Raw genomic sequence first — 288,358 nt, forward strand, 5'->3', positions numbered from 1 at the left:
CTAAAAGAGAATATGAGAATGAACACAGCAGGCCCGTCCATTTTAACAACAAGTCCTGCAAAATTTCTCTTGGTTCAGGTATCTCACTACGACCTTTTCAATCCACCCGGAACAAGCTCGCGAGCGACAGGTCCACACTATCAGCCTTGTCTCCACCTTGTTTCTCCACCGGTTGATTGACCTTTTTGCAGTGAGTGGAATGGACCCAGGTATCTCTCTCGGCCACCTTCAAAGATGTAGTACTCGTCAGCAGCACCTGGTATGGACCTTCCCACCGACCAGTCAAACAACCTGAACGCAAAAAATTTCTGATCATTACATATTCTCCTGGTTCGACATCATGACTGTTAGTTTCAGGCATATCATTAGACAACAATTTCAGTTTCTGCTGTTGTTGCTTTAACTGCTTACTCATTGATATAAGATACTTCACAGTTACCTCTTTGTTACCCTTCAAGTCTTCCTGGGGACTTACAATCAAATGAGGTTGTCTGCCGAATAGTATTTCAAATGGGGACAGATTCAGAGGAGGTCTAGGAGTGGTCCTTATGCTATGTAGGACCAAAGGTAATGCTTCTGGCCATCCTAGTCCAGTCTCTACCATAAGTTTACTTAATTTTTTTTTAATAGTCCCGTTCATCCTCTCTACCTTGGCACTGGCTTGCGGTCGGTAGGGGGTATGAAGTCGGCTATTAATACCCATTAGCTTACACATATTTTGGAACACATCACCTGTGAAATGAGTACCCCTGTCACTCTCGATGATCTTAGGGATACCGTACCTGCATACAAATTCCTGGACTATTTTCTTGGCAGTAAACGCAGCAGCATTAGTGGCCGCTGGGTAGGCCTCAACCCAGTTGGAAAATACGTCTGTGCACACTAATACATACTTAAGGTTCCTGCAGGGTGGTAATTGGATGAAATCAATTTGTATCACCTGGAAAGGTCCATCAGTCGGTAGAATGTGGGATGGTTCGGTAGGGATCGCTTTCCCTATGTTCTTTTTCAAGCAGGTCAGACAGGACATTGCCATCTTCTCTGCTTGTGAAGAAAAACCTGGTGTGCACCAGTATGCCCTCACCAACTTGCACATACCTTGGTTACCCAGGTGAGTTAGACCGTGTGCTGCCTCAGCCAGGCTGGGGTAATATGCCTTGGGGGCTACTGGCTTACCATGTCCATCCCTCCAGAGCCCAGAGGACTCTGGCCCACATCCCTTGGACTTCCAAATGGATTTTTCCTGAATTGAACACAAATTTTGCATCTCAATGAATTTCAGCATATCAATGGTTTGGAATGACATAATTGTTTCAATTGGAGAAGACATTTTTAACCCTGCTGCCCATTTTGCAGCTTCATCAGCTCTGTTGTTGCCCAGTGACACCGGGTCATTCTCACAAGTGTGGGCTTTGCATTTAATTACTGCCACTGCTTCTTTGGGCAGTTGGATTGCTTCTAAAAGATGTTTTATGTGTCGGGAATGTGCAACTGGTGTGCCTGCTGCTGTCATAAAATTTCTCAGACTCCATAGAGCCCCAAAATCGTGCACCACCCCGAACGCGTACCTCGAGTCAGTGTAAATGTTAGCAGATTTGCCTGCTGCCAGTTCACATGCTCTAGTCAGTGCTACTAACTCTGCCACCTGGGCTGAGTGAGGAGGACTGAGAGGTTTAGCTTCCATGATGTCTGTGTCATTTACAACAGCATAACCTGTACATAATTCACCTGTGTCTGTTTGTCTATGACAACTCCCATCCGTGCAGAAAGTTACATCCACATTCTCTAAAGGTGTGTAATGTATGTCAAGTCTAGCAGTAAAGGTCTGATTCAAATATGTCATAGAATCGTGAGTATCATCATGTCTGCCGAACTCACCTCCCACCAGCAACTCCTCTCCTTCCACCCTTTGTACATCATGTTGTACATATGGTAGGTATGTTGCTGGATTCAGCGTACTGCAACGTTTGACAGTAATATTTGCAGGAGCGATTAGAGCTAGTTCCCATTTGGTGAACCTAGCCGAGGAGACGTGTCTGGTTTGAGCTGAGTTCAACAGAGCAGATACAGCATGAGTAGTGTAGACAATCATATCATGGCCCAATACTACGTCCTCACTTGTACTCACCAATAAAGCGGTAGCTGCTATACTTCTCAAACAGGTGGGGAGTGATCTTGCTACCGTGTCCAATTGGGCACTGTAGTATGCTACGGGCCTACTGGCATCACCATGCTTTTGTGTAAGGACACCTGCAGCACAACCATCGGCTTCCGTACAATATAAATCAAAAGGTTTTTCATAATCGGGTATTCCCAATGCAGGAGCTTTTGTCAGACTATCCTTAAGATTAAGAAAAGCCTGTTCTGATTCCTCAGTGTGTATGACGCGATCCTGTAAATACAAGGCAAAAAAGAAAAACCTGGGATCCACATTCGGCAGTATCCACACATTCCCAAGAAGGTACGAATTTGCTGTTGATTCTGCGGCAGTGTCATGTTTTGTATGGCCTGGATTCTATCATTTGTAAGATGTCGTAACCCTTGGGTTAGGCAGTGTCCCAAATATTTTACTCTGGATTGGCATGGCTGTAACTTGTCCTTAGCCACCTTGTGTCCCGTATGCGAGAGATGAAGTAACAAAAGTTTAGTATCATTCACACATGACATAAACGAGTCAGAACATAGCAATAAATCGTCCACATATTGAATTAGAACCGATCCATTGGCAGGTTGAAAAGCTTGTAATCAGTCATGCAAAGCCTGGGAGAAGATACTGGGGCTGTCTATGAAACCTTGGGGCAATCGTGCCCATGTATATTGTACACCTCTGTATGTGAATGCGAATAGGTACTGACAGTCAAGGTGGAGAGGCACAGAGAAGAAAGCAGAACAGAGGTCAATGACAGTGAAATGGGTTGCATTTGGGGGATCTGCATCAGGATGACAGCTGGATTTGGCACTACAGGGAATTGGCTCTCTACTACCTTATTAACACCTCTAAGGTCTTGCACCAGTCTATAACCCCTCCCACCACTCTTCTTTACTGGAAAAATGGGACTGTTGGCTACACTAGCTGTACGAACAAAAATTCCCTGTTGCAATAATCGCTCAATTATTGGAAACACCCCTAATTCTACTTCCTGTTATAGTGGGTACTGGGGAATTTTTGGAGCTTGCCTACCGCTTTTTAAGTTTACCATTACTGGGCTTACATTTTCCATTAATCCAGTGTCCTGTCCATCTTTAGTCCAGAGGGAATCTGGAATTTGGGACAACATTTCATCTACTTGTGATGGATTTTCTTTTAAAACTGTAGAGTGATACATTATCCTTTGAGGAGTGTCTAAAATATCCCGCACCTCGTATACCATTCTCTCTGGGATATCTAAATATACACCATCAGGGGTGCAATATATAACACATCCCATTTTACATAACAAGTCTCTGCCCAGCAGGTTAGTAGGAGCTGCGGCAGCCAATAGAAAAGAATGTCTGGTATGCAACGGCCCAATACTAACCTCTGCGGACTTTGTTAAAGGATAACGTTCCACTTTACCTGTCACACCCATTGTTGGTATTGTCTCGTTGGTCACCTGTAAATTAACGGGAGATTTCATCACTGACTTGGTCGCCCCTGTGTCTACAAGAAAAGGATATTCAGTACCAGCTACATCAACCATCAAGACCGGTTCTTCCCTAGTACTTCCCGTTAACCTGACTATCTGTAGACTACAGGTATGACCTGACCAATAGCGTTGACTACCATTCTCCAATAAAGCATTTACGGCTACAATTGGAGCTGGTGCTTGCTGAACATTTGCTGGTCTTTGTGCATATCCCTTATGGGGGTATCCAGGTTTCCCTTGATGTGGGGTCCATACTCTTTTTACTGTACAGTTTCTACTTAAGTGTCATGTTTGTTTACAATTAAAACATGTCCGTGATTCAGGTGAAAGCATGTGTTGTTGTGAAGTTTGAGCAGAGGGTAAAGGTGGTGGATATGGGTAAGGATAGGGAGGGTAAAGGTATTGTGGGGGATAAGAAGTAGGTGGATAGCCTGGGACCTGTGGTTGCATTGGATTAGTGGGATAGAGTGTGTGTGCAAGTGCAAGCATGTCTGTTGGCTGTGATGTTACCGTCATTCCCTCCAGAGCTTGTATACTGACAGCCATTAATTTTTCCCTCTGGATCTCCCTCTTTTTTTAGATGTTTTTGTCATGTTCTATTGCAGACTCTATGAGGTTATCTATTGTGTCCTCTCCAGCCAGGCTGTGAGGTCTGAACCCGAGTTTTTAAATTCTCTTTTAAACCATCCATTAATATCGTGGCTATCATTCCCCTGTGGTGAATGCTATCTTTAATATCTTCTATCCCAGTGTACTGGGTGATAGCCTGCAGAGCCCGGTCGCAATAGTCTTCTGCAGTTTCACTCTCCTTTTGTTTGATTGTGAAGATTTTGTTCCAGTTGACTACTACTGGAAAATATACACCCAATTGAGTCACAATGCGGGAAATGTTACCTTGGTTTACTTGGTCTGTTAAGGGAACGTCGCCATCCAATACACAATCCGTGATAAATTTTGTCACGTCGGTATTGCGTGGTAGACAGGCCCTTAACACCACACGCCAATCTTTATTAGTAGGCTCATGAGAACTACCCAAATTTCTCAAAAATCTTTGACATTTGGCTAGTTCCTTTTTGGGATCAGGGAAATCATTTATGATGGAATTTAGTTCTGCCCTTGTCCATGGACAATGCATTACTACTTCCCTCGTGGGCACTACACCGTTTGCATCCGCATTTCCACTCGGAACAGTTATTGTCCGAATGGGATGCAGACCGGCAGCGTTGCTACCTCTGACCTGGTTACCTGGCTGGGTGTTTAATCTGCTGCTGCTACGTATGGTATTAACAACTTCCTCTATGGGTGCAGAGTGTGTTAACACTTCCCTTGCTGTTACCAATGGAGATGGCGGCACCACCCGTGATTGTGGTGATCTATCATTTGCACAGCATGGGAAATGGCAGACATTACAATAGGCTCATCATCCACATCATAAACATTTTCTTTATAGTTGCTTAAGAGGGGGTACAAATTGCTTGTTACATTTTTATGGGTATTTTTGGTAACTGTACTTGCACCTCCATCCACATAAGGTGGGGGAGGTGAGAGCGTGAACTACTGGCAATACTCTCCACGACGCTACCTTGCCGCACGTGCGTGCCAATTTGCGGCTCGCACGTATTGCAACTCAGTGTCGTGGATGTATTTTCTGGCAATGCGCTCGCAACGCTAGCTTGCGTCGTTTGCACATTGTTAAGCCGGCATCCCCTTCATGCTGCCATAGTTTTAAACATTCAAAATACTTAATCTTTTTCTCTCGGGATCGCACCATACTGATGTGATCCTGGACATTGTCTAACACATTTTTATCAAAACTACCAATTCTGGGAAACGGTCTAACACACTTCCTCGTCATATTAAACCATAAATCACAATACCTTATTGCATAAGTACCGTACTTAGTATGCATAATACGACGGGCCGATCCAATCGGAACCTCCATTAGCAGCACATCATTGCCTAACATCTCTACTGTTTGCGTGGCTCCCATTCTGAGACAACTCCTACGCTTTTCAATAAAGATTTAAGCCGGTGAAAGATAATCAAGACACTTTCACTTACCTGTGGATGATTTAAGTCGGCGGCGCCCACACACCTGGATAAGATTTAGTAAGGCCACTTCCACACCTGGATAAGATTTGAAAAAGGCAACTTCCACATCCGGATAAGATTTAGTAAGGTAACTTCCAAACCTATGAGAGTTTATATGTCGGCTACTCTCACGCATCTCTATACAACAAAGACAACATGTACACCTGCTACTGTGTATAGAACGGTAAAGCTGCTTACCGAGCGGCTAGGCTAACCCTTGCACCTAGCCATTAAGGATCATACGATACCCTTAACTTTGTTCATCAAGTATTCACTGTTACACACTTTTTTTTCCTGCGCAGAAAAATACATGTTTAACCCAGATATTGGTAATAGAAAAAAATGTAAACCTCAATGGCTTTGTTCAAACACGTGGCAGCACAAAAGGAAGTACGTATATGCTGTTGTGCGACCAGTCGCATACACAATAATGCGACTACCACACAACCGTATAATGACTTTTTAACTGCATACGCAAAAATGTGTCTCAGCCACGTACTCAATACTGCGGCACCCCTCTAAACGTAAGGTTCTATCAACAGAGGAAAAAAACTTTTTTCCTATCTTGTCCCTGGATTCTGATCAGTGCTTCCTCTACACAATAACTGGCAGTACCCTCTCAGCAACACTGTGGTAATGAAAGACTAATGCGTCTCTCAAAAGGCGCCTCCACCCTTTTGCTGAGAGAGAACTGACCGAGTGTTACCGTGTATCAGATAACGTGATAAACCTACAAGCCCCCAACTAACGAAACTGGATCAGAACCTCTATAGACCCCTGCCTATACCTTCTAAAATCCTTCCTATAAACCTCTAAGAATAACGCCAATTTGCGTACGCAGTCTGACCGCAAATAAAGACAGGAGTGGAATCTGTGGTTCCAAAGCACAAGTATTATTCAGGTAAAAGTTCAGTCAGTTACACACAATTGATACATACACAATTTAGGCGTAAAAGGAAATAATACAGACCCAAGTACAGTATACATATGCTGCGCCTCTGGACACGGAGATAGGCATCAGTAAGAGACCCTCAGTTCATACAGCATTCAGCATGGACTAAAAAAACAGTATCCGGGCACACATATTTATCCCCCCCAGACTAAAACAGGACAATGGGGAAGTTTCTTGCTGATGTCATTGGTTCCCAGAGGAGAAGCATATGTTACAGCACATTTAACAGGCTGGTTCAAATAGACTCTCCCTGCCTCTAACAGCAGGGGAATCTTTCTAGTAACGCCCTCTGTAACATTCTAACATTTAAACATTTTGTTGCTTGTAAGTTCTGCGATCCATAACTTGAGTTTGCATGATGCGATCTCTCCACCGATAACACCGGAATGCTGTAAAAAGCGTACGCATCAGAACAAAACCAAACACAACTTGCTTATCATGTATAATACCTTAGTTATCAAATACCTTTATTTCTCAGCATTTAAACTAACTAAACCAACTTAAATCATACATTTTGATGCTTATTGAACCTTATGAGTGAATATGAAATGTGTGGGTATTCAGGGTTTGGTATAAAAACGTATTAATATGTGTATGAAGAAGGGTGCAGTTAACTCTCACTGAGTGAATATTTTAGCACTGTGACATGCTGGGCTAGATAGTTCTACATGCCTTCAGTCAGCAGGCCCCCACTTGTCCTGTGTTCAAAGGGAAAAACCTATTTTGTTCTCCTAGACTTGTGTGAAATGCAAATGTATTATCACCTCAAGCTGTGAAGTTTGGGGCCATCCTGTCTAGGATTCAGACAAATCCAATTGTGTATATCAATGCCTGGATTATATTACAATTGCCACAACTTTACTTTATCTGCATCCAGGGATTCCCAATTTGTATGTAAAAATACCCATTGTCTATTTCTATTTACTTTTACTCAGAAAACTTGTTTTTCCAGTTGCCCTTGGTAGATTAACATTGCCATCTCTTCTTAGCTCCTGAGTTGTAACTTGAAATGACGCTGGTCTTAAATTGGCATCTTGCAGATTCTTGTTTCTAAAATGGAGTCTAGCTGCCATTTGCAAGATGGCGTCGCGCACGCTTCAATTTTTAACTGATCTTGTCTCAGCTAATAATCCAGTTTTGACAGTCCACCCTTTGATAGCGAACAACATGCTATCACAATCTGCTATTTAAATTTAATTTTGCTTACATTTACTTATTATTTAGTGTTATTCTGGGATGGCATCGCGCATGCTTCAATTTTAAACTGATCTTGTCTCAGCTAATAATCCAGTTTTGACAGTAGGTTATAGAGGGGTCAGTAATTTTAGTGTAGGCTATAGAGGGGTCAGTAATCTAGTGTGGGGTATGGAGGGGTCAGTAATCTAGTGTATGGCATAAAGGAGTTAACAATGTAGTGTAGGATATAGAGGAGTACATTTTCGCCCTGGGCTCTGCTTGGTCTAGAACCAGCCTTGACTGATAGACAGTGTTGGAACATGGCAATACTTGGCCCCATGGCAAAGGGGGAAGGGTTTGTTTATGCCCTCCCACAGTGCACATGCATCAGGCCTGTATATCTACAGAAAAGTCCCCATTTTTGCTCTTTTAAGACCATAGCAAGGACCTCAGATTGGTGACCCAGCATTGCGTGGCCAGACTCACCTCTATGCCCCATTATAGCCATACCCTCTACTGATACCCTCTATGAACACTGCGGGCATATGAAAGGGAACCACGAGTGGCTAACTGTAGGCACTTTCAATAGTCCTAAAGACAGGAAACATGGTATGCATCTGACAGTCTTCCACCACAATCACTGCCTCATGTTACATATTATTTGTGAGGTGTTACTGAGATATATTTCATAGACATGTAATTGTAAATGTCACTATTAGTTGCCTTATGTAATGCAGCAAGTGAGCTATAGTGGTCCTTTAAGTCTGGTGGTCGCCATGGCAACGTCAGTTTATTTTCAAACTGGCCGTGAGCTCTGATGCCTGATGGTGACGCATCTGCCTGATCACTGAGGAGCTGCACTACTTGGCTAAATATCTTCATTTATTACTATATTTATCTATTTTTCTTATCTATTTTTACATTTTATTATATAACTTTTTATTACACAACTAATTATTAATATCACATACGTATATAGTATACATATATATATTTATATATATATATATATATTGCTGTTTGGTGGGTTATAGCATATATATATATATATATATATATATAAATAAAACGAAATTCTAAATTTACCAGCTTTGACAGCAATTTAGACAGCTTTGATTATATATAAAATAGTTTTGCTAATATAAGATTTAAGTAAATTATTGAGATTTACACTCTATTTGTTGATTTTAAATTTACTTCCCTATTTATTGTAAATTGTTACCTAAGCCTTTTTTTTTATACATTTCTTGTTCGGAATTGTTCTCTGTTAGGTGTGAGGGAGGGCAGTAGCAGAGAACTGGACAGCGGGTGAGTGCAATAAACCAGTAACTACATATACATTAGTAGGTTATAGGGTTATAGGAAGGGTATTGGAGAGGGTAACGTTTGTGAAGGGCTGTCTGTTTACTAAGCCTTGGATGAAGATAAAGTGAACGGAGTTAAAGTCCCAGCCAACCAGCTCCTAACTGTCATTTTTCAAACACAGGCTGCAACATGGAAGTTAGGAGCTGATTGGCTGGTAATTTATCCCTATTCACGTTATCTCCATCCAAGGCTTAGTAAATAGACCAAATATATCACTAACTATGGAAATATAGAGCTCGATTCCGAGATTTATGCAATGCTGATATTTAGGCAGATTGACCACAGAGGATTCACTCACAAAGTCAGTGATAGGAAAGTAGCTTTTGGGGGAGGTAACAGGGAATGGCTAGGCAAACGCAGGTGTGGTGGGACCGTTTAAACTCTGTTTCAAGGGTGTGCATGTATATTAGCAATTGTGAGGAGAGCTGCAGTGTTTGAGGCAGATTAGACGTGATTTACAAGCTGCATGGCTGGTTGATCTGCGTCAATGTTACCCATATTTACACTGTCGTACATATTAGGATAGATATAAGAAGTAGACAGCAGTGGGCGTCCCTATGCTCGGCCAAGCTCTGGAAGGCGCTAGCGTATTATAGCAACTTAAGAAGTTGCGATTGCATTAGCCTAAATCTTGGAATCAGGCCCATAATGTATAGATTTGGACCTAACCTTGCTATAGATATATATCTAACAATTGTTAGAATAAAAACATGCCACGGATGCTTTATGTTCATTTAGTGAGGCGGTTTCTGGCTAGATGATGATGGGTGGGTTTCTGGGTACTGGGACACCCCCCTACCCCTGAGCAGGGGCGTATCTTCCTATTGGCCTGGATGGCCCTTGCCAGGTGCGCCGGCCGAGGGGGGGGCGCCGTTGCCACCCGACATAAATAACAAATGACCACTGGTCTCCTGTTTGCTCTGCGCAGTGTGCCGCAGACAGTTGTTGTTAGTAAATGATCCCTGGTCTCCTTCTGTCTCCTCTGCTGTTATCAGTGTCCTCCATTGATTGTTAATATGTATCAGGCTTCTTATATGTCCCTTTATATCAGAAACATTTAAAATTAGAGAGACTCATTTATTTTTATTTTTTTTTTCTAATATATCTCTTCTCCCACAATACCCACTACATACCAATCACCACTCACTAATTCCCATATGTCAACCTTGCAGGAAAAGAGTGTAAGCACCACATCAACCACAATGCTCTATTCGCAAGATAATTTGCATATATGCAAATTATCTTGCCCACAATGCACCTTGTTTGTTATTGATCCCCTCTTTTCCTGTGTTGTTGACATATAGAAATTAATAAACAGTGCTTGCATGTAGTAAGTGTTATAACTGAAAATATATATATATATATATATATATATATATATATTGTCTCCCTATTTCTACAGGCGTGTAAGTTGAACTACCCCCAGTGTAAAGGCCACACATCTAAAGATTATCTGTCCAACCAGCCAACTAGTAGATTGGTTGGAATGGAAATCTGGTAAGGAATACAATCAGCAACTTCCTCCCAGATGCTGAAAAATGGACCAAAACTGTTGTATAAACAAATAGTTTAAATCAAACATTTAACAAACTTGTCTGACAACCATTTTCATCTGTTTTCTGGCATTTAGGAGTAAATTTCTGATCATCATTTACTCCCATTCCTTACCAGATTTTCATTCCAACCAATCAACAAGTTGGCTGGTTGGATGTAAGTTGTTCTAGTGTGTGGCCAGCTTAAGTACTAATACATTTATTTTTTTCTCAGGATGGGGAATTGACCATGTTCTTTATAGATTGTGGATACTCGGGTGTCAGGATTAAGATATAATTCTTATGGGCTGTTTTTATTATTGTGTGTGAGATAGCAATGGACCCATGTGGGCGGTTTTACCAGTGAATTATATGGCAGAGTTAAAAAAGCATAATGCAGTGTACAGTCCAATTTGAATGTGTATTTTCCTGTGTATTTTGGCATTAGTAAATAGTGGTTTGCAATAGAGTAAGTTCTGTAAAAGATATATATATATTAAAAAGAGAAAAAAAATATTCTCCCTATTTCTACAGGTGTCTGAATTAAACTACCCCCAGTGTGTGTTATTTTATTTTTTCAAGTAGAAGCAGTCATTGGAGGGGGGCGCCAGTCCCTTAGTTTGCCAGGGGCACTCGGACCCCAAGATACACCTCTGCCCCTGAGTGTACCACTGGCATTATAAAAATATTCAAACAGAGATAGAGGACACATGATATAAACAGTCTACTGCCCTCTCATTCTCATATTACTGTAACACATACATTAGGCTGGAGCATGTAGGATTTTGGGAGGAAAAGGTAATATGGGCTCTATTTATTAACATTATTTTTACTAAAATAAAGTGAAAAAGGGTGTTTTCACACCCTTTTCACATTATTTTAGTTTCACCTGTAGTTATTACAGGGCAATTGGAGTAGATTTAGTAAAATTCTACTCCAACCCCTAGTATCACTTATTTTTAGTAAAGCAGATCGCATTTCCCATAATTGTAATGGGAAATGTGATCCAACCAGAGTTACTAAAAATAAATTGTAAAAAAATACCGGGGGAAGCCCTGTGATAATAACGCCACCTGGAGGTGGCGTTATCCAGGGTCTCCCCCGGTTACCGGGCTCCCACTCTGCTCTAATGGGGAGAGCAGAGGCGGGAGCCGGTACCAGTAATCACCTATGTGGTCTAAACAGACCGCAAGCTGATTGATGTAAAAAAAGAGAAAAAAAAAATTGAAACATTTTTTTTTACTTACCTGAATCCAGGGATCGGTGATCGGGCCTCCGGTGATGGCTCCTCTCCAGTCAGCTGGTCTCCCATAGTGCACTGCGGCCCGGTCATCAGGTGATCGGGTCCCAGTGCAGTATAGGAGATCACCTGATCGGGAAGCCCGGGGAAGATCACCAGAAGCCAGGAGGATGAAGGTAAGTGTAATGAAGGGAGGGGGGGTCTGCGATCGTGGGGGGCGGGGCTTAGCATCGGTGGGGGTAGCAGCGATGGTGGGTCAGCGCATGCGCGGGCTCTTAGTCACTGTATTTTTTCCGAAAATACCATGACTAGAGTGCGGATGGGATCCGCAGGGACAGAGCTTTATCACAAGCTCTGTCCCTGCAAGGGATTTATAGTAAATCCCTGTGATATTGCCTGAATTCGCAATGCGAATTCACTCAGTAATATCACACTACAATCCGCATTCAATATGCGGATTGTAGTAAATAGAGCCCTATGAGAGCAGATGGCTATAGAGTGTTAGGACTTTGGAGGATTTTGAAGTTACATTATTACTCTCTTCCCCCTGTGTCAGCTAGGCCTGCAGTCCTGCAAATGTATCTGCATCCCCATGTTGTAGCAGCAGTTCCCCCAGCAGTATGTGGCCTCATGTTCTAGGAGAACATGTTGGTGCATTTCCACAATAAAATATAAATTGTAGGCGTACATTTATGGATGACAGATCACTTATCTAATCTTTCATTTATAAATAAGTATTCAGTATTACCAAATATACAAGAGGATAATTTATCACCGCAGGACAAGCGCAGAGATGAATCCAGCAAAGAAGAGAAGACTGGATGTCGGTGGAGAAGACCAAGGCCGACAGTTTCCTAGACCAACACCAGAGGAGAAAGCGGCCTTTTATGAACTGCTGGGTAAGGCTTATTGCTTTACCATTTATTCACACCACAGACACCACCTACTGTATAACAGACCCTACTGTTACAGTGACTTTACTAATCACCACTGTACAGGTTTCGGAGGCCCCTCATACCTGCACCCCCACATCTCAGTCAGAGTGTCCAGCAATCGGGCTAGGGAAAGGTTGTCCTGTTCCTGGCCCTGTGGTCTGTACAAATAGCATTCCCATGTTTGCGTTGTATCTACAGTACACAAGCCTCAGGCGCTATATATCATGGTGGCAGAGTACGCCTATCCCAGCGCAATATGATCTCACCTTTAATATGATAAAATTCCCTTTTATAGTTTTGCCTAATATGTCACATTACTACATTTATGGCATAAGGGATAATACTCATTTCATCCAATGAGAATCTGTCATTTTCTAGTAGTATATAAATGAAAGCAAATGTCTGATTGGCTGCCATGGACAACACCAACTCTTCTTTACAGTTACCTGCAGAAAAGTCTATATACATATTGGCCACTATATCATATGACATGTCACCATTACTGCTTCTCATTGCAGAGGAAGATTGCACCAAGAGGTTCCTGGAGTTAGATAGCTGCAAGGAAATGTCAGACAAGGTATTATTGTTACTGTTACTTATCTATTACTATTTCCTCATATTCATACTCAGTAGTGTGTAATAGGTGGGAAATAGGACTGCTGAGATATGTACATACACACGCGTTTCTCCATTCTGACTATATAACTGGTATTTCTATCCTAGTACCTGCTGGCCATGGTGCTGGTGTATTTCCAGAGATCCGGCCTGACTGTCAGTGAATACACCTGGATTCATTTTTACAGCGCACTGTAAGTATTTCCCTCTGTGATTAGTCATATACAGCTGGAGAGATATACCTGAAAAACTTATTAGCCAAGTCATAGGTTATTTACTTACATAAATACTAGTTACTGTCATCATAATAAAGGATACAGGGCCAAATGTAGTAGGATGTGATTTGTCCATATATGCAGTTGGATTTAAAGCAGAAATGTATTAGTAAAAACCTATTCCAGGTTGATTTTGCCTTTATTAAAATTGCTGCTTTAAGTCCAGTGGCAAAATCAATGAAAAATCTGCACTTTTGATAAATTGCAGACTATTACATTTAGCCCAATGTGTTCAAATGATATAACCCACATTATACAGAAACTATGAGTGAGAAACTGTCCGGAGCTTCTGCATGATAATCAGGGTCTCATTCAGACCCACTCGCAAGTGCCTATGCGCTTAATGACTGCATGCAGTCGGGGGCGTGGCCAGGCAATGACTTTGTATTGGGGGCGGGGCCATGGGTGTGACCAAACATTTGCATCATCATGGCCCTAACGCCTCTTCACAATGCCGAAATGAAAGGCATTGTGAAGCAGGGGGCATGGCCACGATGACGCAATTCAGCTCAAATTGTGTCACTGCCCTACCCCCGCTGTGGGGGTTTCTATAAGTCCAGGGGGGCAGGCAGCCGCCGGGAGGCTTGCCTGCCTTTCTGGGGGGCCCGGGAGGCTCCTGGGCCAAATCAGGAGGGTAGGCAAGCCTTGGGTATATGTATCACTGAGAGGCTGCCCACGGCCGTACCTCTCATGTTTATCACTGTTTATCATGGCAGTAATGATGTTCTTATCACACTGACTCCTCACTCATTTGTCACAGTGACAGCTGAACAATACCCAGCCACCATGGAGACACTATCCACAGCTGTAGTAGTTACTGATTGATCTAGAGGCCCACGTTCTCCTCTGAACATGTACTGAACCTAGTGCACGCATGTACAGATGCATCCTCATACATCTCGCTGTACTTGCATGTGAACTGGGCAACACAATGGCACAGTGGTTGGCATTGTTGTCTTACCCTGCTGTTAATATTAGTTTGATTCCTGACCAGCCCCCTATCTGTGCAGAGTTTTTATGTTCTTTGGTAGCTTGTATGGGTTCCCTCCAGGTACTCGTGTTACCCTCTACACTCCAAAAATGTGCTGGTAGTGTAATTGGCTGCCAACGCTGTAAGCTCCGATGGGACAGGGATGATGGGAATGACAAATACTCTCTGTACAGCGCTGCTATAATTGGTGGCGCTATATACGAAAAAATTATGATTGTCAGTAAAACAATGAACCTCTACCCAACATTGAGGAACGTTAAACAAAACAAAGCTGTCATTCTGTAGATGGGGATCTCTCCAAGGGGCCAATTTATTAATTATATGGTTTTAATTTCTTGTTATGGCAATAAGAAATGATGTATCGGGAGGCATTAGATACACATGCAGAGACATGGCCTCTGGTAGGAGTCTGTTCCTATGATGTGTAAAAGTAAAGTCACTGCAAACAGAACCTTCTCCTGATACAGTTTCCCCAGGATATATCCCGCAAATATTCTTTGATAAATAGGCCCCTTATTATATACCAGCATCATGCTATGAATGTCTATAGGGTAAGGCATTGTCTCTCAGACTGAGCATATTGTCACTGGGGAATAGGTCACACGTGTGTCAGTGAACATTTTCCTTATTATACATGGTAACAATTTCCCAACAATTCCCTATTGCTAATAGCAACTATTGCAGAGCACTGGTGCTGACCTTTTCTAGCTGATAATTCAGGTGTCACATTGCTCTGCAGAAGATGGTTCTTTGTCACCCGGGCATAGACTGGCTCTGGTATAGGCAGAAATAAATTATTTTGTACATGACTTTTATAATAGTAACACTCTAATTTTGTAGGCAACTCTGCATAAGCGTTAGACAATCATATCTGGCAGTCAGGGGCCCAAAAAACAGATTCTGGGCCCCACAAGATTTGTATCATTATTCTAGAGCATCTAACAAACTGTCAGCTGATTATGACCCTCAAAATCACATGTGTGGCCTAATCTGAATTACAGTTTTGTTATACTAGGTGATGAGAGACGACAGTCATCCTGCATGGAGAGAGCGCAAAATCCACCATGGCTGGGCGATAAGAAAGTATCCTGGGCGTCCAATCCCAGCTTGTCATCTGTGTGACCCTCCTCAGCAGCCCGGAGTCCCCTCCTGCTCACTGCTCTAAAGTGACCACATCTTGAGGAGGAAGAAAACATCCTAAGATCAACACAGGGAGAAGTAGAGTGTGATGAGGAGAGGCAGAGAGTGACATGGAGAGGCACAGGGTGGCAGAGGGTGACAATAAGTGGCAGAGGGTGACAGTGAGAGGTAGAGGGTGGCAGTGGGTGACTGGAGAGGCAGAGGGTGGCAAGGCTAGGTAGTGGGTGGATGGAAGAGGCAGTGGGTGTTAGGTGGTCACTGGGGAGGCAGAGGGTGACAGTGAGAGGCAGAGGGTGTTAGTGAGAGGCAGTGGATGTCAGGTGGTGACTGCGAACACAGTGGGTGGCAGGAGGAGGCTGTGGGTGACAGCGAGAGGCAGTGGGGGAAGAGAGAGGCAGTTGGTGGCAGGGAAACAGGGAGAGGCAGAGGGTGACAGGTAGAGGAAGTGGATGGCAGGAAGAGTCAGAGAGTGGCAGGGAGAGGCAGTCGGTGGTGGGGAGATGTAGAGGATAACAGTGAGAGGTGGAGGGTGGTAGGGAGAGGCTATAGGTAGCAGGGAGAGGGTGACAGGGAATGGCAGTGGGTGACATGGAGAGGAAGATGGCGGCATGAAGAGGAATAGGGCGGCAGGGAGAGTCAGAGAGTGGCAGGGAGAGGCAGTCAGGTGCAGGGAGATGTAGAGGATAATAGGGAGAGGTGGAGGGTGGTAGGGAGAGGCTATAGGTAGCAGGGAGAGGGTGACAGGGAATGGCAGTGGGTGACATGAAGAGGAAGAGGGCAGCTGGGAGAGGCAGTGGGTGACATGGAGAGGAAGAGGGTGACATGGAGAGTCAGGATGAGGTAAAGGGTGACAGGGAGAGATAGAGGATGACAGTGAGAGGTAGAGGGTGACAGGGAGAGGCAGTGGGTGATTACTATGTCTTTGTTACATGTTTTAATTACTCAAGAGGCCTGAGGAAGATGCATGTAGTTGAAGGCAGGGAAAGGAAGAGTTGATTGGTAGTAAATTTACGTTTTTGAATCCGAAGCAAATTTATGAGGGAGGAGGGGAGAGCATGGGTGAACAATACGTCCCATGTTTTGCCCACAAAATCAACTTGGTGGTTCAGAATATTCTTTAAAATTAAAGGATACAAAAGAGAGTTAACAGCGCTCTAGAGGGAGAAATGTCTAGGTATCTCAGTGGTGGCGGCTCGGCAAGTGGGCAGTCCTACCCACGTGTAATAATCTAAAGCAATCAAGTTCTATGTCAAGCGCTAACCTCTGAGGGTCAGTAATCGTACATACAGTGAGTTGACAACCCATTAACAAAAATGGTGCGAGATAAACCCATTCGTTGTGAGGGTTTGTAGTGGAATGAAACTATGGGATGAAGGTATATGTCTGTTGATATGAAGTAATGGTATTCTAGCAATCCTATTGGTCCTAAGGACTGGAAAAAGACGTACTTATGGTTACAATATATTTATTGTTAAAATGTCACAGGGTATGTGTGCACATCTGTAAAATCAACTGTACGTGGTGACCGGATGTGATAGTTATGTCCAAATGAGTCACTTGAGCACACTTGGTATGCCTTGTGTGGTGGTGAATTATAGTCTATAGAGATGCGGCGTCCCGCGATCTCTATGGGCTGATTGTCTGATATTAAATGAAATAAAAGAATGGAGTGAGGATGGTCAGTGGTGTAACGTTGCCCGGGATGTCTTCAGGCTAGGGGGGGATGCACACGGGTCCGACCGGTGAGTCCCGGATCGTACTGCCCACAACGTAGATCTGTTCGGCCGTGCACTACTGTGAAAGTGCCGGTCGCTCAGTCCAACCTCGTGGGTAAGCAGAGTCTGGGAGGCAGACCGGCTCAGGTGTGTGAACCTGGCGTTGGAAGCCCCCTCCACTGAGCGGGATCTTACCTGGTCTGACCGCTCATGAAACGTCCTCACTCCTCCGCGGAAGCCCTCTCCGTTCCGTCCTCTGTTGTGACGATCCACTTGCTTCCCGTGGGCACCCTGTAGCATTGTTTGTTCAGCACAGTCTGGTCTCCGTCCCTGTGCGCATGGACGTGTTGGGTCACGCGACCGTGATCCCAATGTTTGGTGACTGGGGGAACAATGATGCCACTGGTGGCTGGGTGAGTTGCTGTCTCCAGGAATGTATTCGAAATGTATCCAACGCGTTTCGGCCTATGGTGGGCCTTTGTCAAGGATACCTTTGAGTGTCAGAGATCAGTATATATTCTGTTACAAACCAATCAGTCCCGGTGGGTGTGGTGTGCAATCGTCATCAATCAACGTTAACTGCCTGCAGGCAGTGCTTGTTACGTGACGATTCCACAGAGCTGAGCCTATTTGTAAACTGATCAGATTATGAATCCTCATATGCCTTATGTCACTCAAATGAGTGATAGTCCAATGTGTTCATATGTTTGACAGAGATATGTAAAATAAAGGTGAAACTCAAAATTAAAAAACTAGTATGTAGAAAATACGAATTATGGAGTCTCGTCTACAGACACATAATGTTTGATTCAATATGTCTCTCTCTGGCATAAAGTGGATGTAAATGCTGAATTACTGACCTTAAGTAGCCCACTGTCTGTGTATAATTACACAGACTGTGTGAGTCAGAATGAACAAGTATCAAGCTGCGATCATGTATTTCAAAGCAATGCGTTTGTGTTGAATTCAATATTGAGACCCTGAGGTGTCATGGTTTTCAATAAAAAATCCATTTCATCTCTGCCCTGTCTAGCACACGTAGATAGTCACCTCCTCTCCAATTGGGCTGCGGGTGTTCTAGGCCCATAAAGAACAGTCCTGATGGGTCAGAGTTGTGTTGTTCCTTGAAGTGTTGTGATACACTATGGTTTGAATAACCAATCCTAATATTTCTAATATGTTCATATAACCTAGTCTTTAGAGCTCTAGTGGTCCTGCCGATATATTCTAGATTACAAGAACATCTCAACAGATAAATCATTCCTTTGGTATTGCATGTCGTTTCCTCTTTTAATTTAAATGTCATATTTGTGGTGGTGGAGGTAAATTCTGTTAGTTTTTTACCATTTTTGTTGGAGTTCGTAATTTTGCAACCTGTGCATCTACCGCAATAGTGGAAGCCTTTGTGGCGGGTTGTTGGAAACATGGTTGACTGTACTAGGCTTTTGGGTTTTAAATGATTCCTAATAAGTTTTTTGTTTAAATCTGGGGCTTTTCTGTAGATAATGTGTGGTATCTGTAGATAATGTGTGGTATCTGAAAGATGTTTTTTTAGAACTTCATCTTTCATAAGTAGTCCCCAGTGTTTCTGAAGGATTTGTTTGATGGCTCTAGCCGACTTATTGTATTGTGTGATAAATTGTACGTGATTGCCCAAATCTCTAGTCTCTTTTTGTTTATGTTTCAAGAGTTCATGTCTATCCATACTCGCTACTTCTGAGAATGCCTTTTCCACTGTTTGTGCATTATATTGTTTGTCTATGAACTGTTGTTTCATAAGACCTCCTTGCGCTAAGTAATCAGTTTGTTGTGAATAGTTTCTTTTGATTCTGCAGAACTGTCCCTTAGGGATGTTGTCCAACCATGCCCGATGATGACCACTGGTGGCTAGTATGTAGCTATTAACATCTACATTTTTCCTAAATGTCCTCGTGTGGATGTTACCTTCTTGAATGAAGATCTCCAGATCTAGAAACTGGACGGTGACCTGACTAATGTTCGTTGTGAATTTCAAATTGCGATCATTATCAGATATATGATGGATGAACTGGTCTAATGTGTCACGCGTACCTTGCCATATGAACAAAATGTCATCAATAAAACTCCACCATAGGATCAATTGCCGCCCCGAGTCATGCCCCCCCCATACGCACTCCTCCCATTTGCACATGAAGAGGTTGGCATAACTCGGAGCCACCCTCGATCCCATGGCGGTGCCGGTAGTCTGCAACAGACATATACCGTCATCCCATAGTTGCATTCCACTACAAACCCTCACAACGAATGGGTTTATCTCGCACCATTTTTGTTAATGGGTTGTCAACTCACTGTATGTATGATTACTGACCCTCAGAGGTTAGCGCTTGACATAGAACTTGATTGCTTTAAAATTAAAGGGGCATGCAGGAGATTCTGTCTGTGGCTATAAACATATCTGGACATTTTTGGCATTCAGCAACTGCATGCCAAAGATTGCAGCAGCTGTGGCAGTTCAACCTCCAACATGGCACATCTGGAAACAAATGTTTTTAGTATTCAAGAGGCCTGAGGGAGTTGGAGTATGTATGTAGTTTAAGGCAGGGTAAGGAAGATTGATTAGTAGTTAATTTATTTTTTTATTCTGAAGCAAATTTATGAGGGAGGAGGGAAGGCATTTACATAAAATATTTAAATCATTCACATCAGTCCTTGCCTCAGAAAAATCCTTGAGCACTCTACCTGCTGCTGGGAGTAGACTTTCATCCAAGAAGGGGACCATGAAGTCTACTAGTAGTACTTTAAAAAACAATTGACTGTTAAGCAATCCTTTGCAAGTATGATAACAGTTACCCAATTGCACTAATGCAGTGGGTTTTAGACAGTTAATTGAGGTACTGTGTCCCCACTACCAAATCCCATCTAGATTCCACTTCACTATAAAATCAATTCCCAACCTGTTCGGGGATGTTAAAGAAACTTAATTAGTGGGCTCCAAAATGCAGTACCCACTGTCCACTTAACCACAGATATGTGGACAAGCTGAACAGTGCAATGTAATTTTTAAGATTTAAGTCATACGTTGTGTCTTTCTTCCCAACGGACACAGATCTGTTGTTAAGCAAATTGTCAGCTCAAGTGACACATGATGCAGCGATGGCTTCTCCTTCAGTTTGTCCAGTAAGTGCATCTGCGGAGAAAAAAAAAAAAACTTTCCCAAAAGATCCACTGGTGATGCACAACCAAGTTTTGACACCTGGTCAGGTCTAAAAGAATTGCCTACAATTAATGAGACCTCTACCATGACTCCATCTGATACGATCACCATTCAGAGAACGGTTGAGGACTATTTTACATTTTTTAATGATATAGCATCCAAATAGGCATGTCAGACAGTCCGTTTGACTACTGGCAGGAAAAAAGGCAATTTGGAGGCCCTTGCACAAACTGGCTTTGCTTTAATTGAACTGCCCACCCTCCAGTGTGTACTCAGCACATCCAGGAACCTTGTCAGCAATCGGCGTAGGAGGCTACTTCCTCAAAATGTGGAAAAGATTAAGGCCCTGATTCAGACCCGGTCGCTAAGGTGCAATCGCTCGGTGCCGGGCGATTTTTGCTCAGTGCGCATGCATATAATTTGCAGTGCACGTGCGCAAGCCAGCTTCAGCGATGGGGAATCGTGCGCTCATAGTACACAGACTTGCTGCTACTTTGAATGACAGATAGTGCCATTTGTGGGTGGTAACTGGGGAAGGTGCTTGTGAACGGGGGAGTGGTGCTGCGAACGCAGGCGTGTCTGACCGTCAAAACGGAGTTTTAAGGGCGTGCATAATTTAAAGGTCGCGTCATTGTACACGTCAGTTCGCATCTATTTAGATGGAAGAACTCGCAGTGCTTGCGGTAGCCCATGGTGTGTGCAGCCGATGGTTTCTTCCTCTGCCAATGTATGCAGTCAATTAATAGAGTAGCAGGTGTTACTCATTGCATTGTATAATAGCAAAGTGGATGCGTAAATTAGCATATATTTATTTTTTATTCTTTTTGTTTGTAATTTGGATATTAAGATACCAATCCCAAAAAAACTTTTACTTCACAAATAATAGTCCCTATATTTTTTGAGTTCACAAATACATGTTTTTTTTGGTTTTGCTGTATTTAAAGTGAAATTGTTTTTTTTGTTGTGGAACTGCACATCCCAGCATGCCATTCCAGTGTAAATACATACCTTATTAGCAATACTGTGGCAGGCCAGGCCCGGATTTGTTGTACCATAGTAGATATAGTGGTTATTATTTTTGTGAAGGTACAAAAACATTTTTTTAATGGTAAATGAAATATTTTATTAGTGTTTTTTTTTGTAATTTCAAAAACCCAAAATGTTTTCATTAACATTTTTTATAAATGCATTATTGGGGGGGCGTGGCCTGGCAGGCAAATGGAGAAGACGCTGGTGGTGTGAGCTCCTGCCCGGATTGTATATATGCCCCTGATGTGGCTCGTGGGGGACTACCTAGAGACCTCTTTCTTATCATGCTTGAAGTGTGAGGGGTGTGAGTTGCGGAGCCGGGAGGTATAGTACCTCCGCGGGTTGTGACTCACCCACCTTGCTGAAGTCGGGACCTGAGGCTGAGGACGCCGCTGTTGGAAGCCGCGAGTGTGGCGCCTACACGTGACCCGGCTGTCTCTACTGCTCCTCTCTCCGCCTGGACGGCGCCCGCTGTTCTCCCTTGCCTGCACACACGTCGCTGACTCCCGGAGAAGCAGGTGATCAGGCAGCTGCGCTGCACGCGCTGATGTGGCCACTAGCTTCCGGTGGCCATTGCTGATGTTTGAGAAGAGGAGGGGAGAGGTTACCAGAGCATAGCCCAAATTGGTGGGATATAATACCTCAGCTGTGAGGAGGTACACTTCTCTTGGTGTTAAGGGTCCCTTACCAGGTACTGGGTGACATTGTGTGAGTGCTGAAGACCTGTCAGTGCATTACTATTGCAAAATATACTACTTTAAAACACTGATCCCTCACTACCAGATATAAAGCTCTGATTTCTGGCTCCCTCATGTGTAAGTTTGCTGTAACTCTACTCTATAAACTTCTATTCTAAGCTGATCTACTATTATTTTTGGTAGTGTATCCCACCTGGGCTTCACTATTATATCTGACGCATATCCGTACACCTTCCTGCCCCAATTTGGAGGAGGTGTATTTTTGCCTGGCAGGATGTGGCCAACTTGATGAGAGAAATGCCCATTAGGCCATGATCACACTGTGTTGAGGGGAACCTGTTTCATGACACCGCCTATATAAGTTTATCTCAATTGGAAAATCACACAGCATTACCTTATGTGGAGACGCAGCACTACTAAAAAATCATCTGCCACTCCAGCTAATTCTACTAAGACCATAGCTTTTCACACTTTATTTGGAGCTACATCTTCCTCTACGTCAGACCCTATTACAACCAGGTCTTCACCAATGGCTTCAGGTAGCTCAGAGGGCTGTCAGACTCCTGAACTTCATTCTCCTCATCTGTCGCCCTCTTCACAGAATATAAATTCAGAAATTAGTGACATCTTAACTCATCAACGTTCCCTGCCGACACGACAAGATATCCAACAAGATTTGCAATCGTTGGAACGTCTGCAGGAGTCCATTAAGACTCATTTAGCGGCCTTACAATCGGACCTGACGCAAGTGGCGGAACGAGTTGAATCACTAGAAGGATATCGCGATGAGGTTGTTGATAAAATTGCTGACCTGGATGCTGTTTGTCGCCGTCAATCTAGAGCGTTGATTGATATGCAGCGCCGAATAGATGACATTGATAATAGGGGACGCTGGAATAATTTAAGAGTTAGAGGTGTTCCAGAAGATATCCCACAACAAGGTCTAGTGGATGTACTGACAAAAATATTTAACGAGTTGTTGGAGATGGCACCAGACTCCCAGATTCACTTTGATCGAGCACATCGGGCGTTACGCCCTAAAGGCATGCCTTCGGAGAAACCACGAGATATTATATGTCGACTGCATTATTACACGGTCAAGGAGGATATATTGAAGAAGGCCCCATCAGCCGACACTATTGAATTTAATGGTCATTCCATACAAATATATCAGGACTTATCTTGGAATACGCTGCACCAGAGGCGACTACTCCGACCGCTCCTTGAAGAATTGTTGAAAAAGAATATCAGGTTTCTTTGGGGATTCCCTCTGAGTATTCAAGTGTTTCATGAAGGAGTTCTTTGTATTCTTAAAGATCATGAAGATGTACCGCAGTTCTGTTCGACGTTAGGTCTCCCTACAATATCAGTTCCAAACTGGTGCGATCCTGTGGAACCGTCTGTCGCTCCTGTTGCTAAGAAGGAACCTTGGCAGAAGAGTAACTCTTCCAGACGCAGGACACGTCACTCTCCTGATGAAGATACATTGACAGCCACTTGAGTAAAATAATTTTATTAGATAGCTGTGTGCTTTATAACATTTGTTGGTTTGCATATTACCTTTGCTATGTCCTAATATGGTTGTCTTCTTCTTATCTTATTTGATTGCTATAGTTTTGGAACGGTTTCTTATGCTGTGTATTATACTGAATATTTTCGACAGGAATTTTTGTAAGAGATTCATATTGTATTTAAACGAGATTATATATTGGTGTCATGGGCACTAGTACCCTCAATTCCCCCTTCCTCTGCTGTATATATGTTGACCGTGTCCCCATATGGGCTTTACACGGCTTCTTATGCAGAGAGTTATACATGTTTGCTTGTTAAATGTGTATTACTACTAGGTTTGCTCGGTAATCTGAGCACTACCATATTGCTGTTATTTGTTTATGTGTTTATGTCTCTTTGTTTGTTTGATCCCCTATCCCAATGTTTTTTTTCCGTATGCACTTCTTTCCCCTCTCCTTCAGAAGTTGGTGTGCATGTCTCGGACAAGTGAGGTGACCAATAGGAAACAGATACTTCGCCTGTGGGTCTGTAAACGTTATATTACCTATGGCTAACCTATTATTATTTTCCAATAATGTAAAAGGCCTTAACATTCCAGAGAAACGGTCCAGTCTCCTCCATTTACTTCATATAGATAAGGTTGACGTAGCTTTTCTGCAGGAGACACACTTTAAAAGGGATGCTGCTCCTAATTTGCTCTCCCGTCATTACACTTATGGGTTTTTTAATAATTATTCTGGTGCCAAGGCTAGGGGGGTTGCTATCTTGTTCTCCAAAGTTTTGAATATATCTGATGCTCAAGAGATACCCATAAGTGATGGTAGGGGTTTGCTTGTTAAAGTAACAATAGCTGGACAGCGATACACTTTTGTAAATCTATATTTACCTAATACGGGCCAATCGCGTTTTTTACATGAATCCTTGGAAGCCATTGAAAGCCATATAGAGGGTATATTTATTGTGGGGGGTGATTTTAATTGGGCTCTGGAACCCCAGTTAGATACCTCTTCTGGTGCTTCCAGATCATCTTGTAAGGAGTCTCGTAAGTTTAGAGCGATCCTACATGAATTTCAGTTAATGGATACCTGGCGGTTGCTACACCCTGCCGAGAGAGATTATACATTTTATTCTCCTCCGCATAGGTCATATTCCCGAATTGATTATTTTTATATCAGTCACTCCCATTTAGATTTAATAGTAGATGCGGATATTGGCCAGATAACGGGCTCAGATCAAGGCTCCTATTTCCTTGCGATTACGAATTAGCCATCCATCACATCGTCACTGGCGCTGGACATTTAATGAGCAATTTCTCAGAGACACTAATTGCCGAGCCCAATTGCTAGAGGCTATTGACCAATATATAGAGTCCAACGTGACTGACGACGTATCACCGGTTTCGATATGGGAGGCCCATAAGTGTGTAATCAGGGGCAGATGTATTCAACTGGGTTCACTTATTAAAAAGCAAAGAACTGAATGCAGGGACTCTTTACTTTCCAAAATTAAAACACTAGAAGAGACACATAAGGGAACTCTTGCCCCTGATGTATACATAGAATTACAAAAAGCTAGAGAATCTCTCAATGCTTTATTGAATGAGGGAGTTAGGAAAGCTTTTCGACGTTGTCGCCATAAATATTATCAATGGGGGAATAAACCAGGGAAGATACTGGCGAGGGCTCTTCGGGAATAGAGGTCACAAACATATATTCAAAAACTTAAAAACACATCGGGTACTCTTTGCTCCTCTGACTCGGAGATTGCAAATATATTTCAAAAATATTATTCTGATCTCTATAACCTGACTTTGACCCGCTCTCAATCTGAGTGTTTACATCACGAGTTAGAGATACGGAGATATCTGGATGACATTCAGTTTCCAGCTCTCTCTACTGAGGTGCTCCAGGCTTTAGACGAACCTTTCACGAAGGTTGAATTGTTGGACGCTCTTAAAGCGACCCCAAGTGAAAAAAGCCCTGGTCCTGATGGGTTTACAGTTACCTATTATAAGGCCTTTCAGGATCGGCTGATCCCCCTTCTTTTACGTGCTTGTAATGCTGTCTCAGCTGAAGCCCCATTTTCTGGCCAGTCCTTGGTCACATATCACAGTTATACCTAAAGAAGGGAAAGATCCGTGTCTCCCTGAAAGCTATAGGCCTATCTCTCTCCTTAATGTAGATATTAAGTTACATGCTAAGCTTATAGCCAATCGACTCAAACAGTGGCTGCCCAACATAGTTCATTCCTTCCAGGTCGGCTTTGTGACGGGGAGAGAAGCTAAAGATACTATTAAAGTTATCGATTTGATAGAATATGCCACCACTACTAAGATACCGATGGTACTTCTCTCCACGGACGCAGAAAAAGCCTTCGATCGGGTGGACTGGTGTTTTATGTTAGCAGTTTTGAGGCGGTTGGGCTTGGGTGAAGTCTTCCTTCAAAAAATCATCTCACTATACAGAGCGCCCTCGGCACGGGTCAGGGTCAATGGGATTTTGTCAGACACTATACATATTCTAATGGTACGAGACAGGGTTGTCCACTTTCACCCATACTTTTTGTAATCTGTATGGAGACGCTAGCGAGGGCAATCAGGAGTAACCCTAATATTACTGGCCTTCAGGTTGGTTCTCAAGAATATCGTCTTGCTCTTTTTGCGGATGACCTGCTGGCAGTAGTAACAAATCCTGTGACCTCTCTTCCCAATTTGATGGAGGAGTTCCTTAGATTCGGTAGGCTTTCAAATTTCAAAATAAATTACACCAAGTCAACAGCACTGAATATTACCGCTTCAGTAGAAACTGTTTCGGCTCTTCAGGCCTCCTTTCCATTCACTTGGCATCCCACGCAGCTCAAATATTTGGGGATATTAATACCTTGCAGACTGTCTAATTTATATGATTTAAATTATGTTCCCCTTCTTAATAAGATTTGCTCCGACTTCTCTAGATGGCTTCCACAGAAACTATTGTGGTTGGGTAGAATGAATGTGGTAAAAATGAATGTGCTTCCCAGATTATTATATTTATTTCAAACTATACCTACAGCTTTACCACCCCGTTTTCTTTCAATAGTTCACAATGTTTTAAGGGATTTTGTATGGAATGGTAGAAAACCGAGGTTTAAGCACCAGGTTTTGTTTAGACGAAAATCACAAGGAGGTAGACAACTCCCTATGGTTTCAGCATACTACCAGGCCACGGTACTTAATAGAATTGTAGATTGGTTTCGTAACTCGCAGGAGAAACAATGGGTGGCCATTGAATCTGCCTCTACGAATTTACATTTATCGGCTATTCCGTGGTGCAATAAAGTTGTCGGTTCAGATCACCCTACTGTGGGACCCAGGGCCGCAACTAGGGGGGGCTGCAGGTGCACGTGCACCGGGTGCCGGATTATTCAGGCACCGATGTCCGGCAGGGGCGGGCGGCATGAGAGGTCACCCATGTGGCCACCAAACCTACTGTACACCGCCCCACACTTAATCCAGGATAGTCGCACTTAAACTGGATACTTGGCGGCTCAGCTGTTCCTTGTACTATGTAGCAGCGCCGAGGAACAACACAGTCAGAGTCTCGTGAGATGATGATGTCATCATCCCGCGAGACAATGACTGTGAGCTAGGGGGCGGGGCCTTTTCACTGTCTAGCCAAGTGTCAAGTGACAGTGTAAGTGTGCCTCATATCTGCCCAGCAGCCCACTACATACCCAATTATAAACACCCCACGTTAACTTATTAATGTAACTATATATTACCTATATAAATTATATATATATATGTATACATAGATATATATGTGTGTATATATATAATTATATATATATATATATGATTTGGACAGGGGACAAACCATTATATATATATATATATATATATATATATATAGCTCTGTATATATATATATATAGCTCCATATATCTATATATAAAGTCCAGAAGTGCGGCACTCACAGCAATTGTAATAGAATAATTAGCACATACACAGGGTGTATTTGAACATTTCAATCTATTGATTTTCTTTAGGAAATATTTCCTTAAGAAAATCAATAGATTTAAACGTTGAAAAACACCCTGTGTATGTGCTAATTATTCTATTACAATTGCTGTGAGTGCCGCACTTCTGCACTTGTATGTATGTGTGATCGGGCCAGTCATTTTGTTTATGAGTGTGCCGGACCCCTCTAACTATATAGAAACAAGAATAATAAACTGAAATTTCAAGTTTATATAGATATATATTTAGAGCCGTATTCAATTTGAGCCGAACCGCGATACTTTTCCCATCCCGGACTTTTCACCTACTTCGCCTGTTTTGGAGGCAGAAAAGTATCGCGCATGTGCCCGCTTTACCCCGTATTCAATTTGAAAGTACGCAAAAACGGGACCCGGCGAAACTTAAACAAGCGGAATGTCATGTCACATTTAGGGAAATCAGCCTGACACCCCCCAAAAGATGCTTTGACATGGGTGTTCACTATGGTACCCCCGATTTGGCTTGTCGAAATTTGTAATTTTAACAAAATAATTTGGACATTTGATGGTTTTATTTAAGAAAACTTAATTAATATTTTTAAGGGATGTATATTAAATTTATGTCAGAAAAGGCCATTTTATGATGGGCAGGGGGGGGCACCATATTACTGTCTTGCCCCTGGTGCCAAAAATCCTAGTTTCGGCCCTGGTGGGACCGACTCTTAAGTTGTGGTGGAAACTGCATGTAAGACCTGGTATCTCTTCCTTAATCTCTCCCCTTACTCCTATTATACACAATCCCTTTTTTACACCCGGAATTTCAGGTCATGTAGCGGCCAAATGGTTAGCGTTAGGTGTCAATAGGTTTGGAAGGTTGATCTCTGAGGGAGTATTTAAATCATATACCACCTTAGCTAATGAGCTGAAGCTGACTAAACAAGATTACTGGTTCTATCTGCAAATACGTTCTTTTGCTTCCTCTTTAGGTGGGAGTGCCCAACTGGGGAGAGCTTTGACTGCTTTTGAGTCTTTATGCACGGTTGCTATCGCCCCTAAACATGTCACTTCCATTATTTACCAAATTCTCCTATCCACTTATCTTCCAACCACTTCGACATATCAAGATGCTTGGGATAAAGACATGGTTTCTAAGGGCATACAGTTAAACTGGGATAAAGTTTTTCAATACATTAATGTTTGTTCTACTAGATTAGAAATTATGGAAACGCAATTCAAGGTGTTGACGAGGTGGTACCGCTGTCCAGATGTTTTACATAAGTTTTCCCCAGGAGTCTCTGCTCTTTGTTGGAGATGCAAGAAGGATAAAGGATCATTATTTCACATCTGGTGGGAATGTCAGTTAATTGCCCCATTTTGGGCAGCGGTCATAGCTTTGTCATCAGAAATTCTTGGTTTTTCTGTTCCCGCTGATCCAGATTTTTGGTTGCTATCCCACTCGGACATTCCTATTTCTCAATATAAAAAATCCCTGCTGAGACATATGAACAATGCGGCGAGAGCAGTACTCCCAGTTAGATGGCGTTCACACCTCCCACCCACTATATGGGACTGGTGTCAAAAATTAGATTTTTATATGTACATGGATGACATATTTCACTCTACCCCAGAAAAACAGTCGGATTTTACTGCCAGGTGGTTTAGTTGGTTAGAATTCAAACTATCTCCGTCATATAAGGATCTCATCCCTCAGAGTCCAGGCTAATATTTATTTTATTCTTATATCTTTATTTTTTGTTAAATAAGAAGTTAATTGATACTTGATTTTCTATGGATGCTGTACTGTTACGCATTTGATCTATTAACAAGATGTAACTTGTGTAAATCTCTGACTTGTTCCGTTTGCACATCTCCTCACTTCAACTCTTTCTTCCCTTGTCTCTCCCCCCCTTCTGTATTGTCTATATATTGATTTTTGTTTTGATTATTTATTTTTTTAAATACTATTGTTACAGTTTAAAATGTAAGAGCAATTATTTCTCTATATAAGTATATATGTTGGAAATGCAAATTTTTTTTTTTCTCATTGAAAAATTTAAATAAAGAATTTATAAAAAATAAATGCATTATTGAAAATAAGATGTAAAAAAATAAAAAAACAAACAATTTATATAATTAAAAATACATGATTTTCTGCACGAATTTGGTTTAGGATTACCATCAGAAAATGAAGATGTGGACCCTGCTGGGAGCTCGGTCCAGCCACAGCAGGATACTGATCCACCTCACCTTCCATTGCGCCAGTCAGATGTTCTTTGATCTCCCTGACATCTTGCCTTATGGACCTTAGAAAGGAGTTTTGCCCCAACATGCTGTCCTGGACAGCCTCAATGGCTGCTGTTTGCCTTAACACTGCCACCCTAAGCCCATCCAGGACTTGGGTAAGTGTGGCAGTGGAGGATGGGGGAGGCACAATTGATGGAGGTTGTGCCGTCACCCCATCCATCTGCAGGTTTTCAGCCACGTTAGTTCCTAAAAAATGGCAGAAACAATTATTTTTACAAATTAATTCAAAAATAGATATACAGAGACAGGTGTATGCAAATAATTACCAGACTCAGCATGTGGGTCATCTTGTGGAGGCTCCTGATGGTCTATTTTGGCCTCCAACACTAACCTCCAATCTAAGGCCCCCAAAATTTGATGTTGCCTTTGGGTCAAAGCCAAGCTGTCAGAGAGGGGACCCCCTGGCCCATTAAAGTGTTTTCTCCGCAAATTCAGCTTGGTCTTGAGTCGGCTGCAAAGGTCACCCCACCTTTTGAAAAATTTAGCTTAAATTATTTTATAACCAAAACATCTTATTATAAAGACAAAAAGATATATTACCATTTGGCTAACAACTTTTTTAATTTTTTAAGCTAAAAAAAACACATTTCGTCGTCAGTTTCCCAAAGATCGGAAATTATATAAACAACATTTTTACGCAGAATAGATGCATCCAAATGAGTGGAGTGCTTTCGAATGATGATCTTGGCAAAATTTCCCCCAGATTTTTTTTTGAACATGAACTGGAATCTTATGTCCAAAAGTGAATCTGGTTAGTGCCACCTGGATGAGGGTATCCGTAACCAGACAAGGTTTATCTTGACCTTGAATCGTTCCATCTGATGGCCCAGCCACATTTGGAGGTGATGTGTTTGTAGGTGCTGGAGGAGGATCATCTGGTGTGGGCTCAGGCACACTTTTATCAGCCACATCTGAAAGTGTGTCCACAACTTCAATTTCTGATGCTATTCCCAAACCAAATTCGTCCAGAAAATCATGTATGTCAATCATGCAGTCCTCTACACTGGCCTCCTCAGAATCCATGACTGCAAATTTTACAAATCCAGGCGTTGCTATTTATAGCAATATGCGTACGCGCCTGCTACTGTGCGCCACTCCCACGCAGTGCACTACGCAATGCACAAGCGACCAACACACCTTTTAAAAGCGGCCCTCAAAATTCCAAACACTTTCACAAGGAGCTGCGGAGTGTTGGGAGTGTACTACTGGCCGCACAGGCATATCCTAGCTGTGGAATGAGGTGAGTCACATGATGTATGATAGGTGTTGTATTGTTACAGATGTATTAAATCAACAAATATCCTGTTTCTCCTCCAGTTTTGAATGACCAACCAATCAGACTGCACCCGAGTTGATATAAAGTTTGCACACTGTAATATTTGTCATTGCCATCATGAGATCCTCCAGCTTTTACAGGCGTGAGCAATGTATATCAAATTTAGGAACCAGAAAATAATGCCATGTGAAAGCAGCATTAACCACAGTAGCCAATGTGCAACACTGTGCAGTAATATCCGGCGAAGGGATACACACAAAATATTCATGGCTATGGTGGGTGGGTTTTATGTACAAATGTTAAGATATAATTACAAAAATTTAATAAAATAATTTGATTTACATTTATATTTCAGTTGAACAAGAGGAGCTAGTTCTGGATGTTCTGCGGAGGGAGGTGGCAATAATTGCCACAGCTGTGGGATAAATCCTGGAGGCCATTACCCGCATTCAAAATGCACTTTAAACCAAACCCAAATGTAAAAAATAAATAATGTTACAAAAACATGCGTTGAGTTTTTATTATATGTTGAAATATTCTATTAGTTAAATAATAATAAACTCTATCTCATTCTATCTTTCTGTATGTTTTTTGAAATGTGTATATATATATATATATACACACACACACCACAACACGACTGCGGCACTCAGGGCTGTAAAAGCATTCAATAAATACAACACTGCAAAGTAGCTTCGCAGTGTTGTATTTATTGAACGCTTTTACAGCCCCGAGTGCCGCACTCGTGTTGTGGTATTTATGCTTTTCTGTGGAGGCACCGGGCGCAGTTATTTGTTATGTGAGTGCCGGACCACTGTGGCGCTATATATATATAATGTATATATATATACACACACACACATATATTTAGATATATTGAGATATATCTTAATTTTTTTTTTGCATAGATATATAGAGCGCTATATATTTATATATATGCGTGTGTATACATATATATATATATAAATATTTATCTCTAGAGAGAGTGAATATATAATTAGACATACAAAGTTGCCTGAAGTTAAATTTGGCAAGTCCAGCCTCAGAAATAAAAATATAAAAAAAAAAGATGCGGTTTTACACTGATTGCAATCGCATCATAAGCAATTAATGGGTACATCGATAGCTCTGATGAGAACAGATGACTCTGCCAAGTAATCGCGATAGCCGCGTAGGGTGACGGCTGCGTGTATCAGACTGCTCCGAGTGTAGTCGTCGCTCGTTCTGTTACGTGGTCCGGTAGGTGTTTCCATTGTGATGGGTGTTTGTCCGCTTGCGCTGTGCATTGCGAGCTATCACTTGTTTTGCATTTTCCCGCTAGAATCAGCTGCGAGCGATCGCGCCTTAGCGACCGGGTCTGAATCAGGGCCTACATCCATCAAAATGAACTACAAATTGTATGCCAATTACATCCAACAATTACAGATGCACCTGTAATGGTGGATTCCAGCGGGGATGAATTAATATTGAATGAAGATGATGTACACACTGATGAGAGTGAGGAATTGGGGCTAGCTGACGCTGCACTGCTTGTTGGTACTTTTTTAGTCACAGTTTCTGAATTTTTAAAAAACTTTTCAGATGGATGTGCTACAGATGACGTAACAGGGAGGAGGTTCACTTGAACACACAGTGGGATATGAACCGCCGAAGCTGCATCAGCGCTGAGCGCACGGTAATGTCTAAATCCCCTTCATGGAAAGGACCCTGACGTCTTCAGCCAGTGTCCAGCGTCATTCCCTACCATCCAAGTGGGCACAGAGAGGGTATATAACCATGTCATGTTACATTCAGCTGCTGCCGGTAGCAACCTTATCACGTGACTCCTAGTGGTCTGGCAGGGTAGAGCTTCCCCTTCATGCTAGGGACCTGGAAGTGACGTGATTGAAGTGCAGTTTCATGCACATTACAGCCACCTAAAGAAAGTTGTCCCCTCGTGGGCTCGGTGGCTCGCCACATGGTTATATTCCCTCTCTGTGCCCACTTGGATGGTAGGGAATGACGCTGGACACTGGCTGATGACATCAGGATCCTTTCCATGAAGGGGACTTAGACATTACCGTGCGTCCCCTTCCCCGAGAGGACCCTGACGTCATCAGCCAGTGTCCAGCGTCATTCCCTGCCATCCAAGTGGGCATAGAGGGGGAATATAACCATGTAGCGAGCGGGCGAGGGGACAACAAACTTGCGTAAGTGGGGACAAGGTACTTCTGTGCGGTCACGTGGTGGATACGTCACAGAGGTCCTTTAGCCACATAGGAAATGGTTAGGTCTAGACAATACAGGGCTGATGGCCCTGTGACGTCACACCCACGTGACTCGGCCTGAAAGGGGGAGGGGCGGGGATGGTAACGGGGGACCAAAAGTGTCCCCTCGCGGGCTCGCTACGCTTCTGGCACGGAAGCTCGCTGCGCTCGCCACAAATATATATTCCCCCTCTATGCCCTAGTGGATGGTAACGCAGGAGCAGTCCAGCCTCCTGCAGCGGTCACGTGGTGTCTACGTCACAGAGGTCCTTTCTCCAACTTGCTAATAGCAGCAACCCATAGGAAATAGCAGCAACCGTACTTCTGTAGCTGGCTGTCATGTCACTTCCGCCCTCACCCACGTCACTTCCAGGTCCCTAGCGGGAAGGGGAAATACAGCCTACCCTAGCATGAAAGGGAAATAAGCTCTGCCGCTTTGGCAGCGATTAAGTCACGTGACTCCTGGGGCTGACGCCAGGACTGCACCACGTGATCACACAGCGGAGTGGACTTGTCTTCTTTACCCAAGCAGCATATTCACGATTTCCCTTCCATGGCACGGTAATTAAATCTAACTAATTTTACATCTATGCACGTACTGTGCGGATGGATGAACTGCTTTCTAGTCTAAAGTTAACTTTAAAAGCGAAGAAGGGAATAGAGACGATACTACACCATATGGCGAATGTGCGGGCGCGGATGCTCAGGGAAGGGGAATCGCGCGGGTGATTTCAATTAGTGAGTGGCAGTGTGGGTGCAAGAGCCGGGCACGTTCCCAGGACGGGCACACTGGGATGATGAAAGGGTGACATCGGGGATCCGGGCACCATGGACAGACCTGTGAGGTGGGTGATCTGAGGTCGGCCGGAGAGGACACACAATACATAGAGACTCTGGCACATACATGTAACTAATGTCTCCAATCAGAAACCTACATACATGTTACACTCCTGTCATAACCAAAACACATACATATATGTGCTGTCACCATCCGGGCACTTGCGTACATGTAGTATGTCCCGTCACCATCCAGGCACCTGCGTACATGTAGTATGTCCCGGTACTGTCACCATCCAGGCACCTGCGTACATGTAGTATGTCCCGTCACCTGCGTACATGTAGTATGTCCCGTCACCATCCAGGCACCTGCGTACATGTAGTATGTCCCGTCACCATCCAGGCACCTGCGTACATGTAGTATGTCCCGGTACTGTCACCATCCAGGCACCTGCGTACATGTAGTATGTCCCGTCACCTGCGTACATGTAGTATGTCCCGTCACCATCCAGGCACCTGCGTACATGTAGTATGTCCCGTCACCATCCAGGCACCTGCTTACTTGTAGTATGTCCCGTCACCATCCAGGCACCTGCGTACATGAAGTATGTCCCATCACCATCCAGGCACCTGCGTACATGTAGTATGTCCCGGTACTGTCACTATCCAGGCACCTGCGTACATGTAGTATGTCCCGTCACCATCCAGGCACCTGCGTACATGTAGTATGTCCCGTCACCATCCAGGCACCTGCGTACATGTAGTATGTCCCGTCACCATCCAGGCACCTGCTTACTTGTAGTATGTCCCATCACCATCCAGGCACCTGCGTACATGTAGTATGTCCCGTCACCATCCAGGCACCTGCGTACATGTAGTATGTCCCGTCACCATCCAGGCACCTGCTTACTTGTAGTATGTCCCGTCACCATCCAGGCACCTGCTTACTTGTAGTATGTCCCATCACCATCCAGGCACCTGCGTACATGTAGTATGTCCCGTCACCATCCAGGCACCTGCGTACATGTATGTCCCGTCATCATCCAGGCACCTGCGTACGTGTAGTATGTCCCGTCACCATCCAGGCACCTACGTACATGTAGTATGTCCCGTCACCATCCAGGCACCTGCGTACATGTAGTATGTCCCGTCATCATCCAGGCACCTGCGTATATGTATGTCCCGTCATCATCCAGGCACCTGCGTACGTGTAGTATGTCCCGTCATCATCCAGGCACCTACGTACATGTAGTATGTCCCGTCACCTGCATACATGTATGTCCTGTCCCCATCCAGGCACCTGCGTACATGTAGTATGTCCCGGTACTGTCACTATCCAGGCACCTGCGTACATGTAGTATGTCCCGTCACCATCCAGGCACCTGCGTACATGTAGTATGTCCCGTCACCATCCAGGCACCTGCTTACTTGTAGTATGTCCCATCACCATCCAGGCATCTGCGTACATGAAGTATGTCCCGTCACCATCCAGGCACCTGCGTACATGTATGTCCCGTCATCATCCAGGCACCTGCGTACATGTAGTATGTCCCGTCACCATCCAGGCACCTACTTACTTGTAGTATGTCCCATCACCATCCAGGCACCTGCGTACATGTAGTATGTCCCGTCATCATCCAGGCACCTGCGTATATGTATGTCCCGTCATCATCCAGGCACCTGCGTACGTGTAGTATGTCCCGTCATCATCCAGGCACCTACGTACATGTAGTATGTCCCGTCACCTGCATACATGTATGTCCTGTCCCCATCCAGGCACCTGCGTACATGTAGTATGTCCCGTCACCATCCAGGCACCTGCTTACTTGTAGTATGTCCCGTCACCATCCAGGCACCTACGTACATGTAGTATGTCCCGTCATCATCCAGGCACCTACGCACATGTAGTATGTCCTGTCACCATCCAGGCACCTGCGTACATGTAGTATGTCCCGTCACCTGCGTACATGTAGTATGTCCTGTCACCATCCAGGCACCTCCGTACATATAGTATGTCCCGACATCATCCAGGCACCTACGTACATGTAGTATGTCCCATCACCTGCGTACATATATTTCCCGTCACCATCCAGGCACCTGCGTACATGTAGTATGTCCCGTCACCATCCAGGCACCTACGTACATGTAGTATGTCCCGGTACTGTCACCATCCAGGCACCTGCGTACATGTAGTATGTCCTGTCACCATCCAGGCACCTGCTTACTTGTATGTCCCGTCACCATCCAGGCACCTGCGTACATGTAGTATGTCCCGTCGTCATCCAGGCACCTACGTACATGTAGTATGTCCCGTCACCTGCGTACATGAATGTCCTGTCACCATCCAGGCACCTGCGTACATGTATGTCCTGTCACCATCCAGGCACCTGCGTACATGTAGTATGTCCCGTCACCATCCAGGCACCTGCGTACATGTAGTATGTCCCGTCACCATTCAGGCACCTGCGTACATGTAGTATGTCCCGTCATCATCCAGGCACCTGCGTACATATAGTATGTCCCGTCAAATGCGTATATGTAGTATGTCCCGTAACCATCCAGGCACCTACGTACATGTAGTATGTCCCGTCATCATCCAGGCACCTACGTACATGTAGGATGTCCCGTCACCTGCGTACATGTATGTACTGTCACCATCCAGGCACCTGCGTACATGTAGTATGTCACGTCACCATCCAGGCACCTGCTTACTTGTAGTATGTCCCGTCATCATCCAGGCACCTACGTACAGTCAGGTGCATAAATATTGGGACATTGACAGAATTTTCCTATTTTGGCCTCTATTCTCCACCACAATGGCTTTGAAATGAAACAAACAATATGTGCTTTAACTGCAGATTTTCAGATTTAATTTGAGGGTAATTACATCCAAATCCGGTGAACGGTGTAGGAATTACAACGGTTTCTATATGTGCCTACCACTTTTTAAGGGGCCAAAAGTAATGGGACTATCAACTGAAAAGCTATTTCATGCACAGGTGTGGGCTATTCGCACGTTATTTCATTATCAATTAAGCAGGTAAAAAGTCTGGAGTTGATTCTAGGTGTGACATTTGCATTTGGAATCAGTTGCTGTTGACTCTCAATATGAGATCCAAAGAGCTGTCACTATCAGTGAAGCAAGCCATCATTAGGCTGAAAAATTAAAACAAACCCATCAGAGAGATAGCAAAAACATTAGGTGTGGCCAAATCAACTGTTTGGAACATTCTTAAAAAGAAAGAACGCACCGGAGAGATCAGCAACACCAAAAGACCTGGAAGACCACGGAAAACAACTGTGGTGGATGACAGAAGAATTATTTCCCTGGTGAAGAAAAACCCCTTCACAACAGTTGGCCAATCAAGAACACTCTCCAGGAGGTAGGTGTGTATGTGTCAAAGTCAACAATCAAGAGAAGACTTCACAAGAGTGAATATAGAGGGTTCACCACAAGATGTAAACCATTGCTGACCCTCAAAAACAGGAAGACCAGATTAGAGTTTGCCAAAACAACATCTAAAAAAGCCATTACAGTTCTGGAACAACATCCTATGGACAGATGAGACAAAGATCAACTTGTACCAGAGTGATGGGAAGAGAAGAGTATGGAGAAGGAAAGGAACTGCTCATGATCCAAAACATACCAGCTCATCAGTGAAGCATGGTGGTGGTAGTGTCATGGCGTGGGCATGTATGGCTGCCAATGGAACTGGTTGCCTTGTATTTATTGATGATGTGACTGGTGACAAAAGCAGCAGAATGAATTCTGAAGTGTTTCGGGCAATATTATACGCTCATATTCAGGCAAATGCTTCAGAACTCATTGGCGGTGCCTCACAGTGCAGATGGACAATGACCCGAAGCATACTGCAAAAGCAACCAAAGAGGTTTTTTTTTAAGGCTAAAAAGTGGAATGTTATGCAATGGCCAAGTCAATCCCCTGACCTGAATCTGATTGAGCATGCATTTCACTTGATGAAGACAAAACTGAAGGGAAAATGCCCCAAGAACAAGCAGGAACTGAAGACATTTGCAGTAGAGGCCTGGCAGAGCATCACCAGGGATGAAACCCAGCGTCTGGTGATGTCTATGCGTTTCAGACTTCAGGCTGTAATTGCCTGCAAAGGATTTGCAACAAAGTATTAAAAAGTGAAAGTTAGATTTAGGATTGTTTAGTTTGTCCCATTACTTTTGGCCCCTTAAAAAGTGGGAGGCACATATAGGAACTGTTGTAATTCCTACACCGTTCACCTGATTTGGATGTAATTACCTTCAAATTAAATAAGGGAGTCTGCAGTTAAAGCATATCTTGTTTGTTTCATTTCAAAGCCATTGTGGTGGTGAATAGAGGACAAAATATGAAAATTCTGTCACTGTCCCAATATTTATGCACCTGACTGTACATGTAGAATGTCCCGTCACCATCCAGGCACCTGCTTACTTGTAGTATGTCCCGTCACCATCCAGGCACTCGTGTACATGTAGTATGTCCCGTCACCATCCAGGCACCTGCGTACATGTAGTATGTCCCGTCACCATCCAGGCACCTGCGTACATGTAGTATGTCCCGTCACCATCCAGGCACCTGCGTACATGTAGTGTGTCCCATCATCATCCAGGCACCTACATACATGTAGTATGGCCCTGATTCAGAGCCGCTCGTAAGCGGCCGCTCGTTCGTTATGAGCGATGTTCGCACATCTGCGCATGCGTGAACCAGTCAGTGCGGTTGAAAATCGTTTGTTCGCTAAATAGCGAATGCCTGCTATTTTGAGGGACACGAGGAGGCGTATGTGGGTGGTAACAGGGGAAGGTGCTTGAAAACTGGGAGTGGAAATCAGAACGCAGGCGTGCTTAAAGGTCAAAACGGGCGTTTTATGGGTGTGCATAATTAATACAGGAGCTTCATTGACCACGTCACTTGGTTGATTTATGGTCAGAACTGCTCGCAAGATTGTGGTAGCAAAAACCAACCACAAGAATAGCGAGCAGTTCATACGCTGTTCGATGTACTCGATTAATCTATTAAATAGTGGACATGACGTATGGTGCGAGCGGCCAGGGGGCGTCTTTTTCAAAATTACGACCGCAAGTTTTGTTCGCTCGTTCAGATATAGAGGCGTGAACAGACCGCAAAGTGCGAACGGTTCATTTGAATAGCCACCCCTTTTCTACTTCAGGGTCCATAGGGTATCCACAGGATACCTTGGGGTATAGGTGTGACGTCAGTCGCAGGGCACCAAAGAGTTAAGCTTTCAGTCTCCCAGGATGCACTGGGTCCCCCTCCTATACCCCGCCCCCGAGCCAAGGCACCTCAGTTTAGTTTGGTGCCCGGCCGGAGTCGGGTGCACCTGTTGGAGTGGGGGCTAGAAGAGCCCCTGAAGCTTTTTCTTCATGCTGCTGTGGATGAACAGCATGGACAGTCAGTCCTGACGTCCATGCTGTCTTCCCTACACCCCGCCGGTACCAGAACGCCGGTACTGATCCGGGGATGCTGGTGGGCATCTGGGGTCACAGCTAGCGGTGACCCCAGATGTTCCGGACCATGGCCGGATTCAAGGGGGACAGAGGTAAGCAGCGGGGTCCCGCGGTGGGTCCCCGCTGATCACATGGTCCTAAGTCCCCAGGCAGGGGGCTCCCTGGGGACTGGCTGCAGCGTGGAGCCAGGCGACCAACCTGCGCTTCCACTACCCCCTGGGACAGCGGACCGCAGCAGAGCGGTAGCGCTGCGGCGTCCCAGGGGTTAAATGCATGCCAGGGGAGCGCGCCTTCCCTGTCTCACAGCCGGCGCCTCCCCCGCTGCACACAGCCCTCTCTGCACTGTGCTGACTGGCCCTGTGTCAGCGCTCCTCCCCCAGGCCAGCCTCCTCTCTGCTCCTCGGCGGCCATCTTCTCCAACGCATGGTGAACGCTGCTGGAAGCACTGGACGGAAGCATCGTGGTCTGGGTCCCCCCGCATACCTCTCCTCCGCTGTGGTCAGGTCTGTGTATGCAGCGCTGTGTCCTACCAGGCCCTGTGTCTGTGTAGTTGAGTGATCAGCGCTGTTAGTGCAGGAATTGATTTTCTTTGCATTGTATGTGACTGTGCTAGCGCTGCCTGTAACTTTTCTTCTCTAAACTGTCAGCTTTATTACTGTCCCTGTTCTTTCTGCTAAGCCCTTGCGGTGCGGTGCTGCAGGGTGGTCTCTCGCCTATTTAATATATAATTGGTGAGAGGGGTCACATACGTGGTGCCATCATGTCTGAAAGTGATTTTCCCTTCCGGCTACAGTGTACCACGTGTAAAGTACCGTTAGCGGAGGGGGAGGGTAGCGCGGAGGGCCTTTGCCGGCAGTGTTTGTCCATGGCGCGGCCTCTTACGGTTACAGCACCGGTACAGGAGCCGCCCTGGGCTTGTTTCGCTCAGGCGCTAACAGCTTTAGTGGGCCAGTTAGCTCCGCAGCCCGCGTTTACTCCGATGGGTTTGTCCCAGCAGTCTGTGGTGTCGTCACCCATGCAGGGTTTCCCACGACAATTGGTGGTACCCCACAGTCTTCCTATTTCCCCGCTCCCGGTTTCTCAGGAGCCAGCGTGGGTTAACTCCCTGACGAGTTCTGTACAGCACTTGTCGGAGGTATTGCAAGGTGAGTCTGTGATGCGGCCTCATAAACGGCCGGTGGCGTCTCTGTCCGCTCCTTATGAGGATGACGAAGGGACGTCTGATGATGGGGATATTCTGGATCCTTACTAAGGACGCTGATGCTAAGTCCAAAGTATATATTCCTGGACTTATTCGGGCGGTCCACACAACCTTGGTGATTGAGGACAAAGTTCCCCCAGCGGCTAAGTCTAAATATGCCTTTTTCAAAGATGTGAAGGGCGATGCCACAGTCTTTTCTCTTTCGGGTCAGTTGGTGGACCATTTAGAGGAGGCGTGGAAACAGCCTGGCAAAAGATACCAGCCGCAGAGACGCCTGGCGGTGGCTTATCCGTTCGCGGATAATTATTTTGCTAAGTGGGAATCCCCTCCACAGGTGGATTCTCACGTGACCCGTCTTGTCCGTAGTGAAACATTGCCGATGCCATCCATGTCCTCCCTTAAGGATGCTACGGATCTGCCTGAAGTCCGCTTATTCCCTTGCGGGGGGGGCAGCACGGCCGGCTATGGCCATTTGCTGGGTTGCCAGAGCGATGGAGCGCTGGGCGGATTCATTAGAGGCTTCTTTTGATTCCGACTGTCCGGCCGAACAGGCGGAGTTGATTGGCAATCTCCGTGATTCGGCCACTTACATCAACGAGGCGGCTCTAGACATTAGTACTCTGGTGTCTAGAATTTCTTCAGCAGCGGTAGCTGCTCGTCGCACCTTGTGGCTGCGATCCTGGAAGGCGGACGCAGATTCCAAGAAGGGTCTGGAAGCCTTGCCGTTTACCGGAGAAGTTCTCTTCGGTCCGGATCTGGATAAGATTGTGGCCACGCTGGCGGCAGCCAAATCGGCTTGTCTCCCGTCGGCCGCTGCTCCTTCTGGTTCTGGACCATCGTCCTTTCGGTCATCTAGGGCCCAGGGCAGGCCCAAACCACAGTCGTTTCCTCGTCAGGCTGGCCCTAGGAAATCGGTCAAGCCCCGGAAGCAGGCATGGAGTACCAGACGTCCGGCCCCCAAGCCAGATGACAAGCCTGCGGCCTGACGGTCCGGGCCTCCCTTTGGGGGATCCCAGGGTGGGAGGCCGCCTGCTGCAGTTCGCCCAGTGTTGGTCGGTCACTACGACAGACACTTGGGTTCTGGAGGTGGTCTCCCACGGGTACGCCCTCTCCTTCCGGCACAGACCCCGGCTCGATTCTTCACCACGGGTCTACCATCAGACCGGAACAAGGCTACGGAAATGCGGAAGGTATTGCACACTATGCTCCAGGCTGGAGTTATAGTGCCTGTTCCATTCTCCCAGAGGGGCCAGGGTTTCTATTCAAATCTTTTTTTGGTACAGAAACCCAATGGGTCGTATCGTCCGATTCTCAACCTCAAAGCACTCAACAAGTCTTTGCGGGTCCCGAAGTTTCGGATGGAGACCCTACGGTCCATCATTCTGGCGCTGGAACCGGGGGACTACATGGTGTCATTGGACATACAGGACACTTACCTGCATGTCCCTATTCTTTTGCGCCATCAACAGTTCCTCAGGTTTGCAATCCGCAGCGACCACTTCCAGTTTCGGGCGTTACCTTTTGGCCTGGCGACAGCACCACGTGTCTTCACCAAGGTGATGGCGGTCATGGCGGCTTCTCTGCGGCTGCAGGGAGTCCGCATGTTGCCGTACTTGGACGACCTGTTATTAGTGGCAGGATCTCCAGAGCTCCTGTTACGCCACTTAGACCTGACCATTGTCCTGCTGCAATGGCACGGCTGGCTAATCAACTGGCAGAAGTCCACTCTAATCCCGTCTCGGAGGATTCTGCATCTTGGAGCCTTATTGGACTCGGAACAGCAAAAGATCTTCGTGACGGAGGAAAAGATCTCTGCTTTGCAGTCAAGGGTGCGCAGTTGTCTGCACAGCCGCCAGGTGTCTCTACACTCGGCGATGAGGTTACTGGGCTCCATGGTGTCGGTGTTTGACATGGTGGAATATGCCCAGTTTCACTCCAGACCTCTGCAGCACCTAATCCTGTCAAAGTGGAACGGGCTGCCTCAGTCTCTGAAGTCCCAGACGATTGTGTTCACCCCGGAGGTTCGCCTGTCCCTTGCTTGGTGGTTACAGACGACCCACATCAGCGAGGGACGTCCGTTCTGGATTCCAAATTGGGTCCTGTTGACTACGGACGCCAGTCTTCGGGGCTGGGGAGCAGTTTCGGGTCCACATCTGTTCCAGGGCAGGTGGACTCCGACAGAAGCGGAGCTTCCAATCAATATCTTGGAACTCCGTGCGGTCTTCAATGCTCTCCAGCAGGCACATCGGTTTCTCCAGGGTCACCCGGTACAGGTCCAGTCGGACAACGCGACCACCGTGGCCTACATAAACAGGCAAGGAGGAACCCGAAGCCGGGCGGCTCTCGTAGAGGTGTCTCGGATCCTGGTTTGGGCGGAGCGCAATCTTCCGGCCATATCAGCGGTCTTCATCCCGGGAGTGCTCAATTGGGAGGCGGACTGTCTAAGTCGCCAGGACGTTCATCCGGGGGAATGGTCCCTGCACCCGGACGTTTTTCAACTACTGGTGGACAGATGGGGTCTTCCAGAGATCGACCTCATGGCGTCCCGGCACAACAACAAGTTGCCGGTGTACGGGTCTCGCACAAGAGACGAAGGGGCGTCTCTGGTGGATGCTCTGTCCGTCCGGTGGTCGTTCCGGTTCGCATACCTGTTCCCTCCGGTCTCCCTTCTTCCACGGGTAATCCGGAAATTCAAACAGGAAGGAGGGACGCTCCTGTTGATGGCTCCCGCGTGGCCCAGACGGCACTGGTTCTCAGACCTTCAGGGTCTGTCCGTGGACAGTCCTCTGCAGTTGCCGCTACGACCGGACCTCTTGTCTCAGGGTCCTTGTCGTCACCCGGACCTGACTCGGCTGTCTTTGACGGCGTGGCTGTTGAGACGGCCATGCTGAGGTCCCGGGGTTTTTCCAGCTCTGTGGTGCGTACCATGTTGCGAGCTCGGAAACCGTCTTCCGTGAGGATATACCATCGCGTGTGGCATACGTTCTTTCAGTGGTGTCGACCGAGAGGTTATGCACCGCGGGAGTTTCGTCTGTCTCGGATTCTCGCCTTCCTGCAAGCGGGACTAGATCATGGGCTTCGCCTTGCTTCTTTGAAGGTACAGGTTTCGGCCCTGTCTGTCTGGTTTCACCGTAGGATTGCTACAATCCCGGATGTGCGCACCTTTATGCAAGGTGTTGTCCGCATTCAGCCGCCCTTTGTTCCACCTGTGGCGCCTTGGGATTTGGCTGTGGTCCTGAGGGCTCTCCAAGGACCGCCGTTTGAACAACTGGGCTCAGTGGATCTAAGCTAACAGCTAAGACTGTTTTCCTTCTGGCTATTGCTTCAGCCAGACGTGTTTCTGAGTTAGGGGCTCTTTCTTGTAGACCCCTTTCTTGGTTTTTCATGGGAACAGGGCAGTGCTCCGCACTCGGCCCGAGTTTCTTCCCAAAGTTGTTTCCCAGTTTCATGTTAACGAGGAAATCGTTGTTCCGGCCTTTAACTCACCGGGTCTTTCCGTGGGTGAGGCCTCTTTGGATGTTGTGCGGGCCTTAAGGACTTATGTTGACCGCACTTCTTCGTTTAGGAAGTCGGACGCTTTGTTTGTCCTCTATGGCTTCCGTAAAAAGGGTTAGCCTGCTTCAAAGCAAACTTTGGCAGCCTGGATCCGTATGGCTATTTCTGAAGCTTATCTTCATGAAGGCCTGCCGGTTCCTCCTTCTGTGAAGGCTCATTCCACTAGGTCTGTGGGTCCTTCGTGGGCAGCTCGACGTGGTGCCTCTGCAGTCCAGATCTGCAAGGCTGCTACGTGCTCCTCTGTCCATACCTTCGTGAGGTATTACAGGTTTGACACCTTCGCCTCTCAGGATGCTTCCTTCGGGCGGCGGATTCTCCTTTCAGCACAGGAGCGTCCCCACCCTTAAAGGATACTGCTTTGGGACATCCCCAAGGTATCCTGTGGATACCCTATGGACCCTGAAGTAGAAAATGAGATATGGTAAGAACTTACCCTTGTTATCTCTATTTCTACGAAGTCCATAGGGTTCCACAGGACTCCCGCCCTGTCGCACCTGTGCTGCAGATGGGCTTTACTCTGGTCACCGGTTTTCCGTCTCCCTCTGGTGAGAATGTGATTCTTTTATGTGTCCAGATCTTTGTTCTCTCTCTTCCTTCTCCTCCTCCGGCCTATGGCTTGGTAACTAACTGAGGTGCCTTGGCTCGGGGGTGGGGTATAGGAGGGGGACCCAGTGCATCCTGGGAGGCTGAAAGCTTAACTCTTTGGTGCCCTGCGACTGACGTCACACCTATACCCCAAGGTATCCTGTGGAACCCTATGGACTTCGTAGAAATAGAGATAACAAGGGTAAGTTCTTACCATATCTCATATTTTTAATGAACGAGCGAGCTCAAATAGCGTCCGGCTCCGAATCAGGGCCTATGTTCCGTCATCATCGAGGCACCTGCGTACATGTAGTATGTCCCGCCACCATCCAGGCGCTTGTGTACATGTAGTATGTCCCGTCACCATCCAGGCACCTGCGTACATGTAGTACGTCCCGTCACCATCCAGGCACCTGCGTACATGTAGTATGTCCCGTCACCATCCAGGCACCTGCGTACATGTGGTATGTCCCGTCACCATCCAGGCACCTGCGTACATGTGGTATGTCCCGTCACCATCCAGGCACCTGCGTACATGTGGTATGTCCCGTCACCATCCAGGCACCTGCGTACATGAGGTATGTCCCGTCACCATCCAGGCACCTGCGTACATGCGGTATGTTCTGTCACCATCCAGGCACCTGCGTACATGTATGTCCCGTCACCATTGAGGCACCTGTGTACATGTAGTATGTCCCGTCACCATCCAGGCACCTGTGTACATGTGGTATGTCCCGTCACCATCCAGGCACCTGTGTACATGTGGTATGTCCCGTCACCATCCAGGCACCTGGGTACATGTAGTATGTCCCGTCACCATCCAGGCACCTGGGTACATGTAGTATGTCCCGTCACCATCCAGGCACCTGCGTACATGTAGTATGTCCCGTCACCATCCAGGCACCTGCGTACATGTAGTATGTCCCGTCACCATCCAGGCACCTGCGTACATGTAGTATGTCCCGTCACCATCCAGGCACCTGCGTACATGTAGTATGTCCCGTCACCATCCAGGCACCTGCGTATATGTAGTATGTCCCGTCACCATCCAGGCACCTGCGTACATTTAGTATGTCCCGTCACCATCCAGGCACCTGCGTACATGTAGTATGTCCCGTCACCATCCAGGCACCTGCGTACATGTAGTATGTCCCGTCACCATCCAGGCACCTGCGTACATGTAGTATGTCCCGTCACCATCCAGGCACCTGCGTACATGTAGTATGTCCCGTCACCATCCAGGCACCTGCGTACATGTAGTATGTCCCGTCACCATCCAGGCACCTGCGTACATGTAGTATGTCCCGTCACCATCCAGGCACCTGCGTACATGTAGTATGTCCCGTCACCATCCAGGCACCTGCGTACATGTAGTATGTCCCGTCACCATCCAGGCACCTGCGTACATGTAGTATGTCCCGTCACCATCCAGGCACCTGCGTACATGTAGTATGTCCCGTCACCATCCAGGCACCTGCGTACATGTAGTATGTCCCGTCACCATCCAGGCACCTGCGTACATGTAGTATGTCCCGTCACCATCCAGGCACCTGCGTACATGTAGTATGTCCCGTCACCATCCAGGCACCTGCGTACATGTAGTATGTCCCGTCACCATCCAGGCACCTGCGTACATGTAGTATGTCCCGTCACCATCCAGGCACCTGCGTACATGTAGTATGTCCCGTCACCATCCAGGCACCTGCGTACATGTAGTATGTCCCGTCACCATCCAGGCACCTGCGTACATGTAGTATGTCCCGTCACCATCCAGGCACCTGCGTACATGTAGTATGTCCCGTCACCATCCAGGCGCCTGCGTACATGTAGTATGTCCCGTCACCATCCAGGCGCCTGCGTACATGTAGTATGTCCCGTCACCATCCAGGCGCCTGGGTACATGTAGTATGTCCCGTCACCATCCAGGCGCCTGGGTACATGTAGTATGTCCCGTCACCATCCAGGCGCCTGGGTACATGTAGTATGTCCCGTCACCATCCAGGCGCCTGGGTACATGTAGTATGTCCCGTCACCATCCAGGCACACCATTGGACTTTATAGAGTAGAAACGTAATTACCAGTTGGTGATGAATAAAATGATCATGAGGTGTTAGGAGAGGATATGACGCTATCTGATCATCTTCATCAGCACATACACTGTGGTTCATAATAACGTCTAACTCTATTGTTGGATACAATAATGCATGCCCAGAGCATTTTAGATTAATCAGTAAATGAGAAGGGACTGAAAGCAATGTGTCTTAGCACCTGTCATATTCTATGGGAAGTCCTTAATATAACACCGCATGCACAATTACTATGTGTTTTTGATGTGCTGAACAGAAGACCTGCTTAATGCCTCCAAAGGATGTTAATGCCTTTACTATCCTATTTTATTTGTGAGGCACCATAGACTCTGTAGTGCCACACAGCAGAACAAATTGGCATGAGATTGTACCACTTGCAGTATACAATTGCCCGTTTTCTACTAGATGCAATTGTATCAATAAAATCCCAATGCAAGATGAGACATGGGAACATAGCAATTAAATCAGAAGAAACAAAGCAGAATGTAAAGAAACCTTTCTATGAGGATGGGAGGAAGAGGGGGCTCCTGATTATTAAGTCACTGGGCGCAAACAAAGACAATGTGGGGTACGAGTGAATGGGGTAGGTGAAGCAGAGGAGGAAGTTGAGTTTGCATGGTGTGGCATAGGAAACGTTACAAGGTGAGTTTTACCAGTACTTTTGAAAGATTAGAGCAGGTGTTCCCAACTACGGTCCTCAAGGCACACTAACAGTCCAGGTTTTAGGGATAGCCATACTAGAGCACAAGTAATTAGTACCTCAGTTATTTTGAGTTTACCATCTGCACAATCATGGATATCACTAAAACCACGACTGTTAGTGTGCCTTGAGGACCGAGGTTGGGAATCACTGGATTAGAGGTTTAGAGGCCCATTTATTAATTACCAATTGGAACCCGTCCCTGCTATGTGTAAAAGTAATTAGCATTTGCGATCACTCTACTTTGTTTCCCTGGTGCGCTGCACTACTGCACATGTGCACTCTGCTGACCGCAATTGGAGGGTGCCGCGGAGGGAATCTACTTTCTGCAGACTGTAAGTGCTTTAATGGCTAACGCCGTCTTCAGATGGCATTAGTTACCAGGTCAAGCTCCGGAATGTTTTGCATTACGGAGTTTGGTAAATTCTTCAAAAAAATGTCCGATATCTGCTGCAGTCCCCTGTACATGAATTTGGGGCATACTTCATATTTGCGGGTACTCCCTGAAAAATGGGGTTTTCGGGGGTATGTCCTGCAAATATTGAGTCTGTTTAGGTGTACCAAGGATGTCCAAAGGTGTGGAATGTTAATGTATTAAAGTTCTTAAAGTGCCTTCCTCCACCTCACTTTAAAAAAGCACGTGTGTAATGCATCTGTGTATGATACAAAGGTTACACAATCATTGTTTTCAAATGTATTACTGGCTGATTAAAACAGGTTAATTCAAATACAATACTTAAATTAATGTACTGTAATTGTTTTGCATTTACTTATGTTTGACCATAAGACGAACACATCTTTTATTATCTCTGGGTGTCATTCAGTACGGATTGCAGCTGTGAATTTGCACGCAACGCAGCTGCGAAAATATGCTAATGTCTGCCACAGCTCAGCCAGCATAAAGACGTCCGCTACTGCTTTCTCACATCCATCCAACCTCACACTTCTGCGCAAACATGGCTACCATCGACCCATCACGCAGCATTTACACCAGTTCCGGCCTGCCGCAGAAACTGCAAGTCTCGTTGCATGCAATGAGTACTCAAGCTGCGTATGCATTCACAGTGGCTAATTTATGCGCGGCCGTGAAATGGCGTTCAAACGGATAGGCACGCCTGCTTTTTCTGATCTGTCATTCACTTTACGATGGATTCCTTTGTGAGTCCGTAAACGCAATGAGATCGTTGCGCACGCTCAGTGTGGCCTATGTGCATGCACAATGGCAAACAATCGCTGTATGCGGAAGCGCTATTGCGTACGCTGCTGAATCAGGCCTTCGGCTGGCTGGTTTTGGAATGAGGCATATTGCTGTCAGTAGTCAGTTAGCACTATCACTATATATAATCCTGTTTATTCACTTCATAATAATTTGCTAAATTTGTTCTTTTTCAGGAATAAAAAAGCAGTTGATTATTCCCAGTATTTAGAATTGGATAATGATGGTAAGTTTTATTTCCCATAGTATATTAATTTACATGTACAGTTTATTTGTGTGTGGGAAAGGGATTTTACTAATCGTTTTAAAGAAGAAAGTATAGACACGATTTCACTTTCTATATAGCAATCCCCTTATACATAAAAGGGAAGAGTTCACTGTTGAGGTGTGAAGATTTATATTTTGGCAGCACATTAGTTGGCATTTCTGCCTTATAGCACTGGGGCCTTTGGTTAAGGTCGCTTTGACCGGATGACCTCGTCCGCCAGACCGATTGCAGCTGTTTGGATCCACTGATTTCTATAGAGGAGAGTTACTCATTTCTGGGCACTCTTAGGGATTCCCTGCCTGTTACTGACTCTACCCACTGCTCAGTGGGCGGGTAACTTGCTGCCACCACCAAGCTCCTACACCAGCACTTGGAGCCGCTTACTTTTGGGTATGTGTGGACGCGCTGCTGCAACACTTCCTGGGTAGTGTTGACTAATTCCCAATGGTCTCCCACCATGGGCAAGTCTGCACGAGGTAGCTGGCAGAGGGTTTTTAGCTTGGAGACATTGGCTCAATCCAGAACAGCCAGAGAACGGAACAGCATTTTGCACTATTCTGGTGATCACATGATACAGCAGATGAATCGTCTACAAGCAAGTAGATGTTTATTGCCCTAACAATAATCTCAGCATTCAGATATTCTTTAGAAGTTTTCTCCTCTCGGTCAGTCAGAGGATCTATATCCTACAGAGCCACATCAGCCCTTATTATAGTCAGAAGGCACAATACAGCATGGTGCAATCCTCCCCCCATATATCAATCAGACAACTATCTCGCAATATATAAATAGATTCATCTTACATTTCAAAGGAGCCAAACATTGTCCTCTCTTCTTTCATACATATACCGTCCAAACGCAATCTGATTTAGCATATAACTGTCTCTTTCCTAAGCACCCTAAGCTGGGTACACACCTTACAGATATATATATATATATTAGATATGGCTGGGGGGAATGTCGTGCCCCGCAGCCTCTGCTGCATATGTAAGGGCGGGCGGCTGACCACCTGTACCATTGATTGCGCTGAGCACAAAAATATGGGGTCCCAGGGACCCCTCACTAAAAAAAAAAATAATGGGGTCCTACTTCACTGTTTCATGGTCCCATCACAATTTATGCTGTTGAGCACCCATATGCTTCCCCACATCACATCAGACCACTCCACATTGCTTACACATACACTGCTTATAAAAACAGCTTGAGGCTGGCAGCCGTTGGGGTATTACTGGTAGTTGAGGCAGGGATTAGTTTGTGTACAGGCTGTGCTAGGGAAGGGGTAAGGGCAGACATTACTGCGTTGGTGGTAGGGAGGAGGTGGGTAAAGGCAGCTAGCAGTTTGGGCAATAGACAAATCCAACCAAAGTGTTGGGCGCGCAGCTGTTTTTCTGCTTAGTGCGGCGCTAACAGCTGCACACCCGGCACTTTGGTCAGAGAATGCTGGTTAACGCACCTTAACACCCTTGTTAACGCGCCTTAACCGGCATTCTCCGACCACATAGCGCACTGAATTGAATGGCTCCAGGAGCTCGCTCCCGGCGCTATTCAATTTGCGTTGAATTGAATCGCCCCCTAAGAGAGAGAACCATACAAGTAAATATTGGTATTACAGGTCACAAGCAAGATGGTGAATATGGTGACAGGTGCTCCTAAAGTAGACACAAGTAAGGAGTTGTTGATCCCTTTTTTATGGATTATTAAGTAATAGTATTCCTTTTATTTTCTATTTATACAGATGAGGATTTTGCTTCTTCTGCACCTCTAAGTAAAAAGGCGCGAGTGGAGACAAAAGAGAAACCCACAAAGAAAACACACAAACAGGAAAATACCTCTCCAAAGAATTCCCAGGGGAAAAGGTGATTTCAGACACACACTAAACATATAAACTGCAGTTTCTTTATACTGTATTTATCCAATCAGTGGCTTCCTGTGTGTGCATTGGTCAGTCTGGTGTGCAATCACTGGCTGTACTGACTATAGTGGTTTTTCAGGTTTTCCTTTTTGTTCTTCAGGTTAATGGATGCAAAGTTAAAATGTAAATAGCCTATTTTGTATTAATTCATACACCTATATTTGTATTTAAGAAGTACTATTATTACCTCAAAAACCAATATTGCAGTGTCTAGACTATTTCTCACACACGTTTTTGGGATGTAGTTGGCATCCTGGCGGTTGGGATGCTGGCACTCAAAATGCCGGCACCGGAACCCTAACCGCAGTCAGAATTCTAACGCAAGCATTACAACCGCCGACATCTCGACGTTAAGTATTGGGGTTAATCGATGTGTACCCAGCGTGATGTCTCGTGCAGCGGGGTGCCGGCATCGGCTAGTGCATACAGACTTGCCGATGCTAGGAGCTGTGCTGCAATTGGCAGCATGGCTCCCGCTGACGAGGACCTGCATGCAGGTCCAACGGGCAATGCTGCTGACTACACGTGAGAGTGCGTATCGTCAGCGACATAGCAGGTACACGCTGGGCGATGTGGATGATATGTCGTCCGATCCACCAGATCATCTAGTGTGTACACGGCTTTAGGGCTAGGCTGCAGGGAGGGTTGGGGTAGAGTACTTACCGTGAGCTGTCGGGAATCTGACCGCCGGCGTCCAGTACCCAACCCATTTTTTATTTTTTATTGGTGTATGTTTTTGTCTAGTGATCCAAATGTGGTTTTTTTGTTAGATTGCCTTTGGACGATAAACTTTACCAGAGAGATTTAGAAGTTGCTTTGGCGCTCTCTGTGCAGAAGACATCCGCCATCGTGGAAAATAATGAAAATACTCCACCAAATGGTATCTTTGCTCTTGATGGTTCTAAATATTAGCAATATCCACGTTGTTAAATGCTAGTATATGTTTTTTTTTTTTGAAAGACAAATATAGCCTTCCCAATTATATCCACTACTGTGTATGGAAATGTAGTGGACAATGTAGACAGGAGGTATACTGTGTACTCTTTAATGGAATAGCGCCCCTTCTGGTCATTTTACAGAATGCTAACACAGTGAAGCAATAAATACTTGCCTTATGTTATTTTTAATACAACTATATTGTTCTCGGTATTTGCATTATGTGTAAGCTGACATTATTGCATTAATCTAAAATGGTATTATTTGTACATTCATATGTGTATTTTTGTGTTACAGATGCTGCACCATACAATGCTGAGAATCGTACAGATGCCGAAGTGTCTTTCTCAAATTGCAGTGTTGACAGCAGTACACTAGGTAACCCAGTTCCACCTTTTCATATATCATTGTGGGACAGAAGTTGTGTATTTTGTGGGAGCTCTACTTTAAAAGAGAAGAACAGATTGTTCTCCTGCTGTATAATACATGAGAGGTGTAATTAGTTGTAAGTGTAGACAGATCCTTATCTCTGTCCCTTCTAGGACCTCACTAGTTGTTACAGATGAAGATGTATCACATTGGTGACTGTTTCCTGTCATCCCTCTTTCAAGCCAGAGCGTTACAGCGATCATATACTTTACATATTCTGAGCTTGAACAATACACGTGTCCTCATACATCTAGCCTCAATTCACTATGCGCTGTGAGCCGCCAGGACTTGTGCCGAGCGTCGCTTTCACCCAAAAATGTGTTTTAGTCGCGATGCAACTAGGACGCACCAGGAGACTGCACTGATTCATTTGATATGCGACACTCGTAAAACTCAGTCGGACACAGATATACAAGTGTTGCATATCAAATTAATCTGTGCAGTCTCCTGGTGCATCCTAGTTGCATTCATTTTGGCTAAAACCCATTTTCGGGCAGAAAAGAATCTTGGCACTAGCAGGGTCGCATAGAACCTTGCGTGACGAGAGGGGCTGTTTGGTGCAGTGGCAGATTTACCTACGCCAGACATTGAACTGTTAGTATTATTTGTCCGCCCCACCTCTATATAGCAGCTGTCTGTCACGCAGAAGTGTTATAGCTTTTGTTATCGCTCAAGATAAGGAATAATTCTCCCCCAACAGTGAAATTAAAGGATAATTCAAGCCGCCATCCTTGGTGATTATTATTCTTATTTTAAAGGAAAGGGTTCATTTATATATCATACAGAGGGGGAGATGTATCAAACCTTAGTGAGAGAGCGATAAAGTGGAGAAGTTGCTCATAGCAAGTCAGCTAATGCTAGATGACAGACGCTGATTGGTTGTTATGGGCAACTTCTCCATTTTCTCTTACTAAGGTTTTGTACATCTCCACCAGAGAGTGAGAGGCCTAACCAGCTGATTACGAGATTATTTTTCTTTGATCTTCTAACTATAGAGTGCACGTAGCGCTGTTGCTTTACTTTATATCTCTTTAGCTGGGCGATTCACCCTAAACTGTCCCCCACAGGCCTAGATGAGATCTCCAATAGTAATGAAGAAGCAGTTATTGGCAGAAGCCGCAGACAAGCTGCATCTAAAGCTATCAATGAACAGAGGAAATTCCTGACCGATGACAGCGGAGATGAAGAGGAGGCAGATGTCTTTAAGCCAGATGCTGCAGTGTGTAAGTAATAGACGCTATCATATATATTACAGGCTTACATTATCCTTTATGTTAATGCTGCAGCACTACCTTAGTTAGAGATTTTACTATGTCCCTCTAGCTAAGATGTCTCCTGGGTATTCTCCATGGTCCTGGCACAATAATATACTGGCTCCCATTATGGCAGCATCTATTGCAATACAGCGTGACCAAATTAATATTTGTTCCTATACGTTTGCTATTTTGTTTTAGCAGAATATTGTTTGTTAGACCCCATCCAACTCCATACAAGATCAGTAGACTCCTCCAGGCTTGACGCCAGCAGCAAGCTATCCCTCCGATCCATATTATACTGTCTGATGAACACCTACTCACCAGCTAAGAGGGGTTTCTCAATATATGGGCCTTGCAGTAGTTTGAATTGTCTACGGCCTGATGACCAAGTCTGCATCTTCTGGAGTCACGGTCATGTGCGTGGTCACTTGGTAGGCCGAATCCTGCACACTTCCTCCTGGTCCTAGCTAAAGGCACTGCTGGACCTGAACCTCAGTACTGCCGGTAGATGTGAGCTAACCATTCTGAATTGGACCCACAGAATCTGCATCCTCATCAGACTTGTAACATTGGGCAGTGATCTAATGGAGCATACACACAGTCAGATGAACGATTTGAACGATTTTTGACTGCATTAAACAACACATCAGATGTCAGATATCGTTATCTGACCATCGGGAACGCGCATCGTTCAAATCGTTCATCTGACAGATATGTCAGATTTTCCTTCAGATATGAACTGAACGATTTTTTAAATCGTTATCGTTCAGATCTGAAGGAAAAATCTGACCGTGTGTATGCACCATTATATTCAGCTCAAATCGTTTCCTCCTGATGGTGCATCCACACCTAATAACCCTACCTTGTACTGTTTATATAACATCTACTGTTCTGGGAATAACTTGTGCTGTCGTCTCCCTCCACACTAGTCATTCAGCCTACCAGCCAATTTCAAGGGACAAGCATGTGTGTGCCTACTAAATGTTTCCCAAGGCATATTTGCACCTAATATCCGTACTCTGATGAATGTCTCCCCATTACAGGAGGTGTAACCTGCCTTCTCAGAACCTAGTCTTGATCTGACACCTTCTCATATGCCTCCTGGCTGACTAAATGCTTTCCTGTGTTAAGACTGGGAAGTCCACCATTGAGTTAATCGTTTAGACAAATCTTTTACTGAAACTGGGGTCCTGAACTCGCCTTTGGTTTATATTACAGGTCTCAGGGCCTGATTCAGACCCGGTCGCTATGAGCATACACTCGCACGATGCGAATGCAAATATTTGAAAGTGACACGGCAGGGAGCGATCGCTCGCCAAGGCATAAGCACTCCCATCATACCTGTACGAGCGTTCGCTTTGTGTATGCAGACTCCCCTTAGCCAATGCAGAGACACCCACTGCCATACGTAATCTCCTGGAAGTTTATGAAAACATTGGTACATCGACCACTATCGGATGTGAACGCAGTGCTTGCGGTAGCTTTTTACTACCGCAAGCACTGCGAGGAAAACTGGGTAAAAAAATGGCTGGTGACGTGTACTATGACGCTGCCTGTTAATTATGCACGCCTCTAAAACGGCGTTTAAACACTCGGGCACGCCTGCGTTCACTCCCCCGTTTTTACTGGACTGCCCCTGTCACCACCCACAAACGGCTTCTCCTGTCACTCACTCTGCTGGGCTGGCTTTGCTGTACGAGCGAGGGATCTGCGAACGCACTGTGTAGTTTGCTCACGCGCACTGCTATGCATACACAGATTAGCAACCATCGGCAATAGCGAGCGCACTGCGGATAGCGTCCGGGTCTGAATCAGGCCCTCAGTCTTGTAGTTAGAGTATGTGTAGAACAGAGAGTTCACATGGTATTTGCCAACTGCCTATTTCTACTTCATGGTCCATAGGGGGTCCACAGGGTTGATCTTGGGGTATAGCTGGATCTGGATCCACGGGCACCACGCAGTTAGCTTTGCTGCTCCCAACGTCCGTCCTCCTCTATACCCCGCCCCCGAGCCACAGGCACCTCAGTTTTAGTTGGTGCCCGGCCGGAGTCGGGTCACCCTGGGCAGTGGGGGCTGCATATTCTTTTTAAAGAAGATTTTGTTTATTTATTTATGTTTTTACTATCTTCAGAGCGGCAGCATCAGACTGTTCATCTGGACGTCCACGCTGCCGCTGCGACGCCAGTACTGATCTGGGGATCGCATCGGGACCCCGGAGTCAGTACTAGCGTGGTTCCGGGACCACCCACTGACTGCTGCCGGACGCACGGGGCCAGGTAAGCCGCATGCAGCGCTTTGCGCTGTGCACGGGGAAACAAATGCAGTCTTTAGCCGCCGGTCTCTGGGGGCAGACCGGCGGCGGGCTCCTCCTTTAAGGCATACCCTGCGTGACCGCTGGACCACCAGGGAATAATTGCTGGATGGGAACCAGCATCCCTGGGTTTAATTGCTAGCCAGGGGAGGCAGCCTTCCCTGGTTTAGCGGCTCCTCCCCTCAGCCCAGCGCGCCTTCTCTCATGAGTGCTGGCGTCGCTGGGCTGTTCCTCTTGCGGCCACTCCTCAGAGCTCTCCGGCAGCCATCTTCTCAGTGGCAACGCAGATCTCCCAGGCGGTGCGTGGACCGGTCCCCCTGCGTACCTCTCCCCTGCAAAGGACAGTGTTCGCAGCGCTATAGCCCTCCCAGACACTGAATCTGGGAGGTTGATTGTAGCTGAAGGTGCAGTGAGTATAACTTCTCTGCGTGGTATGTGACTTTTGCTAGTGCTGCTGTCTGTGCTTATTTCTACTTACTGTCAGCCTATACCTATTCCTTTCCTTCTCCTACGGCCCGCAGGTGCGTGGGGGAGGGGTGTTCTTTCTGTGTACCTCACTTATATAGATCTACGTATTTGTGAGGTCCGTCACATACAGTGGTGTGCTACACAGTACCATATTGTGGGCTCTTTGTGTTGCATACTTGGGAGTGCGCAGGTGTTATATGCCTCGCCTCTTTTCGGTGATACAATAACTTTTGCAATAAAATTGTATCATGTCTGATGAGGAGAATGAGCGCTCCGTGGCTCCTGTGTTGTTTTTCTGCCGGCTCTGTTCGGCAGGGGTTGATGGGGTGGATTTGTCTCAGGACGGTCTGTGCGGGCGGTGCCAGCTGGTACCTGGTCCCTCTAAACCCCCAGTGGCGCAGGATCCACCTTGGGCGATGTTGACACAAGTGCTGGTGTCGATCGCGGACCAGCTGGTGGTCCCTTCTAGGGCGTTGCCCCAGCCTACCATCCCCCGTTCTGCATCTGGTGCAGTCTCTTCCCGGGTCTCAGACTGTGGGTCCTTATGCGGGATTGCCTGTGTACGTGCAGTCTCCCACGGTGACGCAGCAGTCAATGGTACCCTTTCAGGGGTATCCTCAGACGGTACCCCCTCCCTGGTTGGATGTCCTCTCCAGCTCTGTTCAGAGCCTGGCGGCCTCGTCATCGGCTTTTCAGTCGATGTTACACAGTAATTTGCCCCCAAAGGCGTCCAAGCGACCCGTTCCGGCTTCACTGGCGGCGCAGTTCACGGACACGGACATGTCTTCGGATGACGGTGAGGTCCATGAGGACTCTGATGATGCCGGGGCCCAGGAGGTGGAGACTAAGGACCTCATTCAGAGTCGGTCGTTTCGGCCGCACTGTCGTAAGGGAAAAGGGTCCGGATATGCAAACGATGCACTCGCAAGTTGCGTCCTTAAGATCGGATCGTTAGCTGGCCGACTAAGGGGAGGATGCGGCCGTAAGACAAAAAATACGCCCCCTTCTCGAGACCATCGGGAACCATCGGAACTGGTCGTAGAGCTTAAGGTTGACCATACTCTCTCTTAAGCACTACGATCAGGTCAGTATACAAACCACCCATGTCACGTGTGCCATGACACTATTTTGTTAATTATGTACTCCCATAAAACGCCGTTCGCATCATTAGGCACGCCTGCGTTCGGATCTCCACTCCCCCGTTTTCAAGCACCTTCCCCTGTTACCACCCACAAACTCCTCATTCTGTCACTCAAACTACCGACCTGGCTGTGTTCAAGGAAAAAGAACTTTACGCATGCGCAGTATAGCGAACATCGGTGGCGTACGACCGTGCGGTAGCAACGACCGACACTGAATGAGGTCCTAAGTCCTCCATTAAATGTGCCGGCATTGGTTAGGGCGGTGTGGGCCATCCTTCATATAGAGGAGGATGCGCCGGCTCCCAGGTCGAAGTACCCTAATTTTAAAACGGCCAAAGTAGCTTCGACTGTTTTTCCCCTGTCCGACCAGTTGACGGATCATATGGTGGGGGCCTGGCAGTTGCCCAGCAAGAGATTCCAACCGCAGAAATGGTTGGCATCCAACTATCCTTTTCCTGAGGCTCATTGCAGGAAATGGGAAACTCCGCCTGCGGTGGATTCCCATGTCACCCGCTTAATTAAAAGCGCTACGTTGCCTTTACCGTCTATCTCCTCCCTGAAGGATCCCACGGACAGGAAAGTGGAGACTTGTTTTTTAAAGTCTATCTACTCTCTCTCGGGGGCTGTGGCCCGTCCGTCCATGGCCATCTCTTGCGTGGCTAAGGCCATCGAGAGCTGGGCCAACGCTTTGGAGGATACCTTTCCGGATGATGCTCCGGATATCCAGAGAGCGTTGATACGACAAATGAGAGATGCGGCTTCCTGCATTGGGGAAGCATCGTTGGATGCAAGCCTGCTGACCTCTAGGGTGTCGGCTGCAGCTGTGTCGGCGCGTCGGTCCTTGTGGCTGCGGTCCTGGAGAGCTGACACAGACTCCAAAAAGGGCCTGGAGTCTTTACCTTTTAATGGAGAGTTGTTTTTTGGTCCAGACTTGGACAAAATAGTGGATACTCTGGCTAAGTCTAAATCAGCCTTCCTCCCTTCAGCTTCAGCACCTGCCAAAGTACGGAGCTCTGCCCTTCGGTCCTTTCGGGTTCAGGGGAAGGCCAAAGGTCAGTCCTTCCCGAGGCAGTCGGTGACCAAGACCGCCTCTAAGCCCAAGAAGCAGGCCTGGAGTGCCAGGCGCCCTTCTTCCAAGCAGGAAGATAAACTTTCTGCCTGATGGGACGGGCCTCCCTCTGGGGAACCCCAGAGTGGGAGGCCGACTTCTTCAATTTGCCCAGTGCTGGCACAATACTACCACGGATGCCTGGGTTCGAGAAGTGGTCTCCCAGGGGTACACCCTGTCTTTTCGGCACAGACCGCCCCACCAGTTTTTCTGCACGAGTCCTTCTCAGGACAAAACCAAGGCTTTACAGATTCAGGAGGCTATAGAGTCCTTGCTGAAAGCAGGGGTCATTGTTCCCGTTTCTCAATCACAACGAGGGACGGGGTATTATTCTACTTTGTTTCTGGTGCAGAAACCCAATGGTTCTCATCACCCTATCCTCAATTTGAAGTCTCTGAACAAATTCCTCAGAGTTCCCAAATTCAGGATGGAAACATTCTGGAATTGGAACCTGGGGAATACATGGTGTCCCTGGATATCCAGGACGCCTACCTCCATGTTCCGATAGCACCTTCGCACCAGCTGTATCTGAGGTTCGCTATCCTTCAGCATCATTATCAGTTCCGGGCGCTACCCTTTGGCCTCTCCACGGCACCGAGGGTATTCACAAAGGTTATGGCAGTCATGGCCGCACATCTTCGGAACCAGAATGTACGGCTGCTGCCGTATCTGGACGACCTCCTGTTGCTGGCAAGCTCCCCGGAGGTACTGCTTCAACATCTCCACCTGACGATCGCTTGCCTGCAAGCGCACGGGTGGTTGATAAATTGGAGAAAGTCCTCCCTGATTCCATCACAACGGATGGTTCATTTGGGAGCCCTGCTGGATTCTCGTCAGCAAAGGATCTTCCTGACTCCGGAGAAGGTCTCCTCCCTACAGCTGCGGATACACAGTTGACTGAGCAGTTGCCGCCTGTCGGTCCATTCGGCTATCAGAGTTCTGGGGTCCATGGTGTCGACATTCGACATGGTGGAATTTGCCCAGTTCCATTCACTGCCCCTGCAGGGGCTGATTCTATCGGAATGGAACGGGTTAGCTCACCGGATCCGCTCTCAGATGCTGGTGTTGTCCCCGGAGGTTCGGCAGTCTTTTTGGCTTGGTGACTTCAGACAGCTCATCTGGTCGAGGGGCGCCCCTTTTGGATCCCGGACTGGGTCCTGATCACGACTGATGCCAGTCTCCGGGGTTGGGGGGCAGTGACCGGCTCGTTGTCACTTCAGGGTCGTTGGTGTGCGGAAGAAGCACTTCTCCCCATCAACATCCTGGAACTGCGGGCGGTATACAGGGCCCTGCAGTCGTCCGGCCCCGCTCTTCACGGAAGGGCGGTTCAGGTGCAGTCCGATAACGCCACCACGGTGGCATATATCAACCACCAAGGAGGAACTCGCAGTCGGGCTGCGATGTCGGAGGTGTCTCGCATCCTTGCTTGGGTGGATTGCCACATTCCAGCGATCTCGGCGGTCTTCCTCCACGGAGTCCTCAATTGGGAGGCGGACTTCCTCAGCCGTCACGACGTGCATCCCGGGGAATGGTCGCTTCACCAAGAGGTGTTTCAGCTACTCGTGGACAGATGGGGGCTGCCGGAGCTGGACTTGATGGCCTTCCGTCACAATCACAAGTTGGCCGTTTACGGGTCAAGGATAAGAGATGCAGGCGCATGTCTGGTGGACGCGCTGTCGGTGAAATGGACGTTTCACCTGGCGTATCTGTTTCCTCCGATATCCCTGTTTCCTCGGATCCTGCGGAAATTTAAGCAGGACGGCGGCACGCTCGTGCTGGTGGTTCCGGCGTGGCCCAGACGTCCTTGGCACTCCGATCTGAGGAGCCTCTCCATCTACGCTCCGTACCTTCTTCCTCATCGTCGGGACCTATTGTCTCAAGGGCCCTGCCTTTACCCGGATCTGAGTCGGCTGTCTTTGACGGCGTGGCTCTTGAGACAGTCGTCTTGAGGTCTCGGGGCTTCTCGGGTTCGGTTATTAGTACCATGCTCAGGGCACGCAAGCCTGCTTCCGCACGGATTTACCACAGGGTGTGGCGCACTTACTTTCAGTGGTGTGAGTCCAGAAGCTCAGGTGTTCCGAGTTTCTAGAATCTTGGAATTTCTTCAATTTGGTTTGGACCTCGGCTTACGCCTTGCCTCTCTGAAGGTTCATGTGTCCGCTTTGTCCGTGTGGTTCCAACGACAGATTGCTACACTGCCAGATGTTCACACCTTTTTCCAAGGTGTTCTCCGAATCCAGCCTCCCTTCGTGCCTCCTGTGGCTCCTTGGGATTTGGCGGTGGTGCTACGGGTCCTGCAGGGTCCTCCTTTTGAGCCTCTTGAGTCGGTGGAACTCAAGTGGTTGACGTTTAAGACCGTTTTTCTCCTGGCAATTGCTTCTACCAGGAGGGTGTCAGAGTTGGGGGCGCTTTCCTGTCGCCCTCCTTTTCTGATTTTTCCCCAGGACAGAGCGGTGCTCCGCACTCGTCCTGAGTTTTTACCTAAAGTGGTTTCGAAGTTCCACATCAATCAGGAACTTGTTGTGCCAGCTTTTCAGTCACCTGATCCTTCCGCTGGTGAGGCTTCCTTAGATGTAGTCCGAGCGCTTAGAATCTATGTGGACTGGACTGCTTCTGTTAGGAAGTCTGATTCATTGTTTGTCCTCTTTGGTTTTCACAGGAGGGGTTGGCCTTCCAACAAACAAACGTTAGCCCGTTGGCTTTGTTCCGTTATTTGTGAGGCTTATGCACAGGAGGGTTTACCTGTGCCAACCTCTGTTAAGGCTCATTCCACTCGTTCTGTGGGTCCCTCTTGGGCTGCTAGACGTGGCGCCTCTGCTGTTCAGCTGTGTAAGGCGGCCACTTGGTCTTCCATTCAGACGTTTTTGAGGTTCTATGCGTTTGACACCTTCGCCTCTCAGGATGCATCCTTTGGGCGCCGGGTTCTCCTTTCAGCACAGGAGCGTCCACGCCCTTAGTTGTACTGCTTTGGGACATCCCCAAGGTCAACCCTGTGGACCCACTATGGACCCTGAAGTAGAAAACAAGTTATGGTAAGAACTTACCTTTGTTATCTCTGTTTCTACGAAGTCCATAGGGTCCACAGGGCACCTGCCCTGACGTACCTGGCTTCATATGGGCTGTGTGGCTGGTCACCGGTTTTCCGTCTCCCGTTTCTGTGAGTATGGTTTCTTGTGTGTTCCAGTCTTCCTTCTTTCTGTTTAGTCTCCTCCTCCGGCCTTGGCAACTGAGGTGCTGTGGCTTGGGGGCGGGGTATAGAGGAGGACGGACCCAAGTGCATCCTGGGAGCAGCAAAGCTTTAACTGCGTGGTGCCCGTGGATCCAGATCCAGCTATACCCCAAGGTCAACCCTGTGGACCCTATGGACTTCGTAGAAACAGAGATAACAAAGGTAAGATCTTACCATATCTCTTGTTATACCATATACATCTAGATATCCCAATGCTGCCTCAAGATCAACATCCAAAAAGGAGCTTCTCTTTCCCCCTGCTAGTGTCACTTCTCTTGACTTGCGGTGGACAACACCCCACTTTCTCCTGTTCCCTATGCTTGCTGCCTTTATGTCCTCATCAAATCTACCCTTCACTTGACTGCACATAACTAGTCCTCCACTGCCATACCATTGCCATAAGATGTCCCTTTCTTACTTGGGACGTTTCCAAAACCCTAATCCCATCCGTACTGGTTTTGTGAAGGCTTACAGATAGCTGCCCCTTCTACGGGTGCCAGTGTAATAATCAGAGCTGACATGCTCACTCCTGTAGCTCCTATCTTCTCCTGTAATACCGTGGGACTTTTAGATCAAGTAGTTACAGAGCTAATCCAACCTGGTTATTCCTGAACTATATATCTCGCTTCAATCTTTGGTTACCCTGCAATGCGCCCATTCCTTAGTTGTGTCAATAAGCATTGAAATTCCTCTGTTTCCCCTGTGAATTTATAGCTATATCTATATTAAACTGGCAGAATCTGTGTGATAAGTTTATTGTATTTATTTAAAGCTTAGAGCAGTTCTTTCAACTTTTAGAGTTCACACATTCTCCTTTTCATTCAGATGTGGACTCTGAGAGCGACTCCAGCTCTAGCGGTGAGGATGAAGAGTTTGAAGTGAAGAAACCTAAAAAAACATCAACAAACAAAGTTGCTAAGCAAAACGCCAAGGGTGGGAAAAAGGAAAAAAATGCCCCAAAGCCCAAAACAGCCGGTAAGATGAATGTTCGTCTTCCCTTAAATACATATCTGCTGATGTTTGACAGAGCGGTCTGGGAGATTTTAATGGCAGGGGATGCAGTTCTTGATTGGGTGGCTCCTGTCCAATCACTTCTAGCAGACTGAATCTCTCGATCACCAGGGCTAACGGCTCGTCTGCCACATGGGCAGTGACGGTAATTGTAGAAGGGAGGATTTCTATCTCTAAATATGACCAAAAGTAGACATCCCCGTTAAGAGATGCCTCAAGACACTATAAGCTGTTATAATGCGTTTCATTAGTCAAAGTCATTCTTGGATTACTACAACAACAGTTGATGAAAGTGATGAACTTTTTGCTTATTATAATATTCTTACATTATTTTATTTATGTTCTGCAGCAACTCCAAACTCTAGCAGTGTGTCCATTAAAATAAAACCAATGCAAGCAAAGGCAGCACCGGTTATTTCTCCTGTTACTCCAAAACAGACTGTACTCTGTAGCAAACCAGTGGGGATGAAGAGGCCAGCATGGACTCCTCCAGGTAAGCAACACGAGCTAAGTATACATGTGTTAAGAGCAACCAAATGTCACCAATAAAATATCACGTGACAAAGGTAACATTGGTGGTGCACTTAATCTACTTTTACAAAAAAACAAGTTTCAGATTTTGTGCCTAAAAGGTCAAGGGTTTTTGTTTGTTTACCAGCTGCGCATTCCTATGAGCCAATTCTTCTCTGTTGTGGCAACCTCAGATGTATTTGGACCTTTTCTGGGTCTGTTGGAGGGGGCCCGGACAAGCTGCTAAGAGAAACAAATGTCGCCCTTTGCTGCGCGCATAGTATTTTACATGGCTTTTGTGTGATTTTTTTTTTTTTTCTGGAGGGCATGTGGCCATGCCTTTTTCAGATTTGGCTACTCTGTTTCACCTGGGCCACGCAGATCTCTTAACGGACCTGGACCTAAACAGTAGGTTGGGTTCCCTCTCATTGTGGGTCCCATGGTTTCTGGGTCCTTTAACATATTATGAGGGATGATGGCAGGCAGCAGTTGAGGCAGTGCTGGGGTCAGGTGGCAGCTTGGGTACTGGTGGGGGCAGGTAATATTTGGGGTAGACGTGGTTAAGGGCAAACAGCAGTTGGGGTAGGTAAGGGCAGGCAGGGGGAAGTGCAGACAGTACTGGTGGCAAGGAGGGGGTTAGGGGCAGGCAGCACTGGGGGTAAGGAGGGGGTAAAGGTTAGATAGCAGCGGGAGGGCATTTAGTGCGCAGACTGTAGGGACCGGAGCTGGAGGCGGGTCCCGGGAGGACACAATACGGGACCGGTGATGAGGAAAGCCCCTGGTGAAACCGGGCAGAGGGATGTTGAGCACGGAATGAGTCCATGGTAGTGAATACATCCCCTTCAGTATTTGTACCCTGACGTCATCACTGCCCAACGTCATTTCCTATTATCCACGTGGACATAGAGGGGGGGAATATAAACCTGTGGCGAGGGGAGCGGACAAGTTTCTTCTTTTGGTGGCCTTTATGGGCATGGAACCACACTTGCATCCTCACTCACGTCCCTTCCAGGTAAATCTACGGAAGGGGATATATACACTACCATGAGTGCATATCCCTGCGTAATCCTCCTCACAGAGCTGTCTCGCCGGATCAGGGTAATATAGAAGCGGCCGCCGAGAGCTGGGAGGCGATTGGTTGGGGAGACGCTGATTATTTTTATTGGCTGCTGCAGCAGATACAAGACATCAATGACTCGCAACGTGTCCCTGTTGCTACAGTTACTTTGAGAATGCTCAATTGTTTCTCACAAATGAGGTAAAAAATACACCCATCATCCTGTTCTGTTCTATACTTTCTCTGATGTGGATAAAATATTGCACTGCTACATATGACTTTTTTTTTTTTTTGTTAAACTATACCTGTACCAAATGCAAATTGGAGGCAGCCAATTCATAATGCTTAACCAGTATTCATGAATGCAGTCGAACAACTCAGTAGGAACTAATTACATCACTGAGGCAAGAGGAGCTTCATGCCTCTGTGTTTTCACTGGCTTCTAGTCCATTCACAGGCAGAATATAACTTCACAACAGAATAATTATTATTGCTTTGTTTCTTAATCTACAGCTTTGTTAGAAATGGTGACAAGCCCACTGGGAGGAGGAGCTGTGCGGTCTCCTAATCAAGGTCTACGCCTTGGCCTGTCGAGATTAGCGAGGGTGAAGCCTTTACACCCAGATGCCGTCATCCAATGAAACTGCTTTTTCTAATACAGTGACAAATCTAATGTTGGATAAACTGCACTGATTACAGCTGTAAAGCGATGCCATTTAAAATGAACTTGAACAATGCAAGTGAACATTTATTGGAGGTTTGAAAGTCCTTGGTTTTCATCGCAAATGTTACACACAGCTGGTGCAGAGATTATGGAGGTCATATATATATTAATAAAGATGGATGTAAAGATTACTTATAGCATCTTTCAGCAATGGACGCCCCAGCGTTTCTGAAGGTAACCAGCTGCCTTTCACCAGACGCAGGAGTTTTGGACAGACCATTAAGGGGAAATTCAGTTCCAGTTGATGACTACAGAGTGCCGCCAGGGGCGGTCCTAACGCCGGTGCCTAAAGGCTACTAACATCAGCCAATTTTCCTACGCATCTCAATGGGGTGTGAAAGAAAATGGCAATGTTGGGCGACCGTCATTCTCCCGGGTGAGCACAGCTGAAAGTCACGGTGGCTCATCACTGAGAATTGCATTCTCCCCATTTAATGTCTTCTGCTATAGAGGAGCACATGTATAATGGGCATCTCCAGCCTTCAATTTCTTCATAACAGGACAAGTGGATGAATTATTCTTAATGTTAGACCTATTTATGTTTTGGTGAGGAGACATTCATAAAATGCAATGTTTGTATATTCCTAAGAAATAGGGACAGGAAACAATGTATTGCTCAATCACCTTTAAAAAAATATATATATATATATATATATATATATATATATATATATATATATACACAATATAGCATGTTGTAGCACTGTGACTGAAGTCAGAGGGCCGCCATTTTGTTTTCTCACTTCAGTTTCCTGCTTAATCTGCCTCTTCATAGAGGCACTGCAAACATCACATCTTATCAGATTATGACTTGTGCTGCTGGTACAAGGCATATATAGAGATAACATTAGGGGCCATCATTTGTAACTTATTTTGTCATCCTCTACATCGTATTCAGTGCCTGATATATTTGTTTCATGTTCGTACCATTGTCTTTTTTTTTTTACCTTTTTATCAATGTTTTTCAACTCGTACGGCGATCATTTATCTATCGTTTTTCATTTCTAATCCTCAAGTATCTCCAGCACGTCATGTTTTCAGGATTTCTGTCTGTGGAAATGCGTATAATAAATAATTACCGAGAAGCAACAAAACACGTCACCTAATTAGCATTTAGGATAGTCTTTTAAATATATGCTTTGTATTTTAATTGTGCATGACCTGCTATTTTATACGTCTGCGGTTAGTGCATTTTATGTACTCTACGTGGGAAGAATCAAAATGTTTGTAAAAATGTATAGTCTGTAATAAAAAATAAAACTGAATATTTAGTAGTGTTTTTTATTTTGTGTGTGTATATGTGTGTATATATATATATGTGTGTATATATATATATATATATTAGATTTTATTGTTGCCACTGTACCAGGCACCCAGATGGATTAATCTGAGGGTACTAGGCAGCACAGATACTACCTGTCCTGTAACAGCAATAATTTCTAGTGCAGTTTATATAAAATCAGACTGTCCAGTTACTGTGGTTTGTATCACATTGTTATTGAATGATCCAATCAGCTGTTATCTGCCATTTTACACATTTGAAAATGACAGGAGCTGTTTGGCTGGTCCAAGGTTTGATACATCCCTATTTGGACAGTGGAAAGAAACCGGAACACCCAGGGGACTTAAACTGGACTTGTAGGAAGTATGCTTGGTTGATGCACACACATTAAAACTTAATTCAAAATGCTTATTCCCTTATACACATGATAACTCCTGCCCACCCCTGGGTGGGAGAGGGGTTGAGATGAGCGGGAGGCGGGAGGGAGAGCTGTCACTGTAAAGTCAGTGAATCCTGAGGCGGCCTGTTGTGAATGGGGTCCTACAATGCAGTGCGTTGTGGGAGATCAGACAGGAAGTGTCTGATCTGAGGAGCGATGCTGCAGAACGGCGCTGACTATCACAACTAAAGGTAAATAAGGGGGAACATGAAGCGGGCCAAAGGGAGATGTATGGAAATGGCAAATGGGAGAGAGGTGTGGGGGGGGGGGCAATGACCCAACTACTTAAAATATAGGACTGCTCTAATTATTTTGGCTTAGGGGTGTCTTAAAAAAATGATGGTGACCCTAAAAGTGCCTCAAACTGAGAGAGTTTGGTAGCTACTAATAATAACAGCATAAATATATCAATTACTCATATTACCATCCATAGTAAAAGTATTTTTCTTGTGTGCTTTATTTAGCAGAGAGTACTCCTTTTTATAGGTGGAAATGTCTAACCTTGTGCACATTAATTTTCTGGAACTGCTGGTCTTGTTCGGAGGCTTGCCCCAATATGGGTAATATCAATGCCGCACAGAGGTACAGTATAGCAATTGCAAGAAGTGAAACAAGCAGGTTGATGATTTGGAACGTCTCGTTCTTTAGGGAAATTTTGACCCAATATTAATATAAATTCCCCACCAGAATTTAATAGCTTAAAGTAAAACCTGTGTCTAGATAAAATCTGATCCGGCCAGCTTGTTTGTGCAACAGCACTCTGTTCTGTAGGGTGTCTGGCAGGGGCAAGAAAATCGCTTAACCGTTCCTACAGAAAGTGTCCATAAAGCTAAATCGCCACTGTAACATATTATGGATGGCTACAAACACAAAATGGCAGCTGCTCAATCAATCTGGCAGTACTTTTCAGGTGCATGAAAGGGAGGGGTCATACCAAGTAGAAAAAAGGGGGGAGGGGATGGGGGGGTTAACCCCCTATTGTTCCTCAGAAAATTATACTTGCAACAATATATGAAGACTATATGGTAATAGAAATTCAGAGATATTAGTTGCATGCAGTTGCAAATACATGGGAAGCTGCTAGGCCGTGCCACGGCTTCTCTGTCACTAGCAGTCCCTAACTAAGTGGTTCACGTCCGGAGCGCAGGGCACCCTAAAAAACGTCCAGTCCAGGGCATCACACGGAAAATGGAAAAAGGGTGGCAGTGCAGTTTAAAGTATAGATGTGTGCGAGTAGTGAAGTGTTGAAAAAGGGGTTAAAATATATGTGAAAATGATATGAATAACAACAAACATAAAAGGTGATGTGAAAAGTAACTACGAGTATTAAGTGGTGATGCCCTGAGGAGGCCCATCCCGAGAAGCCTCGGGGGCCCTGCAAAAAAACTGGTTTAAACAAAAAAAAAAAAAAAGTCTTAAACCAAAAAAAAAAACAGGGTTTTTTTTTTTCCCCCAACCCTGGTTCCCAAAGAGGTCTGTTCTAAGGACTGTTAATCCGTACAATTATTCTACACACCGAACATTTTTGTGTGAATTTAAGAAATAATCTAATGACTACGAATATTTGGGAATAATAAAAATGATCACATAAAAATGTTTTTTTCTGATCACTACTGGTTATTTCAGACTATTTGATACTTTGACAACCAATACAGTGGCTTCTCAAAGGTTTTGGATACAAATTTGATAGTCTTTATTGTTTTTCTAACTAGGATACACAGTATCCCATATTACATCAGCTATGGCTCAGATTTCACAGAGGAGATACATTGGAACAGCTATTTAGTGATTACATAATACATAATTATCCATTTTCATATGAGTTTTTTTTGTGGTCTGAGTGAATCATTTTGTGTGTCCCCTTTTATTATACTTTTGCCTAATATACGTATATATCCAGTTTTTATTGTATGAGTGGGTGACTGGGTTTTGGGGTTTCATTTATGGAATCTAGGGTTCGTTCAGTGATTACATGCCACTTTATATGATAAAGAACTTGAAGGTTATAGAACAGTGATGTGAGGCAGGTTAGCAGAGCCTTTCCTGTCATACTTTGGACTATACCTAAGTTTTGACTATAAAAAGATAACAAAAGATTAAAGAAAATATTATAAATGTCTTCTTTGTATTATTCTAATAATTGTTATAGCCAAGACTCTGGTATGAGTATAAGAGGGGTATTCAATATGAAACGTTAACTTCACTGTCAAAGTTAACGTTTCATATCGGAGTTTTTACCTGCGTTAAAGTATGGTGCGCGCTCCCGCTTATCCCCGTATTCAATATAAAATTAACGAAAACGGGAAACTCCGAAGTTGGATTTGCATAAAGTTACGAATTTTTCCTTAAAATAATTGTAAGACCCCCCCTAAAGTTGTAAAAACATGGGGGAACACCATGGGTACCCCGTTTTAGCCTTTAATTGAAAGTCGGGGATTTAAATAGCCGCAGCAGGTGTTTTTTTCCCGACATTGAAGTGTTGCAGAAGAGCACTTAGGTTATTTTTATCGTTTTTTTAAGTGGTCCCATCAAATTTGGGGTACATGAAAATGGGTACTAGCATATTTTAATGTCCCTAAAGTAAGTTTTAAAAAATTCTGCATTTGTGCACCTGCCGCTATAATTCTGTTCTAGAAAACACCTGCCGCATACTTGCAGAATAGCCCTGAACCTATTTCCCTATTGGTAAACAAATTTTTCCCTTTTTTTTTTTTCACCCCAATTTTTTAATTAATTTTTTGGGGTGTCCCTATTTTTTTGTAAAACTTTTTTTGACACAGTTCTTTTTTAAATGTCAGTCCCAGGGGTGCAGGATATTTTTTTTAAGCCTGCACCCCTAAACCCAATTCTGCACTTTTTTTCGACACCTATTTAATGGTGAAAATTCTGCACTTTTTTTCGACACCTATTTGATAAAAAACGGGGATAACTTTTCACCATTAAAGACTTTTCAAAACTGCGATAAATCTTTGATATTGAATATGGTGTAAAACTAAAACCTGCGATAATGACGTCATAGCTCCGATATTAACGCAAAAACGATGTTATCGCTCCCATATTGAATACCCCTGTAAGTGTATGGCAGGTGAGGCATTGCCTCCTGTGTCTACCTTTTCTGCACATCCCTGATCAATACACACCAACTTTCCAGCACTATATACTGCTGCACCTTTGTGTAATGCCCACATGAAGCCTCGGGTTCATATATGTATCTGTAACTCTGCCTCTGATATTAGCCAGTGCCTCCCCAGCCATTTACCTCACTGCACGTCACTGTTATAGATAAGAGGGGTGTTTTGTATAAATGGGATTATTTTGAGAGTGTTTGGGATTAATTTACTTTAGTAGTTAATCTATAAAATTGTTTTAAGTAAAATTCCCAAGGTATGCAAAGCTAAAATCACTAGAGGCATTGGAACCTGATTTTAGTTAACTGTTATTATTTGTAATATAAGGGAATTTTGCTCTGTTAGTTCTGTTAATAGTGCAGTATTTTTGGTGATAAGGGTCTCCAGCCAGCAAATCATGGTTTAAATGTAAATTAAGCTGCCAGTATGGATGAATCACTGAAAATAACAAACAGCCTAGCCTCCATTCAGGGCACTACCTCACTTCTTCCACTCTCTCTATATTGGGCAGCTAGTACCATAGTTTGTAGGTCTCTCATGCAGCTTTCTCTTAGAACTCCAGTCTCTCAGGCCTCTTCCTAATGTACAGAGGGCCACACTGTGCTGCTCTCCCACTCGGCGGCTCTTTGGCAGATACCAAACCTTTTGGGACAGATTACCTGGTCTATCTCCATCTGGTCCTCTGTAGCTTGCCTGTCTCTTGCAGGTACAGCTGTTCTTTACTCTCTCTCAGTTTACTGCATCACATACAGTAGGTGTGGTCACTCCATTTTTCAACATTGTGTGGGAGGATCCTACCATTTCAGCACTGAACAGGTGACACCTCAGCACCACATAGGTTGATTCCACCAGATATTGTTTGTTTTTGGTTTTTTTTCAAACAAAGTTTTTCTTTATTGAAGCATGAATACTCAATATATCAAAAAGAAGTTTGACACATATGACAGAACAATAAGCGTTGGAATGGGAGGGGCAATGGGGCGGCTGCTCCCTCCCCCCCCCGCCAAACATTTGAAAGGAGCGGTGGCTGCGGACGGTCAGGGCTGTGCTTTAGAGCAAAAGGCTGCACAGCTCTTGCACTGTAAGGAGGAGGGGAAGGTGTAATGTGCGGTATTTTAACTTAAAGGCGTAGGGGCTGTGCAGCCTATTGCTATAAAGCACAACCCATGACCGTCCGCAGCCGCCGTAAGTTAGGGGGGGGGGGGGCAGTCGTTGGAACGATTTTATGTTTCCAACCCCCAACTTAAAATCGTTCTGACACTCCTAGACAGAAGTTGTTTACTTTTTGGGTTGTTTAATTTTGTAAATAACCGGTTGGAGGCATTGCCAAGGAAGCAGCTGTTACACCTTAACATTTGTACCCGCTCTTTCCACAGGTGAATTTTCATCCTTATTCAAGCATAGACAGTAGTTATTACCCCTATTTTGAAAAATAAAAATTCTTACACAAATTCAACTCCTTAGAGTCTCTAAGAACTTGAGAGCCTTGCCTACGCTTGACTCACACACTTCCCTTGTTAACAAAACCTAATGGACCCTTCTTATTGAGGCTTTTGTTTCCGAAGATTTCACAGAGATTTCAGTGGTGCTCAGTGATTCCTAAAGGTCAGTAGGCACTTCTAGCTCCACTTGACTGCTGCTTTTGACATGGCCGAACACTCACATTCTTAGGTCTTCAAGCCACTGTCCTATATAGGTTCTCATCCTATTTATCAAACCACTACAGCAGGGGTTCTCAATTCCAGTCCTCAAGTACCACTACCAGGTCATGTTTTGCGGGTTTCTTTAATCATGCACAGGTGAGTTAATCTATTTTGCTGTGTCAGTAATTATCCACCAGGCCGCACAGGCAGAAATCCACAAAACATGACCTGTTGGAAAAACGTACAGGTTGAGGTTGGGAAGCACTGCACTACAGTGTTTGTTTCTACGGTTCCACCTCTGCTTTTCTATCAGCTGGAGTATCACAAGGTTCAGTCCTGGCATCTGCCATACTTGCCTACTCTACAGGAATGGCCGGGAGGCTCTTAAAAATTGGAGGGGCCTCCCTGAAGAGTGGGCAAGTCTCCCGGCCGGCTATGTGCCAAATATAACGACCTGTGGATCTTGCCTTTTAAAAAATTGCAGCTTAAAAATGTTGATGCTAAATCGCCAAAATCTGGGCTCTTTTCGAAGGCTATTACATTTTTCCCTACACCTCAAGCTTTCTGCTTACAGTAGGGGGTTACATTTACTAAGAATCGATTGACCCGATTTACAATGAGATTAGTCTAGCTGGAACTCACCAAAACTCGGGTGATATAATCACTTTTTATCTCTCAAATTTACCAACAGGTGATTTGGCCGATGGTGAAGCAGAACGAAATAGCTCCCCCGAGTAGCAAGTTTTTCAGATTACACACCCGAGATTGCAGTTTTATCTCTGCCTAACTCTCCCGAGCAAGCAGCCTGCACATATCAGTGAGATATGTGTAATCTGCTTGTGTCTTTTACATGTAAAAAATGTGTTAAATGAATTTTAAAAAAATTACGTAGCCCCCCCCCTCCCCCCAAAAAAAAAGCCTAACCAGCCCTGGACTTGACAGCCAGTCCTGGTTCCTAAAATTGCAGGGAACAAAATGAGTAGGGTTCCACCATAATTTAGGAACCAGCACCAGGCTGCAGGGCCAGTCCAGGTTTTAAATATAGGGGGAAAAAAATTGCATAGGGGTCCCCCTATATTTAAAACCAGTACCGGTTCCAAACCGACCGGGGTGTAATGCCACAGCCAGGAGACCCTATTACCGGGTCTCCAGGGCCAAAGCATTCTCACTCCAGGCTGGTCAGGCCACAGAGAGGTCCCCCCCCTCTCCCGAGCACCCAGGCGTGGTCTAAAGCCCGGGGCTCTTCCCTGCACCCCTGGGCTGTGGTTACTGGGGTAATAAAGTGTAAATCAATTTAAACTATTGTATTTTACAGTGGAACTACAGGTGCCAGCATGCCTGCCCTTTGGCACTTGTGCAACTACAAGTGCCAGCAGGCGGCCGGCACCCGTACCTCCACTGTAAAATAAATAGTTAAATAAAGACACACACACACCTTAGATAGTACAAGTTTATTACACACATACATCAATCACACATACTTACCTGTACCAGCCGGTCTGTCTTCTTCTCTAATGTGGAGAGTTTGAAAAGTGAGTTTGGCAGAGAGTTTGCTGTCATCTCACCCGAGCTTGTCATCCCGATTCCTGGTAAATTTGAGAGATGTATATTTTAGGTGAAAAGTTGGCCCGATGGTGATTTGTTTCGAGATTGCTATCTCACCCGAGTTTTACGAGGAGAGAAAAATCTTTCTACTCACCCGACTTTGCCTTTAGTAAATTTGCGAGATGAAAATCATTCCTAAACTCACCCGAGATTGTCATCTCGACCAATCTCGAATCTTAGTAAATTTACCCCTAGGTGTCACCATTGACATTTAACTGCCCTTTATTTCAAATATCCACATCATGTTGCATATATATACCAACCCTCCAACATGACCCATTCCATTAGGTACAAAATGCTCTGTTCCTGGACTTTCCACCTAATGTATGATTGCAGTCACCTGTGTTGAACTAGTCAATTGATAAGCCAGGTGTTTCAGCACAGGTGACTGCAAACATAAATTAAGAGGGAAGTCCAGGAGTAGAGCATTTTGTACCTAATGGAACGGGTCATATTGGAGGGTCTGCATATAACAAACTTAGAATAGGCACATACTGTAACTCACATAAGACACTGCAAAAACTTTCAGTCAAGCACTCATTACCTTCTGCCACAGGGTTGCTGCCATGTAATTATTTCACTTGTGATTCTGTGAGGAGACCTGGAAAACATGCACTGTTTGGGGTCCTGAGGACCGAGTTTGAGAACCACTGCCTTCTGCAATTCCTTCCTTATGATCCATCACAAAGCCTTGAATGCAGCATGACGAGGACGGATGAGTGACACACAGTCACGACCCCAAACAGCATACATCAAGGGGCATGGCCACACTCCCTTTTGTGTGCACGCACCTACCTAAAGCTCATGCAAGAGGCTGGTAAGTGCTGCACTGGGTGTCACCACAGCCGGTGACGCCTCTGCCCAGGGATGCAGGGGCCCAGGGATGTTGGTCAATCCATTAGGTGAAACAGAACTGAAAGCCCAAATGGGCTTCACTGCGCACGTCTCGGCCCTATTGGCAAGTATGCTTACATGCTGACGCAGTGGATATCACATATCTAAGTTTGATTCTGGACAAACCTTTAACTGTGTAGAGTTTGTATGTTTGTGTGAGTTTCCACCGACCGCAAATCACGGCATTGTGCAAAAGGGTTGCTGCAATGTAATATGTCTAGCTGAGAATAGCTATATCAAGTCCTGCCCATTTTAATAGGAAATGGGTAGGATACAGGAGGGTGACCTGCTCTCTTGGGAGTTGGCAGTGTCTCCCCAAAATTCTGGCGTCTCCTGGACATTCCTGGAGTGTGGGCAAGTAAGTTCTATTGTACATGTGTGTGTGATATGAAATTTAGGTTGTAAGCTCCAATGTGACAGGGATTGTAGTTTAACATTTATGATTAGATATAACTCCCCCTCTCTATACTTACCATGTTCCCTTCAAAATGTCCTCCTCCTATCCTGGTGATCTGTGATCACTGCAGATGATTATATACCACTAGTTTGGGGTCCATTCCCATCCTAATATACTTACCCTGTGTTGTGGTGGGTCCTTCTCTCAGATGTCATGTCTCCATCGCCGGCAGTGCGAGCATTATTATATGAGTAATATGCAATAGTTTGTAATTATGGCCCGTATTCAATTAGATGCGAAAAGCCGCCGATTGCGACTTTTCGCCAGTCGGAAACTTATCTCCATATTCAATTCCATCCGCTTTTCACGTACGCGGAAAGTCAATGCAATGTAATAGGTGAAAAAGATTTGCCTCTGAATAGCAGGAAAAAAGAAGTGCAATGTTTTTATTTTGGGGTGCAAAGGTAGAGAAACCACTCAGAACCCTTGGGACAGCCCCCAAAGGTCAACTGCGTAAAAAAAAATCCAGGAAAAAACTTAAGAACACCCCAAAAAAGTACTTTGAATTTTGGGGCAAAAAAGTGGTGGGACAAGTTTGCAAACTAGTGAAATAAGGTTCTGGGGGTTCTCTAAGAAGGAGCCAAGTGTTTTTGGGATTGCAGGTGCTTTTATGAGGGAGGAATTTCACTTTTACTAAAACTACACTTTAGAGACATTAAAATATGTTAGCACCCATTTTCAGGTACCCCAAATATGACAGGACTACTTATTTTCTCCCAAATATACTGCTTTATGCCATTCTTCACCACTTATGCAAAGACACTAATTAGTGGCAATTAAGTACCCCAAACAGTTTTATTAGGGCTAATCTGGCACTACTACATTGATCCCCAATGTTTTTGCATCTTTTTGGGGGGTTCAGGTTGATTTCCCCGCTTCTAACACCACTTTCTGCCTGTTTTGACTTCACATGTCGCCGTTTTCGCGTCTTTGGAATTGAATAGGATGAATAGCGGTACGTGCACGATAAGTTTCTGCGGCTAAAATAAGCGATGTTGGCGAAAAGTCTGGCATGCAAAACTTTATCGCGTACGTGAAACTAATTGAATATGGACCTATGTAGCTTATTCTCAGTTTTTGTTCCTCTTTTTTGACACTACGGAAGCCTTTTGCTGCCTTATAAATAAAAGATGACAACAATAATGCTTGGCGCTATATAATGAAACAATAATAACAATAATTATATGCTATTAATTATAATTAGCCCATTTTATTTGTCAAATGAGTGCTAAAACAGTGGTGGAATATTATTACTATGCTGTGGAAAATGGCTTTGGTTGGCAGCTGTGCATTCATTTTTCTATAAGCTATTGTGTCTGACACTGGTGAGTAGTGACTTCCTCTGTGTAGCAGGAACCAGATAGCTATATGCAGTTATGCAACATGGACACAAGATGGCGCGTTACAGCTTCTCTGCGTTATTTGGCCTCAGCGGCCACCCGTAGTCCGCAAAGCCTTATGGGGCACCGGGATGGATAGCTCCTGTATATTGCATACAATGTGAACGATCAATAGCCGACCCCGGCCAGTGTTAAGTGCAGGGAGATCCGGTTACCGGGCTGCAGCTGCAGGTAAAGTCTTCTCCAGTGACCGCGGACAGACACTAGGGGGCGCTGTGGTACGCTCGGGAATAGCACATCCTCATGGCCCGGGCTACAGCTGATTCAGTCACCTGGTGTCTGCTGGGGCCAGTACAGAGCCGTGCTGGCGGGGTCTCCATCCATTATCCCTGTGATGCATCTCTAAATTATATTTTTATTATATAAATAATAAAATTACACATGGAACCCTGAAACATTAAACATATTTAGGGGTCGATCCATAGTTACCTACCTTTGGCGGGTGCGAGTCATCATGACAGCAAGCAGCCCCCATAGGGTTCCGAGCAAAATTATGCGAATTCAGGCTCGGAGCCAGCTGCGAGGGGAGTGAGATGCGGTAACGTTGCCAGCATTTTAACGCCGTTGCAACGGCTTCTCGCACCATTCTTGTGTAATTGAATTGAGCTCCTTGATAGAGTTTTTGTTTAGTAATTATGGACACTAGATAGAAATATTATGTATTATGTTACCTGCAGCTTTGCCCGTGATAAACTCGCTTCTGCCCCAAAATTTTATTTGAGGAGTTCTAGTTGTATTGCTTTGCGTAGGGGCCCTGTCACGGGAGTGGCCCATGTGACCAGCAGCGCTATACAGACTGGTGGGAGCAGCGCCATCACCCACCACTCACACCAATGTCATTGTGTGCCCTGTGCGCAGACTGCTATGTAGCCTATCCTATTCACCCACCACTCACACCAATGTCACTGTGTGCCCTGTGCACAGACTGCTATGTAGCCTATCCTATTCACCCACCACTCACACCAATGTCACTGTGTGCCCTGTGCACAGACTGCTATGTAGCCTATCCTATTCACCCACCACTCACACCAATGTCACTGTGTACCCTGTGCACAGACTGCTATGTAACCTATCCTATTCACCCACCACTCACACCAATGTCACTGTGTGCCCTGTGCACAGACTGCTATGTAGCCTATCCTATTCACTCACCACTCACACCAATGTCACTGTGTGCCCTGTGCACAGACTGCTATGTAGCCTATCCTATTCACTCACACCAATGTCACTGTGTGCCCTGTGCACAGACTGCTATGTAGCCTATCCTATTCACTCACCACTCACACCAATGTCACTGTGTGCCCTGTGCACAGACTGCAATGTAGCCTATCCTATTCACCCACCACTCACACCAATGTCACTGTGTGCCCTGTGCACAGACTGCTATGTAGCCTATCCTATTCACCCACCACTCACACCAATGTCACTGTGCCCTGTGCACAGACTGCTATGTAACCTATCCTATTCACCCACCACTCACACCATTGTCACTGTGTGCCCTGTGCACAGACTGCTATGTAACCTATCCTATTCACCCACCACTCACACCATTGTCACTGTGTGCCCTGTGCACAGACTGCTATGTAACCTATCCTATTCACCCACCACTCACACCATTGTCACTGTGTGCCCTGTGCACAGACTGCTATGTAACCTATCCTATTCACCCACCACTCACACCATTGTCACTGTGTGCCCTGTGCACAGACTGCTATGTAGCCTATCCTATTCACCCACCACTCACACCAATGTCACTGTGTGCCCTGTGCACAGACTGCTCTGTAGCCTATCCTATTCACCCACCACTCACACCAATGTCACTGTGTGACCTGTGCACAGACTGCTATGTAGCCTATCCTATTCACCCACCACTCACACCATTGTCACTGTGTGCCCTGTGCACAGACTGCTATGTAACCTATCCTATTCACCCACCACCCACACCAATGTCACTGTGTGCCCTGTGCACAGACTGCTATGTAACCTATCCTATTCACCCACCACTTACACCAATGTCACTGTGTGCCCTGTGCACAGACTGCTCTGTAACCAATTCCAATTCACCCACCACTCACACCAATGTCACTGTGTGCCCTGTGCACAGACTGCTATGTAGCCTATCCTATTCACCCACCACTCACACCAATGTCACTGTGTGCCCTGTGCACAGACTGCTCTGTAGCCTATCCTATTCACCCACCACTCACACCAATGTCACTGTGTGACCTGTGCACAGACTGCTATGTAGCCTATCCTATTCACCCACCACTCACACCAATGTCACTGTGTGCCCTGTGCACAGACTGCTATGTAACCTATCCTATTCACCCACCACTTACACCAATGTCACTGTGTGCCCTGTGCACAGACTGCTCTGTAACCAATTCCAATTCACCCACCACTCACACCAATGTCACTGTGTGCCCTGTGCACAGACTGCTCTGTAGCCTATCCTATTCACCCACCACTCACACCAATGTCAATGTGTGCCCTGTGCACAGACTGCTATGTAGCCTATCCTATTCATGTGAGCGCGGGCCCAAATTACCTCTCCTCCCACCCCTTACCAGCCGCGCGCATGGTGCCACACCTATCTCTTACATTGACAATGTAATACATTTTGTATTTGTTATTGTTCAGCTTTAACGTAACAGATGAAGATGTAACAAAGTGCAGATTATTTCTAGGAGTTTCCACTACAAAATGATGCAGTTTTCATGAAAAACAGTTCCAGAGCCGTAACTAAATTTTTTGGTGCCCTAGGCCAGAAAGCCAATTGGCGGCCGTCCCCCTCCTCCATTTTTCAAATAGGGACATAAGAAGAGTGGCCAAAAAAGGGGTGTGGCCTCTTTGAAAAGCTGCAAGACAGATCTGATTTGTCCTAGGGATGGACATCGGAAGCCCGACATCAAATCCAACAATGCTGTGGCAACTAGCCATTGCATCGCAACCATTTAATAATTTGCACAGAAGCAGTTATAGCTTCGCGCATGTGCACTTTAGCCATACCTCCCAGCGGTCTCTGGGAAAGGGGGCGGAGCCTCGCAGCACCCCCATTCACATCATTGTGGTGGCGTGCCCAGCACACTCCGAGATGCTGGGCTGTTCCCAGGCTCCCCTTACACTGTGAATAGATGCTGTGCACATGGACACAGCATCTTTTCTCCCGCTGCTTACCTAAGCAGAGCAACGGTGTGTGCTCCCCCCACAGCCAGCCATTGGATGGGCATCGGAAAGCTGCATCCACAGGCTGGCAACCATCAAATTGTAGCTATGCAGTGGAAAAAGTACATCGATGATTGCTAACCATCGGCTTCTGATGTCCATCCCTAATTTGCCACGTACGTTGATGAAGGCATATCGATCCCGTTGTACCACTCTTATCCAAGTGTCACTGCTAAATACAGTGTGAATCCAATGGCTGCAGTGATGATACACAATAATTATGCAGTATAACTCACCAGCTCTAGATGTAGGAGAGTGCTGGTGAAGTTGCACCTGCAGCAGGATTTGTCCATCAGAACAGCTGCACACAAGCCTGGAGCTGGGAGTGTAGATCACTGACTGAAGGTATAGAAAGAGCACTACTTGTGTGTATATGCAGCAAATATCAGCAGCGGGGAGATCAGTGCATGGTACACTCACCGACAATGGTACTCGAGATATGCTGGTAACATCTGGGTCGGGAATCGGTGGTTTTATTCAGGGCTGCCATCAGACATTTTGGGGCAAATAGCTCCATGTGTAAGGTGCCTGACTGCCATGTGAGAGGTGATGGGTTTGAGTCCCGGGTATGGCAGTATTTTGCAATGTGTGTGTTAAATAAAAGAGGATGTGACTGAAGGTACTTGAGTAGGTGGCCGGATGCAGGGGGTGATGGCCAGGGAGGAGTTGGGGGCGGCCAGGAGATGCCGGGATAAAAGAAGAGGAAGATACAAGTGAGAATGATTATAAACAGAAAATTGACAGGCCTGAACAGTGCCCCCTGCCCTAGTTACGGGCCTCCTGGCAGTAGATTCAGCGCAGATGCATGAGATTAATTTATCATCCCAGGAGTCCGAGAGGTCTCACAATATTTCCATGATCTACTGAAGTACTGTCGGCAACTATGCACTAGTGCAACTGGCCAGTGATATTGTGTTGAACACAATATAAGAGTGAAAGTCAGTTTTAGTGAGAGTTTTTAGAAGTGGAGATGTTGCCCATAGCAACCAATCAGTTTCTAGCTATTATCTTCTAGATTGTGCTAGTTAAATGTTTAGTAGAATCTGATTGGTTGCTATCGGTAACATCTCCACTTCTAAAAACTCTCACTTTAGTAAATATACCACCTATACTCTACAGGATATTACCTTTATTAAATATAGTTTATTAACCTTTAGGGGGTGTGCTTTAAGAAAATGGCTACTACACTCCAGCACACAGATAGTCATTACTTTTCTTCTCCCCAGTTTTTCAGCTTCTCCCCAGTTTTTCAGCTATATTATACCATAGTTTCCCTTTAAGCACAAGATACTCAGTATTTGCGTTTTTCTTTGTTTGTTTTTTAGCTCCTATTGAAGGAACAATGAAGCCTGGAAAAGTCAAAGTGTGTTACTCAGAGAGGGATTTTATGTACAAATTCCAGGCTGGATCACAGAATTTTGCTCTAACTGTCCCTCTCCAATTCCCTGTCCAAGAAAACCTTAATCACTTACATGGCCGTCTAATGCTGCTGCACAAGCTGCCCTGCTTCATAGAGCAAGGTAAGTGCAATCTCTGAGTGTGAGGGATATGGACATTTTGTGCATTTAAGCCACATCCAGTAGTCCACAGGTTCTCAAACTCAGTCCTCAGGACCCCAAACAGTGCATCAGGAGCGTTTCTAGAGAGGAGGGGGCCCGTTTGCAGGCTCCGACACGGGCCGCCTCCTCTCTGTCCGGCAACCGGCAGCGAATTGAGCTGTGCGCAGCCGGTGCCGGAGTTATAGACTCTGGGCACTAGATTGCACCTGGAGTCTATAGAGTATGCGCAGGTCACCGGGAAAATGGCCACGGCAGCCATTTTCCCTGTACTGCGCATGTGCAAAAGACGGAAAAATGGCCGTGGTGGCCATATTCCAGTCGTTTTTACAGCGCCGGACCCCCGCTCCGACATGGGACTCCGGAGAGGTCAGTAATACTATGGGTGCAGGGTGTGCGGTGCGGGGCCTTCCTGGACTCATGGGACTTTCAGGGACCCATGTGCCCCGCACACCCTGCACCCATTATAGATATGCCCCTGCAGTGCATGTTTTCCAGGTCTCCTCACAAAATCACAAGTGAAATAATTAGCTCCACCTGTGGATCTTTTAAAATGTGTCAGTGAGTGATGAATACACCTGTGCACCTGCTGGGTGACCTGTAAAATGTGACCTGTGTGGGGTCCTGAGGACAGAGGCCCTGATTCAGAGCCGGACGCTCTGACAGAGCGCTCGCTCTGGATCAGGGCTGTCCCTTCTCCTTTTTGGAGCGGCCTCCTGGCCGCTCGCATAGCTGTGGGTGACCACCCACAGCTATAGCGAGAGGCCAAAATGATGGTCGCGATGGTCAAGACCATCGCAACCATCGGGCTTGCGACGAGACCCTGCGGTAGGGTCTCGCTGCCGCAAGCCCTGGAGTGCTTTTGGCTCTATCAGAGCCAAAAGCACTCCTACTGACATCACTAGTGATGTCAGTGGGGCCGGCCCCAGACGGTAGGCGTTCCCATGGGAATGCCTCCTTCTGGGCAGCCACGCCCCCGGCATGCCCACCAAAGGGGGCGTGCTGTCAATCACCATCGACAGCACGTCCCCTTTGGTGCGAGACCCATAACGACGGCTTGGCCGTCGTTATTCGAGTTTCGCGCACTTGTCTGATTTTAATATTTTTTTAAAGTACCTGATATATTTCACCAATAACCATCTTCCCTTTACTCCCTAACCTTGTTAAATTGTACAGGTGCTGCCTCGCACTTTCCTGGGGCTTTTAAAATGGATATTAAATCCAAAATAAGCCTTTTTTGTGCCTGAATGAGGTAATGGATGGATTATGTGGTAGAAATCGGAGATCTTTATTTTACCTACTTTCTGTTATATGAGCAGAGAAATTGATTGATTCATGTAGTGTCTGCCAACTTCGCACATGTCACTTGCAATTCAAAATAAGTATGGGGTTCCTTTATTCCATTCACCTGAGGGGTTTGCAGCAGTCTGAACTATAGGTGACGCTATACATCTAATCGCTGCGTCTGCTGCAACCTGTATTGCTGTAGTACAGTGAATGCTAAAAGCCATTGTCAGCCACAATTGGACCGTTCAATCCAAGAATAAAAGTAATAAAATGTAAGGTTATATTTTAGGTTGTATCCGTATAAAATAGCTAGCGCTATAGGGGCTAATGCAGAGTTGAACCCAAGTCCATTTGCAAAGCGTATCTTGCGTGCTCTCGCTTGCGCTGTAACCACATATACTCATCTACGGGTGATGAAGATTCGCACACTCACCAAACACTTGTGGGTGTAACAGGGCACTCTGAATTAGTCTAACTTCACTGAGGGGTTGTCAGTGGAATTACAGGGTATGGCGAATTGTGCCTGTGTGTAATCACTCCTGCTTTCAGACAGATCCATCGCACATGGAGTAATACCGGGTCCACACTGAGACAACCGGCACTCGTGACGATGTTCAGGGTGATTCGCCTTCACCCTGGACATCGCGTGATTGACACTCCACACTGCAGCGATTAATGAAGGAGGGAACAATCACTCGTTCCGTCCTCCATAAACATGCATGGCGCCACATGCTATATCGCCAGGCTTGTTGTGCAGCACATCAAACCGCCTAACATCACATGCCACCGCAGTAGCGCGCACATCACTCCAGTGTGTACCCAGCATAAGGCTGATGTATGTGTGCGCTGATGATGATGACGGTTATGAACCCAAGCTACATACAGGGGGTGTCCGGCTGCAGGGTACAGGTGAATATGCGCATTTAGTTCCGCATACGCAATGTGGGAGTCGACTTGTGTTATTTTCCACATCAGCCTCTTTATGCTTTACATATGTATTACTTAAACAAGATACTTTGTCGTCTGAATAGGTTGATGTCCGAAAAAGGCTGTTCAAAGGTTCATTGTTACAGCCAGGCCAGCGCTCTCCCATGTGTATGTTGTGCTGAGCACTAGGTGATGTCACTTGTAGTTAATGAACCAGTTACTTAGAAGCTTCTAAGAGGGACTCACAGTCCGCAATATACTCCAGGCCAGCTGTTTAACATGGTCCTATCTGTACAGTGATTCACTGCACTTAATTGAGGTGTATGTTTCAATAGATATACTGACCTTCAAAAATAATGCATACATAGGTCAGCATCCCCAGAACTGTCCACAATTCAGACAGACAGCATGTTTGTATCTGTAACTACCTATTCAATCCGAATATGGTTATTACTGTGTAAATAAATTTGTCCTGACATGTAAAAAAAAGGGTAATGTATAATATTTAACCATGTTGTAAGTCTGCTTTTTTATTTTCACTTACGAGGGTGGTTTAATAAGTAAGTTAACAAGACCTCTCACATGTGTAATCTTCTCTATTTCATTCTAATTTCCCGCCAGGGCAGAGCAGGTAGACCACTGCTTCCCCTCACAGCCATTAGATTGCGCCTCCTATCAGTCATACTGTCCCAACATCAGTTGTAAGATGGCGCAGCTGACGGAAACATGGTCAAACATTGACATGCGTAGTGTGATCAGATTTCTGTGTCTAAAGGGCACATCAGCAGTTGATATTCATCACCAACTTGTACAGGTGTACGATGGTAACGTCATGTCACGGAAACAGGTTTGGTGGACTGCCTTTGGCAACGGCAGGACAGATGTTCAAGATTAGCAGCAATCTGGCCGGCCAAGCACATCCTATCTACAGCCCTAACCTGGCACCATGTGATTTATATCTCTTTGGACCGTCGAAGAAGCACCTGGTTGGAAGGCGCGTTTCGCAACCGACTGCAAAGTTCAGCAAAACGTCATGTCCTCGTCTCAGGCACTTGACACTAATTTCTTCTATGCAGGGATAGATGCCTTGGTGTGCTGTTAGTCCTGATACCTGTCCAAGCTTCTGTACCATGTGGAAAAAAAATTCTGTACCAAGGCCATACTATTGATTATACGTAATTACGTATATGTATGAGTTGAATAAATTTACGCAGTGAGATGTCTTGTTACCTTCCATAGGGGACACTTGAGTCACACTGGGGTATAGACTGGTCTTCTACGGAGCCTGGCACTTTAAATTTCCTTGAAAACTGAAACGGGCTCCTCCCTCTCTATACCCCACCTGACTCAGTTTAGACAGAGTGCCCATGGAGCAGGGTGCTTGCATCTTGAGACAGCGTGCAGACAGGCTGCACATCCTCCCCAGGGACCTGTGAGTTACATTGGGGGTAGTGGTGAGGGAGGTTTACAGGCCATTTGGAAAGGTAGTCCTTTTGACTTCTCCCCCTTAGCAATTTCTGCTCAGGTGAGGTGTGTGTGTGTGTGTGTTTTCACATGCTCGCTCCGACAGTGGGGCTTTGTGTGAGAGCTGTGAGTCTGAGGACTCTGCTCCTAGTTTATCTGCTCCAGCTCCAGCATGGATAGCTACCTTAGCTGGGGCTATGTCTGAGTTATCTCAGACTCACAGCCACGCAGCTATGAAAGAAGTAAGTCGCATTCTGACGTGGGTAGAACTTCACGCAGAGGCCGTCTCTGCAGCGTTCATCCCAGGAGTCAAGAACTGGGAGGCAGCTATCTCAGTCATCAGGACCTCACCAAAGACAGTGGGCTCTTCATCCAGAGGTGTTCCAGATGCTAGTCCAGCGACGGAGACGACCACAGATAGATCTATTGGACTCCTGAAGGAACCACCAGTTGCCACGGTATTTTTCCAGGACACGGGATCCGTCCGTAGAAGCGGTGGATACTCTAACCATTCCGTGGCGGTACAGCCTGGTTTACCTGTTTCCTTCTTTTCCTCTGTTACCTTGAGTACTCAAACGCGTCAAGCGAGAGTCCGCCATGGTCATCTTAGTAGTTCCGGATTGGCCTCGCTGAGCGTGGTACCCGGACATCCACCTCCTTCTCGCAAACGCTCTGTGGCCTCTACCTCTGCGGAGGGATCTTCTTCAGCAGGGTCCTTTTGTATAACCTGACTTACAGCGTCTGTGTTTGACGGTGTGGCTGTTGAGACCGCCATCCTGAGGAGTCTGGGTATCCCGGACGAAGTTGTTCCCACCATGCTTCGTGCTAGGAAGCCAGTGATGGCTGCTCAGTACCATCGTATATGGAGGTCTTATGTGACCTGGGGTGAGTGGCGAGGGTTCTCTGCCTTTTCTTTCCACCTGTCCCGCCGCCTTTTTTTTACTGCAGACAGGTCTGGATGCAGATTTCCGGGTAGGTTTGCTTAAGGTACAGGTGTCAGCCCTTTCCATTTTTTCCAGCAGTGTTTAGCTCTGCTTCCGGAGCTTCAGACTTTTTTGCAGGGCGTGCTTTGGGTCCAGCCGCCGTTTGCGCCTCCTACAGCCCTGTAGGATCTGAACCTGGTTTTGGATTTTCTCCAATCACCTGTTTTCAAGCCATTGGAGAAGGTGGAGCTTAGATTCTAGTCTTGGAAGTCTGTTCTTCTTCTGACATTGGCTTTGGCTCAGAGGGTCTCCGAGCTTGGGGAATTATAGTGCCGTTCCCCTTATCTGAATTTCCATGAGGACCGAGCGGTGCTGCGCACTAGGCCTGATTTCTTACCTAAGGTGGTTTCGTCTTTTCACTTAAACAAGCCAATTGTTGTCCTGGATTTTCCAGACACCTCTTCCCAGTCCCTGGATGTGGTTTGGGCTCTGCGTATCTATGTCTACCGTATTGAGTCCGTGCGCAAGTCGGATTCCTTATTTATTATTTTTGATGCTGCTAAGAGAGGATGGCCAGCTTCCAAGCAGACCTTGGCGAGATGGATTCGTTTTACTATCCGTCAGACCTACTTGGCTAATCATACGTCTCCACCAGCATCCATCTCGGCACATTTTACACGGGCGGGTGGAACGTCTTGGGCGGTGCGCAGAGGGGTTTCTGCATCGCAGCTTTGCCGGGCGGCCACCTGGTCCTCGGTTCACACTTTTGTTCGTTTCTATCAGTTTGATACGTTTGTGGCCTCGGATTCTGCTTTGGCTGGAGTGTTCTGCAGGCGCTCTTCCACCCTGGAGGGGTGCTTTGGGACTTCCCCAGTGTGACTACAGTGTCCCCTATGGAAGAAGGAGAAAATAGGATTTTGGTACTTACCAGTAAAATCTTTCTCCGATTCCATAGTGGACACTGGTTGCCCACCTCTGCGCTGAGGCTTAATTTCCTCTTGGTTGTCTGCATGTGTTCTTGCCGTCTGTTCTTCTTTTCCTTGGTTCCTCCTATGTTTCTTCTCTCTTCGTTTGCCTCTGTTTTCCATTTCTACTTGGCTTGGTTAGTCTTAACTGAGTCAAGTGGGTATAGAGGGGGAGGAGCCAGTTTCAGTTTTCAGGGAAATTTAAAGTGCCAGGCTCCGTAGAACACCCGTCTATACCCCAGTGTGACTCCAGTGGCCCTATGGAATCGGAGAAAGAGATTTTACTGGTAAGTACCAAAGTCCTATTTATTGAACCATCCTCGTATAGTATTAGTTTCCAACATTTTTGTAGCTCATGTTCTCCTTTTATGCAGTTAACCATTGGTAAGCCTGTGCAGGTCTCTGTTCTAAAACTTTAACTTAGTGTGTCTGCCAGTATTTTGGAAATACAGGTTGAGTCTCCCATATCCAAATATTCCGAAATGCGGAATTATTTTGGCATGACTGAGATAGTGAAACCTTTTGATTTTTGATGGTTCAATGTACACAAAATTTGTCTAAGGCACAAATTATTAAAAATATTGTATAAAATTACCTTCAGGCTGTGTGTATAGGGTGTATATGAAACATAAATGAATTTCATTTCTGTACACAAACTTTGCTTGAGCCACAAAATTATTGAAAATACTGTATAAAATGACCTGCAGGCTATGTGTATAAGGTGTATATAATACATAAATACATTCTGTGTGTATATTTGGGCCCCATTCCCAAGATATCTCATTATGATATGATATGCAAATATTCCAAAATACGGAATATTCCGTTAACCAAAATACCCCTGGTGCCAAGCATTTTGGATATGGGAGACTCAACCTGTAGATGTTTAAAGGGCAACTTTAAATAAAAAAGATAATGCCAAAGTTCTGTTTTCCCCCATTTGTTTGTCACTTTTTCCAGGGTTTTTACCATCCCCCGTTCCGAGCTGGGAAGTAATAAGCAACTATGATGAACATCTGTAAAAGCCCTTAGATTTCGTTACGGCTGTATGCTACATAGAGTTGATAACATTTTTGACCCTTTGCAGTACAGTGAAGTTTCGGATATAACACCAGACATTTTCTGTGGAACATGACTCCGGGAATACACTTACCATGGTCATTGCTATGTTCATGCTATTTTACTTTCCATAGAAACTATTTCAAATGAAAACCGTACATATGATGTTGCTTATTTATCATCATAATTATAAGTACTACTACTCATTGCAATAGTTCATAACACTTGAAGTGGGAGTTTTGAATGAAATTGCCCGTTGAAAGCTCAGAATCAAACTGCTCTTGCCATTTGATAGCCAGTTTATGAATAGCCGACTTTCCTTTGCAGCGTCGGTAACCATGGAAACAAAGAATGCAGTCTGCCAGGGTTTTAATGCTCTCTTTATTTTCACAGATCTTAAAAAATCTCTCAGTCAGTTTGTGGAAGAGGAAACCATTAAAGATTTTGACAGAGAAGCTGAGCAGGCCCTGGAATCCGTAAAGTCAGGTCAGGCAGATGTTGGGATATTGGCCAATACCTGGATGAAAGCCTATACAGAGGTGAGGAAGCAATGAGGCTGTCTATAGCAAAGAGGTGAGAATAGTATAGATTCTTAGGGGGTGATTCAATTGTTTGAGAGAATTAGCTCCCGTCTAAAATGCATGGGAGCTAATTCAGTTGCTTTGGTCGACCAGTCCAGAGGCTGCACTTATATCAGATTTTTGCTCTCACCCTTCTGAGGTGCATGCAGACATCTGCGTAAAGACTGGTTTGGGGCTGTTCGTGTAACTGCAGCACGCCGAGTACTTAACATGAGAAAAGCCGCTTAACGCGGCGAATAGCTTGTATTAGGGCGCGTGAATGCTGGTCATGAAAACAATTGAATTGAATTCTCTCAAACAATTAAATTGCCCCAATAGACCACTTTATATTCTCTGACCGTTATGCTGGGTACACACTAGGCGATCTATCGTTTGTACAGCCGATTCTGGTACTGGAAAATCGGGGTGAAAACCGGTGTGGGGTCCCCCCATTTTCCCAGTAACCAGTACTGGGCTGAACCAACCGAGGGGCTTACACTTTAGCAGGGAAACACACATCATTCGGTTCCCCTGCCATAATGTAAACCCAGCCCCAAACTGGTCAGCCCAGGGCTGGAAATCAATCTTAAATTTACCCCCAGGTGTGTCTCTGGGTTTCTGGCAAAGCATGACATTTGCAGTCAGTCGGTCATGTCATGGTATAAAAAAATATTTTATATACTCCTCTGTGTATAGAGACCATATAACTTTGTTCACATGTTCCATACAGCACACCTGACGTAGGTGAACTGGTAATGTCATCATTTTTGTTATTTAAATTAAAGAAAATGTACTTTTATTTCTTCATATTTCTGCTCTACTTATACCTCTTTTCCACCAAAAACCCAGGTCCGACCTGGGTTTTTGGACATGGTTCCAACCCTGGTCAGACCCAGGTCAGACCCATTTACACTGCACCTTTGATCTGGGTTACTCCCAGGTCAGCCCTGTTCACACTGAACTCAGGTCTGCCCTGCTAAACCTGTGAGGTAATAAAAAGTGGGAGGTGACTGCTCCACAACCACCAATCCGCTCATTTTAGGCATGATCCAGATCAGATAACCCTGGTTGCACCGTTTACACTGCAGCATTACCTGGGTTCATCCTGGGTCCAACCCTAGTAGCTACCTGGGTTGGATTGCAGGGTCACTTGACCCAGGTTATTTTTCAGGGACCCTTTTACACTGAGCTGCAACCCGTGTAGACCCAGCAAAAACCCAGGTTTTTGCTCTGGTGTAAAAGGGGTGTTATAAAAGTAAAAAAAAGTCCATTATCAAATCTAGTTATATAAATTAAGAACCACTTGTGAGTTTAATTGTCACTTAGACAAACCTTAAGGAATGGCCCAGTCATGAAGCAGTTAAAGCATTAGGAGACTCTCATATCACTGGTTCCTAGTAAATTGTATTCCCAGGAACAAAATGGTTTCCTGCACTGTAAGAGACACCTGCACTTTAGGAATGTCCCCATATATCAAGCGCTAAAATACAAGTCAAATAACCAGATGCATACAAATGTGTCTCCATTCACCTATCGATTTTAAGCCATATGGTGCGATATGCATGGCGTGATTTAGTCCCTCCACCATGGGTTGCAATTCCCAGACTTTCATACTTCTGAATTTAGTGTCTGTGTTGCATTCTGGCTGCAATCAGCGCTGCTTATAGTGTCCTGGAACTTTAGGAGTATTAATTCTGTCACAATGGAGTTAGTATAAAGTCGCAGATTAAGAACAACGCGGCAAGGCGGGCTGCACACTGCGATTCATTTGTAACGGTCCATCAGTCATTTGCCTTTTTATCCAGGTTAGCATCGGAGTCGCACACAGCTGCACGCAGTGACAGCACCACTGTCCAGGATACTCGTGCATTGTACTTTTGTAGCATTATTGATGTGACTAAGAAGTATTTTCAGCACAAAGCGTGTGGGGAACTCTTTGCGCAGCTTAGTTGCAAAATTCATGGTGTGACAAACAGGGCTATTTAGCGCAATATGAGGAAATGCTGTTGGTGTAACGGTAAGCATTATTGCCTCACAGCACTGAGGTCTTGTGTTCGATGCCCACGGCCCTAACAGTGTGAAGTTTGTATGTTTTCCTCGTGCTTGCGTGGGTTTCCTATGGTTTCCACGTCGGTTTGCTCCCACAATCCAATAATATAAACTGGTAGGTTAATTGGCTCCTGACAAAAATTAGCCCTAGTGTGTATGTGTGTGATCATGTGGTAGGGAATATAGATTGTAAGCTCCATTGGGGCAGGGACTGATGCAAGTGGCCAAATATTCTCTGTAAAGCGCTGCGGAATATGTGTGCGCTATATAAATAACTGGTCATAAATAAATATGGGCACATCTATAGCATTAAGCTTCATTAAATTAAACTCCTCTCTTTCAGGCTAAAATAGGGAAACTGTCACTAGGGGGCAGTAGAACGCTGCTAATACAGATAATGTATGCTATGGATTTGTCACTGTCTGTGTGAGTGACATGGACATTTAGCTGTAATGTCTATTGTTATGCACAACATCTTTAAACACTATTTCCAGTTTAGTCAGAATTTTGCCCCGTTCTAACTCCTATAAATTGTAAAAAAAAAATTTAATTTGCTTGTGAGAATTATAATAGACCTGTGCAGATTGATTTTTAGGAAGGACCTTTGCTGATTTACCCGGTCGTCCAAAGATTTGAGCAGTACTTTTAGTAAGACCTCAATTGCTTTGTATTGGTGCGTAATAAATGGCAAACGCAGCTACGTCGCCCGCAGCCTCCTTCATTTACCTGTGTCCTGGTAATGGTATACTGTAAGCTCTTATTGATGGGAAACTTCTACATAAAGCTCTGTATAAAAGTATACACAGTGTAGTAAATGAAGATTAATATAATGTGACATTTGATTACAATAAAGTGGACACCTCACCTGCACAATGAAGAAATCTCTTTAGTGGGCTGTATACAACCTGTCACTTTGCTGCAAACCATTGTCAAAATTGGGGCCCCGACTAATATTCATGAGGCCTCAACTAATATTGGCGAGTGAGACCTGACTAATATTCATGTATTACTGGTCCCTATTGGATTCATAAGCTACATTCTCCCCTCCCTACAGACTACTCTAGAACATGCACGTCCAGAGGAACCCAGTCAGGATGAAGACTTTGCCGATATTTACCACGACCTAATCCATTCTCCGGCTTCCGAAACACTCCTGAACCTGGAGCACAATTACTTTGTCAGCATCTCGGAGCTGCTGGGTGAAAGAGACGTGGAGCTGAAGAAACTCAGAGAGCGGTATTTCTCTGTATTCTAGTGCTCTAAGTCTTGCTGAGTCCTTTGTATTTCCACCTCTCTCGGCTGCTAGCCACCAGAGTTATGGGGATTGACCTGTAGAGAGAGAAGAGCATGAAAGCGATGGGCATTCGCTAAAGTAATTCTCTTATTGTCAAGATAGGGATGGCTGACCATACCTGTATTTCTGCATTCAGATTAGTAATGTTTTTTTGTTCCATTTGGAAACTATCGATAAAGATATTCATAGAAGTACGGTCCTTGCAGAGCCTCATTCAGTACTGATATAGGCCCTGATTCAGAGCCGCTCGTAAGCGGCCGCTCGTTCGTTCTGACCGATGTTCGCACATCTGCGCATGTGTACGGATTTTAATACGCATGCGCGAACCAGTCAGTGCGGCCGAAAATCGTTTGTTCGCTATATAGCGAATGCCTGCTATTTTGAGTGACAGAAGGAGGCGTATGTGGGTGGTAACAGGGGAAGGTGCTTGAAAACGGGGGTGTGGAATTAGATCGCAGGCGTGCTTAAAGGTCAAAACGGGCGTTTTAAGGGAGTGCATAATTAATACAGCAGCGTCATTGACCACGTCACTTGGTTTTTTTTTACTCCGAACTGCTCGCAAAATAGCGGTTGAAAAAACCAGCCACAAGAATAGCGAGCAGTTCATACGCTGTTCGATGTACTCGATTAATCTAATAAATAGCGGACATGACGTATGGTGCGAGCGGCAAGGGGGCGTATTTTTCAAAATTACAACCGCAAGTTTTGCTCGCTCGTTCAGACTTAGAGGCGTGAACAGACCGCAATTAGCGAACGGTTCATTTGAATAGCCACCCCTTGTTTTAGAATGAACGACCGCAAATAGCGAGCGGCTCTGAATGAGGGCCATATTCTCATAATAAGTCAGTGGTGTGTGTAGCACCCTGAAACATAAGGCATTTTGCCAACACTTCATGCATCCAGGAATCTTCCTAAATAATGATCTGTTTTGTCCCCACAGACAAGGACTAGAGATGAATAAAGTCATGCAGGAGCTGGGGAAGTCATTGAGTGACCAAGATGTCAACTCAGTAGCCGCTCAGCATTTCGAATCTCAGCAGGTGATATGCAACGCAGCATCTGAGATGGCATTTTCCCACTTCTAGTTGCCAGGGGTAGCAGATACAGCAGGATTTCCCTGTTTGAGCACAGTTAGCACAATTCATACATTAGAATATAACTAAAACAATTTCCCTCCTATATTTATAATCGCCCACATCCCTTAACAACCAGGTGAAGCCTGGAATAAAAAATATAGTAATATATGTAATGTTCAGAGTATGCAAATCAGCTGACCTTAACAATAAACATGGAACAGCTGGAGTGATTCTATTTGGTTCATTTTGGCCACACCATTGCTACCACAGTAATGAGTGACAACCTTGTTATTCATACACAGGGCATGTGTACTTGTGTCTCAGTAACTCAAGTGACTGTAGCCTACTCCTACAGGAGTCTGTGGGGACTCACCCGGACGTTCCAGGAGGATAGTAAAGTATATATAGGATCCAATCAGAACACTGTCCTACAGATGTGGGTGGGGCTTCAGAGGAAGGCCGCAGCAAGCCCTGCATCAATCGCAGTGAGAGAGACAGGGCTGCGGAACTGTTCAGCCACAGTTATGGCACCCGCGACCCGCCTTGAAGCCTCCACTCATCCATTGATTCGTGACCTGGCGACTGTTCTCTAGGAGCCCAGGAGTATAGGGGACAGGCTTGGTGACAGCACACCTACAGGTCTCCCCCCACGCAGTTCACTGCAAAACAAAACTTCCAGCCCAAATAGAAAGGGTGCACACTCCTGGGGCACAGAAAAACAAAATAAAGATGCTTTGCAGCCCACAAATGGAGAATCCTCCTTTCAATAATTATCTCATAATGGTGCTATTTTCTCTATATGTTTACAGATATTGGAAAACAAATGGATCACAGAGTTGAAACAGTTGTCAACCATCCAGAAACAAGAGTATCAGGACTGGGTGATAAAGTTACACCAGGACCTCAAGAATCCCAACAACAGTTTTATAAGGTTAGATTCCAGACTGAATACAACACACACGCAGATAGATATTCCACCTTCCCCTCACCGATTTCATTCTACCCATTTTGTTTCATAGTGAGGAAATTAAGGTGCAGCCAAGTCGCCTTCAGGAACCGGCAGATTCCAGCCGTCCTCTGTATGAGGAACATGGGCAGCTGGAAGAAAGTTTCACAATACACTTGGGTAAGGCCTATCGGAACCCTCAGTACATAACTGGGTAGTCAGCGAGCCCCAGATGTGAGAGGGAACATACAAGCGGTACCGTGACATAATGTGCCCCGATTAGGTGGTTACATGAGATGTCAACCCCTGCATGGTAGGCTATAAGTGCGGAAATATAGACTGTAAGCTCCTTTGGCGACAATTTTCGCTGTACAGTCTGTGACACTATATAAGTAAATAAGTATAATAATAATTGTGTTAGCCAGTATATAATAAGCAAAATGCTTGTTGTATTCATCCTTAAATGAAGATAAAAAAAATATGTGGAGTGAATGAAATACTTGTAATGACTAACAAAAAAAAAAATCAATACATGAATACAACATAGGACCAATAAACCCTCATTATTCATCAGTTGTGTGCAGCTGTTACAATTGATTGCAATAGTTTTTTTCTGTAAATGGAAGTAGTTGTCTGCTGGCATTGCCTCTGCACTGGAATTAAAAGTGCCAGCATTCCCTATAGCCTCAGAACTTTTATTTTGCAGCGCCCGCATGTTGCCATGCTGTGTGGTAAATGGATTGGCAAATCAGGATGATGTACTGTGCCTTGTCTCCCTAGGGGCACAGCTGAAGACCATGCACAATCTGAGGCTGCTGAGAGCTGACATGTTGGATTTCTGCCGTCACAAACGGAATCACCGGAGCGGAGTCAAGTTGCACAGACTACAAACTGCCCTCTCTCTGTATTCAACATCCCTGTGTGGCCTGGTCCTGCTGGTGGATAACCGCATTAATTCTTACAGCGGAATTAAAAGAGGTATGATGGGCACAGTAACAAAAGCACTGCAGGTTAGGGCAACATGCTCTCTTCTGTCTGACCTGAAAAAAGCCCATGTACCTTCAATGGCACGCAGTCATAACGTCAACACCATAATATTGAAATGTCATAATGTCATCGCAGTGAAAATGTCGACACCGGAATTGTTGACACATTAAATGTGTTGACATCTGAAATGTCGACACAGTTTAAATGTCAACAATAGAAATTTTAGGATTGGGGTTGGGCTTAAAATTGGGTATAGACATTATGTACCAGTTGGCATTAGGCTGTCAGCATTTTGAACATGTAGACATATTGTCAGCGCTGACTTTATGGTGTCTAAATAATGACTGTCAACAAAACAAACCAAAGCCACCTTCAATAAAGCTGATCAGGACCATGTAATAATTTCCATTGCAGTGATTGCATGCTCCTGAGCTGTGAGCTACAGCACCGTATGGATCCTGGCTTCATCAGGTGACTCGGGGCCTGATTCATAGCTGAACGCAACGGCAATTCCGCACGCAGATCAAGCAATTGCATGCCTATGCGTATAAGCCGGACTGCGAATGCGCACCGTTCGCATTGCGATTATGGACATACATAGGAATCCATTGCAAAGTGAGTGATGGGTAGTCAGCGTTTGAGGGTGGTCAGAAAAACGCAGGTGTATCTTAGTGTTTAAACTCCGTTACTTGGGCATGCATAAATTAGCCCTTGTTACGCAGCATGATAGCCCTCTGCATGTCAGGAGAGCAGCCGAGTCTGTGGCAGGTCAAAACTGTCGCAAGGGCAAGATGGCTGCTTGCATCGATGTCACCAATATTTACACTGATAAGTGACACCATACGCTATTAAGAAGTCAGCTATGGGCGTCTTTAAGCCGGCTGTGCTTTGTGAATGCATTAGCATATTCTCGCAGCTGCGTTGCGTATGAAATTTCAGCTGCAATCACACTAATGGTCATCTCTGAATCAGAACAGAGAGAGGATGTTGTGCAAAGTGTTCACATAACTTTGAGATACTGCCGTTCTTTGTTTCCTATTACTTATTTTTCTGGGAACAAATCTTCTTCGTATTGGGTCTTGCTTGTAATAAGCAATAGCAAGGGCATTGTACGTATATAGAGCATTATTGGTGACAAGTTTGGAGATGTGCCTTGCTACAAAATCATGAGACATGGCTGAGCACTGCTGCTGTAGTACCACTTCTCACCAGAAGGTGGTAAATGAGCTGTTTCAAAAGTTAAATGGGCAATAAGAGAAGACTTATTTTCTCTGAGTTCATAGCAAGAACAATTATGGATCCAAATAGGATGATTAGCTGCTGTTTGTGGCAGGTAGTGTCCCATAGTGTACAGAAAGCATTTCTTTACAAATGTTTATAGAAATGAATCTCTTTAGGACTCCATGAGATACATGATATAGGAAAGCTTTAACAAATAGTGTTGGTGTGCTTTTAATTTGCTGCATTGTTGCTTGTAGGATATTCGAGTGCATGATTTACATGAGTATATCACAGTCTGTTTCATTGGGCCCGATAACCAGGTATTTCCCTGAGGCAGTTACAGCCAGTGGTGTAGTAACCGAGCATTAGGTCCACTGTGACTTCATTGTCCTACATAGGGTCCTTTCTGCTTTGTTCTATCCCTCTCTGTGACTGTACAACGTCCAGCACACCTAGTACCACTGGCTGATGACATCACCATAGCCTGATCCAGAAACACTGTATGATGACATCACCATAGCACAGGTCGGGAACACTGTCTGATGATCTCATCATAGCTCAGTCCAGTAACCCTATTTGAAGACATCACCATAGCGCTGTCCAGGAACACTGTATGATGACATTACCATAGCGTTGTACCTGGGCCAAGTGTCTTCTGCTACTTATTGGTACCACTAATATGAAAAACAAAGTGGGTGGAATTTGTATTTCACAAATAGCTAACTATGATTCTGGGAACTGAATAGCTAAAAACAAATGGTAAAAGTGGACCGAGACTTCAAGTCTGGTTCCTATTGTTCTTCTCTGGGGGAGGTTGTATAAAGTTTCCGTAAGATCTGGCTTGCCACCAGCATTGAGAGTTTTATAGATCCAGCAAACTTCAGCACAATGCGTAAAGTGAACAATGACCATAAATTGCATGATTACTTTCTTCTCCGGTGATTACAAACCCTGATTAGTAAATGTCTGCATTAATGAGCTGTTAAGTGTCCTAATATTGCAGCACTTGTGGCACTAGAAAGAGCCCAGTGGTAATCCATATAATAGGATTGGGCCGTTATGGAGCAGGCTAGAAGATACCCCCAGAAGATTATCTCTGCCTGCTTGTGAAGTCCCCCTGACCACAGCCAACCGTTCCCAGTGTAAACCAGTAGTGAGCCGTCCACTCATGCCGACTTTTGTGTGGCCAGTTTTAGTGCATCTCACTTAAAGCTTTAAACTAATAATTTTCATTATTTTGCTCCAACTTAACATAATGTGCTTATCGTTATATCTTTGCCTGCTTTTATATTGGAGATTCGCAAGTGGAGCGTATGTTGTGTCAATTCAATCTGCGCATCCACAGAAAGGTTTATTGACCTAGGCAGCCGAGTGTCCACTCTGACACTTCCGCCTACAGTTATATTATGTTTACAGTAGCTCATGCAGACCTACAGGAACATGCATATACACTTATACAGCAGGTGTAAATACATGCTGGTGATGGTCACTTGTTGTGTATCACGTGTGCATTCTGCCAATGCAGACTCCGATGCATCTCAGCTTGCGTATGTGGGCAGAAATATATATTTTTTGTGTGTGTGTGCTCTATTTGTATAGTTTTTGTGCCAACAACTCTTCTGCAGCCACTTAGTGTACAGACGCTGACATTTTAATGAATGGCCACCGGAGGCACCTATGAAGAACCTACAGTATATAGCTTGTTCTCCTTTGTTACTGGCTCCCACGTAGCAGGCAGACTACCGCAGTAAGCAGTCTGCCTGACCTCAATGGAAAACTGTAAAAATAAAATATTAAATAAATAAAATACTAAAAAGGCTTAGGCTGGGAGTTTGTGGAACTATCTGTGGCTGTCCTGCGTGGAGTTCTGGTTTTCTCCTATGCTCTACGATGCTTGTTCCTCAGCTCTCCTTCCGTCAGTGTATGTCGGTCCCTGTTTCGGTTGGCTGCTAGTCGGAAGGTTTCTCAGAGCTTCCCACACGGGAGGTCAGCTTTGGGACACGTCCCCATTGCCTATGCTCCAGTGTCCCCTAGTGGATAAAATAAGATTTTGGTACTTACCGATAAATTCCTTTCTCCAATTCCACAGGGGACACTGGAAGCCCGCCCGCCCAGCGCTGCTTACCTGCCTTCTTGTTTTTGGTTCTTTATTTTCTAGTTAGACTGCGGTTCCTCTGCATTCTATTGTTGTGACTACATGTGCTCCCTTCAGTAGGTCACTCCTTCAATCGGTCTTTTTCCGTTCTGTGGACTTCTCGTCTTCCTGTTGTCCTCTGTCTCCTCTCGGGCTCAGTTTCTAAACTGGGGCATAGAGGGGGAGGAGGTAGTCACACTTATACATTATTTAAAGTGCCAGGCTCTACTCTACCACCGTCTTAGCTCCAGTGTCCCCCGTGGAATCGGAGAAAGGATTTATTGGTAAGTACCAAAATCCTATTTTTAATGAATCGCCACTGGAGACACCTATGAAGAACCTATAGCCTGTTTTCCTTTGCTACTAATAGCACAAAGCTTCACTACATTAGTACCAGCAATATTACATGTGTCATCAATTATTTTAAACCTTGAAAACTGTCTGTAAAGGCTAAATTGTGTGAGCAATTCCTTTAATGTCTGTGCTTATTCTGATCATGCTGTAATAGTGTGTACTGATTCTGATCCTGCTGTAATAGTGTGTACTGATTGTAATCCTGCTGTAATAGGGCCTGATTCAGAGCTGAACGCTCTGACCAGAGCGCTCGCTCTGAATCAGGGCCCTCCTAACTTTTTTTGGAGCATCCTCATGGAAGCGTCCATGATGATGGTCGCGATGGTCTTGACCATCGCGACCATCGGACTTGCGACGGAGACCCTTCGGTAGGGTCTCGCTGCCGCAAGCCCTGGAGTGATTTTGGCTCTATCAGAGCCAAAATTACTCCCACTGACATCACTAGTGATGTCAGTGGGGCCGGCTTGAGACGGTAGGCGTTCCCATGGGAACGCCTCCGTCTGGCAGGTACGCCCCCGGCACGCCCACCAAAGGGGGCGTGCTGTCAATCAACATCGACAGCACGCCCCCTTTGGTGCGAGACCCGGAGCGATGGAGAGCCCATCGCTCGCTGGGTCTCGCGCATGCACATGACGGAGCTCCCTCTGTCGTGCGCATGCGCAGTGGGGGAACATTGACCCGCTTGCGAGCGTACTGCCGCTCACGAGCGGGTCTGAATGACCCCCATAGTGTGCTCATTCTGATCCTGCTGTAGTAGTGTGTGCTCATCCTGATACTGCTGTAATAGTGTGTACTGATTCTGATCCTGCTGTAATAGTGGGTGCTCATTCTGATCCTGCTGTAATAGTGTGCTCATTCTGATCCTGCTGTAATAGTGGGTGCTCATTCTGATCCTGCTGTAATAGTGGGTGCTCATTCTGATCCTGCTGTAATAGTGTGCTCATTCTGATCCTGCTGTAATAGTGTGTGCTGATTCTGATCCTGCTGTAATAGTGTGTACTGATTCTGATCCTGCTGTAATAGTGGGTGCTCATTCTGATCCTGCTGTAGTAGTGTGTGCTGATTCTGATCCTGCTGTAGTAGTGTGTGCTCATCCTGATCCTGCTGTAGTAGTGTGTGCTGATTCTGATCCTGCTGTAATAGTGTGTGCTCATTCTGATCCTGCTGTAATAGTGTGTGCTCATTCTGATCCTGCTGGTGTAGTCTGTACTGATAATAATGTGGGCTGATTCTGGATCAGCTGTAGCAGTGTGTGCTGATTCTGATCCCCCTGTAATACATAATTGACTTTCCTTAATGTCATATTTCAGATTTTGCCACAGTCTGCCAGGAATGCACCGATTTCCATTTCCCGCAGCTCCAGGAACAGCTGGATGTGGTTCAGCAGGTGGTACTGTATGCCAGAGCACAGCGGAACCAGAAGGCAAAATACCAACTAGGTAAGTGGGGTGAGTGTGTTTCATAGATCGATGTTTAGCACGAACCATACACTATTATTCTTTATATTGCCAAGTAGTGATGGTCTCTCTCATATAGCTCCTGTATTACATGGGGAACTTATCATATTAGATCTAGATCTGTATTGTGGGAGTGTTGTGGGCGTGTACCCCGATTCCTGTGCTTGTTTGGGGCTTGCAGATGGAGATGGATGGGACACCAGTGTCGGACGGAGCTTTGCACCCAGTATGGGGTGGGTGTAAGTGCCCATGCTAATGATTGAGGCTACAGCCGGAAAAACAGTGGGTGGTAGAGCCATATGTATGAAGATGGACATATGTTTGCATAAGATAGTAAATCTAGCCATCCTGGATTTCCCCACTTGTACAAGCACCTTAAGCAGTGATATACAGCCATCTATTTTTCACATATATCTTTTTACTGATAAGGAATAACGTGAGGCTTGTTGGGCCCCTGACCTTACAATCCCAATAGATTTATGTCCAAGCTACTTCCCATATGTATGAGAGGGTTTTTTTTGCTGTTAATGTGCCTTCAGAATTAATGTGCACAAATAGCAGATGCATAGGATAAAAGCAAAAGGAAACTGAATATATTTTGACAAAACACAGCTAAAGTTTCAAATAAATGTGTTACCTACTAATCGTAATCAAAATATAAAGTAGGTCCAATTTTTTTTATCTGCTGTCGTAGACTGTCATCGCTCCCCTGGCTGTATTGGTGCCTCGATAATGACTGCGGTGCTATACTTTTCTTCTGCCAGTGATACACAGATATAAATTGATTAGTTTTCCTGTACTCAGTGGAGGCAGCCATACAGAAGAGTCATGGTTAGAGGCAAAACATCCACTATATAGACAAAGGTAACTGGACACTGACAGCAAATAGATCAACGAGATGTTATTGACGTCCGTACTTTGTAGGTCCACCATGTGCAGTGAGTACTGCAGACACCCTTCTTAGTAAACCATCCACAAGTTCCTGGACAGCAGCAGGCGGTATGTTTTGCCATTCCACCTTAAGTACAGTGACCAACTGTGACAATGAAGGAGGTCGAGTCGGCTTAGAACGCACCCATCGCTCCAATTTGTCCCAGAGGTTCTCAATGGGGTTCAGATCTGGACTCTGAGCTGGCCAGTCCATCCGGGTTACCAAATTTTCTGTATACCAGTGCAGTGTCTCCCTGGAAACATGACAGGTGGCATTGTCGTCCTGATAAAAACATTTGTTGTTTCTGTAGAACTGCCACAATGTAGGGAGCACAGAGTTATCGAGAACATCTCTATACTTCTCATTATATACCTTCATGAACACATGTCTTCTGCAGGAGTACACCATTTCGCTTGTCTACATAGGGTATATTAGAATTCAACCGATCATTTCACCAGGAACTGGGACATATCACTGGTTCCTAGTGGATTAATAGGTTGTATTGCAGAGTAAAGTGGGAAGGAGGGAGTGTGAGTGGAGAAATTGGGAGGACAAGAGAGCTTGAAGGTGCCGAAACACTTGGCGTTGTGCTCACGATCCAACATCATGTACGATTTCCCTTGACCTCTTCCCCGGCAGTCCTGCACACGATTTGGTGTAAAAAGTGTCCAATGTGACAAACGATCTATCGTGCATCCTTCACTTTTTCCAGTGCATTGTGACTGAGATTGTCAGATCTGCCCTACAGCACGGCAGATCTGAAGAAGCGATGTATGACCTGCGGGGACGAGCATTGATATCGTGATCGTGAGTGGACACACACGATTTGGGCATATTTTACACTATTTGTCGTCACGATGCGTCGGAATCGGGCAAATCGTGTAAAATATTGCTAAGTGTGTAGGCCCCTTAAGGGTTTTGTAGGTGAGTGAGAGGAGTTGGAATTTGATGCTGTGAGGCATAGGGAGTCAGTGGAGTGCCTGGCAGAGGGGGGCAGCAGCGGTAGTGACGATAAAGGAATTTGTGGCAGCTGAGTAAAGGATACACCGAAGAGGGGTGAGTCCGGCGATCAGTAGGGCAGTGAGGAGCAGATTACAGTAACCTGGGGAGAGATAAGGACGTGGGTGAGAGTTTTAGTGGCAGGATTAGGAGAGGAACTGAATATGGGGGGTCAACAGGGCAGAGTCCAGGATGAAACCCAGTAAGCAGACTTTGGAAACAGTAGAGGGAATTGTTGATAACGTAGAGGAAGATGGGGCAGGAGAGAGTGGAGACAGAGAAGGAGCAGTTGGGACAAGTAAGAGGTAAATCCAAAGAGGCCAATGGAGTGGATGATATGGAGAAGGGGCTTGTCAACCGTATCAAATACGGCCATCTGGCAGAGGGGAACTAGAATAGATAACTTAAGCTGGGTACACACTAGATGATGTGTGCCCAGCCCGACATCGGCAGCAACAGGACCCGGTGGGGGAGTGGGCAGCGACAGCGGGTGCAATGCTGCATTCGGCAGCATGGCCCTCGCTCTCGCCTCAGCCCGGCATGTAGAGCCGACAGAGGATGTCACTGACGACCCACGGGAGCGCACATCGTCAGCAACATAGTGGGTGCACACTAGACCATGTGCCCGATATGTCTGTCTGATCCAGCGGATGGGACGACATATCGTCTACTGTGTACCCAGCCTTACCTTTGTATTTGGATGTGAGGAGGTCATTGGTGAGAGCGGTTTCTGTGAAATGGAGAGACGGAAATCCAGATTGGAGTGCATCTAGGAGGGAGAGAGTGGGGAGGAAGGAGATGAGCCGATAGTTCATCAACCACTCGAGGAGCTTGGAGGCAAAAAGAGGAGAAAGAAATGGGTACTAATTAGAGAGGGGGTGGGGGTCAAGGGAGGGTTTTTTAAGAAAGGGGGAGACCAGGGCATGTTTGATGGACAAAGGGAAATTTTCACAGATAAGTTGACCAGGTGGGCATTGCGGAAGCAGGCATGAGGGAGGCACCAAAGGAAGTGAGAAATGATAGGGTCTAGGGGGCAAATGGATCATGGAGAGGAGGATAGGTAAGCATGGACATAAACCTCTGAGACATGTCAGTAGGCCTGGAGTGAGAGGAGATGTTGTTGCAGTTAGGCTCCACTTTGGAGGTAAGTGGGTGGCAAAGTCTAGTGTACAGAGGAGGGCACTGGGAGAGCATGCAGGTCCAGCAGAGAAGTAGAAAGGGAGTTGGTGTGGAGGCACCTGACTGGTCAACTGGAGGTGAGTGAGCTAGTGGGGGCAGGGGAAGATTCTGGACTACTGATGGTGGTCCAGTCAATAAGAAGTAGAGTCAGGTCATCAGGAAAGGAGGCCATCAGGTTGGCAGATACATACCTAGAAAAATACACTCTGTCGTTGAAAGTTGTGCTACAGGCCAGGACACAAGTGAGCAGCAGGTCCCAAGGACCGCTTTTGTGCGATGGGGGAGAAGGTCTGCAGCAATGGAGTGCCTAGTGTAGAGGGAGAAAGAGACCAGTCAGACATGGATGGCAGAGCACCAGTAAGGCTAGGCGAATGCACGGCCTTCTCTATAAAGAGCAGCATTGAGCTGTGCTGGAGCAGAGAAGACCATTGCCTGGAGTCAGGAACAAGCACTGGTTATCCAGTGTCCATTAGACAGCTGGCCAGAACTGTGGCCAAAGGAGAGAGCTGGAGATTGGCATGGTGGAAGAGAGGATCCGAAGGAGAGGAAAGTAGATACAATGGTACGTTGGGCACTCCACAAGATTTAGGATCTAGGTCAGCATGGAGGAAAGAGGGTCCAGCGGACAAAGCTAAAGTTGCAGCATCAATTTAGTGATGGTTGTTGGCGTGCATTACTGAACCAGGCCGGAGCAGTGGAGTATCTGGAGATATGATGAAGCAGAGGAGGGGCAGGTGGGTGGACAGAAAGCAGGTCCTGGCTTACTATATATGATCTGTGGGCCCAGACGATGGCAGATGCTGTTGCCAGCTAAGAAGGATACTTATGCTCAGTCCAAGCAAACATCTGATTAGTTGCTGTACACAACAGCCCCTTCTGTATAAATTTACCTGTAGAACAGCTTTAATAAATTATCATCTATAAGGTTTTACTAAATACTCTGGATGAAAGGTTGCTAGCTGAGTACAGGTTTGTACTATGGTGTCATCCAAATCATTCTGTGCCATTCAGCAACCATTGATCCCACACACACACGTCTGCTATATGTTTCTTTAAGGCACAAGCGTTGTAAACAGCCTAACCCCGTGACGTGAATATATATCAGCACATAACAAAATGAACACACATCTATATTTATCTGTGTCTCTATTTGGTCTGTCATCTGCTCTCTACTGCTCTATAAATTGAAATGCTGCTAGGGCACTCCTAAATACAGCCAGCAGCTTTTACTAAGTAGGATGAGAGAGAAATAAAAAAAAAACAGGTCGGCATGACGATTTCAGCAATTTGGCACCGCTCCCCAGCTCCGAACTAAGAGGAACTCGCAGGACTTGGATAATCCCTCTTGCTTTGCAGTGTGTTCCAGTTCAGCACTAAATGCAAAAGGGTTTATCACTACAGTCTTAATTGTCATGGCCACTGTATTAATACCCATCCTCAATTAAAGGAATAATATATATGCCCATATAAATTGTAAGTTACGGTCAATATTAAAGAACTATATGGGCGTGACATATTCCATTTTAAAAGCCTTTTTTTATTTTATGACTAGACCTGCATGGAAGGTACCAGGTGAAATTGAATGAGGAACAGAGGCAGACTGAAATGTTAATTCTACCCCAACATTATTTTTTAACACATTTACCCCCACCCATCACCTATCAGTACTACGGCGCTGCTAAGCTATGCCCATCTGCGCAACTGCGACTAACTAGAAGCGTAGGGCCTAATTAAGAGTTGGACGCAGTTTCGATGCAGCATGCAGGTGGCCGATGTTGTAGGTCTGCGCGTGCATCTGAGACTCACCGCTCACACGTTGTGAATGTTACCGCTCAGAGATACAGCACAGAGCGGAGGGTTAGGGTTAGGCTGCGGGAGGGGAGTGTATGGGTTAGGGGGAGGATTAGGTTGAGAGTTAGGGTTACTTACCACATTCTGCTGGTATTCTGACAGTCGGCATCCTGAACGCCGGGATTCCGTACCCAACCTCTGCGTTAGATACAGACAACGCTGCTATCAACCCCCATCCTGGGGTCCTCCGCACGAAATAGTAGCAGTTGAGACATCTTTGGTGCTTGGGTTCCCAACACCTGCTGGGGAGCCTATCTTGGCTACCCCACAGCTTAGTAGGGTGATGGGAAGTTTGATAGAAGGATAATTAAAATGCTGTGATCCTGTTAAAGGTTATTCAGCATCTTTTCAGCTCTATATTTCCCGCTATGTCTTTAGAAAACAGTACAACAGGGAATCCTATAATCGGAGCCTGTAAGCCTGTTGTGCAGGGAAACAGGGCTTTGCTTATCACATGCCGCCTCAAATACCTGGACCTAGAGTGTGTTAGGCCTTAGGCATCTGCAAATTTGGGCTAGAACCAATATTCTTCCTGCAACTTTTACTAAATACAATACTTAATCTTTCTAGCTCTGATCTGTAGGTGTTTATCTTCTCATTGACAGACAGGTGTTGTTTTTTTTTCATGCTCTGGGACAAGAAATCTCCCTGTCTTGCTCTCTGCATTGAGCAGTTTACAATAAAATAAGCTCAGTGATATAAACACAAGCCTAAAGAGCACAAAAAAAAAGTTGGTAAGAAAAAACAACTTTGCTAGTAAGGTAACACATCAAAGGTGCATACACACGGTCAGATATGTCAGATGAACGTTCTGAACGATTTGATGAACGATTTTACCAACTATTTGAACTATGAACGATTTTTGACTGCATTAAAATGAATGGAATCATCCAAATCTGACTGCAAACACATCAGATGTTAGATGTCGTTATATGACAGGCGGGAACGCGCATCGTTCATCTGACAAACATGACAGATATGTCAGATTTTCCTTCAGATACGAACGATTGAACGATTTTTAAAATCGTTATCGTTCAGATCTGAAGAAAAATCTGACCGTGTGTATGCACCATTAGTTTAAAAAAAAAAAAAAACACTTTGCTGATCTGCCCCATTTTATGTACAGTGGAACTCATTTTAAAATGACAGCTCCACAAATTAACCTTGGTGGTGAAATAAAAGGGGGCTAAAGAACTTCCAAACTTTTAAGGAGTACTCCGCCTACAAAATGAATTAGCGAAGAAAGACGCCCCAGTGATGCCTGAAGTTGGAGCAGCTTGGATGATCCTGTCCAAGCCAAGAAAAGGCAGGATGTCCGATAAAAATTATTATTGTTCCATACTCCCTACAACATATGACGAGCCACAAACGATTATAGCTGTTGACCATCATTACCCACAATGCGTTCTAATGTAGTCTGCATAATGGGTTTGCATATGCTGTTCTAGTTCCGTATGCTGTGAACGGAACGCAGTGCAACTTTACTCGTGTTTGTGACTTACTCCACCTCTGGGCTATTGAACAGCCCCAGTACCTAGGCAGTTGACTGGGTCGCTTTGTGAGTAATCCTGATCTGTGTCACAGTAATGTGTACCACTATGGGGATGGATTGGCAAAAAGATGTTTGTGAATTGAACTGAGAAGGCGCCCGGATACATGGTGAGACAGGGGAAGCCATGCGACTTCCTGTGACTAATTTACGTCTGTCCAAGCCACTGTATAATCGTGGCAACCTTGTGACTAGTCCGAGGACAGGACAGATTGTGAGACCATTCTTTTTCCGGGGTTTCCTCATTTGTCCTAATTCCAACTGTGTTATGAGTATTTACAGCCTGGCAACGGCATGTGAGGAACCTTTGGTGTCAAATGTCTCTCAGGAATAAAATAGAAAAAAATATTCTCTACATCTAAATCCCCAAGGCCGGTGTTGTTTCTCTTATTATCCTGCTGTCATCACAATAACCCTATATAAATATACGTACGTGATTACTTAAGGGTGTATTCCAATGAACGCACCCTCCCATGATGTGGCAGCACTGTATGCCCCATGACTGAGGCCCCGCTTTCTCTATGTAAATGCTCCATGTTGGTACATAAGCAATACTCTCTCTAGTCCTTGATACGGTGGAAAAATTGTAATAAATAATGCACACTTCTACCAGTGTGACATATTGGACAACTGTGACCAAGCCTCGACCGCAATCACGCAAAACTCTGCACTAGGAGCTGTATTCATTTCCACTTCTCAAGGATGATGCCGTGTGTAGATGGAAGTTATGGCTGCTGTCCAATTTTGGCCATATTGAACCGTTGTAATTCTAAATGATAATTTGAGGTAAGTCTGCATAAACCAGTCCTTTAGACTACAAACAGTGGAGTTGGCTGTTTTGCACAGTGAACCAAGATTTCTTACTTTTAGGGGGAGACATTGGGGCTGATGATGTAGGGGGTGTTCACGCCGACATGGCACTGGCCATACCCACACATCACTGGTCACACCTACATGGCACTGGCCACACACACACATCACTGGTCACACCTACATGGCACTGGCCACACCCACACAACACTGGTGACATGATAGAGTGTCAGAGTTCAGCCGGGGATCGGCCGTCCCTTACCGTCCCGCCGGCTTACTCTGACTTCTCGGGGCGGCTGGTGCGGCGACGTGGGAGGTGCTGAGTATTCCTCCTGATGCTGGTGTCTCGGGCGGCCTGGTGCGCGGGGATCGGAGTCCCTGTCATGGGCGCCGCCATGACACTTCCTTTTCTGACTGTCCTTCCTTCCCTGACAGTCTGGCCGGTCAGCGGACGCTGTGGACCAATCAGTGGGCTTCCAGGGGTATATATCCGGCTCCTGTGTATCAGGTAGTTGCCTGAACAACCATTGTCGCTGCTAGCGTTACTAGTGGTCTCTCGTTCCAGGTTCCCTTGCTTCCAGTGATCTATTCCTGTGTGCAGCTATATTGTTTATCTCACCAGTGCTTTACCACCTCAGCCTGTGTGCAGCTATATCATCCATTTCACCAGTGCTTAACCACCTCAGCCTGTGTGCAGCTATATCAGTGCTTAACCACCTCAGCCTGTGTGCAGCTATATCATCAGTGCTTTACCACCTCAGCCTGTGTGCAGCTATATCATTCATCTCACCAATGCTTTACCACCCCAGCCTGTGTGCAGCTATATCATTCATCTCCTCAGTGTGTTACCACCTCGCCTGTGTGCAGTATACCTCCATTCCACCAGTGCGTTACCACCGCCGCCTGTGTGCAGTATACTATCCATTCACCAGTGCTTTACCATCACAGCCTGAGTGTAGTTATACGTACCAAAATCTCCAGCGTTATAATCTCTGGCTGTCTCCAGTACTTCTACCCACCTCGTTATTGGACTCTGTGGTCCCTACCTACGTGTTACAGTATTGCACCGTGGTGCACTCTTTCTGACCGGCAACTCGGTAGAGTGTTTCCGCAGTGCACACTTCCTTGTACCTCAAGGTCAGTGTCCCTACGTGCCCCTTACTGGCACCGACCCTTTGGGCCACGAGTGTTCGTCTCTCCTTTTTTCCCGCAGGCTTTGGTCACCTAGTCAAAGGACCGCGACCTGCTTACGAGGTGCAGCTCAAGCCCAAATCCCGCTTGGTGGGGTCACTGGCGAACACCACCTCGTGGGTTAGATTCCGCATCTTTGACTAGGTCTAGCCAACGACCAAGACCTGTGGATGCGGAGGTCGTACATTCAGGCCCCTCGCCTCCATTTCCTCCTGCAGCCTCAGGCCTTAGCTTCCAGAAAACCGCCTCCCAGCGTGACAGTTTGTTCAGGCCCAATGGAAGCTACAGGCTCCCCTGGTACTGGGAATCTCCAGGAACTAACGACTCGCATGGATAACCAAGAGGCGGCACAGCAACATGTGGCCCAGTACCTACAGGAATTATCTGGTCAGCTCCTGTCTATTCAGAACACTCTGGCAGCTATGTCTCATGCTCCACCTTCTGTTGCTCCTACGCTTTCTCCTGTATTACCTTCGGGGGTCGTTCCTCAAAAATCCCGTTTGCATTTGGCTACTTCCGAGAGGTTCGATGGTACTCCTCAACGATGTCGTGGTTTCATAAACCAGTGTGAGATCCAGTTCGAATGCCTACCCCAGAATTTCCCTACCTCCCGGTCTAAGGTGGCCTATGTAATTTCATTACTAACCGGGGCAGCTCTGGATTGGGTCTCCCCCTTGTGGGAACGAGCAGATCCGCTCGTATCTAGATATGAAGAGTTCGTGGCAGCTTTCAAAAGGATCCTCGATGAACCCGGGAGATCTGTCTCTGCTTCTTCAGATTTGCTTAGTGTCCGTCGGGGTACCCGGTCCGTCGGGCAATATGTAGTACAATTTCAAACCCTGGCGTCCGAACTAAAATGGAACGAGGAAGCACTTAAGGCAGCCTTCCTACATGGCTTATCTGAGAGGATGAAGGATGAATTCCCATCTAGGGATTTACCTCCCACCTTCTCGGATGTTATATCCCTCTGTATTAAAATTGACCTTCGCCATAGAGAGCGGTGGGGAAATAGGGGGCGTGGAGATCGTCCTCGGGATCGCCTATCCTTGGGAGGTCATTCCTCTCCTTCCTTCTCTAGCAGCGAGGAGCCGATGCAAATTAACAGATCCCGGTTAAGTACCGCCGAACAGAACCGGCATTTTAAAAATAAATTGTGCTTGTATTGTGCTGCTTCGGAGCACATATTAAGGAATTGTCCTGTATTGGCGGGAAGCGCGAAACCCTAATTGATGTTGGGAGCATGCAATTGGGGGTTATTTCTGACTCCTCCCAAATAAATGACAGTTTATTGCCTGTGTCGCTCTCCTACCGGTCCAGGACAAGGATGGTTAAAGCCCTTGTGGATTCTGGGGCTGCCGGCAGTTTTATTTCTAAGTCACTGGTTCAGACCCTAGGCATTCCGTTGGTTCCATTACCAAACAGATTACTGCTCTCTGGTGTAGATGGAAAGACCTTGCTAGGGAGATCTATTTCCTCAAAAACCCTGCCAGTGTTCCTCCAGATTGGATGTCTGCACCCGGAGACAATTGAATTTTTTGTTCTTCCCGACTCAGCCTATGAACTAGTTCTAGGCCTCCCCTGGCTACAAAAGCACAATCCTACGTTTGAGTGGTCCAGTATGCAGATTTTATCGTGGGGTCCAAGTTGTTTCCATGAATGTCTCATCCAAGTACTCCCTGTCCGCACTAACGCGGTGTCCTCCAGTGGAAATATAAGCTTCCCCCCGTCTGACAAACCCAAGTGTTCCTCTGTTCCCGGTCTACCAGCAGCTTATCAAGATTTTGCCGATGTATTTTGCGAACAGGCTGCGGATAGACTTCCACCTCATCGTTCCTGGGACTGTGGTATTGAGCTCCTGCCAGGGAAGAACCCTCCTCGGGGTCTAACCTACCCATTATCAGTTCCTGAAACAGCCACTATGGCGGCATATATAAAAGAAAATCTAGCTAAGGGGTTTATCCGGCCCTCCACTTCTCCAGCAGGGGTTTTTTTTGTTAGCAAGAAGGACGGCGGGCTTCGGCCTTGTATTGACTACCGTGGCCTCAACCAGATTACTGTAAAGAATCGTTTTTGATAAAGTTCGCGGGGCCTCTTTGTTCACCAAACTCGATCTGCGGGGTGCGTATAATTTAATACGTATTAAAGCTGGAGATGAGTGGAAGACCGCTTTTAACACCAGAGACGGCCACTTCGAATATCTCGTTATGCCCTTTGGACTCTGCAACGCCCCAGCGATATTTCAGGGTTATGTGAACGAGATCTTCCGGGATGTCCTCTACAGTTTTGTTATAGTCTCTATTTGGATGATATTCTAATTTTTTCCAAAAATTTGCAAGATGATCGCCAGCATGTCCGCGAAGTCTTGTCACGCCTCCGGAAGCATCATCTTCATGGAAAAATATCCAAGTGCCTTTTCAAACAAACCTCGGTACCCTTCCTAGGGCACATAATTTCTGGAAAGGCCCTCTGGATGGATCCGGAGAAGTTAAAAACCATTTCTGACTGGCCGTTACCAAAATCCTTGAAGGCTACTCAACGCTTCTTGGGTTTTTCAAATTATTACTGGAGGTTTATACCAAATTTTTCCACACTGGTGTCACCTATCACAAATCTCACAAAGAAGGGTGCCAATCCCATTCGCTGGCCAGATACTGCCATCCAAGCCTTCCAAAAATTAAAAGAAGTTTTCTCCACTGCACCTATCCTGTGCCAACCCCAATTGGACAAACTGTTCACAGTTGAGGTAGATGCTTCTTCAGTAGGGGTGGGGGCAGTACTGTCTCAAATCTCAAGTGATGGAAAGTGCCATCCCTGTGGGTATTTTTCTCGTAAGTTTTCCATTGCCGAAAAGAACTACGGAATTGGTGACCAGGAACTACTAGCAATGCGGTTAGCTTTAATGGAATGGTGGCATTTGTTGGAAGGAGCCAACTTTCCAGTTACCGTGATCACGGATCATAAAAACTTGATCTACCTCCAAACGGCTCACCGTCTAAATGCTAGACAGGCCCGTTGGTCCTTGTTCTTTTCAAGATTTAATTTAAAACTTCAATTTCGTCCTGGCAGTCTAAACAGAAAAGCTAACGCTCTCTCACGGTCTTTCTTGTCCAGCACTCAGGAAGAGGATCATCAACGTTCCCGACCAATTTTAGATCCTGTAGTCTTCGCCTCTACTCAAATTTTGACTCCTCCCCCAGGGAAAATTTTTGTGACCCCAGAACTACGGGGAAAATTACTAACTTGGGCTCATAGCTCTCTGTTTGCTGGCCATTCTGGTATCCTCAAGACTTACAAGTTCCTTCAGCGTTCCTATTGGTGGCCCACTATGAAAGGGGATATTCGAGAATTTATTCTTTCATGTGTAAAATGCGCTCAGCATAAGACTCCCCGCAAGAAGGCAGCAGGTCTCCTGCGACCCCTCTCCATTCCTAATACTCCTTGGACCCATATATCCATGGATTTCATCTCTGAACTACCATGCTCCCAAGGATACAATACCATATGGGTAGTGGTGGATCGCTTTTCTAAGATGGCACACTTTATTCCATTGATGGGTCTCCCTGCTGCTCCTCAGTTGGCAAGAGTCTTTGTTAAGGAGATATTCAGGTTGCATGGACTTCCTAAAGAGATCATTTTTCGACCGCGGAGTTCAATTCGTAGCTAAATTTTGGAAAGCCTTATGTAGCACTTGTGGAACCAAGTTAAAATTTTCTTCAGCCTACCATCCACAAACTAATGGGCAAACCGAAAGAGTTAACCAAGAGCTGGAGACTTTCATAAGACTCTTCGTTTCCTCCTAACAAGATAACTGGCTGGATCTATTACCTTGGGCAGAATTTTCACACAACTTCAAATATCACACTTCCTCCAAAGCCACTCCTTTTTTTACGGTGTTTGGGAGACATCCTCGAGTCCCAGATTTTCAAAATTTACCTACAGTAGAGGTCCCTGCAGTTTCTAAATTGGTGGAGTCTTTCGCAACCATTTGGAGGAGGGTTCATTCTTCTCTGAAGCAGTCGTCTAAGAACTACAAAAAATTTGCGGATAGACGACGTGTCGCTGTTCCACTGCTGAGAGTTGGAGATAAAGTCTGGGTATCCTCCAGGAACATCCGATTGAAAGTACCCAGTATGAAGCTAGCCCCGCGCTTCATTGGTCCTTATCGTGTTCGCAAGGTCATCAACCCAGTCGCGTATAAGTTGGAACTCCCTCCTCAATTAAGAATATCCAATACCTTTCATATTTCTTTGCTGTGTCCTCTAGTGCTGAATCGTTTTCAAACTTCTGCTCCCAAGTTACCTCAAGTGCAAACTTCTCAAGGTACAGAGTTCGAGGTAGGGAGGATTTTGGACTCTCGATTTACCAAATCTAACAACCTCCAATATCTCATTGACTGGAAAGGGTACGGTCCGGAAGAAAGAGCATGGATCAGAGCCACAGATGTTCACGCGCCTCAAATGGTTCGAGCCTTCCATATTAGATTTCCTGGTAAACCTGGTGGGTGTCCGGTGTCCACCCTGAAAAGGGGGGGTACTGTCAGAGTTCAGCCGGGGATCGGCCGTCCCGTCGGCTTCCTCTGACTTCCCGGGCAGTCGGGCGGCTGGTGCGGCGACGTGGGAGGTGCTGAGTATTCTCCCTGATGCTGGTGTCTCGGGCGGCCTGGTGCGCGGGGATCGGAGTACCTGTCATGGGCGCCGCCATGACACTTCCTTTTCTGACTGTCCTTCCTTCCCTGACAGTCTGGCCGGTCAGCTGACGCTGTGGACCAATCAGTGGGCTTCCACGGGTATATATCCGGCTCCTGTGTATCAGGTAGTTGCCCGAACAACCATTGTCGCTGCTAGTGTTACTAGTGGTCTCTCGTTCCAGGTTCCCTTGCTTCCAGTGATCTATTCCTGTGTGCAGCTATATCGTTTATCTCACCAGTGCTTTACCACCTCAGCCTGTGTGCAGCTATATCGTCCATCTCACCAGTGCTTTACCACCTCAGCCTGTGTGCAGCTATATCGTCCATTTCACCAGTGCTTAACCACCTCAGCCTGTGTGCAGCTATATCATCAGTGCTTAACCACCTCAGCCTGTGTGCAGCTATATCATCAGTGCTTAACCACCTCAGCCTGTGTGCAGCTATATCATCAGTGCTTAACCACCTCAGCCTGTGTGCAGCTATATCATCAGTGCTTTACCACCTCAGCCTGTGTGCAGCTATATCATCCATCTCACCAATGCTTTACCACCCCAGCCTGTGTGCAGCTATATCATTCATCTCCTCAGTGTGTTACCACCTCGCCTGTGTGCAGTATACCTCCATTCCACCAGTGTGTTACCACCGCCGCCTGTGTGCAGTATACTATCCATTTCACCAGTGCTTTACCATCACAGCCTGAGTGTAGTTATACGTACCAAAATCTCCAGCATTATAATCTCTGGCTGGCTCCAGTACTACTACCCGCCTCGTTACTGGACTCTGTGGTCCCTACCTACGTGTTACAGTATTGCACCGTGGTGCACTCTTTCTGACCGGCAACCCGGTAGAGTGTGTCCGCAGTGCACACTTCCTTGTACCTCAAGTACAGTGTCCCTACGTGCCCCTTACTGGCACCAACCCTTTGGGCCACGAGTGTTCGTCTCTCCTTTTTTCCCGCAGGCTTTGGTCACCTAGTCAAAGGGCCGCGACCTGCTTACGAGGTGCAGCTCAAGCCCATATCCCGATTGGTGGGGTCACTGGCGAACACCATCTCGTGGGTTAGATTCCGCATCTTTGACTAGGTCTCGCCAACGACCAAGACCCGTGGATGTGGAGGTCGTACATTCAGGCCCCTCGCCTCCGTTTCCTCCCGCAGCCTCAGGCCTCAGCTTCCAGAAAACCGCCTCCCAGCGTGACATAGAGCTTATTTCCCCTTCATGCTAAGGACCTGGAAGTGACATGAGTGAGGGCAGAAGTGCGATTCCATGCCCATAAAGTCCACCTAAAGAAGAAACTTGTTTGCTCGCCATGCTTCGGGCTCGCTTCGCTCGCCACAACATTCTATTCCCCTTCTATATCCACGTGGATGATAGGGAATGACGTCGGACAGAAGCTGATGACTACAGGGTCCTCTTCGTGAAGGGGATCTAGACATTACCTTGGTGACATCTGCACGGCACTGGACACACCCACATAACACTGATCACGCCCACATGGCACTGGCCACACCCACAGCACTAGTCACAGCTCCTTCTCACAATAGCCCTTGATCATTTTCAGTCCCTACCTAGCCCATGTGGCCATTAATCCAGCCCTGGATAGGCTGCATCCTTGTAAATATTGGGTTCAACCCAAAACATGGCTGCTCCCACTGTGAGTCAGGATATAGATAGTTGATTGGTTCCACTTTAAGGTAGATATATATATATATTTTATTTATTTTTCTTTGTAATCCATCTGCATGTGTGGTTGATAGGCAGGATTCCCCCTGCACATAGCCAAGATACCAAAATAGTTGGCGTTTTATGCCTGTCCTCCTTTAGCTCATGTCCTGCAACAACCTCCTCTCCCGCCTCATACCTCAGGGATAAACAAGGCTCCCAACCGTAACCTTAGCCCACTACTCAAAAATACAATTATCCCAAATGGAAACTACAAGTGCTTCATGCACCATTAAAGGGTTATAGAGAATATGTTGCGGGTGCCAAAAATCTTCCCAGCGAGTAACTTTATCAGGCTGATCCTCTTATAGGCTGTCAGGGGACCTTTTTGTACATCTGATGACACGTTTTCATGTATATTGGACATGGTGTGCCATGCTCCTTTCTGGTCTGAAGACAGATGTAAGCTTAACAATCCCGTGTAAGTAAGGAGACATTCTAGGTCCTCCCATGGGAATTAAGTCATTTCTAGTGAGATTGTGTTTCCGCACTCGCCAATGCACATGTTTGACTTCTTCGAGGATTTGCTGTGCGCTGGTGACAAGCATTTAATAGTGGCCAAGGTCATGTGTACAGAATGATCTTTAAATGCATCTTACATGAGCGCTGTGTATTGTTGACAGGAATGAGCTAATTGATGTGATTTAATCTTTATGGAGATTTTGTTCACACAACAGCCAAAGTGCAGCCATCGGATTTTATTAGCCATGCCTCCCTCCTACACGCTGGCCATGCCACTATACATTCCCTGTTTTCTGAATATTGCACCCTATGAGGCTAAGAAACCTATAGACGACCTGGAGAACATTGCTGACTGTGCAGAATTGCACTCATAAGGGTTCCCTCCTATTGTTGAAACCCTCCCAGAGGTGCATTAATGACTCTAAGCGACATATTACCAATTGTACAGTGCCCATTCCACCGCTCAGACTTGCACAGTCTTCCTTGTTATGCTGACCCATGTGCCAAAGGGCACTGCCGACCTTTCTATGCCTATAACTCTCATAGAGGTTCACTATCAACAATGCCACACAGAACACTCTAATGTAGGGGTGGGCAATTAGCGTCCCCCCAGGTGTGTTAGAACTACACATCCCAACATGCCCGGCTACAGTTTTGCTATTTGACCATGCAAAAACCGTTGCAATGCATGCTGGGATTTGTAGTTCAACAACAGCTGGAGGGCCGCTAATTGCCCACCCCTGCTCTAATGCCTCTGTTATGTCTTTATAATCATGGTTAAAATAAATAATAATTTAGTTGATTATTTATTTTTTTCTTTTAACAGAGCCTGCAAACGGGAATGATGGACGTGGCGATAAGGTGAAAAACACAGAGCGTAACCACTCTAATTTATTACCAGGTGAATAAACCCTTTATTACGCTAGCAATACTCTTCACTTGTCTCTATAGCTCTCATTGTAGTTCCATCCTTTGGGGTTTCAACTGCTGCTTTAGCTTATGATATATTCAATTTCAATAAGGCTTTAAGGCTTAGAGCAGTATCCAATTAACCCAGAACATTGTTTGGGGTGCTAATTGTTCCCCGCGATCATCGAAAAACTGGGATTTTTTGCCAGTTATACCCGATTTTCGTCGATGTTTCTTTCACCCTATCCTATTATTTTGGTCGAAATAATAGGATAGTTCTCCTGAAAACACATACAGTAGGTCCGCGAGCTTATCGCAGCACCAGTGTGTTCTCGCCTTTTTTCAGGTGAAAAAAACAACTATTATCGTGGATTCTTTTTCGGGACACATCAGGTCCCGATAAGTGCCAGCGTCAGGCTGACTTCGGGGCTAATTGGATAGCCCCGGGCGAGGTGATTAGCCGTGGTAATTTACCGCGGCTAATTGGATACCCCCCTTAGAATGTAAACTCCACCCTAACACCTGTTTCTTTAAAAACACAAACGAGAGTTTTTGTAGTAGGGTATATATATTATTTTAGGGTGGGGGTTACATTGTTGGGAGCTACACAATGATAGACTGATGTTGTGGGGTGCACAATATTATGAAAACGTAAGTGGTGTGTGATGCAGCTAGAATACGTTACATAGTTCTGTATTGTGTCAGAGCACACAAAGTGTCCGGACAGCATAGCCATGTTCCTCTTAGTATGTCTCATACCTCCCCCAGTCTCATGCACGCCATATACAGCCAGCGGCCAGTATGCCATACCTCATGCCCACCTTTCCCCCAGTCTCATGCCTACTGTATAAAACCTCTATCAAACACAGGGCCGTATTCAATTAGAGGCGAAAAGCCTTTTTCGCCTGTTTTTTGGCGAAAATATTGCCTAAAAACTTTTCGCCTAATTCAATTCCATGATGATTTCTCCTAAGCTGAAACTCGATGCATTGAATTCGGCAAAAAGTTTCTCCAATCACTAGCAGGTGAGAAGAAGTGCAAAAAATCTTTATTTTGGGGTGCAAACATGGGGAAACGACTCGGAACCCTTGGGACAGCCCCCCAAAGGACAAATCTGAAAAAAAACTTACACAAACACTTAAGAACACCCCAAAAAAGACATGTCATAATTTATAAAGTGGGGGGACCAAGCATAAACACTAGCGAAATAGACTTCTTGGGGGTTCCCAAGTATGGGTCAGATGTGTTTGGGATTGCAGGTGCATGCAGTAGGTGGGTTTTTGATGTTTTTAAAAACTTCACTTTAGAGACATAAAAACATGCTAGTACCCATTTTCATGTACCCCAAATTTGACAGGATTACTTATTTTCACCAAAAAATACAGCTTTATGCCATTCTTCACCACTTTTACAAAGACGCTAATAGCAAGCAATTTACACCACTAAAGTACCCAAAATAGCTTTATTAGGGCTATTAGTACACATCTATATTGATTCCCTATGTTAGTGTATCTTTTTCTGGGGTACAGACTGATTTCCCCAATTCTTTCAGTACTTTTCGCCTGTTCCGCATTTGCCTATTTCCGTTTTCGCCTGTTCTGCAATTGAATTAGGCGAAAAACGGGGACGCGCACGGAATGAATTCGCCTCTGTAACTGGCGAATGAGACGAAAAGTCGGACAGGAGAAAAGTTTCCAACTTTTCGCCTCTAATTGAATACAGCTCAGAGCCTCATGCCCAATTTATGTAGGCAGTACCTGCTGGCCACTATAACTGCATTGTGTCCACCATGTACAGACTTCGCCGTGCATGATGTACACACACCACGGCCCCATGCCAATTAAATAAATGTTGTGCCAGTATAACAACCTTATGCCAACACAGTACCCTGCTAGCATTATACAACCACTGCTGATCCTACTCTTAGCACAGTATGGGATAGGAGATAAATGCACTCATGTACAGAATGGTAAGACCTTAGTACTGCTTGTAGCAGGGGAGGGACACTATATATTGTGTCCTGCACAGTAGCCTGTGTCCATCCTAACATGGCTCATACTCGCAGATCGCCAGCACCTAACATACGTTTCACCCGCCAAACAGTTCTGAGCCTAGAAAACGTATCCATGCCAACCATATAGTCTACGCCCATTGTAAAATGCTACATGCCCACCATTCACAGCCTGTACCCAGCATCATTTCCGTGTCTGCATCTCTTCTCCTCCCCAACTTACCCCGTATTTCTTACATTCTCCCCTCTCTCTCTGCAGTTGTGGTTAGGTTTTCTTTCCATAATAGCAGGGATGAGACTGCCATGCTAATGTGGAGATCCAGTCTAGATTACATCCAATGAAATCACAGCCACTGCGATACCTGTAGAGAAGCCGCCGACATGTGAAACTGCAGGTGTTTCTTGGTTTAGCCTTAGGTATTATATATCTGGAGCAACAACAGCTGTTTTTAAGTAATGAGACTTGTTGAGAGGAAACAATGAAGCTAAAGTAGGCCGTTAAATTACTTCGATAGCACCCTGACATTGGCAGAGGCTGCAAGAGACTGGCAGGCAGCATTGGGCAATGTTGGTGAAGTTGGTTGTTTGGTAAAAATGTAGAATCATTTTGGTAGCAACATTTTTACACCAAAAGGGAAACATGCTTTTTTCTTTTTAGGTTACTAGAATGTGTGGTGACTCTGTCGCTTCCTTCTTCGTTTACATTCTGCATGGTCTGATGACGATACATTAGTTATCTGGGTGACTGTGTTTTAGATTCCATCATAGCTCTCACGGATTCTGTTTTGCAGGGGAGTTTTACGTGACCAGACACTCGAACCTTTCTGAAAGCCATGTGGTTTTTCATCTCTGTGTGGATGATAATGTGAGAAGTGGAAATATCACCGCCCGTCATCCTGCAATTATGGGCTTAAGAAACATCTTGAAAGTGTGCTGCACCCACGATATTACTACCATCAATATCCCTCTGCTGCTAGTCCATGAAATGTCTGAGGTGAGAGGCTAAATATTCCTGTATTTCTGTGTATGCAATATAATTGTATTCCAGCACCGATGCATTGCTAACCCCTTTCCTGTGTTAGCCATTGTCTGTATCAGGTAGTGAGCAATGAGGAGCTGTCTACATCTACTTGTCACCTACACACAGTTCGGGCAGCCATTTTATGGGTTGAAATTACCTTTTTCCTTTTGACTAGTGAGTGATTTTGATGAGGCTTGGGCAGGAAGTGCCTCACGACTCAGTGATGTCATTAGTTCTTGGTCAAATCCGGGCTGCCTTTTCATGAATATAGACCCTCGCTCACATAATGGCTGCCTACACTTCGTATAGGTGTCGGGTGCACGTAAAGATCAAATTATTTTGGGTACTTCCGTATCTTTGCGGCCCCCTGCTGGATGTGTGTTGAAGATACGCAAGTAGCGTAAACTTCAGGAAATACTATTTAGACCCTTGCGAACTCGCTTCGCTCGCCACTTGGATTTATTCCCCCTCCATGCCCACTTGGATGGTAGGGAATGACGTTTGACACAAGCTTATAAGCCAGTGTCCAACGTCATTCCCTACCATCCAACGTTATTCCCTACCATCCAAGTGGGCATGGAGGGGGAATAAATCCATGTGGCGAGCGAAGCGAGCCACCGTGCCCGCAGTGTGGCGAGCGCAGCAAGCCCGCAAGGGTCCGAATAGTATTTCCTATAGTTTACGCTACTTGCGTATCTTCACTGAATAGTGAAGATACTCAAGTAGCACAACCAGGGGTCGCAAAGATACGGAAGTACCTTATTTTGCTTTATACTTCGGTGTTTACCTTACTTCAAGGTGCAGAATTGCCTATAGTGTAACTGGCTACAAGTAGTTATCCTTTGTTACATTTGCCAGTTACACTGTTCCTGTATAATCCATTTAGTGTTTTAGCTAAGCCATACCTGACAGAATTTGTATTTTTGAAAGCTGAATACCCTCATCCCAAAAAGGTCCATGTCACAACGAGGGTGTAGCCTCATCACATTGTGGCGTGATCTGTCTCCTAGGTGTGTGCCTAATGCTTCTGAAGTTTTAGGGCGCCTCTAACACCCCCACCTATAATACACTGCTCAGGTAGCAGGAGAGTGCAGTACCACAACTCCCAGCAGTTCCACCAGTCAGGACAAAAGGGATCAAAGATTAAATAACTGGAATATGTTATATGGGTGGTTATTTATATGTGAATTAGAAATGCAACAGGTCTGTTATTAAGGGTAACTGAATTTAAGGTGCAATTTGACACAAATAAAACTTAATTGTAAACAGTATAGTCTATTTAGGTTTTATACAATGACAAGAATGAATGTTTTACATTAATATCTACATCACTTAAACCTGTTGTTCTATACTATCTGTCACTGTTGTTTAATAGGATTACTGATAAGACATCTGAGGTGCATTGAAAGGCTTCTCCTGTAATCTAAATTGTATCTCAAGCATCAGATGCAACATAAAATACATTTACTTACAGTTGTTTTCAGGTATATTGATGAATGGGATTAGTATCTGAGGTTATTTGGGTCTACATTTACTTATTTAACCAATCGCCCCATGTCTGCTTCCAAAACAGTCATTCTGTCTGATGGAAATCTCACCAGGAGCAGGACAGGATTTAACATTCTTTATATATCATTTGCACGCAGCCAGCTTACTTTTGCATTGTGCGTATGCATCGCAGTGTGCGTGCGCAAACCAGTGCGAGCGATCGGAAAGCATACGCTCGCCGCGCATAGACTGCCCTGTACAATGAGTGTCAGGAGGAGCCATTTGTGGGTGGTGACAGGACTAGAAACGGGGGAGTGGAGGTGTGAACGCAGGCGTGCCTGAGTGTCTTAACGCCATTTCAGAGGCGTGCATAATTAACAGGCAGCGCCATTGTACACGTCACCTGGTTGTATTTCACACTGAAATGCTCGCAGTGCTTTCGGTAGGGTATAGTTAACCACAATCGCTGCGTTCGCTTCCGATGGTACTCGATTTACCGATGGTAGCACACACATCCAGGAGATAATGTGCGCAAGTGGGCGTCCTAAGACAGGCTGGTGGGCGTCTGCATACACAGAGCGATCGCACGCCAAGACATAGTGGGCGTGCTAATGCCTTGCCGTGCGATTGCCTGCCATGCTGGGTGTGTGCCAGATTTGCATGCGCTGGGTGCGTGTGAACGCATCTAGCGAGCGGGTCTGAATTGAGCCCACTGTACACAAACTAGGGTTCATTTTGTCAAACTTTTATTTCTTGGCGAAGAAAAGAACTCTATAGCAGAAAATAACTTCATGTGTGTTTTACCGAGGTTGGGAAATGTTAACTTAGGACGGGTACACACCTGAACGATATCTGGATGATTTGCCGTATCGGAACAACAAATCGTCTACTTTGTATAATGTGTGGGCACAATTGCGCTCGCCCACTAGTCGCATATGAGATCTTCTGGTTGGCCGTGCTGCACAGTCAATCAGATGATATTGTATGCGATTTGGTTCCTACAGTGTAGTGTGGGCCTGATTCAGAGCCGCTCGTAAGCGGCCGCTCGTTCGTTCCGAGCGATGTTTGCACAACTGCTAAATGTGTACGGATCGTAATACGCTTGCACGACCAGTCACTGCGGCCGAAAATCGTTTGTTCGCTAAATAGCGAGTGCCTGCTATTTTGAGTGACAGGAGGAGGCGTATGTGGGTGGTAACAGGGGAAGGTGCTTGAAAACGGGGAGTGGAGATCAGAACGCAGGTGTGCTTAAAGGTCAAAACTGGCGTTTTATGGGTGTGCATAATTAATACAGCAGCGTCATTGACCACGTCAGTGGGTTATTTTATAGTCGGAACTGCTCACATGATTGCGGTAGGAAAAACCAACCACAAGAATAGCGAGCAGTTCATACGCTGGTCGATGTACTCGATTAATCTAATAAATAGCGGACATGACGTAGGATGCGAGCGGCCAGGGGGCGTAGTTTCCCAAAAAACGACCGCAAGTTTTGTTCGCTCGTTCAGACATATAGGCGTGAACAGACCGCAAAGAGTGAACGGTTCATTTGAATAGCCACCCCTTTTTTCTGAACGAGCGAGCGCAAATAGCGTCCGGCTCTGAATCGGGCCCTGTGTACGGCCAGTATGCAGCCGGTGGACCTAATCCCAACAGCCGGCTTCCCGACTGCTTAATCCCAGCAAGGCACTAATGACAGGCGTCAAAATCCCGACGCCTGTCATTAGACATATGCCGGGAGCCCGACACCCGGCTTACCGATCAAAGGTAAACTGGGCGACGGGCGCGGAAATCCGCGGGGGGGGGGAGGATTAGGTTTAGGACTCCCGGGGGAGAAGTTAGGGTTAGGCACTCCCCGGGAGGGTTAGGTTTAGGCTAGGGGAAGAGGGGGTTAGGGTTAGGCACCCCCCTGGGGGACTTAAGTCTAGACTGCAGGGAAGGGGGGGCTTAGGTTTAGGCACTTAGAGGAGGGTTAGGGTTAGGCACTTTGGGGAGAGGTTAGGGTTAGGCACCCCCTAAGGGAGGGTTAGGGGGTAGAATTAGGTTAGTTAGTACTTACCTTAGGACGATCGGGATTTCCTCCTGTGTCGGGCAGCCGCTTTCGGGATTTGAACCGCCGGTCATGCGGCCGGCGGTAAATCATACTGATTCTGTGCAGCCAACCGTATGACCAGATGATATGACTGTCCGATTAAGCCAATTTTTACCTCATATGTTAGCAAGGGATCGTTGTAATGTGTACGAGAGCAGCGATAAATCATATGCGATCAAACGATACGATAGTACAATGTGTACACTCAGTATAGTTTCTTCTAACCTCAAGGGAAATTGGGCGAAAGATCGTTAAAATTACAAATTGTTCAGATGTGTACCCAGCCTTAGTATAAAAGGATCTTAAAGGATTTTAAAGGCATGACTTGTGTTTGCAGTACTATGGACTAGTCTACATAAAGAAGGTGTGACTAATTAATAGAGCATAGCTTAGTGCGACAAAGGTTGCGTTCCTACAGGATCCACATAGGAACCTGGTCTGGGCAGGATTTAGATGTTGGTTGGCTAATGACTGCAATCTGCATGTTACCAAACTGTGATTGGGTTGAATCACGAGTTCTACCCCTTGCCTGTAACTTTGCAATAAGACTTTAAAGATTTGTAATACGGGGGGGCGGATGTGGTCATAACCCCGACAGTAGGGATTCCGGCACCAGAATCCCAACACCTATCAGAATCCTGACCCCAGCATCCTGACCGCCAGCATACCGAAAGTAAGTAGCGGGGTTGGGGGGAGGGTTAGTGTTAAGCACTAGGGAGAGGGTTTGGGTTAGGCACTAAGGGGGGAAGGTTAGATTTAGGATGTGGGGAGTGGAGGTGGGGGTTAAGTTTAGGCATTGGGGAGAGAGGGTTAGGGGTAGGGAGAGAAGAAGAGTAAAGATACCGGAATGACGTAACCAACCTGTTATAAGGTGTAGGCATTCAAAATTAATGAGAGAATGGAAAGATATTATGTGTTATTATGTGGTATATCTACTGATATTGAAATAAAACGATGGTTGTGATTTTAATAGGGGTTCTTGGAACATCAGTATAATGAAAATTGGGGTTCTCAGAACACTGGTACAATGGCAGATGGGGTTCATACGATATTGGTACAATGGCAGTTGGGGTTCTCAGAACATTGGTACAACGGCAATTGGGGTTCCCAGAACACTGGTACAAAAGCAAATCCAGTTCTGCAATCATTGGAACAATGGCAATTGGGGTTCTCAAAACACTGGTTCAATTGCAAAGTTCCCAGAACCTTGGTACAATGGCAAATAGGGTTCTCAGAACACCGGTACAGTGGTAATTGGGGTTCTTAAAATACTGGTAGGTTGGAAATTGCTGTTCTCAGAACACTCACAACAGTGGTTGTCTCCAGGCTAATGAAGGTTGAGCAAATATGGTAGACATTCTGCTTAATGGTACAACAATTTTGAGAACTCCTGTCATAGTGATATGTTTCTTGCCATCCACATTGATGGCACCTCAGTACAAAGCACAGCAGCTGTAATACTTCCAGCACGTACCTTAGGTATCTTTTCCCATAGACAAGAAAAACAGTTTCTGAAATAACATCAGTCTTTAGTAATCATTGCTGTAGGCAACTGTTGCACTTCCCTAACTGAACAGCAATAAGAAATTAAAACATATTCATCCGATAAACCATAGTTATTTTATGGTATCATTTTTAACTTTTTTTTTTTTTTAAATTAGGTGCAAGTGTTCTTTTGTGGCAGAGCTGGTATTTTTATATCTCGCCTGTATAGAGACCTATCATTACAGGGTGTAATAAAGCGAGTGGTAGTGTTTGTAGCAGCATATAGAACATTGCTATATAATGCATCGCACCCATGTTTCCCCACCGATGCCACAATTTATATCTTTTTTCCCCCCTGAGAGCCAAATCAGGAACAAAAAAAAGAGAATGTGAAAAAAAAGTGTTTAGTAAAGAACATGTGTAGGTGTTATACAAGCATATAGTACGCGAGAGAAACTCTGTGACCTAGACAAGGATGTCCCAATGGTTTATCTTCATGTAATAGTAGGGTATTGCCTGCCCTGATTTAGAACATCTATATTATTCAGTGTTGCAGGTATTGGTAAGTGTGCAATCTTCACATTGTTATAGTTATGTGGCCCAAGGGGGAGATTTCCATGTGGTTTGCCTTTAGCAATAGAAAAGTGTGAGCCCCTCGAATTATTTTAGAGAAAAAGTTTTTTCAAAAAAATACTGTAGATGCAGGCAGAAGAGATTACTTTGGAAATATATTGTTCATATGCTGCTTGTGTCTTTTAATTGGCTTGTCCACCTCCAGACGACTTTGTCTGTTGGCTTGTATAAGCCCTCCAGCAATTTCCACAACATAACTTGGTTTTTCACGTGGATTAATTGCATAAAATAGAAAATCTCAACTGCCCTCTGTTAAAGTGGGAATCCCCATTATAGGGAATATCCCTACAGCTGCTTATGTCTTTCAGTTGACACTGTTATATTCCCATTCTTACCTACGCTCCTGGATGGTCCGGGAAAGTCCAGAATTTTGGAGATCTCTAGTAGAAGACTCTCCTGCATCCCGTCCAGTACCGCGGGCAGGGAGAGGCTGTGATTGGCTGTACTGCACATCATCATGGCTACTGCCTCCCACTGTAAAATGCCACAAAATGCAAAATTTTCCAGCAAGGATGGGGACATGAGAACACGATTCATGGCATCAAACCCTGCAGTTTCCCCTCAGACCTCCTCTATCAATCTCTCCCGAAGGGAAGTCCCACAATGTCAGCAACTTTGCCTATAGTACATATCTGAATCTGCTAAAAATAATAAGCCTTTTTTGTTTATAGGGCAGGGATACTGTATGAACATACATACATGCCCATGCCAGCCACCACATCATTAGTGTAATGGTAATACAGATGTGTACTTTTATATTGTGGCCTCCCGCGGCGCACTAGATCCCTTGGGACTCTGCTGTGCTGAGCATCTTTTACACTCAAAATGTGCATGTTATTTGTATAAATATAACAACTAGAAGCAACGAAACTGCATTACCAGGGTTTCCTGACCACTAGGACTTTTGGCATTTGTACACCTGTGTTCGACTAAAGCTGGCTACACAACTGCCGATGTGTGCCCGGATGATATGACGGGCCAAAAAATCGTACCTTGGGTACACATAAAGCGATGTAATGAACAACAGAACGATCCCTCGTTCCGTCTTTCATTACCTGCAATGGCACAGCATGCGATATCATCCGGTTGGCCGTGCACAGCCGACTGGACGATATCACATGCGACCACGAGAATGCGCAGATAGCCCGTAAACGCTATGCAGTCCGCACCATCTGTCTTTCCGATCTGTGTCGGAACGATAGATCGTTCAATAGATCGCATAGTGTGTTCCCAGCTTATGTCTGAATCTGTATAAAAAGGGCTCCTATGGGGGCTTCTGCGGCTTTTCCTCGTGGCAACTTCCACTGTGTGACTGTGTACGAGTGTTATTCCAATTCCTGTGTGATTAAAGTCGCAGCCCAGTGTCTCCAGTACAATGTGAGCGGCTTTTTGCTGCGGCTGCAATGTGAATAAGTCGCAACATTTAAATAACATACGGTATGTCTCCGTTGCGCAGGTGTCTATCGCCGTATGGCATTAGTACACCCAGTGTATGAGGATATATCTGTAGCGTTGAATGTTACAGTGATTAATGTGCTGATTATATGTTGCATGAGTTTTCCGATTGCTTATATGGACGTATAATAATGAAACAGATGCTGGTCATTGCTTCCTGTGTGAGTAGAAGGGCTTTTGTCCTTCTCTTCCACGGGAGGTGTCTGTCCTCCCTGAGCTCGCCTTAGGACACCTGCGTTACGGTATGACAGGTGTAACACCCCAGTCAAACTCCCCACCTGCCACTGTCCCCAGAGAGATGACTTCTATCTGTCAATATCAGCTGCAATATCTTAGCGCTTGTGACGCATGTAGTGGGAAGATAATTGCAGGTACCCATTGTCAGCCTATGTACAGAGAGCCCTATTCCTACAGCCGGGCGCCTGGCATGGGCGCTGTCTATAATGTTTGCCAATAAGCAGCTGGGGTAGTTTGGGCCGGTTCGGACCAGCCAGGGATAGCCCGGGGCTCTGTCCAATGCGGTTAGGGGCGGGGCTTAGGTCCGATGGCCATTACTGCTCTCGGGAGTAGGAGCAGGCGCCGTGTTCTTTACAACCTCTCTCTCAGTTGGGACCCGCCGCCACTATTATAGTGTGTGTCTGGCACTAAGAGATAGGCCAATCATTACCTTTGTGGCCTCAGAACCTACTTTTGGTCGCAAGAGTTTTTTGTTGGTAGGTTACTCAGGGCTCTCCCACCCGAGTGCGGATAACTTTGGGACATCCCCAGTGTCTAGGGGGTCTATTTACTAAACAGTGTTAGGAGACAGAGTGAAAAGTGATAAGGTGCCAGCCAATCAGCTCCCAACTATTATTTTTCAAACACAGCCTGTGAGATGACAGTTAGGAGCTGATTGGCTGGCACCTTATCACTGTTCACTTTGTCTCCTAACACTGCTTAGTAAATAGACCCCCTAGTTCTCCTGTGTCCCCTGGTGGATGAAGAAGAAAATAGGATTTTGATACTTACAAGTAATATCTCTTTGTCCGATTTCACAGGGGACACTAGACGCCCTCCAAGCTCTGTTTTACCTGCCATTGTGTTCTGTTTTACATTCATTGTATGCGCTATGTTGTTCTGTGTGTTTTCTATATCGCTTCTCGGCATTTTGGCTAAGATCAAGTGTAGTATCTGTTCTTATAAGTTTCATATCTGGGGGCCATATTTTTTATCAGCTTTTGCCGTCCTTGTGGTTTGATTCCTTCAGCTCAGTTTATGTCTTCTGATTCTGTTTCCGTCTCCTCGGGCTCCAGTTCTCTAACTGGGACTTCTGGGAGAGAGAGGGGAGGAGACACTCACACTTAAAGATTTAAAGTGCGAAGTTAGAATTGACCTCTTGGGTAGATATGTCTTCATACGGGCATTTATTCACTCCTCCCCACTTCATATTCTTGCGGTTTATATTCCCCCTCCTTATACTAGTGAGGTCCTGAAAAAGTCTGCTGAGTTTATTTCTTTATCCCCTGATACCCCGGTTATTTGTGTAGGGGATTTTAATAATGTGTTACACCCTGCCCTGGATAGGTGGCGTGAAAGTTCGAGTGTGTCTGGTCTCTCCCCTCATTCTTTTGCCAATTTAGTAGATGAGCTTGGGTTGGTGGATATTTGGCGGGTTCGGCATCCTCGCTTGGCTCGGTACTCTTGCTTTTCAGCCTCTCATCATTCCTTTTCTAGGATAGATCTTGCTCTGATATCCGGGAGGCTGGTCCCACAGGTTGTAGAGGTGGAATACCAGTCCCGTGGTGTGTCGGATCATGCACCTTTAATACTGACTATTGATGTTGCTGCTCCACGAGGTCACTCTTTTTGGAAATTTAATCCTTTCTGGCTTACATTAATGGGTGCGTGCTCGGAATTGGAATCCCAATGGGCTAATTTTTTCGCTGAGAACGCTAGTTCTGTTTCCTTTGACATTCTGTGGGATGCCTTTAAGGCCGTCTTGCGTGGTTCTTTAATTGGTAGTGTGATAAATATTAAAACTTTTCATAAGAAAAAGGAGACCGAGCTGGAAAATCATTGTACTTTGTTGGAACAGAGATATCTGTCCTCTGGTTCTATTACTGCTAGATCCTCATATATGGAGGCCGCTAAACTTTTATCTGATTTCCTCTTAGATAAATCCAGAAGACGTCTGCTATTTGTTAGGCATAGTTATTATTCAGATTCGGATAAATCTGGGGCTTTCCTGGCTTATCTTTCTAGAGAGGTCCGACCCACCACAGTCGTAGCTCAAATTCGGGACTCCTTAGGTAATTTGCACTCCTCTACACCTGCTATTACGAAGGTGTTTTATGAGTATTTTGCTAGTCTTTATTGTTCCCAGGCCCACTATACTTTAGATGAATTATTTGAATATTTGGGACACCTATCCCTCCCATCCGTTTCCCAGGACAGCAGAGCATTTCTTGACTCCCCATTTACTGTAGAGGAAGTTGGGGTTGCTGTTTCTTCATTTCTGGGAGGTAAGGCCCCATGGGTGGATGGGATTCCCATTGAGATTTATAAGAAACATGCCCTTTTCTTTTTTCCCAGGCTTCTTGACCTTTTTAATGAACTGTGTGACCTAGGTGCTCTTCCCTGTTCTATGTCAGAGGCCATTATTGTTATGATCCCTAAAACTGGCAAAGATCCCCTTGATCCTGGCTCTTATCACCTGATCTCCCTCCTTTCTACGGATATTAAAATATTGGCAAAAATGCTTGCACTTAGGCTTAGTAAGGTAATTAGTGAGGTGGTGCATCCTGACCAGACTGGTTTTATGCCAGGGAAGTCTACCTCATAAAATCTTAGGAGATTATATTCGATTTTGCAACTGGCGGACTCTGTGGATGACGGGGCAGTGGTGATGTCCTTGGATGCCACCAGGGCCTTTGATTCTGTAAAGTGGCACTATCTTTGGGAGATCCTGTTTGATTTTGGGATGGGACCTAGATTTATAGCTTGTGTTAAATTACTATATTCTTCCCCTTTAGGGCGGATTTGTATTAATGGGTATGTTTCTCCTTCTTTTCGTCTCTCTAGAGGTACTAGACAGGGCTGTCCTCTTTCCCCGACTCTCTTTGCCCTGGCCATCGAGCCTTTGGCATGTCTTATCAGAAGTCACCCCACAATACGGGGGATTCAGATACAGCAAAGGGTTGACAAGGTGGCTCTCTATGCGGATGACATGCTGTTATTCTTGTCTGATGCATCGGAGTCTTTGATCACCCTTCTCTCCGTGGTAGATTCTTTTGGACGGTTTTCTGGACTACACATTAATTGGGACAAATCTTGCATTCTTCCTGTTCATGGTCCTTCCACTCCTGTTGGTGCTGTGAATACTCCCTTGGAATGGACCTCCAGGTTTAAATATTTGGGAATTTGGGTAACGTCATCTATGTCAGACTTTGTCCCACTTAATGTCCAGCCACAAATTGACTTCTTGAAATCCAAGCTGCGCGTCTGGAATAAACTTCCCTTGACTGTTACAGGTCAAGTGAATTTGGTAAAAATTATTGTTCTCCCCAAATTTTTATGTTTTTCAGCAGGCCCCTGTTTATATCTCTCCTCGTATATTTAGACTGATAGATAGTTATATCTCCTCTTTAGTTTGGGCAGAAAAACGTTCTCGAATAAAACTTAAGACCCTATGTAGACCTGGAGCGTTGGGTGGCCTAGCATTGCCGAATTTCCGCCTTTATTATTTGGCCTCACAATTGGTTCATCTACGGGGGTGGGTTTTGGGTGAAGAGAGCCAGGATTTGCCTACTTTATTGGTATATGCTGTTTCTAGAAGATGTTTCCCTTTGCAATTATTACTTGATGACAGGTGCCCTACGGGGGGGAGCTCCATTGGTCACACAGGCTCATAAACTGTGGAAACAGGCCCGTGCTTTAGTGGGGACAGAAGGTATTGATCCTGATTTATCTTTATGGCATTCTTCTGCTCTTGGAGAGCTAGCCCTATTAGATTGTTGCTCTTTGTGGTCCAGGAGGGGGTTTTTCTCCCTCGGACAGTTATATAGTGATGGGGTCTTAAAAACTTTTGACACTGTTAGGACTGAATTTGGGGTCCCGAATTCTATGTTTTTCCGCTACTTACAGCTTCGACATGCCTTATCCGTCCAGTTTTCTTCTGGCCCTCCGCAACTTACTCCTGATCCAGTTAGGGGTGTGCTGCAAGCGACTAGTGGTAAGAGATTGATTTCTCGACTTTATTCCTACCTCCTAACCGTTAATTCTGATGACACACTAGCACCACTTAGACTTAAATGGGTGGATGATTTGGGTCCATTAGATGATGATGAGTGGTCTCTAATGTTGAATAGTCATGTGTCTGCCACCTCTGCAGTGCGATTTCAACAGATACAATTTTTTTTATTACACAGGGTGTATCTTACCCCCCTATTATTGAATAGATTTGGATGTGGAGCTTCAGATGAGTGTCCTAAATGCTCTACTCCCCAGTGCTCATTTTGGCATCTCCTCTGGGAGTGCTCTGCTGTCCAGGTGTTTTGGTCCCAAGTCACTAACTGTGTCACCAACACGGAACGTGGTATCCTCATTTTGTCCCCTAAAATGTGTATTTTTGGATTGGGTCTTGTGGACAGGGCTAATCGTTTGACGGTCCAGTATGTGATTATTGCAATGACTCTGGCAAAGGTTTGTATTGCCCGTACGTGGATGGCATCTAGGGGCCATACTTTTGCTGAATGGTGTGGGTTGATGAATGAAGTGGTGGGGCATGAACGTTTTTTATATACTAAGCGTAACTGTATTCTCAAATATGAGCGTATTTGGGGCCCATGGATCTCATCTTCCCATTATGTTACTGGAGGTGGGGGGATTTCAGATGCTGATGGGTTAGCGACCAGCGAGACGGCACAATAATGTCTTGATATACTGAGTTTTTTTTGTTTATGACTTTTCTGCTACATTGAATAGCTGAGATTTCTTCTGTGCAGACAATTTGTTCTGTATTACTTATATATCGGATTTGACTGTGCATTGGTATTAATGTAAATGGCTGTTTATTGTGTTTCCTTTTTTTATTTTTTATTATTTATGTATTTTTGGGGGGGGTTCATAGGGGCGGGGGATTGTGTGTCTTGTATTGAGTTTTTGATGTGAAAAAAGTTTTATAAATAAACTCAATTTAAAAAAAAAAAAAAAAAAAAATGTAAAGTGCCAACTCCTCTCATCCATCCGTCTATACACCAGTGTCTAGATCTCCAGTGTCCCCTGTGGATTCGGAGAAAAGGATTTTACTGGTAGGTACCAAAATCCTATTTTTTCTCTATCGTGAAGCTATTGTGTTGCTTCTCCCTGAGAATAGTCATAGGAATTTATTGACTGACAGTACAAATGTACAGTAACTCATAGCAACCAATTAGCAATTTGCACTGATCTAGTTCAAGTTAGACAATAAAACAAATGTCTGGTTGCTATGAGTTACTACATATTTGCAGGCTGGTCATAAATAACTTCCATAGGCTTCAATGTAAGCTTTTCCCAATGAGGAAATGAGATTTAACTATGATAATATAATTCATCATACATTTAAAAAAACTGATAGCAAGGCAATTCTCCAAAATTGGCTTATCCTTATTTTATGTAGCAAGCAGAGAACTACAAGACATAAATGAGATGCTTTATCATAGCAACCAATCACATTTGCTTTTATTTTCTTAGCTGGACTAATAAAATGATAGTCAGAATCTGATTGGTTGTAGGACTTTCTAGAGGGAACCAGAGCTCATCATTGCCCCCCATTGTTTTTAGACTAGTAAATGTTTCTGTGTAGTGTCCCTTTAAAAAAATAATGATTAATTAAAGGCACCGTGCTCTATGTACTCGTTCACCTCAACGTATGACATGAGTGTGGCTCTGGTGTGGCAAAAGCAATAAAACTGTTCTTTTTAGGACATAGCTTGTTATCATTATCCAAAACACAGGGCTGAAACCACTGTCAGACGCCTACTCTACTGTTGACAGCAGTGAATGGAAGCATGTGTTCCGTGTAGGCAGATAAATTATGATGATGTCCAGCTTCTGAAAAATATTGCTCCTGGAATTGTGGGTCTCTTGTCATGAAGGGGGCTTCTACCCACAATGGATTTTTTTTTTTTTTATTAAAGAAATATCACTTTTTATAAAGAATACAAAATGTTTGTGATATGGGGCTAACAACTTCAAATAATGGCACCCTGATCATCTTCTAGTAATTAAAGAACCGCTTTGTTCAGTTTTTAAGTGTGGAGCACCTGTGTTAGTGCCGCACTGTCTTACGAACAGCCAACTTTGAACTCTAAGGGGTATAATTACTAAAGTCTGGGTTTTTAGAAGTGGAGGTGTTGCCCATAGCATCCAATCAGATTCTAATTATCGATGCTAGATAAATGATCAGTAGAATCTGCTAAAAATCTGCACTTTAGTAAATACTCCCCTAGATGTACAGATGTGTCCTCATACAACTATCCTTTTTGCACTACAGTATATGATGCAGGATGCCTGCCATATATCCCGTGCTGCACGCTTTTTCTCAGTTTTGCTACTTTTTTTTTCTCATTTCTGCGTCTTACTTTGCTGATAGTGTACTAGGCACTTCACATCAGTATTTTTATTGCAAACGTATTCGCATAAAGTCACAGATTACGGATAACGATGCGTGGCGAGGATCACTCGTATCAACCTTTCTTTTGCCTTTTTACACTAGATTTTGCTACTTTTTCCTCCATTGTGCAAATTTTTAATCAGTTTTGCGTCTTCGTTTGCTTATAGTGTGCTAAGTACTTAGGAATATTGTTTCGGTGCGACTAAGTCACCCCCCACTATCCAATGTCGCGATAACCACCATAGTAGAGGGAGGGGCATGACCACACAAGACTGTGAATCAGAGCGAATCGCGTCATCGGGTGGCCTGATGGTGGGTAGCCTCTGGGAGACTTGCCCAATCTTCCAGGCATCCTGGAAATCCACCCGAAATTTGGAAATCTCCAGAATGTTCTGGGAGAGTAGGCAAGTATAGCAGAAGGGCCACACAATCTAAAAAGGAAAAGGGGCTATAATAACAGGACTCTAACCTCAGCATGTTTGCCCATTTTACTTGTGTTGTGTGCCGAGCAGTAAACAATAAAATATTGTCTTTTTTCCTCTTACCATGGGAGAGCTGCATTACACACGTTTGTCCTTCCGTGGCCTACTTCTCCCCCTCCCACTCTCCTCCAGTGCAACTGCAAACAGATGGAAAGTCATTTTACCTGTTGTAAGATAAGGGCAGTGGTGCAAAGCTGAGTGAGGAAGAGGGGATTTTATTGGGTCAATCCAATTAGCCGCGAGGGGTGCGAGTTGCCGTTGCAATGGCGTTAAAACGCCAGCAATGGACCGGTACCTCGCACCCTTTGCGGCCCGCACTGAGCCCGAATTTGCAGAATGTTGCTCGCAGCCCTATGGGACTGCAAGCAAAATTCTGCGAATTCAGGCTGCCATAAGGTGCGGCCATTGTCGCAATGACTTGCGCCTGCGAGATCATCGCGGCTAATAAGATTAACTCCATAGAAGAGAAGGTATTCTCCGAAATGATGAGAACAACAACAATCATTCAAATGGGCTGTTTGCAGCAGACACGTCACAGAATGTGCACACATTTATATAACTCATTTAAAATGTTCTTAGGGGGGGATAGAGAGAGAGAGGCTGACTAAGTACACTATTTATCAACCGTTATTTATATAGTGCTTACATATTACGCAGCGCTATACAGATTATATTAGTCATGCATATCTGTTCCTACCCCAGTGGAGCTTACAATATATATTCCCCATCACACGGATACACACACTAGGGTTCTATTTTGTTTAACCTACCAATATGCTTTTGAAGTGTGGGAGGTAACCAGAGCAGCCAGAGGGAAGCCACGCTAACATGGAAAGAACATGAAAACTCCATACAGACAGAGCCTTGCTGGTAATCAAACTCAAGACCTCAGTGCTATGAGGTAGCATGCTAACCATCGCACAGCCATGCTTTCCTAGTAGGTAAATCAACAGCCTCAACTTCTGGTAACTGAGGGCTGTTCTAATAATCCCTCCTAACATGCAAGTCAATATCATACTATGGTAACTGAAATCCTTTACAATTATGGTCTGTTATTTGTGTAATTTGAGTACATGTAAACAAGCATGAAGTTAGCAGTGTTACCCAACTCCAGTCCTCAGCGACCTCTAACAGTGCATGTTTTCCAGTTCTCCTTGTTGGTGCACGGATGTATTCATTACTGGCTGACACATTTTAAAAGATGTACAGGTGGTGCTAATTATTTCACGTGACACGGAGGATATCTGTAAAACATGCACTGTTAGAGGTCCCTGAGAACTGGAGTTTGGAAATACTGATCATATACTGCTGCCAATGGCAGTTTGTTCAATAGTATGTCATAGTGCATGTATACAGAAGTCACCTAGACAACTTAATCTTGTATTCTCTTACAATGTATGTACCTCAGGAACACAGGACTGTGCACAGTGTATCTGATTGCTAAAACAGAGTCCTGTCGCCATGTACATACACATTAATGGTGCATTGGATTACATTGCATAAATAACCATTGTCTGCAGATTATACAGATCATCCAAGAAAAAATAATGCATAGGGGCCAATTCAATTAGCCGCAAGTTCCATCCGCGGAAGCGTTTGTTTACATTACCGCACCCTATGTGGAATAGCCTCTTGTCATCAAACACACTCCTGCGAGTCGCACAATTCAGTTGTAAAAGCCTATTTGTGGCAATGTTATGCGCTAATTCTACAGTGCGCGGCCTGGGAGAAGTACATGAAAAAGTGGGTAATGCACCCTCAACCTCAGAGAGGTGGCAAATAAGATTGGGTAACGGTAGAGAAGGCTCTTAGTGGTCATAAGCAAAGTGTTTCAAGTTGTTAAAGGTTTTATTAACAGTGGAAAAATTATACAAAGCAAGTGTTTTGCACCAATGTACAGCCTTTTTATTGTTTTTAAGCAAGTATCAAAAATATTGAGGAAAAAACACTTCCATCTCCCATCTGCAAGCTCAAAAACTAATTTCCTATCTAAACAACACCCCAAAACACACGTCCCACATAATTCAACCCTTTCTTTGATCTTTTTACAGAACGCCACCTGAAAAATGACTTGTGATTATTGCCCAGATTATGCTATTTAAATGCCTCCAAGTGCACTAATCATTGGGAGGGGTGTAGCAGGGCTTCTGACATTTTTACCCTGTCATTATGATTTTCCCTACTTTTCGCTCAGGTGCTGCAAACTAAAATCCGCGTTCACTGCTATTGAGAACCACGGGCGTGGGTTGGTGACCTGCGGTAATGTGCGCCAGCAGAACTCACGGCTAATTTAATTCGGGCCATAGTGATCTTTTTATTAATATTACAGGCCGTATGAAAGCCAAGCAAGCATCTTGTTAATATATTATGTTTACCATTTACAGTTAATTATTCCATCATAACCAAATAGCACTTGTCACAGGGGTCAGCTTTGTGGTGCTCGCTGCATATTATTTAAAATGATAAGATGAGGTCTGGTCCCTAATTTAATAAAAATAAATCACCTGCACAAGCACACGTACTCTCATGGGTGTGCTATATACAACTCCAACACACCCTCAGCACCTAATACTAATAATAAGCACTTCCTGACTGTATATTTGTTCTGTCTATCTAGGAAATGACTATACCATGGTGCCTGAAGAGAGCCGAGCTGGTGTTTAAGTGTGTCAAAGGTAGGGGAACTTTTGAACTTTAATGGTGCAACAGCTTATAAAGCGGCATCTCCCTCTTAACACGTCCCAGGGTTCCATTGTTCCAGTTTACAATCAGCGCCTGGATTTTTGTGTCCTCACAATAAATAGAAAAATTTATTTTTTGGCTTTTAAAAAAAAAAAAAAAGTGGGGGATTGAAAAAAAAGTTTTCTTGATGTTTGATTACTCTCCCTGGCAACAGAATTCCTGCAGCAACTTCGGCTCCTGGAGCTTTCCTGCAGGCGTCAGTTCTGTTGATTGTGTATCTGTGCTATGTACAGCAAGGTCAAATGAGGTTGTTAGCATCAGACTTTCCCACCACCAGTCTGTGAGCAATGCGCGCGGAGCAATTAAACATAGTAGACTGAGGCGATTATGAGAGCGTTTTTCTCACAGCTTTGCTAATGTGCTCGTTAACCGGAGTCCTGTGCATCATTTTTCTGCGCCCACTACATTGGAGTTTCTGCCGGGTGACATCTGGATGGCTATAATGCAAACGCACACAGAAAAAACGTTTTGTGGGTGTCTCATGGGTACTTAGCCAGTGTTATTTCTATTCCTGAGTCTTGCGTAAGCAAAGGGGACGTCAAATTCAGACAAATCTCCTGTACTTAGTATGGGGTAGCTGTAAGTGCCGACATTAGTGACTGCAGCTCTTGTGCACGGAAGAGTGCGGTGGTGCGATCGCATGGATGCGTACACTTTAGAACAGGCATATATTTAGATTAACATTCCGTTTGCAATACATTCGCATTCTATTACCAAACACGGTCCTCAAGGCACCCCAACAGTTCAAGTTTAAAGTTGCATACACACACAACGATTTTTTGAATGATTATCGTTAAACGATATTGTTTAACGATAATCGTTTGAAAAAATCATTCACTTTCTGAGTCAAACGATGAACGATCATCGTTCATGCGTGTTCATGTTTGTAGTTTGTAGTTCAGTCAGACTTGTCAATTCAACGATTTTCATTAAGTTAATATGCAAAAATCATTTGTAGTTCCAAAAAATCGTTCATTACACTTTAAAAAATCTGACAGATAATCTGACAGATAATCGTTCATAAAATCATTCATAAAATTGTTGGTAACAAAATCGTTGTGTGTGTATGCAGCTTTAGAGATATCCATGCTTGAGCACAGGTGGTTAAATCAAATTGACTGAGGTACTAATTAAGTCATCTGTGGTCAAGCATGGATATCCTTAAAACCTGGACTATTAGGGTGCCTTGAGGACAAAGTTTGAGAACCTCTGGACTAGACTATATATTTAAATGGAACATCTTATATACATGGAACAGTCATTATTTAATAACTTCTTAATCCCCTGGAAGACCAGCAAATTATTCCCCACCAATAACCAGTATTACACCTATCAATACCATTTTAACCCAAAAATACCCAACAGAGGTCAGCATATTCTTATTTAGTTACCAGTATGCTATCCTAAGCAATAACTAGCTGTGTCTATCTGTAACCTAAGGCATAGTACAGGCATGCAGCCATGGCTGGGCACTAATGGGTCACTCCAAAGTTGTACAATTACTTTCAAGAGTGAATACTGAGGACAGCATATAGTAATAAAGGACATCCTTCATGTTTTATTAGAGAGCACAATATAATACTTGCACAGTGAAAGCACTGTGGACACATGCCTTGTGCTACATTTACAATGGTCCGCATACTAGATTATGCCAGCCCTGTGCCCCCACACTAATCAGCACTCACCACTGCACCCCTACACTAATTAACTCTCACCACTGCACCCCCACAGTAATCATTGCTCATCACTGCACCCCCACAGTAATCATTGCTCATCATTGCACCCCCACACTAATTAGCTCTCACCACTGCACCCCCACAGTAATCATTGCTCATCACTGCACCCCCACACTAATTAGCTCTCACCACTGCACCCCCACAGTAATCATTGCTCATCACTGCACCCCCACACTAATTAGCTCTCACCACTGCACCCCCACAGTAATCATTGCTCATCACTGCACCCCCACACTAATTAGCTCTCACCACTGCACCCCCACAGTAATCATTGCTCATCACTGCACCCCCACACTAATTAGCTCTCACCACTGCACCCCCACAGTAGTCATTGCTCATCACTGCACCCCCACACTAATTAGCTCTCACCACTGCACCCCCACAGTAATCATTGCTCATCACTGCACTCCCACACTAATTAGCTCTCACCACTGCACCCCCACTGTAATCATTGCTCATCACTGCACCCCCACACTAATTAGCTCTCACCACTGCACCCCCACAGTAATCATTGCTCATCACTGCACCCCCACACTAATTAGCTCTCACCACTGCACCCCCACAGTAATCATTGCTCATCACTGCACCGCCACACTAATTAGCTCTCACCACTGCACCCCCACTGTAATCATTGCTCATCACTGCACCCCCACAGTAATCATTGCTCACCAATGCACCCCCACACTAATTAGCTCTCACCACTGCACCCCCACAGTAATCATTGCTCATCACTGCACCGCCACACTAATTAGCTCTCACCACTGCACCCCCACAGTAATCATTGCTCATCACTGCACCGCCACACTAATTAGCTCTCACCACTGCAGCCCCATACCCCACATATATCAGCGCTCACCAGAGCAAATTATCATTGCTTATTGACCTACTGATGGACACTGCAGGACATCATGTGAAGGGCCACTAACTATAAAATGCAAGTTGATCAAAGAACCAGTACAAGCTATTTTCCGCTTTTATCAACCTTTACAGACTGACAGGCAAATTGTCTGCGTTATTTAGTAAGACTACTATAGAAGGAAGAAGACCCCTCCCCTGTACACCTATTAACCACTCCCACTCTATGATGTCACTGACACACCCTTCATACATTATTTTTATCGTTTCTCTAGGTTTCATGATGGAAATGGTTTCCTGGGATGGAGGCGTCTCCCGGACCGTGCAATTTCTTGTACCACGGGTAAATTTAAAACTGACTGTTATAGTTTAATAGCAATACGTAAATAAATAAAAAGTATCAGGGATATTTGTATGACCTTTATTTCATAATGTTCAAAATAGCATGCATCTGCAACACTTATTGTATCATGTATGTGGCAGAGGGCAAACTCCAAGAAAAATGAACAGTAGTGACAAACCTAAAAGGACCTCCCTCCCGTGTACAGTGGGGGGCAGCCAATATTCATCCTACATCCGTGACATCATGGTGGCACAGAGTCGGGCGGAGGAGCGCCATCCCGATGACTAGATGTCGCATTGCCTAATTAGCCTCTTATGGTCTTGATGGCCATACGTATTTCCCAGGGTGCGTTATCACTTACCAGATATTGCCCGTTGTTCATTTGTTTCAGTGGGATTGGATTTTATATGGACTAGAAAGCTATTAAGGGCCTGATGCTGTGAGAAGTAAATTGGGCTTGCTTTGTTCATATTTGCCCATTGGCAGTGTTTTACGCACCGCAAGATGAGTGTGTACTTGCACCCACCCTGTACGAGGCGTATTTTGCTTACCAGAACGGCAATACAAAATACTGGCTGCTCGTAATCAACCTAATAGTTACTTGTAAAGGGGAGGGGGTTACTCTGAGCTAGAAAAAAAAAAATGTTTCCCCCCAGCACACTGCAAAAAGACTAGAATACTACATGATAATAGAAATTCAGAGATCTTTGTTGCATATATTTACAAATACATTGTTAAGCGACGGGCCACGTCAAGGCTTCTCTGTACCGGCGTCCTTAACGCTACATGATAATAAACCCACTCTGGGTCTATAATTGCATGCTGTAGTGCCACATGGTAACAGCACATACAATATAAATCTATTTAAGTTGAGAGAAAACTCACCTGAAGGTATCCCAGAGATCTCCAAATAGCACTACAGGAACCAGCGCACCCTCCCAATGTTGGTCCCATCCATGCCTCTCAGAACAGCAATACAAAATAGTGGTTGCTCATAATCAACCTAATAGTTTTTCACAGGTGCTTGTAAAGGGAGGGAGCTCTAAGCTACGTCCAGCTCTGCATTTGTGTGAGCACGCCCGTATTATACTACCGCTGTGTTCCATTACATGTTATACAACACTGAGATGCATAGAACCCACTCTGCTATATGCTATTCTATGTCCTGTGCCATGGTACTGTATTTATTTATTTTATTTATTACCAGTTATTTATATAGCGCACACATATTCCGCAGCGCTGTACAGAGAATTTCTTACCATTCATATCTGTCCCTGCCCCAGTGGAGCTTACAATCTATAATCCCTACCACATGGTCACACACATACACACTAGGGGTAATTTTTGTTGGGAGCCAATTAACCTACCAGTACATTTTTGGAGTGTGGGAGGAAACCGGAGCACCCGGAGGAAACCCACGCAAGCACAGGGAGAATATACAAACTCCACACAGTTAGGGCTGTATACTGCTTAATGATACATTATGCTACTCAGTGTACTATGCCATGGTACCTTATAGTGATTTATGATGCACTATGCTACTCTATGTCCTGTCCTGCAGTATACAGTTTAGCGTTTCCATATACTATTCTTCTGTGCCCTGTACCATGGTACACTACTCTGTGCTGCCATAAGCCACACCTCTATGTTCTGTGCTACGCTTTACTGCTCTACCATGCATTATGCTGCTATTTCCTGTGCCACAATATACTGCCCTGTTATGCCATATCCTCCTCTATGTCCCATACCATGGTATACTGCTGTGTGATGCCATATCCCATGATGCTGTGTCCTTTGCCACTGTATGCTATATAATGCCACGCGAATGCAAGGCTTTTCAGTTACTGACATGTATAAGGTGTGATGGCAGCTGGGAAAGCAGCTGTGTGGCATTTTATCATCAATATCAATGTGTCACGTCCCGCCCGCTGTCTGAGGATTGTGAAGAACTTTTAATACAATAAGTATTTGTTCGATTTCATGAAAACAACTTCCCCCTGCAACTGTCAGGCGTTTGGCTGGGGGCAGCTAGTCATATCTGTTCCCTAAGCACTCATTAACTTAGCAGGCGACGCTGTGACCAAAATGAAAAGGAAGCATCTCTCTCAGAATGTGCCTTTATTTCTTTGTCTGGTGAGACCATCTATATTAACAGGAAGCGTCCTTCAGAGCCGTCTAACACAATGACACGTATTCTCACATTGTCGACCGTCGGTCTCCACATACATGTTTGCGCTGGTCTGACAGGGAGAAAAGGAGTGTCTGTGTTAGTCGCTTTTAACCCTTCTCTCATGTCCCGAGCAGACCGGCCATGCAGCTTCACTTGCCCACCATACATAAGACTGGCACTAGCTTACTTAATGGGCCTGGGGTGTGGGACTAGCTTTAAAACTACATCATATGTACATTATAAAGTAGAGCTGCATCACTTAAAATACCAATGACACAATGACATGGTGTTATATACTTGGAATTGCCTGAAATGTACAAAAAAAATTTCTTCAGCCAATGAAAAGTTTGCTTTCATTTGCTAACTTCTAGTATAAAAATCCACTGAATCTGATTGGCTGCTATGGCCAAAACCAGCTTTTTATACAGTTACTTGTGGAACAGTTTTCATAAAAGTCTCAAAATATTCTCTATGACAGATTCCCAAACTTCACCATTACAGTCCAGGGTTTAAGATTATCTATGCTTGAGTCCAGATGGTTAAATCAAATTGATTGATGTAATAAGTACGTCACATGTGCTCAAGCATGGATATCCTAAAAACCTGGACTGTAAATGCAGAGTTTGGGAAACTCTGCCCTATTAAAAAATTGAAGCCCAGACAATCTAAAACATGCACTTGTGACGTGTCCTCGTTTTAGGTAATTTAAGTGGTTTATACAGGTTGAGTCTCCCATATCCAAATAGTCCGAAATACGGAATATTCCAAAATACAGAATATTTTTAGCATGACTGAGAAAGTGAGACCTTTACTTTCTGATTTTTCAGTGTACACAAACTTTGTTTAAAGTACAAAATTATTAAAATACAGTATAAAATAACCTTCAGGCTGTGTGTATAAGGTGTATATGAAACATAAATGAATTTCATATATGTACACAAACTTTTTTTGATGCACAAAATTATTACAAATAGTGTATAAAATGACCTGCAGGCTATGTGTATAAGGTGTATATAACACATAAATGCATTATGTGTGTATATTTGGGTCCTATTCCCAAGATATTTCATTATGGTATGCAATTCTTCCAAAATATGGAATATTCCGTTATCCAAAATACTCCTGGTCCCAAGCATTTTGGATATAGGAGACTCAACCTGTATATGTATTTTAAACAAGAAAGAAATCATATGATCCCCCTGCGTTATAGATAATGTCACAACCAAGACTAATTTTAGGTTTCAATCTACTGTAACAACTTCAAATGAGGTCTGCACCTGATTGCTTGATTTCATAATGAGTGAAGGGTAACATTCACCTTGCTATTTTTAAAAATGTCACATCTAGTACATTTAGTTTGCTGTGTCCAGCAATAATGCCTCAACAAATATCATTTGACGTAAGAATATTTGTTTTATTTTTCACTAGTGACCCACCCTGGCTATGCACGAGAGCAATTTAGAATTTATGGCGATAGTCTTTTTTAACTGAGGTCTTATAAGATTTCCTTGTAGTTGTTTTTCCTACTGACGTCAACACGAAAAGATTTAGGGGGTCATTCAGATCCACTCGCGAGCGGCAGTACGCTCGCAAGTGGGTCAATGTTCCCCACTGCGCATGCGCACGACGGAGGGACCTCCATCGTGCGCATGCGCGAGACCCGGCGAGCGACGGGCTTTCCATCGCTCGGGGTCTCGCACCAAAGGGGGCGTGCTGTCGATGTTGATTGACAGCACGCCCCCTCTGGTGGGCGTGCCGGGGGCGTGCTTGCCAGACGGAGGCGTTCCCATGGGAACGCCTACCGTCTGAAGCCGGCCCCACTGACATCACTAGTGATGTCAGTGGGAGTGATTTTGGCTCTGATAGAGCCAAAATCACTCCTGGCCTTGCGGCTGGGAAACCCGACCGCAGGGTTTCCCTCGCAAGTCCGATGGTCGTGATGGTCAAGACCATCGCGACCATCTTTTTGCACGCTCGTATATGCTGTGGGTGGTGACCCACAGCTATATGAGCGTCCAGGAGGACGCTCCATTTTAATGGAGGAGGGCCCTGATTCAGAGCGAGCGCTCTGGTCAGAGTGTCCGGCTCTGAATCAGGGCCTTAGTTTTGATGTGACACGCAAAAGGGCCACGTAATGTTCATGAGGAAAACAGTCTCCCCTTAGGTCAACTCCAGCCACTTGTCTGTCCCTGTGCTTTATTTATTGCCATGGCAAAGCAGACGCTTACCGGGATTAGGACTCGTTTGAAATACATTCTTACATAAATGAAATAGGAGCGGTAAAATAAAAAGGGAAAAACGTAAATTTTGTTTCAGTAAAGAGGGCTTACATCAATTTTTCTGGAGAAATCGAATAATACGTATCAATCTCTACATGGTATTAAATAAAGTCCATCATTGTGATTTATGGTTTAGGCAGCGTAACCCAAGAAAGCGCTTGGACGTCCATTTTGTTTCTTGGACTTGCTAAAATCGTCACTGTTCGGCTCCCTTTGGTCATACACCTAAACCTTTCTCCACAACTACTCTATAGAATAGTGAAATCCGTCCAGTGTTGTTGTTTTTTTCCCCAGACATATGTGTTTGAGTTAAATTAAATACCTGTTTTGTGCAGAAAGATAACCTTAGATAATTGCTATAAGGGAAACATTAGTCTTTTCAGCCACAGGTTAGTCATTTACATATCGATAAACATTTGAATGTGACTGATTTTACTTTATTTTTGCAGAATATCTCAGAAGAAATGTTCTATCAGCTGAGCAATATGCTGCCTCAGATCTTCAGAGTCTCTTCAACACTCACCTTAACGTCAAAACGCTGAGATGCTGAGAAACTGTTCTGTATGGACATTGTTTTTGAAATGTTATTGCACCTGTCACCTACACACATTAGTGGCAGCCATTTTGTGTGTAGAACCAATATTCACAAGAATACAGAGCAAGAAATCGATAGGAACTAGTGACATGCCTACAGAGCCGTAAGGAGGGCACCACGCCACATTGAAAGCCGCTGGTCGTGACCTTACAGCTTTCCTGGCAGACATCTTCCTTCCCCTAGGGGTGGTACCTGCCTCAATGACATTACTTGTTTTCAGGGCATATCCAAGAGACACTTATTATAAATAATGCTTAGGAGCCATTATCGGCCTACACAGAACAGGAGATGTGGATATTCAGAATCCAGGGTAATGCAGTAATAAATTTGTATTACTATTAAAATAAAAATACTATTATACATTCCTTTAGATTGCTTCAGTGTTGCATTGCTGGTTTCTGTGTAAGTCAGACTGTTTGAAAATATGATTACCAATGTTCCTTCCTTTGTCCCTTTCTGGCTGAAAATACATATATGAATAAACTACTCTGACTGGCAGTGCATTCTTGCTGAGACATGTAGCACCACTGCACCTGTGGAGTACCATAGGTTGCCTAGTCTGCTGTAGATTCTCTGACATTACAGTGATCCACACAATCAATTTGCCAGTTATTTATAAGCGGTGGTGGGTTCTCTTGCTTGACTTGAGGGGGGGCTGTCTAACAAATCTGAAGGTCTGAAACTCTGCATACCTAGGTAACATCCACCACTGTTTGTAACTAACCTAAAGTGCATACAATTCATACATGCCTACCCTCCCGGTTTTCGCGGGAGGCTCCCGATTTTTCGGGCACCCCCGGAAGGGTAGGCATTTCTCCCGCTTTCTGCCCACTTCCTAGTGAAGTGGGCAGAATGCGGAGAACTTCCGCAGCACTCGCGGGTCTCTGTGTAGGGGGTGGGGCTTAATGACGCGATTCTGCGGGAATCACGTCATTTAGCCCCGCCCCTTATGCAAATCTACGCCAATCGCGACAATTTGTCGCGAAGGGGCGGGGCCTAATGATGCAAGATGTCAGGCCCCGCCCCCATCACGACCCGATCTTTCTCCTCTCTCCAAGTCTCCCGCAAAAGAGTACTACAATGTAGGCAAGTATGGCATACATTGTATTGATAAACACATGCTGTAATTTGTAATTGTGGTTTATAATGAGGAAATATAAAGAGTACTTCTGATTCCCTTAATGGTAGTTGTTTAAGAACACACTTCAAATGTGCAGCAACCAATCAGCATTTGGCTTTTATTGCTGTATTGCAAGTTGTACTGCTAAAGGGGTACTACACCCAAACTGGATCATTTACTATTTCATGTTTTGGGGGCATCCTGCTTCCCTAGTGATAAGCCTGTCCTGGTAATGGACTCCGTGGTTACTGCGCAAGCTTGCCTACATAGCAAGCGGACACAAATTAAACTCTCTCGTGTCCCTACATTATAATCGCCGTGGCGATAGCAGTCTGTAGCTGTGGCAGGCAAGTTTGATTTTTGTTGGGCTATTATGCCACAGAGCATAGTGAAGACAAGCCATGATCCCAGGAGAGGTCTGAGTGTTCCCAAACTACTACATGGTATAATATGTATTTGGCAAGCATGTCCCTTTTAATTGTCTATGGATTATGGACCAGCGCCCTGTCCACTCAGGAAATCAAATCCAGCTAATTGGTGGCGTTTGCTGCCTTGAAAGGAAAAGAGGAAACCAGAATCTCTTCATCAGGATCTAAATATAAACAATGTCCTTTCTGGTGCAGGTTCCCCCAATTGAAGAGTCAATAGTACTTCCTAAATGCCAATTTGTTAGGTATTTGTCACAGGTCATTAGTCCAATCATATCCATGTCTTAAAGGCGACCCATCAGATACAACATACATCAAATCTGCATAAGCTTGTTACGCGTTTCACTGGACCACTCCCCTCTACTTCAGACCGTTTTTTGGCAAAAAAAATTCAGACAGTCAAAATCCGAAATCTTGGGGTAAGAATAGCACTATTTACTCCTTTGATCATTGGCATTAACTGTCTGAAAAAGCTAATAAATAACTGGCTTTTAAGAAGTACTAGGGCCGTAACTAGTGTAGTGCGGCCTGTGTCATGGCACAGGGCACCGCAGGACAAGGGGAGCTGTCAGGCCTGTCAAATGTCTGTTTATTATCATTCTCACTTGTAGCTTCCTCTTATTTCATCCCCAGCATCTCCTGGCCTCCCCTATCTCTTCCCTGGCCCTTTCCCATGAGGCCATGACCATTTTTTGGGTGCGTTATGTCCCTATTTGAAAAATGAGGGGGGGGGCACCAATGCTCTCTCTGGCACAGGGCACCAAAATGTCTAGTTAGGGCTCTGAGAAGTACTATTAACGCTTCAATTGGGGGAACCTGCGCCAGAAAGGACATTGTTTATATCACTTTAATTGCTTAATTTGTTATTAAAACATTTTTACAAGATCATTAAATAATGTCTGATTGAGAAGTGCATGTTACTACATTGAATTGAATATAATATTGTGACTTTTGTGTACTATATTACCAGTTCATTATATAGCGCACACATATTACGCAGCGCTTTGCAGAGATTTTATATATATGTATTCCTCCTGTACACGAATGCTGGGATCACAGAAAACAAATGTTATAGATGATCGGTAAATAACAATAAAATTGACCAGAATATGAATACGTGACACTGTTTTTTTTTTTTCCTTTCCTCTCATCGCAATCATATTTTTGTTCTTTATTTTAGAAGATGTATTTAGGGAAGTGAAATTGATATTTCCATAAATTTTGTTTGCAGTCTCTCAATCTTGGTTCTGTGACATGTGGGTAAATAGGAATTATGGGATGCTAAAATGGTCCCGTAAACCAGAAGCATTTATATCCGACTGTGATATATGACTTTAGTGACCAGCGGCTGAATCAACTCCCCTGCAGAATATTTATAGATAGGATGTATGAGGCTATACCATGCTTTGTTTCTGGGAGGAAATGATTTCATGATAACTTGCAGAGGAGTGATCACACATCTTGTCTACATAATTAGTACATGTATTTTAACCTTGGCATTTCATTTCCGCTTTCAAGTTTATCAAAATATCAAATCACTATTTTCCGGGGTTTTAAAAAAAAAAAAAAAAAGTAAACATTTAGACAGCAAAATATTTAGTTCACATTTTGTGATTAAAAAGGACTCAAATGTAATTATTCTGTCTGTAAAATTGTGAACTCCGAATTCACTAATAATAATCTCATAGAAGGCTGGTGCAAAAATACGCAGCGATCGCCAACTACTCTCATTGGCTGATTGCGTCTTGGTCCCTCCCTTTGACAGTCATCAATTCACTAGTGTGGGTGCTATATTATATGTAGTTGCAGTCATCTATTGACAATACTTAATTGATATTTTCATTTAGACTGCAGCAGGAAAGATTACCATTTATTTTTTAAAAGAGATAGCAACATATGTTATTTGATTTGTATTTAAAATTTATAACAGAAATGCAACATATTAATTCATTAATAAGTGTCCAGTTTCTTATGTATATAACATTTTCATTACATTATTATTGAATAGTTTGGAAATACCTCACTACCGTATGATCGTGTAATGAAAGCTCAAATAAGAAACATAGAATGGAAATACAAGTGATAATCCAAACAAGGAGCGCTATAAAAATCAATTTAAGAAATAAAACATCATAATACACATAAACACATATAATAAACATCAAACTGATGAAGAATATAGCTAGTTCAGAAAAAAAATTATATTTATCCCCTAGAGGAGATCACACATGTTGAGATCCTACACTAAGGGTCTCGACACTTGGCAAACTGATGGCCTATTAAGGAGTCGGAAGTACAGAAGATATTGCTGCTATACACTTTCTGAAGTCCGGAGCTATTTAGAAACATCAGCGGCTTCCAGCATTCAGCCTTTACCCTCCAATGCAGGGGAGGGCTTCACAGACGTCTGTTCCCTTCGAGCCAGCCGGTGTAAAGGTACTTTCTGCTCAGCTGATATTTGCAAATTGTTGTCTGCTGCTCCACACATTCGCATGGAATCAACCCAGTAAGATCTGGAGTATTTAGCATCTGACTTATGCTCTATTAAGCTGCCCACACACACAGCGATATTTTACCCGATCTGGCCGATTCCGACACATTGGGACGACAGATCATGTAAAATATGGCCAAATCCTGAGTAAATCGTGAGTCCCCACTCACGATGCGATGTGCGACCGTGCAGTAGGGCAGATCTAACAATCTAGGAGGCGATACACTGTGAAAGTCTGGATGCAGGAGAGATCGTATGAAGATTGGACACAAAATCGTGTGGAGATCGTGTGCAGATCTGTCAGAGAGAGTTTCAAGGGAAATCGTACACATCGGTTGGTGTGCAGATCGCTATGTGTGCGGGCACCTTTAGACCATATGCTTGGACTGTGAGGTCTGCAGACATATCATCTTGTGGAATTTAATAGCAGAAAAGGAGCTGCTTTTATGTTATACTTAAGGTGATTAGGTTAGTAACTTTTTTTCTGCACCTGAATTGTATATGGTAACATATACTAGTTTGTTTCATGACATTATTATATTGTGTACAATTAGAGTAATGCAACACTACCACTAACTACGAACATTGACATGCCGCATCTATAGGCTATTGTGGTGCCTACGTATATGCACAGTGCATACTTGTTTCTCCTGACATAAACTTGTTTTATATGCTAGTGGTGTAGAGCTGGACATATCGTGATTCGTGACATACGTCTGCCTTGAGCATATGCACGTCAGGGCGTATTCCCATGCTGGTTGATTTTTCTGCCCAAGTACCGGACACAAATGCGTCCAACACTTCATCAACCCTTAAAATTACTTTACACTATACGGTAGCCATTTTGTAGGTCTAAAATTTTATATGTAAAGCATACTGGCTTACTTTTGGAAAAGTATTTTGTGAGGTTTTGGAAGCAACCGCTATACGTGCTTCGCTGAAGTCATGTACTGGATGTGGCATAAAAGTGATTTACGCCCAAGTGTAAAAAAACGTATTTTGACAATAATAAACTATATATATATATATATATATATATATATATATATATACAGTCAGGTCCATAAATATTGGGACATTGACAGAATTTTCAGATTTTGGCCTCTATTCACCACAACAATAGTTTTGAAATGAAACAAACAAGATGTGCTTTAACTGCAGACTTTCAGATTTAATTTGAGGGTAATTGCATCCAAATCCGGTGAACGGTGTAGGAATTACAATAGTTTCAATATGTGCCTCCCACTTTTTAAGGGGCCAAAAGTAATGGGACTATCAACTCAAAAGCTATTTCATGGACAGGTGTGGGCTATTCCCTCGTTATTTCATTATCAATTAAGCAGGTAAAAGGTCTGGAGTTGATTCTAGGTGTGACATTTGCATTTGGAATCAGTTGCTGTCAACTCTCAATATGAGATCCAAAGAGCTGTCACTATCAGTGAAGCAAGCCATCATTAGGCTGAAAAATCAAAACAAACCCATCAGAGAGATAGCAAAAACATTAGGTGTGGCCAAATCAACTGTTTGGAACATTCTTAAAAAGAAAGAACGCACCGGAGAGCTCAGCAACACCAAAAGACCCGGAAGACCACGGAAAACAACTGTGGTGGATGACAAAAGAATTATTTCCCTGGTGAAGAAAAACCCCTTCACAACAGTGGCCAAATCAAGAACACTCTCCAGGAGGTAGATGTATATGTGTCAAAGTCAACAATCAAGAGAAGACTTCACAAGAGTGAATATAGAGGGTTCACTACAAGATGCAAACCATTGGTGAGACACAAAAACAGGAAGACCAGATTAGAGTTTGCCAAACAACGTCTAAAAAAGCCATTACAGTTCTGGAACAACATCCTATTGACAGATGAGACAAAGATCAACTTGTACCAGAGTGATGGGAAGATAAGAGAAGGAAAGGAATTGCTTATGATCCAAAACATACCACCTCATCAGTGAAGCATGGTGGTGGTAGTGTCATGGCGTGGGCATGTATGGCTGCCAATGGAACTGGTTCCCTTGTATTTATTGATGATGTGACTGCTGATAAAAGCAGCAGAATGAATTCTGAAGTGTTTCAGGCAATATTATATGCTCATATTCAGTCAAATGCTTCAGAACTCATTGGACAGCGCTTCACAGTGCAGATGGACAATGACCTGAAGCATACTGCAAAAGCGTCCAAAGAGTTTTTTAAGGCTAAAAAGTGGAATGTTATGCAATGGCCAAGTCAATCCCTTGACCTGAATCTGATTGAGCATGCATTTCACTTGATGAAGACAAAACTGAAGGGAAAATGCCCCAAGAACAAGCAGGAACTGAAGACATTTGCAGTAGAGGCCTGGCAGAGCATCACCAGGGATGAAACCCAGCGTCTGGTGATGTCTATGCGTTCCAGACTTCAGGCTGTAATTGCCTGCAAAGGATTTGCAACAAAGTATTAAAAAGTGAAAGTTAGATTAGGATTGTTTAGTTTGTCCCATTACTTTTGGCCCCTTAAAAAGTGGGAGGCACATATCAAAACCGTTGTAATTCCTACACCGTTCACCTGATTTGGATGTAATTACCCTCAAATTAAATCTGAAAGTCTGCAGTTAAATCACATCTTGTTTGTTTCATTTCAAAGCCATTGTGGTGGTGAATAGAGGACAAAATATGAAAATTCTGTCAATGTCCCAATATTTATGGACCTGACTGTATATATAAAATTAATTTTTACATAGTTGTTTAAGGCAGAGGTTCCCAAACACGGTCCTCAAGGCTCCCCAACAGATCAGGTTTTAGAGATATCCATGGTTGAGCACAGGTGACTTTATTAGTACCTCAGTCAATTTGATTTAACCATCTGCGGTCACCCATGGATATCTCTAAAACCTGAACTGTTGGGGAGCCTTGAGGACTGCGGTTTGGGAACCTCTAGTGTAAGGTCTGTCCCATCTCCATGCAGTGAAAGCTGAGCGTGCGCCCCAACGGCTCCCACTGCGAGTGATACGGGACAGACCTAGAAGAAGAGGAAAATTTGCCTGGTCAGGAGGGTATGGAGCATCATAGATGGGTGGTGTGAGGGCAGGATGGCATAAACACGTCATTGTGGCCCCAAAATTGTGGGCTGTGCATTGGGTGGCCGTCTGGACTGCCCACTTCACTCAGGAACTTCAATAGATTTGGGAGACTCCAAACCATTTTGTGTTTAAGGGAGTCTCTTACAATCAGGGATAGTTGGCAAGTATGCTTTAAAGACAAAACTGTTATGTTCTATACAGTCAGTGATATTTACAGTACCTAGGAAATGCAGATAGGCAATATTGGCTCACTGGAGAAATGCTGCAAAAAATTTAAATTAAAGTTTAAGACAGACTTTTAATACTGATCGTAATATACACATACAGTATACAGCCAGCTTCTACCACAGTGATATTTCAGACTAACTCAGATATTTAACTGTGGAACCATCTGCTAAGCTGCATTCCTGGGTGGAATTAGAGTATACAGTCTCAAGATAAAATATATTTGTTCTATAATAACTACTACTTATTTCACGTTATAAAGGGCAGCTGTCGCCAGTTTAGATTTTAGGACACATGCAGACTTCAATGCTAATTTGGGGGAAAGTAGGGTGGGCGAGCTAAATATATAAAGATCTGCTTAGGTTTTGTTTTATTAGAATTCACACGCTTTACAATGATCTCCTATTTTTTTCCTAAAGTGATATGTGTTGTAATATAAACTAATGGACACAATATCTTATTTGCAATGCAGTGGCCAGTGATCCAACATCTGCCATTCACAAGTAAATCTGATGTACACCTCATTCCCTGTAGAGAAAAAAAATGTGAAAAGGATTATGGCAAAAATATGGTAATTTCTCCTGTGCGTTTTGCTCTCCTGCTGATTTCCCCTGAAAAGCCCCATTATCTGTACTTCTTTTCAGGAGCCCCCCATTGTCTGCTGATCTGCAGTGGAGCCTCCTGATTGGCCCACCCTCATATCGCAGTGTGCAGTACACTAGTCAAAATGGGGCAGATCAACTACATCACTCTAAGAAGTGAATGTGCCATCGCCCTGGGTGGGGAATCGCCACTTTACATCACAATCCCAGAGATTCAAAGCTTTATTCTCTAACATTTTAAAAAGCAAGCTAGTGCTAATCAACCCCTGTATGCGACATTACACTAGACACATAAAATCTACTATTTCATTTTTTTGTTTTTGTAAATATTTAAATACAGAAATCTCCTAAAAAAGAAAAAAATGGAAAGATATTTGTATCATGCATAGGGCAGTAAAGATGCATTTGAAATCATTCCCATTGGGAAATGTGTATTCACATTTACTATGCATAATTATTGTCTTCTGAGTGAGTATCACTAAGTTCAAACTTCAAATCGTTTCTTGTGACTGTTTCATTATTCAGTATTGGGGAAATGGCAAGGTTATAACATCCTGTAGCCTATAAAATAATTTGAACGTCAGCACAGAATATTATTATTGCCATTTGAGGACAAGCAGTAAGAAAACAAGACTGAGCGATAACTTACAGACAGGACGGTAAGAGAACGCTGCTCGCAAGCTTACGGTCTATCGGGAAATAGAAGTTTTGTGCATGATGTTTAGTGCACTTATTGTGTGTTGGATCAGCCAGAAAATGGGAAAAGTGCTTAGTGGGGCTACAGTATGTGATCTAGACAGGAATAAGATGGTTGAATACAGGATAATGTAAGCTTGTACAAACTAGGGATGTGCGCCGGACCATTTTTGCCGGATTTGGTTCTAATTCGTCGTCCAGATTTGGATTTGCCAAACTGCGGTGACTGGCTTTGGATTGGGATTTGGATTTAGATTTTTTACAAAAATGTACAAAAAAAAGCTAAAATCACATAAATTGGGTTTTTTTCTTCCTAGAGTATTATTAACCTCGATAACATTAATTTCCAGTCAATTTAGAGCACCTCACAGCTTATCATATTGTTTTCACCATTATTGGCCAAAGGCTGCAGTGAGCTGACTGGTTACTAAGCAACAGAGCAGTGGCACAGACACCACAGTATAAAGCACATCTATGATACATTGCCACACAGCAGTGGCAGAAATGCAAAGTAGTGCAAGATGGAATGGTCCTTGGGCCCTCTCACCCACCTAGTGGGGTACGGCCAGCAGAATCACAGTACTTGTTTTCAAAGTGGGCTACGGCCCAAGGAGTCACAGTGCACAATCTTATTCACATTACACCGCACATAGTGCCCCTGATTTACATTACACCATAAAGTAGTGTTTATTATTTATGTTACGACACACAGTAGTGACCCTTTTACACAATGCCCACAGTAGTGACCCTTTTACACAATACCCACAGTAGTAATGCCCCTTATACAATGCCCACAGTAGTAGTGCCACTTATACAATGCCCACAGCAATAGTGTCCCTTACACAATGCCCTCAGCAGTGGTGTCCCTTACACAATGCCCCCACCAGTGGTGTTCCTTACACAATGCCCCCACCAGTGGTGCCCCCTATGCAGTGCCCTTAGTAGTAATGCATCTTTTAGTAGTGCCCCCAATAGTTATGCCCCTTGTAGTAATTCCCCCAGTGGTTGTTCCCCTAGTAGTATGTCCCCATTAGCAGTGCCCCCAGTAGTAGTGCCCCAGTAGTATTTCCCCAGTAGCATGCCCCCAGTAGTATGCCCCCATTAGTAGTGCCCTAGTATGTTCCCATCAGCAGTGCCCCCAGTAGTATGCCCCCATCAGCAGTGCCCCCAGTAGTATGCCCCAAGTAGTATACCCCCCCAGTAGCAGTGCCCCCAGTAGCAGTGCCCCCCCCATTAGCAGTGCCCCCATTAGTAGAGTCCCCAATAGCAGTGCCCCCACTAGTGTGACCCCATTATCAGTGGTGCCCCAAGTAGTATGACCCCAGGAGCGCCCCCTTACACACACACAAATAAAAAAGAAAAAAAAACTTACCTGAATCCCTGCTCCTGCCACCGTCCGCTCTGCTCTGCTCTATTACGCGCTGCGGAGGGAGCCGGAAGACAGAGCTCATGAGTGAGCTCCAACCGGCTCCCTCCAGCCAATGACAGTCTGTGTAACTCTCATTGGCTGCTATTACAAACACACAGCTGCCGCGGTTAGGCACAATGATCCCTATGGCTACATGCCTTTTCTGGAAAGTATCAGTGTGTTCCATCAACAAATAGATGTTACTGACAGCTTTGGGTCTCGTTTACATTTGTATGTAAGTCAGTATTATGACACGCCTCTCAGATGTAGCAGTACACGCCCACTTTACCGCCATGCTGATAGGTGCTGCTTTCACACTCTGCCTGACATGCGTTTTCAAAAGTAGGTATGGACTAAATGTTAGGACAAAGTGTCAGACAGCAGTAAGAGATTTGCCACATTGCTGGTCCGTGGGGGCTATGCTACGCATGCATGACCTGGAATTACTGGGTCACACAGACATACTGCACTGGTAGCTAGGTCTGGGGCTTCCAGGTTCATATTAATATTAATTTGTATAAAATGTAAAAAATAACTTTAAAAAAAAAAAACTTTTTGAAAAGGAAAAAAATAATTTACTAATAATGCATTTTTTTTTTTACTTCACTCATCTTTGTAGAGTTACCTAACAGGTCTTCCAGCTCACAGGGAGGATTCAGTTAGCCGTGGGATATATCACACAACGCAGTAGGTAGCGCGCAGGGTTCCCGCAGCTAACTGAATTGGGCCGAGCGATCAATTAGCTGCAGAGTAAACCATGTGGCTTATCGAATTTCCCCTATAATGTATGTGTGTCATGTGCTCTTTATGTACGTGTTAGACCAGAGCCGTAACTAGACTTTTTGGTGCCCTGTGCCAGAGAGAGCATTGGCACCCCCCTCCCCATTTTTTAAATAGGGACATAAGATAGTGCACCTGACAAAGGGCCATGGCCTCATGGGGAAGGGCCAGGAGATGCTGGGGATAAAAGAAGAGGAAGCTACAAGTGAGAATGATAATAAACAGGAAAATTGACAGGGCCAAACAGCGCCCCTTGCCCTGTGGTGCCCTAGTTACAGCCCTGTGTTAGACAATCTCCTTACTCAGCTCCTAAAAAACATTACTACACCCCCCCCTCATATACACACACACACACACACACACACACACGCATAACATTACACCATCCCCAGCCCTGTCTTTAGTTGGTCATGCAGTTGGGATCTAAATTAGGTTTATTAAAAAGAGGTCTAACAATTCCTTTCTTTAGTGGTTCAAGAAAAATGTCTGTCGGCAAAGAGCATGGCGCTATTTTTGTCCCTATCAAAGTCTTGTCTATTGTGACTGATAAAAGGTGATTTTGTTCTACAGACTGCACATGTGACGCGACAAACAAGAACATATGTATTTCTGTGTATCTCAACAATAATGAATCGGATGCATCTCAGATGCTTCTTTCCGTCAGTCCAATGGGTGTTATGGGGCAGCAACTGGACTTATGTATGTTCAGGAATCCTCTAATGGGCATTTATCCAGAGATGCAACCTGTTCTGAGTCGCATGCATAGCACTTGGATGCCATTTTCAGTCACTTTTCTTTCCCCCTACATGAGGGAAGTGTAAGCGCTGATAATAGCGCTAAAAGCTGCTCTAGCGGACAGCGGGCTGAGGGCAGTGCAGTCACAGTGGTTCAATCCTCCTTAGGCTGCTGCTCGCACCAGACTTATGTTCGCAGCCAGCGTACAGAATTTTGTCAGAGTTGCTTGAAACTCAGAATCAGGCCCAAAGTCTTGTTGTAACTGCCTGGGAGCTGCATGGCCCTCCCTACTGGAAAGGTAAGTACAGAACTGATGATAATGCAGACACAGACAGTGGATCTCAGTCGCAGGGAGGAGAAATGGGTTGAATGGGAGGATTGAGAGCACATACGTTCTATGGGTGGGGGATGGGGGGAGAAAATGTGTTACACAGGTGTGAAGGGATGAGTTAAGGCCTCCATACACCTGCCGGCGGATTGCGCGATTGGATACGATCGCGCAATTTTCCGCGATCCATCGCAGGAACGGTGAAATCCACCATGTTAAATTTCACAGATGTGCCAATCACAATCGTGTTACATTGTTTATAAACACATTCCATTGCAGTCAGATGTGATCATAGCGCATTGCCCAGGTTGTTTTTCCAATCACGATCATATTTAGATCGTGATCGGCAAATCTGTGCAATTCAACACATTAGATTCACCAATCCTGCGATGCCGGGTTGCAGGATCGCAACATTGCGGCAATCCGTCACAGATGTATGGGGCCTTTTTAGATGATAGTGGTAGCAAATGTATCTTAGCTACACCATGTATAAGATTCTATTCCCAACTGGCTGTTTTATAATCTTTCCTAATGGTGAAAGATATTGCATAACTACCACAAGTCTCCTTTGGACCAAAGAAGGTTTAAGCACACTTATTCAAAATATAGTGTGGAGTGAGGTAATTTATTTAGTAAATATGGTATTTTATAAAGGGTGCGAATATTGTTGATCCATGATGCTGTATCTGAATACTGTATGTTGAAATAAGATTTTTTTAGGAGGTTAAAGATACAGATTACTTCAGAAAGTCACACAAACAAAATTAAATGTCCAAATGCAGACAACTGCACATACTGTATATCACATTGGCGTAAAGTCTGAATCATCAAACACGTAACATTTGTTATATGATTTAAGAGATCCCAGTTAGGTCATGGGAATATTTTTTTTAAATGAGGAGTTTGATTGGTCAGTAGGGCATACATAGATATTTAGTCTTATCTAAGCATAAACAAAAATGTCTTGGATGGATGACAGTAGAGTTTCGTAGGCCTTAAAAATAGTTCCTAAGATAATGCAGTTACTGTACGTGCACATCTTCCTGTGTGTTATGCTCTGTACACATGTAGGAAGATGTGAAACGTCTCAAGGCCAGGACAGTTTATCTCCGTAACGTTTTATTCTGCATGAATGGATGACACAGGGACTTTCAAATGTCTAAAAACCTGAAGCCGCAGTTCTACTTCCATATTTTTCCCATATTGTGACTATTTCTATAGACTGCCCAATTCGTCATGACTGGTATTTACATGCGCACGCCTAGTTGAGATGCCAATCACCGCCGGCTGTACAGCAAGTGTACAGGCAGTTGGCTGACCGCCCGTTACACACTGCAGATATATTGGGCATGGGCCGTGCAGCGCAGCCGACACGATATGTCTGTGAAAGACGTGATTCACAGACATATCACTGGTACACACTGGTGGATGGGCACAATATATCGGCCGTTCAGTTCAATAGTGTCTGTGATCTGTTTGTTCTTAGTGGGATGGTGTGTACTGAGGGCCTGATTCAGACCCGCTCGCGAGCGCACAGCACTCGCAAGCGGGTCCATGGTGGGGTACTGTGCACGCATGGCACGTGCCGCGTGCTTGCGCAAGCCCCGGAGCGAGAGAGAAATTCTCTCGCTCCGGGACTCACTACAAAGGGGTCGCTGTCGATGTCGATCAACAGCTCGCCCCGTATTGTAGGTGGGGCCGGGGGGTGACTTCCCGAAGGAATGCGTGCCATTCGTGGGAGGCACCACTGACATCACCAGTGTCGGTGGAGAGCTTCCTGCTCTGTTAGAGCCGTTTGTGAGAGGCACCGCTGACATCACCATTGATGTCAGTGGAGAGCTTCCTGCTCTGTTAGAGCAGGAAGCTCTCTGGGGCTTGCGACGGACGAGACCCTACCACAAGGGTTTTGTCGCAAGCCGCGATTGTCGCGACCATCACCTGGCCGCCCGCGAGCGGCTAGGAGGCCGCAACAAAAAGAAAAAAAATGCCCTGATTCAGAGCGAGCGCTCTTAAAGAGCGTCTGGCTCTGAATCAGACCCTGAGTTTGCTAGCCAACTGCTTTCCACTCTGGTTTAGCATTAATTAACCACTTGCCTGGCATGGTCGCATTTTTCCGACCACACCAGGCTGTGCGTTATCTGATCCTGTCGCAATAATGCAACTAGTCAGATAAACAGCGAGATTCTTCCCGCAGCTGATGTTCTTAGAGGGACCTTCCGGTCCCTCTGCTTCCCTGCACCCTCCCCCAGTGTGCCGATCACCGCTGATCTGTTAGCACAGCGGGAGCAGCTGCAGAGATTAGCAGCTGCTGGAAAAAAGTAAATTAACCCCCCCTCACCCCCTAAAGTGTACCTGGTGCCTGAAGCCACTGTGAAAAGGAAAGTCTCGATGGTCGAAATGTTCAGATGGTGGTGATCCGATGGTGGTTTTTAGAAAAAAAATGTGTCAGTTAAATGGTTAAGCAGCACCTTCCCTGACTAATAGCTCTCAGGGCTGCTAGTTCACAGCTGCTTTAAACAACACTGTGTTCTTGTGGTTGTTCACATGATCTCATTCCAGCAGCTGATTGGATGTTACCCACATTCACTGCCCTATCGGTCAGAGTCGGCCCTGGGCATAGGCAAACTAGTAAATACCTAGGGGCACTTGAAATGCTTAGGGGCATCCCAAGCCTGTTTGGGGCCCTTGGCGGATGGCGGCGCAGCTCTGGCTGAAGCAATCGGGCAGCTCAGCATGCAAGCAGCTTGCAGTAGCGCAGAGAGTGGGCAGCCGGCAGCAACTAAAATGGCCACTGGAAGACCCAGCCACAGCAGCTCCTTTTTCCAAGGGCCTTTGCGGAATCCAGGACCAGCAGGCTGCACTGACTGACAACTACAGTGGCAGACCGTGGATACAGCTGCATTCTCATCTTCCACTTCACAGTCAAAGTGGCAGAGACAGTTTTGTGAAAATGTAGTTTCAACTAAAGGTGGGTATCCACTTAGCGATTTAACCAAGCGATTGCACGATAACGACGTTGTTATCGTGCAATCGCTTGCAAATCGCGCATGTTTTGGTCGGAAGCGAACAGCGATGCGTGTGCGCGCTGGTCGCTTCTGACATCCGACATCGCCCGTACATGCTGGTCAACCTGATGATCTCGTCAGGTTCAGCATGTGCGGGAATGAGGGATGTGCCTGGACTGAACGAGTGAACTGCAATGTTGTAATCGTGCTCTCGTTTGTATATCTATAAGTGGATATCTGCCTTTAGTCAGCTCAGCAGGTATGTGTGAAGGTTGCTGAACTGAATGCTGTGAGGGGTGCTATTATGGCTGGCTCGAGGCACGTTCCATCCTTGTGGCAACAGCTGCCGCAACCTGGCTCTCTCCGGAAAAACCCTGCCCTCTACCCATCCACTACATCCACTAGCAGTATGAACTCAGGGGTAGGGAAGGGGCAGAGGCTGAGGGCAGTGGCGACATTGCAGCACAGGACACATTGCTATCCTTATATGGCGCAGGGTGCCGAGAAACCTAGCACTGGCCCTGGGTGCTATATGTACTGGCTGGGTGAGGGGTGATAGGTGTTGCTGATTCACCTGCTGCTGTGATCTGTGCTGCTGGTTGAGGGGTTGCATTGGAAGAGGGGTCCTGGCATGTGCTGGGAGATGGGTGCTCTGCTGAGACAGGGGTGCTGACATGTTGTGCTGAGAGAAGGGTGCTGACCTGCTGTACTTGGAGAGGGGTGCTGGATGAGGGGTGCTGTTCTGGGAGAGGGGTGCTGCCATGCTGTGCTGGGTGAGGGAAGCTGGGTGCTGTACTGGGTGAGGGTTACTGACATTATATACTAGGAGATGAGTGCTGGGTGAAGGGTACTGTGCTGTGAAGGGTGAGGGGTGCTGTGCAGTGAGGGGAGACCCTGGGGACCTGTGCAGTGAGGGGAGACCCTGGGGAGCTGTGCTGTGAGGGGAGAATGTGCCCTATAGAATATCAGACGCGCTGACTAATGAGAGAAGATAGCAGGAGGCTCTGTAATAGCGGATGGCTAAAGAGGAGCCTGACACAGAGAAGGGAACATCAAGAACCTGATAAGGTGTGCCCTGGAGAAGACAGAAGAAGCACACAGCTGAAGAAAGAAGGTAGGTGTTTTATTAAAAATGTTTTTACACGACAAAGAAGTTGCTGGTCCGGGCTGGAGAGACATAAGGGGGGAAATTAAACTGCATGGGACGGGAGCACAGCTATACCATGCCCCCTTCCGTGATGCCACACCCCTTTACAGGATACCATGTAGAGGGGGGGGGGCACCAGCCAAAATCTTGCCTAGGGCACTACCGGTAATTTGGCTAGGGCCAGCACTGCTGTAGGTGCTAGGCTGGGTACACATTTAACGAGGTGTGTACCCAGCCGACCTGTGGAGGTCCCGGCATCGGCAAGTGCATACACACTTGCCAATGTTGGGAGCGACATCGCGTGACGACGGAGACCATGCTGCATTTGGCAGCATGGCTATCCCTGGCGATGTTGCTGATGATGCACAGGAGTGCGCATCGCCAGCGACATTGAGTGTACACACTAGACGATGTTGCCGACAAGTCCGATACGGCTGGATCGGACGACATTTGCCTTTTTGCATCATCCAAAAGATTTGATGCAGAAAAATGTTTATACTAAAGAGGTCTTTTTTTTGCATTGATACGTTGCAGTTCGACGAAGAAGTGCTTTTCTAGGCGCTCTCCAAGCAGGTTGTTAAAAATGTCATGCACAAAAAAAGTGACACAATGGGGCCGATTCAATTTAGCGTGATGCCGGGAAGGAGTTCCCAGAACTATTCAATTTGCCACACTGTTAGCCCGACTAAAGGATTTCTTCTTGCACCCTCCTGAAAGTGCGAGCAGAAATCTGACTAAAGAGCCGGCCGCGATTCTGTTTTACAACTTAGCGCAACGCTAACAGCCTCACAGCCAGCATTTCAGTCAGAGAATGCCGGTTAGAGTGACTAAGAACTCAGCTTTAGGCACGCTTACCAGCATTATCTGACTTAAGTGGTTTTACTCTGACTTAGCGCGGTGAATTCGCTCCAGGAACTCCTTACCGGACCGCTATTCAGCATTGCACTGAATTGAATCGCCGTCAATGTCCCCTCACTCTCCAGATGAATTTAGGTGAGATACTAGGCTGACCATCTGGGTGCGCTGATGAAAGGCCAGAGCTGTATTGCTGTGTGATTATGATTGAGGCTCACAGATCCCACAAATGCATAATGGTTCAAACAAAGCATCTGCCTGGTGGAAATTGTCATGACCATGTAGATGGCGCTGTTGCTGCTAGTGATGAGATTTCATGCTCACCTAAGGGAAACAATATGGCTGCTCCCATACTTATTTGTAGAGGCAAACAGTCAAGGGATATATATATATATATTCTCCTCCACATGCCTTAAATTATGTTTAAATGTTTACTGTCCATTTAAGAAAACAAATGAGTCCTACTAAAAATAGTGAATATTTCCCCTTTAAGCACATCCAGCACAACAATAACTTCCCTTTGTCAAGTGAGACCGAACTTGTCACACAGTACGCACCAAATCTGGTGTAGATGAATGGCGCAATAAAGGCTCCGCGATTCCTCTAAATATTTTTACTTCAACCAGATTAGTCTGGACCTTACTGACTCCACCAAGAGCAAACCATTGTCAGATAACCTCTTGGGAACAATTCAAGTAATTAGGTCACGTTTTTATTAGTGGGAAGGTCCAAAAACGTGTTGCAGCTGTCATGTCATTCTGCATGTCCGACAACACTGTATTAGGGAAAAGCAACCCAGCCCCTGTGTCTGAGTACACTAGCTGTGACTGCTTGTCATACTCTTGCCTTCTCTCAGGTTCAGGCACTACAGTTAATCAGCATTAAAGGAAATCCTTATTGTTCCCGAGATTCCGAGATAACGGGTTTCCTTGAAATTGAAAAAAAAAAAAAAAAATCACAAAAAGTTAACTTATGTTCAATTTTGCAGTGATTTATAGGTCTGGGATATTTACAGTGAGTATTACGTGCTCAGCTGCAACTACACAGTCTGGTGACTGAATGCAGGACATGGGCCATAATTCCAGCTATTGGAATTTTCACTTGAGACATCCATGATTCTGTGGGGGAGAGCTAGAATAGATAATATAACGTACTGATGACATGAATATATGTTGAAACCATCTATATGGTTATATGTATAGTAATATTCGTATAAACTAATGATTGATACTTATATTATGGGTATGGTAATGCATTTATGTAGTATAGTAAATATATACAGTGCTGTACCAGGACATTTTAAAGCATGGGCCGCACCCCAGCCTTTTGTCATCGGCACATCTGAAATTCTTACCCCCTGCACATATACCTCCTATTGTACGTACAGGTTGAGCCTGCCATATCCAAAATGCTTGGGACCGGGGGTATTTTGGATATTGGAATATGAGCATACCATAATGAAATATCTTTGGAATGGGACCCAAATCTAAACACAGAATGCATTTATGATCTATATACACCTTACACACACAACCTGCAGGTAATTTTATACTATGTTTTTAAAAATTTTGTGCTTTAAACAAAGTTTGTGTACACTGAACCATCAAAAAGCAAATGTGTCACTATCTCAGTCATGCTAAAAAAAATGCATATTTCTGAATATTTGGATATGGGAGACTCAACCAGTACTGTATGGAGCCAGGAACCTCTGGAGGCCTCCTTAGTTACCAGACTGGGGCAAGTAAAATGCAGCTGTGATGCCCCATTGGTCCTGCACGCGGGGCCACGGCACCAGTCATCCAATCTTCGGTACGACCACATATAATATATAATATTATTACAATATATGGCTATATAATGTATGGTAATGTTACTTTTTCCAAAGCATGAATTTTAACTACTTCCCTACTAAGCCATTGTGGTTTCTCTGCACGAAGACAAGTTTGTAACCTTACGGCCAGTGCTATTTTTCAGCAGGTACAAGCAGGAACCTCTCATTAACTATGATGTAATGTCCTGGGACAAAATGTATTTTCCATAAGATACGTGTTATTTTAAAGGCCCCTTTGAGTACCTTCTTTTCTAAATACTACATGTATATTTAATATACAGTATATAAGCATATCATATACCCCTTTCACACATAAAACTAAATTACCGGGTAAGCACTTTTACCCGGTAATTTGCAGATCCACATAGGGTTTTTTTTTTCTGCGTGAAAGGGTCAACTCAGGATGAAATTGCCGGGTCTCCGACCGTGGTAAAATACAGGGTTGAAGACGCGGCAATTTCGTCCTGGGATGACCCTTTCACACAGAAAAAAAACCCAGTGTTGATCTCCAAATTAGTAAAAGTGCTTTACCCGGTAATTAACCGGCTTTAACCAGCAAGCCCACCCGGCATTTAAATGCCGGGTAAAAGCCAGGATATTTCACACATTCTGTGTGAATGTGGTATTAGTGTTCTAACCCTAACTCTCCCTGTAACCCACCCCTCCCGCAGCCTAACCCTAACCCTCCCCCTAACCCTAATACTTACCTCCACATGTGATAAACTGCTCATTACTGAATGGGTGTTTGACACTGCTTATTAAGGATGGTCATTAGGGGGTTCACCATTGATGGTACCATTGGTGATCAACCTCGATGACATGAAACCATCGGTGAGGAACCATTGATGGATTCGCCCATCGATGGTCATCCCTGCTCCTATCCACACCAGGCAGTGGGCCAATCAAAGCTGGGAGTCGGGCTTCATGGGTCACGATGGTGAGGGGGGCGGGGAGTAAAAAAAAACAAAAAAAACCATTGCATGGCTCTGTGCCATTGATGGTGGAGAACAGCTGGATTACCGCCAATGATGGCAAAACCATCTACCATCGGTGGTTAACCTTCGATGGACGATGGCCATCACTACTACTTTAGCATTAAAACGTATAATTTTACATGTACCGATGGTCATCCCTGCTCCTATACACACCAGGCAGTGGGCCAATCAAAGCTGGGAGTCGGGCTTCATGGGTCACGATGGTGAGGGGGGCGGGGAGTAAAAAAAAACAAAAAAAACCATTGCATGGCTCTGTGCCATTGATGGTGGAGAACAGCTGGATTACCGCCAATGATGGCAAAACCATCTACCATCGGTGGTTAACCTTCGATGGACGATGGCCATCACTACTACTTTAGCATTAAAACGTATAATTTTACATGTACTCTATGTAGTTAAATGTTTTAACTAAAATTAAGTAGTTAAAGTTGATTTAGTGCTCATAAGGGTGTGGTTTACTTGATGGATTTAAACACTTGTGCATTGTGTCCTATCATTGGGGAAAACTTATCAAATATTCTAAAAAGGACAAGTGGAGGTATTGCCCATAGCAACCAACCAATTAGATTAGAGCTATCATTTTTTATACAAGGGGTAGGCAACCTGTAGAACTCCAGCTGCTGTGAAACTACACATCCCAGCCTGCCCTGCCTCATGTGTTCTGTTAGGGCATGCTAAATCTGTGGCAGGATAAGCAGGGACGTATAGGTCCATAGTAGCTGGAGTGCTACAGGTTGCCTACCCCTGTTACAGAATGTACTAGATAAATGATAACTACAATCTAGAAGACTCCGATATGTCTCGTACTGCTATTTGGCAGATATGTTGTGAATATCTGACATTCTTTGCCAACATCTGTAACCACAACTTGTGTGTGGAAATGGTAGCTTCCATGATGTGGATGTTCCTAAGGTATGTCAGGTATGCACAACATAACAGCAAATGGCAGCAAGAGCCATGCCTGGGGGCCTTATACAGAGATGGACGGTAGTGTGCAGCCGCAGGGAAGCGGCTGTGCAAACCGTAGAAACTAAAATGTATGTGTGAAATGGACACCTGCATGCATCTGAGATCCCAGTGCTGTGTTCATAGATGCCATCATGACAATCGGTTCTTTTTGGCAGGGTGCGTAAGCTGAAACGTACTCAGCCTGGCTGTCGGAAATGGGCAGCCGAATCCAGGAAGTCTGCGTCCGAAAACGCAGACCCTTGAATGCAGCTCGGATGAGTAATTCATGCAGGAGGTGCGACGCCTACTGCTACATTACCATATTACAGCTAGCAGCTGCGACAGGATATCCATCTGCAGCTGAATCACCCCCTCTCTTCTGCAGCTAATTCTGAAACTCAAGTGATTTTGGAAGCTATACTGATTTCTGTTCTGTAAAGCGGCCCATACACGGTGCAATAAATCAGCCGATCCCACGGATTGGTACGATTTGGCTGCTATATCGCACCATGTATGGGTATGATATCGGATAGTGCGCGTGCCCATGGGGTCGTACATCGCACCCCCAGATCTTACTGCAGGTTCAGTTGATCTGGGGATGCGAAGTGCGATCTCATGCAGCGCTATGCGGGGGGGGGGGAGGGGGGGGAGCCGGCATAACAGGCAGTCGGCCACCCGATCGCACCATGTGTGGGGACCGCCCCATATGTCAGACATCAGATCCCCGTCGCGTTGCACGGTACATATCGCACCATGTATGGGCTGCTTTAGTCAGTCTGCTCCTGATATACCCCATACCAAACTGTATGACAATATGCCTGTCTGCACTATAATTTGCATAGTTACCCAGGTTATAGGCAAGAACAATGTGAAAATGTTAAGGCTGCAGGTGTACTTCAGGGTCCAGTCTTCAACTTGGGTAACATCAGGTATCCCAGCTAGTATTTACTAACATGCGGCTTTATAGAAGTGGAGATGTTGCCCATAGCAACCAATCAGATTCTAGCTATCATCTTTTAGAAAGGGGTGGGCAAATAGCGGTCCCCCAGCTGTTGTAGAACCACACATCCCAGCATGCCCTGACACAGTTTTGCTTTTTGGCCATGCTAAAACTGTTGCAAGGCATGCTGGGATGTTTTTCTTCAGCAACAGCTGGAGGGCCGCTTATTGCCCACCCCTTTTCTAGAAGGTGCTAGATAAATGATGAGTAGAATCTGATTGGTTGCTATGGGCAACTTCTACACTTCTATAAACCTGCACTATAGTAAATATACCCCATGGTGTCCAGTTGGAAGATGTTTGTGGGGAGATGTATCAATCATTCTAAAGAATGGAGAAGTGCACAAGTGGAGAATTTTTCAATAGTAACCAATCCACTTCTACCTATCATTTTATAGAATGTACTTGATAAATGCTTGCAACAAGCTGATTGGTTACTATGGGAAACCTCTCCTCTTGTCCACTCTTTAGAAGATTTAATACATTTTCCCCCAGGCTCTGTTATTATAAAGTGTTATATTTATTGGATTCTGTGAAGTACAGCCAATCAGTGTAGGGACTGACAGTGGGGAGCAGCAGAAGAATGTTTTATGTAGAAAACTAATCTGTTACATTAAACATGTACTGTCTGGCTAGGGGAAGACCAGTAAGAAAGGAATTGCGATAGTCAGTTAATTTAAAAGATGTAAAGCAGATGCCCATGCCAGCTGAACTAGAACGTCCATAGATATTATAGAACGCATCTGTCTACACGGAGCACACTCTGCTCACACAGCTGGACGGAACCTTCACATCGTTCCTAATGCGTACAGTGATGTAATCAGCCTTTTGCTACAGTCACAGTTTGCTGAAACCTTGTTCCTTCCCTGCCAGCAATTCCCACTTGCATCTTTAACACTTTAGTGTATGTAACAAAAACATCAGGTCATGTACTATTCATGCTGAGCATACTCGGCACGCTGTAAAAAAAAAAATTATTTTCTAATATCCGATTACATACAGGACATTGTCACAGTAAGATGATACAAGTTAGATTCATCTTGTTTTGCTCTGGAATATTGATTTCTTCTACCATTTTAATACATGGAAAGATACCAGACGCTAAAAGAAGAAATTTTTTGTACTATGAATACAGCCATTTAATTTGCTAAACACATGCCGCGGCGATGTCACTAGTTCATAGTGAATTGACAAAGCTATTAGTTCCACCAACAAGGTAACTGCCACTCAGAGTTTTGCACATGACAAAATGTGCCATCTGTTATATAAATTCCCTTCCTGTTTCTGAGATAGTTACCCCAGAGCGTCTCCTTATAGACACACCCCGAGGTGTATGGCATAGGTTGCCAAATTGTATGAGATTGTGAGCAAAAGTCGCCAAGTATGCTTAAAATGGCTGCATCCTCTAATTCAGGGATGGGGAACCTCAGGCCCGGGGGCCCCCGGAATCATTTGGTCTGGCCCTTAGAGCTTTTTTTTCTGCTATCCTCATCTGGCTAGCAGGGTGCCTAGAATGACACGCTGCAGCCAGAATCTATGCAGCAGTGCCGCCTGGAACGTCCTTAGAAAGCCTCAGACGGTCACACCGCTGCCCTTACAGCTCCCCGAAGCACCCTCAGGATGCATCGGGCATTGCTGTAATCACTGGCGATCATGGCCCCTTCTCCGTGTGACATCACACGGAGGGGGCGTAGCCTGCACCAGACACGCAAATAATGTTATATATATGAAAATGGCCCTCGGCAGACATAAGGTTCCACACCCCTGCTCTAATTGATAACTCTAGTGATACTTTTCCTTAAGCCACATTTAGAGGTATGCTTTCTAGGGCAAGAAATTCAGTACATATTAGGCCACCCCTAATGAACCCACACCCTAGTAAGTCAATAAAACACTCCCAATCCAAACTTATTTTCTTCATAATAATGGTCCTTTCTGGCACTGAAAGTTGTCACTGTTTGATAGGTAAGTATACGGGATGTAGTTGCGGCCGCTGGTCTCAAATAGGACATCGGAATCCCAGCAAGGCACTTATGATTGGTGTCGAAATAACGATACCTATCTTAATCCCGACGCCGGAACGCCGAGGACGCCAGCCCGAATTAGGTAAGTCCAAGGCTCCCTTAGCGTTAGACGCGGGGGGGTTTAGGGAGTCTAGCGGGCTTAGGCACCCCCGGGAGGGTTGGGTTTAGGAAGCGGTAACAGGGGGTTAGAGTTAGGCAACCCCAGGTGGAGGATAGGGTTAGGCACCACTAAGAGAAGGTTGGTGGAGGGGGGGAGAGGGGTAGGGATAAGGTACTTACCTGCCCTGTCGGGATCTTTTCCCTTCGGGTTGTTGGCGTCGGGACTTCATACCCATTCCAAGTATACACCTGGCTATTGACCTCACGGACATCCCTATTTATTAATTTGCATTGATGAACAGGGTTGTACTGTACAACGGATAGCACAAGCCCTACAGCTCATCATGTGCAGTGTAATATTATGCGTATATTGTCAATTCTATAAACAGAACAGTGATGTACTGTGAGCCTTATTCAGCGTTGTATACAGAACCGATGGTTAACTCCGATGGAAAGGAGGACTGCGCATGGCCCACTCTGCACTTGTGCAGAATGGGTCCTGTGTCATTGCATGCAGTGCCGCGGCTTAGGGGGCACTGCGTGTGGCGACGCAGGCATTAGCATATGTTAGCTGATACGTCCAACATCGTTGCTAACGCTGTACAACTCTGTAAGTATCAGGCCCTGTGCCAGTCTGTGGCAGCTGCCCTCAAACTGCGCTTTCTACAAAGGGCATCACCGCATTTCACCCACATTTGCTGCAGGAAATTAACTTGCGCTATTTCAGGACTAGTAGGGAGTTTTCTTCTCTGGAAATAAGAATTTCTTTATCCATTTCTGAGTGATGCTTAAATATTTCATTGCACACCAATGTGACCATCGTGTTCCTTACAGCAACTCTTATAGAGAGGATTTGCACTTGTGTTTCTGTTACCGCGATTAGGGTTTTCTCTCTCCTGTTACTAAGCATAGTAATCTAGGAAAGCTTCATGATCTACAGCTCATTTTTTTTTTTCTTATAAGTTTTCAGCAGCAACATTTCAGCCTGGATAGCAGACAAGTGTTGTCTTTCCATATTGTGTTTCCTGCGCACGAGTCTAAGTGATAGAGAGTGCAAATTGCACTTGGTCTGTAACACGTGTTTTCCCCTCAAGCCTAACCATCAAAACAAAAGGATGTGGAACCCAACCATAGCCCAGTTGTGGTCAGACCACTGTCTGACCACAAGTTTTTATCTTGGAAGTGCTTCCATCCGCTCTGGGCACCCTCCCATGGAAAGCCTTCTTCCTTCCAGACAGCACACAAATTAAGGGCATGCTTTTAAACCAGCTCTTGGTGCATGCTGTATCGCACATACTACTGTGAATGGGAGAACACAGACTTGAGGGCTATATTTATCATTGCTTCCTGCGATTTTGGCTAAAAATACACTTTTGTTCAACTTTCCACCTAGGATTCTTTCTATACTGTCTCCAGTCTATACATAAAATTTAAATTAACCCTGTGTTTGCATTCGTGCATGACTGAGCTCCTCATTTCTATAGAGAAAAAGTACTTGCTCCATTTTACTCATATCCTTATTTGGGCTCCTATATTGCAGGCTGAACAGTTAGCCTAATACACGCTGACAGCATAGAGCTTACTAATCGTCGGCTATTAACTGAAGACCTACCTGCTGAGAGATGCAGGGGGTAAATTTACAAAAAGGGAAAGTTTTTAGAAGTAAAGATGTTGCCTGTAGCAACCAATGAGATTTTAGCTATTATCTTCTAGAAGGTGCTAGTTAAATGTTAAGTAGAATCTGGTTGGTTGCTATCTCCACTTCTAAACACTCTCCTTTTAGTAAATATACCCCCAGGTGTACAAAGCCAGGGTAGGTGGGAGAGGGAGAAGCAATTTGCTGTGCCATTCAATGTGCAATAATGTGAATATTGTCTCTTTGTATCTGTGGGTGGGGGTGTTACCATGACACTCTCAATTCTTATCAGTCCGTATTGTCACAGACAAAAATATCCACGGCCTCATTGTACTAAATGTAACTTGCAGGGGGCAGAACTATGGGAGACAATGGAGGCACCTTCCGCCGGGCTCCAGCTCTGAAGGGGCACTTCCTCCATTGTCCACAACATATTCACCCCACTTAGGGCTGTAACTATGTACCCGGAGTGTACCGTCACGGCCGCCCAATACATGGCACCCCTTCCCGGCACCTGAGAAGCCACCATACACTAGTGGAGAGCTCCATGTCAGACCATCAGCTGTTGCCTTTGTCTATCTATAGCCTGTCTACATGCAAATTGCTACATTACAGTGTCAGCTGCTGTGACGGGGTGGGGGGCACCAAATTATAACTTGTCTCAGGGCGTCTGGGATGAACTTACGCCATTGGGGACAGCGGTAGCAATAATCTCTGTACCTGCGAGTTACTTACCCCTCTCACTTTTTCGAATGACTCTTCCAAAGAATCTGACACTGTGCCTGCACACAGCTGACCTCATTAAGAGTCTCTCGCTAGATGCGATCGCTCACCCCCAGCGTATGCAAATTTGTCAAAGTGACGCCACGGGAAGTGATCGCTCGCCAAGGTATAAGCACGGCCACTATGTCTTAGCGAGCGGCCAGCGTACGCCCAATCGCACAGGCAGAGCCGCCCACCAGCACACGTCATCTCCAGGAAGTGTATTAAGACATTGGTACATCGAGGACAATCGGAAGCGATCGCAGCGCTTGTGGTTGCCTTACCCTACCGCAAGCACTGCGAGGACTTCAGTGTAAAAAAACAGGCACATGTGACGTGTACTATGACGCTGCGTGTTAATTATGTACGCCTCTAAAATGGCGTTGAAACACTCAGGCACGCCTGCGTTCGCACCTCCACTCCCCCGTTATTAGTGTCCTGCCCGTTACTACCCACAAACGGCCTCTCCTGTCACTCATTACACTGGGCTGTCTTTGCTGGGCGAGCAAGCGGCCTGCGATTGCACAGAGTAGTTCGCGCACCCGCAGAACGAAGCGTGCGCATACGCAAACCATCGGGCCGCTTGCGAGAGCACAGCGCTAGCGAGAGACTCTGAATGAGGTCCAGTGTCTGTTTCCGGAGCCAGACAGAGCGGAAGCTGCGGGAGAGGGATCCTGTGAATACCTCCATAGCCATAAAGTGGTTTATGCCATCCGAGGATGGCATAAACCAATGGACCAAACATTGAAAAGCTAGATACATAGGGGTCAAGCCATAGGGCCTGATTCAGAGCCGCTCGTAAGCGGCCGCTCGTTCGTTCTGAGCGATGTTTGCACAACTGCGCATGCGTACGGATCGTAATACGCATGCGCGAACCAGTCAGTGCGGCCGAAAATCGTTTGTTCGCTAAATAGCGAATGCCTGCTATTTTGAGTGACAGAAGGAGGCGTATGTGGGTGGTAACAGGGGAAGGTGCTTGAAAATGGGGAGTGGAGATCCGAACGCAGGCGTGCCTAAAGGTCAAAACGGGCGTTTTATGGGTGTGCATAATTAATACAGCAGCGTCATTGACCACGTCACTGGGTTATTATATAGCCAGAACTGCTTGCAAGATTGCGGTAGGAAAAACCAACCACAAGAATAGCGAGCAGTTCATTCGCCTTTCGATGTACTCGATTAATCTAATAAATAGCGGACATGACGTAGGATGCGAGCGGCCATGGGGCGTAGTTTTCAAAAAAACGACCGCAAGTTTTGTTCGCTTGTTCAGACATAGAGGCGTGAACAGACCGCAAAGAGCGAACGGTTCATTTGAATAGCCACCCCTTTTTTCTGAACGAGCGAGCGCAAATAGCGTCCGGCTCTGAATCAGGCCCATAGTCCACAAGGCTATACAACCTTTTGCAGGAGATTTCTGGGAAATAAGGAGGGGCTCTAGACTGCACACCCTAATAGTAATGGAAGGTGCCATCATGCTGAGATTTTAAGTGACATATACAAAAAACAGAGTTGCAGATGCACTGTGCGATCATTACTGTATACATTTAAATTTATTATATAGAATTTCAGAGGTAGTTTGCATATCAATGGCCACTGTGACGGGCCTGCCCACCAGCGTCAAGGTCACCTCTTTGAGCAGATCCCTAACACTCTGGGGTTCACATCTGGGACGCAGGGCACCCCAAAAGTCAGCCCAGCCAAAGACCTCCCCAGGGCATCACACGAAAAAAAGGGTGACAGTGAAGTGTTAAAGTATCAGGTGTGTAAAGTAATTAACAAGTGTTATAATAATGATAAGGGTAGAATGTGTGTGAAAAAATACATGAATAATAAACAAACATGAGGGTGATATACAAAGTGACTATGGGCCTGATTCAGAGCCGGACGCTATTTGCGGACGGTCGTTCAGGAAAAGGGGGTGGCTATTCAAATGAACCGTTCGCTCTTTGCGGTCTGTTGACGCCTCCATGTCTGAACGAGCGAACAAAACTTGCGGTCGTTTTTTGGATAACTACGGCCCCTGGCGCTCGCATCCTATGTCATGTCCGCTATTTATTAGATTAATCGAGTACATCGACCAGCGTATGAACTGCTCGCTATTCTTGTGGTTGGTTTTTCCTACCACAATCTTGCGAGCAGTTCTGACTATAAAATAACCCAGTGACGTGGTCAATGACGCTGCTGTATTAATTATGCACACCCATAAAACGCCCGTTTTGACCTTTAAGCACGCCTGCGTTTGGATCTCCACTCCCCGTTTTCAAGCACCTTCCTGTTTTTCGGCCACACTGACTGGTTCGCGCATGCGTATTAAAATCCGTACGCATGCGCAGTTGGGCAAACATCGCTCGGAATGAACGGCTCTGAATCAGGCCCTATATGTATTAAATGGTGATGCCCTGGAGAGGTCCAGCCAGAACAGCTCAGGGGGCCCCACGCCCAAACACTCACCCCAAATAAACTGGCACTAACCATATGTAATTATACTGTAGGCATAATTACAAGTAAGTCCTATTTATATGGTTAGTGCCAGTTTATTTGGGGTGAGCGTTTGGGCGTGGGGCCCCCTGAGCTGTTCTGGCTGGACCTCTCCAGGGTATCACCATTTAATACATATAGTCACTTTGTATATCACCCTCATGTTTGTTTATTATTCATGTATTTTTTCACACATATTCTACCCTTATCATTATTATAACACTTGTTAATTACTTTACACACCTGATACTTTAACACTTCACTGTCACCCTTTTTTTCGTGTGATGCCCTGGGGAGGTCTTTGGCTGGGCTGACTTTTGGGGTGCCCTGCGTCCCAGATGTGAACCCCAGAGTGTTAGGGACCTGCTCAAAGAGGTGACCTTGACGCTGGTGGGCAGGCCCGTATCAGTGGCCATTGATATGCAAACTACTTCTGAAATTCTATATAATAAATTTAAATGTATACAGTAATGATCGCATAGTGCATCTGCAACTCTGTTTTTTGTATAGATTTCTGTGAAATATTCCGTATTTGGCTATTAGTACATAGCGGGGAAACATATTATTATGCAGAAACTGCAATTTCTATATGTTAAAGGAGAAAAAACTTGATTTGACTTGTGGTGGTTTGTGACCGCCACCACTGGTACGCATTCTTGATGTATTTATTTTTAACTGCTTATTAAAATGTATCCTTGTGATGCACTACGGGCATCACAATGCAAGATGGTTTGTTGCAGATACAAAGTTACTTGCTTTTATTTGTTCTGCTCCCAACTCAGAATCAAGCCCTACGTCTGGAGCAAAGGCACATAGATATTGAGAGCAATCAGTAATACTTGTGTCGTTAGGTATAAAATAGAAAACATATACATAGTTATTGTGTAGTAGACACATCCCAGCAGCTGTCTGGCCCCACGGAACCACTATCTGCACCTGGAGCCCCAATAGAAGAACCAGCAGCATAGGAGGATTCCAGGTACTTGGACCATATACGGTTATCTTTAGACATAACATTTTAGCTGTGTGACTGACAGTGATGGTCACGGGTTCTGGTTGGAAGGTCGAAACTAAAAAGGTTGACACTGTATAGGTCGACAACCACTGGGTCCACATGGACAAAATGTCGACTGGTATAAATGGTTGAATCACAAAAGGTCGCCATGGGTTTAGGTCAATAGGTGCAAAAGATTGACATAGGAATGGTTGACAATTTTTTTCTTTTTTTGGGTCAAGCACTTAACGGAGGGTTAGGGTTAGGCACTAGGAGGGACGGTTAGGGTTAGGCACTAGGAGGGACGGTTAGGCACTTACCCCGATGGTTAGGGTTGGCCACTAGGAGGGACGGTTAGGGTTAGGCACCAAGTGGAGAGATAGAGTTAGGGCTAGGGTGAAGATTAGGGTTAGAAATAAAAAATACACATGTTGACCATTTTTTTGTGTCAACCATTCCCATGTCGACCTTTTGTACCTGTCGACCTTTATCCACATCAAGCTTTTGTACCTGTCGACCTATTGACTGTCAACCTATAGTGTTGACCTTTTATTGATCTAAAAGTTCCATGTTCAGGAACCCTCAGAGCCAATAAGGGCAGAGACACACCTGATGAGGATACAACTCACAACCAGAATGCACTAACCTACCCCCAAATAAGATACCAAAAAGTACCCCCGAGAGCCAGACAGTGAGAGCTAAGCCTCCCTCCAAATCTACAGAGACATTCGGGTGTAAGACAGGTTCTATGAATAATAAACAGTTGGATCTGCTGGAATCAGACCGAAGTACAAGAGTCTCTAGGATTAACCAAAGCTTCCTCTACACACCTCTCTCCCCAGCGGATCCATGTCGCCTTCCCAGCACTGTTTGAGATAAGGTAAAGGGTCAGCGTGTTGGGCACGAAGAACATAAGAATAGATAAATTACACTAATTTCAGATACACCTCTTTCCACAGCGGTTGTTCATTTTATGCCCCATAATAGTGCCCTAGTTCATTTTATGCCCCATAGTAGTGCCCTAGTATATTTTATGCCCCATAGTAGTGCCCTAGCATATTTTATGCCCCATAATAGTGCCCTAGTTCATTTTATGCCCCATAGTAGTGCCCAAGTTCATTTTATGCCCCATAGTAGTGCCATAGTTCATTTTATGCCCCATAATAGTGCCCTGGTTAATTTTATGCCCCATAATAGTGCCCTGGTTCATTTTATGCCCCATAGTAGTGCCCTAGTTTATTTTATGCCCCATAATAGTGCCCTAGTTCATTTTATGCCCCATAATAGTGCCCTAGTTCATTTTATGGCCCATAATAGTGCCCTAGTTCATTTTATGCCCCATAATAGTGCCCTAGTTCATTTTATGCCCCATAGTAGTGCCCTAATATATTTTATGCCCCATAGTAGTGCCCTAGTTCATTTTATGCCCCATAATAGTGCCATAGTTCATTTTATGCCCCATAATAGTGCCCTAGTTCATTTTATGGCCCATAATAGTGCCCTAGTTCATTTTATGCCCCATAATAGTGCCCTAGTTAATTTTATGCCCCATAATAGTGCCCTAGTTCATTTTATGGCCCATAATAGTGCCCTAGTTCATTTATGCCCTATAGTAGAACAACCTACAAAAATCTGACAGTCCGGGGTGACATCGGGCCACAAGAGGGGCAAGTTGAGGTGCCGTTGCCAGTGTTTCTATGCCGTTGCAATGGCAACTCGCCCCCTTATCAGATAATAGGATTGAGCCCAATAATCCAGTTCCACAGATTTCCACTATGTCATCTGCTTGCCAATTGCCCATTATAACTGAATTTCACTACATTGTCTCTCTTTTATATGAGAAATGAAGAAATAATCTGAATTACACAAAATTTAAACTAGTCTCATATGTTATGATTTGTATGCAAAGAAAAATGACGTGCGAAACAAGCAGCAAACCTACCTGGGGTTCTTAAGCTGGGTGCACACTAGTGTACGATATACAGGGTGTCCCTAAAGTCTGCACACATAGGAAATCTCATTAACTAGATTTTTTTTACCAACACAGATTAAATATGGCTTTGTCGGAAAGAAGAAAGAATTGAAGTGGTACGTCTCAGTGGACGTGAAGGATGGGCATTTGGAAAGATAGCAGATGAATTTAGTGCACGTCATTTCATTTTTTTAAAATATGCTTTTTTGCCTCCAGACTTTAGGGACACCCTGTATAATCCGGAGGCAGATCAGAACGATATATCGCACACATCGTATAGTGTGTACGCCCGATCCGTTGTTGCTGGCCGTCATTCATCGCATCTTCCCACCGGCTGTGCTGCACGCCAGAAGGGACAATGCAATGAACGACACAGTGTAGTGACATGCAGCATAGAATGATACATTGCACCGTTGTACGCCGGCTTGTGCATTGTGTATGGCATACGTGATGCATCGCTACATCAGTCGCCGCATCACCACCTCGCACCATCATATGGTGTGTACCCAGCTTTACTCCGCCTATGCGTTACAAGCCACAAGCCAGTTTAATCGAGTTGTACTGTTTGATTATACAGTTAATAGATCATCCTACGGCATGCTGGCGGTGAATACAGGTCCTCCCGTACCTCCCTAACACCCCTTGTCTGTGTTGCCTGAGTAGACTTCAAACAGTCTGCTTAGAAGATAAGTCTGTCTGTGCACCATACTGTATGTTCCTCCTGGTGTGTCAAAATCTATTTATGTTATTTACAGTTGTTTTGATTCTCATTTCCCATGGGAAACAGCTTATACATTCTGCCCGTGTCCTTCCTCAGTAACTTTTAATCAAGGAGGCTGATTATAATCAATATTGACAGAAGGTGGAAGAATGAAGCTGCTTCATATCGTCAAACAGAAAACATTTACTGAACCGCTATATTTTTTTTCGAAAGATGTGCAGGTTAATTGCATTACTAAGGTTTGCACGGATTTGTACTGGCGTCCCAAGCTATGCTCAGACATTGTATTCTTGCAGCGCTTTTAAAATAAGCTCATGAATTTTTGGAGGCGTATTTTGCATGCGGATAGCTGTGATTGATTTGTACACCGCCTCCATTGATTGTGGTCCCTAAGTAACAAATCAGTTTTCTTCAACAGTTTAAATGTTAGAAATACTACAGAAGTGCTTTTGGGATATCAAATCTAGAAACAACAAAATCCCAGCCAAACCCAACAACCTTGTTGATCGAGATGGAAATAGAACAAAGTTGTGAGATAAAAGGATTGTGGTTGTGTACACAACGTAACAATACAAATCACTGTAGTGCTTACTTAGAACCACAGCTGTCTGAAGATTCTATTATTGTATCTCATTGTCATGTTACATGATAAGCCTCCATCATTAAGATCCATTGTAGCCACCTTCCATACACAAACACACACACAGATTATTCACTTCTAAATGCCTTGATTCATTGGCTGATAAAGTAAATTACCAAATTGTTTGTAAGAACCCACAGCTTCAGTCAAACACAGATATATCTCAAGCAGTTTGAAATACAAGAATCCTAAAGCTGGGTACACACTGGGCGATATATCGGGCGTTCAATCGAAAAGCCAATATATCGCAAGCGCATCGCGGGTGTGTACCCCTGATGTGTGTAAACGTCGTTCACAGACATATCACATCAGCTGTGCAGCGCAGCAGATGGCACAGACATATCACATCAGCTGTGCAGCGCAGCAGATGGCACAGACATATCACATCAGCTGTGCAGCGCAGCAGATGGCACAGACATATCACATCAGCTGTGCAGCGCAGCAGATGGCACAGACATATCACATCAGCTGTGCAGCGCAGCAGATGGCACAGACATATCACATCAGCTGTGCAGCGCAGCAGATGGCACAGACATATCACATCAGCTGTGCAGCGCAGCAGATGGCACAGACATATCACATCAGCTGTGCAGCGCAGCAGATGGCACAGACATATCACATCAGCTGTGCAGCGCAGCAGATGGCCGATATATCTCGATACATCTGATGGTGTGTACGGGCAAACTACCGATTGCCCGTACTCATGCTGCAGGGACCCGAAGGTGAGTGACAGCTGAACTGGGCGGGCAAATGTAAAAGCCCGTCTGGTTGCGATGTCGGGCGGACGATTGGTTAGTGTATATGCACTTACCAATCGTCAGATAGGTATGCAGCCGTCAACCTAGTGTGTACCCAGCATTAGATGCTTTCAAAAGAGACATTGAGGCCATTTGGAAAGTTTTAACATTCCTATTTATCAATCTTGCCATTTGTGCTTTATTTTAAGGTACAAAAGACTTGATAAATATTCCCCAAGGTTCTGCAAAAAAAAAAAAAAGGTATTAGCACATCATTCCCCATAAATTGTATCACTTCAAACTAGCGTCTGTTTTATAAAATTCCCAACTGTAGCTTTTCATTGTCTTAGTGGCTGGTCTCTGTAAATAGCTCCACATGGAATCAGTGACAGATGTCCTGCATGTCACTATTATATTGATGTGATATTGATGGAAGAAATAATGTGACCGTTTTTGTGCATGTGGCCAGGGCCGGCAACAGAAATCGTCAGGCCCGTTACACTATCTTTGGGCATGCGCGCACGCAGGGAGGGTTTCTGAGTACTCAGACAACCCCCCCCCCCGATGGACTAAATTAGTTTCATATAGACGGAGACAGCCTTGTCTCCGTCTCTGCATGCAGCCATGCATTGGCCGTGGGTCACCCTGGTGTGATGGAGCTACCGCTCCTCAGATAGAGAACTCTGATTGGCAGAGCTCTCTACAGAGGATATAGCCGAGGCGGGAGCAGCTACGCTGGACTCCGGCAGCGACCCTCCTCAGTCCTCGCTATGCTTGCTTTCGTGTGTGTGTGTGTGTGTATATATGCTGTGTGGTAATCATGTTTGTGTTTATTTGTGCATGTATGTATGCTGTAAGTGTGCTCATGTGTATGTGTGCATGCTGTGTGCATATATATATATATATATATATATATATATACATACACACACATTATATATATACCCCTCCTAGATTGTAAGCACCTAGGAGCAGGGTCCTCCTCCCTACTGTCTCACAGCCCTCTTCTCAAGCTGTATTGTGTATGGAGAATTGTGTTGCTATTTGTTACTTGTGTTCTGTTTATATTTTGGTTACTGTATTGTAAAGTAATGTGGCGCCCTATAAATTAAATGTAATAATAATAATAATAATAGTGTATGGAAACCCCCCCTTAAAAATCCTGCGTTTGCCCCTGTTAGGGCCCCCACCTCGACCCCTCCTCCACACAACCCACACATCCATCTCTCTCTATATATATATATTATATATATATATATATATATATACACACATGCACAATGACACACTCAAACAGATCTACATATACACATACAGTACATGAAAACCCTCGGCATACATGCCTAGACACTGGATGATGTGACATACACGGTACACACATGAAGGCAACAGGTAAACAACAGCTTACCCCCAGCCGCCGCACTTAGCAAAAACACACTTACCCCACACACAGGTTGACATGGACAAAAGGTCGACATGCATAAGGTTGACACATATATTTTTTTCTATCCCTAATCTTCACCCTAATCCTCCCCTTGGTGCCTAACCCTAACCATCGGGGTAGGTGCCTGACCCTAACCATCCCTTCTAGGGTCTAACCCTAACCCTCCGGTAAATGCCTAACCCTTCCTCCTCGTGCCTAACCCTAACCATTGGGGTAAGTGCCTAACCCTAACCATTGGGGTAAGTGCCTAACCCTATCCCTCCGGTAAGTGCCTAACCCTAAAAGACAAAAAAAAAAATGTGTCGACCATTTTCACGACGATCATTTGTATGTCGACATTTTGACCCTGTCGACCTTTAGTATGTCGACCGTTTGACCTTGTCTAACATCTGGTGTCTATCTAGACATTGTCTACCTTTTTACTGTACATCTTTAGACCGGATCCCGCCCAGCCCTGAGGGTAAATTTACTAAAGTGAGAGTTTTTAGAAGTGAGTTTTAAAAGTGATGTTGCCCATAGCAACCAATCAGATTCTACTTAACATTTAACTAGCACCTTCTTGAAGATAATAGCTAGAATCTGATTGGTTGCTATGGGCAACATCACTTTTAAAACTCACTTCTAAAAGCTCTCACTTTAGTAAATTTACCCCCTAGGGTCAGTTATGCTGGCTATCGTGGGCTGTGCAATATACTGGTCAAGGGCAGCTGTAGTCTTATTGTTTAGGGCAGAGGTTCTCAAACTCGGTCCTCAGGACCTAAAACATTGCACAGAATCGCAAAGCTCCACCTGTGGATCTTTTAAAATGTATCAGTGAGTAATGAATACACCTGTGCACCTGTTAGACCAGGCGTTCCCAACCACGGTCCTCAAGGCACATTAATACCCCTTTTACACCGGAGCTAAAACCCGGGTTTTTGAAGGGTTAACCCGGGCAGCTCCCTGGTGTAAAAGGGGAGAGAGTTGGATCGCAGGGTCGAGTGACCCGGCAATCCAACCCAGGTAACTAGCAGTGTTTAACACGGGCATAGCCCGTGAAACCCTGCTGTGAGAACAGCGCACTCCGGGTCACGATGACCTGGAGTGCGCTGCTAGCCGGCCGATTGGCCCGGCTTCAGTGGCGCTTGGAGATGACGTCATCTCCAAGCGACCACTTTCACTCCGCAAAAGCCGGGTCTATGCAGACCCGACTGCGGTGTGAGCGGCGCTGACTCGGGAATATCCCGAGTCGGCGCCGGCAAAATTCCGGGTCTGATCCGGATAGGAACTTTGTTCCAACTCCGGGTCAGACCTGGAATTTAGGTGGAAAAGGGGTATTACTGTCCAGGTTTTAGGGATAGCCATACTTGAGCACAAGTGACTTAATTAGTACCTCAGTTATTTTGATTTAACCATCTGTGCACAATCATGGATATAACTAAAACCAGTGTGCTTTGAGGACCGAGGTTGGGAATCACTATGTTAGATGAGCTGGAAAATGTGAACTGTGGGCCTGATTCAGAGCCGCTCGCTCTGAATCAGGGCCCTCCTACCTAAAAATGGTGCGGCCTCCTGGCCGCTCGCATAGCTGTGGGTGACCACCCACAGCTTATGCGAGCGGCCAAAAAGATGGTCGGGATGGTCAAGACCATCGCGACCATCGGGTTTGCGACGAGACCCTGTGGTAGGCTCTCGCTGCCGCAAGCCCAGGAGTGCTTTTGGCTCTATCAGAGCCAAAAGCACTCCCACTGACATCACTAGTGATGTCAGTGGGGCCGGCCCCAGACGGTAGGCGTTCCCATGGGAACGCCTCCGTCTGGGCAGCCACGCCCCCGTCACGCCCACCAAAGGGGGCGTGCTTTCACTCACCATCGACAGCACGCCCCCTTTGGTGCGAGACCCATAGCGACATAGCGCTATGCGGGTCTCGCGCATGCGCACGACGGAGGAGCTCCCTCCGTCGTGCGCATGCGCATTAGGGCACCATCGACCCGCTTGCGAGCGCTCAGCGTCGCGAGCGGGTCTGAATTAGGCCCTGTGTGGGGTCCTAAGGACCGAGTTTGAGAACCACTGGTTTAGGGGGTGGGGGTTACCAATTATAACAAAAATACATATGAAATAACATTTAGTATGTGTAGCACCAACAAATCTATATACAGTGCATACGGAAAGTATTCACAACGCTTCACTTTTTCCACATCTTGTTATGTTACAGCCTTATTCCAAAATGGAATAAATTCATTTTTGTCCTCAAAATTCTACACACAATACCCCTTAATGACAACGTATAAATAATTTGAGATTTTCGCTAATTTAATTTTAAAAAAAAGCACTAAGAAATCACATGTCCATAAGTATTCAAAGCCTTTGCCATGAAGCTCAAAATTGAGCTCAGGTGCATCCCTGTTTCCACTGATCATCCTTGAGATGTTCCTACAGCTTAACTGGAGTCCACCTGTGGTAAATCCAGTTGATTGGACATGGTTTTGCAAGGCATACACCTGTCTATATAAGGTCCCACACTTGACAGTGCATGTCAGAGCACAAACCAAGTATGAAGTCCAAGAAATTGTCTGTAGACCTCCGAGACAAGTTTGTCTCGAGGCAGAAATCTGGGGAAGGGTACAGAAAAATATCTGCTGCTTTGAAGGTGCAAATGAGCATAGTGGCCTCCATCATATATAAATTGAAGAAGTTCGTAACCACCAGGACTCTTCCTAGAGGTGGCTGGTCGTCTAAACTGAGCGATCGGGGGAGAAGGACCCTAGTCAGGGACGTGACCAAGAACCCGATGGCCACTCTGTCAGAGCTACAGCATTTCTCTGTGGAGAAGAGAACCTTCCAGAAGGACAACCATCTCTGCAGCAGTCCACCACTCAGGCCTGTATATTAGAGTTGCCAGACGGAAGCCACTCCTTAGTAAAAAGCACATGGCAGCCCGCAGTGGTGTAACTTCATCCCAGGTGCCCGGAGGCAAGATAAATGTTGGTACCCCCCCAAATTAAAATGTACCACCCCCCAGCACCTATGCCAGCCCCAGCTGCCGCCCCCCTATGTAGTTCCCCCAATAGTGGTCCCCCTGTGCAGTGCCTTCTGTAGAGGCCTCCTATGCAGTGCCATCTATGTAGTGCCCCCAGTAATGGTCCCCCTATGCAGTACCTCCAGTAGTGGTCCCCCTTTGCAGTGCCCCAGTAGTAAGCCCCCTGTAGAGCTCCGAGTAGTAAGCCCCCAGTAGTAAACTCCCTGTAGTGCCCCCTGTAGAAAGCCCCCAGTAATGCCCCCTGTAGAAAGCCCCCTGTAGTAAGCTCCCAGTAATGCCCCCTGTAGTAAGCCCCCAGTAATACCCCCTGTAGTAAACCCCCAGTAATGCCCCCTGTAATGAGCCCCCCCCCGCGAGTGCACACACATGCGAGTGCACACACATACAAAAAAAAAACAATACTTACCTGAAACCCCACTCCAGTGCTGCTGCCTTCCGTCCCCGGCGCCCGCTCCTCGGAACTATGGGAGTGACATCATGACGTCACTCCCATAGTGCATTGCGGGACCCAGAAGTGGAGCTCAGGAGTGAGCTCTGTTCCTCAGGTTACCGCCGGGGGGAAAGAAGGAGCCGGGCACCCGCTGGTAATACACTCAACGGGCGTCCGGCAAATAGGGGGTGCGACTGCACCCCCCGTATTGACGCCGCTGGAGGTGGAGCACCGATCAGCGGCGCTCCATCTCCATAGCAGTGCCCAGAATGGCCCGGGGGACAATGGAGCCAGGTGCCCCCTTAAGGGCTGGAGCCCGGCAGCAAATGACTCCATTGTCTCCGGGAGTTCCACCACTGGCAGCCCGCCTGGTTTGCCAAAATGCACCTGAAGGACTCTCTGGTCTGATGAGACAAAGATTGAACTCTTTGGCGTGAATGCCAGGCGTTATGTTTTGAACAAACAAGGCACCGCTCATCACCAGGCCAATACCAGCCCTACAGTGTAGTATGGTGGTGGCAGCATCATGCTGTGGGGATGTTTTTCAGCAGCAGAAACTGGGAGACTAGTCAGGATAGAGGGAAAGATGAATGCAGCAATGTACAGAGACATCCTGGATGAAAACCTGCTCCAGAGCGCTCTTGACCTCAGACTGGGGCGACGGTTCATCTTTCAGCAGAACAACGACCCTAAGCACACAGCCAAGATATCAAAGGAGTGGCTTCAGGACAACTCTGTGAATCCAATTGAACATCTCTGGAGAGATCTGAAAATGGCTGTGCACCGACGCTTCCCATCCAACCTGATGGAGCTTGAGAGGTGCAGCAAAGAGGAATGGACGAAACTGCCCATAGATAGGTGTGCCAAGCTGGTGGCATCATATTCAAAAAGACTTGAGGCTGTAATTGCTGCCAAAGGTGCATCAACAAAATATTGAGCAAAGGCTGTGAATACTTATGTACATGTGATTTCTTAGTTGTTTTTTATTAAATTTGCAAAAATCTAAAAAAAACTTTTTACACGTTGTCATTATGGGGTATTGTGTGTAGAATTTTGAGGACAAAAATGAATTTATTCCATTTTGGACTAAGGCTGTAACATAACAAAATGTGGAAAAAGTGAAGCTTTGTGAATACTTTCCGGATGCATGTACTGTTGTAATATTGCACAGACTCCGTTATTTTCTCCTTTATAGCTGCCTCAATCCCTTGGCCTCTCTGTGAGGTCAGTTTACTAAAATGGGAGTTATATTAAGAAGTGGTGTTGCCCATACCAACCAATCAGATTCCAGGTATTATCTTCTAGAAGGTGCTAGATAAATGAAAAGTAGAATCTGATTGGTTGCTATCTCCACTTCTAAAAACTCTCTGACCGGTCTCAGTTCTCCTCCATGATGCACCTTGCTGCACTAAAAAGAACCAATCCACTCCCACTCTGTCTGTAACATGACCTAATTCACCTGTCAGTCAAAATTCATATAATTGCCAAGAACTTGGAATCTACAATACTGATAGTAGGAGAGCAATGTGATTTGTTACTGAGGGGTCTATTTACTAAGCATTGTTAGGAGACAGAGGGCCTGATTTAGAGCCGGACGCTATTTGCGGACGGTCGTTCTATAAAAAGGGGCTGGATATTTAAATTGAGAGCTCGCTCTTTGCGGTGTGTTGATGCCTCTATGTCTGAGCGAGCGTTCGAAAAATGCGCTTGTAAAGATGCCCCTTTGCCGTTCGCATCACACGTCATCTCCGGTATTTATTAGATTAATCGGGGACATCGAAAGGCATCTGAACTGCTCGCAGTGGTTGTGGTAGGATTTTCTTACCGCTATCACTGCGAGCAGTTCAGGCTAAAAGACAACCAAGTGACGTGGTCGATTACGCTGCTTTACTAATTATGCACTCCCATTAAACGCCCTTTTGACCGTTAGGCACGCCTGCGTTCGGATCTCCATTCCCCCGTTTTCAAGCACCTTCCCCTGTTACCACCCACAAACGGTACATTCTGTCAATCAAATTAGCAGCCCCTCGCTGTTTTACGAGCGCACAATTTCCGACCGCAATGACTGTTTTGCGCATGCGCAGTTGTGCAAACATCGTTCAGAGCGAACTCTTACGAGTGGCTCTGAATCAGGCCCAGAGTGAAAAGTGATAAGGTGCCAGCCAATCAGCTCCCAACTGTCATTTTTGAAACACAGCCTGTGAGATGACAGTTGTGAACTGATTGACTGGCGCCTCATCACTTTTCACTCTGTCTCCTAACACTGCTTAGTAAATAGACCCCTAAGGGGTCTATTCAGCAATGAGTTTTTTACATAAAAAATGCAGAAATCATCAATTCTGCATTTTTTATGCAAATCCACTATTCAGCAAAGGGATAATTGAGAAGATAACGTAATTATCTTCTCCATTAATTCCCTGCTCGCACTGTAGGGATCAGCCATTGATCTCTACAGTGCATTAATGCTTTATACTATTCAGCAAAGCAAAAAGCGTTATATTGCTCGAAAAATCCTTACTTTATATAACGCCATCTCTGAGTTGCGTTATATGAAGAAATTACATTAAATTCCCCGAAAACTGCATGGACAGAGGGAAAATCTCCCATAAGTCCCTGCAGCATCCTGTAACACCGCCCAGTCACCGTCCCTGGTTTGCAGTGACCGCGGACAGGTAAGTCACTCTAGAGCCTGTTAAACCTGCCGAAATTGATTGACATGTGTATACAGGCTTTATATTAGTATGTATACATGTATATTTATGTGCTATATGTAACATTTATATATTAATGTTAAATATAATAGCACATAAATATACATGTATACAGGCTAATATAAAGCCACGTCAATCACTTTGGACAGGCTGGAGATGCACTTACTCCTCTGCGGTCACCTCAAAGCAGGGACGGAGATTGTTCCCATGTGCATGACTGAGCATGTGCAGTAGCAGTAACAGACAGTATTGTTTTCGGAAACCGATAACAATGCCTTCTGTAACATCGCAGGGACAGCGTGTTAATGCAACCGCTGTCCCTGCTCAAAATAATGCTGAATAGCTTACATACATTTCAATCACTGAAAAAAAAAGTTGTGACGATGTTGCACGATAATATTCTGGGTAACATCGTCAGTATTGCTGAATAGACCCCTAAGTGCAAGGAGTACCACTGATAGGAAGGACCCACCACTGATACTGATCTGCGTGGTAAGCTATACACACTTACCCACAGGTTCTCAAACTCGCTCCTCTGGACACCAAACAGTGCATGTTTTCCCGGTCTCCTCACAGAATCGCAAGTGAAATAATTAGCTCCACCAGCGAATCTTTTAAAATGTGTCAGTGAGTAATAAATACACATGTGCACCTGCTAGGTGACCTGCAAAATGGGAACTGCGTGGGGTCCTGAGGACTGAGTTTGAGAACCACTGCACTTAACAATCGGCCGCTCGATGTGACTGGGCTGACATCCCAACTGGTATTTAAATTTGCCCACCCAGTTGAGATGTTAGTGTTGGCGGGGAATTGGTATGAAATACCGTCGGCCGCATGGCCGGCGGTTCGATTCCCGTCAGCGGCAGCCCGACAGAAGCAGAGTGCGACGCAGCGGAAGCCCGACAGCGCTGGAAATCCCGATCGTGGATAGGTAAGTATCCACTAACCTAACCCCCCTAACCCTCCTTAGGGGTGCCTAACCCTAACTTCCCCCCCAAGTGCCTAACCCTAATCCCCCCTCTAAGTGACTAACCCTAACCACCCCCTTCCCCGCTGCCTAAACCTAAGTCCCCCCCGGAGGTGCCTAACCCTCCCGGGGGGGGGTGCCTAACCCTAAGTCCCCCCCGGGAGCCCTAAACCTAACCCTCCTCCCCGCGGCTGTCCGCTCGCGGCGCCCGGCATCACGATCGTGATGCCGGGCGCCGGTCTCCCGGCGTCAGGGAAATGCGGGCGTCTACATCTAGATGCCCGGCATTTCACCCTTGCCGGCATAAGACAGTCGGGAAGCCGGCTGCCGGTATTTAGGCAGTCAGTTTCCCGATTGCCTCCCGTTGGCGGTCCCTGCAGTAAATGTACGGGCAATCAGCGGGTCGCCCCGTACACACAGCCAGATGTTCCGATATATATCGTTCAGACTATCAGCATTGGCTGTGCTGCAGGACCGACCTGGTAGGTCTGTCAACAACGTTGTTCACAGATACCAAGTGTACACACCAGCCGATGCACTCGCGATATATTGCTCGCAGATAGAACGGGCGATATATCGCCAAGTGTGTACCCACATTGCATCCGCAGGTGTTGCATATAAGTTAAATAAATAAAAGAAGTTGTATAAAAGTTTCCTGACCGTTTCTCCTGTGCTGGTTGAAATAAAATTCTGCAGTGACAGAATTTCAATAGTGAAATACGTTCTTTGTTCATATACTGCAGACAATGGGCTCTTTTATAAGCGTGACACAGCACCCAATGTGCACACAGGTTATCCTGATCATAGGGTGTTCTCATGAGCCACAAACAAAGATGACCTATGCCCAGTCACTTTCTTAAACTTATGAGAAAGTCCTATTTTCCCACCCTTATCCCACGGAATCAAAATTAAACTTAGGGACCTATTTATAAAATGTATAAAATAGAAAAAGCGTTAGTGTATTGATGGAATTGAAACCTAAGCAAATAAGACAGTAATCACAGATTTCACCGCCTTTTTATTTTGCCTCTCATATTCCTGCAGCCCTCATACTGTAGGTCAGGCTGGGGGCTGTAGTGATCAGGTATTTATAGAGAAAATTAGCTTTTCTCGTCTTTTGTTCAAAACATAGCCACGATCTCGGCTGGCGTTATGCCTACTCACACTGGATAAAAGCAGGGAAGAGACAGTTCCCTTCCTACTTTCTCCCAGAGTGCAGTGTGCTGTTGGCTCATTCCCCCAGTTGTCCTGAGGCCTTGACATCAGTTGTGCGGATGAGTGACCCGGAACATGCGCATTAGGCCAAAGACATATGTTGACGTTTTTCACATTTGCAAGTGACGTCATCTAAAATAGCAAATAGACTTCTATTTGTTGGCACAGGTTGTTTCCACGTGATCTGTCCAAGGTCTACCGACAGACCACACGAAAACAACCTGTCCCAACAAATAGAACAGTTTATATAATCTATAAATATGGCGGTGACCATACTACAGGACACGGTAAATATATATATATACACACACTTTATATTAAATTGATGCACAGCACACTCAGAAAAAAAAAAACGGGATGTTAGTTCAACATCTAGTTGCAATATCTTTGGTGCAGTTGGTCACTTTAAGAGATACAGCAATATTCGGAACTTAAGCCGGGTACACACTAGACGTCATTTTAAACGAATTTGCCCATAACGACCATTCGTTATGACAAATTCTTTAAGTCGTCCAGTTTATGTACGCACTGTCACCGATGACGCGCACTCCTGTGAGTCGTCAGTGGCATCGTCCGTCACAGCATGGCCCCCGCCATCACTGGTGGCATTGGCAACTGTGTACCCAGCTTAACATTCCCTACTTTTATACAGAATATACAGGAGAAAAACAGACTACTGCACAGTATAGGAAAAAGGCTTTCTCCAATATTTAGAAGTCCAGTAATTTTGTTAAACTGTTATTTCACAATTGCCTATTTGGAGACTGCAGGGTCTTTCTGGAATAGATAGATAGATAGATAGATAGATAGATAGATAGATAGATAGATAGATATGAAATACAGTAGATAGATATGAAATACAGTAGAGATAGATAGATATGAAATGCAGTAGAGATAGATAGATAGATAGATAGATAGATAGATAGATAGATAGATAGATAGATAGATAGATAGATAGATAGATAGATAGATAGATAGATAGACTTTACACTAACACACACTATACATGTAAATGAGAAGTGCGGAGTTTGGCAATGACATGTCCCTATGTGATGAGTGACTCTCTCTGCCCCTTGCAGCAGGCTGGTGATGAGCCCACCCCCGTTGATCCCCCCTCCCAGGCTCCTCACACCCACCGGCTGCCCCCCCACAGTCAGTCTCGCCCTGTGTCTGTCTGTGAGTCAGGCTCCCAGTCTCGCCCCCTCTCTCCCTCTCACACTTCCCGGAGTTTCCGTTTCCTGCTGCCTCCAGCAGCCCCTGAACAAGCCTGGAACTTCCGATCCCCGCAGCCGCCGCTGACGCTGTAACCAGTGCCCCGGAGGAGGAGGAGGCGAGCGCTGCCCCTGATGGTGGGGTAAGAGCGGAGGAGGCTGCATTATATCACACACACAGCGCTGTCTGTGCCCCTGTCTCTCACTCACACTGATGTAACTTTCCCCGGCTATGTCCCATACACTGATCTGCTGCCACATCAGCCCGGATTCCACCACACACACACAGGAGCAGCCTGGTACTGCAGGGCACTGGGGGGGAAACTACTTTTTATTGTACTATTGGATAACTACTTTTTAATACTAACATGTATGACTGAGCTTGCATGCTGGGCCTTGTAGTCCCCCAAATGTTGCCTTTTTGCCTGACGTCATAAGATCTGGCTGCAGCAGGTGTAATGTATGGATGGAGGGTAGAGACGTCTCCTGGGTCTCCATGCATTATAGTTATTAAAATAAAACCATATGACATATAACCTAAATAGTGAGACATTTGTACAAGGCGAGTGTTAGGGAGGTTACAGGAACACGAACTTGGTGGTAAGTTAGTACAGGTCTGTGTGGCTGACACATGTGGATTTAGATTTAATAACACTGCTAATCCTATAGCCAAATATCCTATATCTATTCTGTAGATGTGTGATCATCCATTTACGCTTTCAGGCCAGTGGCAAACGCAGGATTTCTACAGGGGGATTTCCAAATGCTTGAATTTAAAGCAAGTGTGGCCAGTCCAGGAAGAGGGCATAATCAGCAATTAACCAGCTATAATATACATCATACGAAGTGTAATGTATGTAATAATGTAATAATTCTGAGATATACAGAACCAACAATCACATTATTCCATTATATGCGTATGTAGGGCCATCCTGCCTGAGCTGAATGTTTTTATTTCAGATGTGAGCTCCATTCCAGATAATTTCAGCAAGTTCGGGAATCTGGGGGAGCAGCAAAAGAACCTAGCACTGCCCTGGACATATATGTACAGACTGGTCTCTTTATGTACTGGCTAGTTCATTATTATACAGTATTACTAATTAACCCTATCGATGGTCTATATCAGTGCATCCCTAGCAGTGCATGTTTTCCAGATCTCCTAGTTGGTGCACAGGTGTATTTATTACTGGCTCAGACATTTTAACAGATCAACAGGTGGTGCTAATTATTTAATTTGTGACACTGAGGGAATCTTAAAAAAATGCAACTTTGGTATTATATGCTATTTCTATTGTAGTCATCATGGTGTTGGCTTGGAAGGGGGGTTTCCAGGCAACCGGAAACCCCCCCTGCGTTTGCCTATGCAGGCTGCATATATAAGTAAAAGGGAGTACTCCATTTGCTTAGTGTGGTACTGTCATTTTCAGGGTTATATATAAGCTGACCTACAGATGTGCCCAGATACAACTTTGCTCAAATTGCGCCAAATAGCCTCTTTTGGCTCGCTACGACTTTGTGACTTCTTTAAATATATGAGCATCTTTGTTACAACACTAGTATGATAACAGTACATTGCAAGGGAACACTGACTACTGGGGCTGGTAATACATGTAGTTCTGTGTTCAACTTAAGCCGAGTACACACTAGATGATGTGTGTACCCAGTGATACCAGATGCGACAGCATGATATATTGGATGGTCCGTACATACTGCATGATCTGGTGTACGACCCCCCGATATGTCGTTCCCCAGCCACATCCACAGCCGTGGTGTTGTTCCTCAAATCTTCCGAACAGCGCAATAGTGCGTACACACTGGACAATTTGTTGTTCTGATCATTCTGAAATTGTCAAATTGTCTAATGTGTATCCGGCTTAAGTTGCAAATTGGTATAATAAAAAGTCACAGTTACGAGAAGCTTACACATGGTTAATCTGCATCTTTGTATACATTTAATAGCAAGTCAGAGGCTCTGTGACGATCGTGACGGCTTGGTCCACTTTTCTTCCTCCACTTTGTTTGTAAGTCAAACGCGTTTTGTACCTGCAAAGGACCTAGGCAGGTACGAAATGCATTGGACTTACAGACATAGTGAAGGAAGAAAAGCGGAGTACCAGCGGACCAAGCCGTCACGATCATCACAGACCCTCTGGCGTTATCCCTGGCTGCCGCGCATAGCTGCCGCTACCCCACAAACGCATCGTGTGGCTTCCCATGCAGTATAGGCAGAGGAAGGACACACTGCCAGCGCTGGAAACCGAAGACCCAGGTAGGGACAGTTAGGTTCGCTTGCTTTGGACTTACTATACCACTGCTCGTTTGCCTGGACCTGCCTCACATGTCTTTTAAAAGAGCCTAAACATTAAATATGGTTTCAGTGGTGTCTGTTTATTTTGTCTTCTGTCTGTCCCCTTTTTCTTTCCTTATTTCTGTTTTTTCCGTCTTAACATATTCTGATCCCTTTTCTATGGTATTTAGCATCAGCGCTAGTTTCTATTTTCCTTTAAAACTTTACTTTTTTATAACTGAGCAGTTGTTCACAGACATATCGTCTGTACACACTGGCCGGCAGGGGCACGATATAATGGCCGATCAATTGATCGGCCAATATATCGACCAGTGTGTACCCAGCATAAGTCGCTGCTTTCTTGTTTGCCCATTTTATGTACTTTGTGAGGCGCTGTGGCACCATACAAATAAAATATGATAAGGCTTCAAAGAATAACCACTGCATCTTAATTATATCAGAGATCTATAAAAATCGGTCACCTTGGTGACCAATACCCCTTTTCCACCAAAATCCCGGGTCTGACCCAGGATTTGGAATACTCCTTTCACACTGCGCAACCGACTTGGGTTATTCCCGGGTCTGCACCATTCACACTCTTCTGCCAACGCTTGGAGATGACATCATCTCCAAGCGTCGGGAAATCCGGATCTCCTCATGCTGTAAACGGGACCTGCATTGTCCGACCTGGGTTAGCCGTTTACACTACCACTTACCCGTGTCCAGTCCTGGTTGCTACCCAGGTTATTTTTTGGGGGTCGTTTTCCACAGAGCCGCGACCCAGGTAGACCTGGCATTAACCAGGGTTATTGCGGCAGTGGAATAGGGGTATTAGATTTTAGTCCTGATGGCTACCACTTTGGTCACCATCTCAGGGTTTGGTCCTGAATGGTTAAGACCTCCATCTGTGACAGGAGGTAGGCTTTTTTTTTTTACTTAACAAACAAAACTCCAATCTATATATCGTATTGTCATGCTGAGAAAGACCACACGTTTTGGGATTGGAGAAGGAGAGTTGAGCACTCTTTACCGCCCAGTTTCAAATCTTCCACTGTGAAGCTTGACTCCGTTAAACCCGATCCCACTACCATGGCTGCCTTTAATGCTGTTGGGATCACAATCTCCTGCCCTGCTAAACCTGATCCCGGCTGTCATAGAAGAAGCTGCTATCAAAAGTAGGTGTTCCTGTTGCCTGGCTGTCGCTGACCAGTCATGATCTAAGGCTCTCACAGTCCGCAGCTGGTGAGTGACTGATCTGTCTGACTTCATTATAATGTCTTCCCCCTATAATATAATTAATTGGTGGCCCTACAGTGTGGCATACTGTGAATTTGGGGACACTACAGTGTGGCATACTGTGAATTAGGGGGCGCTACAGTGTGGCATATACTGAATTTGGGGGCATTACTGTGGCACACTGAGAATTGGGGGAGTGTGGTGGGGGTCTGATAGCATGTTGAGAGGACTGAGGGACTTGTATGGTGGTCGATACAAGTTTTCATATATTTTGGTTGGGGACGATGGTCTGGCTCCTAAACTTTTAAACTGGCTCCTAGATTTTGCTAAAAATTTTCGACCCTTGTATTTTACTGGTATTATATATTGCACTTACATTTTAAGATTTTGAAATACCATGGTGTTTTGAATAATAATATCCAGTTGTTTTTTGAATGAGTATTTAATGGTGTGTACACACTGGGCGATCAGGAAAGACAGTACGATTACGACATCGTAATCGTAGTGTCGTTCCTGATCACCTGTAGTGTCTGCACTGAACGATCAGTCGTTCAGTGCAGGCACACTCCATCATTCCTGAACATGCCAATCTGTCGTTATTGGCAGATTGGCCTGCATGTTCAAGCGATGGACAATGTCGGAAACTACCAGCGTGAGCACGCATCGTTGGTCGTTTCAGAAATGAAAGTGCACGATTACTGACCGATTGCATGATTACGATGTCGTAATCGTGCAGTCGCTCAGTAATATCGCCCAGTGTATACTAGGGATGTGCAGGCTCGGATAGGTTCGAGTTTGCACGTGGAGTTCGGATTTTTCCCTCCAAAAAAACGGAACTCAGAAAGAGGCAAAACGTCATCTTACATGGACGAACATCATCATTCCTGGACAAATCTTTCTGAGTTCCGTTTTTTTGGAGGGAAAAATCCGAACTCCACGTGCAAACTCGAACCTATCCGAGCCTGCACATCCCTAGTGTATACGCACTTATACTTGTAAATAATAAGATGCACTGATTATTTATTGATTGATGTATTTATTTATTTTTGTTACCACTCTAACATTTGGGAGTACCACTATTATTATGGTATTACCTTGCTCGGCCTCTACCTCAGAAGCTTGCACTTTAGTCGACCTTTGCAGACACTGATCCGTTAATTAGCCACCAGGGTCAACCTCTTTTGACCTCAAGCTCTCATTAATCTAAAAGGGGTTGTCCGCCTAAATAATTGAAACTCCCCCGACGTCTCCAAATGTATCAACTGTTCTCTTAAGGCCATTTTTTTTGTGCCAGTTAACACATGATATCAATATTTTTATTCATGGGGCCACAAACTTTCTTTGTCATAATCTGGTATTGATACATTTCTTCATAGCAAAATTTCCTTACTAGAAATAAATAACAGCAGAAACCTTATCTAGTTTATTTTTTAATTAAACTTTATATAGTGTAAACATAATCCTTTGTGCTTTACAATTTGAAGCACTGCGATAATAACACACAATAATAACACACAAGCAGAGCGGTAAGAGGGCCCTGCTCACAATCTATAGGGAAAAGGGAGTTTATTAAATTGTTAGCTGCCACATATTTCATATTAGTCAAGCCATATTACAATGGTAAGAAGTGCTTAGTGGTTTATAATAGGGTTCTCAATGTCAGTCCTCGAACACCCCCAACAGGTCATGTTTTCTGGATTTCTTTAAACACACACAGGTGAGCTGATCTATTTTGCTCGACCAGTAATTAACCCACCTGTCTCCTCAGACAGAAATCCTGAAGACATGACTTTGTAGGAGGGTACTTGAGGACTAGAGTTGAGAACCACTGGGTTATATGATCCAGGCACACAGTAATGCTGGCCTGGTGTCAAAGGGTTGTTTGAGCATGGAAAGAGAACACATGTGAATTTTGTGTGAACTGTGCAGAGAGGGTGGTAATGGGATATAATAGTTTACTGAGGCTATGTGGTTGGTTCAGGACAGGGTTAGCCAAGAATTGAAATTTATAAAGACTGGCTTTGTAAAAATTAGACCAATGAGTACGTTGAACACATTGACACCTATTAAGGCATTAGAGGTACTCATTAACTTGTTAAATATTAAATTTGCTTAGTGACATTTGTTTTGTTTTTGGCTTTTTTTCATTCTAAGAAAGAAAGGTGAATAGTAGAATGTCTTTGTGGGTTTAGTGTGTTTAAGTCCTATTTCTATCAGGCAAAGGTGATCTTACTATGTTTTGTTTTGTTTTAATGAATTAAAATAAAATCCACATCCATGGTAACAGGGTCCTCCTCCTCAGATTATTGAGCCTTACTAATTAATGACCTGTGACAATTGGACCATGTGCAGTAGTCTATTGTAGAACACTAAATCTAGTCTGGCATGCGGGAATGATCCTGCTGGTTACATTGACACTTGTGTTGCTGCCATCGTTGGCTCCAGTCATACAGTGTCGTTGCCTGGTGTGTTCCATTCCATACATACCTTGTTACTTTGTGCCTCTGCTAACAATAGCTTTGTAAAGATCATTCTGGTCCATGTGACGGTGGTGAGGAGTGATAGAATCTTTGGATAACAGTAGAAATTGGATTAAGAATCTAGTTTTGGATTTGCATGATGGACCTTTTGGATTTGATAATGTGAAATCCTCCCTATAGTTGGCAAAGGGTAACCCTGGCACACCTGAATTTACTGCTGCGGAGCAAGGTGGCACCCAACTGGAGCCACTGGGGTTTATTTACTAAGCGTCTGCTTTTAAAACCCGAAGCTTCCAATAATTTTTATGGCCCAAATTTAAAAGGGCAGCTAGCTAGTAAAAGCATTGAACTTTTAAAGTTTAGGTATAAATATCATCGGAAGCGCCAAGCTTTAGAACTTAACTCTTAGTAAACAAACCCCATTAAATCTGCCATTAATTTGGTAATGTGCATTGGATCTAAAGGCTCTCTAAAAGTAGTGCATAACTGTATTAAAAAATAAACAGAATTCAGTGTTTGCAAATTGCTTTTCCTGGGTTGCCAGTAGAAACTATAGAAAAAGACTGGTTTCACCTTTTAAAATATATTACTGTACTGCATATGGGAATCTCTCACCCTGTATAGATCATAAACATGGTAGCTGAGAGATCTGTCATACCCCAGTGCCAGGGGGTGTGGCTAAGCGTGTGGGGTGTGGTAGCACCTATGAGAATAATGGGGCTCTATGCAGAAACTGCCCTGACTACTGTGGTTACACCTCCCTGGTAGTCCCGGGCCCCCAGACAGGCTTAGCTAGTGCACCACCATACCCCTTAGAATCAGGCAAATTTATTGTTTTTAAATGATCTGTCTTTTGCAGTTAGAATATTCCGCCTAGTCCTAACAGTTTACACAACAGGGCAGCTGTGACCTTATTTTACTTTCGGGAGAGAAGATGCTTATTCGTGTTACAAAAATGTGTTTTGGAAAAGTCTAGTTTAATCTCCTTTTCCTTCTACAAATGTGTCCCTCACTGCTGCTAAAAGGACAAATTCCAAAATAAATATTTCAATAAGTCCCATGTAGACTGGATGGAGCAGTGTTCTCAGGTATTCCCATCGAAACAGTAAACCTAAGCAATTTGAGAAATGTGCGAGTATTTCAGTGTACCCATATCACACGCCATTTTACATTTTAGGATGATCATATTACAAGCATGTCGCAACCGTGTTTGCTTTTCAAAAATTGTGTACTGAATTAGCTTTTTGTTCTGTCAGAAATAACACAAAAAAAGATAGCATTTTTTTGTATTACGGGCCAGCTTCAATGCTATATCACTGGTGATAGATTGTATAGTGTGAGGTGCGAATATGATGCAGTTTTTGATAATATTCCTGATTAAAATTATAAGATCCATTATTGGGTGTTTCAGAAAATACATTTGAGAGATGACCACTGATGACCTCTAATGATCTGCATGTGCCAGTCGGCCCCAATGAAGCTGGAACCCCTAATTTTGGATAGCTGGGTCTTATCCAAATGTGTAACTTATGGCACGAACATACCAGGTGGCCTCCATTATTTTGGGATATTTACAGACGTGTTATGGATTTGGCTGCACGTCAACCTAATTGGTTGTAAATGTGTGCACCCTATGGGGTGTCAAAATATTTTTTTGCAAACTGATTATTTACTAAAATCTGTTAAGGAATAGGTGACAATCATCGCGCTATTAATGTTTTGTTTACTTTTTTATTTTTTTATTTTAAAGCCTGGAATGTTTTTCTGTGCAGATTTGCAAACCAGTTACGTGGTGCTGTGGCTTTGTTGCAGAGGCTTTGCATGTAGTGTTTTGTTACAGGGTTAATTTTTACCTGGGCCAATAAAAGCTGGTCCCGTCTTCATAGGGCAGACTAGATAGGCCAAGTGGTTCTTATCTGCCGTCAAATACTATGTTGGGTTGCAACAGAGGTAACATAGACCTATTGAGCATGTACACGGTGCCACTAAGGTGGCCTATTAGGCTCTTTTAGATCTACGTGACTATGTTTGGGTAATTATCGCATCTGACTGTGTGTGCTGTCATTGTCCCGTCTTGGTAAGAGTGTCCTGGCCACTTGGCCCAATCTTTGTTGCAGAGGCTTTGCATGTAGTGTTTTGTTACAGGGTTCATTTTTACCTGGGCAAAAAAAATCTGGTCACGTCTTCATAGCATTAGTGGTTCTAACAACTTCTATGCCTAAACCTCTTCTGTTGCCGCTAATGTCTCCAGTCCAAAAAAGGACAGAGAAGAAAATATACTCTTCTAGCTAATGTATGTCTTGCTGCGGTGGGTCCATTATGGACTAGGATGCTAACTGCATGGAGCGGTTATGTTCTCCAGGGTCTTCTCCATTGTTTCTTTCATCGTATATGGGGAGATGTATCAAACCTTTTTCTATAGTGGACAGGTGTAGGCATTATTCTTAGCAACCAATCAGCTTCTAGCTTTTATGTATCTAATACAGTGTTTCCCAAACCCGGTCCTCATGGAACCCTACTGGTGCATGTTTTCCAGATCATCTATCTGGACCTCAGGTGTGTTAATTGACTAATACAATAAATCTACAGGTTGTACTAATTATTCCTGAGGATACCATGGAAATATGCACTGTTAGGGTTCCATGAGCACCGAGTTTGAGAAATACTGATCTAGTACATTCTATAGCATGATAACGAGATTGGTTGCTATGGGTAGTTTCTCTCTCTGTCCTCTTTAGCTTTGATACATCGCCCCCACTGACTTTTAAAATAAGTTTTTTTTTTATCATGTCCTATTTTAAGCCGGATACGCACTAGACGATATGACATCCGATCGGACAGATTGTCTACATCAGCAGTGTGTACCTGCCATGTCGCTGATGATGCATGCTCCCACGCGTTGACAGCGGTGGCCCTGTTGCCGAATGCAGCATGGCCCCCGCTTTCACGCTGTTGCTCCAGCATCGGGACCCGCCGCACGATACATCGCGCTGGGTACACATTGTTTAGTATGTACCCAGCAACAGTGTTTGCTGCACTGACATTGGGGACATTATGCTGGTGTCCTCTGTATTTTTGTAATGTTTGACTGCCTAGTAATCGGTTATACAAGAACTAGGTGATCAAAGGGGCCGGCCAAGCAAATCCGCACCATCCATAAGCCTCCACATGCACTGTAGCAATAATTCATGTTCCATTTGTTTGACTTGTAAATGGAGCGTGGATCTTGCTCACTAGTGGGTGTCTGATTATGTATATCCCACGCCTTCAAAGAGACAACTTCAGTTCCTCTTCCTATTGGCAGTAATAAATATCAGACTGGGTCATTACAGCAGTTAATATCCAGCTCTCCCTGCATTAATGTACATGGCCATGCAGCAGCTACCAGTCTAGTGCCAATTATCCTTCAATTGCTCTACAGCAGCTCAACCTTTAATATTAATAGTTTCAAAATAACTTTAAAAAAAAAAAAAATTCCCATATCCTTAAATGGTTAATATATATATTTTTTCAATTAGACACAGCCTAGGGGTAGTGTGTGCAAAGTAGGCCTCTTTGAATCTAGTTTGCATATTTAACCCCTAAAATCAAAAGAAGACTTTTCCTTTTCAAAGCAATGCATTTTTTTTTTTTCTTGCCACAAATCTATGGTATTGAAAGCGTTCCCATTCTACTTCCGCTATTGAAATTTAGATCAGATTTCCGGCCATTAAGTTGCGGGATAAGCCCTTCATGCCAATTATAGCAGGCTGGAAATTTTTGGCATTCCACAAATTATTCCCAATCCATCTAATTCCATTGTGACTGGTGTCTCCGTCCTTATTTTAATCAATAGAACGGATTCATTGTGAATGTTTAATTACACCACATAAAAGATTGCCAGCATCATTATTCTGTACTCAAGGAAGCAAATCTAGGCTGCTACAATGATCAGCACTTTTATGTTTTTCAAAACTTTTTTCTTTTTCTTTTTAATGCTTCATCCTTACAACGCATTACACATCATGGTTTTCTTGTATGCACTTAAATGCCTGATTTTAAAATATAGTTTAGTAGAGTAAATGCTAAAAGTTTGTTTTACACTTAGGGGCTAATATGGAGTTACCGCACCGCCCCTATCCGTCCACTATCAGCGCATATTTGCTCTACCACTATACCTATTGCAGGAGACCCGTCCGAAATCGGACAGATCTCTGCCTATACATAACCCACAATTCCTACACACCCTCGGAACACTTAGGAGCTTACTCAGATGTGCGTGCAGTTGGAGCCGCAGTAGCGATGATATGCTAGTTCCTGCCTACCCCTGGCGCACAGGCCAGCGTCTGAATAAGTAAGCACTGAAACGGCCACTTTAGGCATCTCTGCACTCCGTAACACCGCCGGTGGTCCTCAAAGCACCACCATCAAATGCACCATGGACACTTCTTGTACCAGCCCCATGGCAGGTGCAGTGTCTCTATCTGAACATGGTCATAGTTGCGTACTCTCATCCACAGAGCATGCGCAAAGCTACATATTGCACCTCGGAATCACACCTTCAGTATTTAAGTCCAATGACAAAACGTCTGTCTCCTCTTTTTGTGTGTTTTTTTTTTTTCTTGTGACAAATATAAAATATTACAATTTTCTCTTAACAGACATTTGTTGTTGCTGCTGCTGTTTAATCCTAGTTTTCATGACCTATTGATAGCACAAGTCATTCAGAATAAGCCATAACTGTGTCTCTGCTGCTTGCACACAATAGGAACTGACATATATATATATTTTTCTTTTAACAAATCCATATCTCCCAACTGTCTCGACTTTGGCAGTACAGTTCTTGAAAGAGGTGGGGGGGTTTATTTTGTCCCAACGTCTTATTGTTGGATGATATCACTGTGGTATCTATAATAGTCTCCATCGATGGTACCATCAGAGGTTTATATCGACAGCAAGAAAACATTGATGGTTTACACCTTTGACGGCCATCAGTGCTGCGGCTATCACTGAATGGGAGGTGGGACTCAGCAGGCGGCAGGCCAATCAAGGAAGGGGGTGTGGCTATGCGGACTGTCGGCCTGATTCACTACAGATTGCAACTGCGATTGCGGCTGCCGATTACGCATGCAATTCAAATGTGATCGCAATGCAGTTTTCGCAAAACATAAGGACACCCACTTCCCTTTACTAACATCCGTAATACTTAGCAAGACTGCGAAACCATCGGTAACATCGAGTACCATCGCATCCTCACGCAGTCTTGCACAAGCTCTGACCTTACTCAGGAATTGCAAACATCATTGCACGCTACGAGTACTAGAAGCTGTTTAAGGCATCACAGTGAATAATTTATGCACGCCAAAGCAACAGCGTTCAGTTGCGCTGGCATGCCTGCGTTCTGCCGACCACCCCCGTCACCTCCCACAAACTGCACTTCCTGTCAATCAACCTGCGATGGGTCTGCGTACTCAGTGATTGCAGTGGCTGTTTTGCGCCCGTGCACTGTAACAATTGGCTGATTGCGTGCGTAATCGCAATTGCGATCGGTAGTGAATCAGGCCCTGTGTTGGAATTAGGGCAAAGTGCTGCCAGCCGGGAGAAAAACATCATTGCTCTTTATGCCGTTGATGTCAGAAAATTATCGGATCTTCGCCATCGATGGCAAAAACCATTGACTATTGGTGTCACCCCACGGTGGTTGCAAATAATAGCGACTGAAGACTGTGCGACAGTGAAATGCATGGACTGGGAGCTCTGTCTTGTTACATGATACAAGCATTTTAACTTGCGCTCAGGAGATCGTAGAAAGGCACTCCATTGACACAGTGCATTTTGAGCCATCAGTATACACATTAAATGGAGCAGAAAGCATCTGTAGTGCAACACACCAAGTAATAAAGTCGGTGGGTATGCCGGCCTTAGAAACAGTATGTTCCATTGTCTGTGCCTTTCTAGCATCAAAAGTGCAGCGCTAGTAGTAGTGGCGTAACTAGGGAGGGGGGTGTCGGCCAGGGCACAAGCCCTGGGCGTCGTCGGATTGGGGTTGTGTGTGTGGCACTGCATAATTTGGGACCACTACTGGGGGCACTGCATAGGGGGGACCATTACTGGGGGCACTGCATAATGGGGACCTACAAATATGTAAAGCATTTTGCTTTTGCTTTAAGACTATATAGTATTGAAAATATCAAATAAGGAGAGCGTGCAGAGCAATATCAAGTTTTGTTAGCCTAGGCATTAACGGAGACGCTGTGCTCAGCTTAGTGTTGTGTACCATTAAATAGTCTGTATAAAGCAGTGACCTTTACCTCACTCATTGCTCTTGCTCATCATGCTCACTTCTGTGAAACGCGTAGAATCCAAATTATGTTACATCACTCACTGACTGTTACCAGCCCTGAGAGGGAGAATGCTTGTATTTATTCTCTCTCGTAATCTCTCTCTCTCTCGCCGGCTATCTTTCTCTCTCTCTCTCTCGCCGGCTATCTTTCTCTCTCTCTCTCTTGCTGGCTATCTCTCTCTCTATCGCTCTTTCTCTATTTCTCTGAAGGTTGATTTTGATCAAATTAAAATTGATGTTGTGTTTCTGGGGCTAAATCACACATTTACCAACAGACAATTTATTTAGTTTTTTTTAAGTATTGGTAAATGTGTAAATTATCCCCAGAAACGCAACATCGATGTTGATCAATGTAGTAAATATACTCCTTGGTGTGTGTCACTCTCTCTCCCTCTCTCCCCCTCTCTCCTATTGGTATATAGGCAATAGACTGTTGCAGCAGCTGGTTCTTGCGTCACTTATTGCAGCTGACTGTATACAGAAGGGAGATCATTTCAGCTGCACCCTCTCTGTATACACAGCTGCATGACATACACCCAGTGACAATTGAATGAGGTCAGACAGCATAAACGAAATAACTTAGATTCCTGCTTTGTCATTATCTTGACAATGATGAGCATTGTAGATATGGAAGAATCCCTCTATTTATCAGATTGCTATGGTAACATGTTTACTTATCATTTAGGTTTTTAATGCTGGTGTTTAAAACATGTCAGAAGTACTAACTAACCAACAAATACATTATTGTATACATGGGATAATGTACACCTTTCTGTACAACTCAAAGTAATTCAGTCACTATTTCATGCAGGTTATAGACTTACTAGGTTACTCCCAACATAGGGGTTGATTCAGTTATTCGCGAGGGGTACAAGTTGTCCTTGCAACAATGTTTCCACAGCTCGCAGCGTGGACTCGCACCTATCAGGCTGCGAACAACAATTTGTGAGTCCGGGGGTACCCTAAGTGAGGCATAATTGATTTGACTCCATAAAATACTTTCACATTGTTTCTATGGGGCATATTTATTAAAAAATATATGTGGGATATCCCTCAACAACACAAAGGATCCCCAGGATGTGTGTACGGGGTACCGAAGTGGATATAGTTGATCCCCCCCCTGTTGCTGCTCCCATAGGTTTCTATGTGGCTTGCTAAAATGCAAAATTTAACAAGCTCCAGAATGCTTCACATTCCGGAGCTTGGCCTAGGTAGCTATAGCCATCATCGGATGTCGCTAGCCATTGTAGCCTATAGTCTACACATGGCAATATTTACCTGCAATGGCTGCTCGCACCTGTGCAGTTTGGTGACCACACATGTGCAGTACTTCAACCAAATCCCTAACCTGGAAGTAAAGCGATCACTTTAATCCTAACACATCTCTAGAACGGTCTTCTCCCAGAGCCTCTGTCCCTGGATGTGATTTTTGTTAAATAATGACTATACTTAATTTCTTATCTCTGCAATAAGAAATGATAAATATCGGAACCGTCCTGATAAATATACCCCTATACCTGTGCAATAAAACAGATGGCTCTAAGGCACTTTGTTCCTGTAAGATGACTTTCTCGTCCAAGATTAAATAAAACGGATTGGGTACGAGATGCCGGTGCTTGGGATGCCGGCGCTTAGGATCCTGGTGGTCAAACTCCCGATGCCAGCATCCCGACAGGGTTAGGATACCGACACCTACCCCTAACCTTCCCTCCCTGCTGCCTAAACCTAACCCCCAGTAGTGCCTAACCCTAACCTTCCCCCTAGTGCCTAAACCTAACCCCGCTACTTAGTGTCTGGATGCAGGTTCTGGGACTCTGACTGGTGTCGGAATTCCGGTGCCGGTGTTCTGACCGCTGATATCCCGACAGCCAGTATAGTGACTGCATCCCAATAAAACATCTGCCGCAAATTTAAATGGAGTTCTGACTCTTTTGGCCAAGTATAATAGAATGGTACAGAATCTACTTGGCAATTGCATGAAAAAATGAAAATGAAGGTTTTTGTGTCTGGATTTATAGTACATATACGATTGTTCCTGGGGTGCAGGGGAGCCATGCTCTACTCCCCTTTTAGTGCAGTTTTAAAAACACTATATATTTCTATCAGCTTTTAGGTGGAGTTGTTGTATTGTCTTGTACTGTACACCCCCTCCTGCAACTTTTACTAGCTAGTTCTATTATCTTTCTGGTTCCATCCTGTGCTGTTTTCTGTTTCCCAATCCTGTGTTTATGCCATTGCGTAGCCTCAGCCGTTCATTTTCATTGCTCTGGTTCCATCCAGCTCTGCTCTGCTCTAGTCTCCCCCCTTATATCCAGACAGCAGCATCATGTCGTATCCCAGGAAACTCTTATTATCTTATTAGCAGGATGATGCCGGGAATCTACAGGGGCAAGCTAGAAATAATAATCATCTATTAAAAATAAGAGACAGTAATGCACAACATTTGGAAGTTGATAAAATACCAGGTGACGAAGGTGTTAAAGTGAGTTGTCCACAGTCCTGTACTGTATGTTCTAGGCTACAGATTGATCCCCAGTGCACACATTTGCCATTACAATTACATATGCACTGAGCTAGCAAGTTGAAATGATGAGACGTTTATACATTACTGAGCCATGGCAAAGAGACAGCTCCGGTTTCCCCATTATTGCTTGTAAAAGGTTTCTGGTCTGGTATCAAGGATATGACCTCATGGATTACAAGTACTCCAGCCAGTTACTCTATACCAAGAGATACATTAGCCCAGACTAGAAATCAAATAATGGATATACTGTAATGTCTTGTAACAACCCGCAGCAGCATTTAACTTTTAACAAACCGCCATGAAATAGGAAGGGGGAGATATTCTGACTTCAGACATCATTTTGTTTCTTGCATCAGGCGGAAGTGGTATTTTTGCATTCTGATTTGTTTATATGGTTTGAATGTATAAATGTTATTGCAGATTAAGCCACATTTTGGCATTAATGTATATATGAACTGTTTTGCGCTACTGCGATGAATAAATTACCCCAAATAATTGATAGGGGGTGATTCAGTTAGCAATGATATGCCGCAGAACATCCCGCGCTGTTTGGATGCGCACATTTCTGCCTATTATGGTAAGCTCAACAACGCTAATTTTCCTGCCCATCTATATGGGCTACTAATTGAATTTCCTACATAGCGTTGTGTTCTACCAAACCTTGCCGCATGCTGTATGTTGTAACCTGTGGTGAAAACGGCTATTGCTTAGCGAGGTGGTGCTTCTCTATCTCACAGCAGTGCACAAGTCCTAGCTGTGAGGTTACATAGAAAGTCTCCAAAGCTGCAGCTATGCAGGACTGTGATGTCACAGCAAAGAAACTGACATGCTGTGCTTTATCTTTGTAACTTTTTATCCCTACGTCATCAGGACAGTAACCTAAAGAGAGATAAAGTACTAACCAATAAGCGTCTAACTGTCACGTTAGATGCTGTGTTTGAAAAATGACAGGAGCTGATTGGTTGGTACTTTATCCAAGCTTTGATAAATCTCCCCCATAGTGGCTTACAACGCATAACATTTACAGTGTTCTCCCCAGAAAATGTTTCCAGCCGGGTGGCATCAAGAAGTAGCCGGGTGGAGGTCTTTGCAATAATTAAATGTTTTAAATCCTGATCTTATAATGATTTTTACTTGAAATAACAATTTATATATTAATTCTCTTCTTCTTAGAGGCTCAGATACTGTCCCCACTTGCAGGCTACACAGAATATATTTTTTATACAGCTCTACAGATACTGTCCCCACTTGCAGGCTCTTTAATCAGCTCAGGTGACTGTTCCCACCTGAACTTTTATACAGGAGGAGGGATCTTTGCCCTCCAGCCTGACACTGCCCCTGCAGTGTGATGGACAACTGCCCCAATGACACATCCCCTGCTCGGCACTCTCCCTTGACCCAATGCCATGTCCCCATGACCCAATGCCGCGTCCCCTGCCCGGCACCTCCACCCGCCCCAATGCGCCATGCCCGTCACCTTGAACCTTCACCAACATGTCCTTATTGCCAGCGGACACGGAGCCTCCAATGTGAAGAACGTGACGTCGGCGCAGCTCGGCGTCGCATCCGGCATCCGTGTCCGTGGCAACAAGGACACATTGAGGGTGACCGGGAATTCGGTGCATTGGAGCGAGGGAAGTGCCGGGCGGTAGGCTGTTTCTGCCGGACGCTGCGCCTGCAGAAAACAGCCTGGGGAGAACACTGATTTATCTGTTATCCAGAATGAAGTAAAAAATCGCTGCTTCAAGTCAGGAGAGTTTATTATGGCCGCTGTTATTCTGAATTGTCTATTTCCTTCTTCAATCAAACAAACATTACTCAAGTGATAAAACAGTACAAATAAAGATTTTTATAAAGCTCGTCTAATATATACATTATACACGGAATGGGTATGCGGCCGGCGGGTTCGATTCCCGTCAGCGGCAGCCCGACAAGAGCAGAGTTAGAAGCAGCGGAAGCCCAACAGCGCTGGAAATGCCGATCGTGGATAGGCAAGTATCCACTAACCTAACCCCCCTAACCCTAACCATCCTTAGGGGTTCCTAACCTTAACTTCCTCCCCAAGTGCCTAACCCTAATCACCCCCTTCCCCGCTGCCTAAACCTAAGTCCCCCGGGGGGGTGCCTAACCCTAAGTCCCCCCCGGGGGTGCCTAACCCTAACCCTCCCTCCCCCTAGCCTGACCCTAACCCTCCCAGGGGGGTGCCTAACCCTAAGTCCCCCCCGGGAGCCCTAAACCTAACCCTCCCCCCCGCGGCTGTCCGCTCGCGGCGCCCGGCATCTCTATGTTCGGGATGCCGGGCGCCGGTCTCCCGGCGTCGGGGAAATGCGGGCGTCTACATCTAGACGCCCGGCATTTCACCCTTGCCGGGATATGACAGTCGGGAAGCCGGCTGCCGGTATTTAGGCAGTCGGCTTCCCAATTGCTTCCCTTATACACTGACTGTTTCTTACGGACCTATTTATAAAACCATTTTGTTTTTGTTGCTTGCAGTTATTTCTATGTAATATTTTACCAGCTCTCCCAGCATCACTGCAGTCTGTTTTTGACTGTAGACATGACTGCTTGAACTTCTAAGCATTCCTGCCAAAGTAATCCCTGTAAACCGAGCTCATGATGATAGTGTTGCAAACTGAACTTGTCAGGAAAGATCAATTGTTAGAAGTACATGCTGGGTGCAGCCCCTCAGGGGGGGGAGGTCTTATTGCAGTATTCACTTTTACATGCATAGTATAATGCATAAACGTGTTATCTGTTAACTAACAAAGCGATACATGGGAGATTGTGGTGTGAAATACAGCTGTATAAGAAACAAAGGGCCTGGTCGCACAACCACAGCTGCCCGCAGCTGTGGTTGTGTCAAAATATGCTAATGCAGCAGCGGCCGGAACTTGTATTGATATGCCCAGCTAAGCCATGACCGCTCTCCGCAACTGTGTACACATACGCAGCGTCGGGCGCAGATTATGCAAACATAACATCGACTCCTTGAGTGAATTAATAGTCACTCAGAATGGCCGCTGTAACTGATACATCGGAGCCATGTTTCCTGTGTACAGGATCGCAGATGCGGGATGTGACACGCCCCCGAAATGATTGGGCAACGCCTGCGTTTTTAACTGACACTACCTGTTGCCTCCCCCAAACGCTCCCTGCTTGTCAATCACTGCAAATAAAGACTCCCAACGTGTGACTACTGTAATGTACTACTGTAATGTACTACTGTAATATACTACTGTAATGAAAACATTGTACTGCGTACTACGCTGAATCAGGCCCAAGGTTTACAAATGCAATCATCTTATTTAAAATTCCCATTACACCTGATAAAATGATCTTTATTACTATCCTATTGTAAATATTTTGTCGGTAGCCAATCATGAATCTCTGTATCTTTGTCATTTTACAAGTGTCAATAAGGTTAAGTCCCAGTGCTATATCCAGAGTAACCTATATATAAACATATATATATATTTTTATTTTTCAGCAATTTTCATTGAATATGGCAGCCTGGGAAGAACAAATGACGGCATTGGCATCAAAGTCTGCTGTTCAAGATAACCCTGAGTGCAAAACAAGGTCATCAGGCATCTTACATATTCGGCCATAGGCACTGGTGAGCGAGAGGCTCCGAGCATGGAGTCGTGCACCTTGCAGTGGCACCTTGTCCTGCTAAACTTCATGACGTGTGGCCTTGAAATCTGTGTGGCAGCTGGGATCACCTACGTTCCCCCATTACTTTTAGAAGCTGGAGTGGAAGAGCAATACATGACCATGGTTTTGGGTAAGCTGCTATTTTATTGTTGGGGTACTAAAATCCAGATTATTTTGCTTTATTAACTTGGACCGCAATGCCGTGTGCGCACGCAGTCGGACGATGTTTGCAATCTACGCATGCGTATAACACTGCGTGTGCACAAACTAGGCGCTGTTAACAGAAATGGGATTGCAGGCAGTACGCACACCCACCACTCAGTGATTGACGGGAAGTGCCGTTTGTGGGTGGTGGTGGGGGGGGGGGGGGTGGTCGTGCGAACGTAGGCATGCCAGTGCGTTCGAACACGCCGTTACAGGGGCATGCATAAATTATTCACAGAGAACCCATACACAGCCTGAGTACTCGCTGCGTGCAGGAAGTTTAGCAACTTCTGCGGCAGGGTCATGTCAGCCACAAGTGTGCGAGGAGCTCCGATGTTACTGATGATTTTGCATACTTGCACATTAGTACGAATGTGAGAAGAGGGTAAGGGGGCGGCATTATCTAGTGCTAGGCGTCTGCATCTTGTGCTGCGACGGCAGTGCGAATGCATTCATTAGCATATTTTCGCAGTGGCCGGTTGCGTGCGAACGCAGCATTGCGATCCAACCTGAATCAGGCCCTTGGTTCGATGATTTTGTTGTGAAACACCACCCCGATCATTTAATTTTTTTTCTTTATTTTTCTGGAGGTGAACGTAGTAAGCTGGGTACACACTATTAGCTATATTGACCAATATATCGTTCCGACGTGGATCGGAAAAATATGTTGTACTCTTGTACATCCAATCCATCGTTCCCGGCTGTCGTTCATTGCGTTATCCCATCTGTTGTGCCGCGCTGCAGAAGGGACGACTTGATGACCCATGTGGATCCACATCGTGCAGTGTGTATGTAGGACTACCCAATATATTGGTCCGGTCTTACCTCTGAAGCCGTCACCCGAATTGCCATTAATGTACATGATGATTGCATAGTGTGTACAGGAGAAACAATGCATCGGATATAATCCTCCGACACAATATATCGTGTTATCGTTCGGTAGATTGCATAGCCTGTGTTCTGGGACTTGGTGAAATTGGGATGACCATTGCATCGTTTGTCCATCGTATAGTGTGCACCCAGCTTTACAGAGATCCATCCGTTAGTGAGGAGGTTAAATTTTGGTGGTAATTCGCTAGACGCAACCATTATGTATTTAGTTTCTGAAAACTACAATCATGGACCTTTCCTGCAAACTTCTTCTTTTCCATAAAGGACAAGAGCAGCAATAACAATCTGTGCAAACTAAGCATTTTATTTTAATAGGGCTGGCATATTACGTTTTGCTTTAGGATCTTGTACTAAGCCTTGGAGAGAGCTAAAGTTCCAACCAATCAGCTCCTAACTGTCATTTTTCAAATGCAGCCTGTCAAGTGACTGTTAGGAGCTGATTGGTTGGTACTTTATCTTTGTCCAAGACCTAGTACATCTTCCCCAGTATATTATATATTACATATCTGCTAAGTTTCAAATCAAATTAATTTTAACTCAAATCCAGTTAGAAAAAAACAAAAAGAAGCCAGAGGGATTTTAATGAGCCAGTCCAGGTTCAGTTCTCACCTGTGTTTTGACCCCTGTCATATGTGTGTTTTATAAGTGTCTATTTTCATTGTAGTACTTTGCAAAGCCCGGGGCCATTTAATTTTGTGCGTTTTAAGTCTCTCTCTTTGTGGTGTCTGGTGTCTCTTGCAGTAATTCAGAGACGTGTCCTGAGGGGCACACGAAATGTGACTACACTGAGTGTATTCACCCGACAATAAAAAGTGTCTGTAAATAATTCTGCAAACTGTCACAATGATATAAATGTCAGTTGTCAGTAGGGATTGCCGTAAGTGTAGGCTCTTTTTGTGTGTGTGTGTGTGAGATGGTGACATAAAACATGCAGATATAATCCCTGTACCAATGGTTTTCAACTCCAATCCCCAGCAGGTCTTGTTTTCTGGATTTCTCTAACACACAGGTGACTTAACATATTTTTCTTGGTCAGCAGTAATCCCACTTCTTTTCACAGACAGAAATCCTGAAACCACGACCTGGTGGGTGGTATTTTAGAATTAAAGTTGAAAACTCCTACGCTATACCATACCTGACCCCTGGTGATACACCGTAGCAGATTATCCTCTGTGTAACAGTACTTCTCAGACGTGGACCCACTATACCACTAGCACCATTGCAGAAAGAGATTTAATGGGCTGTGTCAACAACTTTATGAAGGTCTTGTGAACAATATGAAGGCAATTCAGTGAACACTCATGTTTGCAATTAGATCATACCCTATGTGTCTAGAATGTACTGGAGGAATTAAATACACTAATTACAGGCTTGCACGGTTTTACTTTTCCACGTAACATGCAACAGACTTTTTTTTTTTTTTTCCTTGCTGGAACAACTTATTATACGTTTTTATCTTTTTGGCAGGTATCGGGCCAGTTCTAGGGCTTATCCTTGTACCACTAATTGGATCAGCTAGTGACAATTGCCAGAGCAACTATGGTCGGAGACGCCCTTTCATCTGGCTGCTATCTCTCGGTGTCCTCGTTTCACTCTTCATCATTCCACACGCGGACTCCTTGGCTTCCTACTTTTCCTACGGTGGGAATCGCGTCCATATTTTCTTCCTCATTTTCGGGGTGGGGTTGTTAGACTGTTGTGCACAGGTCTGTTTTACCCCACTGGAGGCTCTGTTGTCTGACCTTTACCATGACGATGAAGGCTGTGGCCAGGCCTTTGCCATGTTCTCATTTATGATCAGCTTTGGTGGTTGTATCGGGTATCTACTGACCTCCGTCAACTGGAATTACACATACTTGTCCTTTTACCTCGGTGGTCAAGATGACTGCCTATTTATAATGCTAACTCTAATATTTATAATAAGTGTCCTTGTTACTATGAAGACCGTGGATGAACATAACAACCATGGACAACAAGAAGTCCTAAACCTCAAGCCTTCCGTGACCTCCGTGTCCTTCACCAGAGGATGTTGTCTGCCAAAATTAAAATTGCGCTCCTGGAAATGCAACCCAGTTTTCTGCTTATTGAGCCTCTGCTGGTCCATTACGCCCAGAATATATCACAGTTACTGCCGCATCCCGGGGGTCATGAAACAGCTGTGTGCTGCCCAGTTGTGTAGCTGGATGGCCGTTATGTCTTTCATGCTGTTCTACACGGATTTTGTTGGAGAAGGATTGTACAAAGGAATTCCAAGCGCAGCTCCTGGGACCGAATCAAGGATCCGCTACGATGAAGGTAATGCTGGATAATGTTTAACACAATATTGTCATATGAAACATCTAGTGCAAGTCTATGTACATTTCTGTATATGGTAATATTTAGTACCACTTGTTCTTCTCTTTCTACAAGATAAAACGTCCTGTTCAATCCTGTTGAAAATATATTCCACAGCCCTCGGGCAAAATCCTACAGGGTGTTAATGTGACAAGACACTTAGATGAAAGGACATAATATGCTCATTTATACTTGTTGTGGCATCACTGACCATGCCCCATGTGCCAAGGTTTCTTCATAGTTCTAGAATGATGATAATATATCTGCCTTATGTTCAGCAAAGCTACTGGATTGACAGCATGGTAGAGTCTAGTTTAGTAAAGGAAATAACAGTTCATTTATTTAAATACGTTATTTGTCCCGCTGTAGTAACAGTATATAAAATCTTTTAATGTCCTGTGTGGCATTAACTTTAAATGTCCCTCTATAAATGCACCTGTTTTATAGCTGGTGCCTGACCAGTGGCGGCTCCAGGGGTGGGACTGAAGCGCAGTCCAAAATTCATATAGGGGAGCCACACCTCTGGAGCTGCCACTGGACATGACCAAAGAGGGGACGGCGCCATGGGAAAATGGGGCATTTCTTTACGACGCGCCACCTTTTCATCACTCTTATTATAGGACCAGACAAACAAGCTACTGAATAATTCTAGCATTTCCTGTTTGCTGTGAGCGCCCGAGGATCTTGGATGGGACATGGTGCAAGAAATCGGAAATGCCCACCATATTCTAAAGTGTCTTCCTGCTAATATACTGCCATCGTAATGTGCCAGCTGTGCCCCATAAACTATACCTGTTGTAGCACCAGCATGCTCTACTGTAGAAAGTGATATTTATGTTGCCTGGCTTCTTACTTAAGATTTTACCCAGTAAGCTGCCTCTTGTATTACTGCACCACTTTCCCTCATCATTGACGCTGGTATGACTATATAGCCAATCACAGTCCACTTTATTTTTATGAGGGGAATTCAATTGTTTTCTGGCGCCCTTAAATTATGGGTGCCCGACAAGCGATATTCAAATGTTTTGCCGACGGGCACAAGTATTGCCGGCGCCCATTACTTATTGCGCATGTTGCACAGAATTTAGATGCGTATAGTGGATAAACCCATGCAAAGTAACAGGCACACTGCCCAAACCGTAGTTTGGGCACCCAAAAGTCCGATTTCTGCTGGTCTCCTCAGGAGAATGCGATCAGAAATAATGGGCACCCGCAGCATAAACAATTGAATAGCTTCCGGTCACTTTATTCGGAATTTTCCCCTATGAATGACTGGTTTCTCAGTTTTTAATAAAACCCCAAAACTCTGACTATATAATACAGGCCTTGACAAATTTTTCTAAAATCTAGGAGCCAGGATGAAAGTGTAGGAGCCAGACCACTGTCCCCCCCCCCAAAAAAAAAATTACAGGAGTGATTGAGGAGTATAGTTCTGTGTGTTATGCAACTGTTATACACACTATACTAGTCCACAAAATGGTCACAGTTGAATGGATATAGTAACATGGAGGCCCCCTCATTGCTCTGCACAGCTCCCCTGCTCCACCCCCCACCCTCCAGTAATAGCGGACCACATTTTATATAAAACAATGGTGCCAGAAACTACAACAGAGCCTCCTCCCCATGTGGTCACACCACTATCCCTCTGAAGCTGCTCCGCAATCCCTGGCTATGCATAGACCCTATTACCGGGGAGCCCTATGCAGCCAGAGACAGTAGACAGCCAGAACGTACAGGAGGATCATTGTAGACTGAGACAGACAGCATGGGTCAGAGCAGGCCAGGATGGAGAGGAGTCGTCAGTGCAGGCTGGGATGGACAGGAGGAATCCGCACAGGCCAGGACGGACAGAGGAACAGCAGTCACTGCAGACGACACTCAGCACATGCACTCTTGTGCATGAAATGAAAGCTGCAATACTATAGGCAGGAATCTCCATGGGAGCTGATGAGGATCTGCTTCCTCCCTCACTGCAAAATTTGGAAGCCAGGCAGCAAAATCTGGTAGCCATGGCGACCTGGCCCCTGGGATTTGTCAAGCCCTGATATAATATTTATACATTATAATATATAAAAAATTGTGGCAATAAGGAACAGGAAATGCGATCATTATATAAGGAAAGTATTCTCCATCGCAGTGGCACCATAGTGTAATGACCACTTTCACTACTTGGCCCCAGCAACACCTGCATTGTGGATAGTTTCACTCTTGTTACATATGTGGCCTGTGTGCGAAACCACTAACTTATATGAAGAGCCGCTGTGAGCTGTGTTGCGGTAGAGTGATGCCAGAAAAAGAATCTACACCCTCCTTTCAGAACCTGGAATTAGTCTGACAGTACGCTAGACCAGTTTAGTATAAACCCTTCTATCTAATTGGTATAACAGCATATAGGTTCTGAAATCTAAAGTTCAGTGGTTACTTGCCCTTTAACTGTTTCTCTTAGGGTAGTACACATCAGTGGCGTAACTAGGGTATTTGGAGCCCTGGGCAAGTTAAAAAACGGAAACCCCCCCAAGTAGGTACGCAATGGCCACTGGAAAATGGCGTGGCAACATGACACGCCACTGTTTCTCGTCACTCTGGGAACATTCCTTTCCATTCCATATGCATCTTAATGCCCCATATAGTAGTGCCTCTCTTGAAATGCCCACTGTAGTAGTGCTCCTTATGCAATGTCCCCTTATGCAGTGCCACCTGTAGTAGTGCCCCTTATACAGTACCCCAAGTAGTGCAACCTTATACAGGGCCCCCAGTAATGCACCCTTATACAGTGCCCCTTATACAGTGCCCCCAGTTGTGCCACTTATACAGTGCCCCCAGTAATACCCCTTATAAAGTTCCGCTAGTAGTGGTCCCCCTATGCAGTGCCCCTTATACAGTGCCCCCAGTAGAGGTTCCCCCTATGCAGAGCCCCTTATATTGTGCCCCCAAACCCCCTATGCAGTGCCCCCCCCCCCACAGCAGTGCCAGACAAAGAGTCACACAAAAAAAACCCACTTACCTTAATCCTCGCTCCTGCTCCTGTGCCCGTCGTCGTCCGCTTCTCCGTCCTCCCGTGCCAGCCCCCTCTGCACTGTGGGAGAGACGCCATGGCGTCACTGCGGGAGCCGGAAGATGGAGCTCATGAGTGACCTCCAGCCCGGCTCTGGCAGTGGGCGCAGTAGTCAATGAGAGTCTGTCTGCCTCTCATTGGCTGCCAAAACACACAGCCACCTGTAGTACGAGTGTACCACCTGGCGGCGGTGTTTGTTACTGTGCAGTGCGGACCTCACTCTGGTCCGCACTACACTGACCAGTGTCCTGGACTGCCGCCGGCCTCCCCCTAATGGTGCCAAGGGCACAAGCCCTGCTCGATCCCCCCTAGTTACGCCACTGATTCACATGTTAGTCTTAAATGAACATTTAATACCAATACTGTTACAATCCCCTCCCTGTGACATAGATTATCTTTGGCTGCAGTATTTATATGTATGTGCTATAAACAGAACAGCTGAAGACCTGTGAAACTATCTGGTCCTTGCAGTCTATATATAAAGCCAAATGAGTAGCACTCTGTACCCACTTAATACTGGCACGGATTAGCTACCATTACTGGCTAAAATGATACTTTATAACTAGTGTTATTTTAAGAAGTGATCCATTCTTCAGTGAGAAGGAGGTCTTGTGGTCCATTCCTAAGTTTCAGCATCATTATTGAAGTACATGTCATCTTTTGTATCACGCTCCATATGTAGTGCTCCACCATCCCCAATCATCCTGGAGCCTGCAGGATTTCTTGATGCCACCTAACCCATGGCAAACTAGGGTTACCTAGTGGCAGATCTGGCCCTGCTCGTTCGTTCGAGTGTAGTGGGGGCCCTTCTGTTACTCTCTCCATTTTATCTCTCTCCAAGGTTTGATACATTTCCCCTTATGGTAACCATGTAAAAAGTGAGGAAGTCCAAAAGTGTACCACCCCTTACGAAAGAGCTGAAGTCATGTAATTTTGCTGCTAATGGTAACACGATTGAAGCAGTTACGAAGTTCCCTTTAAAATGTGAAACCTTTAGGTTCTTTCATTCTGAAAAGTGTTTCAGGTTACTATTAAATATTATTAAATGTTTAATATCATCCTCTATGTTGTACATACCTTGGCCGGCAAAATCTCATGTTGACCTATTTTGGGACATTGATGAATACAAAATAGATGGCATTAACCGACCCACATAGTTTCAGTCCTAGGGAAGACCAGCTTTTGTCTTTTACACAGTACATACTGAGGTGCAAATATGTTAAATACAGGTCTACGTATCTAGAAATATAGTTAAGTTAATACTAGTCGACTTCTTACCAAGTCTGTGTGGGAAGTTTGGTTGGGATTTGTCGGGGGGTGTTTTAACATGTTCTGTGCCATTGCAGGGCCCCCTACAACTGTGAGCTCCGGACCACCCACTTTTCTGGGGGATACATGAGACTGGTTGGGAATCCGGGAGATCTCCCCAAAATTTGTTAGTCTCCCAGACATTTCCTACAAGTAGGCCAGACATTTCCTACAAGTAGGCAAGAATGTATTTAATGCTGTGCCCTTAATAAACCACTATACAACAGGAGCCCTGTAGCATTCTTTGATCATATTATGGGACTTTTAATATGGCACAGTTTATTTTGGGTATTTGTGATGGGTTTCTGAGTTATTATAGGCAGTAAGTGATATGAGATATATGAAGCATATGCTGACAGTTGCTTACGTCTGACTCCAATCTGTAGAAAAGACGACCACATCTCTACAGTATAAGCTGCAGAGGTTTTATTAGCTGATTGTACAGTTGTGCATACTGTACATTGCTGGGATAGCTGTCCACTTGATCGGGGATAAGAATAAGGAGCCTGGTTTGTGTGGTGTAGAACTATAGGAGATAGTGATGTCTAGTAATGCAGGGTGCACAATGTAAAGATAGTAATGATTCCCAAAGAAAACTATTATATTGTTACTTACTAAGGGGCAAGATCAAGTACAAGCTTTCTTTTACAAAATAGAAAGGAGTCATTCACTGCCGATAGTGACCCCCAATGCTTGTTGTCAGCCCAACTTTGCAGGTAACCCTGAAAAAAGCTTGTAAATGTTAAAAATGTCATCACAGGCCATACTACTTCCAATTTAGCTCCACCCCTTCCTTCGTTTGATTTAAATATATAACCCTAAAATACGTTTCTGCTTATCCACTTAATTGCAACGAGAAAAGGCCCGTGTGACCTCACGCAACACAGGCAATGCTGCTAAACTGTGGCAGAATGTCCGACAGTGCGCATGGAGGCAATTATGCGCCCCATGTAAGAACATCTCTGTTGCGTTATGTCTTTACACAGACAAGAAAGAATAATAAGAAAAAAAAAACCTAAATACACAAATTGATAACCACTAAGTTATACTACAGTATTTAGACTCTGCCCCCTCCTCACACAATTATGTCCCATAACTGCCCCCTCCTACAATTTGAATTAGGACCCAGAATGGCCCCCCTCCTCCCGCAATTATAATTATGCCCCATAACTGTCCCTCCTCCTCCATTAATTTGTCAGATCCTCAAACAATTATGTCCCATAACTGTCCCTCCTCCTCGATTAATTTGTCAGATCCTCAAATAATTATGTCCCATAACTGCCCCCAGTAGTGCCCCTTATACAGTACCCTCAGTAGTGATCCCTCCCCCATGCAGTGGCCCCAGTAGTGGTCCCATTATGGGGTGCCCCCAGTAGTAGTTCCCCCTATGCAGTGTCCCAGTAGTAGCCCCCCCTATATTGTGCCCCCCAGTAGTGGTCCCCCCTATGCAGTGCCTCTTATATAGTGCCCTCAATAGGGTCCCCCATGCAGTGCCCCTTACATATATAGGACAAAGACACAGAAAAACCCCCACTTACCTGAATCCTCGCGCCTGCCACTGTCCACTCCTCCGCCCTCCCATGGGAGAGACGTCATGATGTCTCTCCCATCACCCACTGCGGGAGCCGGAAGGTGGAGCTCATGAGTGATCTCCAGCCCGACTCCAGCCATGGGTGCAGCAGCCAATAGTCTGTCTGACACTCTTTGGCTGCTAAAACAAACACACCGCCGCCGGGTAATACGAGTGTACTACCCAGCGGCGGTGTTTGTTTCTTTGTAGTGCGGACTGCGCTACATTAACCATTTGTGGGCCACTGGGAGTCTTCCTTGTTGAGCAAAGCAAGATCAACCAATGCGTTTCGTATGGAAACAAACTTTCTCAGGGATTTTTAATGACAATTTAAAAATAATACTTATAAAGCAATCACATAGCTTGCATTTTTATGTAATTATTATGGCATGGTTCCTATTTATCAGCAAGATTTTACTGTTCTCTGTTCCATCACTGGAAGCAATTGTGTGAACCTGATTGGCTGTACTCTGCCCTTGCAGGAATCCGCATGGGGAGTCTTGGCCTTTTCCTCCAGTGCGCAACATCAACCTTTTTTTCCATGATCATCAACAAGCTCGCCAAACAGTTCGGGTCTCGGAGAGTCTACCTGTCCAGCATGATCACATTCACCTCTTCCGTCCTGGTTATATGTCTGTCACAGGATATCATCATAGTTACCATCATGTCGTCATTGACCGGCTTCGCATACGCTACCCTCCAAACTCTTCCGTACACATTAATATGTCTCTATCACAAAGAAAAAGAGGTGAGTACAGAAATGATCACTCTGTTACTGAAATCAGGAAGAGGCCTCCTCTGTACATGTGTTATTCCCCAACAGGGAATGTTAGAGATGTGCTTAAATCCACATACAGATGTGGTTAACTCAAAGTCCGTGGCACGCAAAATGGAGCTTCCTCTTTCGTCCAATCTGGGAAGCACTGACGCTGGGATATGAGGGAGGGGCCGAGGAGTAGGCACTAAAAATAATTGCCTGACGGAAACTCCCCCTCCCTTATATACCCTCCTATATCTCTAGCTCTCCAGTTATTTCTTTAGTGCCAGCAGGAGCAGGCACAAAGAAGTATAGGGCTTTGTTTGTTTCTAGCCTAAAATTTTTTACCCTAAAGGAATCTTAGAGCCTGAATCCCCTTATGGGATCAAGGCTGGGGGAGTGGGAATTAGGAGCAGTACTGGTAGCCAGTATCTGCTCACCCCCTGCTACATCCCGCTCCAGGCCCCGGAAGAGGTTCACCAGGCACCCACGGGTGTGCTGGGATCCTAGGATATTAATAAAAGTCATTTCCTGGAGGCTGCAGCTGTGACCGGCTGCCACAGTTTACTTGGAGAGTAATGCTGGGCAGCTAGACGGCAAACTAAGTGCACGGGCAGGGAATGGTTCACTCTTTGTGAGCTCCGATTTTCCCTAAAGTGGGCACAGGAGACACTGTAAAGGCCTGGAGAATACTAGTTAATGTAGTTTTAAAAAAAAAAATTTGCTTAACTGGATAACTGAGGCTCCATCTAGTAATGGTGGATGTCTTCTTGCCCACACTCCCAGAAAGCCTGTGGGAGGTCCTTCCAGGTCAGGTGATTTCCTGCTGTTTCCTGGAGGACTGATTGAAAAAGTGAAGACACCTGCTGCTCCTTGCTGCTGCTCAGGAGTCTGGAGGCTGGCGATTGTGGTATAGTACAAACTGAAAAGTTAAATAGTTTTTCTTTTTGCCTTTTAAAATTGCTAGACGTAGAGAAGTTAGTTTTTTTGTTTGTTTCATTAGATTAGTTAATTATATTAATTTCTTTTTGTTTTATTTAAAAATAAATAAATGCTCTCTCTATGCAGACTTGGGATGTAGGTCTTTTTTGTTCTGTGTGAGGTGCAGTTGGTGGTAACAGTATGCCTGCAAAGGGGGACCAACCTCCCAAGCATAAGCAGGGTGCTGTATTACATTATACATTTCTTTTCAAATGTTCTGCCAAGCTCCCACAGTGGAGTAGGATGCAGGAAGACCTGTGTGCAGACTGTAAGGTTGAGGCGCCTGTGCGGACGCTCCGTCAGAGGAGGGGTTACCGGTATGGGCAAAGGTTATGGCTCAGTCCATTGCAGATCTGGCTAAGGAGCTACGAGAGGTTCGTGGCCAGGCTAATGTTAGTGCATCAGCCTCTATACCTATGCAGCAGGTTCCACCATCTCAGTTTCCTTCCCCTGAGTTAGCTAGCACCCCAGTGAATAGAGAGATGTCTATTCAGGTGGATAGACTTTCCAGGGTCTGTTCTTCTTTAGAGGCAGTCTTGGGCTCAGCTGGTGCGAGTGCTTATAAGCGACAGCCTACCCAGACACTGCAATACTTGGGGAAAGGGAGGATTCTGAAAAAGGATCTTCTGCTGAGGATGGGGAGGTATTTGATCAGGAATGGATAGACCATTCTAGTTGGGAAGACAGTTCTCCCGATAGTTTGGGTGTTACTGAGCTTATCCAGGCCATTCGCCAGACTTAGAAAATTGAAGACGAGGAGCCTTATGATGAAGCGGCTTCTGCAGCGTTATTTAAGAGAAGAAAAAACATGTTTTGATTTTTCCTTCTTTTATGTATTTTTCTGATGTGCTGGAGGAATCCTGGGCTAAGCCAGATAAACGTGTTAAGCTTCCAGCAGGATTGAAGTTTACTTATCCTTTTGCTGAGAAAGATACGGCTCCATGGGAGGTACCTCCAGCAGTGGATGCACCGACTGCCCATTTAGCAAAGACTACGGTTCTTCCAATGGCTACTGCAGCCACACTGAAGGCTGCTACGAACCGTTAGTGTGAGCATCTGCTCAAATCCTTGTTTTCTTTAACAGGTACTACCCTGCATCCGGTTTGGCAGGGGCCTGGGCTACCAAGGCCATAGAAGCCTGGTCAGACTAAATAGCAGAAGCTATTCAGTCAGGTGCAGATTCTTCGGATATCCTTTCCTTGGTGGACAACCTGAAACAGACTTCAATTTATGTGAGTCATCCGTCTTTAGACAGATTTTTCTTCTGGCAGGTATATCAACCTGATCTCTTTCAGGCCAGAAGAACGTTGTGGTTACGTTCTTGGCAAGAGAACAGCGATTCCAAGAAAATTTTGGAGGGAGTTCCCTTTACAGGTCAATCTCTGTTTGGTCCAGAGCTGGAACGAATTATCAGTCAGGCGACTGGCGGAAAAAGACAGTTTCTTCCAGTTCTTGCTTCCTGCTCTAGGTTTTCTAGGTTTCGGCCCTTTCGGTGCTCTGGTAGGTTCCGTCCTCTGCCCATCAGAGGTACGACAGGAGTTCAGAGAGTGGGTCAGTTTCGAGGGCGTATGGCCATGTTGGCCCGTCGTCCGGGCACCCGTAGGGGTGACAGATCCTTCCAATGACTCGGGTCAGGAGGATTTCCAGCCCATTGGTATAGGTGGCCATCTTCTCTCTTTCAGGGAGGCCTGGTTTCGGTCAACCATAGACCTTTGGGTCAGAGGAGTCCTCTCCAGAGGTTACATATTGGATCTGGAGGGAACCCGTCCACATCGTTTTTTTGTAGCCCCTCTTCCTCGGGATCCGCTTAAAAGAAGGGCATTAAGGGGGCAATTCTCTCCATTTTAGATTCAGGGGTAGTGGTACCTGTCCCGATACATCATCAGGGGCTAGGTTTTTATTCAAATCTTTTTCTGGTAAAAAAGCCAGATGGTTCTTTTTACCCCATTTTGAATGTAAAAAGTCCCAACCTGCACTTAAGGGTGAGAAGGTTCAGGATGGAGTCATTACGTTCAATAATTGCCTCTATTGGAATAGGAGAGATTATCACGTCCTTAGATATAAAGGACGCGTATCTCCATGTACCTATGTGGGAATGAGGCCACAAACTGCTGCTGTTTGCAGTAGGCCCCTGGCACTTTCAATTTCGGGCTCTGCCATTCGAGGTTTCCTCCGCACCAAGGGTGTTTACAAAAATAATGGCACCTATGGTAGCTTTTCTTCATCGCCAGGGAATTACGATAATTTTCTATTTAGACAACTTGCTAATAAAGGCACCTTCAGAGGAACTCTTGAAGGCTCACTTGCAGGTTGTCATGACAACTCTGGAACTTCTCGGTTGGGTTCTCAATCTAAGCAAATCCAAATTGGTTCCAACACAGACGTTGGTCTTTTTGGGCCTTCTGTTCGACACTCTGTCTCAGCAGGTTTTTTTGCCCGAGCACAAGATCAGGGAGTTGCAGTCCCTGGTGCACATTTTTTGTCTCTACACAGGGGGTCCGTGCTACGCTGCATGCAGCTATTGGGGAAGATGGTGACCGCGTTTGAAGCAGTTCCGTTTGCACGCTTCCTTTCCAGACCCCTTCAGCATTTCATTCTTCAGCGCTGGAGGAGGTGGGATCCCTGTCTAGATCAACCTTTTTTTTTTCCCTGTCTGTCAGGTGCGCCAGTCCCTGGGTTAATGGCTCTGCACTCGCAAACCTATCCAAAGGTTGCCAATTCTCTCCCTGGCAATGGACGCTAGTAACTACAGACGCCAGTCTCCAGGGATTGGGTGCAGTAGTTCTAGGATCCCAGTTCCAGGGGCTTTGGTTTCTGGAGGAGAAGATGTTGTCAATCAATGTGCTAGAGCAGTCTTTCGTGTTTTGGTTCAGGCACAGGATCTTCTCAGAGACAGACCTTACAGATACAGTCGGACAATGCCATGGCGATGGCATATATCAAAAGACAGGGAGGAACCAGGAGTCCTTTGGCTATGGCAGAGATCACCCAGATTATGATGTGGGCAGAGAGATTTGTTCCAGCCATATCGGCCATTTTTATCCCAGGGGTGAACAACTGGGAAGCCGACTTTCTCAGTCAACAAAGGGTTCACCCAGGTGAATAGTCCCTGGATCAGGACATATTCAACATGATTGTGGAGGAATGGGGTCTGCCAGAGACATGCCATCTCATGGTTTCCAGGTTGAACAGGAAACTTCTGAGTTACAGGGCGTGGTCCAGAGACCCACAAGCAACTCTGGTAGATGCCCTAACATACAAGTGGTCCTTCCACTTCAGGTATCTTTTTCCGCCAATTCCCATGCTCCCGCATGTAATCAAGAGGATCAAGTGAGAAAAAGCTCATGTCCTGCTAATAGCGCCAGACTGGCCAAGGAGGTCGTGGTACTCGGATCTTCTGTCTATGACGGCCAACCAACCATGGAGACTTTTGAGGTCCAAGGGGTTTTCTTCAGCCATTATCCAGACTATGTTACAGGCTTGTAAATCATCCACTTCTATGATTTATTATAGGGTGTGGAAAGCTTACATCCGATGGTGTGAAACTGGGAAGGTTTCTGCTTTCCAGTTTTGCTTGCCATATTTACTTTCTTTTTTACAAGATGAATTGTCCAAAGGCCTTTGCCTATCTTCTATGAGGAGTCAGGTGTCTGCCTTGGCTATATTTTTTTAGAGATGTCTGGTGTCCATACCAGATGTCAGAACTTTAATGCAAGCTGTTTTCCATGTTCAGCCACCTTATGTTTCACCAGTCCCATCTTGGGACTTTAATTTAGTTTTGGCTGCTCTTCAGCGGGCTCCTTTTGAGCCACTTGAGAAGGTGGAATGAAGGTGGTAAACTTGGAAAGTAGCTTTTCTTTTTGCAATCTCCTCAGCTCGCAGAGTTCGGAGTTGGCGGCTTTGTCAGCTAGCTTTCCCCCTTTGATTTTTCATAAGGACTGAGCGGTTCTCTGCACTCGGCCATCCTTTATTCCTATGGTGATTTCAAGATTTCACATAATTCAGGATATTGTGGTTCCAATATTGAGTACAAGCACTCAGAATATATGTGGATAAGACAAAACAGACAGCTTGTTAGTACTTTATGATGTCCATATAAGAGGCTGGCCAGCTTCTAAGCAATCTATTACTCGTTGGATTACTTCCACTATCAAGCAGGCCTGTATAGCCTTGGACGAGTCAGTACCTGATCCCATTCGTGCACATTCAACTCGGGCTGTGAGTGCTTCTTGGGCAGCTCGGCAGGGTGCCTCGATTGAGCAGTTGTGCATGGCGGCCACCTGTTCCTCAGTGCACACATTTACCAAATTATATCGGTTCCACACATTTTGTGTGATGCAAGGTTTTGCGTACAGCATTGCATGTGCGTAATCCCCCTCCCTCTTAAGGCTTGCTTGGGGAAGTCCCCGCGTCGGTGCTTCCCAGATTGGACGAAAGAGGAAACAAGATTCTGGGTTACTCACCGTAGATTCAATTACTCTGAGTCCATCTGGGAATCAATGAGTTCCCTCCCTGATGTGTATGATGGATTCTTATGTTCATCCCTTATTGTTCTCCTTTTGGCTTTGCTAGTCAGATAACTGGAATGCTAGAAAAAGGGGAGGGCATGTAAGGGAGGGGGAGTTTCGGTCAGTGAATTATTTTTAGTGCCTACTCCTCTGCCCCTCCCTCATATCCCAGCGTCAGTGCTTCCAGCATCAGGGATTCCCAGATGGACTTGATTCTATGGTGAGTAACCCAGAATCTTTTTATTTGGCACACCATAGACTTTGTAACTTGGCGGTGCCAAGCGTCTTGTCAGACTTTTCTTAAAATGTGTCTCTTATTTGCATCGCTAATGCGACAAATGTATAATGCACTGGTTCACTGACTACTGACGCTGGCATCTCATGTATTTCTGTGTGTGACTAGGTCACTAATCTGGGTAAAAAGGATATTATATGATACGAGAGACCCACACCATGCCACACGTCGCATATTGTTATGCTTAATCTGCAACTTTATACCAATTTCTTTGCGGCAAAAGCACTAATCTAGAGTGCCTGGTACACTGTAAGCAGGTTTGTATATGGTTATGATGTTAATAAATTGCAAATTTCAGGAAAAAGTACAAATCATCACTGCCTGTGGTGGAGAGTCCAAGTTGTGCCGAGCGACTCTCGCCATATGGAGCAACAGTGCTAGGTGATTGAAGACGCATCTGTATTGCAATATGTTAAAATGGCTAATTGCATGAAATATTTCCTGTCTGGCCAGTGCTATACTGTCTCTCACAAAACATGACAATTACTCCCTTTCACACAACATATCAGACAGATTTTAAATGGTTTGAGGCTTACCTGCCCTTAGGCTTAGAGAGACATTGCCGCCTCCGAGCATAGCAATTAATTGACACTTGTCATGTTTACATTTCTGAGAGACAGTCAGGAAGACTTTGGTCCAGTTGGCCAGCTTAGCTGATATCGCAATATAACATTCCCTGTTTGGAGTGTACTAGGTGAGTGCATAGTGTTTGTAATAATTTGTTTAAATAATGTGGTAATCTCACTCTGGCACCACAGTTATATATAAAACATATCACATTTCATGTTTAATGGACCACTAAACCAAGATAGTACACATTCTCGGGAGGCTTTGTTATAGGGATGTAGTCTACATCTCGACAGTCAGAACACCGATGCACACTACACCGGGATCTTGACGGGTTAAAGTGTCGACAACTTCAAAATGTAATTATTAGGGTTAGGTTTAAGCTGCAGGATTGGAGTGTTAGGGTTAGGCCTCGGTAGGAGAGGGTTAGGCTATAGGAGGAGAGGGTTAGGGTTAGCGTGCCGAAGGGGAGGGTTACAGTTAGGCTGTGGGGGTTAGGGTTAGCGCGCCGGAAGGGATGGTTAGGGTTAGACTGCGGGAGTGGAGCGTTAGGGTACCGAAGGGGAGGACGCAGGGGGGACAGGGACGGTTAGGGTTAGGCTGCAAAAGGGGTTGGGGTTAGCCTTAGAATATTTATCGAAAATCGTCTGCATTTTCACCATTGGGATTCCGTTGCCAGCATTCTGATCGTGATTAACATTATGCATGAGTTCAATTCCTGACCAAGGCACTATCTTTGTGGAGTTTCTATGTTCTCCCCATGTTTATGTGGGTTTCTGGTTTCTCCCTATTCTCCAAAAACATACTAGTAGGATAATTGGCTTTGACAAAAATACATAAATAAATAACACTCATTTAAGTGTCTCCATGTGATAGGGAGTATAGATAGTAAGCTCCACTAAATGACTCAAATATTCTCTGTAAAGCGACAGTATGATTATTTATCCCTCTCCTACTTTATATGATAGAGATGTAAAATTCCCCCCCTCCCCCCTCAGTGCATCTGAAATAAGATCTATCATTTTGTTTCTCGATAGGTGTTTATGCCGAGACCAGCAGTGCTGTCAAACACACACAACGGGAATACCCTCACCAAAGAAGCTGTATGCTTTTCACCCAATGTCGTAGTGTACAGTCACCAAAACGGTACTTGTAAGCAGAAAGGAACGGGGCACAGCAAAGAGGAAAGTGTATATATTACAGAGGAGCCGTACAGCTATGCACATTCTCAGGTCTACTATAAAGACAACAATAATCAGACTGCTAACGCCACGAACGAGACTTGCGCCGACGTTTACACGAAACGGGGGATCGGCCTCGACTTTGCAACTCTCGACAGCACATTCCTCCTCTCTCAGGTCTTCCCGTCCCTCTTCATGGGGATGATTGTACAGTTGATGGAGAGCGTCACAGTCTACATTGCTTCGTCTGTCGTTTTCGGGGTGTTTGCCATTATTTTAGCAAACCGCGTTGTTTTTGACCAAAAAGACTTGCAGTCATAAAGGATCGAATGTTGATGAGGGAGATGAGACATTGAAAACTTTTGTTTACAGTGTTTACGTTTACAGTAACAGAAGTTTTTCTGCCATTTTTTTGTTGCCTGTGTAACTAGTGACCCCATTTGTCTTGTTTTTTAATTGTAAGGATTTGTACAGAGGTTAAAGGGAGCAAGGATGAAGTGTGAAAGCAGGATATAGAGATTGTTAAATTGTATCTTGGTAATGCTATAGAAAACGTCCGCTTACGGTATACAGATATTATTTTTAAATGACCGGGCGATTTATCCCATAATTTAAGGACCACTAAAATTGAAAAAAAATTCATTCTGAGGCTCTGAGGGACGTATTCTCCATTTAGCTCTCCTCAGTGTCACTATGACATATGTCCCCACCTCAATATTTAATACTTCCCAATTGTATTCAAACTCCGATTTTCAGCTTTGCATAAACATTTTCTGGTTTGTGTAAACTAGAGGCCTAAAGTGCCCCTATTTGAAATCCTCTCCCCATTTGTGACGGTTATTTATAAGTGCTAAGTTATAGATGATATAACTCGTGATGGATATAACCGCAGAAATCGACAAAATTAAATTCCATAACTATTTTGCCGATGAAATCCTAAGACTTTTATCCAAGGGAAAGAAAATACTGGAAGTTTACAAAGAAACATTCAAATGTACATGCATCTAATTTATTTCTTTATGAGATTATTTTACTATTGAATATAATGTACTGTATAACGTTTTTATCTTCAATCTAACCTGTAAGGAATACTAACTACTGTTAAAGCTGCTAGCTTTTTATGTTTTATTTTACTATGGAGAAGAGTGTGTGTTTTTGTTTGTTTTTTAATGTGTGGATTTCTTATTGTGGAGATATTTTATACAACAAGTGGACCTGTCCTCAATATTGTTTTAGTTCACAAAATGCAGTGTTCTCACCAGGACCTATTTCCAGAAGTTTTCAGAAACTCCTTCCAATGTCCTTTGTTGACAGCTGGGGAGTCGCGGCATTAGGCACTCAGGGCTGGCCTGGGGGGACATGCACTAAGCCGTGGAGAGTGATAAAGTACCAACCAATTAGCTCCTAACTGTCATTTTTCAAACAGCCTATGAACTGATAGCCGCTGATTTGTTGGAACTTTATCACTCTCCAAGGCTTAGTGCGTCACCCCCCTGGCCTATACAAGAGTGCGCTGGCACACAGAGAGCCAGCAAGCAGGGGGCACCGTAAGCAACAGAAATACTCACTGAAGGGAGCCGGCCCCCGCTGGAAGAAGGATCCTAGTGTTCATTCTAACTCCCTGCACCTGTCACAACCTGTGCAGTTCCTCTTTCCTGCCTAGGGTGTTCCCCTCTGCTCTGGAGCTTCTAGCACACTCAGATGATACAATACAACAAATTGCTGAGATACAGAGCAGAGTGTGCAAGGAGCACCAGAGCAGAGAGCGACACCCCAGGCAAGAAAGAGGAACTGCAAGGATTGTGACAGGTGCAGGGTGAGAGTTTTTCGAAGTGGAGATGTTGCCCATAGCAACCAATCAGATTATACTTAACATTTAACTAGCACCTTTTAGAAGATAATAGCTAGAATCTAATTGGTTGCTATGGGCAACAGCTCTACTTTTAAAAACTCTCACTTTAGTAAATATACCCCTAGGACCCTGTTAGGCTTCCCCTTCACTCTGCTTCGCCTCCGGATCACCACACCCAGAATGCAAGCACTGCAGACACATAGCTTCCCCCTCTAATACCCAGAGCCCGCCAAACAGTAAATGAGATATTGTAAGGTTGGAGCGTACTAAGAGCTACTGCTTACCTCCTGTGATAGAGTCGTTCCGTCCCTGAGTTCTCCCCCTCCCCCCAACTACTTCATAATGCCGCCCAACTGGAAAAAAATTCTACGGAGAACACTGGAATTACTTTCTGCACTGTGTGTCTGTGACATGTCCACTTACAAACAGACTTAAAAATTCCAAATTATATAATTTGATCATTCACATGTCCAGGTTGGTTGCAAGGTCATAAGGCTTTTTTAAATGACATAGTGCTACAATGCACAGCACATAAAAACTAACTGTATTTGCTTTCATTTTCTAACTTGTACCAGATATAGTAGTCTATAATCTGGTTGCTATGGATAATGGTCTTTTTCTATACATGGCACCATTTGATCAATTAATATTTATTTCTCCCAAGAAGGTGCCTCAGTAAGCTCGACCCTCTTCTGACTCGGATTTTCAATTCACTGCTCTAAAATAATTATTGACCAATGAATAATCCCTGCTGGAAAATATATGGATATTAAGTCACTCAGGAGCTCTGTGGACATATTATATTATACAGGTCACAGAAGTGCAAAGTGTCTTTTAATATCTGTGATCAATTACAATTGTAGGTGCCTTATTCCTAAAAATATACCCGTTTTCCTAATGAGCACTGAAGTATATCAGAACTATATGTATTATATTATAAAGCCATAACCTGCTTCATTATATTGTATCTAATGCCGCACATCCACCCAGGGAAGACAGTATGATTACGACATCGTAATGTCGTTCCCCATCCCTTGCAGTGAGTACACTGAACGATCAGTCATTCAGTGTAGGCACCCTCCATCATTCCCGAACATGGTCAATATGTCGTCATCGGCAGATTGACCAGCATGTTCGGGTGATGATTGATGTCAGAAACAACGAGTGGGAGCGCACTTTGCTGGTCATTCCCGACATTTGCATGCCCAATTAACCGGCGATTGAACGATAACTATGTCGTTATCGTTCAGTCGCTCTGTTTATTCAGGTAGTGGATACCTGCCTTAAGAAAGATGGTCCCTGTCCAGTGCTCCCAGTTTTTGAAGTGGATAACTTGTAAAAAAAAAACAAAAAAAAAAAACTATACTCTCACCAAAATGTCTCCCTCTGCTCTGCAGCCTATATATTTCTGTAGTTCCCGTTTGCTGCGCAAAGTAATACTGATCTCTGGGCTGCAGTAACGTTTTAGTTGCACATTGTCAAAACCTTGTATTAGCACAATTACTTCACAGTAACCAATGCTGCATTGAAGTCTGATTAACACAAAAGGGTTTTAGAAAAGTAACAAAATTTAGATTCCAAGTGCCTGATCACAACTGTTTTGTTTTTTTTTATTATAGGAAAATACAATATTTATTGGGATTTGTTTTTTTTGTAAGTACTGAAGTAATTTATAGGGTAGGGTGTTTTCTAACATTTGAACAATTATCATGTATATACTATGTATACAAATTGCCATAATAAATTATTCCTCTATCACTGTTAATGCACATTATTGTTGATCGTGTGTTTTCAAGAGAATAAATAACCTTTTTTTAAAAAACAAAATAAAAAATAACCATTGTAAAGAGTCGATCTTTGCACATAAATTTGATGTGTTTATGATTTAACATTCAGATTTAAAATGTATTTTTTTTTATTCATGATGCATGATGGTAAATGCATAATATAGGTCTTACAAAGAGCTTCAGTGGACTTTGTTAATAATAAAAATTATCCTCCTCCACAGCTGTAGCTATTCCCACAGCCATGAGGTATAAATAGTTCTTACATAGGACAAAAAGCTAAAATGATAAAGCATAGCAAGACAGTGATGCTTATTGTGATATCATTGCCCCCATAGGTGATGTAACAGGTGTTAAAGGCTTTCTCGCTGACTGCTTGGGACCAACAATGAAACTGTTAAATTTAACAAACGCTTCATACAGGATTTTTTTGTTTTAAAATCTTATTAAAACTTGATGCAATTGTTTAAATTTTACAAATATGGTTCATGGAATGTGATCTAAATCAATGGTTCAAAATAAGGTAAAAAATAATTATGTATAGAGTATATAAACTTGACAGAACAAGTAGGAGAAAACAATAAAAATGGAAGTGAGTAGAGGAGGGAATTAGAGAGGAAGAGGGTTAAAGAATCCACAGGTTCCAGTTCCCAGGAGGCCTATGTCTAGAATTTAGTATGTACTGACTACACTGTGTATACTCATATGTATGGGGGCTAGTTGATTCTTTAAACTCCAGCCACCTATACCTAATGAAGCAAAAGTCCTTAAACTTAACGTTATCAACCGTTGATACACTGATGTACTCCATACTCAAATACTATTTCACCCTGGCTATCTTTCAAGGTTGAATGGGAGGAGGGTATCCAGCGTCTGGGCTGTGAAATGCTTCAACTATGATTTATTTTTATTTTTTTTACCTCGTGCCAATGATCTCTTGGATGTGAAAATTGCCAGCAATTTTTTGAACACCCCCCCAATGTATTTGGACATGAGTTTTGGTTGATTTCATATGCAACATTTGTTCATTAGCTTATGGGAACTGGTTGATTGCAGGGATACTGCACTTGATATGGAGAGATAGCATTTCAGGATCCTGCCTTGTGTCCTGCGCTGTTTTTCAGTTGCTTATGTGTGCCGCCTGTTGCACTATCCCGGATAAAATGCACCCACTTAGCGAAAGAATGGGGAGGCTGCTCAATGCCTTATAATATGAGCATCACCGAGGAGTATTAAAGTAATATTCAGCACCCTAACGCCAATGTTAGGTGAACAAAGAGTTTGCTGTACTATGCTTTTACCTAGACAACCACAGATTTTATTTTTGGTAAATGTGATTTCTTGTCGGTGTGTTATTTAAGAACCACAGTAGAGGATATATGGTGCCTGCATTCAAAGCAGCAATAAAAATAACAGCTATGGAATGTGTACATATTATCGCCGTCCATGGGTATTATTAGATAAGTAAAAAGTTCTAGCATTTGGTAACTAATTTTAAAGAGATTCCTGCTTAAAATAAAGGTATTCCCTTATCCGATAAGCTTTGCACAGAATGGCCAAGTCAAGGGATAAGCTTGTAACATAAAGCTGCAACTAGTGTCCCTGCTCTACTGTACGTCTGCATGTAAAGAAAGTATAATTTTATCTTTGCTAAGCTGAATATGAAGCCTATACAGTTCAGAGTTGCATCTGGAAATGTGTTATATTCTGCGTTCTCTGCTTACCCAACAAGACCCCAATTAATTTAAATAAGTAAATCAGCTTACAGGGTTGTAACTAGTTATTTGTGGGCCTCATAGCAACATTTGTAAACTGCCCAATGGTAAAACTTATCAGCTTTGTATGTACTACATGCATCAATTTTTCTATGTATTGAAGCTTTTTATTTTTTGCCTAGAAAGGTACTTCTCTGAATTATTAAAAGTATAGTTAGAGACATGGGATGGGATGCATCCCTTCACTGATCGCATGCATAGCGGCGTTTAGTAGTGCTGTATGCATGTACATTTAAACAAAGGTCAGCTCTCCCTACTAGAGCTGTCCTTTGCTGTGTGGGGACTTCTGAGTTTTATGATCCGGGAGTCCCTCTGCGCATGTGCGGCCGTCAGCCTATCGGATCCCTCTCTGGGAAGTCTCCGAAAAGGAAGCCTATAGTATTTTATTAGACAACACCATCTATAGATGGAGATACCTATCGGGAAGAAGATCCGGAAAGTTTTCTTTCCGGAGCTTGATGCATATTGTGATTGCGGTCAAACCTCTGAAAACAGCATTTTTGGCGTTTTGACCTAATTTTTCAGTATAGTGCACCTCCAGCTCACTTATGTTTTTGTGAGGTTAAGTATGGTATCCCGGCCAGTCAGAATCCCGACAGATTTCTGTAAGTATTATAACTCTTACCCTAACCCTCCCCTCCCGCAGCCTACCCCTCCCGTCCGGCAACCTAACTCTCCTCTCCGCAGCCTAATCCTCCCACTAGTGTCTAACCCTAAGCCTCTCCCTAACCCTAATACTCACCTCCGCAATCTGTCGGGATTCTGACTGCCGGGATGCTGACTACATCCTGTTTTTGTGCCGTCAAATAATGGCTGTGCCCCCTTACACAAAACGTGGAATGCAGCCAATGTAATGTCACTTCTTCACCCCATTTTTCTAATTTCAACAACCTCATACTGCTAAATTAGATCTTTCTACAGAACCAAGCGCTGCATCTACTGCGAACTCTACAAAAAAATACATTTGCTCTGAGCAACTAATCTTATCGGCTGGCACAAATGTCTCCACTTCAAATGCCACCATCTGACTTTGCAGATCCACGCGCACAGTGTCACCTCAAGAACAGTGACCCTCTCTACTGGGTGGTGGATTAAGCCCATCCGGTCACAAATGAAGAACCTTTTGTCTATACTCATTCTGCGCGGGTCAGACTACGAACTAGCAGCACAGAGTCCGTCCACTATGAAGTTACTATAGAAAAATGGCACAACATAGAGAACTATTTTGTGGGCTACTTACGGAATTTTTACCTTCTGGAGAGCACAATACAGGTCAACCTACCACTTAACCACACATGAAAACAAGCCATGGTACTATTTTACTGAAATTGGCAACTCCACCGTCAGAGAAAATAATCTTCCAGACAGATTGCTTTCTTTGTCTGAGATATTACAACATGTGTAGATACCACTGTCTCCAATTAACGTATCTGAGCTTATCCAATGACCATGAACAGTGAACTGCCTGTAAGGTCCACTACAGTGAAGCTAGAGTTCCCCTTAAGAAGAGCTGGCTTTTATGGGCAGAGAGAACTTCATATCTAATGGGTGTCCTGCATAGGAACGCCGAACCTTATTTATCACCATAGACAGCTGGCGGTTCCAGGTGACTCTACAACCTGTAGCCAAGAGAACCAAAAACTATACAATTATCACAATTCCTATTGTACTGATATATCAGTAATTTATCATAACTTTCAATTGTGTGGCCCAGATTTTTTTTTGGGGGGAAAATGTTGCTACCTTTGTCTCTGAGCCACACAAGGGAGTGCCATACACCCCTCAGACGAGTAGATCCAGAGGAGATGACTGCTGAGCTCAATGGCAGCAGCTACCATTGACTCGCCACAGCCCATCACACAGCAGCATGTGGGCTGAGGAGAAGGGGCTGCTACCGCATACAGGTAAGGGGGGGTAACGGACCGGACCACCGCTTCAAATATGCCTGGGTAATTAGTACCCCCCCTCTTTCTTGGCGCCCCTGATGATGATGACCATAGATAAACTGCCCTCTCTGGTCCAACCAGCAGCTTTAATTATGACCACAGTATGAGTAGTAAATAATACGATTTTACTAGAGTTGCAACCACAGCATGCAGTATAAGGGACAGAATGGAGCTGCTGCTCTTGCTCAGTGGAAGTGACATCTCCTACCAAGTCTGCAGTGTGTGTGGCTCTGAGCACTCAATCAGTGCCTTGGACCAAAGAAACCAGAGAGCAGTTGCCAGCAAGAAGAGACAGGCGTCTTACAGTGAGGTGGGAGAATGTGTGCTTAGAAAGCTCAGTTCTGTCTCCTACTTTTTATATTCTGTATGTATATGTATTATTATATGATGTATTGTTTAACCTTCTACTGACCACTTGTTATTTATATGAGCTAAATATTTTTGATACAGAAAGTTTGTTTAGAGTCTGTCCCCTATAGCTTATACTATAGACCAGTGTTTTCCAAATTTGGCTTTCAGGGAACAGCTTGTTAAGTGCTAATCATGCATCTGTCACACTCACTCTAAAATCAAACATTTCTGAACCCCCCCCCCACTATAAATCCTGTGTTTGCTCCTTATGACGGCTACCAAACGTAGGGTATGGCTAAAGGCAGTCCTCTGAGCATACAGGCACATATACACATTTAGTACTGTGCATGCAATGCGGGAGCAATTACGATCAGCTTGCACTAAACTTACTTGCCAACTCTCCTGTAATGACTGGGAGAGTTCCGAATTTAGTGAGACTCTCTCGGCATCCAGACAGTTGGCCAGTCTCCCGCTGCTGCACACTTCTGCACTGAGGTTGGATGACCCAATTTGCATTGAATCACATCATCTAACCTCACCCTCTTGCTGTAAACTGCATAGTGGAGGTTGAGGCCAACGCCATATCAGGGCTTTATTGCACCCTGTTCTGGCAATGCCCCCTGAGTGCATGAGGTTATGCCAAGGGGAAGGGGCTGCCAGCACGCACTAGTAATTAAACACTGCCCGGAGCATCTTCAGGATGTTCTGGGGGCTGTACACGCTGTAGTGTGCGTGTATCCGGGCAATTTTGTCTGCGTTGTGCCGTCCCAGGCACCCTGCTAGAAAGGTACAGGAGCTATTGACTATGCTGCTGTGTTCTGTATGACTGCACCACGTGCACATCCCTTGTTACAGCCCTGAATGGAGCCACGATGATGCAATCGCAGCACCAACCCCTCCATCCATCACACAGGGTTGCTTCCTCCGGGACTCTCCCGGAGGGGGATTTAAAGATGTTGGCAACTACGGTTCAACTCTGTATCAGGCCCACAGTGTCATGGGTGACCCTTCAGTGATAACAAGTAGCAGCTACTGGCACCCTTGTAGTAGACCCCCGTATTTCTCTGTGCCTTCCTCTGATGATTTCTGCCTGGAGTTTGTATGTTGTCGTCATGTTTGGGTTTCATCTAAGAACTCTGGTTTGCTCCCACTGTTAGGTTATTTGGTTGCTGGCTAAGGGCCGAATTCAAGTAGCCGCAAAAAGCCGAGCCGCATGGTTTTAGGCGATACTTTTTCCATGCGCGCTCCTGCTTATCTCCGTATTCAATTCCAAAAGACGCGAAAAGACAAACAGGCGAAACTGGGGAAAAGTCCCTAAGATTTTGGGGAAATCAGTCTGTACCCCAGAAAAATCTGCACTAACAGAAATCAGTATAGAAGTGTTCTAATAGCCCTAATAAAAGTGTTTTGTGTTCTTAAAGTGTCAGAATTGGCTGATATATGCTTATATGCATAAGTGCTAAAAAATGATAGAAAGCAATTTCTTTTAGGAAAAACCGAGGTCAGATTTGGGGTACATGAAAATGGGTACTAGCATATTTTAATGTCTCTAAAGTGAAGATTTAAGAAATCTGAAAAATACACCTGCTGCAGCCTCGTGCAATCCCAAAAACACCTGCCCCATCCATATAGGCCCCCAAAGTACCAGGCCCCCCACTTTTACCCATTTTCCAACACTTTTTTCATTTTCGCCCATTCTCAAATGTTTTTTGGACTGAGTAGTCATTAAGGGGAATGTCCAAAGGGTTCTGGACCAAATCCCCACATTTGCACCCCAAAATAGTGTTTTGGCCCTCCAATTCGCCTGTCTATATATAGAGAGAACTTTTCTCCTGTTCTTTTTCCGCTTAAACAAAAACTCCTGCAATTGAATACGGACATAAGTTGTAAACGGGCAAAAAAGTCCAAATCGGCGAAAACTTTTCTCCAAACGGCACTTTTTGTGGCTAAGTGAATACGGAATTGGTTGTGGGATGTGTTTGCATGCAAACATGTAAACCTAGTGGTCATAATGTAGATTATAAAAGGTCAACTGGAGAAGGGACTAGTGTGACTTAATAAAATTTTCTGATTTTACAGTGCTGCAAAATATGTCATTTAAATAAAGGATAGTAAATACATATTTACATTAACATATATACTTTGGCAGAGAATAACGCTACGCAGACTAATCGGCTCTTTGACGTTCCCCCTGAAGCTTGTAGTTGTTTTTATATATTTTTGCTATTTCTCCTTTTTTTTTTAAATTTATTAAACAACTGAAAAAAAAAATGAAGAGGAGTCAGAGGAATTTTATTTTCCGAGATTGCTTCATGGAATCTGTACATAAAAAGCGGACAGATGAATCACGCTCTAATTGTTATCGGATGACTTGGGCGAGACATAACTTCATATAAAGAGTGATGTTACTCTACTATGTTGTTATAGATTTATTAATGAAGATTGAAACTGTTTCTTAGATGAAGAGAACACAGCACATTGAATAAAGGGACAGTAAGTGGGGTTTTATTGTTTTTTATTTGTGATTATTCCTTGCGTGCAGAGGATCAAATGTTTATATGGTGTCTGTTGTTAAATCTATCTTTGGGTGAAAACATTTCTGTGGGCGTCTATAAAGCTAATTTGTGAACCACAAATAATACAGACCAGCACTGCTTATGGATGTAATCGTCTGCCTGGCAAGGTGCACATCAACTTCACAGTCCATGAAAAAGCCCCTGGAAAATGAAGCTGCTCCTACATCTGTAGATTTGCAGGAACCCCTAGAGACCTTAGTGGTCCCCTTTAATTCATTCAAACTTTTCTCATTTATGTATTCAAATAAAAATAAGGGGAAAACCCAAGTGCATTTATCACATGTTACCTTTGTGTGTCTGATACATTAGTGACAGTGCGCCTAGAGATTTCCTTCTCTAACCTGCGCCTACAAATGTTCTTATCTGGAAAAGTGCAGCTGGATGGTGCAAAATGTATTTAAAGTAAAAAGTGAGACCCAAAAAATTAAGTCGCTTTGAGGGGAGAGAAATCCTCTTGCAAAGAAGGGAACGTTGCCTAAGTTATCAGAGCTTTTTATATTAAGGTGAACTAGGGATTACTGGTATTTTACAGTTAAAATAAAATGTTATTATGTGACATTCTATAAAACGTGATCTTGTCGAGATTGCAAATTCTTGTTCTATGGGGGTGATTCAGTTTAGGACGGAATTTCAAAGCTGCAAACAAGCTATAGATATATGATGTATGCACACAAGCTATAGATATATGATGTATGCACACAAGCTATAGATATATGATGTATGCACACAAGCTATAGATATATGATGTATGCACACAAGCTTATGCAGACTGGCTGGTTTGCAAGGCTAGGAAACTGCATTCTTGGACGCAGCCCCTGGCCTTGCCACTCCTGGAAAACAGGGTGTCCTCGCCTCAGTTTCCTGGAATGCCATCCGACCCCTGTCAATCAGGCAGAAGCATAGAAAGGGCTGCGTGCGATCACGCAGGACCCGTTCTGCACACTCGCAGAATGGGTCCTATGCACGCGCAGGTTCCCGATAATCGAGAATCTGCGTTCAGCATTGCACTTACGTGCAATGCTGAATTAGCCCCTATATCAACCTCCCATAAATGTGTATATAGTTTTATACAGAATTTGCATAATAAGTATTTTTATTAGTTTATCTATTGTTATTCTACAGTATATACACAGATTAAACTTTGGTGCAAATACTTAAAAACATGCCATAGAAGTGGGTTGAAAAATGTAATTTGTTGCCATGTTCTATCCTCTATAGGTTTTTGAAATAATATAAATCTGATAGGAGGATACAAGGACTCAATAATATGAGACCGATTTATTGAATACAATAACTGAATGTTAGGGTAAGAGTTTTAGCTGGTGCTGGAAGTGATCAATGTTGCCTAAATGCCTGCACACCTTCTAAAATTGTTGTACTTCATGTGGTATATATATATATATATATATATATATATCTATTGTGACACAGTTAGGTTAGGGGGTCCCTCTCCTGGGTAGAGGACTCCTTCCTTACACACACACACAGCAGCAGGGAAGCAGCACACCAGTCTGGATGCAAGTACAAGCTGGTCGGCGCCAGTCTTTATTGTACAATGTCAGAAATATAAAGAAAACATAAATATAAATCCTAGCCCTGTCGGGGCACTAACTTCACAGGTAGTTCCCTCACTACCAGAACCTGGCAGGGCCTAATGCCCTCGCCAGCAACAAAGGCACAGCACAACACTCACAGTTAGGTTTCCAAGTGTCTCTGAGCAAACTCCCTGCCTGCTCTCCCAGGTGAGACAATCAGCCCTCAACACACTAGGCTTATATTGGCCACTCTCAGGTGGAAACCCTAACAACCTGTTACCAGGCTGCGAGAACCAAAACCTGGAGTGGCCGTGGGTGGAGCCCTCCCTCTCCTCTCACCCACAACCCCCAGGTCCCAAATGGCCTTTCAAAAAGCCGAAACTCAAGCCTGCTACACTGCAGACTTTCTCCTGGGGGTTTAAAACACATAAGACAGGAATCTGGGACAAATGTACCTGCCACAGACCACTTTACCAATGATCCTATCACAATATATATATATATATATACACACTAAATTAAACATCCACTTACCACAAAACTGTCTTTCAGAATAGGATGCCTGCTGCAGTCTGCGGAGCGGACCTGGTGGTACTGCAGCACTTCTCTTGCCTCCTTCTGCTCCTCTTAGGTGGCCACGGCTGCAGGGAAGGAAGCAGGGTTAGGTCTACACTATACAAGGCTGATGGACCTGTGACGTCACACCCACGTGACCGGGGACGGTGGCTCGCTACGCTCGCCACAAATATTTATTCCCCCTCTGTGCCCTAGTGGATGGTAAAGCAGGAGCGGTTCCAGCCTCCTGCAGTGGTCACGTGGTGGATACGTCACAGAGGTCCTTTAGCCACATAGGAAATAGCAGCAACCAAGGAAGCAGGGCTGGCTCAACGTTGTACATAATGGGGCTGCAGCGTCATTAGTATGACAAGGGTAGTCAACAGAGGGACCACTAATGGGGTAGGAGTCACCAGGAGGGTTACCCGGGTACTGTAGCCCAGCTTTGAGCCCTCTAAACCTCATGGCCCGGGATGGGAGTACCCTTTGTACCCCCCTGTCGCGGGCCTGGCTGTCGGGTAGACTGCAGACGGAGAAGCAGAGTGGGGTGACCGATGACACAGTGATGTCACCGGTGCCGGACCCATCTGCCGCAGTTTATCTCTGTATTCTCTGGGGGGGTGGAAGCGGGTGGCTGGAGGCGGGGCTGGCCGGGGAGTGAGGAGACAGACAGTGTGTGTGCTGCACTGTAACACTGCAGTTACACTGTCTGTCTCAGTCCAGTTGACATGATAGCTTGGTGGCCGCGGCCGGCTTCACAAGTGCCGCTGCTGCCAGCAGACACGGTGGACACCTACAGGGGCGGCCTGGCTGTGACTGTGCTTGGCTTTACTAGTACCGCGGCCACCGCTTGTAATTTACACAGAGGTCCATTCACATACACTAAAGGGCGGAGCGCCGCCCTCTAGTGCCTAAAGCTGCATAGTAGTAGTGCCGGCCCTGTGCCTACCCTCCCAATTCGGTCGGGAGCCTCCTGAAAATCGGGTGCCGCTCCTGGCCTCCCGGAAATGCAGGCAAGCCTGCCGGCCCTTCACCCGTGGTTATAGGCCGATGACGCAATTCACGCTGAATCGTGTCATTTTGGCCCCGTCCCCTGCATCACAATGCCGGTAATCCTGGCATTGTGTAGCGTGGGCAGGGCCAAAATAACGCGATCATGTAATCCTGCCCCAGCTCCCCCCATATTCTGCAAAATACAGAGTAATGGGTTAAAAGATGTGGGACAGGTATATGGGGGTGCTGTATGGATGGGGCAGGTATTTTTAGGCATGTAGGTGGGAGTTACAGGTGTTTTTTAAAATTTTTTAAAAGTGTCTAAAATCACACCAAAAATATCAGCCTACAGGCATCTTTATGTACCCCATGTTAGCTACAGCATTAATTTGCTGTTTTCTATTATGTTTTCCACTGTTAATAAAATATGCAAAAATCAACCATTTGCTACCTTTTAAGAGCCCTAAAATATGTTGCTTTTGGCCCCTAATAGACATCTATACTGTTATCCAATATAAGTTTGAACGTTCTTGGGGAACAGGCTGATTTCCCCACACTAAATACAGGTATTACTAGCCACAAATGCTGCGAGATGGCCGGGATAAGCTTTCTTCAATTTAATTGTGCATGAAGCGCGAGCGCACGTACACGCAGTAAGCTAAATTACCGCGCAGTATGCGTACTAAGTCAAGATTTGCGTTTAGCTCCTAGTCTGTTCCGAGCACGATTTGCAACTAACTAATACCATACCAAGGCATTCAGTGCCCATGGCAGATCCATCTGCACTCCACCCTCCACACGTGATGCTATGATGTTGCGTGCACCTAAAAGAAGAGGAGACAGGGAGCCGAGCACCAGAGATGACCTAAGGATGCACCCGATGCTTTTCCATGTACCCCACAAAATGGGCATAAGTGCCACCAGGCCAGCAATCAGGCTACCCCCTGTGCAGCAGCCTTGGGGACTGATTCAGCGGTAGAATCAGTGTTGATGTCGGATGCAAGTGGACATGTTTTTCAGTCTGCTCGTGCATCCAGATTGTTCCTGACTAAATCCGTAGAACAAATTTAGGCGCGGAGAGAGGCAATTTCATTGGACATTCCTGGGTGGTAATAGGGGGTGGCTAGCCAGTAGTGGGCATGTCACGTCTTTTTCCGCAGTTTTACGTGGCCAGGGCCGTAGCTAGGATAGTGCGGCTGGTGCCATGGCACACTGCACCACAGGGCAGGGGGTGCTGTTTGGCCCTGTCAAATTTCTGTTTATTATCATTCTTGCTTGTAGATTCCTCTTATTTCATCCCCAGCATCTCCTGGCCTCCCCTATCTCTTCCCTGGCCCTTCCCCATGAATCCATGGCACTTTTTTGGGTGCATTATGTCCCTTTGAAAAATTAGCGGGGCGCCAATGCTCCTTCTGGCACAGGGCACCAAAAAGTCTAGTTACGACTCTGCACGTGGCGTCTCTGCAGGGCCGTAGAAAATGGAGACCGGACTGGGTACTGCAGTTGGCGTGACCAAATAGTGGATACGTGGCCACGCCCCCTAAAGGATTCGTGGATAATTTTGGATCAGCTTCCTCCGCACCAGTGCTTGCCGCCAGATGAAATGTTACTTATCGGGGGCCGGGCGGTATTTAGCATAATGAATAGGTCCCATATTTTGATGGAGAGAGCAATGTGGACAACACAAATTTATATATAAACAACATTTTCTTTGTGCATGGTTCCATATTCCTGGTATACATATTTGGGGTATTACTGGTCACTTGTAACTTGGCTGCTGTAACTTTTTTTTAAAGGAATTTCCAATTGTTTGCAGAATGACATCTAATTGCCATCTCTATTGCATAATTTGTACTTCCCCGTGATATATGAGCCCATAGAGTGGGTGGCAATGAAACCATTTGAAGGGATATTGGTTTTTTCAACCCAGTTGTGCAATCAAAAGCTATTTCCACCTCTAAATAGCACAACCGGTGGACGCATCGCTTCTTTTGAGGTCAACCTTTCTTAAGAAAAAGAAAAAAAATAAGAATTATTTTTGCCAACTGATATATATCAAATGGCCAATTACCCATTTATCTTACTGGTTTTTTTTCTACTGCAATTTGTGGTGTCTTTTTACTTTTCCATTTTAGCACCAAAGAAAATTGTAAACCAGATCCCCAAATATCTTCCCTCTGGTAAAGGAATCCAGCCAATACTGAAAATGTTGTTTAAGGTGGAGTTCAACAAGTGGTGCTGCAGAATTCCACTTTCCTGGCCAGTGCTGGACTAACAACAGGGTGATCGGGTCAGTCACCCAATGGCCCCCAAATATATCTACATCACCAGCATCGGACTAGCTTGTGGGGGCAGGCTGCAACAAATGACTATGTCAAAGAAGGTAAAGAAAAAAGGAACTCCTTTAATGAGGCACACACCCCGGACATCAAAGAGAAAAATATATAATAATGAAAAGTAAGGTGTATATAGAGATGAGATAAATAAAATAAAAAAAATCTTTATTAAATTATCTTAAAATTCAGCAAAAACCAATGGGTAAAATTCAAAAGACAGACTCACATGTAACACATAGGATAGAGACAGCATTGAGTCAACAGTTATAAATAATACTGTAGCTCAATATCTGGATTCGTGTAGCACAATAAATCTATTGGTACCCTATCTGCACACAAGTTCAGTCACTGACGGCAGATATGGTCTTGCACATAAAAGTCATAGAGCCTGATAGAGTACGGTAGCCAGTAATGGAAATAATATCCTATGCTAATGATAAGGTATTCGGTGATATTCAATAGTGTGCAGTAGTATTATCAAGTAACCAATAGGACAAATGGTATAACACGATAGTAAATATGAAAAAGATGAAATTTTCATATTTTGTCCTCTATTCACCACCACAATGGCTTTGAAATGAAACAAACAAGATGTGATTTAACTGCAGACTTTCAGATTTAATTTGAGGGTAATTACATCCAAATCAGGTGAACGGTTTAGGAATTACAACGGTTTCTATATGTGCCTCCCACTTTTTAAGGGGCCAAAAGTAATGGGACAAACTTAACAATCCTAAATCTAACTTTCACTTTTTAATACTTTATTGCAAATCCTTTGCAGGCAATTACAGCCTGAAGTCTGGAACGCATAGACATCACCAGACGCTGGGTTTCATCCCTGGTGATGCTCTGCCAGGCCTCTACTGCAAATGTCTTCAGTTCCTGCTTGTTCTTGGGGCATTTTCCCTTCAGTTTTGTCTTCATCAAGTGAAATGCATGCTCAATCGATTTCAGGTCAGGGGATTGACTTGGCCATTGCATAACATTCCACTTTTTAGCCTTTAAAAACTCTTTGGTTGCTTTTGCAGTATGCTTCGGGTCATTGTCCATCTGCACTGTGAAGCGCCGTCCAATGAGTTCTGAAGCATTTGACTGAATATGAGCATATAATATTGCCCGAAACACTTCAGAATTCATTCTGCTGCTTTTGTCAGCAGTCACATCATCAATAAATACAAGGGAACAAGTTCCATTGGCAGCCATACATGCCCATGCCATGACACTACCACCACCATGCTTCACTGATGAGGTGGTATGTTTTGGATCATGATCAGTTCCTTTCCTTCTCTTCTCTTCCCATCACTCTGGTACAAGTTGATCTTTGTCTCATCTGTCAATAGGATGTTGTTCCAGAACTGTAATGGCTTTTTTAGATGTTGTTTGGCAAACTCTAATCTGGTCTTCCTGTTTTTGTGGCTCACCAATGGTTTGCATCTTGTGGTGAACCCTCTATATACACTCTTGTGAAGTCTTCTCTTGATTGTTGACTTTGACACATATACATCTACCTCCTGGAGAGTGTTCTTGATTTGGCCAACTGTTGTGAAGGGGTTTTTATTCACCAGGGAAATAACTCTTTTGTCATTCATCACAGTTGTTTTCCATGGTCTTCCAGGGCTTTTGGTGTTGCTGAGCTATCCGGTGCGTTCTTTCTTTTTAAGAATGTTCCAAACAGTTGATTTGGCCACACCTGATGTTTTTGCTACCTCTCTGATGGGTTTGTTTTGATTTTTCAGCCTAATGATGGCTTGCTTCACTGATAGTGACAGCTCTTTGGATCTCATATTGAGAGTTGACAGCAACTGATTCCAAATGCAAGTGTCACACCTAGAATCAACTCCAGACCTTTTACCTGCTTAATTGATAATGAAATAACGAGGGAATAGCCCACACCTGTCCATGAAATAGCTTTTGAGTTGATAGTCCCATTACTTTTGGCCCCTTAAAAAGTGGGATGCACCTATTGAAACTGTTGTAATTCCTACACCATTCACCCGATTTGGATGTAATTACCCTCAAATTAAATCTGAAAGTCTGCAGTTAAAGCACATCTTGTTTGTTTCATTTCAAAGCCATTGTGGTGGTGAATAGAGGCCAAAATCTGAAAATTTCGTCTGTGTATATGTATATATATATATATATATATATATATATATATATATATATATATATATGAGATATATAATGATAATCATAGAGGATCAGTCCTCATACACAAGGCGAAAATATAACAAAACATGACAATACATAACAGTGTAACATAAATTACAAGACAAAGTTAAAAAGCTATACACAACACCCATGTAATAATAACCAGACAAATTCTGGGATATGGTAATAAGAGGCGTCCCTTTATTAATTATTGGAGAGTAGATAGCGGTATAATATCTTCATAGATATGAAAGGCAGAGTGTGTGCTCTTACAGGTCAGATTCTGCTGTTCCACGTCATGTAATCAAGAGGACGTGGAATGAGTTTCACTGTCACACGGCACACATCGAAACAGTGTGTGACAGGCAACATTGTCAGTGGATGTGGGAGGAGCTGAGTGGGAGGGGCAAGGAAAAGGAACAAGAAGGTCCCGGGTGTCACAGTGGTATGGCAGCAGCCAGGGGCGTATTTTTAATTAGTGTAGGGTGTGCAGTGCACACGGGCCCCTGGGTCCAGGAGGGGTCCACACCGCACACCCTGCACCCATATTTTTTAATACTTACCCCTCCGAAGTCCAGCGTTGGCTGTAGCGCTGCACAAAACACTTGGAAAATGGCCACGTGGCCATTTTACCTGCACATACGCAGTGCCCAGACTTTATGCTGTGGTGACGCGGCCAGCCACTGGGGAGAGAGGAGGGGGCCCAGGATGGGGAATGCACACGGGCCACTTCCTCTCTTAATACGCCTCTAGGTGTATTGGTTTTATGGTTTTTTTCTGCGTTTTGTTCAAATTCCCATTATAGAGACCTCACAAAACTAATGTAAAACAGATGGACATCTACGATGTTTCACAAAACCCCATCAAAACCGCTGAATAGTAAGTACAGTGGTTTGATGCTTTAATTTCCCGGCGATGTGCAGGTGTCTCAAAAAAAAACCTGAAAAAGTGCTGCTTAGCAAATACACTCCATAATCAGGGCTGTCTTAGCAGCACTGTAGGCCCTGGGCAAAGCAATGCACTGTGGTCCCTACACACCCATTCGCTGGAATACAAATGTAAACTGCAATTAAAATAAACCTTTAGATTTATTGGTACTTTCAACAAAATCAATGTTTAAATATAAAAAAACATGATGTAAAGCGAGGATTATGGACTCCACCTCCATCTTCTCCTGCTCACAGTGCAGTTCCTGTGCTACATTGAAGCTGTGATTAAAGTATAGGGTCCCCCTGAGAGAGAGATGGCCCAGGGGATCATGCCCCCACTCCCCTGAATCTGGCTCTGTAGCTGCAGGCTGAGAGGCAGGTAGAGAATGCTGCCTGGTCACTCTGATTGTGTGTAATTCACAATCAGAGTGGCCAGGGATCATCTTTCTCTGCCTTCCCCTCAGCTGGCTGCTGTATGCACGGAGCGAGCAGCCGCACACTCCATGTACAGTAGTTGCCCCCCTGGCCACTAGCATCGTGGGGCCCTTGGCTGCCCAGTGTGTCCATATGTTAAGATGGCCCTGCCCATGGCATTTAGTTTATATGGAGTAGATGTGCTAAGCCTTGGATAGAGATAAAGTGGAGAGAGAGATAAATTACCAACCAATCATCTCCTAACTGTCATTTTTCAAACACAGCCTGTAAAAATACAGTTAGGAGCTGATTGGTTGGTACTTTATGTCTCTCTCTCCAAGGCTTAGTACATCTCCCCCTTTACATCTGGTGTGATTCTTTTGAAGGCATGTTCTTGGTCTTCTAGAGTAAGTTTTGTAAAACAAGAAAGAGTGAGTATATCTGTTCCGTGATTGAGGTGTTAGTTTGAGGTTGCAGCATGCTATTATCTACTGCAGACCAATGACATGGTGGGTATGTGGAAGCCCCCAAAATATACCACTTTTTTTTCTGAAAAATTCCTGTGGGTACCCGCATTTATTTTACCGCCGGTAGCTTGTGAAGGCTGTGCTAAAAGTATCCGGGTCTAAGATTTCTATGCCTTAATTCAAGCAGCAGATGTTTTTACTGTAAATGTAATCTTTGACTTTAGAAGAAATAGTAGTACTGGTCTATTTGTGCTGACTCCAACTTGAAATAGACAACGCACATGAATGCAGGGCCGGATTAAGACTAGGGGGGCCCGCGGCACTTCAGACAGGAGGGACCCTATTAAAGAGGCAGGCAAATAGATTTTATATATATATATATATATATATATACACAATGTGACCGCGCTCACTTTAGAACAGCCATCATACTGAGGTGCTACACGATAAATGGAATAGGAATAATCCATACTCCAAAAAGTATACTAGAATGTAGGGGTGCACTCCCCAGTCTTTTAATCCATTAAAATATCGAAATCTTTATTCCACTACGGTAAAAGTTTTCACTGACGTTTCAGTCCTGTCTGGACCTTTGTCAAGGTACAATTAACCATTATACACAGTGACCATAAATACCCACCACCCACCCCCTAAAATACATACAAAAATAGACATATCTCAAACAAATAGCATTGGAATGGAATATTTACCATATATCAGCTATACTCATATAGCATGTTTAGTTCACATCCAGAATCAACTGATTATTGCATGATAAACTCACCAAAGAAAAACCCCAGCAACTCCAGTGATCCGCAGGTGGAACGTATGCCACCGGAGGTACATCCTGAGACACCACACGGTCACATGTACCACCCCCAAATCAGCTTTTCAGTGCCACAACTAGCGCACAGACAGCGCGGCTGTCATAGCCACGTCATCAATGTGCTCCCATAGTCATGGGGACGTGCAAGTCGCACTTCAAAGTGTGTCACTTGTTCTTCAGAAGCTTAGCAACTAGGTTAAACACTTGATCGCGTTGCTAGGTAACAATAAAACAAATAACAAATAAACAGATCATTAGTGTGCCAACATAGATGTCACAAACTCTATATCTAACTGGAGGGAAGTAGTGTCTCATATCTACATCATAAGATAATCTTAATACTAAACATACATCATGCCTAAATCAAATATAAACACATTGGGGGTCATTCATACCCACTCGCGAGCGGCAGTACGCTCGCAAGTGGGTCGATGTTCCCCACTGCTCATGCGCACGATGGAGGGAGCTCCGTCGTACGCATGCGCGAGACCCGGGGAGCGACGGGCTTTCCATCGCTCCGGGTCTCGCACCAAAGGGGGCGTGCTGTCAATGTTGATTGACAGCACGCCCCCTTTGGTGGGCGTGCCGGGGGCGTGCCTGCCAGACAGAGGCGTTCCTATGGGAACGCCTACCGTCTGAAGCCGGCCCCACTGACATCACTAGTGATGTCAGTGGGAGTGATTTTGGCTCTGATAGAGCCAAAATCACTCTAGGGCTTGTGGCAGGGAGACTCTACCGCAGGGTCTCCGTCGCAAGTCCAATGGTCGCGATGGTCAAGACCATCGCGACCATCTTTTTGGCCGCTCGCATATGCTGTGGGTGGTCACCCACAGCTATGCGAGCGGCCAGGAGGCCGCTCCATTTTCATGGAGGAGGGCCCTGATTCAGAGCGAGCGCTCTGGTCAGGGCGTCCGGCTCTGAATCAGGCCCTTTATCCATACATGTATACATAGATCCCAGTCAATATATATACGGCTGGACAATTAAGATACCGATTGTTATAGACCATAGATCAAAAATATATAAAAATAGAAAAATTTAAAAATAACCAGTAGAAATAAAATAACCAAAACAAAGAAAAGAAAAAAGAACTTCAGAAAAGTTACATCCTAAGTAGTAACCAGTTGTCGCATATTAGAGTACATACATGTAAGACGATGTTTAATAGCAATCTTTCGCCCATTGTGTGGGTGTGAGAAAAAACTTCCTGCATTCATGCTTCTGCGTGTCGTACAGTTCAGGCATCTGAAACAACCAACCTTTGTGGTAGATAACCAGCATTCATTATCATCTCTCAATGACATGTTAGGGCGTATATCTCGTAGGTTGGGTCCTCATCTATATGCAATCAGAGGCTTTTTTGGAAGGGATTTCCCCAGTATGGGATCTGACACCACTAGTTCCCACTTTTTCTTTCTAGCTGTTCTTGTGGCATAACTGCCAGTATCAAAGGTAGTCAGGAAGACAAAGTTCTTATCATCCTTCTCCTTCTTCTGTGAGTTATTGTTCTTGAAGATAGTTTGTGCCCTGTATAGACATCTCTCAATGATCCTTGGGTGATAGCCTCTCTCAAGAAATCTATGCTGCATTTCAGTGAGTTGAACATCCATCGTCTCATTATCAGAATTATTATGTATAACCCGGATAAACTGTGAGATTGGAAGATTCTCCTTTAAAGGTTTAGGATGATAACTATTACAATCCATTAGTGTATTCTGATTAGTGATCTTTCTATACAATCGATATCCAAATCCCTGTTTAGTGGCAAACACAGTCACATCAGTATTTGTTGTGAATCACATTGCATGGTAAATCAAAAAGGCAAATCCAGATCATTGAGTGATGCGACCATCGCATTAGCTGATGTCTCATCACCACGCCACAGCAAAAACACATCATCGATAAATCATTTATAGTAACCGATGCTATCCCCAAACCTTGGGTAAATATACCGCTGCTCGTATTCACTCATAAATATATTGGCATGTTACTCCCCATCACAGTCCCAGAGGTCTGGATATAGCATCGGTCACCAAATTTAAAGTAATTTCAAGTCAATGACAAATTTAAAAGCTCCATCAGAAAGTCAATCGGTGGTCCGCCATGATGGTGTTGTAATAGAGCATTTCTAGCCGCTTGAATGCCAGGTATCACCGTATATAAGAATGACACATCCATTGTCACCAATAAATGTGTCTCTGACCAACGAATAACGTTCTAAGGGCCTGATTCAGACCCGCTCGCAAGCGCATTGTGCTCGCAAACGGGTTGATGGTTGGCACTTGCGCACGCGCAGCATGCGCAGCGCTTGTGCGCGAGCACCGGAGTGAGGGAGAACTTCACTCGCTCCGGGGCTCGCAGCAAAATGGGGTGGCTGTCGATGTTGATCGACAGCTCGCCCCGTTTTGTAGGCGGGTGGGGGGGTGGCTGAACAAATGGAGGCGTTACCTTAGGAGCGCCTGCCATTTGTGGGCGGCTCTATTGACATCACTTGTGATGTCAGAAGTGGACTTCCTGCTCTATAAGAGCAGGAAGTCCACTCGGGCTTGCGGAAGCCGAGACCCTACCACAGGGTCTCGTCGCAAGCCCAATGGTCGCAATAATCGCGACCATCACCAGGCCGCTCGCACAAGCTGTGGGTGGTCACCCACAGCTGTGCGAGCGGCCTGGAGGCCAAAACAAAACAAAAAAAACTGCCCTGATTCAGAGCGTGCGCTCGCAAATAGCGAGCGGCTCTGAACCAGGCCCTAAGTTCTTTAATGGAATCACCATTATCCTTGATGTAACTTTGGGTATACTTCACACACAGCTGTAAGTAAGAATCTAGGTAGTGGGCCACTGGCTGAAACAAAGACCCCTGGACCGATATAATCGGTTGACCCGGAGGCCTCTGTAAACACTTATGCACTTTAGGTAGTGAATACAATATAGGATATATTGGAAACTCAGTATGCATGAAATCAGACTCGATCTCAGTAATCCACCCATTTTTCAATGCCATATCTAACATCGTATCCAACCTGTTTTGAAAATAGTGGTCGGGTCGCCATCCAGAGCCCTGAATGTTCTATCATCGCCCAACTGTCCCAAAATCTCTTCATTATATGCATAAGTATCTTGAATGACTACGGCCCCATCCTTATCTGCTGGTCTTATTGTAATCAATTTATTGTTTTTCAATTCTCCAATTGCCTCTCTTTCCAATCTAGGAAGATTGTATCTAATCCTCTTGTTTTTTTGAACAAGCTCTCTAACAGACTGATCCATCATACGTGTAAACATCTTAATATTAGTGTTATTAGAAACTGGGTCATACGTGCTTTTCTTTTTAAACATGTGTTCCGTATTGTCAGGTTTATGTCGCCAAATTTTTCCATAAGTCTCAATTTGCGAGAGGTGCTATAGTTGTCCATATTCTACCTCATATTGTCAAATTTTACAGTTGGTATAAAATATAGTCCACGTGACAATACATTCTCCTGGTCTGGACTAAGTGTAACTGATGAGATTTTTCTGATTTTGTCCGAGTGTTCTTCGAAGGTTTTTTTGGTCTTGCCCCTTCCCGTGGGGTCTCCGGTGTTTGTCTGTGTAGTATCTATCTGTGACCTTGTGGTAACACGAGAAAACGGCTGGTATCGCCCAGCCTGTGTATCTGAAAAATCTATCAGAGGGTGAGGCCGTGGAATAATTATCAAACTTACTTAGAGCACATCTATTTCTTAAGTTCTTAAATCTGCGTGTGGTGACATCAGATCCCATTAGCCAGGCATAAACCCTATGGTCTCTATTATCTTTCTCTACTTTGTCAAGTTTATTTATTTTAAAGTTAATTAAATCATTCTTATACTTATCAACCTGTGTTTTCAATTTTATCAGCCAATCCTGTTTTATCTGTATGCAAAGTGAGTTTTGAATCAGTGCGAACTATAGCTAGATCACTCCTTATCCTCTTTAGCTCCGACCCAACTTCCTCTATAACTAAAAGTAACAAATCAAAAGAACACTTGTTAAGAATCCCACACCATCGGCTGCAAAATACAGGATTATTGCGGCCGATGGTGGGGATGTTCCTAATCTGGAACCACCGTGGAATTTGCTTCTTCCAATAATAATTGGAAAGAAAATGACCATGTACTAACAAGCCTATTTCAAGTTTCTCTAAATTTAGCAGTTTATGATACACATCTACAGCCTTTTCACCAGGAATAATACCAAAGTCAAATAATCCATATAAGACTCGCTCAGCTTCCTCATCTGTGTATGATACTTGATTATATTCAGCATTACAGAGCAACTCAGAGTTTACCAAATTATCCATATGTACAACTTTGATATATACAATAAGGTGACTGTGTTGGCCACTGTCGAAGCTGGATTATTGGCTGAGACAAGATCAGTTTAAAATTGAATCGCAGCGACACAATCTTGCGACTGGCCGCAAGACGCCATTTTGCGAATGGCTGCCTAAGCACCATTTTAGATAAACTCACACTTTAGTACATGTGGCGATAATACTATTAGCATCATGCGATTGCATCCGTGACCATCGCCATAAGTGACGGCGATTCACCAAAAGCCCATTTCATGACTTTACGTAGTTTGGGTGTTCTGGATAAAGTGCATATTATTATAATTCCCCTAAAGGATATATTGCATTAGCTAGAACAGAGCAAATGGCCACGTGATAGCTAGCCTGTGTAGATAAGCTTCCTGGATAATGTCTGCTCTCACTCCAGGTGGCCCGGCTCGAATACACACCTTACATTAGCAATATGTTATCTTAGGTTTGGGTCTTGTAGCTGGGCTAATTTGCATTCACACAAGAGTCTGGGAGAATAAAGGACCTTTCTTTTGAGCCTGGGAAAGGTGGGGGCTGCTGAGAGAGGGGGCCGTGTGGAACTAGAAGGCTCAGCATTCCACACTGCTAGGTGTTCACTTAGTAAGTGAGATTTAAGTGCACCATTTCTCATACACACATTAATACGCACAATTGCACTGATAACTAATCGCATATTAGCGAATGCATAAGATCCTGTATGAAAATGCTGGTTGTTAGCTTCATGCGCACGCATCTGCCCCAAGTTAACTAGCGTCTTTACATCACACCCCGCATACTTACACATTACATATTCACATAAAAGGTTTAATAAGCTTTAAAGGTATAATATTTAAGTTGGTTCAGTTAGTATAAATGCTGTGAAATAAAGATATTTGATAACGAAGGTTTTATTCATTCTAAGTAAGCCGTGTTTGGTTTTGTACTGATGCGTACTCTTTCAACAGAATTCCGGTGTTATCGGTGTGGAGATCGCATCATGCATTCTCAACTTATGGACCGCAGAGACTTTGAGCAACAAAATGTATATTATATGAACAACTGTTAGGATATTGCAGGGGGCGAGAGGGCAGAGACCCCCAGTTGTTAGAGGCTGGGTTGAGTCTATTTGAACCAGCCTGTTAAACGCTCTGTAACAGATGCTTCCCTCCTGGGAACCAATGGAATAAGCAATAAACTTCTCTATTGTCCTGTCTATTCTGGGGGGGGTATAAATATATGTGCTCAAACACTGGGTTTTTAGTCTTCTTGCTGAATGCTGAGGGATGAGGGGTTTCTTGCTGATGCCTAACATCTGGACCAGAAAGCGCTGCGTATGTATACTGTACTTGGGTCTATATAATTCCTTTGCGCCAAATTGTGTATGGATCAATAGCGTGTAACTGACTGTACTTTTACTTGAATAATACTTTGTGCTTTGGAACCACACGTTCCAAGTCTGGAGTCTTTTATTTACTGTATGACTGCGTACGCAAATTAGCGTCATCCTTAGAGGTTTATAGGTAGGATTTTAGAAGGTACAGGCAGGGGTATATAGAGGTTCAATTTCAGTATCGTTACCACTATATTGAGGGTATTGCCCACAGCAACAAAAAAATTATAACAAAATGAAAAAATAAAAAAAATAAAAATCTTATGAGGTGATCCGCTTAACGTCCATAAATGTTTGTGTAACGGTATCCAAGTCAGAGTACAATGTTTCAACAAATTGCCATATTCTTAGTTCCACAATAAATGCTTCAGGGTGCAGGGCAAAACTACTATAGAGCCAGAATGTTTATCCATGGACAACACAAGTTTACAGTGTGACCGCACTCACTTTAGAATAGCCATCATGCAGGGGCAGAGTTGGACTGGCCCACAGGGTTATAGAGGAATTCCCCGGTGGGCCCCAGTGTCTGGGGGCCCCACCCCCTCCACTAGGTGTCAGGTTCAAGACTGTGCACTCAAATTATACATTGTTACTCTATTAGAGGGTCAGTTACCTGGTGGAGCAGGACCACGGATAAACATGGGTGCTTGATGCACTTCTAAAGAAACTACACCAAGATGTGCCTAATGGTTAGCTAAGCAGCTGTAGTGGCTGACCATACCCCATCAGGTGGCTGACCACACCCCTTAAGCACAAGCCCCTAGCACTGCATACCCCCGTTGAATTGAAGTTATTAACTGATAGTGTGAAGCAGAACTTTAATGGTATTAGTATAGCTGCTCTTCCACAAGGATTGAGGTCCAGATAACGAGCTGCACAGTCATTGATGACCACGGTGATACAGATATTAAAAAAGCCTCAACTGACGCTCCAGGCACTTTTGTCAATGGAAGTGAAGGAATGGATTAACCCTCACTATGTTGCAAATTTAAAGTCCCACTATACAATCACTATTGGTCTGGACAGGTGAAGTACAATACACAGGGTAAGTATATTTAGTGCGAGTATGGTGTGTGGTATGGGGCCCCCTGGACCCAGAGGTCCCTGTGCACCCATTATAGATATGATACTGCACAAGATGCCTCCAAATGTAGCCATCCTGGAAGGAGTAATATATGTAACATATAGAGCTAATCTATAGAAACAGCGACTACATAGTAGCACGTCACAGGGTGTATAGAATAGTTTTGCAATGCTCATCCAGTAGGGGGCCTTAATCTTCTCACCTGGAATGAAGCTGGAGAGGCCATCAGTCATAGTCATAACCAGGGCCGGCTCAAGGGATTGCCGTGCCCTGTGCCGCATGGGTAGTGGTTGCCCTCTGGTCAGGCTGGAGGCGAGCCCAGCATTTCGTCACTAGCTGGGCTTCCCCCAGCCCTCTCCTGGCTCTGAATGGATGCCGCTCGCATGCGTGCAGCATCCATTCAGCTACTCTGGGGTCCGGCACCGCCGCGCAGCTGCGTTGGTGAGGGTGCCCAACCTCCCGACCAGACCACCTGCAGGACACTTCAGCCCACGGGTAGAACAGAGGTCCAGAATTCCCTATTTTTGTAATGCAGAGTAAAATAAAAATAGTTACCTTTTACTTGAAATAAAAGCTTACATTTATTTTTTAAATATATTTTGCTTGAAGATAGCCTCTTAATGCCTAGAGGGACAGGCAGTCCTTCAGCCATGGATCCCCAGAGGTTTCCTCCAGGGGGTTTTTCCTCTCTTGAGTGCTGAAGGATGATTCTTTGTGAGTTATGGGGTTTCCGCCATCTTGTTCCTCTTATAGGACAAAAGTGTAAGATTCTGGATCAATCTTGGTCCAGAATACTCTATTTTATAATTTAGAGTAAATAAAACAAAAGTTTATATATTACTTGAAATAAAAGCTTAAATATATATTTTTTTAAATATATTTCTCCTTGAAGTTGTCTTTATTTTTATGAATAAATGCTCTAAAAAGGTGAAGAGGCTGAAGTGAGGCTTGGCGAGGTAAATGAGAGCAGAGTTGGTAATGGAAGTAATATGGTGGTGGAGAGGCTGAGAGGATGAAAGCTTAGCTTAGATAAAGTACAGGTAAAGGTGTGAGATCTGCAGGCTTAGAGCCTAAACACTGAGGTGACAATGCAAATGAGAGGGGTTTATGGAGACATGATGAGATTGGATCGATGCCTCTGAGTAATATGTGATAAAGAATTGTATGTAAAAGATTAATGCAAGTCAAGAGATGACACATAATTGAGGAAATACTAGGAGAGATTCTTGTTAAATCACCAGAACCATGCATTGTTTATTCTACACAAGAGATCACCAGGCAAGGCAGCCATCTTGGGTGCACTTCATAGGTTACAATGTGCGATTAGCAATACATGAAAATAAGACAAACAAGGGCAAAATTAAAAGTGACTAACAGGATACTCACTGCATAAATAGTTCTGCAGCTTACAGAATGAGGAATATGGTCTTACTCTATAAATGCTTTTATCCATTTTTTTCCTTTACAAAATGTTTTAAGTGAACTGAGGGGAAAATATCAAGAGTGGCCAGTCACATGCAATAATGTACAAACAGTACTGACTGAAAAAATAAGCAAAAAACATAAATACAAAAAAGTGATATTAATCATGTGATACTGTACTCAGAAGATGTTAGACTCATATTCATACTCATATTGTTTTGGTGCAATATAAACAAATGCAAGCATATGAGACCATCTAAACATATAGTTATAAAATTCTAATATCATACAGGTTTTATCTAACTTTCACTTGAAAACCAATTTGAATAAAAACACAATAAAAGTGTGATGGCATATTAGCATAAGCACTGTCGCTCCAATGTATATAAGGGATGCTGTGAACAAAAATAAATTATATTGGGATAAATATAAGCTGTTACAATTACCAGGTGTAGGCAGCCATGGTGGATAACCACCCAATTGTACAGTCAGACACACTGGGTTGATATCCTGGAAAAGGGAAAGCCCTGTGAGGCTGGTCCAATGGCGTAATATACACTGGTATTCAAGTGGGAGAGGGCCAGTGTGAGAGTTCCAGTTACTGATGGTCCAGTGGCATAGTCCACACTAGCATCTGCATGGGATTAGGCCAGTGTGAGAGTTACAGCTACTGATGGTCCGGTGGAGTAGTCTGCACTAGTATCTGGATGGGAGCAGGCCAGTGTGAGAGTTACAGCTACTGATGGTCTAGTGGAGTAGTCCACACTAGTATCTGGATGGGAGCAGGCCAGTATGGGAGCTCCTGCTACAGATGGGCTGGTGGAGTAGTCCGCACTAGTATCTAGATCGGAGCAGGCCAGTGTGAGAGTTACAGCTACTGATGGTCTGGTGGAGTAATCCACACTAGTATCTGGATGGGAGCAGACCAGTATGGGAGCTCCTGCTACAGATGGGCTGGTGGAGTAGTCCGCACTAGTACCTGGATGGGAGCAGGTCAGTGTGAAAGCTACAGCTACTGTTGGGCTGGTGGAGAAGTCCACACTAGTATCTGGATGGGAGCAGGCCAGTGTGAGAGTTCCAGCTACTGATGGGCTGGTGGAGTAGTCCACACTAGTATCTGGATGGGAGCAGGCCAGTGTGAGAGTTACAGCTACTGATGGGCTGGTGGAGTAGTCCGCACTAGTATCTGGATGGGAGTTGGCCAGTGTGAGAGTACCAGCTACTGATGGTCTGGTGGAAAAACCTTCTCCACGGTAAATTGCTCCATGAATTGCACGAAGCAGAGAAGAGCCCTGTTTTCAGCTAAACAGGGCTCTTCCCTGCTTTATGAATAGACCCATAGACTCAATGTGAGGTATATAGAGGTAGGATATGATGTCATTGAGGGGTGTGGCCAGGTCTAGAAGCGACACAAAAAATCTGACAGAGGACTAGTAGACACAGCACCTTACATTTTCTTACAGCCGCATTAGGAGAAAATTTTGCCCTGTACCGACCTTGCCCCCCGAACTTGTGCTGGCTTGGTTCCCCAACATATGTCAGCTGCCACCAGGACCAGGAAGGAGCAGAGCATCTGGAGCATACCTAGGACACTATGGTCGGCTCTGTGGTGGCATGCTATGGATGCTCCAGGCAGCTGTCTGGGCTGCAGGGTGCCGTTTTACACATCCTGCAAGCCAAAAGCTGGTGCTACAGGGGAGCAACTGTGCTGCCACCTAGGCCCTGCGCGGTAGCACCACTAGCACACTCGTAGTTACTGTCCTGGCCTCCACAGAGATATAACATAAAACCTTGTCTAACAGATGGATTCCTAACTGGATAGAATAAAGCAATAAAATTTGGGAAGATCAAAGAACTTTTAAATGCTAAATATTTATGTTGGTTTTCAAGGTTTTCTTTTAAAGGTAAGGATATCACATCCTTATTGTATTATTTATGCCGTCACCCAGAAAGCTCGGCAGCAGTGGGGTACACCCACAGAAGACGGAGACATAGGAGTGCCTTATAATTCACATAACTGGCTCATATCCTGACATCACCAGGGAATTCTTAAGAGGGGGAGCTTGTGAGGTGTCCAAGTGGGCCCCTCCCCTCACATGCCAGCGCATGTGCCATGTTCCTGGGTGATTCCTCTCTTGTGCATGGGCATATATCTGAGAAAATGGCGTTTGTACTGTGGAGGCCACAGCTGCTGCACAAGGTAAGTATAATGAATGGGTGACCATGGGCCCTGTGTGCCCCGTTCACCCTGCACTAATTATTGATACGTCACTGCACTGAAGCGCACTTTAACAAATTTCTTCAAAGTGCAGAGCAGGCATGTGGCCTGGTTGGGAATTGGTATACCGACACTGGAAGCCCAAAGGTTCAAAATCCCAACAGCTGGTTGTAATTAGGGTAACCCTTCCCTACAACCCCCCCCCCCCTAACCCTCCCTTGGTGGTGCCTAACCCTAAAACTCCTGGGGTGGTGCCCAACTCTAAGACCCGCCGATGGTATCTAATCCCTACCCCCCTCCCCGCACCCTACACATAACCCTCCCGGGGGTGCCTAACTCTAACCTCCACCCAGTGACGCCTAACCCTAACTCCCCTCTCCCCATAATTTAACCCTAACACTCCGGGGGGGCCCAAACCTAAGTACCCCCCAGAGGTTGCTAAAGCTACCCATTCCCCACTTACCTTCGTTCAGATTGGTGAAAAAATAGTACATGGGCCCCAGATTGGACTACTGTAACCTTCTCCTAGCTGGCCTCCCAGTCTCTCACCTCTCTCCACTACAATCTGTTCTTAATGCTGCTGCTCGGCTCATCTTCCTCTCCAGACGTTCTACATCTGCTTCCCCTCTCCTTCAAGCCTTACACTGGCTCCCCTTCCCCTTCAGATGCCAATTCAAGGTTCTTACATTCGCCTACAAAGCCCTCACCAAATCCTCTCTCGCATACATTTCTGACCTTCTCTCCCTTCACACTCCCGCCCGCCCACTTCGCTCAACTAATGCATGCTGCCTCTCTTGCCAACTGATTACTTCCTCCCACTCCCGCATCCGAGATTTTGCCCATGCTGCTCCCTACCTTTGGAATGCTCTCCCTCTCCCCATCAGACTCTCCACCTCTCTACAAATCTTCAAACGGGCTGTCAAGACCCACTACTTCATCAAGGCCTTCCAGCACTCATCCTAACCCACCTCATGCTCTTTCCTTCCTATCTTCCCCTTCTGTGTCACGCCTGTCTGTCTGCCCCTCCCCTTAGAATGTAAGCTCTCATGAGCAGGGACCTCTTCCCTCATGTGCTTCTTTTTACATTTTCTTCTACTCTCTACTCCCCATAGGGCACCTAACACGTGACTGCCATCTCCCGGCAGCTTATTGTGAGTGCTTTAATCACTCTTTCAGCAATGTATATAAGTTGTGTCCTTGTCCTGCACTGTAATGTACTGTAAGTTACTTGTTTCTTGTTCACCTATTAGTTCTATGTACTATGTAAGGCGCTGCGGAACACTTGTGGCGCCATATAAATAAAGGATAATAATAATAATAATAATAATTGGAAGTGACGCAGCAATAACTGGCCCAGTTTCTTCAGGAGATGTCTCATCGCCAGGATAACCTTCAGGCTTCTCTGGTCACGGTGAAGTTACTGAATGTTCCTAATCCACAGTCCGTACCAGTCATCCCCGCTCCTACTGCTCCATCCAATCTGCATCTGCCGACACCTAATAAGTTTGATGGGAACCCCAAGTCATGTCGGGGTTTTCTCGACCAATGTGACGTGCACATCACACTTCAGCCAGCAAACTTTCCCATGTCCCTCCTTTCTGGATCCACCCTGGACTGGGTGTCACCACTGTGGGAAAGATCCGATCCTCTGCTGGACAATTATCCTGACTTTCTGGCCTCCTTAGGAGAATCTTTGATAAGCCAGGAAGAACGACGTCAGCTGCCACTATGCCAAGGCAACCGCCTTGTGAGTCAGTATTTAGTCCAGTTCCAGACGTTGGCTTCAGAGCTGAAGTGGAATGAGGAAGTCTTGATCGCTGCATTTCTCTTTTGGGATATATAATATCCGGATCTGGGCTGGTAATGGATCCTAAGAAGGTGCAAGCCATTCTTGACTGGTCCCGTTCCACTTCCTTGAAAGCAGTCCAGAGGTTCCTAGGATTCGCCAATTATTACAGAAGTTTCATTAAGGGATTCTCTATCCTAGTGGCACCCATATCTGCTCTGACTCGGAAAGGAGCGATTCCCGTTCGATGGCCCCCCGAAGCTGAATCAGCATTCCAGTTGCTGAAACAAGCATTCATCTCCACTCCCATCCTGAGACAACCTGATGTTGAGAGACCCTTCTTCTTGGAGGTGGACGCTTCCTCCGAGGTGGTCGGAGCAGTACTCTCCCAGAGGTTCGAGGACAACCGAATCAATCCTTGTGGATACTTCTCAAAAAAATTCTTAACAGCAGAAATAAATTACCCCATAAGAGAACAAGAACTGCTAGCAGTCAAACTCGCTTTTGAGGAGTGGCGATATTTACTCGAAACATCCCATCTCAGTTTTCACGGACCATCGAAACTTACTCTTCTTAAAGAACATCCACTGCATCAGTCCTCGTTTGGCTCGGTGGACAGTCTCTTTCTCCCAGTTTAATTTCTCTCTAACATTCCGCCCAGGATCACAAAACCTGAAAGCCGATGCCCTATCACGATCCCTCTCCTCCGAGAACTCTATAGCGGAATCTGCAGTGTCTCCAGTTTCTGGAACCTAAAGGTTTTGCCACCATCAACGTTCAACCTCCCAAACTCAGTGGTTCCCAAACTCAGAAAGCAGCTGTTAACATAGGCCCATAAAGCTCACTTTCCGGTCACACAGGAGTTTGCAAAACGTTAGAATTTCTCCTATTGGTGGCATGCCATGAAGTCCGAGATATCTGAATTTATTTCCTCCTGCACCCAATGTGCACAGCACAAGACATCCCGTCAAGCTCCTGCCGGTGAACTTCGGTGAACCAGCGGTGCTACTCCCTACTACCACCCCCAGAGGGAGCCCTGCTTTAGCTATCCTGACTGTCTGTGACCCTCCCGGATGTCCCAGTTACCTGTTGTGTGTATCAGCAGTCCACTCCGGATGTATCTCGTCACCAGTACCTATTCCTCATTAGTGGGCCATCCATGAGCAACACACATCTCAGACCAGCGTCCTTTCAATATCAGACGTCTGCTCCTATAAACTCTCCTGAATCCACCCCGGGTTCGTCTCCACAAGAACTCAATCCTCGTGTGACACCTGGTTTCCATTGGTGAAAAAATAGTACATGGGCCCCAGTACATGTAAGTTTGGCAACCGCTTAGTAATGGGCTAAGTGGGTGCTGTCTTCTGACAGACTGGACATTCCTGGCAGTATTTTTTTTACTGCTGTATGCATACCGGGCCAGAAGAATCTTAACTGAATACGCTGGAGAGTTTTCTCCTCCACCAAATGGCCACCCCACAGGTGTGTATGAGCCACCCGTAACACCAACTGCTTGTGTTTCCGGGGAACCAACAATTGGTCTACTCTCTTACCCTGCAAATAGGTTACATGATATAACAAATCATTTTTCAATGCAAAGTATGGTTCACCTTCTGCTGGTAAAGCCGTGATTACTCTACCATTTATCTCTACAACATTTTTAAATGCATTTATCAGAAAAATGAGGGCAACTCAGTTTTGTTAACAAATTCCCATCATTCTGTTGATCCTGGCCAAAGTTCTGTAAGGACACTTCCTTGCCAATGGGAACCCACTGTGTCTCGGTCTCACTCCCCTCCGGTTGCTTACTGGCCAAGGAGGGCGTTACAGCCACCAAACTTTGGGAAATAGCAGAGCTTGGCTCCTGGGATACCTCTGATGTGGACCTTCTGCTGTCATCATGCCACAAAACAACCTCTTGTAACAACGGAATGTCCCGACCCAGGATCAATGGGTAAGGTGGCCTGGCAGCTACTGCGGCTGTCACCTTCAGGGATCGCCCTTTGATCACTATTGGGAAGTGCACTCGGGGGCATTCTTCTACATCCCCATGTACACATATAATCTTTACCGGGGGTAGCACCTGATCAGCCCCAGGTGGAACCAGGTTGACAGAGATGATGGTTAATTGGCTGCCAGTTTCCACTAAGGCCCAGACCTCCCGGCTTACCACTCGCACCATGAAACGAAACATGCTGACCACTGGTTGAGGTGAGTTTTCCAGCACTACAGTCCATCGGCTCGCCCTGCTTTGGGCAGTGCCAGCGCAAGTGACTGGGCTCGCCACAGTCAAAACACATAACTAGAGGTGGGTTGTTGGCTTTAACTCTGGGACCTGGGTTCAAGGCTTGGGTACTGGCTGGAATCCCTGTTTGGCTTTGTTTAACTTCCGAAGAGTCAGGTACCGTTCAATCACCACTGCTAACTCCTCAGATGTCTGACGATCAGCCTGTAAAGCCCACTGTTGCACCACATGGGTAACTAAAGTTTATCTTGCGGTTCCCACCATTGAGTTCAATGGAGGGAGCCGTTCATTGGCTGAGAGGCGGCGCCTGACCTCTCTCAGCCAATGAACTCTCAGACTCGGAGCTTCAAAGGAGGAAGCCGCGTCTGTGCGCTTCATTCGGGAAGGAATATTCATCCTGGTTAGGATTAGAGATGAGCGGTTCGGATTCTGTGGAATCCGAACCGCTCCGAACATTGGGGATCCGAGTCCACCCGAACCCTGTTCGGGTGTTCACCGCCTGACTCGGATCCCCGTTCGGGGCCGAACGGCGGCCGCCTGATGTCGGATTCTCACTAGAGAATCCGACATCAGGTCTCCTCGCGTGTAGGGCAGAGCGCAGTGATAGCGCTCTGCCCTACACAGACACAGACACACAGCCGCCAGCGGCAGCTGTGTGTTTGTTACAGCAGCCAATGAGAGTCACACAGACTCTCATTGGCTGCTGCACGGAGGGAGCCGGCTGGAGCTCACACATGAGCTCCGTCTTCCGGCTCCCTCCTCAGCGTGTGACAGAGCGGACGGCGCGGGAGCGGGGATACAGGTAAGTTTTATTTTTTTTATTTTTTTACTTGTCAAAGGTCCGGGGGCGCTACTGGGGGGGGGGGTCTGCACTACTGGGGGGGTCTGCTACTGGGGGGGGGCTATACTACTGGGGGGGCCATACTACAGAGGGGCCTGCTACTGGGGGGGCTATACTACTGGGGGGGGGTCTGCACTACTGGGGGGGGGTCTGCTACTGGGGGAGGCAATACTACTGGGGGGGCCATACTACAGAGGGGCCTGCTACTGGGGGGGCTATACTACTGGGGGGGGTCTGCTACTGGGGGGGCCATACTACTGGGGGGGATCTGCACTATTGGGGGGCCATACTACAGAGGGGCCTGCTACTGGGGGGGGGCTATACTACTGGGGGGGTCTGCACTACTGGGGGGGGTCTGCTACTGGGCAGGGCTATACTACTGGGGGGGCCATACTACAGAGGGGCCTGCTACTGGGGGGGGCTATACTACTGGGGGGGGTCTGCTACTGGGGGGGCCATACTACTGAGGGGCCTGCTACTGGGGGGGGCCATACTACTGGGGGGGCCTACTACAGGGGGGGCCATACTACAGGGGGGGCCCATACTACAGGGGGGGCTACTACTGGAGCAGCCTACTACTGGGGGGGCCTGCTACTGGGGCAGCCTACTACTGGGGGAGCCATACTACTGGGGGGGCATACTACTGGGTGGCATGCTAATGGGGGGCATACTACTGGGGGGGCCTGCTAATGGGGGACATACTACTGGGGGGGCCTGCTAATGGGGGGCATACTACTGGGGAGCATTCAACTGGGGGCACTGCATAGTGGACCGTACTACTAAGGGGACTGCATAGGGGGCACCACTGCTGGGGGACATTGTGTAAGGGACACCGCTACTGTGGGCATTGTGTAAAAGGGTCACTACTGTGGGCATTGTGTAAAAGGGGCACTACTGTGTGTCGTAACATAAATAAGAGACACTACTTTATGGTGTAATGTGAATCAGGCCCTATGTGCGGTGTAATGCTAATAAGATTGTGCACTGTGACTCCTAGGGCCGTAGCCCACTTTGTAAACAAGTACTGTGACTCTGCTGGCCGTACCCCACTGGGTGGGTGCACTACTTTTCATTTCTGCCACTGCTGTGTGGCAATGTGTCATAGATGTGCTTTATACTGTGGTGTCTGTGTCGTTGTGCCGCTGCTTTGTCGCTTAGTAACCAGTCAGCTCACTGCAACCTTTGGCCAATAATGTTGAAAACAATATTATAAGCTGTGATATGGTCTAAATTGACTGGAAATTAATGTTATTGAGGTTAATAATACTCTAGGAAGAAAAAAAAGACCAATTTATGTGATTTTAGCTTTTTTTGTCAATTTTTGTAAAAAAATCCAAATCCAAATCCAAATCCAAATCCAAAGCCAGTCACCGCAGTTTGGCAAATCCAAATCCAAATCCAAAGCCGGACGACGAATTAGAACCAAATCCAAATCCAAATCCGGCAAAAATGGTCCGGCGCACATCCCTAGTTAGGATGAATATTTCTTAGCACGATGGTCATGTTTATCATTTTGTTATTTTAAGAAGATCCTTGGATGCCTACTGGACAAGGGGACCACTCAAGGTAATATAAGTGAGTATGTGTGAGTGTGTATGTATGTATGTATGTATTAAACTTATACTGTGTAAGGTGTGTGTGCTTCTTTCAACATTTCTTTACAGGTGAACTACAGGTCCCAGTGGGCCCTTAATGCCCTTCATGCTGGTACTTGTGGTTCTCCAAGTACCAGCATGTGGGGGAGGCTTGCTGGGACCAGCAGTTCTACTGTAAAGACAATGTTTATAATCTTCTGTTTTTACACGACACTAAAACAATCAATCCGCCACCCACCGCCCAGGGGTGGTGGGGATAGCCCTGGGCTATCAGCCTAGGCTAGGGGTGCCCTGGAGAAGGAGACCCCTTTATTGGAGGGGTCTCCAACTCCCCAGGGATCCCTGGCCTGGGCTGACTAGCGGTCAGGGCCGATGCTGCGGCTGGGGGGCCCGTTGATAGGTCTCCCCTGGCTGTGGCATGAGTCCCCCGTTAGAAAGGGTCCAGGGCTGGTTCTGTGAATTACAGGGAGACACTACGCAAATTTTTCCCTCCAATTCCAGAACCAGCCCTGCTTCCCATAGCCCATTGCTGGTTGTACTGAGTACAGGGAGACCCTACGTAATTTTGCCCCCCAGACCTGATTTTGAACAGCCGGGGCTGGTTCTGTTTTGGGGGGGACCTTACGTCAGTTTTTTTTTAACGTTTAACTGTTTAATTACTTTTTACAGTCAGATACATGCCGGCATCTCACTGATGTCTGCATGTATCTGTGTCAATCCGACCTGCTCATGCTCAAATCGAAAGCATGAAGCAGGTCTATTCATTTGGTGATTTGAAGTTCGATTTGAAGTCCGATTTTGAGGTCGATTTCAAATCAAATGATAGTACAATAAATAAGGGTTTTGTATGCTGGGCTATGTAAAAGTACCATGTTTTTCCGATGGTCGATTTGAGGTCGATTTGACAAAAAATTCAATTTTACATTCGATTTGGCCTTTAGTAAATACCCAAATGCAAAATCGAATATAAATCGAATGAAAATCGCACCTCAAATCACTCAAAATGCAAAATCGACCTTTGATAAATTTACCCCTAAATCCTTTACACATATCTAATGCAGAGGTTCCCAAACTCCGCCATTACAGTGCAAGTTTTAAGGATATTCATGCTTGAGCACAGGTGACTTACTGTAATTGGCACCTCATGCATTATCTGGAGTCAAGCATGGATATCCTTAAAACCTGGACTGTAATGACGGAGTTTGGGAACATCAGACAAAATCACACCTCATCTGCTTATTGTACACATTTTATTTAAATAAGTATTGTATATTAAGCATACCTGCCTACTCTCCCGGTACGGTCGGGAGGTTTCCTGCCACCCGGAAAAGTGGGCAAGTCTCTTCTAATGATGAATCATGTCATCATGACCAGCCTCCTGCTTCACAATTCTGGTAATCTCCGCCACGCCCCCCTATGCCGTGCCCCCCCCCACGCAATGCCGATTTGGCTGCCCCCAGAATGTCGGCAAGTATGATAGTAAGGGATAACATATAAGACCCTCTTACCTTGTTGTCTGTCAGTTATTATCCAGTCTCATATTTTTACTGTTTTATACTTAATGTATAGCACAAAGAAACATGATGTCACTATATAAATTACCATTATTACATAACTAATACCCACATTGTTCAGTTTATTTAAAAATAAAATCTAACATGATTTGTAGCTAGATTGGAAAAAATATTTTTGAACCCCAGGATAAAGAAATTAGATATTACATTTACACTAGCTTGGACCCAATGTATATTTTTGTGGAGTACAAATCTTATTGTCATAAGACATGCATTTGCAAAAATATAAATAAATTGTAATTTCCTATTCCCAGTCCTACCACCTCTTTCTGTTCCTTCCCATTGATGTTATTTCAACATACTGAAATCATCCAAAAACATCTGCAATTAAAATTTCAATTAATTTTTTTTAAAACAATCTACTTCATATATGTGATAAAATGTGAACGATATGTTTATTCTCTATTTTATACCGTTATCCTTTATTTGATCTTTTGCTGTAAGTTAAATTATACTATTAACATCTGCATATTTCAATATTAATTTGTTTTATTTGCTAAGTGTTACAAAATATGATGAGGTTGTGCTAGACAGTGAGCTGTATATTGGGTTTCCACCTGTCAGTCTTGCACCCAGACAGTGTAGTTATGGGAAGTCCAGTCTAGTTTTTAGAACACTGTTCAGGTTTCAGTGATATATGACACAACTTAAAGGGATACAGTTAGAAAGTAAAGTTCACAAAGTGCTTGGAATTAGGAGTTAAGTGCATAAATGATAACAAATAAAGGTAATGCAAATAGAGAATCATATAGAGAATTGGCTTCACTTTACACTGATGCACCTGCATTTCCACCAAAGCACATAGGTTTGCAAAGCAGTCTGGCAGAATTTGCAGTGGAGATGTTTGCAGCAGTCGCTGGGAGGAATTGGGCAGAGCTGGGGTTTTCAATGCTAACTGCAGATTAGATGCACTAGTGTTGCTGAACTCGTTGAAGCAGTGCAGTGCCAATAATTCATTTGTGGTAACGAGATTGGTGCAGGTAGGATGTCTTTGAAGTGTAGCCATTTGCATCAGGTGCCATCCCATGGATTGTCCATCTTCCCACAAAGTTAAGTGCTCTTCTAGGGCCTAATGCTGAATTGTGTGTACACCTGTTTGCAAAGCGTATCTTGCATGTTTGCGTGTGCTCCGGAGCCTAGCGAACACAGACACTGCATTGTTGTACGCAATTGACGGGCCATGCTCACAATGACAATTACAGGCCATGTAGAGTTGGATGGAAGTGTAATTACAACCGTTTCCAGTCATATTTTAGCACCAAGCATAGCCTGGTGCATGTTCTCGATGATCTTGACGACTAGCACCAAAAACAAACAAATGAATAGAGGCAGACGCAGAGCAACATGCATGCAATGATGCATATGGGAGAATACTTTACTATGCATACAATGTGGAGCACAAGTGCCTGATTTCTACTGAACTCACGGCCTGACTCAGAGGCGTTCGCTGTTTCCGAGCGCTCGCTCTGAATCAGGGCGTTTTTTTATTTGTTTGTTTCAGCCTCCAGGCCACTCGCACTAGCTGTGGGTCACCACCCACAGCTAGTGCGAGCGGCCTGGCGATGGTCGTGATTATCGCGACCATCGGGCTTGCGTGGAGACTCTGCGGGAGGGTCTCGGCTCCCACAATCCCGAGTGGACTTCCTGCTCTAATAGAGCAGGAGTCAACTACTGACATCACGAGTGATGTCACTAGGGCTGCCCACAAATGGCAGGTGTTCCTAAGGGAACGCCTGCGTTTGTGCAGCCACCCCCTCTCCCGGCCTACAAAACTGTGCGAGCTGTCACTCAACATCAACAGCCGCCCCGTCTTGTAGTGAGTCCCGGAGCGATGGAGCTGCCGTCGCTTGCTGGGGCTCGCGCATACGCATCCCGGAGGTGGTGCATGCGCAGTGGGGGAACATCGACCCGCTTGCGAGCGCTGTCCACTCGCGAGCAGGTCTGAATCAGGCTCTCAGTCTGTGTCTTCTGAGAGTAGAGAGTGGGTGTGCTCTGCAAAACGCTTTGGTTTTATACTGGTGCACCTAGAATCTGACCATCCAGGTGCACCAGCATGAACCCAACGCGTTTCACAGAAGACATCCAGTGCACACATATGAAATATGTTGTAAAATAAGCTATAATTTTATCTGTCTGTAAATCTGCTCTCAGACAGAGTATTTAATCTAACGTTGACTGAAATAAAGGCTCAAAGCTGGATTTAGCAATAAATTATTGAGCAGCATTAATATACTAAAGCATGCAAATATACTACACCTTTAATGCTTATTGCTCTTCATTTCTTCCAGTCTACTTCTGCTGTCATTTATATACTCATAAATATTTTATACTCACTCACACATATTTTATTTCTTCCACATTCTATTGCACTTAGCACAAGACCAGAACACTCCCTGGCAGCTGCCTAGGGCATTGGAACCTGGGAGGGCACCGCTGAAGCCGCCGAGCATTAATATTAAGTTATTCTATATTGTATTGTGCTGGCCACAGGTCTCACATACTGCCCTCCCTCCCTCCCCTTCACCTGGTCTGGCAGTGTTTGGTAGCTGGCTGGATGTGCTGTTGAATTACTTTAGTTCCCAGCAATGCCCGACACACTAAGGCAGACTGCACCTCCCAACATTTGGGAGTATAAGATCAGCATGCCATGGGTGCTTTAGGTGCCATTTTGTGTGTCATTTGTACCTTGTCACACTAGGGGTGTACACAATGTTCCTCGTGCTGATGGACTTCCCCCAGGCTCTCTCAGCATTACATGTGTGCGGCATCCATTCACAGCAAAATTCTGCCCCAACCTTCACCCCCACAGGACACTGCAGCCAGCGGATGGGACAATTTGACGGTACACGAAAAGTGACATAATACTGACTTTTGGCATGTCAACCATGCAATTTTCCATAGGGGTGCTAACAAGGAATCGGTATGAATTACTGCCGGACGCAAGTTCAAATCCCGACAGCGGCTGCCCGATATGGGTGAAAATCCCGATCGTCCCCATGTAAGTATTTACTAACCTAACCTCCCCCCCCTAACCCTAACCCTCCTTAGGGGTGCCTAACCCTAACCTTCCCCCCAATGCCTAACCCTAATCCCCCCTCTAAGTGCCTAAACCTAACCCCCCCTTCCCCTCCACCTAAACATAAGTCCCCCGGGGGGGTGCCTAACCCCAAGTCCCCCCTGAGGGTGCCTAACCCTAACCCTCCCTCCCCCTAGCCTAACCCTAACCACCTGGGGGGTGCCTATCCCTAAGTCCTCCCCGGGAGCCCTAAACCTAACCCTTCCCCCTCCGCGGCTGTACGCAGCGGCGCCCGGCATCACTTTGATCGGGATGCCGGGCGCCGGTCTACCGGCGACGGTCATTTAACCCTCGCCGGGATAAAGTAGTCGAGAAGCCAGCCGTTGGGATTACGTCCGCCAGCTTCCTGCATACTGCTAACAAACCCTAAACCTAACCCTAATTGCAGCCTAACCACAACCATAACCCTAACATCAGCAAAAATCATCTAAATGATTCTGAAGGTACACCAAATGCCAGCAACATTTGTTTTCATTGTGCCCGGGTGACTCTGGAAAGCTGCTTCCTGACTGGTTTGTGATGGGGTCAGTATTGCAGGGGAGCTGAAATATCACTTTGTTCTGAAACATAACATTTCAACTCCCCCCCTGGACTAGAAATCTGAAGCCTGAACTGAGTTTTGCATCAGACATAACTGCATCAGGAATACAACCACGCCAGCAAGCCAGGAGCAGGTGAGAGTTATTATTTTTACTTTACTAAAGAAGAGTGTCTGAGAGGTGGGAAGAGTGTACTTTGGGAGGGAGGTGTGGTAGTCTGAAGTTTTGCCTAGGACGATGAGAAACCTTGCATGGGCCCTGCATCTCAGGTGTAGATTGAAAGCCTCAATAATTTAAAAGGCAAACCCATAATTTAAATCTGCAGCCGAGATCACAGAATTGTGCTGCTTCTGAATACTCACTCTGTTAAATAACCCTTCACTGTTGTTGCCCTGTTCAGTTTTTAACATTGCAAAGGTCACAGGGCCTGATTCACTACGGTTCGCTATTCTGCTTATACGCACGCAACGCAGTATAGCCTGACATAAGGACGCCCACTTCACCTTACTCACATCCGTATACTTAGCCAACATAGAGAAACAATGGGTAACATCAGACAGTTAATGAAGCCCAGACCTTACTCAGGAATTGGAATAGGTTGATGCTGCGCACTGAGGGCTCGATTCATACCCGCTCGCTAGGAAGCGTTTGCTTGCAGCTAGCCAATTTTCGCATTGTGCGCATGCGCATGCATCGCAGTGCACATGTTGGAACCAGTGCGAGAGATCGGGAAGCGGTGGCTCGCCGTGCATAGACAGCCCAGCAGAGTGAGTGACAGGAGAGGTTGTTTGTGGGTGGTAACAGGGGCAGGCCACTAGAAATGGGGGAATGGAGTTGCGAACGCAGGCCTGCCTGAACATCTTAACGCCGTTTCAGAGGCATGCATAATTAACAGGCAGCGTCATAGTACACGTCACCTGGTTGAATTTTACACTGTAGTGCTCGCAGTGTTTGCGGTAGGATATAGTCAATCTCGAGCGCTGTGTTTGTTTCCGTTGGTACCTGATCTACCGATGATTGCATACATTTCCTTGTCATGATGTGAGCAAGTGGGTGTCATAAGACAGGCTGGTGGGCATCTACATACACAAAGCGATCACATGCCAAGACATAGTGGGCGTGCTTATGCCTTGCCATGCGATCGCCTGCCATGCCGTCACTTAGCCGAATTTGCATACGCTGGGAGCGAGAGTATGCATCTAGCGAGCGGCTCTGAATTCGAGCCCTGAGCTCTATAGTGGTGGCAAGCTGCTGACAACCAATAGGTACCCTCACCTATATAGAAGCAAAAATTTAAACAAAGGGGTGTAGCGCTCAGCCTAATGGAATGGTGGGTTATTAGTAATCGTTATGAAGGGTGAAGTAAACCCTGTTATGTATGTGAAATATAAAGCCTGTCCTGGTGCAGTATGTGGCCCTTTATTGTTTTATAATAAATGTGCAGTAACTGGGATGAATAGAAAGTGATTTTACTTCTACTGTAGAATTATACACACAAAAACAGTTTAATTTAAATGCAATAATAAAATATTAAATAATCTTGACTCGTTACTTAGAAGACCGTCCAATTTGAGCACACTATGAAATAGCTGTGTGGTCTAAAGGGTAAAAACTCTGATGTATGGAATAGGAAACTGACCAGGGTAAACGAGATAAGTTCAGGCAGATTGCAGCGTCCCGCTTGTCTGACTATACAGTGTCAATGGTAGAAAAAGTTCACTGGTCTACAAACTTGAAACTTTAAATGGTGCCCGGGGTGGTCTTCTTAGGAATAGGAAGCTGGGGTACTGGGGCAAATAACAAGAGATATGGTAAGAACTTACCTTTGTTATCTCTGTTTCTACGAAGTCCATAGGGTCCACAGGATTGACCTTGGGGTATAGGTTGGGAACCAAATCCGGGCACCACGCAGTTAAAGCTTTTAGCTCCCAGGATGCACTTGGGTCCACTCTCCCTATAACCCCACCCCCAAGCCAGAGGCACCTCAGTTTGTAAGTAGCCAAAGGCCGGAGGAGGAGAGAAAAAGAGAGAAAACTGGAACACTCGATAACCATACTCACAGAAATGGGAGACGGAAAACCGGTGACCAGCCACACAGCCCATTCGAAGCCAGGTGCGTCAGGGCGGGCGCCCTGTGGACCCTATGGACTTCGTAGAAACAGAGATAACAAAGGTAAGTTCTTACCATATCTCTTGTTTTCTACTTCAGGGTCCATAGGGGGTCCACAGGGTTGACCTTGGGAATGTCCCAAAGCAGTTCAACCAAGGGAGGGGACGCTCCTGTGCTGAGAGGAGAATCCGCCGCCAAAAAGGAAGCATCCGGAGAGGCAAAGGAAACCAATGCCTAGAACCTTAAAAAGGTGTGGACAGAAGACCACGTGGCCATCTAGCAAGGCAAAACAGCCAAGGCGCCACAGCGAGCCACCCACGAGGGTTACATGGCCCGAGAAAAAACAAGCATCAACAACAGAAAGGCCTACCCATGGGTAGGCCCCTGAAGAAGACATACGAGGCCGTCCAGCCAACATTTGGCCATAGGCCGGCCATCCTTTCCTGTTAAAACCAAAAATTTCAGACCACCAATAAGGAGTCCGATTTCCGTCAGGAACCTGAACGGATCACATAAATCCACAGAGGCCGGACCACAGTCAATGAGGCCACACCAGCCGAGAGGACTGGGGACTGAATGGCCTCACCATAAGTTCCAGAATAATATGGAACCTAAAAATCACTAAGAAGAAACACAGGGTGAGAGCAACGCACACCCTGACAAGCTGCCCTCCAGAAGAGGGAGCCACATGAGAACGCTCCCAATTCCGACACTCACCTGGGTGATATAAACTCCCTGAGAGAAAGAGAGAAAGCCAAAGCAATAGACCATGTAATGGCTATCACAACCAGCGGTTCCATTAACTTTCCCCGGAGTTAACGAAGAACCACTACTAACTCCCAAGGAGTCCCTAGGGAGGACAAATGGAGGCATAATCCAGAAAACACTCCAAAGGATGAACTGGATATCAGAGCGGAGCAATTCCATATCTTAATCATACTGACAGTGTAGAGATGCGCACTGTCAGGAAGGCCAGGCCGAGGGTGAAACCCAAGCCAGCCGGAAGGAATGCCAGAATATCTGGAAATCCTGGACCCCAGAGGATCATATCGACAGGTATAATACCATAAGAATTATGGCTGCCACAGTTTGTGGTAGGTCCCAGCAAAAGCTGATCCATGTGCTCTAATCATTCCAACGATGACAAAGCCAGGGAAGCCGTAAGACCACTGTAGGGACGCAGTCAAAGACAAACTACCCAGGTCCAAGGCAAACCCCAGGACCCTGAGACAACAGGTCTGGGCAGTGAAGCATCAGGAATGGAGTATCGATGGAGAGACTCCGAAAAACCAAGTACCCCTGACATCTGGGGCAATCAGGAGCCACCAGCAGGAAAGCATCTCCGTCTCGATTGAAACACTTCCCTCGAGGAAGAATGGAGACCGGAGAACACAGGTACGCAAATTGGAAGAACCACTTCACCGACAAAGAGTCACTGAAGGTTGCTTCAGAATCCCCAGAGTTGGACTGTAACACCATAGTGTGATAGAGTCAGAAGGCCATGAGGGTCACCTCAGGAGGACCCCCCCCCTCTGCTCACCAGGAGATGAAACCTCTCTTGGGGAAGAGACTAGTCCCCTGGATGCACGTCGTGATGGCTGAGGACTCCCGCTTCCCAATGGAGAGAACCTGAAATGAACACTGTCGAGATGGTCGGGAGGAGACCCTCAGACAATGTCCGAATGTATGACATACCTGACATTGCCACCCAACGAACAGTATTGCTAAAAAGGAAGCCACTGTTCTGACCCTGTCGGACTGAACTTTTTCAGGTTCACCGGGAAACAAGGGCTATGCCAGAGTGAAGGCCCAAGACAGGCTAAAGTTCCAACAAGTTAATTGACAGGGTGGAATCGACAGACATCCAACTGCACTGAAATGGATGCGAACCAGACACTGTCCTTAGCAAAGAATACCCTGGACGAGATGGCCATAGTCACCCGAAAAGGGACCGACTTGCCTCCGGGGAGAGCATTATCGTTTGAACAGTGATCAGACAGAAAAAACTTGTTCCATCTGGAGATAAGCCAATTATGGAAAGGCCTGGAATGGAACTAAGCCCATTCCACCCTTCCAAAGGCAGACACTGAATAGTGGACCATGCATCCCAGAGTGTAAAGACATATGTCGACTGCGCAGACATCCATGTACTCCTAATGGAAGAGTGGAGATGCCGTCTTACGCCAGAAGAATTCTCAGATACTGAGAATCCAGCAGGGCTCCTAGGTGACGAATACCCAGAAAGGGATGCAGGGAGGACTTTTTCCCCATTGATTAAACGTCTGCACCCTGAAGAAGCCACAGTCAACCTGACCCGGCTGTAAAGTACCCCGGTGATCCTGCTAAGAGCAGGAGGCCATCCAGGTACAGGAGCATTGGGATATACTGAACAGAAGAACTGTCAGAAAATCCAAAACGCTGGCAAACCCCTGTGGGGCTGAGAGCAGTCCCAACAGGCAGAGCCCGAAAAATCGTAAGTGCTGTGATACAGCAAACCTCAGTCCATGCTGAGGTAAGGTCTCTGTAAGTACCCGTAGGCACGCGTCCTGTATATCCAGTGATACCATAAAGTCCCCAGGTTCCAAACATAGTATGATGGAGCATAGGGATTGCCTCCTGAGCCCAGGTAGCTTTAGGAACTGGTTCAGGGAAATGAGACAGAGAATAGGCCAAAGAGGACCATTCAGCCACCGCACCAGAAAGAAAGCAGAACAACCAGTCCCTCACTGAGAAAGTGGGGATGGCCCAATTAGCTCCGCTTACCGCAACAACTGTATAGCTTTCTGGATTTGTAAGGCCCTGTTCCGAATAAGGGCCTGAGTACCATCACATGGAAATAGGCCGCCTGAGCAAAGAGAGTGCGTACCCTCCTACCCACGTAGCCGCGGCAACTAGACACTAGTACCGGGCAAACTGAGAAAATCGCCATCTCCCAGTGGTAGGCCTGTCTCGTCAGGCTGACGATATATACGTAGGTTCAGAAGCAGGATCGGCTGGCAGTCCAGGCCTGCTCGGAACTGGATATGTCGGCCCTTGTAAAGGCCGACAGTCTATGAAGAAACAGACCTTTAGGCTGACCCAGAGGACAAAAAGACTTAATAGTCTGAGGCCCTATAGTGAGCATAGCTGAAGGCGGGAAATTTGTACTGCCACTGTCAAGGTCAGGACCCAACAAGATATACCCTATAGATGGTATCTGCACCTCTGCATTCCCAGAGCGCAGCCATAGGGTATTACGGAGGATACCGTCGCAGCCGGAACTCTGAAAGTTAGGAGCTGGTATCCAATATAGGCATGTCCACCTATGACAACTGCATATATTACGTGAGCGACCAAATACATTTGAACCCCAGACATGTTGGAGGGGAAAAAAACATTACAAATGCATCAGCTCAGTATGCAATAGTATTAACCAATCATGCTATAGCCATGGTAGGATGGGTAACAACCCCTGAAAGCGAGTATACTGATTTCAGGCAGAGTTACCCCCTACGGATCAGAAGAATCCGACCACACAGGAATGGGAGGCGTAGTAACGTCTGTAATCATACGAGTAACATGCCCATCCACCCCAGGAGGGGCTCATGATGACCCTCAGGGAATTTGGGACAGGAGACCAAACACTGTTGTAATACCTCATATCTGGCAACAGCCAGAGTCCCGCCATGCGATCCACCCGCTAGTCAGCAACAGGGAACCAGAAGGCACGTAATACTGAGGGTGTATGATACAGGTGCAGGTCAACATTCACTCTAACCAGAATGGACCTGCTACCAGCCCTAAAACAGGGATAATAATACTTGAGATAGGCTTCCCCCCGTGTAAGAGGGAAAGAGCCCAAAACAGTATCCAGTTCACGGTAGAGCCAAGTGGGAAGTAACCACAGGGCGTCAACCACGCCAATTTGCGTTTCATAGAAAAACGACATCCACCCAGGGTGGCTGTTGTGGTAATCCCTGCAAGGGGCATGACAGACTATTGTGGCACCAGGGGGAATTCATATACTCGAAAAACCCCTGCAGGGAGCGATAGTCTGTGTCACAGGGGAAGAGTGCAAGAAACTGCGAGATACCCTGAGATGAGAAGGGCAGTATGGTGAAGTAACCCCAAGTGAGGTACAACAATGGTGCCCGCCCGGCGATCCGCAATTAAGAGGATCCCGAGAAAACAAACCGCCCAAGGGGGTCGTGAAAGGGGCCGGCACCCGATGACGCCACATACAGAACCCTTTAAGAGTTAAATCCTCCGCACTAACACCTGCAGCACATGACTTGCAGGATAGTAAAAATGGGTGCAGTATAACGCTCTATCTCCTGGTCAGACATATCTGACCAAGCCTTGTGATCAAGCAGCGCTATACTGGTCCTGACTGATACTAAAAATTAGCTGCAGGGACCCATTTTCAGCGTATGCAACACACAGTTCCTCTCAAAATATGGCAACGTGCAGCACGCAACAGTATGTGACAAACCTCACAAATATTAACAAGTATATAAATGTGAGTCTCAGAACCACCCCAAGTTCAGCTGTATTAGGGCAGATAAGGAAAGGGATAGATATACACTGACAGGTGAGAGAATAAAGTACAGTCAGCACTAGCATAAGTCACATACCATGCAGATATATACATATATACATAAACATGTCATATAATATACTGCACTATTACACTGCATGCAACTTACCCAGATTCAGTGTCTGGGAAGGCTACAGCGCTGTGTACACTGACCTGATGGTGAGGTACGCAGGGGGACTGGACTCACTGCCATCTCCGGAGATTTCTGCTGCACCACAGAGAAAATGGCCGCTGGAGACCTCAGAAGAAGCGTGGCCCGCGGAGGAAGCAGCTCAGCGACGCCAGACTATGGATACTGAAAGGCGCGCTGAGCTGAGGGGAGGAGCCGCTGTAACAGGGAAGGCTGTCTCCCCTGGCCGGCTATTAACCCCCGGGACGCCGGCTCCCTGCACCGAACACTAAGTTCCTGGTGGTCTAGTGGACACACGGGGTATGGGGGGCCCGCCGCCACTGCCGGCCTGTCCCCAGAGACCGGAGGCACAGGACTGCATTTCAAATGCGCGGATCTCCGCAAGCGGTGATCCGCGCCTTACCTGCTCCCCGTGGATCCGGCAGCAGTCCTGGGTGCCCGCAGATTCCGGCTAGTACAGACTCTGGGGTCCCGCTGAGATCCCCAGATCTGTACTGGCGTCTCAGCGCCAGCGGGGTGACGGAGCGGCAGCTTAGACGTCCTATGGACAGTCTGACGCTGCCGCTCTGAAGAATCCAAAGTAAAAATAAAAAACTCTGTCCTTTAGAAAAAAATAAAGCTTAGGGGCTGCTAATCAGCCCTCCCTGCACTAAACGGTGACCCGATTCCGGCCGGGCACCAACTTAAACTGAGGTGCCTCTGGCTTGGGGGTGGGGTTATAGGGAGAGTGGACCCAAGTGCATCCTGGGAGCTAAAAGCTTTAACTGCGTGGTGCCCGGATTTGGTTCCCAACCTATACCCCAAAGTATCTGTTGCCAGACACACTCCAGGACCCGTGACTCGGAGGGGGCAAGTTGGTGCCTTGGCTGTAGTCTACAGCTTTTGTAAATCGACTTCTCTGTTTAATCATTTCAATTAAAAGTATGGACAACACTTTAAAAAAACAAACAGAACAGATCATTTGTTATAAAGCCATAATTTATTAATACAGTAGGTAATACTGCTAAATAATTTTCAGGTCAAGGTGGATTTTGGTGCAGTATCATGCTTACTATGATATTTTTACTTGTCTTAATGTTTTCTTTATATGTATATGTATAGTGGGAGCGGGACACTGCGAGGGACAGAGTGAAGGGGCAAGCCGCAAAACGTACAGCAGCTGCCCCAAGATCTCAAGTCCGGGTAAATGAAGTAGAAGAGACCCCCTCAATCTGGTGAATGCCGGGTCCAATATGCAAGCAATAAATAACAGTGGGAGTGCCAGTAGTTTTGCAGTAGGTGGCCACTCCTCATCTGATGTTATCTCTGTAGGGATGGCCATCGGTGAGGTGTCCATCAATGGTTACGATCGATGGGCCCGTCGGTAATTACCATTGATGGCACAAAATCCATCTATGGCGAACCATCAATGGTTTGCACCCCCTCGATGGCCACCACTGCTGGGGGTACGGATGGGCCACAGGTTAATTAAAAATGGGGGGCGGGTCTTAGCGTCAGCCTGGGGAAGGGGCTAATATCCGTCCTGGTAAGGAAAAAAAACAACAACAACAGCCCCTCTCATCCATTGATGGCGGAAAACCGTTGGTTCTCTGCCATTAATGGCAAAACTACTTAATATCGACCAGCCACCATCGATGTTCTCGAAACATTGATGGGCGATGGCCATCCCTATATCTCTGTTCCTCAGTTGCACTTTCTATGTGGAGTAGCCCAAGCTACGGATGTGTAGTTAATGTGGTACCTGTCCTGTGACCAATCCAGTCATGTTGCCTAATTGCTTACCTCCCATCTACAGCATAGAATTATATGGCTGCCAATAATGATCCAGCACTAGCTGCTGTTCCAAAACAAGTAATGTCACCCTACCCAAGCTCTATTTAGGGGGAACTGTAGAAAATGAACAGTTTGTATAAAGTAGGAATCCTCATCTAATGTTACATTTCAGGAAATAAGAACGTATATATTTACATTATACTAATATACAGAAGGGGAGGAATTATTTGTTGTTGTTTGGTACAGAAGAATAGAGACTTTCCAGTTGAAAAAAATCTAATTCTGGTGCTGTTACTAGAAATTTATAGTTGAAAATTCTACAGAATTGAACAATAACAACTACGGGACATATTCAATTAGGTGTATTAATTCTTATTTATCTATACACCCTAAATGTCGCTATTTAGCGTTATAAGTCACACAAGAAATAATTGCTTTCCAGACTTTGATTGTGGTTCCAAAGCACAAAAAGATATTATTCACCAAAAAGCAGATAGTTACACGCTGTGATCTAAAATACAATTAGCGCAAAAGATTATACATAAACAAGGTACAGTCAAAACATTATGCAGGCGCTCTGGATCCAGATTTCCAGCATCAAAGGTGAAGCATCCGTCAGCAGAAAGAATATGATGACTCCCTACTGAATATAGAGTGCCTGAATATATACCCTTACAGAGAGTAGGCAATACAATAGAAACGAGTTGGCATAATCCTATTGGTTCTTCTTCTTGGGTCTTCTGTCATAGGTCAGTTGGTACAATGGTAGTTCAGCCCTCCAATGGCTCTTTGTGTGTGTTTTAACTAATCAATAGACACTACATACAAAGTACATTCTAACACATAATTCTCTATAATCCATAACTTGCAGACGCATGTTGCGATCTCCTTGCCGATGGAACCAGAGATCTGCAAATAAAATGTGGTTTCGAATAGCACCAAACATGATGTGGCTACTACATACTAAACCATAGATATCAAATACATGCGTTTTATAACATTACACAATAACGAATAAACCTTCTAATATTAGCCTTTATACTAAGGAACCTTTTAGAAAATTTGTGTATGTGTAAGTGTAAGAGAATATTGCGTAAAGTTGCTAATATGCGTGGTGCATTTATGTGTAGAGTGCTTATGATAAACAGCGCAACTGTGTGTAATGTGCGGTGTCTATGCATGTAAGTCTATGTGTTATGTGTTATGAATATTGTGTTTGTCAGTGTGAGAGTGTTGTATATTATTCGCTATTTAGCATTGTGCGAATGTGTGGATACGTGTGCACACTGGGTGCGTGCGCACGCAATGGTGCATCGTGGATTGTACCAACATAAATCAGACAGCGGACAACCAAATCGTCCGATAACAGTTGAATTGCGGTCACATGCAATTATTCGACTTTGACAGTCCACCCTTTGATAGCAAACAAGATGCTATCATAGTGTATTTATGATGGATTAATATATATATATATATATATTATCCCTTTCTAACATATTTTAAAACTACAGTGCAAGGTGTTACAAGCAGCAAGGTTCACTTTCAAGCAGGGTGGAGACTCCCAGCTGTCTGCCATTGCCAATTCGTCTGATAGCTAATTCAAAGGTTTTCCTCTGCCTATTTAGAATACACGTGTCAGTACTTCTTAAGCAAACCTCTGACCATTGTTTCTAACTCTTCATTCAGACAAATTCAATTGTGCATATCAGTGTCATATTTCAATTAAGTGTTAAAAAAGAAAAGAAAAAGTAGTGGAGCGCTGACTGTAACTGTCCAGATGATATTAATTGTTTAATTGTTTAAACACATTTATTCAAGTAAACATATTAAAAAATATATATATAACTGTAGTAGGACTACAGATAATAAAAAATTCAATCACATAAAAACACAGACAATCACAGACAAATATACACTAAACACAACTTGTATTGAGAATAAATCTCGTTTGAAAAATGCAGTAATGTCAACCAGGATTAATTAATATAGACAAATTAATATGTATGTATATTCAGGTCAACATGGTTAGTAGCCAAAGCAAGCAGATTCAGCAGCCATTCAGTTAGTAAGCCTTCAGAAAGACCCAGACAGGCATAAGCAATGTCAATAGTGAGGTCTGGGTGTATACAATAAATTCCTCTAGTGTTGATCAGACACTGAGAAGTTAGTAAACCGTAAGGTGCAGATGCATTCAAGCAGATTCCATATTAAATCAACATTTCAAGTGTTAGAGATGATTGAACTCCCATTAATCAGCAACTCAGGTGTTGTTATGGTAACTCCACTATTTGGAAGGGGTTACTCACTGTGCACAGTGTTCCCGTCGATATGGCGCCAGTAGCTGACGTTGGGGAGCAGTTTGAATGACCATGTCTCAAAATGTATTCGGTCCTCGTTGCTGTGTATGGAACAGCTTATGATTCTGCAGACTCGTGGCTTGCAGCGTGTAACACTAGCTGCCGCTGCTTGCTTCCTGGTTTGACGCAAGGGGGCGTGGCTTAACCCGTTTCTCGGTCTGGCACCGTTTCGTGCGAATGTGTGGATACGTGCGCACGCTGGGTGCGTGCGCATGCAATGATGCATCGTGGATTGTACCAACATAAATCAGACAGCGGACGACCTAATCGTCCGATAACAGTTGAATTGCGGTCGCATGCAATTATTCAACTTCGACAGGTGCGAAAAGTACGAGACTTCGCAAGCTGGACTTTTCACCGACATCGCTGGTTTTCCATGCGGAAAAGTATCACACTTGTCCCTGCTTATCCCCGTATTCAATTAGAAATCGGCTAAAACGGGACCCGGCGAATTCGGTCCTGGTAAAAAGTGCTGTCAGATTTGGGGAAAATAGCCTGACACCCCCCAAAAGATGCTCTGACATTGGGGATCACTATAGATACCCCCGAATAGGCCTGCTGAAGGTATTTGGGGTACTTAAATGATCTCAATAGCTTTTAATTAGCGTCTTTGCAAAAATGGTGAAGAATAGCATTTAGCAGATTTTTTTTGCTGAAAATAACTAATCCCAGCAAATTTGGGGTACACAAAAATGGGTGCAAGCATACTTTAAAGTTGCTAAAGTGAAGTTTTAAAAAGACGTAAAAAATTCCACCTGCCACAAAAACCTGCAATTTAAAAAAAACCTGGGGCATCCGTGGGGACCCCCCTGGAGTCTATTTTGCTGTTTTTAAGTTTGTCCCCCAACTTTGTACTTTTTTTCCGCCTTTTTCAAAGTAATTTTTTGGGGTGTTCTTAAGTATTTTTTAAACTTTTTTTGACAAAGTTTACCTTTGGGGGGCCTGTCCGAAGGGAGCAGGGTGGTTCCTGCAAGTTTGCACCCCAAAACCCCAATTCTGCACTTTTTTCGACAGCTTTCATAGGCAAATCTTTTTCGCCTATTCCAATGCATTGACTTTCCGGTCTGGCAAAAAGTCCTTGGAATTGAATACGGGATAAGTTTTCGCCTGGCGAAATGACGTCACCGGCGATCCTTTTCGAGCAGAAACTGACTTCTATCACCTAATTGAAAATGCCCCTATATATGAAAACCATGCTATTTGTACCATACTTTGCCGACAGTTGCCAATTGCCATCTTTAGATGGTGGGGGTTTGAACATGTTATAATACATTTACAGTTACAATATTTAATTTTATGTGCACATGTGAACACAGCTTGAAAGGAGGTAATATAGGGATAACTGATCCCTCTACAGAGTGGATAATAATATGAACAGATATTTTCCCCATAATGGATAATCCCAAAGCACTTGTAAATTAAAACCCAAATAAATTGACCTGCCCTTAATTCATATGTGGGAGATGTTCTAAGACTTGGAGATAAATAAAATGGAGAGATAAAGGGGGTCATTCAGACCCGGTCGTTAGCGCAGATGCGCTCGGACCGGGTCGATGGCCCCCCACAGAGCATGCGCACGACGGCGACGGCGCCGTTGTGCGCATGCGTGAGACCCGCTACGACCGACAGCGCCGGTCGTAGCGGGTCTCGATGCAAAGGGGGCGAGCTGTCGATGTTGATTGACAGCTTGCCCCGTTTGGAAGGCGGGCCGGGGGGGTGGCAGCCCAAATGGGGGCGTTCCCATGGGAACGCCTACCATTTGGGGGGGCCCCACTGACATCACTAGTGATGTCAGTGGAGAGCTTCCGGCTCAGACAGAGCCGAAAGCTCTCCGGGGCTTACGACAAGGGAGACCCTACCCTAGGGTCTCGTCATAAGCCCCGATGGTCGCGAAGGTCTTGACCATCGCGACCATCACCTTAGGCAGTCGTAAGGCTGTGGGTGTTAACCCACAGCCTTACCACCGCAAAGGAGGATGTCTTGAAAATTCAAGAGGTCCTCCCCTCATTCAGACCGACCGCACGCTCTGTGCGACCGGCTCTGAATGAGGTCCACAGTACCAACCAATCATCCCCTAACTGTCATGTTACAGGCTGTGGGTGGGATGTACTAAGGGCGAAAATGTGGTAAAACCACTGAAAATGAAGTTTTCAGGGTTTTTACCACATTCCCCATATATACAAAGCTTCGCCCCGATGGGTAACGTCACCTCCAGGTGGCGTTGCCCTATAGAAGCCTATGGGCTTCTTATCGGGACGCTCTTCCTTGGGAGGGATTTGTTCGGATCCTTCAACATCAGCCCCGGCGGCCCGCAGCCTTCTGCGCATGCGCAGAAGGACGGCAGAGGGGCTTCTGGGTTTTCAAACCCGGAGATATCTGTGACCGGGGACATCGCAAAGGACCATGATATGCACCCAAAAACAGACGGGTTGTACCTGAAGATGGCATTGTCCATCAGCTCCAAACTGTGGAAAGCCTAATTTCTGAAGCTTGGTGCATAGGAAAAATGCAGTCAAACTCCTGAAAATTGCATTTTCGGGGGATTTGACCGCATAAGAGAGGATAGTGCATCCCGCCATTTATCTCTCTTCACTTTATTTCTCTCCAAGGCTTAGTAATATAAAAACTTTATAAATAACTATAGCCACCAATCACTCCCATGACCAATAAACCACTCACACTCTGAAATATTAATAAGCATTTGAGATAATAGTAAATAACCCTTAAATCATCACAATGTCTTTAAGCAGATTGCCATTCTTTTCTTGGTGCACACAGTGAAACAGTTGGACCCCAGTCTATTCGTCATCAGTTGTTACTGTAACTAATATTATGGGGTATATTTACTAAAGTGCGGGTTTTTAGAAGTGGAGATGCTGCCCATAGTGACCAATCAGATTCTAGCAATTATCTTCTACAAGATGCTAGATAAATGTTAGGTAGAATCTGATTGGTTGCTATGGGTAACATCATCACTTCTAAAAACCCGCTCTTTAGTAAATATGCCCCTATATATCATTGTATAGTACAGCCGTACAGAGTGTCGTTGTGCTGCAACTTAACATTCTCTGAAAGTAACAAAAGTGGAGATAAATCAAGTCTGTGTCAAAGAAGGTTGGATATTTGGATTATCTCCGCTGTAAAAATAAACCCTCCATAACCACTGCAGAATGTGCTGTTAGAGATAGCTACATAAAGTCATTATCTGGGTAAGGAGCAATCAGTAATAGGTATGCTTGGGATGTCAGCAATGATGACTTGTGTTGTGGAGAGAACTCTTGCTATTCCGTCACCGCATGAAGCATCTCATGGGGAGACAATGCTGTTTGTGTAGCACTAACCTTAAATCACATAGAAATGAAACTAACTGTTGGGAAAGTATGCAAGCATCTCCATTTAGGATGATAGTTTGTGATTGATAGACATGTACAGTATTCCTTTGAAGTTGTGCTGCCTTAGACAAAATCACGTATCTGCCACTGTGCACATACCTTGGGATCATTGCAGTAAAATTAGAACAGAACAGAACTGCCACTTATCCCAGCACTGAGCAGAAAAACAGAAGTTGTGTGCTGCTCTAGTCACTACATAATTTTACTATGCCCTTAAAAACAGCTGTTTCTTTTACCTACTTATTACATTTTATACAATGTAGGGACTCAGGCCCTCATTCAGACCCGGTTGCAAGTGATGAGCGCTCGCAACCGGGTCGATGGTGTCCCACAGTGCATGCGCACGACGAAGTCGGCTCCGTCGTGCGCATGCGTGAGACCCGGCTAGCGATGGGCAATCTGTCGCTCCGGGTCTCGCACCACAGGGGGCGAGCTGTCGATGTTGAGTGACAACTCGCCCCGTTTGTTGGGCGGGCCGGGGGGTGGCTGCCCAAATGCATGCCGTTTGGGGGCGGCCCCACTGACATCACAACATCTCTGTTAGAGCCGAAAGCTCTCTGGGGCTTGCGATGAACAAGACCCTACCACAAGGCTCTTGTCGCAAGCCTGATGGTCGCGATGGTCTTGACCATCATCATGGCCGCTCGCTATAGCTGTAGGTGGTCACCCACAGCTATGCAAGCGGCCAGGAGGCCGCTCCTATAAAAAACAGCACCCGCCCTGATTCAGAGCGAGCACTCGCTTTTTGCGAGCGCCTATGAATGAGGCCCTCAATGTGGAAAAAGCCTATTGAAACTAGGGGTGAGCGGGTTCGGATTTCTGAAATCCGAACCCCCCCGAGCCCCCCCGATCCGAGGCTGATCCGAGTCAGGCTCGACTTTTCCCGCCTGACTCGGATCTGAAATCGAGGCAAAACGTCATCATCCCGCCTTCCGGGTCTCGCGGGTTTTGGATCCTATATAAGGTACCCGCGTCGGCGCCATTTTCTCACTCGGCTGTGGACAGTGAAGAGGGAGGGTGGGAGTTAGGGCTGGCTGGGCTGTGTAGTGTAGTGTAGTGCAGAGTAGTGTTGTGCTGTGCTGTGCTGCGCTGTGCTGCTGTTGTCCACTACTTCAAAGTCCATAGGGGCTGGCTGTGTTGTGCTGTGCTCCTGTTGTTAATAGGGGCTGTGTCCACTACTTCAAAGTCCATAGGGGCTGACTGGACTGTGTTGTGCAGTCAGTTCTCCATAGGGGCTGTGTCCACTCCAAAGTCCTGTGCAGTGTCCCAGTCCTAAAGGGGTGCTGTAGTGTTGTCCAGGGGGTGCTCTGTCCATCAGGGGTGCTCCCCCCAAGTGCTAAAAAAAATAATATTTTTTCTGTGTTTGTGAATTGTGTGCGCAGTAGCCGCACGTGCATCAACATAGTAGTGCCAAGCGTGCGCCTGTGTCATAAGTAAAGGGCCGGCTGGCTTGACCATTAAAGGGTGCTGTAACCCCCAAAGTACACTCCAGTCCAAACCCCCCAAAAAAATATTTTCTGTGTTTGTGAATTGTGTGCGCAGTAGCCGCACGTGCATCAACAAAGTAGTGCCAAGCGTGCGCCTGTGTCATAAGTAAAGGGCCGGCTGGCTTGACCGTTAAAGGGTGCTGTAACCCCCAAAGTATACTCCAGTCCAAACCAAAAAAATTAATATTTCTGTGTTTGTGAATTGTGTGCGCAGTAGCCGCACGTGCATCAACAAAGTAGTGCCAAGCGTGCGCCTGTGTCATAAGTAAAGGGCCGGCTGGCTTGACCGTTAAAGGGTGCTGTAACCCCCAATGTACACTCCAAACCAAATAACAAAATATTTTTTCTGTGTTTGTGAATTGTGTGCGCAGTAGCCGCACGTGCATCAACAAAGTAGTGCCAAGCGAGCGCCTGTGTCATAAGTAAAGGGCCGGCTGGCTTGACCGTTAAAGGGTGCTGTAACCCCCAAAGTACACTCTAAACCAAATAACAAAATATATTCTGTGTTTGTGAATTGTGTGCGCAGAAGCCGCACGTGCATCAACAAAGTAGTGCCAAGCGTGCGCCTGTGTCATCAGTAAAGGGCCGGCTGGCTTGACCATTAAAGGGTGCTGTAACCCCCAAAGTACACTCCAGTCCAAACCAAATAAAAAAATATTTTCTGTGTTTGTGAATTGTGTGCGCAGTAGCCGCACGTGCATCAACAAAGTAGTGCCAAGCGTGCGCCTGTGTCATAAGTAAAGGGCCGGCTGGCTTGACCGTTAAAGAGTGCTGTAACCCCCAAAGTACACTCTAAAGCAAATAAAAAAATATTTTCTGTGTTTGTGAATTGTGTGCGCAGTAGCCGCACGTGCATCAACAACGTAGTGCCAAGCGTGCGCCTGTGTCATAAGTAAAGGGCCGGCTGGCTTGACCATTAAAGGGTGCTGTAACCCCCAAAGTACACTCCAGTCAAACCAAAAAAATATATATTTTCTGTGTTTGTGAATTGTGTGCGCAGTAGCCGTACGTGCATCAAGTGCCAAGCGTGCGCCTGTGTCATAAGTAAAGGGCCGGCTGGCTTGACCGTTAAAGGGTGCTGTAACCCCCAAAGTACACTCCAGTCCAAACCAAAAAAATATATATTTTCTGTGTTTGTGAATTGTGTGCGCAGTAGCCGCACGTGCATCAACAAAGTAGTGCCAAGCGTGCGCCTGTGTCATAAGTAAAGGGCCAGCTGGCTTGACCGTTAAAGGGTGCTGTAACCCCCAAAGTACACTCCAAACCAAATAACAAAATATTTTTTCTGTGTTTGTGAATTGTGTGCGCAGTAGCCGCACGTGCATCAACAAAGTAGTGCCAAGCGTGCGCCTGTGTCATAAGTAAAGGGCCGGCTGGCTTGACCGTTAAAGGGTGCTGTAACCCCCAAAGTACACTCTAAACCAAATAACAAAATATTTTCTGTGTTTGTGAATTGTGTGCGCAGTAGCCGCATGTGCATCAACAAAGTAGTGCCAAGCGTGCGCCTGTGTCATAAGTAAAAGGCCGGCTGGCTTGACCGTTGAAGGGTGCTGTAACCCCCAAAGTACACTCCAGTCCAAACTAAAAAAATATATATTTTCTGTGTTTGTGAATTGTGTGCACTGTGGCTGCACGTGCATCAACAAAGGAGCAGCGCCAAGCATGCGCCTGTGTCCCATAAGTAAAGAGCCGGCTGGCTCATTTCTTAAAGGGTGGTGTAACCCACAAAGTGCACTACTCTCCAGCAAAAATAAAAAAATATTTTCTGTGTTTGTGTGCGCTTTAGCCGCACGTACATATCAATATAACATAAATGGAGGACCAAACTTTCTCTGATAAACATAAAATAGGGAAAGATCAAGAACCACTTCCTCCTAGTGCTGTTGCTGCTGCTGGGAGTTGTTCATCATCCCAGAGAGGAAGTAGGAACACCACCACTTTTACTAAACAATTGACCCTCCAACAGTCCCTAGCGATGAGGATGAAGTACGACAGCAGTCATCCTGAAGCAAAACGTATAACTGAGGCCTTGACTGCTATGTTGGTGTTAGACGTGGGTCCGGTATCCGCCATTAGTGCAGTGGGATTTAGACAATTGATGGAGGTAGTGTGTCCCTGGTTCCAAATCCCGTCTAGATTCCACCTGCATCCTCAAAGCAGCAGCGACAAGCATGCGTCTGTCTGTTAAAGGGTGGTGTAACCCTCAAAGTGCACTCCACAAACAATAAAAAAATTCTTATTTTTTTTTCTGTCTTTGTGAAATGTGTGGGCTGTAGCCGCACCTGCATCCTCAAAGCAGCAGTGACAAGCGTGCGTCTGTCTGTTAAAGGGTGGTGTAACCCTCAAAGTGCGCTCCTCAAACAATTAAAAAATTCTTATTTTTTTTTCTGTCTTTGTGAAATGTGTGGGCTGTAGCCGCACCTGCATCCTTAAAGCAGCAGCGACAAGCATGCGTCTGTCTGTTAAAGGGTGGTGTAACCCTCAAAGTGTGCTCCACAAACAATAAAAATATTATTTTTTTTTCTGTCTTTGTGAATTGTGTGGGCTGTAGCCGCACTTGCATCCTCAAAGCAGCAGCGACAAACGTGCGTCTGTTTGTTAAAGGGTGGTGTAACCCTCAAAGTGCGCTCCACAAACAATAAAAATATTCTTTTTTTTTCTGTCTTTGTGAATTGTGTGGGCTGTAGCTGCACTTGCATCCTCAAAGCAGCAGCGACAAGCGTGCGTCTGTCTGTTAAAGGGTGGTGTAACGCTCAAAGTGCGCTCCACAAACAATAAAAAAATTCTTATTTTTTTTTCTGTCTTTGTGAAATGTGTGGGCTGTAGCCGCACCTGCATCCTTAAAGCAGCAGCGACAAGCGTGCGTCTGTCTGTTAAAGGGTGGTGTAACCCTCAAAGTGTGCTCCACAAACAATAAAAATATTCTTTTTTTTTCTGTCTTTGTGAAATGTGTGGGCTGTAGCCGCACCTGCATCCTTAAAGCAGCAGCGACAAGCGTGCGTCTGTCTGTTAAAGGGTGGTGACACCCTCAAAGTGCGCTCCACAAACAATAAAAATATTCTTCTTTTTTTTTCTGTCTTTGTGAAATGTGTGGGCTGTAGCCGCACCTGCATCCTTAAAGCGGCAGCGACAAGCGTGCGTCTGTCTGTTAAAGGATTACATCGGTAACAGCATCAAAGTAGGCATGTCATGCAGTCCGTACCTGTACTGGCAGGAAAAAGAAGCAATTTGGAGGTCCCTGTACAAACTGGCTCTATTTTACCTGAGTTGCCCCCCCTCCAGTGTGTACTCCGAAAGAGTGTTTAGTGCAGCCGGGAACCTTGTCAGCAAAAGGCGTAGGAGGTTGCTTCCACAAAATGTGGAGAAGATGATGTTCATAAAATGAATTATCAACTCTTCCAGGGAGACCAGCCTCCAGAACTTACAGAGGGACCTGTGGTTGTGGATTCCAGCGGGGACGAATTAATACTCTGTGAGGATGAGGATGTACACAACACTGAAGAGGGTGAGGAATCAGAGGATGAGGACGACATCTTGCCTCCGTAGAGCCAGTTTGTGCAGGGACAGATTAATTGCCAGCTTGTTTTGTGGGGGCCCAAACGAACCAATCATTTCAGCCACAGTTGTGTGGCAGACCCTGGCACTGAAATGTTTGGTTTGTTAAAGTGTGCATGTCCTGTTTATACAACATAAGGGTGGGTGGGAGGACAATTCCATCTTGCACCTCTTTTTTTCTTTGAATTATGTACTGTTTGGGGCCTAGTTTTTCAAACTGCCATCCTGTCTGCCACTGCAGTGTCACTCCTAGATGGACCACGTGTTTGTGCCGCCCACTCGTATCTCTTAGCATAGTCATCCAGCTACCTCGGTGCAACCTTTTGGATATAAAAACACTATTGTGAGGTGTGAGGTGTTCAGAATAGACTGGAAATGAGTGGAAATTAAGGTTATTGAGGTTAATAATAGCATAGGAGCAGAAAAACACACAAATTCTGTGATTTTAGCTGTTTTTATGCTTTTTTAAAAAAAAATACAGATCCAAAACACAAAACCCAGAACCCAAAACACGGAAGGGTGGTTTTGGCAAAACCAATCCAGATCCAAAACACGAAGAAAGATCCAGATCCAAAACCAAAACACAAAACACGAAAAGTGGCCAGTGCACACCCCTAATTGAAACTAGATACACAGTGCTATGAATAGACAGTGGAGAAAATGACTGTAGTCCCCTGCCTGTCTGTGGGGTGATACCAGTGCGTACACTAAGGCACCTACCTCTGGAGATCCTGTCACTCACCACCCTGGCTTTGCTCAAGCCTCGTGCTCCCTGTGGGTACATACAGTAGCTGGACAGGTGCCCCTCTGCATGCAGGTTTAGGGCCAAGATATGAGCCTGAACTGACACAGACAATGACGGAATCAGTATGTAATACCACCGGCTGCACAAGGACACTGTACAGTTACTGCCTCCAGATCAGCTCTCTGAATAAAATAAATAATCACTTTTATTGCACCTGTTTAATTTGATACACTTGTCTCCAGAGCTGGCACTCTCATTGATCGATATATTCACTCTTTCTCTCTCTAGGTCTATCATTATCTGG

General features: G+C 45.1%; 3 protein-coding genes and 1 pseudogene across 8 annotated transcripts; all 4 read left to right on the forward strand.

Annotated features, from left to right (window-relative positions):
* Nucleotides 1-34,258: 34,258 nt before the first annotated feature.
* On the forward strand, nt 34,259-67,107 carry RAD51AP1 (RAD51 associated protein 1). 2 transcript variants are annotated; one of them, XM_088478982.1, is made up of 9 exons: nt 34,259-34,447; nt 49,665-49,714; nt 51,492-51,612; nt 52,439-52,548; nt 52,902-52,982; nt 54,101-54,256; nt 63,373-63,522; nt 63,908-64,051; nt 65,639-67,107. In XM_088478982.1, exons 1-9 carry the CDS (start codon nt 34,440-34,442, stop codon nt 65,764-65,766), a joined length of 948 nt encoding a protein of 315 aa, XP_088335108.1. In that variant the 5' UTR covers nt 34,259-34,439; the 3' UTR covers nt 65,767-67,107. The 2 variants fall into 2 exon arrangements, with proteins under 2 accessions (XP_088335108.1, XP_088335107.1); XM_088478981.1 differs by lacking the exon at nt 34,259-34,447 and adding an exon at nt 34,504-34,731.
* Nucleotides 67,108-74,478: 7,371 nt separating this feature from the next.
* FERRY3 (FERRY endosomal RAB5 effector complex subunit 3) lies at nt 74,479-144,968 on the forward strand. 3 transcript variants are annotated; one of them, XM_088478908.1, is made up of 14 exons: nt 74,479-74,763; nt 81,248-81,442; nt 88,497-88,642; nt 91,767-91,948; nt 92,947-93,046; nt 93,892-94,013; nt 94,102-94,208; nt 94,809-95,006; nt 100,035-100,163; nt 116,388-116,462; nt 119,273-119,475; nt 136,383-136,440; nt 139,374-139,441; nt 144,340-144,968. In XM_088478908.1, exons 1-14 carry the CDS (start codon nt 74,751-74,753, stop codon nt 144,430-144,432), a joined length of 1,689 nt encoding a protein of 562 aa, XP_088335034.1. In that variant the 5' UTR covers nt 74,479-74,750; the 3' UTR covers nt 144,433-144,968. The 3 variants fall into 3 exon arrangements, with proteins under 3 accessions (XP_088335034.1, XP_088335035.1, XP_088335036.1); XM_088478909.1 differs by lacking the exon at nt 74,479-74,763 and adding an exon at nt 76,743-76,868; XM_088478910.1 differs by lacking the exon at nt 74,479-74,763 and adding an exon at nt 77,027-77,235.
* Nucleotides 127,784-127,895, forward strand: LOC148517215 (U2 spliceosomal RNA; annotated as a pseudogene).
* A 44,224-nt stretch (nt 144,969-189,192) lies between the features above and the next one.
* LOC148517216 (solute carrier family 45 member 3-like) lies at nt 189,193-227,116 on the forward strand. 3 transcript variants are annotated; one of them, XM_088478913.1, is made up of 5 exons: nt 189,193-189,340; nt 207,534-207,830; nt 210,263-211,090; nt 217,545-217,810; nt 225,208-227,116. In XM_088478913.1, exons 2-5 carry the CDS (start codon nt 207,683-207,685, stop codon nt 225,670-225,672), a joined length of 1,707 nt encoding a protein of 568 aa, XP_088335039.1. In that variant the 5' UTR covers nt 189,193-189,340; nt 207,534-207,682; the 3' UTR covers nt 225,673-227,116. The 3 variants fall into 3 exon arrangements, with proteins under 3 accessions (XP_088335039.1, XP_088335037.1, XP_088335038.1); XM_088478911.1 differs by having other exon boundaries at nt 189,193-189,335; XM_088478912.1 differs by lacking the exon at nt 189,193-189,340 and adding an exon at nt 189,474-189,496.
* The last annotated feature ends 61,242 nt before the right edge of the window (nt 227,117-288,358 follow it).

This window comes from Taudactylus pleione, unplaced genomic scaffold (genome assembly GCF_031769625.1).
Source record: "Taudactylus pleione unplaced genomic scaffold, aTauple2 ptg000225l, whole genome shotgun sequence".
Lineage (NCBI taxonomy): Eukaryota > Metazoa > Chordata > Amphibia > Anura > Myobatrachidae > Taudactylus > Taudactylus pleione.

Excerpts from the sequence above, each read along its gene's own strand:
- FERRY3 (XM_088478908.1), top strand. Across the intron at positions 136,441-139,373 it reads GGTGTTTAAGTGTGTCAAAG|GTTTCATGATGGAAATGGTT; the intron begins GTAGGGGAACTT and ends TCGTTTCTCTAG. Across the intron at positions 139,442-144,339 it reads TGCAATTTCTTGTACCACGG|AATATCTCAGAAGAAATGTT; the intron begins GTAAATTTAAAA and ends TTATTTTTGCAG.
- LOC148517216 (XM_088478913.1), top strand. The coding sequence starts at position 207,683 with ATGGAGTCGTGCACCTTGCAGTGGCACCTTGTCCTGCTAAACTTCATG. Across the intron at positions 207,831-210,262 it reads ATACATGACCATGGTTTTGG|GTATCGGGCCAGTTCTAGGG; the intron begins GTAAGCTGCTAT and ends TCTTTTTGGCAG. Across the intron at positions 217,811-225,207 it reads TCTATCACAAAGAAAAAGAG|GTGTTTATGCCGAGACCAGC; the intron begins GTGAGTACAGAA and ends GTTTCTCGATAG.
- RAD51AP1 (XM_088478981.1), top strand. Across the intron at positions 52,549-52,901 it reads TGAAAATACTCCACCAAATG|ATGCTGCACCATACAATGCT; the intron begins GTATCTTTGCTC and ends TTTGTGTTACAG. Across the intron at positions 64,052-65,638 it reads GCCAGCATGGACTCCTCCAG|CTTTGTTAGAAATGGTGACA; the intron begins GTAAGCAACACG and ends CTTAATCTACAG.